A 251,230-nucleotide genomic window follows, 5' to 3' on the forward strand; every position below is an offset into this window, starting at 1 on the left:
TCTAAAAAAATGTGGGAACACGTTACAAATTAAATACAAAGTTTTTCTATGAATTACGAGCAGGTTGCACAGAGAAGGCAGTGCGCTGAAAGTCAGAAACTTGTCGATACGGAGATTGATTAACTTCTTCAATTATGACGAGGTTGATTTTCTTACAGCGAAGTGTAGTGTGAATCCTTCTTTACGCAAGGTATTTTATTTTATTTTATTTTAAAGAAAATTTTTCTTGTTATTCTTATACTTCTTATATTACATTTATTTTATTTATTTTTTTATTTTTTTATAATAAATATGTAGTGTGTGAATAATAAATAGAATAATTTAATTAATTTAATAAGAATAAAATAAAATAAAAAATAAAAAAATAAAAAATAATATTTTAATATATAAAAATATATAGTGTGGAATGTTGTATAGCATTCTCTTGTTCTGAATTTACCCTTACGATGTTGATCGATCATTCCGACGATTTCCTTGACGATGTACGTGTGATTTATTGACACGTCTCATCCTTATCTTCTTTCTTTTTCGTGTTACCTACTTCACACGCCCTTAGTGCTCACTTCAGCTTATGGCTGATTTTCACGCATTTGGCAGCAATCAATTTACAAGCAAAAAATTGGCCTCAAAGGGGCCAACGTGATTGCGAGGGTCGCCTACAGTTAATCAAATTGTCGAGTGCGTGAACTTTTTTTGTTCTTATCTCCGGTTTTCTTAATTCTTATACGCCTTCGCACCTAGATTCTATTCCACCAATCACCATGTTCTTCGATATTCGCACCCGGATTCTATTCAATCCAACCTGCTTCTACAAAATCCAGTCTTCCACTCCCACTGCGTCCCAATTAATTACCTGCTTCCCCTCTCTCTAGCTAGTTTCGCGAGAAGGTTCTCTCTCCTAATCCATTTGTCTAAAACTACGCGTTCAGACCTTTGTTCACTTCCTGAATCTTCTTCATAGATGGTTTAGTCTGCATTAATCGTTTTAGCTTTTTGTTTCTGCAGTTCGTTTCATTTTATTCCAAGCGTAAATATTCCTTCTGTCACTTATATCTCTTTAGCTTGAGAAGCGGAAGAATGAGATCAAGGAAGGGAAAGTACCAAAACAAGTTCGTGCGGTTTCTAACGACACCCATTAGGATTCTGGGCAAAGCAAGAGACATTTACGTGCGACGCATCACAGACTGCGCCACAGGAGTCAGCTACGGCCAGGCCATGGGCTGCTCGGCCGCGTTACCGAAGAGTTTCAGTGTCAGCTCGTCGAGGTCTAACGATGGTGAAGATTTACGAGAGCTTATAAGAGCTGCCTCTGTTCGGACTTTGATCGAGAGGATTGACATGGATGTGATTCTAAAGCAGCAGGGGGCGGCGAATCCCACGGGATCCAAGGGGTTGCCCAAGTGCTCTAGCGTCGGCATGGGCAAGATTGATGAAGACAGGCCCTGTGATTTTGGTGTTGGGGCGAAGGCGGATTTGCTGTATCCAAGAAGCAGAAGCTACGCTGTCACAAATACAAGCTCTGTGTACTGATCCCTCCTTACGCAGACAGCATCTCGTGCGAGGGATTGCATGTTTGGGATTGCAGTAATTAAGAATTGCCCCCATCTTTTGTAATATAGGAGGTGAACGAAATCTAATTTTTTTTAATGGAATCCTTTGTCCTTTTGGAGACTTATCAATAGCTATCAAATTGGATTATTCATCACCCCCTACCACCCCCGATCAACCCCAACCTCTTCCTGAAAATCATTATCAAAAAGAAAATGAAGGTCGTGTGTCAAGGCAATAATGAATCTGCAAAATGGAGTTGCTTTCAACCTCCGGCCTGGGACGTGGGGGTAAACATGAAAATGTCCAGACTTAAAGCATTGATATACTGTTGATGCTTTTGGGTTAGGTAATGAGATTATGAGAGTATTGGCTTCACTCTTTCACGTATCTGTGAATGGGATCTTAGTAATTTAAATATTTTAGAATGATTTTAATAAATTACAATTACAACATTAACTATTTATTTAAAATATGAACTTATATATTTATATATATATTTATATGAGATTTGAGTCTTTTTTAATATATAGTTACAATTCTACCCAACTAGACTGATTGCCGCCTGGCCACTCAGAAGGATTTGAAGAATTGTTTTGTCCCTCAAATATTCATAACTCCTTAGGCCCTTTGATTGTTGAGATACTTTTATCTTATTTGATCATTTTTATTTTATCTCATCTTAACCTTTAAATATTATTTAAATATATACTTTTTAATTTCAAAATTTAATCTTTTTAATCTAATAATTACATTTTATTTCAAAATTTCAAATAAAATATAAAAAATAATTGAACTTTTTAAAATTTTAAAATAAAAATTATATTAAAAAATTATATTAACAGTATTTTACTTTATAATATTTTTATTTAAATTTTCTCTTCAATTTCTTAAAATTCTATAAAATATCTTAATTCTAAATATTTTATTATTATTTACAATTTTTTTTTATCTCATTTTAACATCCAAACAGGATATTATTCTTAAAAGAAAAATTTTGAATGTTAGGCCCACATCTTTTTCACTATTTAAATATGTGATTTTATTTTATTACCTTCTTTTATTTTATATTTAAAAAATTCTAATGTGTAGAATGTGAAACTACTGTATAGTATGTCTGTTCTTAAAACCATGAAGCACTCGGCAAGTAATTCCAACTTCCAAGTCTTGATTATCTTTAATTTTCGGTGTAGAAAAAGGAGAGAGAGAGAGAAGAAAGCTGGTACCATTATCTATCAAGTAGTACCGTGATGGTAACTTATCCGCTTGGCCAGCTATGTCACAAACGACATTCTCCTATTTCTATGCCGAATGATGTTCGCTTTGATCCAAATATGTCGAAGGATCGCCATCGAGCCCATAGTTTGATGCCAACACCACACCGAATGACGAGTCTTGTATTATTTGTTAACATGTAAGTATAGAAAATATTTAAAAAAAAAAAGTAAAACGTGATGGGCTTAGAGCCCAATATTCATTGAGTCCTGGGGCCTAATTATCTGGAACCGCAAGGTTTGCAAGCAGATATCCACTAAAGTAATAGCCCAATTAAGGACAAGTCCTAATGTGAAATAGTAAGTTAGTAACAGAGGGCGTGAAGATTAGGGGTGTCAATATGTCACAAGACCCGTTAATCCAATACGAACACGACACGATAATAGCGGGTTAGGGTTTAATCTTAATAGATTCGGGTAAAAACGGGTTGACCCGTTAAGACACGATTGCTTAACGGGTTAATAATGGGTTAACCCTTTTTGACCCGTTATGACACGTTAAGAAAGTTAAAGTTACAATTATACCCTTATATCTAAAAATAAAATTGTTAGAATTTCAATTTCGATATTTTTATTATTTGGATTGTAGTTTTGGACTTATAATTAGTTTTATAATTTTTATAGATATTGTAATTTTAACATTTATATAAAATTATGCTAAATTTAATCAGGTTAAAAAGGTTAATTTTGGGCCTATTCAACTCATTTACATAAATAGTTTAAAATGAGTTGTATTGTGTGGTATTAACCTATTTCGTAATATTTTCTTAATTTATTTGTTTACTTATAAAAATAAACATATTTCGTAATATTTATTAATGGGTCAAAACGGGTTGACACTACACGACCCGTTATGTTAATGGGTCGTATTAGGATTTGAGATTTTGACACGATAAGCTTAACGGGTCGGGTTAGGGTTGACCTATATGACCCGTTAACACGATTTGACACGACACGAACACGATCTGTTAACACGATTTGACACCCCTAGTGAAGATAAATGACATACAGCCTACAGGAAATGAAAGATGGAGGACAAGCGTCACAAGCATCCACTGAGCTCATGGTAACGGTGTTACCTGCATCCTGCAACACAAAACATTGCAGTTCATAGAATTATTTTATAATACTTGTGAAAAGGCATGAAAAAAGACATCACTTGTGGAAAAAACATCTATCACTGTTTTTTAGTCAGTTTGGAAAATTCAATTGAAATACGATTGCTGGCAATGAAGGATAAAGCTTGAAATAAATAAAATGTAAGATATTAATTAATTCATTTTATTTGTGAATTATGACAAAATCATTGCGTCAATATCTTCTAATTGCCTTGACTAGTCACTTTGACAAAAATAAATATCGAACTCTGGAAAATTGCCTTAACTAGTTATACAAGTATTTTTTTTTTTTTTTTAAGGAGAAGTAATACCGCTATAAAAAAATTTTGCAAAAGTAAATTCTTTAATCAAAATGTCTTAATATGATGTATTATATCTATTTTATAATAAAAATAATTTTATAATCTAACGTACTATATCAATTAATATTACATTGAATTTATTTTTATAAAATGTTGGATGAAACATTTCTATTTTTCCAACCGGGTGACATTGGCAAGTGTGAAGGAAAGGAGAATTTGGCCACGGACCTCCAAGGATTTTAGAAAAACATATTAAAAAGGTATTTATAATTACTTGTTATATATTTTAGGTTTTTTAATATTTAAAGATATCAGAAAGCACGAAAAAGTCGACACCTTGCCAATTAAACACTCAAGATCTCATCACATGCATTGAAATGTTTTCATCACTCGATCGTAAAATATCTATCAGACATTATTAGATACCTCGCAGCTTATTCCTTATCAAAGCTAGGTTTGTCGGGAATGCATTTCATTTCTACTTTCGCAATCGAGATGCATTGTTGTAGCCTCGGCTTTTTTGTTGTTGCATTCATTATATCCTTTTCCCAATTGTATATAAATATATGTCGCATATGCACATAAAATGGGACCGCTCATTTGCAGATTGTCTTTTCTTAATTCGTAAGAACATATACAGCCATATTAATATTTCGGCTTCGATGGCTACGTACATAGCTATCCGCCTCACCATAAACCACTCGTTTTGGCCCCCAGGCCACTCCCTTATCAACATCCATTCATGTTCTTTATGGCTTTTATTAATTAGCCTCAAGACGATGACCATGGACGTCCTCAAAAGACCTCCAAAACCAAGTGCATTAACGATGTTTGGTTCAATTTGTATTCATTCTCTTCGGTTTTGCATGTTAATGGCTCTTCTTCTTCTGCATCTTTTACAAGTTTGCTCGGAGCTTGCATCCTCTGGAGGCTCGATGGTTAAGTTTCTTCCTGGTTTCCACGGACCTCTTCCTTTCGAGCTTGAAACTGGGTGAGTTTGAGGCAGTCTCTGCCTGCGTGCGTGTATATATATATGTATGTATATATCCGGTTATAAAAGACGTCTTTTATAGCTGTCTTTTTTTATTTGAAGCAAAAGATCATGCCATATAAATTCGAATACGATGTGACGTCAATTTGTATGAATAATGTTAGATATGTGGGAGTGGGTGAATCAGAGGATGTGCAGCTCTTCTACTACTTTGTTAAGTCGGAGAGAAATCCTGAAGAGGACCCCATCCTGCTCTGGTTAACCGGTGGCCCTGGTTGCTCTGCTTGGTCTGGTCTCGTGTTTGAAATAGGTGAGAGAAGCTAGACGTGCGTAGACATGTACCAGTGCTTTCAAATTCTGCTTCTGTGATGTATCTATGTTTTGTATTTTTTTACTTATTTTGGCTTCGTTTGTACTTAAAAATATCTCAAAATCATTTTAGAATATTAAATAATGGTGAAATAATTTATATATAAATAAATAATCATATAATAGTATAGTGAATAGTAATAAATTATTTATAAATAATAATAAAGGTGTCTGGTAACATTCCGTTGCCAAACACAGCCATGTACAAGGAACGAAAGTTTGTACAACAAATTTTTCTTAAAAACATACTGTTCATTTAAGTGAAAATAAGAGGATGGATCATCCCAGTTTGTACAGGGAGCTCAGATCTGCATGCAGAATTATAATAATCATAAAAAATCATTTAAAACCATATGATGATCCTCTGAGATGATAGGCCGTTCGGGTAAACTTAAGTGGGTCCATATTCCATTTCCTGCCAATTGGTGGGTGCGGAGTCATGATTAGTGGGAGAGTAATCATTCATAAATAAAAAAATTAATATATCGATCGATCACCCATGCAGTTAGATGATCATCAAGACCATTGAATAGAACAAAAAAAGTTGATTATCTCTCGATTTTGTAGGTCCATTGAATTTTAAGATGGAGGAGTACAATGGAAGCCTGCCGGAGTTGGTCATAAATCCATATTCATGGACAAAGGTGAAAATATTTTCCTATTACTGGGGCAAAGTTTCCCGGAATTTGTTTTGCATTTTAACGTACGTACAGACACACACACACACATATATAAGGATGTTTTGGAAGGTGATCGTGCATGATTAATGCATGGCAGGCATCTAGCGTAATATTTGTGGACTCGCCTGTTGGCACTGGATTTTCGTATGCAAAAACTCCAGGTGGTTACCTGACGGGGGACTTCAAGCAAGTAGACCACCTCCATCAATTTCTCATCAAGGTATATTTCCAGCGTGTGTGTGTATATATATATATGCATATGCAATTACTAGATAGATCTCAGGTCCTGCTTGTGGAGGACTGTTGCAATATTAGAATATAAAAATTATTAATTGCCCCCCTTCTTATTATATATTGTTGTTGATGTCTGCATACGTTTTGTAGTGGCTGGTTGATCATCCAGAATTTGTCTCGAACCCAGTCTACGTTGGTGGGGATTCGTACTCGGGCATTCCCATTCCAATCTTGGCGCAAAAAATCTCAAATGGTATATATTTATATATATATATATATATCATGACTTTAAAGGATCATAACCCTTGCATGCATGAAGTACTGGGTTGGGCATGTTTGTAACAGTTTCATCTGCAAACAAACAGGAGTAGTACTGTTTCTTTGTTTTAATGAAATTAACAAGCACGCGTGAAGCATTTTATTGACTTAAATAGTGACTAGATTTCAAACTTTAATAATTCACAGCATCTGCATGCATGCATCCTTATAATATGACATTATGACTGATTCTCAAGTTCTATATTGACTTGCAGGAATTGAAGAAGGTATTGAACCATTGATAAACCTCCAGGTCTCTGATCGATTTCTCATGTCCTCTCCCTCGGCCTCCTGATCATGTTTAGGAAAATGAAAAATAACATGAACAGAGAAAACCCATGAAGTCCATTTGAACTATATATATATATATATATCAAAATAGAAAATTAATCTATTTAGAAACATTATTTTTCACACACCCAACATACCATTGATGTGAAAGCTTTTAACATCAATTATGCTAAAAAATGATTGGCACTTAATTTTTTTAAAATTATAATAATTCCACTATAAGTGATGTCCTAACTCACTGGTTTTTAGATAGTAAAACTCTGTGTAAATAATGTCCAAATCAGTCATTGAAATTAATAAAAGGTGCATGAATGCCAATTGCCAAATGCTGCCAATTAAACATTAATGTACAAGTTATATATGGTATTTAATGGATCATGGACTTAATCAGTTGCCAATTAATCGAGATGTACTTCTGAATTGACTGCAGGGATACTTGTTGGGGAATCCCCTAACAGATCCAAGTACAGATGGCAATTCAGCAATCCCCCACGCTCACGGTCTGGGACTCATTTCTGATGAACTCTACGAGGTAAAATTATTATAATAATCTTCCAAAAGCCCACAGTTACGTACGAGTAATCCAGTTCTCCATCATGAACGAACGTTACATACGGACGTAGGGATTTTTAACTATGACATTTTGTTCAGTCATTGAAGAGAAGTTGTGGAGGAGACTATGCATATATAGATCCCGGAAATGCAGAATGTTCGAAAGATATTCAGGCCTTCTATGCGGTATGGCTTATCCTATTAATACATATTTTCTAACAAACAATACTACGTATAGTTATTTTTATATATATTTTATACATTTTATTGATGTTATTAGTTATATCAATTTTTTTAATACATAATTAATTATATTAATAAAATATATAAAAAATTATATAAAAATAACTGTAAAAGAAATTTTTAATTTTTAATATTTATGAGCACGTCTACCGTTCTGTACCCTGCCGTAGAATTAATTCAAATATTGTTGTCACAATGCAGACGAGTGTGTACTTACATCTTATAAATATATTTGTTATTTTATCATATATTAATATTGGTATGTATTATTATTTTTGTCAGTGTGTTTCAGCACTTAATACGGCGCAGATTTTGGAACCTCTGTGCGGTTTCGCTTCTCCTAAGCCACAAGCTATGTTTGGTAAAAGAAGATCCCTTTATGAAAATGTCAAGGCATTCCTGGACCCCATCCCGGACCCATCAGTTCCCGTACTCGGCTGTCGTGTAACTCCGCATCCTCTTTAATGCTAGCTAGTCACATGCTAAATATATAAGTATTAAATAAATTTTTTATAAAGAGATAAATCTCATAAAGAAAAAAAATATATATATATATATATATATGCAAAATTTATATATTTGAAACTTATATATACTATTATTCTTTTAAAAGCATCGATATGATATTAATTAATTGGTTAAAATTTTTCATTCTTTGCAATTACATTTTTGGACTCATCTTCTGCGACTGCACCTATAGACTTATGGATTTATATTTTTTGGTTTTTTGTTGGGCCGAAGACTTATGGATATTTGCTTTCGGGTTATTGGGCTAACGACGATGGTGTCCGCAAAGCAATCAACATACGCGAGGTATAAGAATTTGATCACTCTCAAGTCTCAACAGGTGAGTAGCCAGAAAACATGAGTCAAAGAAGAAATAAAGAGTAAAGAGCTCCGTTTTGCAGGGAAGTATAGGGGAATGGCAACGTTGCAATTATGCATTGAGTTTACGATATACACAAGATGTTCGCAGCAGTTATGACTATCACGTTAACCTGAGTATTAAAGGCTACCGTTCTTTGATATACAGGTGACATCTCCTCCTCAACTTCCTCATCTTCTTCTTTTTAGTAAAGATAACATTATCTGAACACAATTTATAAAATTACTATTTATTCTAAAAGTTTAACATAATGAAAAGAGATAGATTTTATTATTTATATTTTTAATACTTCTCTCACGTGTGACTTAATATAAAAAGGGTTCGACACATGAAATACTTGTATTGTATAGAATCAAGGTTCGAAGTTAAAAGTATGCTCTAATACTATGTGAAATTATCATTTATCTTGAAAGTTTAAATTAATAAAAAAAGTAAATTTTATTATTTATATTTAACAAAAAAAAAAAAAAACTAACTTATAGGGATTGAGATGGAGTATTATTTTTGGATGTAACTATAGCACATCGATACAATTCTCTCTCATTATTCCAAATAAATTGTAATTATTCGCAGCGGTGATCATGACATCACTGTGTCGTTCTTTGGGACTCAAGCCTGGATTAGATCTTTAAACTACACCATTGTCGACGACTGGAGGCCGTGGACCATCCACGGCCAAGTTGTTGGGTAAATCCCTAACTTTTTAAATGTTTTGTCTGTTCTCTATTTTGTTGAAATTACATAGACAGCAAGTAATAAAAGAAGTACGAATAATTTGGCATGAGCAGGTACACAAGGACCTATTCCAACAGGATGACATTCACAACTGTGAAGGCAAGGAAAACTAAATAAGTTTACATTGTACTTGGGGGCTTTATTACGAATGTTAATAATTTTGCACTGTCGTTGGGATTTATATGCAAGCAGGGTGGAGGGCACACAGCACCCGAGTACAAGCCTGAAGAATGTTTAGCCATGTTCAAAAGGTGGATATCTCACGAATCTTTGTGATCATCTCCAGCCGCGCGCACTGGCACAGCCATGCATGCATATGCCATTTCGACCCGTTACAAAGACAAATAATTTAGAGAAAATACCAAAATTGTTCACCAACAGTACTGGATTAGCATTAATACTAGGAAACTTGTTGGGCAAAACTATAATGCGACCCTATATCTTATAAATAATACCCATCTGACTTGATTGTCGTTACAGCTACATGCTGGCGAGACTCTTTCCCAGTACCACTTATTTAATATTCTCTTTTTGCAAAATATATATTATTTTTTGGAATGGTTTTCATTAAAGGTGTCTAGGAACCGATAAAACCAGCCGGCACAGAAGGGAAACCGTCGTCGAGGTCAAAACTGATATAGAATCAGTTGGCAGACGATGGAAATTTGATGAAACCACTGTCGGCCAGTTCGATCCTGATTTGAACCAGCCGAACTGGCCAATATAATATATATTAATTAAAATGATGCCATTTCATTTAAATGAAACAGAGTTTACACATACTGTTTAAAAAAAAAATTAAAGTGAAACAATGATGTCGTTTAGAATTATGATTTGAATAAATCCCTCACTCCCTCTTCTTTTCCCAATCTCATTTCTCTCTCTCTCTCTCTCTCTCTCTCTCTCTCTCTCTCTTCGCATGGCTACAACCTCTATTTCCTCTATAAGTTCCTCTTCGAACAATCTAGATAAAGATTTCATGACAGACAATAGGTGTATGTGAATCTTGGCAAACAAAAAGATTTCTTCCATAAGTTCCTTTATTTCCTCTTCATTAGTTCATCTCTGTAAGTTCCTCTTCGACCTTGATAAATCAATAGTGTTTGTGAATCTATGATGATTGCATTCAAGTGTTGAGTTAGAGTAGGTAACCTAGAACGATTTCATGGCAAACAACAGGCATAGTCGTTGACGTTCTCTCCATTCTCTCTCTCTCATCACCCACTGGGCGACACTAGTGAACCGATCAGATTAATGCTGAGAGCGACATAGTCGGTTTTCTCCCACTTCACCAGTAAGTTTCAATTGAGATTTGGACATTTTCTCCTTATCGGTGCGGTTTCGGTTTTGGACCAAAACCACATCAAGATATCTTCGATTTTCAGCCTTTAGTTTTTTTTTTTTTTTTTTCACTTCACCAACCGTCTCGCTGGTTAGTCCTCACACAACGGTCAGTTTGAAAATACATCCAGAGATATGAAGGCATGCTACGAGTGGAACTTCTTGTTCACTAACAATGTAACAGAGAAAAGCAGAAAGAGGTAAAGAAATCTATTAAAACCTGTTTGAAAAATAAAAACCTGTTTATCAAACCCGGCAATAAAAATAACAAGATACTATATAGAGTAGCATCTGATCATGCGAAAAAAAATGAAAGCACTGGAAATTGAGCTTATAAAAAGAATAGAACGTTAAGACAGGAGTTTCCTAATATTTAAGACCATGAATACTTTACATTAAAATGTAACATGTAAATAAATAAATTAAGATGATGCCTAAAGTCCCCAAGATTAAAGGCCCCTCCTATTTCTCATATGGTACAATATATTATGGCATCTTGCGGATAAGGTTGCTCACAAATTACAGAGAGATGAAAGTAAATACAGTAGATACATGCCCAATGGAGTGTGCTTGATGTCCCTATCAGGGATGATAGGGAGTAGGCACGTAAAGGATTTTTATTTCCTTTGTGATTAAGAATTTGTGCAAAACTTTTAAGTAAAAAGGTTCAACGTCTTACTTATCACGAACTTTCCTTTTTGGAAGTAGATCGATCATTCCTTCTAAATCTGAAATTGAACCTTACACCTACAACAAGAGGAACAGCCATCAGTGAAACTATCTAATAAATGATATCCACTCCAACAAGTGCTTTTACAAACCAATCACAACAACTAATTGAGGCAATGCACAAATAGTTTCAATCATCGATTTCGTCAAAAATATTTCTAAAGAAAAAATTCTACATTAAAGCCTTACACCGCACACCTACATGTGATTTGTCATTTTTGTTCTTCTATTTTAATGCTTAAATATGTGTTTAAATAGAAGGGCAAAAATGACAAATCACATGTTGGTTTGGTGGAGGCGTATGGTGTAAGGCTTCATTGTAGCATTTCTCATTTCTAAGTACTTAGTAATTTAAATCACATAACTTTAACTTTGCTATTTCCATTCTTTTTTGGTCTCCTCTCAAGGTAACTACAATTCTTTTATTAGTTCCTAACAAATATGATTTTTTTATAGGTTTTTATACTATCTTACATCAAAAAACACACAGTCTCTGTCTCAACTATGGTTACGTCTCATAAAATGACAGGCAAATCAAGAGAATAAGAGCCTGATGGTGCATTATACAAGTGCTGGTTTATTTTAGTTCCTTTTGTTTTCATCCAAGCCTGAGCAGATTTTTATTTCTGGATAAAGTCCAAGCATGAGCAGATTTAAAGTTAAGGATGCCAAACAATGAACCATTAAGAAAAATAGATATGGGTGTCCATGGTTTTTCGTTCAAAGCCAAACAATCTCTACAAACTTGACAGTAGGACTCAGTGATACAAACTCACAAACCCCTTCAAACCAATCAGGAAAGTAGAAGGGAAAGGGACCATTTAAAAGTAACAAAATTTACTTGGATAAAGGACAAAATTATAATTCATGCTTGTAAAAGTTTCCTGCCCACTGTTTCCAGATTGGAACAATCAGCAACCAGTTTCAAGATTGGTACTAGAGTTCTCAAACAAAATAGACCAACTGAAACTTGCTGGGGCTCATTGGAAATATCAGGGTAAACGGCCGGGGATATAGACAAAGGATTTAAACCTATGCAATAAACAATATAGAACTCAATCCACCTTTTATGCTGCTTCTTAAATTGAAACTAACCAATAGAATCTAATTTCTTAGTATACACAAGAGGAAAGGATACCTCAGAAACCAAATGAATCTGAGCCTCAAATCAGCAGCTCCAACCAGTCCTTTGGTCCCCAAGGCCGAAGGGAAAAAATAAGTGAGACGTATATCAACAACTTGCCATTGTTCCTTCATTGTATCGTTCTTGTAAGCTTACACTTGGAAATGAAGATAGTAGCTGTGTAATTTAGACTACACAATTTCAAGAGCTCAGCAGACTGTTGCTTCATAACCGGATTGCAACCACTCTGAATTACAAGCAGGAGCTTAGCCGCCAAACCTGCCTCCACAGCAAGTGCAGCACATTCCTCTGGGGCAAGCTTGCAAACAGCCCACAAGATTGACAGTGCAAACTGAGTGCAGCTCTCAGACACCTTCATCATTAACCTCACCACATTCGGTATCGTGTTTGGGCAACCTTTCAAAGCCAGCCTTCCTTCTGGAAGAGTGGATAGTACCTCCAGCACATATAGAGCCAATTCCAAACACTCATTATTCAAACTGGGCAGGAGCTCAACCAATTCGGGGACTGCTCCAATGCTCACAACAGACATCCGAATGGACTCGTGAGAACAAACTGTTTTCAGTAAACTGAGACCGGCGAAGACCCCATTTGGATGTCTTTTATCCTTCACCAACCTCAACAACCCCATCAAAAGACTCAAGCTTGAGACAATCTCCGACCTAAAATCCTTCCCAACCATCAGCATTTCGATCAATTTCGTGCAATTGATCTTGGTCTCAATGGATCCCTCATTCAGCATGTCCACTGTTAACGATACCTTCGCGGGTTGTATCAAATTGGCCTTCGACTGAGAGTCGAGATCTAAATTCACAAGAATCCCAATTGCCTCCGACCCCACTGCATGCGAAGTGAAATGGCCTAACAGAGAAGAAACCAAGGCTATACCGTTATTGTCCACCACAGTCTTCTTCGCCGAAGCATGAGCAACAATGACCTGCCTCAGGTCTTTAAGAGCTTGAACTCTAGCTTGACCCTTAACCTTCTTCAGCGTCTCCAAAAGCTCCACACTTCTGCCTTGCACATCCTCCGACCTCTTCTTCATCGCAAAGTACTTCTGCGCAAACCAACTGTAAATCAGCTGGTGCAGAGTTGTGTTCGGCGTGACCGAATCGTCCCACAGATCCTGCATCGTGGTGGGGCAAGTGAAGTGGCCCAAAGATAACCATTTGAGAATGTTGGATCTCTCGTAGGTCTGGCCCGTGCAAAGGGTCACGGGGTCTTGCATCGGCTCCAAAGAGATCGGGCAGATAAACACAGAGGGAACATCTATGGGTTCGAGCTCCGCGACCATCTTCTTCAAGTCCAATTTATCGGTGATAACACCGCCGAAGGAGGCGGCATCTCCGCCCAAAATGCCATCTTTCACCGCGGTCTCCAGATCCAATACTTTCCCACCGCCGCCCAAATCGAGCTTCCCATCGCCCCCGTCTCTTCTCCGACTAGAGGGCTGGTACATCTGCATTCTGTAAAAAATCCTCTTTGGAAAATGCCTAAAGATTGACAAAGATTATTGATAAGAAAGAGAAGACAGAGACCCTTAAAATTCCAAGAGACCCATCACATCCAGAGTACAAGAAGCGCGTGCGGAAGATAAAGGAGGTAAGTGCTCTCTATCTCTCTTTCAGTCACTTGTCACTTGTCTCTCTTTCGCTCTCTCTCTCATCGACAATGCACAAGCAACAATGCCCGTCAAAGGGGACATCTTTTCTCCATCCTTGGCTTTCTTTCTCACTTTCCCTCTCTTTTGTCTTTCTTTTTCTCTCTGGTCAAAAGGGTCACATTCTTCTTCACTACCATCATCGTCATCATCAAGAAGGAAATGATGGAGTTGTAATCATCTTCCCCAATACCAAAGCTCACTTCCTCTTCAAGATCAAAGAAAAGTGTGAAATCATCAGCACCAGATCAGTGAAAAAGACGCTATCAAGAGTGAAAAAATAAGGCTACAAATTCATTATACATGAACAGTATCCACGTCTCAGATTCGCAATTAGTACATAACAAAATAAAACTGACAGATAGGCAAAGAGATTTATTTGGAACAGTATGGACACCAGAGAGTGGGAAAATTGATAAACCATACCAAGCCACCAAGAGCCCCAGAGAGAGAGAAAGAGAGCAAAGAAAAAGCTCTATCTTCTGCAGTCTCCTCCACTCCTGGTTTTCTTTTAAAGCAGGTAATCAGACTGAGAGCCTAGTAAAATGAGTTTTTTTTTTTTTTTTTTAATCTTTTCCCCTTTTTTTCAGTATTTTGTATAATTTTCTCGGGAGAAGAAAAGGACCACCTGGACGGACCGGTTATAGCCGGTGGTTCAACCCCGGATCAAGGCGCACCACACGTGCATTCCTATCCTCTCTCACTTTGATATCCGGTTGTTTCGTTGTTTTGTTTAAAATTGTGGTAGAATCTGCCGCTTGGGAGGGGATGGATAGTCTAAACTGCAGCAAAAGCCGAAGACGCAACCTGACTCGGCGGGGAGTGAGACAGAGAGTCAAAAAGAGAAAGCAAAAATATAATTGCAAATATAATTGTGTATTAATCTGTGCATTAATATGATGTGATTAATCAAAAAGTAAATTTTATTGAAAACAGTTTTAATTTAAATTTTAAGTATGAATAAATCAGTATTAATATACAGATTAGTGTGTGACTATGTTTATATATAACAAAACTCAAAAGAAAAATTGATGTTCCCAATCAAAATAATTGCTGGGTTCGAAGCCACAACGCACAAGGCATGTATTAGATTCGTCGTGGCAAGTGGCAAACCCACCCCCCAACACCACCTACGCATTTTCTCTTTGATTTTTTTTTTTCATTTTTTTAGGATATATCTTTGCACTAAATATATCAAAGAAAAGAAACAACTGTTTTTTCTAGTTATTATATATTAGTATTACGTGTTTTTATAAATTTATATATATTCGTGTTTATACATAAAACATTAGTATTAAATATTATTATTCATTAGTTATTATATAATTAGTATTAAATGTTAGTATACATTAGTGTTTATACATTAATTATTATTATACATTAGTGTTACATAGTAGTAATAGTTAATATTATAATATTTACATATACTAAATTATTATTAGTCAATTAAGCCTATTTATATTATAATATAAGAATATTATTTTATAATAATTTGCTTATACCAGTATATTATTAAATGTAAGTAACTATATAAGTTACAGTTATATAAAAAATATATAATTAATATATAAAAAATACATATATAAAAAATATATAATTAATATATAAAAAATACATATATTTTTATAAAATTTGTACAATACCGGAATCGGAGTCTGTACATTGCTACCTCCGATTCCGTCTTGACTTTTTTGATTAAAAAAACTCCAACTCCAACTTATTGTAGTCACTAGACAGTGCAGAGTTGGACGCGAAATTGAATTTTTGAATTTTTGCTAGGCCTTAAAACCATGTCGTATAATGTCTTTGCAACTCCAATACCATTGTGACTATCTGTAGATCAAAAACAAAATCACAGCTAGTGCCTGCCAGGCTCTTCACTGATACCACTTATTTTAATATTCGTTTTCTTTCAGGAAAAAAACTATTTTGGAAAGGCTTTCTTCTTCTTCTTCTTCCTTTTTTTTTTTTTTGGCTTCACCAACCGTCTCGCTGGTTAGTCCTCACACAACGGTCAGCTATCCAGAGTTATGAAGGGCATGCTACGAGTGGAACTTCTAATTCATTAACAATAATAACAGAGAAGAACAGAAATAGGTAAAGCTCTAAGAGAATAGCATATACAATAGCATCTGATCACGTGAAAACAAAAAATACAGGCACCGGACAATGAGCTTATAAAAAAAAAAAGAGGTCCCTAGTATCCAAGATCGTGACTACTTCCCACTAAAATGTAACATGTAAACAAATAAATTAAAATGATGCCTAAAATGCCCAAGAGGTCCCTCTATTTCATTATGGTACAACATATAATAATTTATGGCACCTTGTGGATAAGGTTGCTCACAAATTACAGGGAGATGAAAGTAAATACATGTAGATAACATATGGAATGAAGTGTGCTTCATGTTCCATGTCCGGGGAGATACGGAGTAAGAATGTAAAGGATTTTATTTCCTTTGTGACTATGGATTTGTGCAAAAATTTGAGCAAAACGGTTCAACGACTTACTTATCACGAACTTCCCTTTTTGGAAGTAAATCATTCCTTCTAAATCTGAAATTGAACCTTACACCTACAACAAGAGGAACAGCCCATCAGTGAAACTGTCTACTACTTTATAAACCAATCACTACATCTAATTGAAGTAATGCACAATTTCGTCCCCAAATATTCCTAAAAGAACTCAGTAATTTGAATAACATGCCTTCAACTTAGCTATTTCTTTCTTCTTTTGTTTCCTCTCAAGATAACTAAAATTCATTTATTGGTTCTTAACAATGGAAAAAGTTAATACTTTATAAAACTTAATATTTTTATTTCTGCTCATGGATTGCATGTGGACATGGACTAGTTCCAGATAAGTATCATTTGTTCAACTAAGACTCCCTTCCTTACATGATTTCTTCTTCATATCGAGAGATGAAGCAATTACGTCACTGAAAAAAGTCATTTCTGTTTATAAAACTATCTAGCATTTCTGTTTATAGATGATTATTAATACATTAAAAGACACAAAAATCCCAACCGCACGAGTACTTGAGACAAAGAAACTAAGTGCATTTGATCAAAGATTAAAACAATAAAGGCCAGATAAAAGAACATATACCATTGGAATTTCTAGAGAAGAACTTCAGCACCTCATCAATCAAAATAACCTACAGCAGATTTATAGAGAAGCTTTAATATATGCAGAAAAAAATGGATATTGGCAGAGGAATTGAAGCCTTTAGAAGTGTTAATTTAGCATCGCTGTTCAAATGATATATTAATAACCCAACCACACATATAGCATATAATTTAATTCACTGATAATTTGTTTTATAATACACAGTAGGAATATTTTGTTTTATCGATCTATATTTCTACACATACATATTCTTAGATGATATTTAAGAGACTTTATTTTAACAGGTCCACTCTTTTTTGGATTTAGCTCTTATAGCAGTCATGCTTTCCCTATCTAGATGTTTGAATAAGCCTATTTTTGTAATTCAATTTAGGCCCAAAGGATTTCAAGCACTTTATGAATACCTATTTCATTACACAAATGGAGTATAAGGTCTTGTAATTTTGGACATCTCAAATTCTTGAACTAATGATGATACAACTTAGAAGTTAGTAAAGATATATTTTTTTTGAAAAATAAACTAAGCAATCAACTCAATATTATTTGCGTGTTGACGAATAAATTAACTGGATAGACTAAAACCTGACCTGCTTGCTGGAGCATTATAAATTCATTTTTGAGCTGTTTCAAAGAACTGTTTTTGTTTTTTTGGTAACTCTCAAAGAATTTTCAGTTTAATCTAATTAGATAGGAAGGTTCATCCAGACCTTTTTTTTATTTTTTATTTTTTATTTTTTTATTTTTTATGTAGGTCAGGAAGGCTCATCCAGACAAATTTGATACAGAAAAAAGGTTAGTTCAGCACATCTTATTTCTACAAAGCTTAGTTAGGGACTGAAAAGAAAGTAACCTTTCTCCTCGACTTGTCTTGAACATACAAGAATAAATCCAGCAATTTAAGTAGACAAGGTTTTAGATGAGTATATTATGTCCCTAAGGTTAAAAGCAGATAATCCACCAAAATAATAGCTCATGTAAGGAAAGGTTCTGGTGTGAAATAGTTAACAAACTGATGGCATGAAGATTCGTGACATACAGGAAATGAAAGATACAGGACAAGCCTCCACTCGGCCCAAGATAGTGGTGTTACCTGCAACACAACATTGCGGTTCACAGAATTCATTATACTTGTGGAAGGCATAAAAAAGATGTTAGTTGTGGAAAAACACAAGTAGATTAGAGATAGAGGAAACAACTTACAGAGAAAAGGACTGAGAGTGGATGCACATACAAAATTAGTACGTGAAGGAGCATGGTTAGGATGATTGAGGCTACGAGCCATAAGTTACTCCAGGGAGAAATAACGCTAAAATAAGCACAGTGGAATAAAGAATCAGTTCTAGTGCTTTTTCTTTGATGAAGAATATATATATATATATTTATAAGTATAAGAATTTTATTAATCCAGATAATTAGGCAAGGCCAAGTACACAGGAAATATACAAGACATGAACCTAATTACAAGCTAAGTGCTGTGAAAAAGAGCTTAAAAATCATTAAAACTAGTCCCATTCAACAAGCATAAAGCAACAAAAAGTATCAGCTTAAACAATAAAAGACAGCCACATAAGTAGCTGTTTATATGTACTAGGGGACAAAGTGTATAACAACTAGTAGCTCCCACCTCCCACTTCCATACCCATTTCTTCACCCCCTCTTTCAACAAATCGCAATGTGTCTCATCAACACCAAAATAATGAAGTAATAAGCTAAAAGAATAAAGTAGAAATTAAACTTTTTACCCAACCTCATATTTTTAACGTTTACAAAAAGTTTCAATTCGTACCATGCAGCCAATTTTTCTTTCCTTTAAATGTCCAGATCTTAACTGAGTGAGCAAGTTGAAAAATACACATGGTTTCGGGTGCAAACTGAAACTTCTTGTAGTTTATAATGCAAAGTGAGAAATTTGAGGTAGTTCATGGATGAAAAGTGCAATTTCCCAAATATAAATAATAAAGAATGAGAGAATCTTCTAGTAGCAACTGAAGCCAGTAAGACTAACCAGAGTGTTTATGTATGTACAGCCCAAGTCATTCCAACAACATTGATTTCAAATTCGGTTTTAGGGTCTGTTTGGGATTGCGATAAGAGTCTTAAAAAGTGCTTAAATAGCTTTAAAAGCTCTTTAATGGAGAAATTAAGTTATTTGAGTGTTACATATTAAAACTTTTAATTTCAAATAAGCTAAAAAGTACATTTGAGGAATAGCGTCATTTTGATGCTTTTCCTCAAACATGCTTCTCCGGATAATATGCGGAACGTAATTCGAATTTTAAAAAGATTGTCAATGGACAAAAATACCCATATAACTTTAAAATGATTACAACTTTCAAATTTTCAAGTATATGGTCATAATCTTTAAAAATTCAAATAAGTGTCATTTCTATCTCAAAAAGCACTTTTTTACTTTGTTTTCAAACAAATGTAACACGTTTGAAAGTGATTTAAACATATGGTTACCAAATAGTAAATAACTTTTTAATAGTAGAACTTATTACTTATATTATAAGCTATATTTTCTACTACAATCCGAAGCATGCACTTAGTCGAAACTGGTTAAATTTGATTTGACCAAGGAACTCACCCCAATGCAGTATTAATCCCAACTTTATTCATCATGTCCTCAGAACTTCTACTAACGTGATCTCAATTAATAGTTATGAGGACTGAAGAACACAACTTAGGATGAAGATCTGGAAAAGAAATTATATAGCAGGCATTCACAGAGCCCAGTAAACCATTAAAATGAAAAATAAAACAAAAACCTGGTGATATTTGGCGATCATTGTTTTTCCTTGACTTCATATCCTACTTAAGTGGGAAAAGCTAAATCATATTTTCTTTTTGCTACTTGTTGGCAACTACACATCTTTCAGCATTCAACATAACTGACCTTTTTTCTTTTTTTTTTTTTGGTGGTTTGGGTGGGGGGGAGGGGGAATTGAAGGAAGGAAAAGACAATTAAATACTCACAGGAGAGATTGATTTTCACTAAGGTTATTCAAAGCATTGAACATCTCAACGACAACAAGCACAGTCATGGACACAGTTGATGGATGCCGATCATCAAATATACTGCATGGATAAGTAGTCTCCCTCATTGCACAAGTGTCGAAATTCATCTGTAATCACAAACATAATAAATTTTATAGATAGTTTCAATGACAAGAAAAACGGTTTACTGTAGGCCATTCATTCAGTGTTTATGCAGACCAGTAAAAAAAGCAAAAGGGAGTATTATTATTATTATTATTAAATGGGTGAATTTCTCGATCTTGATGAATCACGAGACCTTTTTTTTTAATCAAATTTATTCAATTATTTGATAATTATTAACGCTAATCTTAGTATTTTTATTCCTGTTTGTGATGGCATCTATTAATCCAAGCCTTAATATTAATCTTATTTTTAGACAAAAACTGAGAATCTTACAATAAAAATATTTTCTATATTTTTTCTATATCTACATTATTATCTTCTACTGGATAATTATCAAATAAATTTGCAAATAATTTATGGTACATCATAGGAAGCTGAAATCAAGAAAATACTACAGACTGCTCCATATGAATTTCGAGGATGCATTGGACTGGTTAGATCTCAAAATATTTGTGCAGATCGCGTAGTACAAGAAGGAGATTCTAAAAATCCAAATTGTTATGATAGTTTGCCACAAACTAGCTAAAGAAGCCATAAATCAAGCTAGGTAGTACCAAACAAACCACATTGTTCTATTTATGCCTGTTCCAATTACAACAACTATAATCCAAACATATAATGAGTTCTTACCAATTCACTGTATGGCAGTTTGGGACCACTATCAGCATAAACAAACCACCATATGAACCCAGCAACAGTTGCAAGGCCCACATAAGCTGCATTAACCAGATGAAAATTCATAAACCATCACCGGGAATCACACAAGAAAAATAAACAACAGAATTATATACTGTAATACTGAATCCGGCCACACAATTGTCCAAAGAAATCAAGTACTGATGTGCAAACCTTAAGGCTTGTATCAAATGGAATTTAGCCTTTTCAAGTAAAAGACTAAGTATTAACCCCTACACTCACAACTGTTACAAATACACCAATCATTATGGAATTAGTTTTCCAAAAATTGCATCGGTCAAACTATTCAATAGCATTATAGACAGTTATATCTAGTTCTCTAGTTTATGAGAAACTAGGTTGATCTTGTTGAGCGCAACCTTATACCGCAATGTGGCAGGTCATTTTGAAACCTTAGTCAAATTAGACAAAGTAGCATGACCGAAAAGATATAACGGAGTAATCCCTTATATTGGATCGGAGAGGCTAACAGTGTGGAAATCAAAGTCTCCACCTCTAGCAGAGGAACTGGAACTCTCAAATATGCCATTTAATATAAAAAAAAATGGATTTCATTGCAAACAGCGTGTTATGTCATTTATGGCTACCTCCAATTACCAAATAACGAAAGAACAACCATCCAGTGACAACAGCTTCATTCACCTGCACATTTATTTTGCATTGACAGTGTTAAATGATAAATTAGACATAATATGAGAAATAAGTTCATTATCGATCCTGTGCAGAGGAAAACAAAACAGAAATGTTGGATATTCATAATTATAGATAACATGGACAAAGACTTTGACCCTTTAAAACCCCTCACAAACCTGTGGGAAACAAGTGAAAATTAACAGCCCGATCAATTGACCAGGAGGACAGAAACAATAAATTGAAAATGTACTACAGATCTCACACACTAAAATACATTAAAGGTCAAAGCCCTTTTTTCATCTTCTTTCAGGAGGTTGGAAAGAAATTAAAATGGAAATTTACGAAATTAACGAATAACTGAAAATTGACCACAACAATGAAGAATGCATACCTTACGAGGTTTGGCCTTCATCACATCAGAATCTTGCTTATTAAAACCAATAGCAGTGGCAGGAAGTCCGTCAGTGACCAAATTAACCCAGAGAAGCTGGACCTGGATTTTGTTATAGGAGGGAGTTCAGTTTTTTTTTTTTTTTTATAAGTAAACGGTTAAATTATATTAATACGAATAGGCATAGCCCAAGTACACAAGGGGTATAAAAGAGATAACACCTATTTAGGAGGAAGAAATAGAAACAAGAAAATCATGAAAATCGAGGCAGGAGGGACTTCAGATTTCAAAACCCAAACTCTTTGCTTTTAAGCAAAACATAACTACAGGAAAGCTGCAATGGGGATAATTAACATCATTCAATACCTTAATGTAAATAGAAAACTAATTCTCAGCAACAGGTGGTAACACTATGCATCGCTCCCACAGTTAATTTTTGAGGTCTATCCAATACATGATTTATGCACATGTAACTGAACAGTGTCTACTTTAGAATTGAAAACCATAAAAATAAAGTAGTTCTCTAGTTTGACATAACTGAGTTTAATTGTGAAGATCAAATTTTGGACACCAATAAACTCACAGGGGCAAGGGTATCAGGTATTCCAAGTACAGCTGCCACAAATATGCAAACTACTTCACCAATATTTGAAGAAATCATGTATCTGATGAACTGCTTTGTGTTATTGTATATGGCCCTTCCTTCTGCAACAGCCTGTACATAATGAAACAATTCCAAAGTTAAGGGAGGGAAAATACTCTTTGCCTTTAAAAGAGAATTACAAAAGAAAAGTTTCTTATGTTGATTCACAAGATTATAAGAATAAAATGCTCGCCAGGAAAAAATATGTGAAGGAAAAGCTTAAATATAGAGGATAAAATGGCAATCCTAGTGAAGAGGAAAAGAGATTGGCATACCGCTACAATTGTGGCAAAATTGTCATCTGCCAGAACCATATCTGCAGCACTCTAAAAAACCAAGAAAGATAATGAGAGAAACGAAAGATCAATTGAACTAGAATAACACAATAGACTATAAAGTAGTACATTGATTCTAGGACCAAAACTACAGAAGTTGAATCTTGAATCACAATCTTGGTAAAGATTGCCCATCAATATAACATGGATCAAGTACTTAACAAAAGAAGATATAACAAGGATCACTAATGTATATATCAAATGTAAATATTGCTGCCTTTTTAGCCTTTCTGTAAACTGAAAGAGGTATTCTAAGCACTCACTTATAATGGCACTCAAACTTGTTTATCACCCCTGAAAATGTGTGGGCCCTGAGAAAAGGCCACTTACCAAAGGCCTTTTGGCCAAGCGGAATAAAGATGATAAGAGACTTCAGTAGGAAAAAAGCTCAGACTTCAAAAAATAAGTTCTCTCCCCACCTCCCCACCCCCCACCCCAAAAGGGTGATGTGCACTTGATAGTGCTCATTCAGTATACAGTCTGGGTGTTAAATCACCTTGCGGGCACACGCAGACGTACACACACAGAGGCTGCCTATTAATACCTTGGCAACTGCTGTTCCGGAGCCCATGGCAATTCCTATATCTGCTTTTTTCAGTGCTGGAGCATCATTGACGCCATCACCAGTCATTGCAACCTAACAGATTCAAGTATTGAGTCAAAAACTTTCAGGAGAAGTTTTAAGTGTAACATATAGGATTATGAAATATAATGTTACATTATGAAATAGGAGTTTTATTGATGAGAACTAGGCATTGCCCAAGTACGGGCATTATTCGACACATACTGATACAAAAAGCCAAAAGATGTAACAATTCAACTTCAAGAAAACCTTATCCAGACAATTTGGCTTGTATAAGAAACCAGGATCAACCAGTCGCATCAATTTCCTTAAAGATATATGAATATATCAATATCAAATCCAAAATTGTTTTTTTATACAAGTAAAATCCAAAAATGTATAAGCAATCCAATATATCTTTCCTGTCCCTCAACTCTTATTCTGTACTCACTCCCTTCAAGCTCTCTTTAAAATTGTCTTCTCAAACTACTAACTTCACATTAATATCCCACCTTAATAAGTTTTTTTTTTTTAAAATAAAAAATAAGCTTCTTAAATAAAAGTGTAAAATTAAAAGGATAAATCATAACTTCTATAGGCTGTTAGTGGATGATATAACAAAAGAATTCTTTCTTCTACCCTGCGAAATTGCATTTCATTTTTGTCAAAATAATAATATCTTCAAGATGTTGGATGGCATAAACTGCATGGTCAAAAAAAAAAAAAAAAAATTCATCCAAGAGAAAAGAAGACTACTATCAATGGAGAATCATAAAATTATAGCAGCTAGCTGTAAAACGTATAGGCACCGACAAGCAGTGATAAATTATAGCAACGCATCCCCAACACCATAATAACAAGATATTACAGGTTCATAATCCCATAAGCATTTCGTTGATAAACCTACCACTTCATTTTGACGCTGTAATGCCTCAACTAGCATCCTTTTGTGAGAAGGTTCAACCCTGTCAAATTAAAGACATATGAATGTGTTTTTTTTATAATTAATAAAAAATTTATTACCAAGAATAGGCACAGCCCAAGTACACAATAAGTATACAAAGGAAATACCAACTACAACTAGAAAGCAGGAAACTATGACAGAAATAGATTCAGTACATTATCATCATTCCTCATGAAGATTCTCGCCCACAAACTCAAAAGTAGAAAAGAAAAAATAACGAAGATCTTCAAAAGAACACTCTGTCTTCAAAACATCTCTCATTCCCATTAAACACAAATGAATCATTCTCCATCTGGCAGCGGCACACTTGCCTCAAAACCACGGTAACATGCAAGGAGATCCACGACTTCCTTCAGCATCACCCAATATAAACCTGTCCGACCAATAACCTCATTCCACAAAGACTTTGCCACCTCACAATGTAAAAAAAGATGATTTACAGATTCACCATCCTTCTTGCACATGACACACTGATCAGCTATACACAAACCACGTTTCCTAAGGTTATCCATGGTCAATACTTTCCCTAGCACAACCACCCAATTGAAGAACACCACCTTAGTAGGTACTTTCACCCTCCAAATGTTTTTCCAGGGGAATACACTACCAGAATGACAATTAAGCACCTTATAAAAAGAACTGGAACTCTTATCTCTTCAACCACCCAACTGTTGGCTTCTTGATTGTATCTCTTCAATGGAACTCTCTCTCTCTCTCTCTCTCTCTCTCTCTCTCTCTCTCTCTCTCTCTTTCTATCTCTCTGGGTATGACCTTCCATATTCCATCCCCGGCACTTCTCGCCGGGGATAGTCCTTAACATTTCTTTGCTTCTCTATCTTTTTTCTTCTTTTAGTTTTATCCTTAGTTTGTTGAAGATGGATCGTAGTTTTTGGATTGAAGCTAAGAGGTTTGCGTTTAGTAGGAAAGGTGGTAACTTTTTTTGTATTACTGAGAGGAGCAAGAAGATGTCTACGTCCCTTCATCGCAATGGAGGAATGGTTATTTGGATGGCAAAGATGGTCGTGTGGCACTCTGGACCAGATTCAGATCGTGGAAAACAGATACAACGGGGATGGGCTTTCGTCCGCACCTGGCCTAGACACGGGAGTGGTTCCTGAAGCTCTTTTTCTCTCTATAGGTCTCTCTGAGACCTTGTCCAGGGTATTGTGCACGATGGATGATGAGGTAGACGCCTCTCCTTTGGGTGGGAGGTCTTCAGACGAAGGATCCCTTTGTGGGTCAGATTTATAGTTAGTGTGTAAAGAGTTAGGGGATGGCATTTTGTCCACTGTACCAGATGAACCCGAGGAAGTACCTAGCCCACTTTGCTCATTGCCACCAGAAGATTGTTCAACTGAGTCACTGCCATTGCCACCAGACTGGGTCATACAAAAGGTGAATGAGATGCAGCATTGCTTGGGTATATCCTGCGAAGGCTTTGAGGACCAGTTTCAAGCTTTACTCATCACCATGAGAGCGGGTCAGCCTGCTTTGGCTAAATCTGTTGTGAAGAAAGATAGGCAACTTAAAAGACTAGCTTGTTCCATAAACTATGATGCAAGGGAGGGCAGCGCGAGCAGGGGACGACTTAAAGATAGGGAGAACCTTGGTGATCCATGAAGCCAAAGATTCTAGCCTGGAGTGTTCGGGGCTTGAATGACCCGAAAAAACGCCTCACAATCAAGAACTTATTACAGGAATGGAAGGCAGATATTATTTGTTTTCAGGAAACGAAACTAAAATATGTCGATAAAAACATCGTTAGAAGCTTGTGGCATTGTCCGTATGCAAGATGGACCACTCTTGCTTCTAAGGGTGCTTCAGGGGGGATTCTGGTGTTATGGGACAAAAGAGCAATTAACCTTGTAGATGAATGTGTTGGGGAATTTTCTATAGCTTGCTCTTTCTCTAATGTGGATGATGGATTTTGTTGGGGCTTTGCAGGTGTTTATGGGCCTAACTATGATAGTAGCAGGAAATTTCTTTGGGATGAGATAGCTGGCCTTTGCAGTTGGTGGGATAAACCGTGGTGTATAGGGGGTGATTTCAACATCATTCGGTTTCCAAGTGAGCGGTCCGGGGTTCCTAGCTCGGATTCAGCCATGGCAGATTTCTCCACGCTTTTGTTTGATCTAGACTTGGTGGATCTCCCCTTGGCAGGGGGAGATTTTACCTGGTCCAATGGAAGGGCATGGTCGCGTTTGGACAGATTCGTCGTTTCTTCCTCTTGGGAAACCCACTTTCCCACATTATGTCAAAAACGGCTCCCCCGACTTTGCTCAGATCATTTTCCCCTTCTACTAGACTGTGGGGGTATTCAAGAGGGACGCAGATACTTTAAGTTCGAGAACATGTGGTTAAAGGTGGAAGGGTTCGTTGAGAAAGTCAGCGCATGGTGGGCATCTTACCAGCTCACAGGCACTCCTAGCTTTATTCTAGCTGGGAAACTAAAAGCTTTGAAATATGATCTAAAAAAATGGAACCTGGAAGTCTTTGGGAACATCAACGACCAGCGGAACAAACTCTTCATGGAACTACAAGATTTTGATGAAAAAGAAGTAGAAAGGACATTATCAGAAGATGATAGGGCAAGAAAATTGACAGTTGTTGCTGATTTGGAAAAAGTTACTGCTATGGAGGAGATTATGTGGAGACAAAAATCACGGGCCATTTGGCTGAAGGAAGGGGATAGGAGCACAAAGTTCTTTCATAGAATTGCCAATTCCCATCGAAGAAATAATGCTATAGAGGTTCTCCATGCGGATGGAAGAGTTTTACTGGGTAGAGATGTCATCAAGGAGCATATTGTCCAGTTTTATGAGAAGTTTTTGACGGAGCAATACACTTGGAGGCCCAAGGTTGACGAACTAGACTTTGATTCCATTGATCACTTAAGCGCGACTTGGTTGGAGAGGCCTTTTGATGAAAACGAGGTTCTTGGAGTGTTGAAAGGTATGAATAAAGACAAAGCCCCGAGACCTGATGGTTTTCCAATGGCTTTCTTTTATTCTTGTTGGGACATTGTCAAGGAGGATCTTATGAAGGTTTTTATCGAATTTCACACTCTCACGAAATTCGAGAAGAGCCTCAATGCCTCTTTCATCGCACTCATTCCCAAGAGGGCAAGGTTGGTGGAAGTGAATGATTTCCGTCCCATAAGTTTGATAAGTGGGGTCCATAAGATCATTTCCAAAGTTTTAGCAAAGAGGTTGAGCGAAGTACTGGGAAAGATCATCTTGAAGTCCCAAAACGCTTTTGTGAAAGGAAGACAAATTCTTGACTCAGCCCTCATCGCCAATGAGTGCCTAGAGAGTAGAATCCGATCCGGCATTCCAGGTATCTTATGTAAACTAGACATGGAAAAGGCTTTTGATCACGTGCATTGGGATTTTTTGTTGTATATCCTTAGTAGGTACGGTTTTGGGGCATGATGGTGCCAGTGGATAAAGCACTGTGTTACAACAGCCAGATTCTCTGTTTTGGTCAATGGCACTCCTGAAGGATTTTTCAACAGTTCTCGGGGCTTGAGACAAGGGGACCCTCTCTCCCCACTTTTATTTATTCTTGTCATGGATGTGCTAAGTCGAATGCTGAGAAGGGCGGTGGAAGGGGGTTTTCTCTCGGGTTTTACGGTGGGCGGTTCCACACATGGCAGCTTCACCGTCTCCCACCTTCTCTTCGCCGACGATACATTGATTTTCTGTGACCCAGACCAGGAACAGTTCCGCTCCTTACGGGCACTTCTTCTTTGCTTTGAAGCTGTATCAGGCCTTAAGGTGAATTTATCCAAGTCAGAAGTAGTCCCTGTGGGCTCAGTCGACAACCTAAGTACGGTGGCAGCCATCCTGGGTTGCAAGGTTTCATCCTTGCCTATGAAGTATCTTGGACTCCCCTTGGGGGCCCCTCATAAATCTAAGTCTATGTGGGAAGGGATCATTGAGAAGTTTGAAGAAAAACTGGCAGGGTGGAAGAGAATCTACTTGTCTAAAGGGGGGAGAATCACTCTTATTAAAAGTACGTTTTCAAACCTTCCAACGTACTTTCTCTCTTTATTCCCAGTGCCAGCAGGAGTGGCGAATAGACTGGAGAAGATTTGCCGGGATTTCTTATGGGGAGGATTAGAGGATACAAGGAAATTCCATTTGATCAAATGGAATACAGTATGCACCCCTCTGTCTTGCGGTGGTTTGGGCATAAGGAATTTGAGAACTTTTAACAAGGCTCTCCTTGGTAAATGGTTATGGCGGTATCATCTTGAGGGAGACGTTTTATGGAAAAATATCTTAGAATGCAAATATGGAAGTGAGTGGGGTGGCTGGTGCACAAAGGAAGTAAGAGGAGCTTATGGTGTGGGAGTTTGGAAATTTATCCGGAGTGCATGGGACGGTTTTCGGGGTCATTGTAGGTTTGTGGTGGGAAGGGGCACACAAATTAGATTTTGGCATGACATTTGGTGTGGTGATGTCGCTCTAAAAAATGCTTTCCCTTCCATTTATAGGATAACTTTTGATCAGAATTCCTCAGTGGCTGAAAATATGTGTCTTACCGATGGTTCCATACTTTGGTCTGTGAGATTCACTAGAGTAGCACAAGATTGGGAGGTGGGCGCTATCATTGACTTCTACAGTGCGCTACATGACTTGAAGATCAGGGCTGGAGGGGAAGACAGATTATTATGGACATGCATAGGGAATAAGAAATTTTCAGTCTGTTCGTACTACAAGACTTTGACGAATCACTCCCCTAACACCTTCCCTTGGAAGAGCATTTGGAGAAGCAAGGTTCCCCTCAAGGTTGCTTTCTTTGGGTGGGTGGCGTCTCGTGGTAAAATCCCAACCATAGACCAGCTAAGGAAGCGTGGACTCGTCATAATGGATTGGTGTTTCATGTGCAAACACAATGCTGAATCAGTAAACCACCTTCTCCTTCATTGTGACACAGTAAATGTATTATGGTATGACATTTTCTCGAGGTTTGGCATTGCTTGGGCCATGCCACAGAGGGTGATCGATTTACTGTCTTGCTGGCAAGGGCTAAGAGGGAATCGCCAGATTGCAGCTGTATAGAAGATGGTACATTTATGCTTAATGTGGTGCACGTGGACCGAAAGAAATAGCCGCTGTTTTGAGAATAAGGAACGCGCTCCGGATGCTTTTCGAGCTTTTTTCTTTCACACTCTACTCCTTTGGGCATCTACTATAGTTTTGAATGGAACGAGTCTTATTGACTTTTCCGCTACTACCCGTAGCACTTAGATTGTAACTAGGCTTTTTTCTTGTATACTCCCTATGTACTCGGGCTTGGCCTATTTACGTGGATCAATAAAATTTATTTACCTATAAAAAAAAAGGATATTATGAAGGTTTTTCATGAATTTTATAAATTTATGAAATTTGAGAAAAGTTTCAGTGCTACTTTTATAGCATTTATTCCCAAAAGGGTAGGGGCTGTGGAGATACGGGATTTTGGCCTATTAGTTTGGTGAATGGGGTATACAAGATAATCTCTAAGGTGTTAGCTAATTGTATGAGTGGGGTGTTGAAAAATATTATATCGAAATCTCAAAATGCCTTTGTAAGAAGGAGACAAATTCTTGACTTGGTATTAGTTGCTAATGAGCATGTGGACAGCAGAATTAAATCAAACGAATCTGGAATTTTGATTAAATTGGACATGGAAAAAGTGTATGACCATGTTAATTGTGATTTTTTCTTGTATTTGCTTGGGAGATATGGTTTTGGAGAGAAATGGTGTATGTGGATCACAAATTGCATTTTGACGTCGATATTTTCCATTTTGGTGAATGGCACTCTGGTTGGATTTTTTAATAGTTCACATGATTTGAAACAAGGAGATCCACTATCTCCTTTTCTTTTCGTCCTTTTCATGGATGCATTGAGTAGAATGTTGGAAGAGGCAGTAGAAGGAATGAACTTGTTGGGTTTTGACGTGGGCATGAGGAATGGAACAGCATACAATTATCTCATCTTCTTTTTGCCGATGACACATTGTAACATCCCAATCCCAAAAATGTAAGTTTATTATTATTATTATTATTAGATATGTTTTGAGGTAGTAATTTGTTTTGAATAGGACTTCTCTACTGTTAAACCATACGCCTCTTTTATTTTTCTGTTTGGTTTCCAGAGTGAGTAGTTTCCTTATTTGAAACTAATTTTCAATTCAAACACTTCAAAACTCTTATCCTCTCGGTGTTTCTTTCCTCGTGGGAGTAGTTTTCCAAAGCCTAGTTGAATTCAAACCCTCCAAATTACCCACGATATCTCCCTCTCCCTCATCTATAAATCCCACGGGATCCTCTAAGTTGAACACAAGAAAAATCCAGTTGAATCAGAGAAAAAGTACCCGCGCAGCCCCTTCGTTTTTCCCCGCCAACCACCACAAAGGACGTCGGAGCACTTTCCCGACTGCCCAGAAACTGCCGATCAGGCACCCTGCACCATTTTCGGTAAGTTCCTGGCAGGATCTCTCTCTCTTGCCTCACACACTTGCTCTTTCATCTGCTTTACTCTCACCTAATATCACTTGCTGTCTTTTACCTTCATCTTTTTTTTGCCTTTGGTGTTCTAGAAAGAAATTATGTGTTTAAGGAAGTGGGCGTTGGGCTTAATTTCCAGTCGGTCAAACTGAAACATGGGGTCGCCTTTTATGGTTTATTTCTACTTTTTCCAAAATATCCATGTTGTTCTAAGTTAATTCCAAAAAACTACCCCTTGAATTTTGTCATGTATCACCAACTTGACTTTCAAACCTTATATTTTAACTGCAGTAAGAAGTCTCTAGATCTCATTGTTGGTGAAATTCCATTTTGCCCTTAAAACTTTGCTGTTGAGTTTCCAAAAAGCCAATTATACTTCCGGCCTTTTAAGGGTATATGACAAAATGGGCTTTAAGGGTGTTTTATTTACGTGGGCTTTGCTGTTGGGCTGGGTTAGTTTTAAATTGGGCTTGATTCTATTATATTTCAGAAATTATCATAATAGTTAAGTGGGTTGAATTCATGTGGACTTGATGTTTAAGTGGGCTGGTTGTATTTTTTTACAGAAACTGTTCTGGTGTTTTAAGTTAACAATTTTCTTCAATTGGGCCTTGGGCCTTGGCCTTCCTTTGTTTTAAAGTATACTTTTAGCCTTTTTTTAGTTAATATTCCAATTGACCTTTAACTATATTTTTACAAAATTATTAAGATATATGTTTACACAGAATATTAAGTAATATGATATGAGTTTTAAATGTTATTATTTTATGAAATCTTTGTATAAGTGAATATTTATTAAATTATCTCTTTGGTATATTTTAAGTATTTAGAATGCTATGACACATTTTTCTACTTAGTGATGAATAGTGCCTCATATAGGTCACGAGCTACGACGTAAGATTTTGGAAGCAACGTTAAGAGGTAATTAGTATGATCATATAATTGCATGTGTACTGTAAACATTCTAATGGTATATGAAAATATGATGTGTCTATGAGCTAAGTCAAAGTTAGATTCCTTCCACGATCTTTAATGAATTATGACATTATGCTTGTATGAATTATTCTAAAATCACATGGAAGCCATGAAATGTTCATGTAATAATTTAAGTCAAGTATGTTATGTAATAAAATAGCCAGATTATGTATGCCATGTTCATGTAGTGATTAAATCCTATATGCTATGTAATGTCATGAAGTATTTCGATCAAGTATGTTATGAATAGTTCACATGGAACTCAGATCATGTATGCCATGGAATATTTATGTTTAGATCATATTATGCCATGTACAAGAATATGCCCTGTTATACTATGCCATGTACAAGGATATGTCATGTTATGCTATACCATTTACATGTATATGCCATGCTAGAAAAGTTCAAGATATTAAATAAGTTTTCATGTATTAAGAAAGATAAAATGTTTTAAGGGTGACACGGACCTAAGCGTGGTTCACCATATGTTAAGTAAAACACGTACCTAAACTTGTTCATCACAAGTTATGTTAAAGATGACACGGACCTAAGCATGTTCATCACAATATCTGTTAAGAGTGACACGAACCTAAGCGTATTCATCACAAGTTATGTTAATAGTGACACGGACCTAAGCATGTTCACCACAAGTTATGCTATGTGGTGCCATGGATTCAAGCATGGTTCACCTTATGTTAAGTGAAACACGGACTCAAGCGTGTTTCACTCCATGTTATGACAAGTTATGGGGTGCCACAGACTCAAGCGTGGTTCACCATATAATAAGTGAAAGACAAGATAAACAAGTAATTTATGCATTCACGTTATATGTTTGCCATGATTATGTATGTTTCCGCTCATGTTGATGATGAATAGACATGCTATGAGAATCTGTGAATGGTATATTTTTGTTTGAAGATATGTTGAAGATATATTTGGGACTCAGTTATTGAGAAGATAGAACGAAGATTGGCAGGATGGAAAAGATTATATTTGTCAAAAGGAAGGAGGGTGACCCTTATCAAAAGCACTCTTTCTAACTTACCTACTTATTTTTTATCTCTATTTCCTATCCCAGCAAGCGTGGCAGCGCGGCTTGAAAAACTATACTGAGATTTTCTATGGAGTGGGATGGGGGAACAATTTAAGTTCCATCTAGTCGGTTGGGACAAGGTGTGTAGACCAATTCCTTCAAGTGGACTAGGATAAAGAACTTGAGATTGTTTAGTCAACCACTCTTGGGAAAATAGTTATGGAGATATAGTGTGAACCGGACGCTCTTTGAAAACTAGTAATTGATTGTAAATATGGTCGGTCTTGGGGAGGTTGGTGTACTAGAGAGGGGAATGGGCCGATCGATGTGGGGATCTGGAGGCGTATAAGATGAGGATGGAGGGCGTTGGCTAACCATACCAGTTTGGTGGTGGGGAAAGGAACGCGTATAAAATTCTGGAAGGATATCTGGTGTGGGGAGGTGGCACTAAAGGATTCCTTTCCTTCAACTTTTCGAGTGGCAAGCGACCAAGAAGCAGCGGTGGCGGATCTCATGACCCTCTCAGGAGATCAAGTTCAATAGAATGTGACCTTTACTAGAGCAGTTCAGGATTGAGAAATAGACAATTTTGAGGCCTTTTTTTGTCTGCTATATTCCAAAAAACCAAATGGACTGCAAGTTGACAAATTGTGGTAGATACCAGCAGGTAAGAGTATATTTTTAGTTCGCTCATTTTATAAGGCCCTTACAGCTTCACCGAATTCTCAATTCCCATGGAGAAGACTGTGTAGGAACAAGGCACCTCCTAAAGCACTGTTTTTCATATGGACAACAGCCCTGGGTAAAATTTTGACCACTGATAACTTGAGGAAGCGACGGATAATTATTTCAAATTAGTGTTGCATGTGTAAGAAAGCCGGTGAGACAGTGGACCATCTCTTATTACACTGTGAGATAGCCAGGTTTCTGTGGTGCAAAATTTTCAGTCATGTAGGTCTAAACTGGGAGATGCCGGCTTCAGTGGTTGGGCTTTTGGCGAGTTGGGTGATGCCGGGAGGTACTTCACAAATCAAAGCTATCTAGAAGATGGTCCCTATTTGCATTATGTAGTGCTTATGGCGAGAGCGTAACGAGAGGACCTTCGAAGAGAAGGAACACACTAGAGGAGTTTCGTGTGTTATTTTTCAGCACTTTGTTTCAATGGGCTATTGCCATAGATTTCAATGGCCTAAATGTACATGATTTCCTTTTGTCCTATTTAGCGAACTAGATAGGTGTTATCTCTTGTATACCTCCTTGTGTATTTGGGCTATGCCTAATCTTATTAATACTATCGTTTACTTATAAAAAAAAATAAAAATAAAAATAAAAATTTGTTTGAAGAGTCTTTCAAAAATTAATTATAAACTAAATTATATTTTACGGTATGACATACTATTTAATGAGTATTCGACTCTTTTTTCTTTTCTTTTTTTTGTTTCTTTGTTCTCTTCTATGTTTAATTGTCACAGTTGATGATTGTAAGGACGTAAAGCTGGAGGACCAGGAGTAGTTCTAGTGTTAAGGACTTTAGTTTCTCTTATGATTTTTGGGTAAAAAAAGTCTCGCGTAGGGTTAGTTTATATTTTTACTTTACGTTTTCAGTTTCAAGTTTTTAAAAACAGTTATGTTCAGTTTAATTAATGTTTTCAATAAATGAGGTATTTCAGGATATGAATCTCTTTACCGGACATTATATTATGTACGTTAGTAACATCTCTATACTACGGGCATGGGGTGTTACACACATTGATTTTCAGTGAGCCCAATCCAGAACATATTCAATCTTTGAGAGCATTGTTGTTATGTTTTGAAGCTATCTCGGGTCTCAAGATTAACCTAAAGAAGTTTGAAATTGTACCGGTGGGTGCCGTAGGTAATATTTCAAATTTGGCTAGTATTTTGGAATGTAAGATTGCTTCACTGCCGCTGAAGTATCTTGGTCTTCCTGTGGGGGCTCCTCACAAATCTGTTTTGATATGGAATGGGATTATTGAGAAGATTGAGACAAGGTTGGCTTGATGGAAGAAGTTATATTTTTCTGAAGGAGGAAGAATTACTTTGATAGAGTACGATGTCTAATCTTTCTATGTATTTTCTTTCACTTTTCCCTTTGCCGGCTGAGGTTGCTAGTAGAATTGTGAAAACTTATCGTAATTTCTCATAGGGAGGAATAGGATAGGAAAATAACTTTCATTTGGTTAGTTGGAATAAGGTTTGTCAACCGGTTTCTTGTGGAGGATTGGGGGTGAGAAATTTGAGGTTGTTTAATAAAACACTCCTTGGAAAATGGCTTTGGAGATATCATGAAGAGAGAGATGCTTCATGGAAGAATTTTGCTGCCATTAACTATGGGAGTGGGTTTTCTAAACATATTAAATTTAAGGTCCGGAAGGGAAGAGGATTCTCTTCTGGCATGACATTTGGTGTGGGGAATCAGCTCTTAAAACAGATTTTCCTTCTCTTTACAAGTTTACAGGATTGCAACGGATCAAAATGTTGCCGTGGCAGATTATCTTCAATGTACGGATAATAATGTTCTATGGAATGTTGACTTTATTAGAGATGCAAATGACTGAGAAGTGAATGTTGTTTCAGATTTTCTGGGAAGAATTTATAACTCAAAAGTGATGCAGGGATGAGAGGACAGGCTCTTGTGGGATCATGCTAAAGACAAATGAATGTTTAATACCATATCTTCATCGGAACTGATGAACCATATATGGGATGTTGTTTACCTGGTGAAGAGTGCCATACGTTGCAATGCCAGTGTTTGCTGCAGTGCTGGAAGTTCTTCAAACTCTGTAGCAGTGAAAGAGTGTCCAGAAAAGTCTACCAAGTGATCAAAAGCACCTATCTTGTGGCAAAGTGATTCAGCTGTAGACTGGAATAGTGTCTTAAATAATGAGAGAAGCATAAATATGAAAAAACAAACCCCATCTACCAAAGAAATAACAAAGAAAAAACAGAGTATTCACCAATTTTGAGTTACCTTGTTATCCCCAGTGACAACTATAACGCGAATGCCAGCAGTCATGCAAGAGAGCATAGCATTTCTCACTTCCTCTCTGGGTGGATCAAGCATCCCAACCTTGATGAAGGAAGACAGAGGAGAAAAATCATGAGGGAAAAAAAATTGACTGAACACTAAACAAAGTGCTACAAAAGATCTGACAAATTAAATATATAAAAAACATAAGAAATGTAATAAAAATTTTGAAAATGGAGCTTTTGTATCTGTTGCCAGAAGGTCAGAAGCAAATTAAGCATGATTTTGACAAATGATCTATCAATCAGATTAGAATTACATGTACCAAAAACAAGTAGCAATTCCATAAATATTCTTTTTAATAGATGCATACGAACATATTCACCATGCTATTTGTCATATATGTTACTGTCCTCAATAGTTTACTGTTCACTATCAACAAAATTCAGAAAAAAAAAAAGAGAGAGTGCCCGCAGCTAGTCTTTCACAGGTTTTCTTTGTTTTTAGAAAGAAAAGAGTTCCTCCCCTTTCGGAAGCACAGAATTTTCTCTTCCTCCTGAATCACAAAATAGTTTATGAAAATGGTTATCGCATTATGATATTGCCTAAAATTTATCCATATGCGAAGAAATATAACCCCAAATTAGATAGTTCTGAATATCAGCAGCCCAACCAACTTCTGCCATATAACCAAATGATCCGGTTTACAAAATTATCTCATCACATTGTAACTTAAAGTGGAAAATTTTATAGAAGCTGCATATAAGGTTACCCTGTCATTAGATGTTATAGGGTGAATGGCATACCACATTCATATTTCATTTCAATATACTGGAATGATCCATTTTCTAAGTTGCTTAGTGCAAGAATTTGATATAAACACTAATTGACCTTAGCATGTTGCATTGAAAAGAAAGCATACCAACCCAATAAATGTAAGATCCTTCTCATCATCGAAGGAAAGAGTCTGCTGACCCATGGGCACCGATTTCAAGGCAAGAGCAAGGCATCTCAATGTCTCTTTTCCTGCAAAACTGACCGACAAATGTGTGTCCATATCATGAAAAATTTCTGAAGGATCAAACCTTTGGCCATATTATGGTATTATGATTATGCATAAAATACACTAACTTATAAAATTTGGTCATAGTTTCTGTAACTATGGCCATGGTTGCTGTCATATGGAATCATCTTCCATATGGCAGCAATACATTGTCTTCCCTCAAAACCTTTCCAACAAGCAAGAAGATCCATCACTTGCTTAGGCATCACCCAGGCAATACCCGTCCTGCCAAAATCTCATTCCACAAAATCTTTGCCGCCTCACAATGAAGAAAAAGATGGTTAACAGATTCACCATCTTTTTTACATGTAAAGCACCAATCTAATACACAAAGTCCACATTTTCTTAAAGTTATCCGTGGTCAGAATTTTTCCAAGAGACACAACCAACAGAAAAATGCCATCTTACTAAGCACCTTAACTTTCCAGATGCATTTCCAGGGGCAATCACAGACACAATGGCAGGTTAGCAACTTTTAAAAGGAACTAACCAAAAATCTGGAATTTCCTGCATGAACCCACGGCAAGCTATCCTCCCTTCCCTGAACAATCTTCAAATCATATAATCTTTAAAAAACATCTGAGACTACATTCACTTCCCAATCATGCACATCTCTCACAAATTCAACATTCCATTGAAGATTATTATTCAAAAAAGAAAAGGAATCAGCCACTGCAGCATCTTGGTCCCTAGCAATCCTAAAAAGGGAAGGGAAAACATTCTTGAGGGCTGAATCCCCACACCAAATATCAGGCCAAAATGTATACTTGTCCCATCCCCCACCTTAAATTTAAAATGATTGGCAAACTCCCCACAACCCATCCAAATGGACTTCCACAAACCCACCCCATACGCTCCTCTTACTTCATTAGAACACCAACTCCCCCCCATTCTCCCGTATTTAACATCAACAACATTTTTCCATAATGCATCCCTCTCAATATGATATCTCCATAGCCATTTCCCAAGAAGAGTTGTGTTAAAGAGCCTCAAATTTCACACCCCCAAACCTCCGCATGAATTGGTTGACACACCTTATTCCAACTTACCAAGTGAAACTTTCTTTCCTCCCCGTTACCTCCCCACAAGAAATTCCAAAAAATTCCCTCAATTCTATTTGCTACCCCTGCAGGCATAGACAACATGCTCTTAATCAAAGTAATTCTTCCCCCTTTAAACAAATACAACTTTTTCCAACCAGCTAACCTCCTCTCAATCTTCTCGATCACCCTGTCCCATATCAAAACAGATTTTTGAGGAGCACCCAAGGTAAAACCAAGATACCTCAAAGGCAGCAAAGATATCTTACACCCCAAAATACTAGCCAAATCTGAAATATTTGAAAACTGGAACAATTTCAAACTTAGTTACGTTAATTATAAGACCTAAAACAGCATCAAAACATAACAAAAGGGATCTCAAAGAACGATGGTGGTCTTGATTGGTCTCACTAAAAATGAAAGTGCCAGATGTGAGACTTTTAAGCTACTCCGAGACTCATCTCCCACCACAAAACCCGACAAGAAACTTCCTTTTACTGCCGCTTCAATCATTCTACTCATAGCATCCATGACTAGAGCAAAAAGAAAAGGAGATAATGGATCTCCTTATCTCAAGCCACGTGGACTATTAAAGAACCCAACTGGGGTGCCATTCACCAAAATGGAAAATCTTGGGGTCAAAATACAATGCTCGATCCATAAACACCACTTCTCTCCAAACCATTCTTGGTAATAAAATCTCTCATTAATTATCAAAAAAAAAAAAAGTTTCTGTAACTTCAAAAAAAAAAAGCCACATGAACCTCAATTTTCAGAATCAACAAATGTTCTTGAGCCTTAGAGGAAAGTATTAAAACAAATAGAAAATATGGAATCCAATATGTGTAATATCTGCAGAGATATTTGAAGACACCGAATCATTTAAAGGGGTAAAAACTACATGTATCATGACTAGTTTGCTCTCACTTTCCTCTAATCTTCGTGCAAAATTATTTCACGTAGATAAGACATGATAATAATAATAATAATAATATTTCTCAAAAAAATAATAATAATAATAATAAGGAAAAATCACAGATCGTGTAAGAGAGACGCACATAATTAATCTAACCTGTTGAACCTTGACTCTAGCTCGGCTCGGATATCAGCTGTCAGTGGTACAGTTTGACCGCCATCATTGCACAGAATATTTGTGCTTCTGGAAATGATGCTTTCTGGAGCACCTTTAGAAAAAATAATTTGCTTCTGCTTTCGGCTACACAGGACACTCATCATTTTGCGATCCCGAGAAAAATCCAAAACAGAAATCTGCAAATACCATAATCTTAAGCTTACATCAATGGATGAAAAGAAAATTATTTCAGTACACGAATGCCCTATAACAAAAATATTATGTATTGCAAATATTATGTATTGCAAAGTATGTTTCGAGAGAATGTGAATCCAATTTTTGATAAGATGAATTTTATTAACAATAAAAATGGGAGTACATGGGAGGGGGGACACATCAAAATAGACCTAATTAGAGCAAAAGAAGAGTGCAAGAAAATCCTCAAAACTAATGCTTGAGGGACATGGTGCTGCGATCAACCTCTTATTCAAAATAAATCCAATTTAAGGAATTCAATAACATGTAAGACATGAAAATTTCTACCAACAGCAGTCATATATAAACTAAAAGCACCAAGAAATTATGAAAAACCAAAATATAAAACCCAAATTATGAACCCCACTAATAAAATATTTACTTGTTTATTTTATTTTTTTTAAAAAAACAAAAACTTAATTGCCAAATATACAAAAATATTCAGGCAAAGTAATATATTAGTACTCATATTTTCACTTCCGGACAGATTGGTCCTTGGGTTTTAAATTTAAAATTTTACTTCCTACAATTTTAAAATCAATCAAACCAGTCATTTCGTCACTCTCCTGTTAGAGACATTAACTAAACCCCTATCACTTGTCTCGTACTCCACGTCAGTGCCAATGGACTTTCTACATGCAGCCAAAAAAAAAGTGCATATTGGAACTAACAAAACAAAAAAAAAAAAAAAAAAAAACGTTTTCAAAAGTTTTTTTTAAGCACAAAAATTAAAAAATTATGTATTTTGAAAAAAAATTAAAACGCATCCATTTATTATTTTGGACACGTGCCGAAAACCCATTTGTGCTAACGTGGCATGAGAAAGGGTGGCATGGATTTTGTTAACAACATAAACAAGAGAGCAACAAAGGAACTGATTTTATCAATGTCAAAACTCCAGAGACTTAAAAGTTCAATTAAACTTTCAAGTTTAAACCCAAGCACCAATATGCTCGTAATAGAAAGTTCAAGTTTAAACCCAAGCACCAATATGCTCGTAATAGAAAGATATAAGGACTAAATTAGACTTTACCCAAATATCGATAATCATTCAATACTTGGGATGAGCCAGCTGGCTTCAAGCATGATAACTTAAAAATATCTTGTTATCTCTTATTTCCCTTTCCTCAATAGATATCATGCATTATTCATCTAAAGCATAGCAACTCATTATTACATTGTTTCAATGGTCTAATCAAGTAGTCTAGTATAGATTTTTATCTTTTTTTATTGGCACCAGGTGTCCAGGAACAACATCCCGACTAATCTTGGAGGTGCACAGGCCCTCGACAAGGAGTTTCCCGCAAGTGCACCTCGGGTAATTCAATGAGAAAATCTCCCAATCCGATGGCCCCTAGAGATTGTTTGTACCCAAGGTGATAGTATAGATGAAAATAAAACCCAATAACTTAAAAATTGGTGAGTGCTCATCTCACACCCAAACAAAAGGATGAAAAGGCCTCCACAATAATCTATCTTCTAATGCTCTTTTAATATTTTCTGTACAGAGATGTCAGGCCACAAGGTAAGCGGTATTTCAACTTGGTTGATATAGAGATACGTACATGTGTGCGTTTGTATATAGTTATGGGCTCTATTTAAAGAAGACAAACTTTATTTATTTTTTATCAGTATTTAAGATAAACTTTATTATTAAGCAATGAAAGCATTACCCGAGTATGCAGGGAATATAAAAAAGATAGAACGAGTCCAAAAGAGTAAAGGTATATATTATGCAAGTGGGAAGACTTCACAAATCAAACCTTTTTAAATTGGTTCTCCCAATAATGATTACAGTATGATGCACGCTCGCGCCTGCTCAGCATATTCAGAGCAGAAGGCATAGAGTCAAAACCAGGTAGACCTACCTGAAAACGTGAGGGTAACATAATAAAATTGCATCTTGAAAAAAGAACTGTGTGACAAAAGGTATACAGAAGGAAAGAAAGAAAAATAAGCAAAAGCAACCATCAAAGTATTTAGGACAACTATATATCTCTAATAAGTAGATATATGAAATCAACCTTTTCTGCCAGGACCCGGAGGGCTACTTCAGTTGACTCGCCAATTTTTTCATAGTTTCCCTTGTCAGGATTATATTGTAAGATAGACTCATTACAAAGGGCTGAACACATTGCTATGTGGAGAAGACAAGGTAATTGAGCTGGAAAATCGAGCTGCAAAACAACCCGAAAAATTATATTGAGGTACCCCAAAATGGTAGATCCTGAATGAAGACATGAACTACATATTTCTAGACTCATTTCTAAAACTCAAGCAACATTATATTTCTTTTTAATAAAATTTGGCTCAACTCAGCTTATGCTCTTGAACAAAGCTCACATAAGCTCAACTTCTTTACATACAATTCTAATTTCACAAGTAGCAATTAAAGTAACGTTGATGTAAATGTGTTGCGGAATATGCAAAATAAAATACCTGTGTCCCAGTGCTGTCAAAAATAATTCCTTCTGGGGCATATGTTGTCCCACTGACATCAAATTCGGAGATCACAGGACCATGCTCTACAGAACGAACCACACATATCTGGCCAGACAGAGTAGCAGAGGATGAATTAAAATTAATTTTTTTAAAAAAAAAACATTTCAGTCTGTAATAGTATGTGGATGGTCATAGGGGCATATCTATTATCCGAATCACAACCTCAAAGCCTCAAATTTCCTCTTTGAAAGAGAAGGTAAATCCTTAAATTTCCAAAAAGCACGAGAAAAACAGAGAGACAATGTCTGTCATATTGCATGGTAGCAAGTATTTCTCATCAGAAAAGAATGAATTCATTATTGTAAGGATGATCCTCTACAATAATGGCAAATTACAGCCTTACGGAATGGGAGAAGGTAGATCAAGCATTTCTGAAGGTAATAATACTTTTTTCAAACATCCCAACTGAATATTTCAGAAGTCAACTCTCTCAGCAAGCTTATGATTACTGAAATTCTGCACTTCAGCCAGTTTTTTCTTTTTTTATGATAAGTCAGCCAAAAGATTTTGCTGTTGAGCTTTCGTCAAATTCCAATATATAACTGTTAGGAAAAACGAGTGTCCACACACAGACACACCCATGGGATTCCAAACAACCACTTAGCTCAGCAGACTTGGCATATAATTGAAGAAAATGGAATGAAATTGAATGCATGAGAGCTATTCATTGTCTGTTAAGAAGATAACATGCTGCCAGCAAAGGAAATGAAAATACAAATTGCATGGTTAAATCTTCTCCACCCAGTGTCCACGTGCAAGCAAAAAAAACCCATGCAGAGAGGAGGAAATAAGAATGTCCATGTGAGATACATTAAATCTGATAAGTACAGAACAAGAAAATTCAGATTCAGATCATTACCAAAAAAATGACACCCTATATGATAGCAGAAAGTAGTTAATAGAAAGATAGGCTTTGAAGATGAAAAGTAAAAACTTTTAAAGGTGCTACAATTAAATGGTGCAAGTGTTTTAAGCGTTCAATTTCTTTGTCTGAGGAGAATCACCTTGGATACAGACATCATATTAGTAGTCAGAGTTCCAGTCTTGTCACTGCAAATTACTGTAGTGCAGCCTAAGGTCTCAACAGATGGCAATGATCGTACAACAGCATTCAACCGAGCCATTCGCTTTGTACCAAGCGCCAAACATCTACAGTATGAGTGGAGAAAAACCGAGTGAAGCAGAAAATTGGAAACACATAATCAGTCCTATTAGATAAGATGCATGCTGAGATGCTAAAAAATAGAAACAATAAACCCTCAAACAGCCACATGAAAAATAAAAATAAAAATAAAAATAAAAAACACCATGTGCAATTAATCAAATCGAGTGAAGCAGAAAAATGGAAATATATATCAAATCTATTATATAAGATGCATGCTGAGCTGCTACAAAAATACGAAACGAAATAAGCCATCAAACAGCCACATAGAAATAAAAAATGAAAAATAAAAGAAACACTATAGCATTCATCAAGTCCAGGTATGTTTAGAAATGTCCCCTTTTTTGGGGGGGAGGAAAAATTGACATGCCATTCAACATGCTATAGTATGGGACATAGTTATAATTAAACAAAAAACAAAAAAACAAAAAACAAAAGTCAAAAGCATATAGAACTCCAATCAAAGAACTAAAGAAGAAAAGATTTTGTATTTTCAACAATTTAAAACATATAATCACAATATAGAGAAAGAGGGATAGTAGTAAAAAAGAATTACAAGAATGTGAGTTAGTCTATGCAAACATTCACTCTGACACCTCAGCAACAAATTTTCTGGACTTCCTATACTATGAATTCTCAATTGATGCACTCTTCTGATAAGTGCTTTATTTTTTCCTGTAGGTTCCAGCATCTCTTGCATTTTATTTGGTTTTGAGGCAGCTTTCATATCCACATGCGACAGACACTACTCCCAAGTTAGTGTGTGTTTCTTTACATAAAGTTAAATTAACCTGTATCTACATCAGTATAGCGACAGGGAATTATTAATGTAAGATAAAGTAAAAGCACTCACGTTGTAACAACAGCAGGAAGCCCTTCAGGAATCGCTGCAACTGCAAGAGCAACTGCAATCTAGACAGAGACCCAGAAAAATCTTTAAAACATATTAAAATTGGTAATGTAAGACATTTTATTTAGTTCTGAGTCCCAAATCCAAACATATTGACCAACTCCAATTAAAAACTGCCAAAAGCCTCAAAATTTAAGGGAAATGCAGAGTAAAATGAAGATCACCATGCCTACTTATCTGACAGCTATCAAGAGATTCATAGCACCTACACATCTTTTGTGAAGAAAATCTTTCATGCCAAGCTAAAATATAGAAAATTATTCCAATTTGACTCAAAATGATCCCCCAGCCTGAATGTCTTTTGATAAATCGGATGATTTTATTAATAAGCATAAAGGTGCAACCCAAGTACAAAAGTAGTATACATGAGATACCTTTTTTTTTTTTTTTTTTTTAATTTTTTAGGTAAACAAAACTTTATTACTCAAAGAATAGGCCTAGCCCAGTATACACAAGAAACAGCCCTTTTAAGCGGGCGCAAGAGAGACAAGGAAATCATGAAGGACCATTCCATTGAAATCAATAGCCATGGCCCAATTACAAAGCGTACTAAAAAATAAAGCCAACAACTTCTCTAGCGATCACTCCTTGCCTTCAAATGTCCACGCGTTCTGCTCCTACCATAAACACTACATGATGCACAATGGGATCATCCTCCAAATCGCTGACATCTGAGACAGACCTCCTATGTTGGGCCAGCAGGCCAAGACTGCCACCACGGTCCCCGGCATGGCCCAACCCAACTCTACCCTACTAAGCACCCCATCCCACAAAGCTTGTGCAATCTCAAAATGTAGCAAAAGATGATCTACCAACTCACTCCCCTCCCCTACACATAAAGCACCAATCTGCTACAATAACCCTCATTTTCCTAAAATTATCAGCTGTAAGGATCTTACCCAAAGTGGTTGTCCACACAAATAAAGCCGCCTTGAGGAGCGCCTTATGTCTCCATATCCTTTTCCAAGGGAACTAACTGTTGGGATATTGAGAGAGAGCATTATAGAAGGAGCGAACCGAGAACACTCCTCTCCACAACCTATCTTCTTGTAGATTACTAGGCTTCACAGAGTACAGGAGACTGTAAAAATCTACAAAACTGTTCATCTCCCAATCTTGCACAACCCTGCTAAAATTTATATTCCAATGAAATTGCCCACCCGATATTCCATATCATCCGCCACTGAAGCCTCTTTGACACTGGCAATTTGAAAAAGAGAGGGAAATAACTCTTATGAAGTCGTATCACCGCACCAAATATCTTGCCAGAATTTAATCCTGGTTCCATCCCCCAACTGAAAGCAGGTGTGCCAAAGAAAGACCGTCCAACCTTTTCTGATATGTTTCCACAACTCCACTCCATCGACTCCTCTAGCTTCTTTAGTACACTCCCACCAACATATATCACCATATTTGCACCCGATCACCCCTCGCCACAAGGCTTCCTATTCCCGAATATATCTCCACAACCATTTACCGAGAAGTGCCCAATTGAAAGTCCTCACATTTTTAATACCCAGACCACCATTGGATATAGGACCACACACCGTTTCCCACTTGACCAGATGGTATTTGAACTCTTCCCCCAAACCACCCCACAAAAAGTCGCGTTGGAGTTTTCAATTCGGCTTGCGAATCTTGCTAGAATAGGAAAAAGATATAGAAAATAAGTAGGAATGTTAGAAAGAGTACTCTTGATCAATGTGAGCCTTCCTCCTTTCGACAAGTACATTTTCTTCCAACTCGCTAACCTTCTCTCTATTTTCTCAATCACTGGCTCCCAAAGGAGGGATGATCTTGCCCTTACCCCAAATGGAAGACCCAGATATGTCAATGGGAGGGAAGCGACCTTGCAACCTAACGAACGAGCTAGTTGCCATAAATTAGGCACCACTCCAATTGGTACCATCTCGGACTTGTCAAAATTCACTTTTAACCCAGACACTGCTTCAAAACAAAGAAACATCGCCTTCAAAGCCCACACCTGATTCTAATCTGCATCACAAAGGATAAGAGTATCATTTGCAAACAATATATGAGATATATCAGTAATGCTCCTCTCTAGATTTCCAACCGAAAAACCGTTCGCCATGCCATTACGAGTCAAAGCCGAAATCATCCTGCCTAGACCCTCCATCACAACAACAAACAATAATGACGACAACGGATCGCCTTGTCTCAGGCCTCGTGAACTATGAAAGAAACCAGTTGGGCTCCCATTTATCAACACAGAGAATTTAGCCATTGATATACACCATCGGATCCATGACCTCCACCTCACACCGAAACCACATCTCCCAAGAAGATAAGAGTAAGAAATCCCAGTTAACATGATCATATGCCTTCTCCATGTCTAACTTGCAAATTATCCCAATAATGCCTTCCTTCATTCTACCATCCACACACTCATTCGCAATAAGAACCGCATCAAGGATTTGCCTACCTTTAACAAAGGCATTTTGAGGGTTGATGATAATCTTCCCTACCACCTCACTAAGCCAATTCGATAGCACTTTAGAGATGATCTTGTATACACCACTCACTAAGCTAATGGGATCTTGTACACACCACTAAGCTAATGGGATGATATGCATTTACCTCATTAGCCCCCACCTTCTTCTGGATCAATGCTATGAAAGTTGTATTTAAACTTTTTTCAAATTTTCCAGCCATGTGGAGTTCTTGGAACACCTTCATAATGTCTTCCTTTACCACATCCCAACATTCTTGAAGGAAACCCATAGAGAATCCATCCGGCCCCGGTGCATTATCCTTAGCCAATTTCCGCACAACCTCGGCCACCTCCTCTTCCTCAAAAGCCCGTTCCAATCGAGATACATCACTCTCTCAGTCTCTCCAATGGAGTCAAAGACCAAACCATCAGGACATGGCCGCCAACTCATCGGGTCAGCAAGGATTTGCTCATAAAAGCCAACTATATGGTCCTTGATAACCAGTTCCTCCCTACACTCAGTACCATGAATTTTCAGCATCTCAATATTATTGTTTCTCCTATGAGAATTTGCAACTCGATGGAAGAACTTGGTACTACGATCTCCTTCCCTGAGCCACAAAGCTCTTGATTTTTTCCGCCACGGAATCTCTTCCAGCAGGATAATTCTCTCAAGCTCCTCACCCAACAATGTCCTCCGTTCTACTTCAACTTGGGTAAGGGATCTAACCTCTTGAATCTGCTCAATTTCTTGAATCTCTCTCATCTTTCCTTCTTTGTTTTCCCTAAGATCACCAAAAGATTGCATATTCCAAAGTTTCAAATCTCTTTTTAGCACTTCCAATTTGCCAGCAAGAATAAAGCTAGGGTTACCCTGAAATTGATACAACGCCCACCACTGTCTTACTCGTTCCACAAAGCCTTCGGACTTTAACCACATGTTCTTGAATTTAAGAAACTTTCGACCACTTCGCAAACCACCACAGTCAAGCAAGACAAGCCAGTGATCCGAACTAATACAAGGCAAACGCCTTTGCCAAATGTCGGGGAAATGGCTTCCCATTCAGGAGAAATGAGGAAACGATCCAAACGAGACCATGTCTGATTGTTAGCCCATGTGGCGGAGCCCTCGGCTAAGGGCAAATCTACCAAATTCAAATCAGATATGCACTTAGAGAATTCAACCATAGCTGACCTCCCTCCTCTATTACCGAAAGATTCACTTGGAAATCTAGTAATGTTAAAGTCTCCCCCAATACACCAAGGGAGGTTCCACCAACTGTGAACACCAACTAATTCTTCCCATAAAAGTACTTTGTTGCTGTCCAAATTTGGACCATATACACCTGCAAAAGCCCATAAAAAGTTATCAGACACACTCTTGAATGAGCATGCTACGGTGTATCTCCCTATGAATTCCTCTATTTTTTCCACCACCCGCCTATCCCGCATGATTACCAGTCCACCTGACACCCCATTAGAAGCCAAGTAAACCCAATCCACATGAAAACCACTCCACAAGCTCCTCACAATCCGCCTATCAATCTGCTTCATCTTTGTTTCTTGCAAGCAAACAATGTCCACCTTCCATTCCTAAAGCATGTTTCTTATCCGCAAACATTTAGTAGCCTTGTTGAGCCCACGAACATTCCATGACACATTTTTGGATTTCATGGAGAAAGGGCCAGCCCCTTCCCTTTCGGCCTGCTCTGACTAGAGCTACCATCAGTGTTCAATGACCATGTCAACCTCTTAAGCTCCCGCTGTTGTTTCGAGACAATCTTCCATTGTTGTTGATGCCCCCCTTCTGTAGCTGTAAGCAGGGCCATAAACTATTCCCTGTATCCCTCTCACTCCAGTCCCACAACTTTCTGAATCTCCTTCACCTTATCATAAACCCAACCTAAGCCTCCTAAATGGGTGGGAAACAGAAAATCCAGTGGTGTTGGATCCACCTCTCTAGTTTCCTCCACCTTGGAAAAAAAAGTCAGGCCTAATTGTTCCCTCAAGGCCAAAGCATGCTCTTCATCAGAGGACACCCCTTCGACAAAGTCATATAGAGACCCCTCCAATTCCAAATCATCCGAGACTTCCCCTTCCCTCACATCCACCTCGGGATCCACCAAAAGAATGCCATAAGGGTTCGCTGGAGCCCCATTAACCACCAAAGTCCTCATCGGCACTGTCTAATCCTGATACGGCAGAAGCAACTCCTCCTCTCGACTCGCGGAGGTCATCTCAGGCTCAAGCACCTCGAGAAGAAGACCAGAGGGGTTCGTCAGAGCCACCAGAGCCCTCAGTGGCGCTATCTGAACCTAATATGGCACAAGCAAGCCTCCCTCGATTCGCATAGGTCATCATAGGATCTACCTCCCCATTTCGATGACCCCACACCTGCGGGCGGTCATCTGAGAGGGCCACCGTCCTCATCGGCGAACTCTGTTGACCCTTCGACGTCTCCACTGACGGTAGTGGCACGCACGACGTTGGTGGCTGCACACCGAACATTTTAGCAGGAGAAGCCATAGAGTTTTTTTGAGCCATGGGCTGAGCCGTGTTTATGTGAGCCGTGGGTTGTGCCCTACCTAAATGGCCTGCCTCCTTAATCAATGGGCCCTTCTCTTGGCCCAACCCTTTCGGCCCACGCACTTCCTTCCAAACCTCTACTCTCCCCCTTCTCTGATGGGCCTTGTCTTTCTTACAGGCCAAGCCTAGCCCTTCCTTCTCAACGCCCCTACAACTACAACTACAACTTGCCTTATTTCAACCGACCAAAGTCTTCAAAGCCTCTAGCTCCCCCTGCAACTTCCATATCTGCTCCTGCAGCTCTTCCATCCTCCAACACGCCTCCTTTTCCTCTTTCCTACCACCTTCTGCATAACGTACACCGTAAGGATGTTAGACCCTCTAAAAAAGTGGCCCAGGGCCAAGCCTCGACACACTCACTGACATGCCTAGTCGGCACCACTGATGAGCCACCAGCATGCCATGGCCAGAATATTAATATTATTTTATTATTTTATGTTATTTCCTTATTTTAGTATTATTAGGAGTTATTTCCTTATTCCAGTATTTATATGTTTCCTTATTTCCTTGTTTTAGTAGTACTAGGAATTATTTCCTTATGCTAGTGTTACTAGGATTTATTTCCTTCATAGAAATTAATTCTTTATTCAAGTACCATTAGGAGTCCCCCCTTGTAAGCCTATATAAAGGCCACCCTAATCCCATTTTTCATTATCTTTTGACAAATTCCTTTGTCGACGGCTTATTTGTTCTTGAGATCTCCTTCGGTGCTTGGCACTTGGGCTATTTGGGTGCAACCCGTGTAAATCTCAAATAGAGATTCAACACCTTGACGTTTGTGGAGGGGTGTTGTTTCATCTATCAATCTATGAGCAAGTTTGTTCTCTTTTCCATTATTGAGTTTCATACTTGTTATTTGCATTACTCTTTTTGCACTTAACAATATCTATCATGCCCCATATCATCCCAACACACTAGATCTACTTTGCCAAGTAGATCTAGCCTTGTTGGATTATTCCCTTCATATTTCCTTCACTTCCATATCATCCCATCACCATATTATCATCCATATATCTTCCATAATCCTAGATCTAAACCCTTACATCATAAAAACACTAGATCTACATTAGATCTAGTGCCTCCGTATTTCCTACATAAAACCCTAGCCTCCATAAGGAATTCCTATACTTTAGGAAACCTTTCCTCACTTCCATATTTACCATAATACCATCATCATCACATACACCATACCATCCCATCAAGATCCAATTCACAAACCACAACATCAATCATCCATATTCACCAAATATCATCACTCAAGTCTAGACTCAAGTCAAAGGGCAAGCAAGAAGGATAGGCTCATCGGTCATAATTGGGTGAAGCGGATCTAGAGAACCATAGTGTTTAGGGACTAGACCGAGGTCCCTAACAAAGGAGCTCGAGGCATGCGCGTGTCAGAGGACCCCGCCCCATCACGTACCCCAAGTCTGTTTCGCAATGCCTCCTTGTACATCCGCTTCTTCTCGACCTAAGGCCTTATTAGAGTTTCACCGTGAGGTCCTCCCCATGGTCTCTCGTCTTGCAACAATTCCCCCAAAGCCTACTTCAGCCTCTTCCAGCCTTTCCCCCCATCCCCTTCTGGGAAGATGATAAGCCTTCTCCCTCCTCCCTCTCTGTATTCTGCCACCTCCAAAAATCGACCCCTGCTGTTAGAGCATTTTTTAGGTAAATAACTGCAGTATCCCTCTCTAACGGAGCTGTAAAACTCCTTCTCTCTACTCGAGCAACCCTCCAACGCCTTGACCAGCCACTAGATTATGTTCTGTTTCACTAAAGAGTTCCTGTTGTCTCTTCCATCCTCTCTGTGATACGAAAAAATCCTCCCTCTTTAGCTAGAGTGAACAATTTTGAGTCTATCCCCACCTCTCTAAAGAATCCCATCGGAACCAACTCAAAATTGCAGTAGCAAATTCATCAATAGTTCCAAGCAGGAAGCGTTTTTTTCAAAGTATACAGAGAGCAGATGAAAATGTATGGAGAGAGAATGGTAAGAGGTCCCCTCCATGAGATACCTATGTAGTAGAAGAAAAAGATTCTAGAAAATCACGTAAACTATGTCCATTAAAGTTTATAGATGCAGTCCATTAAAGAAGATTATGATTTCAAAGAACTTTATATATTTGAAACCAATGTTATAAAAGCTTTCTGCCAGATGTCAGCCAAACTTTGAGAAGACTACATTAGAGTAAACAGAAAGTACTAACTACTAAGACACCAAAAAGACCTTTTATTGAAAGCTAATTGAAAAGAGGAGCCTTGTTCATGAGAAATTACCTTAAAGTAATGAATTGCACCACGCAAGAACCCTCCGTGGGCAGGGTCACGAAAGTGACCAATATTTACAAGCCATACCAGTATACAAATCCCTGCAATAACCTAATAACATAACCATTGATAAGATTTTATCAAATAGAAACTAGTGCTTAAACCATAAACTCAAACGAGATATAAAGATATGCGATAGGAAAATGTCGAGGTATCGCAAAACTCTTTTTATACATGAAACCCATGATACTTATAAGAAAGAATGACAATACCATAGTTAAAAAAACAGCATAAACTATTAATTGTTAACGAACTTCTATCCTCAAAAAGCACATTAGAACACTTGCCACTCAGCAACATATATTGAGTAGCAGCCTGATATAGGTCCAACAAGATGAAGATGACTAAAACAGTGTCAGGTCAAAGATGAGAACAGCAAAAGCTCAACCACAACCCAGATTTTAAACAGAACCAGTCTGTACACACCATACACATCCTCCATGATAATCACATATCTATGCCCCTGAACATATTGAAGACTGAAGATTGAAGAAATTTTTTTTATGGTCAGTAACAATTGAAGACAATTTGCAATCACCTTGGCCAAAAAAGTACCAAATTCATCCAGCTTCTTTTTCAAAGGCGTCACTTCCTGCAAACAATTGTGGTATAAGCAACTAGATTGTAAAAATAAAACTCACATTTAAATAGGAGTTCAATCATATTATCATTCTGGTAAGAATGCTTCGATATCATTAGCCATAGGAAAATCAAATATGGAAATGCCCATTTTGTAATTACATGAAAAAAACTCTAGACCCACAACAAGGTCAATCAGGTGGTCAAGATATCAATTCAAACATCCACAGCTACTTCAGAATTGATATTGAGAAGAAGCCATAAATACACTTTATATTCATTCCTAAGTTTTTTTCTTTCTTTCTTTTTCTTTTTTAATGTCAGAGAACCTCTCCAAGGCAGGGACCTTGGGACCCACCCCTGTAGAGTAAACCCCGGTCCCGTGCACTGCACCCTCGAAAGTTTCCCTACACGGAACTTCGTTGAATCTAGGGCCATAATTGACCTGAGCCGAGCCAGACTTTGGCTTGCCGAGATTGGCTCGACTCAAAATACTAGAGTTCGAGATTTTTTTTTTTCTTTGTTTAAGCTCGACTCGATAAGCTAAACTCTCAACTCAAGCCCGTCCCACAAACGAGTTCAAGTCGAGTCAAGCCGAGCTCAAGCTCGAATTTTTTATTTTTTTATTTTTTGAATAAGATTTAATAATTAAATAAATAAAAAATCTAATATTGAATTTATACAACTAACAAGTAGAATCTCTATTGAATTATAAAATTTTAAAAATTTATAAATAATTAATATCTAACAAAATGATATTTATCCAAAATAACAACTAACAAAATGAATTTATACAACTAACAAGTAGAATCTCTATTGAATTATAAAATTTTAAAAATTTATAAATAATTAATATCTAACAAAATGATATTTATCCAAAATAACAATATTTTATATGCCTATATATATTATTAGTACATACACTTAATATGATAGCATATATCTATTTCATATATAGTTCTCACATACTAATATATGAAATTATTAAATTTTATCGACTAATTATTATATAAATTATAAAATATACCTATGAAGTATATTCACTATATAGGCTAAGTAATTAGATTACATATTATATATTTAATTATAAAAGTGGTATGATTATATTATTACCTAATACATATATATGTATATATACATAGGCGTATGTATATATTTATCAATATATGAATGATTTTTAATCGAGTCAAGCTAACGAGTCGACTCAAGCATAAACGAGCGGGCCTTAACGTGCATTAGCTGAGTCGAGTCAAGTTTTGTTGGGTATTTGTCATTTACAAATCGAGCGGGTATCTGCTTTCACGAAAGAGTTTTTTTTTTTTTCACGAGTCGAATTTGATTCGAGTTTAACCGAGCGGGCCATCGAACAGACTGGTTCATTTACAACCCTAGTTGAATCTATTAGAGTCCACATTATATTCATCCCCAAGTTTTAATCTATCAGTGTCAACATTACATAAATTCGTTGAATCTTTCTGTTAATGCCGTCAATTTGTACACTGCCCATTTACCGACTAAAAAACAGCGGATACCCGTATTGCATCTCTATGGTAGAACGACATGCATAAATGACGGGCCCACTAAATAGGTGTAATCTCTTGTATACTACCTGTGTATTCAGGTTTTGCCTATTCCTATTAATATATTCTAATCGTTTACCTATAAAAAAATTTAAAAAAAAAAAAAAAAAAAAAAAAAGACATGCATAAATGACGGGAAGAATGATATTGGCAATAGATATTTCTATAAATATACAACTGCAAAAGAAAATAAGCAGTACATGTGCAAACAAAATACCTGGCAAAAGACAACTCTCCAGATACAAAATAGTCTAAAGCAGAAGTTATAAAAAGCTTACATCTTCTGTTTGCAACATTGAATCACGTATGCTGCCCATTGCTGTGTTGGTACCAACTCCTACCACAACAGCTCTTGCCCTACCAGCAACCACTACAGTACCCTGGTGGTCAAAATATGCAAGAACCTTTTTATTGCTAAAAAATTTAACATCAACAGCTTTTGAAAAAATCAGCAGAAAACTATAAAAAAAGAAAAAAAAAAAATCCTTCAATTCTCTGCTAGTAATAAAATTTCAAAAATCAGTTCATACCAAAACAATATTCTGCAAAATTATGTTCTTCCCAACTTTTTTAGACACGTAACCATATTATAACCAAAGCAGTAATTTAAAAGAATTAAAATGTAAAGACTGCACAAATAACAGAAGTAGTTTTTTCAGATAAGTAAATCATTTTTTTTCAGATAAGTAAATCACAAGCAAAGCATACAATGGATAATTGAATGCTTGAAGGCAAAGCTATCTATGGGTGAAAAAACTAGATTTTAAACACAAGCAAGCTTGTATCAAAGGCTTTTAAGCACCAACTAACAAATAACAAATATGAAGAATTCCTCATCCTTCAATTCTTAACTTTGAGGTAAAAGTGCTTTTCAGCCATTAACATCCCCACACCATGCACGCACACAGATTCAAGATCATATGGAAATCATATGCTGCCAAAAGATAAAACAGATTACCGCATGCTAATGAGGAAAAGACATTGCACACCATAATGACAGAAAGACAGATTACACAAAAATGATAATATACAATGGTATAGGCTACCTTGAAGTCCCTTACTAAGCAATAGGTTTAATTCTTCTCGCCCATAATTAAAATTCATTATTGTTACTCTTCTACTTACAAATAAACAAGCATCGGTATTAGTCATATAATATTAATGTAGATGAGAAATGCTAAATCATATATAATATTAATGTAGATGAGAAATGCTAGATCATACATGTGCCAGACTACAATTTGCTACACAGATGATCGCCAAAATAAACCAGATCATCCAGAACTCAATTTGCAGCCGAATAGTCCATGGATTGACAACGTAGGTTGTGAAATGTCAATCCCAAAAATTAGACCTGAATTTGATTTGAACTGTTGAAACACCTACTTCTCTCCTAACTGGATTAATCTCCATTAGTGCCTACCATGCAGTATGAGCCTAATCTGTGCAAAAACTCAACTTTATTTTTATAATGAAATTGTGATTTCATTAAAAGTGCATAGTGGCGCATCCCAAGTACACAATAAGTATACAAAAAGATACATGCAACTAGTAAGAGAAGAAAAAAAGCAAGTCTTTAAAATCTAGAAAGCTAGATAGTTGGGAGCTGTTGTGAATAGCCATCAAAATATAGGCAGTTCTGAATACTAGCCAGTAGCCAACTCATAATCTAGCATAAGGTGATCAATGCTTTTCTTGTTCTTCTTGCACATAAAACACCAACTGGTTACTACAATATACATCTGAAATTATCCATTGTTAAGATCTTTCCTAAGGTCACCATCCAAAAAATACTACCCTCAAAGAATTGTTTCTCCAAATACGCTTCGAAGGAAATGAAGAGCCAACTGGAGGGATGAGCGCATTGAAAAAAGGATATAACCTTGAAGATACATTTTTCAACGGTTTCCAACATATTTGATCTTCACTACCCCACCTGAAGGAATGCAACTTGTTGAAGAACAAACAGAGAAGCTTCATCTCTCAATCATAGGCCAGTCTAATAAAAGCAACATTCCATATTCCATTGGCACATGCTGTCATAAATCTACAAGTGTTATGCAACCAAAGCCTCCTTGCATTAGGATATTAAAAAAAAAAAATTAAAAAAAAATAAACAGCCATAGGAAGATAGTCAGGAATGGTTCCTGCATCACACATCATACCAAAATATGATGTTAGAACTATCATCCATCACATATTAAACAAAATGAGATTACCCCCCTCCTAATTTTTTTCCATAGCCTAACCCCAATAGACCTACTGATCTCATTGGAACAGCATCCTCCCCCATAAACATGGGCTGGGTATGTCCAACTGTTTATGATGCAAGTGCTTCTAAGGGTCCACCCCACTAATCGAACAAAATGTGCTTAGGGCTACACTCATATACAACCTCTCAATACACCTTCCCTTTTGTTTAGGTAATTCTTTGTATATTTCTTATATACTTCGGTACACCCTTCGATTTTTAATGAATTTAGATTACTTATTAAAAATTACTTATCCACCTCCTTTTTGAAAACCATCAGCATCTCTCTAAGTTGGCTAAAACCCAAACAACCACTTTTGTTCTTATTGAGCTGCTCACTTTCAACATCCAACTTCTATACCCCCTTTGCTAAAATTGGATTCTTGGCACATTTTGAGCCACACCAAACCTACCTTTGCCAAAATACTGATGTTTGTCTCCCCCAGCTCTGCTGACACCTTTGCCTATACTAGTTTGACAACCAATGGGTATGTCTTCACAACCTCAGGCAATTTACCAATCGCACCATGCCAAACACACCCCATCATGGGTCATTTGAATCCCAATCCATGTCTGGAAGAACACACCACATGTTAAAGTTCAAATGAAAACCTACAAGACCTTGGTCCCTCTCCATCCACCTCCTCCCTCCTCCCTCCTCTATACTCTTTCAGGACTAACAAAATACTACGATTGTTGGAAGAACTTCCAGCTATAAAGGATGTGTTTCCATAGATTCTTTCCGATGAAACAGCCCAGACCTTGCCTCAACTTCTTTCTATGGATTCAATGCATACCACAGGCATATACTGTATAAATATATATATATATATATATTTTATAGAGGGAAGGGAGGGGGAAGGGGGGGCGCTGCAGAACTAACAAGCAAATGGTATAAGAGGGCCAGGTGAAGAAACCAATCAGAAAACCAATTAATATATACAACTATACCATCAATTAATTTGGAAAACCAAACAATGAAACCTTAAATTCCAAATTATGCTGTATTTTTCAAGACAGATGTCATGAAGTGGCAAATATCCTCCATCTATACCATATGTGAACGTCAAAGACATTAATTGTGACAGCTCCATAATGCAAGAATATTTTAAATAGTTACCGAGAAAAGAATATTTGTCTTGTCTTGGTATACGACATTTGCTGATCTGGTGGATTCAAGCTCTTTTTCCACAGAGCAGCTCTCACCTGTCAGCCATCATCAAATAAAAACTTCAAATGAATCAAAGGTTACATGTACATACAAACCTAATCTTTATCGATCTCCCACACAAACAAATAATTGAACATATGCCTCTCTCTTGAACCTAACATAAAGCCATTTAGCTGTTTATCTGAAAAGGAATGAATGAATATTTAATCCATTTATACCAGATATATGCCAGTATTTTTTAGATAAGAAGATATATGCCAGTATTTCTGACAGAATCAATTCTTGAAATTGCCCTCCTTAGCCTGACCTTATATAAAATAAATGGAAAAGGAGTATTACCTAGAAAAAGTAAAGTAGTGAAGACGTTCTTGTAGTGGGTTTCTCGGGTAGAGAATTAGTTTTATGGGAAACAAGGGGCTGGGGTTGGGGAGGTGTGTTCCATTCTAATTCGGGCTTGGAGTTTTTGGGTAGTGTTTCACGGGCTCTCTAGTATGGGCTAGGTGTTTCTTGTATACGTCCAGTGTACTTAGTTACTCCTATTGATATATATAATATTTTTACTTATCAAAAAAAAAAAGTAAAGTAAATGATAAGTTAAGAACTTATTAAAATTGTGTACACTGACTTTCAAAATTGAACAATATTGTGGGACATTCCAAATGAAAATACCAGACAAATAATATGGTTCTTACTACAAATTTTCATGGTTTCATTGAAAAACTAAGCAATTGATAATATGACTAAATGCTATTAAAAAACAACCACAAGTTTCTTGCGAAAAAAGGAAAAGGCATAAATTCATACTACTTTTTTTTATCGATTGAAAAGGCATAATACATTCAAATACACTTTGTGTATCGAACTTTTTTCAAGATATAACAAAATAAAATTAAACATAATATATACTGTAAAAAGTTAGTAGCAAGACCTAAATTTTCTTTTTTTTTTATGAATAAATAAATATATTGATCAAAGAATGGCAAAGCCAATTACACTAGACTAATGCCCTAACTAGGTAGGCACATTAGAGACCAGAAAATCATGAAGAACCACGCCATTAAAATCCACAGCTATGGCCCAATTACAAAGAGTTCTGAAAAATAAAACTTTTAGTTCCTCTAAAGATCTTTCTTGGTCTTCAAAAGTCCTCTCATTGCGCTCCTGCCATAAGCACCACATAATGCATAGAGGAATCATCTTCCACATTGCTCTAATTGGTTGCCTTCCGCTTACATTTGGCCAACTCGCTAAAGCTGCCTTCACCGTCTTCGGCATAACCCATGCCATGTCTAGTCGAGTAAATACCTCATTCCAAAGGGTTCCAACTGTATCACAATGCAGGAGAAGGTGATCTACCGACTCTCCCCCACCTTTACACATACAACACCACTCTGTAATAATAATCCTCCTTTTCCTCAAGTTATCAATTGTGAGAATCCTTCCCAGAGAAGCTGTCCATACAAAGAAAGAGACTTTGGGTGGTGCCTTATGTCTCCATATCTTTTTCCCAAGAAACTGAGCATTTGGTTCCATAGTAAGTGCCTTATAGAATGAGCGAACAGTGAAAGAGCCTTTGGCTGCCAGCTTCCACCACATAACATCCTCAAGCTGCCTGTTTGGTCTGATAGCATATATTAGGCTATAGAACTCAGCAAAGCAACTTACTTCCCAATCTTGTGCCGCCCTACTAAAGGTAACATTCCAGTGAGTATGTCCCCCCGAGGTCTCCAAAACATCTGCCATTGAGACGTCCTTTGCACTTGCTAGCTGAAAAAGAGAAGGGAATAAATCTTGTAAGGCCCTATTGTCACACCAAACATCACTCCAAAATTTTATCCTTGAGCCCACACCCAGTTGTAACTTAACAAAGCGATTAAACACCCCCCATCCTCTTCTTATGTGTTTCCACAGCCCAACACCATAGGCCCCCCTTACTTCTCTAGAGCACCAATCCCCCCATAGAACACCATATTTCTTCTCAATCACCATTTTCCATAAGGATTCTGGTTCTGTCGCATATCTCCACAGCCATTTTCCTAGTAATGCTCGATTGAACACCCTTAGGTTTCTAATCCCCAACCCTCCACTCAAGATGGGACGACAAACCTGCGCCCACTTAACCAGATGGAACTTGAACTCCTCCCTCATCCCCCCCACAAGAAGTCACGTTGGAGTTTCTCAATACGGGCCGCTACACTCGCCGGTATTGGAAAAAGAGATAAAAAATAAGTAGGTAGGTTAGAGAGTGTACTCTTTATCAGAGTAATCCTACCACCTTTAGACAAATACATTCTCTTCCATCCCACCAATCTCCTCTCAATTTTCTCAATCACAATATTCCATACCGACAACGCCCTCGAGGCACTTCCCAGAGGAAGTCCCAAATAAGTCATAGGTAGAGACGTTATCTTACACCCCAACGATCTAGCTAACTAACGCATGTTAGGCACTTCCCCAATTGGCACCAATTCTGATTTCTTGAGGTTTACCTTCAACCCAGACACTGCCTCGAAACAAAGGAATAAAGCCTTCAGTGCTTGCATCTGACTCTGTTCCGCTTCACACATGATAAGGGTATCATCTGCAAACAATAGGTGAGAAATATTAATAATGCCCCTATCCAGGGTTCCAATCTTAAAACCCTCAACGAAGCCATTCGTAACCAGGGATGTGATCATCCTGCTTAAAGCCTCCATGACTATAACAAACAATAAAGGTGACAACAGATCCCCTTGTCTCAAACCACGTGAACTATTAAAAAAGCCCAATGCACCGCCATTTACCAACACTTAGAACTTCGCCATCGATATGCACCAATGGATCCATTTCCCTCATCTCTCCCCAAAACCACATCTCCTTAGCAAATTGAGAAGCAAATCCCAATTGACGTGATCATATGCCTTTTCCATGTCTAGTTTACACAAGATCCCGGAATTTCCAACCTTCAGTCTACTATCAAGGCATTCGTTTGCAATAAGCGCTGCATCTAGAATCTGTCTTCCTTTTACAAATGCATTTTGTGGATTCGAAACAATCTTCCCCACCACCTCACTCAGTCGGTTCGCAAGAACTTTGGAGATTATCTTATATACCCCATTCACTAGACTAATAGGCCGATATTCTGTGATTTCCAACGCCCCCACCTTCTTCGATATCAATACAAGGAATGTGGCATTCAGACTTTTTTCAAATTTTCCAGCCATATAAAATTCTTGGAACACCTTCATCAAGTCCTCCTTTATCACTTCCCAACAATCCTGAAAGAAATCCATAGAAAACCCATCCGGTCCTAGAGCTTTGTCCCTGGTCATTTTCTTCCCAACAATCCTGAAAGAAATCCATAGAAAACCCATCCGGTCCTAGAGCTTTGTCCCTGGTCATTTTCTTCACTATCTTATAAACCTCTACCTCCTGGAACTCCCTCTACAATCGTAACACATCACTCGGCTTGATAGTATCAAAAACCATACCATTCAAAGGAGGCCGCCATCCCGCTTGCTCTGCAAGTAACTTCTCATAGAAGTCAACTATATGATTGTGAATTGCCTGTTCATCTCTACACTCCACCCCTTCAATTTTCAGCATCTCAATATTGTTGTTTCTTCTATGCGAGTTTGCAATTCTGTGGAAAAACCTTGCGCTTCTATCTCCTTCCCGCAACCATAATGCCCTAGACTTTTGGCGCCATGACACCTCTTCTAGAAGTATCAACCTCTCGACATCAGCAATCAACTCAGCCTTCCGACCTAATTCTTCCTGTGAAAGTGGTTGTACCGCCTAAAGCCTCTCAATCTCTTGAATTTCCAGCATCTTTATTTTTTTGTTTTCCCCTACATTTCCGAATGACTCCATGTTCCATACTCTTAAATCTCTTTTAAGAGCTTTCAACTTGCCAGAAAAAATGAAACTGGGCGTACCTTGGAACTGGTAGGAAGACCACCACTGTCTGACCCTATCCACAAAACCTTCAAATTTAAGCCACATATTTTCGAATTTGAAAGGCTGCCGACCACTACATAACCCTCCGCAATCCAACATAATGGGCCAATGGTCTGACCCTATCCGGGGCAAACGCTTTTGCCATACATCCGGGAAATGGCTTTTCCATTCTGGTAAAATTAGGAAACGATCCAATCGCGACCATGACTGATTGTTAGACCAAGTAGTGGTACCCCCGGCTAGTGGCAAGTCTACCAAATTCAGATCAAAAATACATTCCGAGAACTCCTCCATGGCTGGCCTCATTCTTCTACTTCCATCAACTTCACTATAGAATCTTGCAACGTTAAAATCTCCCCCAATGCACCATGGAAGATCCCACCAAGTATAAACCCCGGCTAATTCTTCCCACAGTAATCTTCTATCCATGTCTACATTGGGGCCATATACACCTGCAAAGGCCCATAGAAAATCATCGGACACACACTTAGACAAACAAGCTACCATGTACTGTCCAATAAACTCATCTATCTTCTCCACCACCCGCCTATCCCACAACACCAACACCCCACCCAACGCTCCGTTAGATGCCAAAAATGCCCAATCCACATGTACTCCACTCCATAAACTCCTCACAATCCTCCTATCAATCATCTTCAATTTTGTCTCTTGCAAGCATACTATATCCACCTTCCACTCCCGAAGCATGTTCCTAATCCGTAGGCGCTTATTAATCTCATTAAGCCCACGAACATTCCAAGAAACAATTTTAGGCTTCATTGGGGAGCAACCAGCCCCTTGCCTTTCACTCTACCCCTGCTGGAGCTGCCCTCCATATTCATGGACCACGTCAATCTTCTCAGTTCCCGCTATTTCTTCGATTGGCCTTTGTTTTTTTATTAGAGTTTTGCTACATACAAGCAAAGTCGTGTCCTAATCTGTGTACCAATACTGATTCTTTCATATTTAAAATTTAAATTAGCACTATTTTCAATAAAATCTACTTTTTGACCGATCACAATAAATTGGTGCACATATTAGTGCACAAGTGTGCTTGCAACTAGACTTTTCCTTTTGATTATGCCCAACCTCAATCGCTGTGAGCAGTGCCATAAATTGCTCCTCGTATCCGTCACAATCTATCCCCACGAATTTTTGGATCTCTCTTACCTTATGAAAGACCCAATCCAACACTTTCGATTGATCCGGAAAATAGAAATTCAAAGGTACAAGATCCTCCCTCCTACAGTTCTGGAATCCGTGAATATCATCTTCAAAAGAGATATCTTCCAACCCCAACTGGCCACTGACATCAGGTAACACCAAGTCCCCATCCACCGATAGCATTAGATCCTCCGATCCCTCCCCCTCTTCCTCCCCTGAATCTGAATCCATTACAACTCGATCTTGCTCTTCCATCGGCACTAAATCCAGCTTCTCCATGCATATCGGCACTTTCTGGCTTTCCTTAGACTAAAAACTGCTCTCCAGAATCAACTGCAGGCCCCCCGACAGCTTCTGCATTTCGCACTGTTCCAACCTCACCGGCGGGACCTCATCGGAATGGTCCATCGCCGTCGTCGGCGTTGTCTATGGGCTCGCCTCCCTCCTTTCCACCATCGGCGAGCTTTGCAGCAGCGTCTCTAGTATACGCTCAACAGAATCGTGACCTGACCCATCTAAAGGCTACGGGTAATCCGCCTGAGTTCCAGGGCTTCCATTCGGTTCCAAGGGGCTGGGCTGGGATGGCCCAGACCCAGACCCACCCTCCTTATTGTCCCGGCATCCGGGGTCGAGACTAACATGGCCCTTGGGCTGCGCTTTATCCACCTCTCCAATCGGGTTTAACCCCCCGATATGGACTGCAGCCCTAGGCTGGGTCCTAGGCCCAGCCTTTTTACTCCAGAAAAGCCCAACTCCCTTTCCCCCCCCCCCCCTCCTGCATGCGATTTCCCTCCCCTTTCCTGTTTCAGCCCGACGAGACCACGTACCACCTCCATTTCCTTTTGCAGTTTCCTCACCTGTCCCTGTAAATCCGTCAACCTTCTGCTTGTCTCCCACGCCACCTGCCCATACTTCCACCTACCACTCTCTACACCCCGTACCAAATGAGGGGCTCTACACACCTCCCTGTCAATGTAGCCCTTACCTGCCTCATCCCTCCTCAGCTCGTGACTAGGCCCCGACGCCGCTAGAACCTCCTTAAACGACCGATTGAAGACATTACTCTTCCTTCCCCCTCCATGAACCTGAGCCCCATCTGTGGAGACACCCCTTCTTCCGGACAGCTGCACCATCTTCGATACTAGCTCCATCAACCTTCTCCACCCCCACCCTTCTTCTCCTGCCGGGAAACAGAGTAAGCCATTTCTTCCTACCTGGTCATACTCTGCTATCGATAGAAAACGACCTCGAGTATTCGCACATCGTTGTGCAACAAAACTACGATAACCTTCCCTAACCACTAAGTACACCTCCTTCCCCTCCTTCAAACAATCATCCAGTGCTTTTATGAACCATAAAGACGTATTGAGCCCCACCAGCATCTCATGTCTCGCCTTCCATCCCTGCTCTGAGATGCGCATATTACCTCCCTCCTTCGCGAGCACAATGAGTTTAGACTCTGTTACTAATTCCTTAGACCACACCATTCTTTGACCTTAATTTTCTTGAATCCCTAATAAAGCTTATCATATTAATTTTTTTTTTATTGGCACTAGGTGTCCGAGAACAAAGTCCCAACTAATCCCAGGGGAAGCTTCTCATATTACAAACAATCTATCAACAAACCTCATTCCACAAATCTGATAGCAAAGTCCGCAAAAGGTGTCAAAGCATAATTAAAAAACAAGATATTCCATGGACCAGGTTGACAATGTAAGAAACTGAAACATTTTTTTTCTTTTTTGAGTAAATCTTCCCACTGGGAGGGGAGGGGGCAGTCAACAAGCTTCAATTTCCAGTTAACGAAATAACCTTATTAATTCACAAAATGTGATATAGTAAACAGAAATACCTGTCAGAATTGCCTGATCAACGCGCAATTGATTGCTTAGCATCTCAATCATCCTCATATCAGCTGGAACTTTGCATCCCACTATTCAGTTTACAGACCACAAAAAAGGGATAAGTCCTTTAATTTTTTGATAATTTATGTGCTGATATAAACCTATTTGCATACCACTAACTTCTACAATATCCCCTGGAACAAGCTCTGTTGCTGGAAGTATGGAGAAGCAACCTACAACAGAGAGTTTTTACATGAAGACCCAGTGAAAAGAAATGATATATTAAAAGACAAACTGGCAGGCTTCAAGCAATTCCACAAAGAAGTGTGAAAGACTGCTGCCATGGATGATAAACAAGCACATGCTATAAAGTTTCAAGTCAAATTAGAAAACAATATCCGTATGCCTCTATAGCAACATAAGACCAATAAAAAGGCTTCCCAGTTTAAGCCAAAGCAAAACAACAGTACACATTAATTGCCAAAAATCCCAATCAATACGGTAAACATTTAATCATAATGTAAAGTTTCCAATGGCATAAATCACATGAAAATGGTATACTACCATGTGATTTTGTAGTATGAAGCCTATACTTATGCTCCAAATAGAAAAATTTCTGGAAACAAAAATATACTATATATCAGATCCATCCAGTAAATCATATTATCAAATCATAACCAGATATATATTCATACAGTTGTTACTTCAGTTGTTTAATTTACCATTTCGAAGTACCGTTGCAATATCAGCTTGGTAGGCACGTAGCTCCTACAACAAAAGAAATAACTAGGGGTGTCAAAATGAGCTTAAGCTGCAGGTACAAATTTTAGATTAGTGGGGATTGAGGAAAACGCTAAACAAAGACAGGCATTACATTTTTTTTTTTATTGATAAACAATTTTTTTTATAAGTAAATAAACAAATTTATATTGATCAAAAGAGTAAACAAGAGCCAGATCATGTGGGACATATACAAGAGCAACGCCTAAACGTGCTAGTTTAGTGATACAAGGAATTCCTCTCCCTCCAAATACACCACCATAGGCATGTTGGGACCATCTTCCATATTGATGCAATTTGAGAGTTGCCTAAATGCCTCTCGAAGAAGCTAGGAGGTCACTTACCCCTCTCAGCATCACCCAAGCTGGTCCCAACCGAGCAAAGACTTTATTCTACAAAGTCATGGCAATATCACAATGTCGTAATAGATGGTCAACATGTCAGATTTGGCCGAATACCTCTTTTAGGTACTTCCTTCTCATTATAAAAAAAAAAAATAGTTCAAAAAATAATTACAAAGATAAGATTGAGAATTCAATTTGAATCTCAACAAACTACATCTTTATCTCTATCTAAACTAACCTGACTTTATCCTATCTAAATATGTACAAGTTTAATTTAAATACAAGATAAGATTAGAAAATAAATCCTAATCTATTTGAATTTCAGTTCCACTGCATCCCAGTAAAGTAGGAGATTAGCTGTCATGTAACCCTAGCCGCAACTTAGTAAAGAAAACACTAGTTTTCCTTTGATACCCTCTCTCAAATTGATGCTAGGAAGTCGACTAGCAGCAATTTGCTAACTAGGTATTGATGCCATTGTCGAGTCGAAACTTTGGTGAAGATATCAGCTACTTTGTGTTCAATGGACACATAATGGAGAACGATAGCTTTAGACTCATAGGCATCTCAGATATAGTGACAATCAACCTCGATGTGCTTCATACGTTCATGAAAAACTAGGTTGGCTACCATTTGAATGGCACTTCTACTATCACCATGAAGAGGCGTGGGATGTGCCTGTGCAAAGCCAAGTTCTGAAAGAATACCACGCAACCACATAATTTCCAAACATGCAGCAAACATTGCCCAATATTCAACCTCTGTAGATGACTTAGATACACAATCTTGCTTCTTACACTTCAAAGAGATAAGAGAATCCCCAAGGAAGACACACCATCTAGTAGTAGAACGTCTAGAGTCCAAACATCCAGCCCAATCTGCATAACTGTAGGCAACTAATTGAAGAGAATAACCCTTAGGAAAAAACAGTCCACGATTAGGAGTCACAAGTAGATAGCGAATAATCCAACGAACAGCGACAAAATGAAATGTCGAGGAGAATCCATGAACCTTCTAACAGTGTGGACAACATAGGAAATATCAGGGAGTGTGATGGTGAGATAAATCAAGCTGCCAACCAACTTAAGGCATAGGGTAGGATCCGGGAGAAGTTCACCTTCATCTTTCCTATACTTAACATTCACCTCCAGAGGAGTATCAACTGGAGAAGTATCTTTCAAAGTCCCTAATTGAATTAGGTCTTGAATATACTTGTGTTGATTGAGAAATAAACCATGTGGTTGAGACCTAACTTCCAACCCTAGAAAGTAGGTAAGATCCCCAGGATCCTTCCTATGAAACACATTATGAAAATGTTGCTGAGTTTTTGAATAAAAAGTCCATTCAAACCAGAGATGATAATATCATCTACATATACAAATAAAAATACTACTCTAGTATTCTTGCACAGATAAAACCAATCAATGACTATGATTCGACATTTCCTCAAATTGTCTAGAGTGAGGATCTTCCCCAAAGAAGTTGTCCATACAAAAAATGTTGCCTTTAGAGATGCCTTTGTCTTCCAAATGCTCTTCCATAGAAATGGATTTGTGTTGTGCGTGGCCATGGCTTGGTAGAAAGAGCGGACTGTGAATATCCCTTTCTTAGAGGGGCACCAGAAAATCTTGTCTTCGCCTCTCCCCAACAAATTGCTGGGAGTACACAAGGTCAAAGAACACTGAAAAAAATCAATTTCCCAATCTTGTGCATCTCTGGGAAATGTAACCCACAAAACCTCATTGTCCATCTACCCTCTAGCCCCACGTTCAGAAACTCAACGAAAACTTGTAAACACCTAAGATTTTTTATGGGCTTAGATTTACCTAATCAAAGAATCAAGTACTCCCCAATATAAAGATTCCATTGGTAGAATTCACAAAGTTCAACTAGCTAAGAACCATCATATGGGGGTATCTAGATAAGCAAAGTTATCCTAAGAAGGCTTAGAAATTTATACTCAAACCATCACCTTTGTCTATTTACAATCCATTTTGGTCACTCTGCACATAATAAATTCAATTTTTTTGTTCCAAAAATTTAAAAGAACAGTCGTGTGCGAGAGAGAGAGAGAGAGAGAGAGAGAGAGAGAGAGAGAGAGAGTCAGTGGATTTTAAGGTCTTTTAATGTTATGATAGTTCAAATGACTTATACAAGTCTTGATTGACACATGGAGAACAACAGTATATAACTTGAACCAGCATTGACAGCGAACTTATCAAAGGAAGCTTCAGCTGTTGCTTGATAGAAGCAACCTATGGACTAGGAAGTCTTCTCCAGATGTTTCCAAGTAATGATGCAGTGTAGAAAATGTAGTACTGCATGACTTACCTCAAGGGCCTTTTCAGCATTTGTTTCTGTTATTACTCCTACTGCTGCATTTGCAGCCAATATCATCAGGATAACCTGCACAAGTAGCAATATAAACAGAAAAAAGTTAAGACCACAGACCATCTAACTTCAAATGCAAAAATGTCTAGCTGAATACACACATCATATTCATACCACATGATAGAGTCAAGGACAGACAAATTCCCATTTTCTCATCTTACATGTCAATAAAATTGTTGTGTACGTCATGCATAATCAACTTCAACTAAGAGTCTTGACAAAGACTCTTGTTAGATGAAGGAACATGTCAAATCTTTAAGCTATTGCAAATATTCAACAGTTCAAACTAATCGACTTCATGTATACAAATATATAATCGATATGAAGGTTGGAACCAAAGAAATAGAACATGTTCCAAAAGCTGGAGTGGTTGGAGGGGAAAGGTGAACATGCATCAAAGCACTACTCGATCATATTTCAGAAAATCCTAACAAGGAATCAGCTAATCAAATTCGAATCATAATGTATCGTACAGAAGGCTCCAAAAACGCCGTTAGGCCCGTCTCTCCATTAATCAGAGCCAAAATGAATGAAACAAGTGCTGCAACAATCAGTATCTTAACAAGCAAGTCGTCAAACTGTTTAAAAACCAACTTCCAGAAGGGCGCCCCTGCATGTGCAAAATATATAAGATTTAGCTAGTAAGAATTTTCATCTCTAGATAACTTTTTTTTAATAAGTAAAGAATTTTCATCTCTAGATAACTGAAGTACCCTAGGTGGGCCAAGAGAAGAAGGTTTGAACCTAAGGATAGCATGGTAACTTAAATGACTACACTTCCATTATATAAACCTCTCATGTACTTTGGATAATGGAAAAAGGAAAGTGCCCATCTATTTTGAGAATAATCAACCTCAAGTTCTCATACACACGGAAGAATATTTCAACGATTTTTAGGTTTGAGTATCTCCCAGTTGGTAGCCTATAGCCATTGAGGGAATCGTGTGAATTATAACAATCTCACTTTCTTGTTCTTCCCCTTAACCTATTTACAAGATTTTGAGTTTCAAGTGTTTCGCTTGTTTTTTAAAGCATACAAATTGATAATGAGTTGTGAGTAAGATACAGATATAGGGGCACGATAAGATCTGGGGAAGTAGGACCATATATTCTATATTGTTTCATATCAGTTACAACTGTAATGTAAATCGAAAATTCACATAAATCCTGAGGAAGGAAATAGTACAAACAATACAGAAACAATGCATAGCTGAACTTAAAGTATATTTAAATGGAGAGGGGGCTGCGGAAGAAGGACAAGCATAGTGCACTTACTTCTCTCTTCAGGCAGCACTGTAGACCATTAGTGAATCATGCAACCATAGAGAGAGAGGAAAGAAAGAAGGAAAAAAAAAAGCATTAGGAAAAAAAAAGTAACAAATACAGATTTCACACTTGGCATGGCTTATAACACAACTGCAAATTAAATTAGGACACATGAGGACATAAACTCCTACACTCAGCTGACCAGTGCCCCGGTTCCGGTTACTGGTGATCAATAAAATTGTTGAGCACATTTTGTTTTAGCACAACTTGAGAACCACCAACATTAAAAATATGAATAATGCTACGTATAGTCATTTTTGCATACTCCCTGCGCACTCCACTGATGTGATTGGCTGCATCAATTTTTTTTAATACTCAACTAATCACATCAATAAAGTGCACAAAAAAATACGCACAAATGACTACACATAGAATTTTTGTAAAAGTATTTTACATGGTTCCTGATACATGGAACATTAATCCAATTCTTATTAATTGATATGAAACACCACACAAAGAGAGCACATAAACCAAATGATTGCGATCGGAGCACGTTGCCATGTTGGATCTGAAAGTATCAGGATGAGCGTTGGGAACGGAAGACGTACCATTTTTGCCATAAAGTCTAGCATGTTGCGCAACCTACCAACAAAAAAAAAAAAAAAATCTATTGTAGAAAATAAATCCAAACCTTAAATTCAACCACAAATACGGACCAAATCTAAAATAAACCGCAAAAGATTAAACTTCGATCACTAAACTAAAATTTCAGATTGTACAAAAGACACCATTAAGTCTGGTCAGGAAACATATTTCTGCAAACCTGATCTTCGCTAAGACCTTGGGCCGGGTCCACCCCGAATAAATCCAAGACCTGACGCACAAAAAGACCGACAAAACAGAAGTGTCAGAATTCCCCGAAAACTACTAGAATAGTAACAGTCTAGAGGCCAATGTCACTAGCATGTTTCCGCTTCAAGAAGACCGGATTCGCGTTCAAACCGTCAGAAACCGGTGAGGAGAACGAAAGATAAATAGAAATCCGAATCCAATGTTAATCGTGCGGAAGAAAGAAAGAGTGAGCAAGGAGTTGAGTCCTTGCACTCCGTTCAATTGCCGAGGCAATCTCCAAATATCTTTCTCATTGTCAAATTTTCATATCCGCTAATATTTTCATATCCGCTAATATTGTCGAAGCGAATAACGTGGGGGAAGGGGGGGGCTGCGGGTTACCTCAGTAGCAGATCTGGCGTAGGCGTCCTCCATTGAACGGAGGGTTTGAATCGGGGGGAGGGGGATTTCAGAGCGAGAAAAACCTCTGCCTCGTGGATGGCCTCCTTTGCGATGAATTGATGTTTTCTTCTGGATAGTGGGTGTTATCAGTTGGTCTGACGTACTAAGAAGGTAGTTTTGGTGTGTTTCTTTGGGTCCACGCTCCACTGATCTTTCTTGGAGAGATTGTCCGGAATCGGGAGCGATTCGCCTTTGGTAGGGTGCATTGGTTCCCTCACTTTTATTTATTATTTTATTATTATCTTTTACATAAATTTTATTATTTATAAAATATTTAAAATTATCTCATTATTTAAACACAACTTTAAATAATATTTAAATATTAAATTAAATTTTTTTATAAATAATAATAAGTTAAATTTATGAAATAAATTATATAAAGCACATCTAATATAAATTTAAATATATTTAAATATTGATACGAGTTTAAAAATATTTATAAAAAATTAAAAAAATTATGAATCTCACACATAAAAGATTATTGAATTGAAAAATATTATGAGTTTCACGTTTAAATAAATTTTAAATCGAAATGAATTTAATAATTTAAAAATTGAGTATTTAGATATTAAATTTAATTTAAAATTAAATTAATTTCAGTTAAATTTAATAATCAAACTAAGGCTTGCGTTGCACGTGCGGGTACTACGGTTTACGGCGTGTCTAACACGTGAAACCCGTTTGCTTTTGCTCCAATAGAAGTGTGGGGCAAACCTTGGGCCGGGCTGGGCCTTTTTGGAGAAAAATAAACACCATAATTTACGATAACTTCAACTTTGAGATGTGATTCTTGTTCAACCAAATTTGTATGTCTTCCTTAATTATAAATTTGTTAGTTAAAAAATAATTACATAAAAAATTATAAATTAATGCAATTTAATATAGAACATCAAATTGTAAAATTACCTGTAAAGAATATCTAATAGATTTCATAACACGTCAATTTAAAAGTTTACTTTTATTTAATTTTTTTTATATATGTAGCAGTTATTTTCTTAATAATGATACTTAGTTGTCTAAAATTTATTTCTCATATAACTCTCTTGACAAGGCATCACATAGGTTAATGAATAAAATAAAAAAAATACAAATATCAAAAGAATAGAGGAAACCTAGAGGTTCAATCTTCATCTTTTTTGTATTTTTTAACACCATTTTGGTTTGAATATATTGTTTTGTGTTTTTAATAAACTATGTGGCACTACTTGGTCATGCCACATCAAGATGATAATCTATGCGGTGAGTTTTAGATGGTCCAGAGTAGCAGTAATCTTTATTGATTATTCGGAATAACTTTATCTAAAAAGGAAAATATTTGAACTAAACAATAATAATAATAAATTACTTTCTTGTTATTTATCCATATAATTCAAATACAATAATGTACAAAGACTCAATATTAATATCAGTATATTTACTTAATTGAGAATATAGTATTCTTCAACTCACATTTTATAACGTGTTACAAATGAATAATATTACGTATAGTCATTTTTATATATTTTTTATTTATTTTATTAATATGATTGATTAAATTATTTTTTTAATATACATATTAATAAAATATATATATAAATAATTACACATAAAATTTTTGATTATTTAATCTCCAGAAAGCTTGATCTAAGAGGTTAGTTACGGAAAAATTCACGCCATACAGAAATGCTTCGAATTGCCCCAAAATTAATTATTTAGAAAAGGGAGCAGTTACCCGCTCACGTTGGGGGCCCAATAAGGGTCTCAAACCTATGAATCTAGATTCTTACGGGTGAAAGTTATTTAGTCCGGACTGGGAAACCGACCAAATATCGGTCCGGTCCATATATACTTTGGAATTTCGATTTCCGATCAAGACTAGAGGCGTGGTTTTTTTTGGACTGAACCCAGTGAAGTGTGTGTATATATATATACTAATAAAGCAGTACGTGCGATGCACGTGTGTCTAATCAATATTTTTTTTAAGTGTAACAATTTAAAAATTTTTTAATTTAGCTATAAATAGACAGAATTTTATCTATATTTTAACAATTTTCTTCTTCTTCATAATAAACATTATATATATTATTTGCAAAATATTCATTGCTATAATACAACACTCTAATAAACATAGCTACAACTATACACGAATACCCTATACTTATATATTACAATAGTCAAAAGTTTCAAAAGAAAAGTCTGGAAACTTATTCTGCTGTTCCTGGGACGTTATTAACAGATAATACAGTAAGTTTGTTTTGACGTAACCTCCCAGATTCATTCATCTGCGCGCCCAAAATTACGATCCACTCATTATTTTCAATGTTGTTTGCAATGTTTTCAATATAAGGCAGATGTTCCTGTAACAATGAAAAAACGTATAAAAAGATAATGTATCAAAATTTTTAAACGTATTTAAATGTATAGATTTTACCTCGTCTGTACGGTCTATAAGATCAATAGCTGTGCATCCCAAAATTTCCTCTGCCAAGATCCAAAAATAACAACGGGTGTCGATGTGGTATCATCATACACATCTAAGTAAACTCGACACCTAACAGCAATAAATAAATTATCATTCGTTGATATCAGCAAATAAAATGTTTTAACTACCATGTAAAAATTTTTAATTTCAAAATATGAGGAAAATGTTTACCTTGCCCGTGCAATTGCTGCATTCTTGCAACTATAACATATGAAGTTTTCACCGAGGTCATAGCCAGTTGTCTTGTTGCAATTCTCGCATGATACGTAGTGGAATGACTGGTGAAAATCAACCATTCTAAATTTGCCTCTAACTAAATATGTGGACCTCTGCATTAAGACAAAATAACTATGTGCACTAATCAACATCTAAACAATACCGTATAGAAGGATTCGAAATTCACCCTTATTACATAAATTAAATCCAACAAACAATCAACGTTTCAAATTGAAGCATATGCACAGTTCTGAATTCACAGCACACAATTCACAAATTCTCATCCTCCATCTCCATTTCATTCCAACCAACCTCCAATCTCCATGTCCCAAAAACTTAGAATAAAATTAAACGATTCCAAAGAGTGAAAAAATGAATTGTATTCTTTAAAATAAGAAATTTGGCTTTAAAAAAAATATATATATATATATCGCCATTGTTGGAGCAGATATCAGTTTTTCTGCGATTTCAGATACTTTTATGATTGGATCGGTAGAACTACTTGAAGCTGATCCAAAACTATTTCCAATGATCTCTTCCAGCAATTTATCATTTTGTACTGCCTTGAAAATTTAAATTAGTAAATAAAGCAAATAGGTTTCCAATCTCTCAAATAAAGAACAGAAGAAATAAGTACATCTCATTTAGTATACTGAAGCAAATGAGGTTATTCATGTGAATCAACCTGTTTAGAAGGAGAGCAGCAGCACTGTCATGATTGTTGATATCTTGATCCCGTGGAATTTTTTTAAATAACAAGCAAAGATTTTACAAGTGAACTATAACCAACAAAATTTGTAAAATGAGAAGCTTCAGCTGGAATTTAGAGAACATTCATGGAGGAGATAAATGAAATTATTAGATCTAAAATACAATCTCTTAAATACAATTAGTATTTCAGATTCATATTACGGTTTTGTAAGAAATTGTGCATTATTAAAGGAGAAATAAAATGGAACACATAGAAGATCTAACAGAAGATAGAAACACAAATATAAATATTTGTGAAGTATTATTTTATTATCACAAAACAAAATTACAGAAATTTGAGGCTCTTTGCCTCAATCTTTAAATGCTCTTGCTCTTCAAAAATCTGCATGCATTTCCTATCTAAAGGAGTAGTCACTCGAAAAGAAGAGTTAAACAAAGATTTTAAATCTCCATTCTCTCGCTTTAGTGCTTCTATCTTCATGTTGGACTCCATAAGAAGCCGTTGAAGGATAAAAATATTTTCGTGGAGTTTGTCAATCCCACCAGTCCTAGATTGTAGTCGCTGAGAATATGTGACAAGAGTTGATGAGTATCGGATACCGAGACTCACAAGCTCGTAGATAATTTCATTATCTGACTTATTAGTCAGATCATTATTGGATTGCACTATAGCACCTACAGAAGAAGCAGAAATAACTGGTGAACGAGGTGCAGAATACCTCATATATTGGTAATGAGAAGATTGCTGAGCTATTGCAAAGTGAGAAAGCAGAAAGAGATTACAGAGTAAGAATGCAAACTAAATTTAGAAAAATGAAGAAGATAAGATGCGAAAGAAGATGAGCTGAATAATTCTTTTATAGAGAAAATTATGACAAAGTATCACTTTATTGCTTCATAACATCTTTCATGAAGCATCTCTCTACAAGAGACAAGAGATGCTAGAGAGACAAGAGATGTAGCATCATAGCTGCGGCACCTGACAGATACAGAAGAGCGATGTAGTATCATAGCTGCGGCGCCTAACAGTTACAGAAGACTTGTAAAAATCTTACGGATCAGTGTTGTCTGGTCTAAAACAGAGGATCACCGTTTTTGTTGAAAAAGAGAGAGAGAGAGAGAGGTTAACAGCTTAATTTTAATGAATTCTTTATTGAGTATGTTATTTAGAAGAACACTTAAAGTATATCATTTATGTTTTTCTAAAGCAATCGAGAGTTTACCACTGAAACCGAAGATGTTAGACATGGGTACAGCTGAAAAAATCCTGGGAGGTCGAATCCGCACCGTTTTCCATCAGAAAACCCTCCAAACAGAGCAAAAAAGAGAAAACCAAAGAAGACAACGGCCAAAATCTCTTCGTACAGAACTTTATCAACAAAAACGGAAACTCACATGCAAATTCTATGAGATAGGGCAAAACAAAGTAGAGAAAATAAGTGAGAGAAAAGAGAAGGTGGAGGAGCGAAATGATAGGAGTCGGGGTGGGTCAATGGAGAACAGTTTTATTTCGTGAGAAGAATGTGGGAGGTTTGTGTACGTGACAATACACACAAGGAAAACCCACATGCAATGTATCTGTGCTGAGAAGTGGATTCTCTCCCACCAAATGAAAACCAGACGTCCTTAAAGCGGTTTTCAGTTTTGATTTTTGGTGAATTACGACTTGTTTGGATGCTCAACTAAGTATGTCTTCGACCCGTTAGATCCCTAGATTAACTACTCTACTCGCAACATCATCAACATGATATAACATCATATTTAATACATTACACTACCCGTTCATTATTAATCAATCATTGAATTACAGTATTGGTATTTAGTCTTAACAAAAAAAATATAAAAACATTAATTATGATTAATTAAAGATTGCAAAAAATAAAAAAATAAAAAATAAAAATTGTGCTTAAACTTCTAAGTTAAAGAAAGAAAATGAGAGAGAAGTAAAAATAACTGAACGGTTTCCATTAATTTTTTGCAATCTTCAATTCAACACGTCAATCAATTTTGGATTCTTTCCCGACAGCCTCACCTATTTTCTAATCAAATCTAACTGCTCTCTCATTAAAAGTCTCTACACTCTTTAACTGCTAAATGAGAGTTTTAATCTATCTTTATGAAAATTATAAGATAGCAAGCACCACTTGGATGATCAACCTGATCCTAACTTTGAGTCCCTCACGTCTATAATTCCTGCGGTAACTTTCGCTTAACAACAAAATAAGTGGTACCCATCTCTTAAATTTTCGTAAAGGGCTTGATCAACAACAATAATTTTGCTTTATTTAGAGAAAATAAATATTTTTAAAAGCCTCTTTCTCGCTCTCAAAAATATTTCACAAATCTGTTTTCTAACAGTAATAATGTTTTCTCCGGCTTTCAAGGAATAAGATATCTTAATTAAATTATCTAAAAAATAAAATAAAAAATCTGTCATCCTTTTACGAATTACGATTTCATGCATTACAATATTAATTCATGGATGGAGTCACTCTTATATCATGCTTTCATAAACAAAAAATTGAAGTGGGGGCAAGGGGGCGGCGGGGGTGAGGATGATTAAGAGTGATGTAGTAATAGTAGTGGAATTAAGGTTAACGACAACCAAATATTTAATAAAAATAAAAAAAATTAAAAATATTTAAAAATTTAATTGGTTAACGTGTCCCAAATACAACAAGTTGGAGTTTTTTTTTTCACTTAGTCTGTGAAGTGACTTTTTGTTTTTGAAAACGCTGCAGCCTGACCTCCTTTCATTAAAAGCATAAAAGACGAAAAAGAGGAAAGACTTCGTGAATCCATTTAATAAATGACAGATCATTTCAATTAGGGCTGCCCACTTGGGATACCCATACCCGGTTTTCATTTGGTTTTATATATTGTTTGCTTTTGTTTTAGACACGAGTGCAAGATTTGGTGATGACTTTGGAAGATATCACACATATCTCGAGCACAGGCATATCAATAATGCATTAATTGTTTGATTGATTGATTAATTTATTTATTTAATTAGTTGTTTTCATTAGTTCATATGTGTGATTCTGTGAACCATTATAAAGTAAGATAAAGGTAATTAGAAAGAAAGATAATATAGGAAGAAACATCGAGATAAGGATAAGAGAGATAAGAATATTATTTAATACTGAAATTACTATTTTAGATGAGAAAGCCAACACGACTATTGTGGATCGAATGCATGTGACATTATTCATAGAAATATATCTCTAAAAGTACCGTAAATTAAAGGAGAAAAAAAGAGAGATGCTTTTAATTTATGGAGGCCCCAAATAACGGGACCCATGTGTTTGTACAGATAATTCATGTATCACCGTCTCATAGTAACGACTTTGATGGAGGTTTTCATATGGTGACGAATGACTAATCAAAACAGTCCAAATCCAGTCTCGCTGCTACTTGCCACATCAAGCAGCACGTGCGATGCAGGTGTGCCCAGTCGATATTTTTCTTAAATGTAACAATTTAAAAATTTTTCAATTTAGCTATAAATAGACAGAATTTTATCTATATTTTAACATTTTTATTCCTCTTCATAATAAACATTATATATATTGTTTGCAAAATATTCATTGCTATAATACAGCACTCTAATAAATATAACTACAACTATACACGAGTACCCTGTACTTATATATTACAATAGTCAAAAGTTTTAAAAGAAAAGTCTGGAAACTCATTCTGCTGTTCCTGGGACGTTATTAACAGATAATACAATAAGTTTGTTGTGGTGTAACCTCCCAGATTCATTCATCTGCGCGCCTAAGACTACGATCCACTCATTATTTCCAATGTTGTTTGCAATGTTTTCAATATAAGGCAAATGTTCCTGTAACAATGAAAAAACATATAAAAAGATAATATATCAAAATTTTTAAACGTATTTAAATGTATAGATTTAACCTCGTCTGTACGATCTATAAGATCAACAGCTGTGCATCCCAAAATTTCCTCTACCAAAGATCCAAAAATAACAACGGGTGTCGATGTGGTATCATCATACACATCTAAGTAAACTCGACACCTAACAGCAATAAATAAATTATCATTCGTTGATATCAGCAAATAAAATGTTTTAACTACCATGTAAAAATTTTTAATTTCAAAATATGAGGAAAATGTTTACCTTGCCCGTGCAATTGCTGCATTTTTGCAATTATAACATATGAAGTTTTCACCGAGGTCATAGCCAGTTGCCTTGTTGCAATTCTCGCATGATACGTAGTGGAATGACTGGTGAAAATCAACCATTCTAAATTTGCCTCTAACCAAATATGTGGACCTCTGCATTAAGACAAAATAACTATGTGCACTAATCAACATCTAAACAATACCGTATAGAAGGATTCGAAATTCACCCTTATTACATAAATTAAATCCAACAAACAATCAACGTTTCAAATTGAAGCATATGCACAGTTCTAAATCCACAACACACAATTCGCAAATTTCCATCCTCCATCTCCATTTCATTCCAACCAACCTCCAATCTCCATGTCCCAAAAACTTAGAATAAAATTAAACGATTCCAAAGAGTGAAAAAATGAACTGTATTCTTTAAAATAAGAAATTTGGCTTTAAAAAAAATATATATATACCACCATTGCTGGAGCAGATATCAGTTTTTCTGCGATTTCAGATACTTTTATGATTGGATCGGTAGAACTACTTGAAGCTGATCCAAAACTATTTCCAATGATCTCTTCCAGCAATTTATCATTTTGTGCTGCCCTGAAAATTTGAATTAGTAAATAAAGTTAAACATCAATAGAAACAAAGAAAGATTTACAATGAAAAAAATAACATTAAATTTATAGTGTATTTAAATAAGTTATTTACCATGTACGTAATGCAACAGAAGATGAAAGAAGGGGTTCAACAATAAAGACACTCGTCGGTCTTGATGAGAGCGATAGGCCTATATTATAAACATGAATGAATAAATATACAAGTATAAGATGTACAATTAACAACAATGTTAATATTAACAGGAAGTACCATTATAAGAAGAAACTTTGATCCGTGTTCCTAAAATAATCGGCTTTGCCAGAATAAGGTCAGAAATTTCGCGGCCTTCGTCATGAACAAAGCGATTCCACATTGTTAAACGCAGGAGTTTTAGACTATTAAAAATAATAAATGGTGTTAAATTCATCATAATAAAACAATTATAATATATTAATCTAAAAATTTTACCAATGTGAGACAATATACGTTCATACCCTGGATCAATCAAGTATATCTCTTGGATCAACAATTTTCCATGGTTCATATTCACTTCATTTGGTGGGTTTATATGAATTGCAAGTGCCAAAATATCTAGTTTAGGAAAAAAGAAATTGTTACTTTGCAGTGAGAGGGAACTATATAAAAATATCGACATTTATATAGTAGTTACCTATTTCAGCATCTGTGTCTATGTGTACGCCAAGTTCATTCAAAGGAACAAGGTTATATTCTGGCGGTCTAAGTGCTGGCTCGTCTTCTTCGATCTCTTCAACAATGGTCTTGGAGTTTATTGTCCATTGAAACTGATTTGGTCCTCTTTGATGCCTTGGATCCATTGTTTTTACCAAAGCATTTGCGATATAGTATGATTGGTAGATATACAGTGTATCATTAGGTAGATCGATGTCTTTCCCAAAGATCACTACCTGCACGCGATTTCCCTGTAAGAAGACAATGAATAAATTTAATTGTTTAATTTTGAACCATACACAAAATAATGATAAGTAATGAAGAGTAATATTTTAATACCTCATAATCTAAAAGTATCAAATTTTGGTATTTTGTTACTGAATTTTGCGCCGTACGTTTTGGTGACTTTTCTGTAACGATCATTTTGATCTTCCAATTTCTTGTGGCTGGAGTAATGTCCCTAACAGATGTATACACGGTCCGCATGTTCACTGTAATTAAAAATTAGATGACAAACAAATATGAATATATAACAGAAAAATTTATAGAATTATAAAACGAAAAAAAAAACAGTATATGAATAATAATAACATAAAAGAATTGGAACACTCACATGATATTACAAAAGACATCAAAATAATTGGAACACTTGCATGATATTATAATGAATTTGTTAATCTTAAAAGATTTCTATATACAATGTTTTTTGTATAACTTGTTTCATAAACAGCACTTGTCGTTGGTCTTATAAGCATTTTGACCGAATCAGCAGTCTTAGCTCTTGAAAGTGCAACATATAACTGTCCATAAGAAAAGACAGGTTCTGGTAAGTATATTCCGACAGAATTTAACGTTTGTCCCTGTGATTTATTTACTGTCATTGCAAAACTTAACCTAACAGGAAATTGTGTCCTCTTAAATGGGAAGCCGTTATTTTCAGTTGTTTCTAGTAAAAATGCAATTCTAGGTATAAAAACTCTTTTACCACTGTGGTGACCAGATGAAATTTGTGCATCGATCAAATTACGACTAAAATTGCAATAAGTTAATCGTGTTCCATTGCAAAGACCTTCTGAAGGATTAATATTCCTAACTAACATAATAGGACAATTTCTTTTAAGTAACAATTCATGTGGTGGCAATCCATTCGGTGTCAATGTATTTAAAAAATCTTCCATAATACCTTGTTCAGATACATCTATTGTTTCATCAAAGCTATAATATCGTACAACGTCGCCAGGGAATTTGTTAATGAGAATAGTATTTCTTTCATCAACTGACCGATTTTTTGGAGTTAATACAGCTCGATTTGACATTTCTATTAAATTGTCTGGATAGTTAGAAATATTTCCAAAAACAACATCTAATAAAGAATTTAGAGAGTCAAGATCATTAGTATAGGGAATGGTCATTTTTTTGGGAATTTTGATATTTTCGTCAATAGTTATGGGTGCGTTACCATTGCCAACTTCAATTAAATAATGCGAGAAATCTGGATCTAATCTGACTCTCATATTTTTTGCTAATTTTATTTATTTTTAAATAGACCATAAATAAGAAGAAGCTAAGCTTGAATCAATTTGTTGTTCTTTTGTGCTATTACAAATCACAGGTAATACTTGTCGAAAGTCTCCACCAAAAACAATAACTTTCCCACCAAAAGGGAGATCTGTATCATTAATATCTTGCAACATTTTATCTAATGCTTCTATTGAATGTTTTGTAAACATGAGTGCTTCATCCCATATAATTAATTTTGCAAGTCGTAATAATTTAGCAAGATTTTCCTGTTTACTCACATTACATGTGCTGCTTTTATCTGCATTTAATGGAATCTTAAATCTTGAATGTGCTGTTCGTCCTCCAGGTAAGATGGAGGCAGCAACACCGGATGACGCAGTTGCAAGTGCTATCATATTTTTCGATCTAATTTCTGCCAGAAGTGCTCTGTATAGAAAAGTTTTACCGGTACCAGCAGGGCCATCAACGAAAAAAGCACCAGCTTCATTTGATACTAATGTATGCAATATCAAATCATACGTATTTTTTTGTTCAGAATTTAGGACTTGTGATGCAAGTAGATCTTCAGTTGGAATTGTGACTACTCGTTTGTCGTCAATTTCTCTATTTGTAAATTCATCTTGACCGTAAAATATATTGGCAGGAACAAAACGATACATATTTATATCTTTTCCCATAGATTCTAGTGTGGAAGCAATATCTTGTAGAACCATCTTCCTAACAACTGTTGACAACACGTTTCCTATAAGAAAATCTGTAGACATTTTTTTTTCAAATCGCTCCCAAAGTTCTTTTGGGTTTGTAGGATTGCAATACACCAAAATTGTTGAGAAAATGTGTCTTAAACTACTTGGTATCGGATGTAGACAAGCTTCTTCTAAACAATCTTCTAAGCTACTATCTTTGTTTAACAAACCATGAGAAGTAGCTGCTTCACAATACGTTAGTAGTACAACACCATTAACTGTTCTTAATTTCTCAAATGACGTTGCTCCTCTGATATGATTCAATAACATCCGTAGATAATATCTTTCACCTTCAAATGGATTGGCTGTAACAATTCGGCATATAATAGTTTTTTTTTTCCTCGGAGTCCAAATTCTACATTGTGAATCCCAAACAAATTTTTCAGGAAATTCTCTATACAACAATTTTCGTGCATTCTCGTCAATTTGGTTTCTATAAAAGAATTCTGTCAACATCGATTTTTTGGATGTATACGAATTTAACACATTGTTTAGATCTTCGTGTGCACGGAAAGACACCAAATGTTGATCTTCTAGGTGTAGGTGCAAACTATAAACTAATGGATATATTTCGTTAAGCGTGAAACCGTATATTCTCCACATTGCTTCAAGTGGAGTAATCCATATTCCTTATTGAAATTGTTCGATTTCGTCAATTTGTTAGTTATTTTCTTTGCTAATGATATTGAAAGCAACACGATTATGTCCTTTATAAATATACTTGTATAAATATTTAACAGCTTTAACTGTAGAACAAATCTTAACGTTAATATGACAATTATATTTGGAAACAAGATACGGATTGTATGGAACAACCCACCGATTGTCTAAATCTTTTCCTCTAATTCTAGCAATGACTCCATTGTTAGAACGTTTGTATAATGGGAAACAATCAGTTTCAACAGTTGTGTTAGCTGTAAATTTTTTGGGGTATCGATTCTTACAGATGCCGTCTTTGTCCATACATCTATTGGCTGGATTTAATATTCCGCAAGGACCATGCATCATGTGTCTAAGGACGACTTTATATAAATGTAAATTTTTCGTTTTGTTAGGTATTTCTGCTGAAACAATTTCGTCAAAAGTTTCAGGTGCATAAATTCTCCAGTCTTTCTGAAGTATAATTAAGAAATGAACATGTGGTAGACCTCGTTTTTTATATTCGATGGTATAAACATATGCTGCAATCTTACCAAAAATTTCTCGCTTAAATAGATCAATCTTCAATTCTTCTAATTTTGCTCTAAAGATTCTTGCAATTAAATCAGGGCAGTTTTGAACTTCTTCATGTGGATTTAGTTGTTCTAAGATTTCTTCCCAATTTGGATTACATGTCATGGTTAGAAATATATCAGGCTTGCCAAAACGTTGAACTAATGCCATTGCTTCATATATCTATTCCGCATATCTCTTGGACCTCCAATAAAAGATGAAGGTAGAATAATCCGTTTTTCAATATTGGATGAGCAAGTTTCTCCAACTGAAAGACTATCTACAATACCTTGATACACATCTGATCTAATCTCATGTTGTTTCGAGCGAAAATAATCTAATCTTGACATTTCAATTTTAATGTACATATCGACAACAAATTGTTGCAGCAAACGACCAGATAGTAACAAAATCGACATGTACATATCTCTTATTTGTAATTTGAAACAATAATATTCACGACATGAAACCGTTGGTACTTTCTTCTTATTCTTCAAAACTGAAAATATGATAAAATATAGTTTAGAAAATTTAGATGAAACTAAAATACATAATTAAATTTACATAAAGTTTTTATTACCTTGGCCTTCTTTTCGAAGAAATTCTTCCGCGCTATTTGAATGTTCAATAAAGTGTGATTCTAATGCCTGGACATTTAACGATATCGTTCCTCTTTCTACTTTTTTGATTCCCTGATGCCAACCCGAGTCACCGAAAGGAAACAATAATGGGTATTGTAATGGATCATAACATCCAAAATAATACTGAACAATATGACTGCCTCCTGCTTCATTAAAAACAATAATGTCTCGGCCTTTTTGTTCTGTACAGTTGTCAGTTTCTATCCATATAGCTGCTACTTGCGATACCGAAGGAGCATTGTAAACACGTTGGTCTAAATCAATATATGATCTTATACGAATTGTATGATTTTCAAGTCTTGAAATGTTGCTGAGGGTTCTAAAGAAGCGACATTATGGATTAACCTCAAGTATATCCATTAATCGAGCAATGATAGAAGGATCTAATCTTTCTGCGTCATGAATACGATTTTCTAACTCGTGCTCTGTATCGAAGAAATATAGTTGTAAATATGAAGGATGCCCATCTTCAGGAACTAAATCCTCAATATAATGATACATCTGTCCCTGAACTCTAAACGTGTAGATTCCTCTATTTCGTCTGCATAATTCTTTATCAAATATAACTCCAAATGATGTAAAAGTGAATTTATTATTGTACGTGCGTGCATATGTACAAAACTTTTTAGACTCGACTGAATTAGAAGTGAATAATTGATAAAGCTCATCTGAAAATTGATTACGGCTCAACGCTATTGTCCCATCAGCGCAACAAAAACCGTTTAGTTCATGGTAAAATTTTCTTGCTCCACAATATTGGCACGAAAGCACAAAGGGTAAGTGGTTTGCCTCCAAAATGTCAGTTTGTAATATTCGTCTGAAAGAAGTACCAACTGATGAAGTTTTCTGAACACTGCCAGAGTTGCAAGTTTCTATTCTAGACAAAGTAGATGCGGTCCTATGTATAATGTTACCATAAGTGTTAATATTTGACGAAGATCCGATTTCTCTTGTACAAATAATTTCATCATCGTTTGAATTATAAGATACATTACGTTGAAATCTTGTTTCTGTTTGTTTTTTCTTACTTCTGCATTCTTTTAGTTTAGCATACCTCTGCCACTTTTTTTGACGTAGTTCTTCTTTCTTGTCCTCTGATTGAGCAGCGTACCAATTTTTTTTTCCAGCACCATTTTCAGATTCTTCAAAATTTATTTTTAAAGAATTTTAGATATAAATTAGTGAAGATACAATTTATGAAATTTTAATGTTCTATGTAATAAGATCGGCTTACCAGTTAGTATTCTTAGAACGAATCACAAATTTTGTAGGAATTTGACAGACTAAGAAGACATAAATAACAACTTGTCAAACACGCAGACATACAAAACAAAGAAACGAATATCCAAGGAAAGAAAAAAAAAAAAAAACAAGCTTGCAATTATGTATCTCTAAAGCATAAAGAAATATTATATATAAATAATAGAATATGATTAACATTCATATCAAACCAAATATTAAATAACAATCTTATTGATTTGTAAAATAACATACACAAATGAATTTATAAAATAATACAAAATAAATAGAGGAACATTTATTTATATGGATAATAACAAAACATACATGGAGATAGAGGACAAATGAAAGATCAGTGGAAAATGAGGAGATCACGACCCAGCAAATCGAGGAGCACAAAGACAACGACACATGCAACAACTTTGCTGTAAATGAATATATTATAAAACATCACACAACCACTCTGATAATATATTATCATTTATTAAATAAGACTATATTAACATATCAAAAATTAATCTGTTAATAACGTTAAGATAATTTAATTTGTTAACACTTGTTTATTAAAATTTTAATAAGACTTTTCATATTATGAATCTTTTAATTGGAGGGAATTGCTGCTAGATGCCTTTTTTTTAGCATATCTTTCTCTCTGTTTTCTATGGAGTTCTTCCTTTTTCTTTTCTGGTAAATCTTTATACGGGATATTCTCCACTCGTTGTTTTCTTTGATCTTCAAAAAATAGTCTCCAAACTTAACTTTTACAAAATTAATATTACTATTTCAAAACAAATGCTACATAACTTATTAACACAATCTTACCACTTCTCATTATGTTAACGAAGCAAATGATTCTTCTAAAAGTTGGATACTGTTCCACACAACCAAAACTAAATAAATAAATAATAATTGCTTAATGCGAAATCCATATCTCCATGATGCATTTTAAATGTTATAAACAATTTCGTTGATTCATATATTGAAAAATACATAAAACCAAATTATTTATACTTTAAATCAACAAGGAAATGAAGATAAGAAAATAACACATGGAATGAAAAAATACCATGAAAATGGAACTTATAAAAAGCATAGATCGATATCACATATCAAAATTCTTGAATAAAATATTTTTCAAAATTAATTTGCCATTCAAAGCAAGGATCCACAAAAAAATTATAAGTAGGGACCATCAAAAAGAGATATAATATATATATATATATATATATATATATAAAAGTACTTACAGGTCTTGAAATGAACAATAGAGAGTCTTTTATATATTTAGATATCTTGATGAGGACAATTCCTGTTTAAACACAAAATGCATTGTAAGTTTTAATTGTATTATATATATATACACAGGCAGATTATGTGTAGGCAGATTTTCCTTACCATGAAGAAACAAATAAAACTAAGGAAATACATACCTTCTGAAACAAAAACCGAATCAGCTATACGAGACCAAGTTAGAAGTGAACACAAATGAGCCATAAAGACCGTTTTAAGGTGCCTATTGTCCTCAATCATCCAGACGTCCTATCACCCTGCAAAACTACTGCTGCAACCAAATCTTTTTGCGGATTCATGATGACTTATAATCTATTACTGTATACCTTTAGTCATATTTGTATGATGTTTGCCCAATTACTTGACACCATTGTTTTCATTACAGAAGACAAAATTTAGTGGAAGATGGCAATACACATGCAGTGTTTTTATTATTAATATTGTTATAATTGATTGAGATAAAGAAGTTTTATATAAAGCCTCTTTATTTAAATCTATGACATAGATTTAATTTTACTTGTACAGATAAGTGTTGAAAAGAATGTCATGAGTCAAGAATGTCATTACTCTTTTTATCAATGTCTTTCCGTTAAATTATCATCCAAAATTCTAATAGATATGCTATCCAAAATCATTCTTTAAATCTAAGGACTTGAAATTATTGTAAGTTAAATAATTACATGATCTAATTAAAAATTAATAGATGGAAGAAAATCATGTTTATCAGCATACAATACTATACCAGCACAAACGTCCATGCATGCAACAGCACAAGGATAGCAAAACTTTCTATCCACCTTAGTATATTAAATTCAATATTTTTGTCTATAAGACAAGCAATTAAAGGGCTCGACCACCAACACACTATGTGATTTACGCGCATTATCGGCCCCATTCACCACCTAAAAGCTGGCCCACCAAGCCCACAAAGATAAGACCCCTCTACTTGGCGATATCCCATTGGCTATTAATTTTATTAAATTATTTTTCTTCATTCGTCGATTTTCACAAAAGTCAGTGTAATTCACATGCTTGGGCCCGCATTCCTTTATTTTAAAAAAATGTATTTAAAACATGGATTTATATTTGAAAGTGCCACGTATACTGTTTGTTCAATTATCCAACCACGTCACCTGCGATTTTTTTCTTAAATATATCTTATTTTATAGTTTTATAAAATGTCCAAGATCGGACACTTTTTTTTTTAAATAAAATTAATTTTTTAATAATAAAATTAATTTTTTTATTTTTAAATGAAAGATACTTACAAAACTAATGACATCTAATATTATTAACACATCAGCACGTAGACGTCTGTTAAGTAATCTATATAGAGAAGATTTTCTCTTTTAATTAATTTTTTTGTATAATTGTAAAGAGCTGTATAAACGGAACTGCATACTGTCAAAGGCAATAATGAATAATATTTTGCTAAAAATATAGGTTGACAGTCTTATCCTAACACTCTTTTTTTGTCATTTTATTAAGATATAAGTTTATTTAAAATTGCCTACTACTCAATTAATTAAATTAAATTAAAATTAAATTATGTCCGCTTAAAAAGTTTAGAGCAACAATACTTGCTAGAAATGATTGATTGAAACAAAAAAAACAGGTTATGTACAGATGGATGACACTTTGAATTATAGAAGCTTGAGGCAGCTTCAAGATCACAATTGGATTGCTTGCCTTTTAGTGCGTGTCACCTTTTTCCTGGGGCCTCTCTCTTATATTTAGCAATTTAATTTTACAAGTTGTACGTACGATGTGGCCGATGCGAATATTTATCAATCGTTTTACTTACTTTGTTGCAAATTGCTAAAACTTTTCGTGAGATAGTAGTTAGATTTGATTAGAAAATAGGTGAGGCTGTCGGGAAAGAATCCAAAATTGATTGACGTGTTGAATTAAAGATTGCAAAAAATAAAAAAATAAAAAATAAAAATTGTGCTTAAACTTCTAAGTTAAAGAAAGAAAATGAGAGAGAAGTCAACAGAAAAATAACTGAACGGTTTCCATTAATTTTTTGCAATCTTCAATTCAACACGTCAATCAATTTTGGATTATTTCCCGACAGCCTCACCTATTTTCTAATCAAATCTAACTACTCTCTTACTAAAAGTCTCTACACTCTCCAACTGCTAAATGAGAGTTATCTATCTTTATGAAAATTATAAGACAGCAAGCACCACTTGCATGATCAACCTGATCCTAATTTCGAGTCCCTCACGTCTATGATTCCTGTGGTAGCTTTCGCTTAACAACAAAATTAAGTGGTACTCATCTCTTAAATTTAATTTCCCCACTGCCTCGGTTTCAACTTCAAGAGATGAATGGTACGTTAAGGCCTTTTTCGTAAATATACTCCTAATTCTTGGATCTTTTACCCTTTTTTTCTGGTTTTTTTTTTTGTATTTTATTTTTAATTGTCATGATCCTTATAATTACTTTTTCTTGGGGTCCAGAGTCCATACTCCTCCTAACACATTCAATTAATGAGCGGCTCATTATCATGCTTTCCACGCCTACCTATCTCTAGTACTACTACTATACTATTTTATGCATGTATTCATGCATGCAAATCAAGAAAGTTACCCATTTTTTATATTAGTTTTTAATTATGAGATTAACACTAATTATAATCAAACAGCATAAAAATTTGATTATTGACTGGATCGGCATGCATCAATTCGTCACAAACAAACAAAAAAAACCAGATTTCCTGAAATAATCATACAAGATCGAAGTGGAATAATATTATATCTTCCACAGAAGAAAAAATGGAGTTGATTGCATAATTTATAATTTTTAACATAACAGTATTGAGAGTGATGAATAAAAGAAGCCCATTTGTTGGACATGACTAAAGCCACTTTTTAGACAATGTGTCACCAAAATTGTTAAAATCATCAGTGATTGCACCCCTGTCGATATAAACTTTCCACCCACCTTAGCATATTAAATTCAATATTTTTGTCTGTAAGATAAGCAATTAAAGGGCTCGACCAAGAATAATAATTTTGCTTTATTTAAAGAAAATAAATATTTTTAAAAGCCTCTCTCTCGCTCTCTAAAATATTTCACAAATGGAATCTAATAAGATAATAAATAGAATTTTTTTAAAAAAAAACTTAAATATAGGTTTTTTTTTTTTTCTCAAAATTTAAATATGGGTTAACTTGTCCATATGTTTTTAGATAACATTCTTAAAACATAAATCAATTATTATTATTATTATTATTTTATTAATTACTATATAATAAGTGGTGAGGTGCGTGAAGTGATGGCACTCTTGTCTGGTTCAATCTTATCCTTGATATAATTGTAGTGACAGCTAGTTGGCAACCCAACCTTATTGTATTTCTATTTTTTATTGTCCATGGCCATCATCATCAGCCAGCAAATCACATTTTCTCTTTTTATCATCTTGACCTTGCACAAGGCTGCTAGGCAATCCCAAATCCCTGATTTACTTTATCTATGTGTGACTGAATAACCATACTTACTACAAACATAGATTTGGTAAAATTAAAAAAATGAAGGTTGAATAAATTGGTTGATTGATGTGGCAAGTAGCAGTGAGACTGGATTTGGACTGTTTTGATTAGTCATTCGTCACTATATGAAAACCTCCATCAAAGTCGTTGCTATGAGACGGTGATACATGAATTATCTGTACAAACACATGGGTCCCGTTATTTGGGGCCTCCATAAATTAAAAGCATCTCTCTTTTTTTCTCCTTTGATTTATGGTACTTTTAGGAAGTCACATCATCTAAGAAAATCCAAGAAAAATAGAAAAAAAATAATTATAAAATATTAAATAGTAATATTTAATGATGTTAGTAGTTAGGATGGGATGAGGGGTTTTTTTTATAATGATGTTACATCAAATTTTAGTCGTCTTTGCTTTCTCATCTAAAATAATAATTTCAGTATTAAATAATATTCTTATCTCTCTTATCCTTATCTCGACGTTCATTCCTTTATTATCTTTCTTTCTAATTACCTTTATCTTACTTTATAATGGTTCACAGAATCACACATATGAACTAATAAAAGCAACTAATTAAATAAATAAATTAATCAATCAATCAAACAACTAATGCATTATTGATATGCCTATGCTCGAGATCTGTGTGATATCTTCCAAAGTCATCACCAAATCTTGCACTCGTGTCTAAAACAAAAGCAAACAATATATAAAACCAAATGAAAACAGGGTATGGGTATCAAGTGGGCTGAATTCAATATTTTTGTCTATAAGACAAGCAATTAAAGGGCTCGGCCACCAACACACCATGTGATTTACGCGCATTATCGGCCCCATTCACCACCTAAAAGCTGGCCCACCAAGCCCACAAAGATAAAACCCCTCTACTTGGCGATATCCCATTGGCTATTGATTTTATTAAATTATTTTTCTTCATTCGTCGATTTTCACAAAAGTCAGTGTAATTCACATGCTTGGGCCCGCATTCCTTTATTTTAAAAAAATATATTTAAAACATGGATTTATATTTGAAAGTGCCACGTATACTGTTTGTTCAATTATCCAATCACGTCACCTACGATTTTTTTCTTAAATATATCTTATTTTATAGTTTTATAAAATGTCCAAGATCGGACAATTTTTTTTAAAAATAAAATTAATTAATTAATTAATTTTTTAATAATAAATTTTATTTTTTTATTTTTAAATGAAAGATACTTACAAAACTAATGACATCTAATATTAGTAACACATCAGCACGTAGACGTCTGTTAAGTAATCTATATAGAAAAGATTTTCTCTTTTAATTAATTTTTTTGTATAATTGTAAAGAGCTGCATAAATGGAACTGCATACGGTCAAAGGCAATAATGAATAATACCCATGATGGATTTATATTTAAAATTATATATATATGCGGGAGCACATGCAATTTTATTTTTTATTTTTTTAATTCTCTCATTTGATACTATAAGAAAAAAATATTTTAATCTATATATGGCAACATCCAGAAATAATTAACATATATGTGATCTCCCATTTGCTAAAACATTTGTATTTTTCTTTGAAAGTCATCACCAACTCTTGCACTCATGTCTAAAATAAATACAAACAAAAAAAATCTAGATTTTTGCCTTTACTTTGTTGAATTCAATAACGACAAAAGGAGGCCATGTGATGTGATCGTGCGTCTAAAAGTCCAAACCCACTATTTCAAATGCGAAAAATGATACATTTCTGTCTATTTTCATTCAAATATCCCATCATGTATTGCATTAAATTAACTGATTAAATTAGAAGGAGTACGGTTGATGGTTCCTAACGCAATATCACGCAGAACAATAAAAGCACGGTTGATCTCTATCCTCAGAGCTGCAGCAAACTCTAAAAGTGGTTCCTCTGGGATATGGAATTGTGGAATGTGTGGTGGACGTCTACATGATCAAATAGATGTATGAGCAAAACGACTCAAAATAGAGAAATTGAAATAATTAAACCACCACCACAAGAGCAGCCTTACTTTTGGATGAAAGTGGATGCGTTTGACCACAATAACAGAATTGAAAAAACAAAGAAACATCGGAAAAGAATCTTCAAAATAGCAAAAGCACAGGGTAATATTGAGTCAAACCGATCCATAATTTGAAGCAAACATCAAAGACACGCTCATCCAACTCAATTACATCAATTTTAAGAAGAGCAAAATAGCAAAGACTCAAGCATTTTGTTTCTCAACGCTGGAAACGAGCTTTGGTTGTGCAAAATATTTGGAGAGCAAGACACGTAAAATAGGTTTCCAGTCTCTCAAAATATATGAAGATCTGTTTGGATCTAAAGGCAAAAAAAGGCAACACCAAAACATTTCTCACCAAACCCAAAAAAGTAACAAAGTCTCGTCTCATCTCTTTGCCCCATATTCTCTCTTCTTCTCCTTCTTCTTCAGAGCTCTCTCTCTCTCTATCTCTCTCTCTCTCTCTCTCTCTCTCTCTCTCTCTCTCTCTCTCTCTCTCTCTCTCTCTCTCTCTTCGTGTGTTTTTGAAGCAACTTAGAGGGCATCGATGGAGTCAAATCTCTCCAAGATATCAAGAAACTCAGAACGCAAGCCTGTCTTTCTAATATTAAAGTATAAATTAAATGGAATTAAATATTAATAGAACTATTATTTGTTTTATTAACCACAAGCAATAATGTTAGTAAGGACATTGACATCTTTATTAATTTCAAATTTGTTAATACTTTTATTTATTTAATAAAAATTGAAAAAACATTATTCAATAAATATTTATAAAAAAAATTAAAAATTTTACTAAATAAATTATTACAATAAATAAACTTTTTATTAATGTTATTTTTAATAACTTCATTGATAATACTATGAATATCAGATTTATTTTCATTATAATACTGTGTTTAATCCTAGTCATTAAAATGTCAAGTGTGAAAAATATCTCTCCACACTCAATCTCCACCGTCCATACAAGCAAATGACTAAAAACTCAAGTTTTTGACCAAAAATTCAAGCCTCACCCCCTTACCCGTCGGTCTTATCCAGTTATCCAACAAAGAGACAAAACTTTTTCTCCATCTTCCATCTTCCGTCGATCTCTCACCACCACTGCAATACCAACACCAACAACAATGGGTGAGGAGGAGTTGAAAAGCAAAAAGACATGGAGTTGAAATTACCACGATCTTCAAGCCAATCGGAGTAATATTTTCCTTCTTCTACAAACAGAAATCACAGATCATTAAATTCATAAACAAAATAATACATAAATTCAAAGAGAGAGAGAGAGAGAGAGAGAGAGAGAGAGAGAGAGAGAGAGAGAGAGATTCAGCAAGATGAAGAGAAATCAAGAGTCGCGAGATGGAGAGAGAGAATAGAGGATGGGTCGAGAGAACTTGGGAGGAATACGAAGCTGAGAATGAAAGATTTAAAAAAATGAAGAGAGAGAGAGAGAGAGAGAGAGAGAGAGAGAGAGAGAGAGAGAGAGAGAGAGAGAGAGAGAGAGAGAGAGAGAGAGAGAGAGAGAGAGAGAGAGAGAGAGAGAGGTTTGTGAGAAATGGGTGGAAGCTGAAAAATAAGTAAAAGATCATAAATATAAAAAAGACTAAAACATCTGTCGGCAAAACAGAAATAAAAGCAAACTGCCCGTAATTTTAGAATAAAGTTAAGGGTAAAATTGAAAATAAAAATATTAGACGAAAAAACTGTAGCTTAAGCTATTGGCACTTTTTAATATAAGATATATAGAGTTTTTTTTGGACTGAACCCAATGAAGTGTATATATATATAGATTTTTAAAATACTTTATATATATATATTATTTTATATAAATTAATTATTTTATATATATATATATATTATTTTATATAATAGTCATATAAATTAATTATGTCATTTTCATATAACCTATCATCATTGACTATATATTTGGAGTTTGGATTATATTATTTTTTTAAAATTTCATTTTCTTAATTTTTTGCTTTTAACGTTATTATAATGGTTGCTAATTCTAATTGATGGATATGGATGATTTTGATAATTTTCTCAAATTTGTTTATGATATTTTCAAGGACAAAATATGCAAATTAAAATAAATGGTTAATATTAAAAAGTGTAAACATTGTGATCTCTTTTGTATTAACGAGTCAAAAATAATTAAAATACACGTTAAAAATGATTTTGGACTTTTTGTATGTTTTGTCCAATTTATATTAACTTAGACTAAATTAGACTGATAACTAATAGTCTAGTCTATAATAGTAATCAAAACTCTGAGGGGTAGCTCAATTAGTCAGGCCTTGGGTTTGCTCTCCAATGGTCACTAGTTCGAATCCCCTAAAAATTATTCTACTGGAAGTTTATTTGACCGTTAATTTTAGGGTCTCATGAAATTAGTCGAGATGCGCGTAAGCTGACCCAGACACATAAAGATATCAAAAATAAAAAAATAATCAATCTAGAAAAATAAAAATAAAAAATAAAAAATAAAAGAAAAGAAGAAAGGATGGTGAATCAAAATTTTCTATTCATAATGTCCGAAATTACACCCAAGTGTCTTATGACATGATTTGATTTAAATATACTTATTCTAATATTCATTGGTTACTTAAAAAAAAAACAAGAGGGTTGTTGATGGCAAGAAGGAAAGAGAGCTCACTTGTATTGTTCGGATAGTAATCAACCCTACTCTATACCTACGGCGCGTTAAACGCGCAATCTATAAGAAATCAAAATCGTTAGATGTCATTAATTAATGATTACAGTTAATGGTGCCTTGCCATCGCAACTACTTTTAGGACCATATTTACTTATCAACCCCAAGGTATGTGTTTATATTCTTGAATATTTCGTCAATATTCTTATTGCCGCAAGGCCAGCAACATCTTCTTTGTCTCCTCTAATCACGTTAGTGGTGCGTGCCAAGTAATAACTTAGATTTGAACTTTGTTTTGATTTTCTCGTTTTGCAATCGTTGGCGATGTTTCCAAAAACAATGAAGGTGATGTTTTATTCGTTTAAAGGAATGTAAGCTGTTTGAACTTTGAAGTTATGACATAGAGGCTTTAGATATTTTAAGGGTCTTCAAATGATTTTGAATTTAAGTCTTCAAGTTTGATTTTGAAGGAAGGTTGATTGTCTATCATTGAAACTATTGGCTCTAAAGAAGTTAATTTTAAAATTTTCAACCCAAGAAAATGTGATTGCATAAATTTAAAGTCTCATTGGTCGATTTGAAGAGTATGACGTGGTTTATTTTGGTCGGCAAGAAAATGAAGTAAGTCGCTTGCTTGCAATACATACTCATTTTATTGAAGACATTATTCAGTGATGACATCAATGTCTATATTTTATATGGTCTATAGTTTTACTACGTGCTGATTTGTAATTGTATTTACTTTGAAATGTGTGAAAACTTTAGATTTTGAACACAATTCTCGATCTTCTAGTCAATTTTGAAAATATGATAAATTTTAATGAAAGTTTCATATATTCATAAATGTAGACATCGATCAACAATTATTCAATAATTAGTAGTTAAGCAAGATTATAAAGGTGTGTTTGGCAAAACAACCGTTCTCAAATATTCTCATATATTATTAAATATTTCGCTCATAAACATTATTTAAATACATAAATACTTTTTAATTTTAAATATCAAATTTATTATTTAATTATTACAATTTTTTCAAACTACTAAACAAAGTACAAAAAACATTGAAACAATACTAGTTTTCCAAATTTCAAAATAAAAACAATATTAAAAATTATATTCAAATAATTTTATAATATTTTCATTCAATTTTTTAACTCTCATTTTTCAAAATTTAATACAATATTTTAAATAAAATATTTATAATACTATTCACACATATATTGAAATATTATAAGTACTCAAATGGGTATGAAGAATCTACTTGAGTAGTTGAGTATTTTGACTATTTATTATTTTATCATTATATCTCATATATTTTTTACTACTATTTAATAATTTATAATTAATTTTTTATTATAATTCATAGAATAACTGAGATCACCTTATTACTCAAACGCAATCTAAAAGTCAAATAAAAAACTTTTCATCGCTTTCATTTGGGGTTTATTTTGATAGAGTTTAGAAAAAATTTATGGATGTAATTTGTGAAAGTAATTTTGTAAGGAAAGAATTTAACATTTTTGAATAGGTTGTTCGAAGTGATTTTGGTTTTTATATGTTTTTGGTGGTAGAAATTAACATTATTTTTTTGACTGTGCTTTCCATTCATAGGAAATCTATAGTTAAAAGTTAAAGAAAAAATATATTTATTTGTTATTAAAAATATGATCAGTGTTGTATGTATTTATATTTTATTTATAAAATTTATTTTGTTTATTTAAAAAAATTTAAATGTTGGATTTTAAATTTTATAATGTTTTAAGTTTATTTAATATTAAAAAAAGAAAAAAAAAGAAAAAAGAAGCACGACATGATTGGGCCGACTCGATAACGGTAAAGACCAGTTGAAACCGGCCCGGAGGCTTCCGGGCCATCATACACACGAACGTGCGCCGCGTTTGAACTTTGAAGCCTTAAACCCTCAAAAACCTAACAGCTTCTATGCGTCCGTCTTCACTTCCCAGTTCCTAGTTCTCACCGTGTCTTTGTGATGCTCACTATCTATCTCCTCTCTCGTCCCTCACTTCTCCCAGTCAATCGCAGTCATAGACCGCCATACATATAACACTTGATTTGTTTTGGGAGCCCTTTGTCTGGCCATAGAAATGCTCGAGGCTTATAAGAACAGCTCAATCGACTGGAAGCCATCTCCTGTAGTTGCACTAGCCACCAGCGCCGACGACTCCCAGGTCGCCGCAGCTCGAGAAGACGGCTCTCTCGAGATTTGGCTCGTCTGTCCAGGATCCGTCGGCTGGCACTGCCAGCTGGTACACAGAACTCTCTGCCCTCTTCGGTTAATATCATATTCGCAAAAATGAAAACTTATTTATACGTTATATGCGCAGACGATCCATGGGGACCCCAATTCGAGGGTTTCGTCACTCGTGTGGTGTCAAGCTGGTTCAAGAGGCTTGCCTTGTGGTCGGTTATTTTCGTCTAGTATCGATGGGTCGGTTTCGGAGTGGGATATTTTTTACTTGAAGCAGAAGGTATACTTGTTTATTCCTTAAGACTCATTCTTATGTTAATGTTTTTGAACCGAAAATCACTTAACATTTTTCGCCTATTGTATGTATAAATATTTAAATATATTGCGAAGCTGACATCCTTTTTCAGGATTTATGGCATTTATACCTTAAAAAGACACATCAACGAATATAGCAGTAGTCCTGAAATAAGCGAGACGCTCTGCAGCGTTTGTATAGTAGTTAGTAATTGCAGTCATATTGAACCCTAGGGGTTGGCTCAAGTGGTGAACGCTTTGGTCTTGGTGGTACGTTACCTTCCGGTTTAAGGTTTGAATGCTCTGTGTGCACTTGCGAGAAACTCTTTGTTGAGGGCACGTGCACCTTTGGGATTAGTTGGGACGCTACGCTATTCCCGGACACCCGATTAAAAAATAAATAGATTGAAGTCGTATAACTCGGACAGCAGTCATCATAGGCAATGCCATGGGGTGGGTCCACTGTTAGTAATGTTGCAATCAATTAGCAAATTGCAAGACATTCTGGCACACGCGATTCTGTTTTTTTTCTTCAGGAATCTTCTGCAAACTGTAATTTATTAAGAACAGAATTTTAGTAGAATAAACCTGTTCCATTAGCAATTTATTACTCATTTAATGTGCTTAAACTGCATATTATTCTCATGAATTATTAGATAATGTTTATAAACTCACATATTTGCAGACAGTATTAAATTCAATTGGAGTCTCAATCTGGCAAATAGCTTTAGCGCCATCTAATAACCATGTACTTGATACAAATCCTAAGTCTGAGCCTATTGGAAATGGGTATTTAAGTGACAAGTCAAGCATGGATGATCATGAAATGAGTGAAAGTGAAGATGAGTCTGATTCAGTTGAACTTCATGAACAATCTGTTATCAAGTTTCCACGTGTAGTAATGGCTTGTGACGATGGTTGTGTGCGGATATACAGTATTTCTGACTCAGATGAGTTAATTTACACCAAATCATTGCCTAGGGTCAGTGGTGAGATATCTTTTCCTCACCATATATACTTGACATATCATTGATTCATTTTTCTTTATTTTTTAAATTTTCCCAATCCTAACCGTAGAGATTTTTTGCGGTATTGTTATCTTCAGGACGTGTTTTAAGCGTGACTTGGAGTCCTGATGCAAATATGATATATTCAGGGAGCAGTGATGGGTATGTATGTGATATCAAGCATGCTTGATTGCTAGATTTGTGGCCCATGCTCCATGTATCACACTTTCATTTTTGCTGAACTCGAATATATCTGTCCTCATAGATGATGTGATTGATAACATATTTTCTTTATTTTGCAGGTTTATAAGATGCTGGGATGCTAATGTTGGTAATGAGATGTACAGGATTACAGTTGGACTTGGAGGTTCAGGTGGTGGACCTGAACTTTGTATATGGTCATTACTCGCCTTGAGGTAAAAGTAGATATGTCTTTTTATGGTAATTGTTTTTGTTTATATGTGGCTTATAGGGGCCTGTTTCATTTTGTTTGTTATAAGATCATTTGCATTACATTACTGATATTGAGTGATTGTTCATTTTAGGTGTGGGGCCCTTGTTAGTGCAGACAGTACTGGTAGTGTTCAGTTTTGGGACAGTCAGCATGGGACTCTTTTGCAGGCATATTCTCTCCACAAAGGTGACGTGAATGCTCTGGCAGCAGCTCCCAGCCATAACAGGGTGTTCTCTGCTGGTTCTGATGGTCAGGTAAAGGATGTTGGTCCGTTTGGAGTTGAAAATTATATATCAAGTTTGATTACTCAGTCACATTCAACTTAAGACGTGGCATTGTTTCTACTTTTCGAATCATCATCTTCTACTTGAAGCTATTTAAGAAAAATAAAACTGCATTCAGCATTTTATTATTGCATGATACTTTTCCTATAAAAATTTCTGGATATTTTCACATTATTTTCAATATTTCAAAACTAGGGCCAATTCCTTTTGTTCAGTTCACTTCAAAGCAAATGAAAACCGAAGCATTGTAGAGATTGATTTGCATGACCAGGAAGGCCAGTTGTCAGGTTTGTTTGACAGTGATGATGTGCTGAATATTCCAAGTGAGTTCTATGATTGTTGATGGTTATGGAAACATGGAAGATGTTTAGAGACAGCTGGATGAGGTGACGTGTTGAAGAAATCTTATGAAACAGTTGAGAGCTTTTGAATGTTGCTTTTTTATGCCAGATTATTTCCATTTGGCTTGGATTCTTGAGATTGGCTTAGATTTGTTTGTTGGCTAGAGACTTGAGAGGCTCAACCTCTGCTAAACCTGGTTGGCCAAAACCATAGGGGTTTTCTAGTCTAGTAGATTTAAAAATTGAGAACAATAGTCTGTTGCTCGCAAGGTTATGTAAATGAAAAGGCAGTCATACATGTTCTGAGGGGCTCAGTTTCAGGTCAGCCTAAACTCTATAGTGAAGATAGGTTACAGTGGGAGGTTGAATGTTTTGAGATCCCTCTAAGCTAGCTGATTTTCTTGATCCAACACTTCTTCGTAGCTCAATAGGATATATGATACCCCAGAACTTGGATAATATCTTCATAGACTAGCCCTGCTTGCTTCTTTCTGTACGTTGTTACTTCAGTGGGATAATTTGTTATTTCCCCTTATCAAGATTCAAAGATATGACACAGCTGTGGGTTATTTTTCAAGATGAGAGATTCTGCACCAAGGATCTTATGGTTTCTGAAACAGTTTCATTGGCTTAAAATCCTTGAATTTTTTTGTGTTAATTATTTTTATCTTTATGTAGCCTTTTTTGCCCTCTCCTCCCTCTCCTGTTCGACTTTTTAGCCTTTATATACTTGGTTATTCAACTGATTAATGTTGTTTATTTGTAGGTTATTCTGTATAAGCTCTTTAGCGAGACAGTGGGACCTAGTGATGACAAAGCATCTTTGACAGCAATGAAGAAATGGACCTATGTTGGTTATGTAAGAGCTCATACACATGATGTCAGGGCTTTGGCACTGGCTGTTCCAATCAGCAGGGAAGGTCTGTCAATGACATCATCATACATCTTCTTCTTATTAAATAAGTGTCATACACTAACATCCTATATGCATAAATATATACATATATGTAACCTGTAGTGGACACATTTTTGGTTATTTCCGAGTTCTTAAATTACTGTATTCTAATTGGCAGAACTGTTGCTGGATGAAAAGGTAAAAAGAATTCGACGTAAGGAGAAGCCCATTGAATTTAGTTATCATAAGTGGGCCCACATGGGAGTTCCAATGCTTATCTCAGCAGGTGATGACACAAAACTTTTTGCTTACTCTGTGAAGGAGTTCACCAAGTTTGCTCCTCATGATATCTGCCCTGCACCCCAGAGAGTACCGATTCAGTTGGTGCATAATAAAACACCATTGCTTCTAGTCCAAGCTTCCCACTGGTTAGATATCCTATACATACGCACAGAAAGTGTTGCCTTTCCTGACATGGCTTGTGGTCCTTCTGGCGGCCTTGCGATGACAGATTTGCTTGCTCGAATTAAGGCTAAGGCATCTCGAAGGATTATTTGCAGTTCTATTTCTAATTCGGGCGAACTGTTTGCATATTCCGATCATGTGAGACCCAGCCTATTTGAATTGAAGATGCGTGGAGCTGGGAAAAGTACGACTGTTAGTAAAAAGCAACTTCCTCAGAGACTGCCATTTGCCCATTCAATGGTTTTTAGTTTTGATTCGTCTCGTTTTATGATAGCCGGGCATGATAGAAGGATATATGTAAGTTTTCCTTTGGCTTTAATGCTTTCTGTATATTTTTAATTATTTTATTTTTTAAGATCTCTTCCCCCCCTTTTTTTTGTATTAACAAGGCACACGCCATATGGCAAGACTAATCTTTCATGGTTCATGCAGACGTCATCTTTCAGTTTTTATTTGTCTCTAGGACTATGAATTGTTTCCCCAATACATGTATTTACAAATGCTTGTGAACATTATGAGATGTTTAAATTTTGAAAATTTTTATTGTAAAAATGATGATTCTATATTTTTTTCAGTTCTGGTTTCTAATGCCTTGATGAAAATTTGCTCATGTTGATGGATGAGTTGTCAAAAAATTTTGGACAAATTGTTCCTCCAAGCTGGGCTTTAGGTTGCCATGTCTTCCTCCTCACACGCTTTTTTAATAGGATTAGTAGTGTTCTATTAATCATATTGAAAAGGTATGTGTGTCTTTATTTAGGTGTTCTTTTGTATACTTCATGTGTACATGGGCTATGCCTATTTCATTCGTATGAATAAAATCTACTTATTACTTATAAAAAAAAAAGGGTATGTGTGTCTTACATGCTCTTTAATTTTATTAAAAAAGCATGTGTTTCTCACATGCTCAAGAAACACATGGTAATTTAATGTACCAAGTTGGAGGAATTTCGTTAGACTCTTTTTGGATGGAAACATTGTCCAATGATTTTTCTTTTTGAATAAAGGATGAAGCTAAGAGCCATAATGATTATACTGTAGAGAGGTTCAGCCTCCAGATTCCTGGTTTATCGCTTTTGTTTCATGACCGTTTACTTGTGCTACAGGTTGTGGATGTGGGCAGCTCACAACTAGTACATACCTTCACACCGTGTCGCGAATTGCATGATGAGCAATTACCTCCAAGGGAGCCTCCAATCACAAGAATGTTTACCAGCTCTGATGGGCAGTGGCTAGCTGCTGTCAACTGCTTTGGAGATATATACATATTTAATCTGGAGACTTTAAGGTTTGAAACAACACTTGTCGAGCATTTGTTCTAACAAATGATGATACTGTTCTTTATTATTCAAGCATTATGACATCATTAGTCATGACCTAGTAGAACAGACACCTAGGGAGATCCACTAATTAATTTTCTGAGAATGGGTTTTTTTTTTTTTTTTCTCTCTCTGTAATTGGTAATGATTTGTTTGATGGTATAATAAATTCTCACCATCTTTATGGTTCATGGTCATGGCTGAATACTTGTGTAGAGTATCCCATAAAAAAGGGCATGAGGCTGAGAGGATTTAAAATCCTTATTTTTCTGCAGCACAAACTATATCATCATTTATCTATAGGGTCATAATCTTCTAAAATGCTCGCGTGCATTGAGTTTTCTTTGTTGTAAACTCTTTTTGGTTCTGTGGAACAGGCAGCACTGGTTCATTTCAAGATTGGATGGTGCCTCTGTTACAGCTGGTGGTTTTCCTCCAAGAAACAACAATGTGCTTATAATTACAACCTCTTCAAATCAGGTCTATGCATTTGATGTGGAGGCCAGACAATTGGGAGAATGGTCAATGCAACACGCATTTGTTCTGCCAAAGAGATACCAAGAGTTTCCTGGGGAAGTCATTGGGCTTTCTTTCTTGCCCTCTTCAAGTTCATCGTCTGTTATTGTTTACAGTGCCAGGTGCTTCTCTACTCTAGTAGATATTGCTGTGGTGTAGTTCTGTTAGGGGCTCAGAACACGGGAAATTGATTAATTGATTGAAGCAGATAAAAAGAACTCAACCCGGCAAAAAATAGTGACTAGGGTTGTCACTGAATTTATTGGTCAGTACATATTTGAATTATGTCCTAATAGCAAAATTATATGCTGTAAATAATGTGCAAACTAGCATTCATTTCCAGTTAAAAAGACTTATCAAAACTAAAATTTAAGGTTGATTCTCTTAAGAAGCTGCACCTAGTCTTTCTGGTTTTATTTTATGCTTTAAAGTCAAAATAACTGCTCTGAGCTTTAAACATTGATGCCTCACACATTTCAATATCCCAAACTTGTTCCCACGAACATGTTATACAATGAACCTGTGTATATAAGTCTTTCTTCAGAAGTAATGTTTTGACTGCACATTTATAGTGTTCACCGATTCATTTGAAAATATTCTGGATTGACTTTGAAGCTGTACTGACACACAATACTATCAACTAATCTGTTTGATTGATAAACTTCCCAATAATTGTCAATTTGATAGTGGATCCATGTGTGGAGATGGATGTGCACATCTTGATTTTCTTCTTGTTCATAATACTAAACACTTGAATTGAAGGACATCCTAGCAATTTTCACTTTGTTTTGACAGTTTAGGAGAGTGTCCTGGGGAGTGAGAATAATAAATTACTAATTCTGATTGAAGCTATTTGTTTTGTTTAAGATATAGGGATCGTTTGGGTAAGTCTCATATTTTCATTAGCCCATATATATTTTTTTATCAGTAAATAAGAATTTTATTAAAATAGGCGAAGCAAAGTACACATGAAATATACAAGAGCAACATCTATGCATGAGTGTCTAAACATACAAAAAAATCATATATGCTCATGCCACTAAAGTCTATTACAATCGACCAATGAAATAAAGTATGAAGAAATCAAGTTCTAATCCTGTCCATTGTCCGTTCACAATTCTCAAAACTTTGACCATTCTTCTTCATCCAATATATGAAAATCATCTTCAGCAAGTAAAGGCTGAAGGTGGGTGGTGTGAAGGTGAAGGTAGAAAATTATCCTTGGATTCATTTGGGAATTGGTCATTCTTATATCCGTTCTGATTACTTTTATTTTGAGTAAAGCAGATGCGTAGTTACTTGATATCCTAATCTTGTGGTGGATAAAGACTTGGTGCTTGTTACTAGCTGCATCGTGTTGGACATGTTAATGAATTTCGAGTGATCTGACATTTGTAATTTTATTTTTCATGTTTTAGGGCGATGTGCTTGATTGACTTCGGAAAACCCGTGGATCAAGATGAGAACGAGTTGGTAAATGGTCAGCATACAGCATTAAGGAATTTACAAAGTACTCCCATCATCAAAGGGAGACTGAAACGTATACTTAGAGATGGTCAAACAGAGACTAGACTCAGTGGTAGAAAAAATTTTGAGTTTTTTTCTTTTAGAAACCCTGTTTTATTTATTGGACACCTTTCCAAAAACTCCCTGTTGATCATAGACAAACCATGGATGGAAGTGGTTAAAACTTTTGGTACATCACCGGTTCACAGACATATATTTGGGACATAAATGCTTTATAGCCTTTGGGGTGGGGGATTTTTGATGTGGCTACACTTGTTCTCCCTGGTCACCGCGGCTTTAGAGCATCTTTTTGTAACCTGCTATAAGTAGTAATTTTTAGTCTTCCATAATTCATTTTAATTAACAGATCCTTCCTAAGATTGTTGTGCACGTTCATTTTGAGCATTGCAGTCTCGAGTTTTTGTATTTATTTTTTGTTACGTTCTCCAATCAATTGTTGAAAAAAGATATTATTACATTCTCCAATCGATAGTTGTAATCTTGTAATGCTTATGGTAATGAATGAATTAAACTTTGCTTTTCAAATGCCTGTGGTAATGCTTGTGGTTTAGATGGCATGAGACCCAATCTCTATAAAAGAAGTCTTAGGTTTGATCCCTCCCCAAATCCCCCAATATAGAATGTAGATCAGATGGTTAATTCCTAACAGAAATTCTACTCAACCTCCGGTTTTTTAAACGCACTCCGCACTCCTTACGTGGCGAACCCGGTCCGGAGCCACATCACGGTTTTTTCACCCAATTTGAAATCAGTCAGTGGAACCAGCGTCATTCTCCTCAGACCCATCTCCGAACGCTTCATTCTCCTCAGACCCATCTCCGAACGCTCTCCCTTAGTCCTCCTGACTCTCACGACGCCGTTCGGCTGTCCCTCAGACCATCTCCGATCTCTTGCTCAACTCCTCCCTCTCAGATGCGTCGGCTTCTTCTTCTTCTTCTTCTATCTCACCCGAACCTTAGAAAATTTATTCTCCAGCTAGAACCACGAACACACGGCGACAGCACGCCGAGAAAATTTATTCACCACTCGCCGAGAAAATTTCCTCTTCTTCTCCCTCTCTCTCTCTCACCCATTCTCTGCTCTCTCACCGATCTCTCACCCCTTCTCTTCTCTCTCACCGATCTGTCAGCCCTGCGCTCCCATTCACCCCTTCTTTCCGAAAGCCCCAAGCCGGTAGACCGATTCGTCAAAGGTACGTTTTTGAGTTGTTTTTTCAATTCGCATTGCCAAATCGCTGTCTCCACCGTATATGCCTACATAGGATCCCAATCTTAAGTAAAAATATGTCTGGGAAGCTGGATTGAAATGGCTAGGTCTGCTCATTTGTTTGGTTTTGTATAAAATGGGTTGACTTGATGTGCTGAGAGAATGTTAGCAAATTTTTGTTAATTTCTTCACATGGCGTTTTATTTTTCGGGAATTTCTTCTCATGTAATTTTTCTGTTTCAATGTAGACTTTGTCTCATGTAATTTTTCTGTTATGCTACGTGTTGTGTTGGTTTATGTGGATATAATATTGCATTTCTGGAAGTAAGGTTGGCAACATCTTAGGAGTATTTTGTGGCCTTGCCTTGGAGTAGAAATTTTGACGTATGCCATTTCCTCTGAAGTTCCTATATTTGCTAGTGTTTTGGTATAGTAATGTTAGAAGTCCTGGAATTAATGCTTTGTGTTGATATTTGGAATTGATCCTGGAATTTGACTCGAGTAGAAAATTTTTAACTAGTTTTCAGGTTAAGTTCTTATACTTGATAGTGTGGATTTGAGGTATATGTTTGTGGACAACCCTGTTACAATAGGGAAGTCAACAAACGTATTACTACCCTGCTGCCCCATTCTGTATTTGGGGATGAATGTTTCTATTGCTAAAGCAGGAAACATCGTTCTTATTCACATCGTTTATTTTTCAAGATATTGTTGGTATTCGGTTCTATATAACTTGATTATTTTTTTTTTTTTGGTATGCGAAAGCAGGAATGGAGTAAGGTTGGCAATGGCATGTGCTTTGATTCCCAGAATGCAATACAATTACCTTGTTGGTAGCATTTTAAATTTGTTTTTGCTTGTTAGCATTTTATAGTTTTATCTACTACACCCATCGGTATTTATACATGTTCTCTTTAAAAAATTATGTAACACTTATGTGAACAAAGTGTTGCACCCAGATTTATACTTGCCTTGTGGTTTATATGATGCTGGAGTTGTTTAAATCATTATTTATATTCTGTTTTATATAATGCTTCTATCTTGCAATAATTATGAAAATGAATCCTAACCATTAATAATTCTGTTTTGCACTAGAAAAGTAGTCAATGCTACCTTATTGCTTAATATTTTTGTCAAGTTACATGTAGATCAACTATGGCATCAAGTCAATCATCATCCACTGTAGTTAATGATATTGAAATTGAATCGCCGAATTGTTGGTGTGGGTTGAAATCGCCATTAAAGATCTCCCACACCCACAAAAATTCTGGAAGGAAATTTTATGCTTGTCCGAATTATTACACGGTAATGAACCTCCCCTTTTTTGGATTGGTTTTGAAAGTAAATACAAAAATTTCCTTGTATGGAGTTTGAAATTCTTGAATTGTCCACAGGGAGAACCAATATGTCAATTCTTCATTTGGGAAGATATATTTCAATCAGTAGTACGTGAGAATGTAAACAAGACAAGAGAGAATGAACTTCGGAAGAGAGAGGATGCTTTACTGTTGCGTGAATATGAAGCTCAAAAAGAAAAGGATAGACTACTGGACAGAGAGCACATGGTTAACAAGCAAGAGGGCGAACTGGGAAGAAGGATATTAGAGAATAGGATTGGCCGTATTCTGTTGTGTATATTTTGGATTTTATCTCTTGTAAAATCTTGGTTCTAAATGTTCATGTATCGGATTAGTTTTAGATGTAAATGGCATTATCTTAGCCTAAGCCAGATGTACAATTATGACAACTTGGTGTGGATATTAATTTTGCATGACACTCCGTTTGGTGTGGCAAGATTTTTGGACTATTGTATTGCCTTGCCAAGATTTTGTACTTGTCAGTATCATCTTGCTTTGTAATATCCACTGATTTTGAGTTGTTTTATGCATTTACATGCCTACATTTACACTTTGTATGCATGTCATGTGCTTTGCCAATTGAATATTATGTTATAGTGAATTATATAGAATCTGCCCCTAAAAGCATGTTCTCTTTGTATAGGATTGGCCGGATTTGGGAATTCTTGGAAATGGAAATTGTCTTTCCGCATGGTCAACTCATCTCAATGATTAGGCAAAATTAATAATTATATTGGAGTTATTTGCAACTCATGCCCGATTTCTACACTACCTGCTGCATTCAATTGCTCCACTTCATATTACAATTTTTATATTCAAATTTTCCAGCCACTTCATATTACAATTTTTAAACCATATGAATGTACTTCATATACAACCATACGAATGTACTTCAAATTTTCCAACCACTTAATATACAACCAACATTTACAAATACACAATTCACATTTTCATTTACAAATTCCTGCACAAAATACTTTCTCCTTTCAACTTCCTCTACAAAAGTTAGTTAAATTTCAACTCCTATGCCATAGCCTCCAAAATATTGGCAAAATACATACACATTCCACAGAGTTGAGTGGGATCAAAAACATCCTCCTATCATCTGCAAATAGTACCTGCAAGATATTAAATGAAAATACGAAAAATTACTAGTGTATCCGCCACATATATAATAAACTTGAGAAAATAGAAATTGTTCATAACATATAAATTAGAAAGCACAGTGGTTTCAGAAGCTGAAGCTTCTAAATCCCATAAATAAAATATATAACATATCATTGGTATGTTATGTTTCACTCCGTATGGGTCGGATGCCGAGATAATATTCGCTACACTCCCCACATTTCAATGGTAGTAGACCAAGATGATGATGATCATCATTCTCTCCCCCCATAAAAAACTGCATGTGCACAACCACAGATATGTTAAAGAGTGAAATTTATGTTTAAGTACATCAAGGGTGTTCTCAGATGTGCTAGTTATAAGTTGTATATATATAGATACACACTATAGTTGAAATTAAAATAAAGCAAACCGTGTAAAACATAAACGGGATAAAAATTGGATGCTATGTGATATATCTTTGTATTTTCTAAAATTAAAAAACATCTACTAGATTTCATACGTGCTTACCATAGTTGCTCAAATCAAATGTCGAAGCTGTATCTTCCACCTCAGATGACACAAAATACTGAGATATCCAAGATACACATACAGTATCCAATTCTAAGTATCATGGGGCAAGCTTGGCATAGCCTAATCACATGCAAAATAAACATATTACTATAATAGAGAAATTAAAAATGGAAAACTGCATTCGTGTAATAAATGAAAATCAGCACACCCATGGAAATAACCTCACACCTCGTCATTTGCTAGTGGCGTTGCTTGTGTTAAATTACTACACTAGGTTGGGATAACAACGTCGTCAACACAAGGATAGACTTCTGACACCAGATTGTTGTGATTTTGTGGTTCCTCGTCAAATATTTTCCTCTTGATCTAATTTGGAAAATAGAAAAAAACACAAATTACGAACCCATATGTATGCAATTCGTTTTCATGGAAATACAAGCGACGAACCAAAACGTAATACCTGTTTCTTCCTTCTCTTCCCAGCAGCCTTCTCAACCATCGGGACCTTTCTTCGCGTTGGCGGCCTCCCTTTCCCCCGAACAACGTGTGGACTTAATATTTTCTTACCCCTATTAGCGTCCACATTCTCTTGATCCTTTGTTGAACAAGTGACAGGCTCTACTCCTACCAACTTCAGCTCAAAGTCATCCAAAAACTGAAAGAATGCATTTACATGCTCTTCATTTCGAGATACACGTGTGGCAAATCGTATACATCTTTTAACAACTTCCTCATACCGACGTGCATCCGGATTGAGGCGACAATCATCGTAGCTACTCTTAATAAGTGTGTATCTTCTCTTTGTATCTTTTCGCCATCGGTCCAACAAATATTTATCTGGCAAAGCATGAATGTACTTCATCTGACATACTTTAAATGAATGCCTACAAATAATCCCCCTCATCTCAAAGAGGGCGCAAGTGCATTTAACTTCCAATTCCTCTTTATTCAAATAAACTATGTACTTCATAATTTTGGATTGGCCATCGGGGGTGGAAATTTCTTCAAAAACATCGAAGGTAGAAATGCTACCTTGTGTGCTGACAAGTGAAGGGTTACATAAAAGCATCCCTATAACCTCTGCTTGGACCTCTTTAAATTTAGCATTCGTGTAACATGACTGAAACTGCCTCTCAATTTTGAATGGGGAAACACATGAGATTGTTTGGTTACAGGAATGGAAATCAGCTGTCGTCTCCGTCTCCACCTTCTTCCTCAATGCATTGTCAAATTGATCGACAAATTCTTTTAATGTCGTACCGGAATGCACGAATCCGTCGAAGAAGGCGTTCATACTTTCAGACCGTTGGGTAGTACTCATACCAGCCCAAAATACACCTTTCAAATAAACTGGTACCCAATATGATCTCTCGGTGTACAACCCCTGCAACCATGCATTATTAGTAAGAGCATAGTTATTCATTAGCTGCCCCCACTTCTCATCAAATTCTTCACAACTCTGTGTATCGTAGACTGCATTATGAATGACAGTCTTCAACTCAAGGTATGCTGAGTGGGATCCCAATTTCTCAGGAAGTTTCCGCATTATATACCAGAGACAATATCGATGCCTTGTGTTCGGGAATACAATGGCAATGGCATTCTTCATTGCCCTGTCTTGGTCTGTTATGATGGCGTGGGGTGCCCGTCCATTCATGCATTCTAACCATGCTTCAAATAACCATACGAATGTACTTGTATCCTCGCTTGAAATCAAGCCCGCCCCTAAAAGTATGGATTGTCCGTGATGGTTGACACCAACGAAGGGAGCAAATGGCATTCCGTACCTGTTTGTGAGGTATGTCGTATCGAACGTGATCACATCACCAAAATACTCATACGCAGCTCGACTTCTTGCATCAGCCCAAAAGACATTCCTAACTCTAAACTCATCATCCACATCCATGACGGACACAAAGCCATCATTCATCTTCTTCATTCTCTTAAAATACTCGTTCAGTGCTTCCCCACCTCCTTTACCCATTCTCAAATGTCGAGCTCTGTCAATAAAATTTCTACAATCTTTCTCTTGGAAATCTAAATTCTCATACCCCCCGGCATCAGTCACAAGTGCGTTGAAATTTTTATGCATCCGAATACCTGCTCTATCATTCAAGTCAAGAATCCTCTGACTGTATTCATCTAAATTTTTGTGAGATCTAAAAAATCTTGCTTTTTTAGGGCTAACAGTACTATGATTGTGAACAAGCTCGACACTGGTCACCACCCATTCCCCCTTCACTAGGCGAGCATTAACCTTAGCCTTACAATCCGTTTTTGTTGTTGGTCGTGGCTTTGATAAGTTACTATGGCATGGATAGTACCTGCCGCCACGTGCACATGCAATCGTCACATACCTTGCATGGCCATCTATATCTCTCTTCGTCCTTCTTATAATAACCCCAAAACCCTCTTGTTTGGCATATCGTTTGTAATATGATAAAACCTCTTTATTAGACCCAAATTTCATACCAGCTTTTGGAGGCTCAACTTTATTATCTTCATCTGATACTTCAAACTGATCCTCCACATTTGGGGAACCACTTTTGTCAGGTGAAGTTTCTATTGAGGAAATGCAAGAAGATTAGGAAGCAAGATTTTTATTATATACAATAGATGTTAATATGATATACATAAAAATGTACCTCCAACATTCTTCTCACTTTCGACACTAAATGGCATAGTTGGTACGTCATGTGGCATGGATGAATGCTGTATTTTGAATATTGTGTTATTCATTAAGGAAAATACGGAGGTACAAGAAAAACTATAAAATAAATGACCTTAAATAACAACATGCGTTGTATCTTCACCTAGTCTCAGCTCCTCCGGATTAGTCGATAGAGGGTATGGCATGGTTGCCCCAAAGGGTGGCATTGCCAAATGCTGTAATTACCCACTCCATTACAATGACTCAAACCCACGAAGGCAAAAAAACAATACCGACAACAATATAAAATAAAACGAAACATTGAATATACAAAATAATATGACCTGGCTACCCCAAGTATACGGATATGGATTTGGATATGTAGGCATCATATATGGCAGGTGATATCCCTACAATATACATACATAACTTGCATTAAATTAAAGCTATAGTCCGTACCAGCATTCGAGTTGACAAATTTCCAATTCTTGTATCATACCTGGGTTGATGTAGAAGGCATGGATGGCCTACCAGTTTCCTCTTCGCCCATCACCGGATTTGAGGAGCTCTTTCAGCTCTGGCACAGTATCTACTAGAATCAAATGTTAGTGGACAAAGTGGGCTGAAACCTCACAAGGCTGCATGGCTATAGATGAAGATGTAGTTCAAGAGAACTGTAGTTCAAGAGATCTATCTAGAATAGAAAATTGTTGTCATTCAATTTATATTTTGTCATCTTCAGTGCATTTTCTTTCGTACGATGAATTTTAACCGACTTTCTGTTTAAGTAATTGAAATAGAAAACCATCGAATATGTTATAGATCAATAACTATAACTGACCATGTCATGTATTTTAGAAAAATACACATAACATGTTGGATTTACCGTTGAGCGTTGATTTTAAAATTTGCCCTCAAATGATATTACATAAACAGGCTGGATATGCAGAGAAAATGGCAAACGTGTGGGAGAAGCTTGCTGAAGAAACAAGTGGGTATGCAAAAGATGGAAGCTAAAAATATTCGTCTGCTGTTTTTCAGACTTTCCTCTCTACTTTCTTCTGTAGTTCATGTATGTTGACAAGTTGGAATATTCAACCAAGTCTAATGTTTGAAATTTCCTTCCTTCTCATTTCCTAATGTTTGAAATTTCTTTATGATCTTTTTTTTTTTTTTTTTTTTTCCGAAAATTAACTGGCTAATAAAGTCCAAAAATGCCTTGAGAGCCAAAAGTCCAAAAAAGCCATCAACCTTGGGCTTAATTACTTGGGTGTCCTAAATCAAAGACCCCACTATAATTTCAAGATGGCGGCAGTGGCGCATCACGTGATGAACTACCAAAATGCAAAATGTTGAGTACACATCTATTAGCTATTAGCATAATTATATATCTAGATCGAGTCCTTCCTAGTCCAGTTCGAAGCAGTACTTTCAGTTTAGTGCTGGAAAGATGATTTACATCAAGAACAGTACTAGTGTGTGTGTGTGTGAGAGAGAGAGAGAGAGAGAGAGTGAGTGAGACCCCTGATGCCATTAATGATCTATATATATCTGCATCTGCATGCAGATCATGTAAATAATATTTCACCTAGATCTCTAAAAGAACACGAAAAAATAAATGTTAAAGATCGTGTATGGGAGACTAATTCTCGTCTACTTCTTCAATCGCATTTTTCTTCCAAGCATATATATATATATAGATCGATAACTCGTCTTTAAAACTACAACTTAAAGCATTTATGCACCCCTTGAAATTAATATATATATATAGGGTGTTCATGCGGTGTAAAATGGACAGGTTTTAAAAAGAAAGTGGGCACCTCAACTTGCGCGTGAACTGTCCGAGAAACACTCTTATCAATTGCAAGTTTTGCACCCAAGAGCCAAAAAAACCAACTCTCAACGCTCATGGAAAGACTGTGTTGAGTGTTCCTATATACTATATATCACGTTTTAAAGTGTGAGGGGCCTTTCTTTTTCAGTTTCATCACCTCTTTAGATCAAGCATAACCGCTCTTTTCACTTCTGAGTTCTCTTTTATTACTCACTAATAAAGGGATAAAAACCACCTTTCTGCGTGATCTGAAAGCCAAAGGAACTCTCCCTTTCTGCTGGGGACGAGCTGATTTAAAAGGTGCTGGACATAATACACTAGAGTCAATTTGCCAAGGCTTCTTCAACTACAATTATGTTTTGATGGGGTAACTCGAAATAGACTCTCTCGAATTGGCAAGACAAAAGAGACCCTACCCTCCATCCAATAAATAGAAAAAAAAAATAAAACGTATATTTACAGACGCTAATGCAATAAACTAAAAAAAAAAAGTAATGTTCATGAAAGAATCGTGGACTAACTACCACTGTGATTATGCGCTACCACTCTAATCACTTGTTGAAGGGACTCCAGCTCCATCATCACTAGAAAGTGGGAAACAAATGGGACACCATGACTAGAAATTGGAGAGAATCGGAGCGAAGAGGGAGAGAAAAAGGGAGGCTTGGGAATACGATTTCAACGTGGAGTTCAAATGATATCAACAACCAATAAATCAGTGGCAAAAAATCAGTTCCATACGTACAACATCAACAACCCAAAAAAACCCAACAAAACACAGGTCCAACTAACATCGGTCCACAGATCCATATCGAGAATAAACACAAAATCAGAGTAATGCTAAAAATGGAGTGATGAAACCAAAATATTCAAATAAAAACCCTTTCCTTTAATTTCTTACCCTTGTAAGACGACAAACGGTGGTTGTGGCTCTCTCCAGCTACAATAACACCGGAAGACTTGAACCCGTGCAGGAATGGAAGCTAGATATGCCGTACGGAAATGGACAGAGTAGAGATGATCTTTTTCTTACACGGTGCCGAAATCATGACCCACGTTGCCGGCGTCTTCGAGCTACTCGATTCCGGAGTGAAGGAGCCGCACGGGCCGGCCAGAGGGTGACATCGGCGAAAGAACAACAGCAGGGCGAGTTTGGAGAGAATGCCGGGGAAGCTTTCTGAAGAAGCAACTGAAGAATAACGCGCGGGGAGGATGTTGGGGGGCAGGAAATTGAATCATAACCCATGACCAAAACGCTACCGTTTTGAATTTAAAAAAAAAAAAAAAAGCCACGTAGGCTGGAGTGGGGGGGTTACGTGAACAGTGGGTGGTTGTGTAGATAGACTCAATTCCTAAAATGTACCGTATACTGGATTTAATCATGTTGCCATTCCAGGTTGACTAATATATGCTGCCATTCCAGGTTGACTGATATTATGTGGCAATTAATTATTACTTTTAAACTTAAATGGTGAATTTAATGACGCGACTCGACGAAACAAAAATTGTTGCAAGTGAAATAATTAAAATAATTAGGTAATTTTTTTTTTAAAAAAAAAAATACCTAAACTACAAACAAACATAAATAATCTATATACAATGAAATTATTTGATATTTATTAATATTGACTAGAGCAAACACTGGGGTTTATGTCTCACTCGAGCTAGCTGTCATGCAAGACTCAAGCGAATTCATGTGTTGAGCATTGTTTGAGCCCACTGTTGAGCTTACCTTGAGTTAACTCATGGTTTGAGTTTCTCTTGAGTGCTAGGTTGAGCAAAAGTCTAATAAACTCACTGTTTCTCGATTTTTCAGCTTCAAAACAGCCTTCACCCCAACAATTAATAATTATGCATACTAAAAAATAAAACTTAAGTTAGTAAGTAGTAATTATCAACATCATAAATATAATTATAGTAATTTTTTTTAATGAGTTGGTTACATAATCAACATTAATAATTCATTTAATTTTAATTTAGTAATTAAAATAATTTTTTAAATTAATTTATCTAAAACAATAAAATAATTAGACCAGACCAAACGGTCCAATCCCTATAAATGTTTAGTCCAAAAAATATAATTCGGTCCATAACTGAACTAAACCGGATCAGACAGATTTACGCCCCTCGGTGCACGTTATATGTTGTCTGTAGAAGAGTTAATAGATTGTGTGTGTCTCCCTTAAATTATAGAAAATATTTAGATTAAAAAAATTGTAAAAGATGTTAATCTATCTAGTGGACACAAGACAATGAGTGGTATAAGAGCATCCTCATCCCTATAATTTAACTCAAATACTCATTTCCTCAAATTTATCCCTAAAATTTGTTTATCTTCTAAAAACCTCCTACATCTCATTCCCCATCCCTATCTCTATTCTTTTAAATAATATTTCTCTATTCTTTTTTTATTACTTTTTTCTCTCTCTTCCATTTACAATATTAACTACTAACTCTTTTGTCTTATTATTTTTTTTTCAAATATCACTTTCTACTAAATATTTATTGGAAATTTTGACTATCCAATACAATATTTTTTTTTAAAAATTGAAATTCGTATTAAAAAATAATTTTTTTTATTAATTAGTGCATTTTCTAACGTGTTGACAAATTTAATTAGAAGAGTACTCAATATCTCTAATGAAAAACCGAAAGTCACGTATTGATGATAAAATTTTTTAATTGGATGAAACGGTAATATTTTAGCAACTTTTCTTCAACGGTAATATTTTCTGTCATTTCTCTAACGGTAATATTTTTTATTTTTTTTTTCCAACGGTAAATTTTTTTTTATCTTTTCTCAAACGGTAACTTTTTTTGTCTTCTCTCAAACAGTAACATTTTTACTCCTATGTGTAACAATAGGAGTAATTCCTCTATAAATATGCAAACTCAAGCCTCATTTCCTCTATAGAACCAAACTTCTATTGTATCCTTTGATCTCCTACTCCTTTCATCAAATGACTCGTACTTTCTTTCGCAAATTATTGACATACGTATCTTCTGAAGATGATAGCGATGTTCAAAACATGGAGGCGGATGGACAGTCATCGAGGTGATGTGGCAATAGCCAACGTCGTAAGTTTATTCGACGTGATCATGTTCAGGGACACGAGCGCCTATTTCGTGATTACTTTGCTGAAAATCTAGTATATCCCTTGAATCTATTTCGAAGGAGATTTCAGATAAGTCGTCCCCTATTTCTTCGTATTCTAAATGAAGTAGAGTCTTACGACCCGTACTTCGTCCAGAGAAGAGATAATACCGGCCGACTCGGTTGATCTTGTATGCAAAAAATCACCGCAGCACTTAGATTCTTAGAATGCTGGCGTATGAGGTTACTGAAGATTTTATGGATGAATACATACGTATTGGTGAAAGCACCGCAATGGAGAGCCTAAAAAAATTTACTGAGACAGTAGTAACTGTTTTTTCAGAAGAATATCTAAGGTCTCCAACTGCTAATGATATAGGTCGATTGCTTGCAGTTGGTGAACACCGAGGATTCCCAGGAATGCTGGGAAGCATTGATTGCATGCATTGGAAGTGGAAAAATTGTCCCGCAGCTTGGAAAGGTATGTACTCCGGCCACATCCTTGAACCAACTATTATTTTAGAATCAGTTGCTTCATATGATCTCTGGATATGACATGCATTTTTTGGTATGCCCGGTTCACATAACGATATTAATGTGCTAGAAAGATCTTTTATTTTTACAGAACTTGCCCAAGGGCGTGCTCCTCTAGTCAATTACACTATCAATGGCAACGACTATACTATGGGCTATTACCTTGCGGACGGTATTTATCCCAAGTGGCGAATTTTTGTGAAGACGATTCCATCACCACGTGGGAATAAGAAGAAAAATTTTGTGAAAGCACAAGAATCCGCAAGGAAAGATGTAGAGCGTGCATTCGGGGTACTTCAACAACGATTTGCTATCATTCGTGGACCTTCCCGAATGTTTAAAGTGAAGGAATTAGCGAATATAATGAAAGCATGTGTTATTCTACATAATATGATAATTGAAGACGAGCGTAATGATAGTGAGAGTCTGAACATTGAATATGATCAACTTGATGATAATCTCCCCGAATTGTCGCGTAATCATACAACTGATTGAACATCAATGGCTTTTATATTCACAACATTAGTCAGGGTTGCTTTAGATTTTATTATTTCCTTAATGTAATTGGTGACCTATGTTTAAGTTAATCTGATTTGCATTTGTATTTCGTTATTGTTATCAATTTCCCGAATATATTAATGGTAATCAAGTTTGTTTCTGAAAATGTCATTGAGTCATTAATTGCACAACCCTATCATACTTCCCATATTATCAAATATAAAAAATATTAATTACAACAGTTTTTACATATATATAATTGTTACAAACATAAAATAAGAAATTAAATACAAAATAATCAATCCAAATCGTCGGACTGACTGCGTCTCGCCATGACCTCCCTCTGGAGTTGCTGGAAAAACTGTCGCTGCAATTCTGGCATGACACTCACATCCATCATCATAATGCGCTGATCTGATTCCTTCTTCGCGAGCTCCACTTTCTCAGCCTCCAACCGCAGCCGTTCGTCCTCTTGACGTAATTTTCTGGCTTCCGTCTCCTTGTCATACGCCATCTTCTCGGCTTTAAGACGAAAAAACTCTTTCTCCTGAGCGCGTGACTCTTCCAACAGAGTATACTTCATCTTCCTGAGTTGGAAGTTCTCCTTTGCATGCTGGCCTTGGGCCTTTTGTTTTCCTTTCTCAGCTTTCCTTCCAATTGGTCAGTCGGGCTCGATAACTTCATTCTCCATCACATTATCCGCTTTGGATCCTCCTTTGTCACGCGCCAAATCCACTTACGTTGGTCCTTCAACAGGTGCCAACAATACTCGAACTGGAATGAGCATTTCTCTAGCGATTGGTACATAACCTTCGCTTTGTCAAACTTGTAAGGGAAAAATAAACCTCCAGTTAACTCAATAATTGTTGACAGAAATTGTTTGAGTAAAGGACTCTGGGATTTGATAATGTTACCTTGTCTTGCTCGGTCATGCCACTTTGATTTAACCCTTCAACTTGAGCTAGTTTCGCATAAAATTTGTTAGTGGCCTTTTGGATCATCGACCACCGGTGAATTAAAGACTTTACTGTCCGCTCATTTGTGGTTTCTTTAAATTGTTGAAAGTACTCAAAATTTTTTCCCAAAGCTAGGAGTGTTTTTGATCTGTTCCCTGGACAACATCAAGGCTACAATTTAGCCATGCGGAGACAAGTAACTTGTCTTCCTCGAGGGTGAAATTCGCACCCCTCACTGATTTCATAACGCCGATAAGCTCATTAGGGGGTAGAGGTGGAGAGTCATCAAGGGTCAATGGAGATGTTTCACATTGCCCACTAGGGCTGAGCATCGGCCGGTCCGGACCGGCAAAACCGACCGGACCGGCACTGTTTGGACCGGACCGAATTGGGTCCGGTCCGGTCCGGTCCCATTTTTAAGGGACCGAAAAGATTCGGTCCGGTCCCGGTCCGGGAGTTTTTCACCCCGGACCGGACCGGACCGGACCGAATAGAAATAAAAAAAATAAATATTATTTATATAATAGTATTAGCATATTACTAATATATACAATAGTATACTATATGTATATATATTAAATATATTACAATATAATTACATAAATATTAAAAAAATGTCATTAAATATTAGCATATTATATAAATATATAGTTATCACTATTACTATTATTACATATAGTTATTAGTTATAGTATAGTTATTATTACATATATTTATTAGTTATAGTATTATTACTAATAGACTAATAGTATTAGCATATTACTAATATATATATATATAATACTATATGTATATATATTAAATATATTACAATATAATTACATAAATATTAAAAAAAATGTCATTAGATAAAAAAAAAAAAAAAAAAAAAAAAAAAAAAGTCAACCTTGGACCGAATGGACCGACCGGACCGAACCGGACCGAATAGGACCGGACCGGACCGGTCCTGATGGAGTTCGGTCCGGTCCAGGGTGGGAAAACCCTGGACCGAATAGGTCCGGTCCGGTCCACAAAACCTCCCCGGACCGGACCGGACCGGACCGGACCGAACTCACCCCTATTGCCCACCATAAGTGGGCTCGAGTTGAGGATCTTGACTTAAGAGGTTCGTGAAGTACATATGGCCTCCGTCTTATGAATCCATTGGTAAAAACGCATTGAAAATGTTAGAAATGAAATTTGTAAAGTTTGGGGTGTTAGTCTGGGTGGATGGCTCAGAAATCGTTTGGTATGATCTTGGAAAGTTGGCCACCCACTGATGGCTGCTACAACCGGTTGCCAATACTTATTGGCCGTCCTGATTACCTAGTCATTGGGGAAATGACCATTAAATTTCCCGTATCCCCACAAACGGTTGTCATCATCACAGCCTTGTGGTTTAGTTTACACATAATATAACTCAATTAATCCATAATACCAAACAACATGCAAAACAAAATAATCCTAAATACAAGCATCCCCATCCACTTCTACATCCATATCGAATATATAAATAATTAAAAAGGCTCAGATTGGTGTAAATGTTGACACCATGTATAAGCAAGGAGCCTAACATCGAATGGCTGCAAAATCTCACCTGAATCCTGATTGTCTTTTGTGGAAAGTATCACAAACTGCAATATGGCAATTTGGGTGAGAATTACCCCTCCATATCGATGGGGCCCCATACACACTTCTAACATAACCCACACTATAACACCATCATCACATCCTAATATAAACCCTCTCCCCTGAGAGATACGCAACACTGCAAATGACCCAACATCAAATATCAAAATGAGCAAACTATTTTATTCCAATGACAGTTGCAATATTCCATCAATTCAAGCATATAGAAAATGAGCATGTTGGGCTATTAATACCTTCCATAATATAGAGTTATGTGGAGAGAAAATTCACTCTCTAATTATATTAAAAAATAGGAGTCCAAAAGTCCAAAAAAAGCATTTTCCAAACACAAGTTCTTAATAACAAACAAGAGCAAGAGATTAAATTAAAGGGGCCGAATACAGCATGTTAAATGAGCAAGAGCAAGTTCTTAATAGCAGCATGTTATTGGAGCACCAATAAAAATACCATCAATTCAAGATGATTTTAAAAAGCATTCTTGCATTTCCAACAAGATTTAATAAAAGTATGATCAACTATTATATATGTGAAGTATTCATCTATCTCTAAAAAGATAAAGATCAAATGTCCACCACGTATGGAGTTAATCCATTCAAGTCTCTAATCAGAGATAAAAATTAAAATCTAGAAAGTAGTTATTGTTATTAACTGTCTTCTCAAATAATCACAGGTTACAAAGATTGCATAATGTATTTTTACAAATTGCATAATGAAAACAAAATTTAGAAGAGAGATCACAACATTCAGGAGCAAATTCAACATTGGATATGAAAGACCAAGAAATAGCAGCCAAGAAGCATGCTTTGAAGGAAAAAGATATGGAAAAAAAACTAGATCCGAAATTCATCAAGCAAAAATGTTCACAACAACTGAAAACCAATCTTGGATCACCAAAGATTCAAAATCATAAATCTTTTCTGGCCAACCAAACAATACATGTGAGCTAAATAATCATCACAGGAAAAGAGTATACATTTTCGCAGCAACCAAACAATAGAGGAAGGAAAATATGACAGAAACATCATGGATGATTTTCGGGGTTCCCAAACAATCACAGAAGGAAAAACAGGACAGCAAACGTTTTCTGAATTTCGCACCAACCAAACAGGGGCACAATTCATCAAAACGCAAGCCAAACCTCATCTCATTTCACAGCAACCAAATGGGTTACTCAAGAAAATATGACACCAAACCGCATCACATTTTCACAGCAACCAAACGGGTTGCTCAGGAAAAAATCAAAGGAAACCTCCAGTCTATTTTCACAGCAACCAAACAGGTGACTCAGGAAAATAGAAATCCAAACCGAACAGAAATTTTCACAGCAACCAAACGGATAACTCAGGGAAATAGCCACAAGAAAACCCTAAAAATTTTCACACCAACCAAACATCGGTTCCAAAGCATTAGATGTTTCATCATCAAGAAACACGCAAGAAATTAACAGGGGTGAGAAAATGAGAAAGATGTACCAATTTCCTAGCAGCCAAGCACATCATAAATAAATTTTCAAAAACCCTAAAACAGATCCCAAATGCCCTTCAAACGGTAATCAGATTCACACATACCAAACATAAAAAAGAAAGAAGATTCGCACCGAGAGAGGGTCAGTCAACAGGAGAGACGATTATTGGAACACCAACCATCGAGAGGGATGAACGCGGGACAGGATGCGGAAATGGGATTTGGGGATGTACAGTAGGTCTCCAAAGATGAGGATTTCCTGTACACCCCGAAAATTATAACCCCATTTTAAGAAATCGGATGGAGGGCTGGTTTTAGAGAAAACCCTAAAAATTTTAACAAATAATAAGGAAACGGGAGGATGGGAAACCGAATGGGGATGCTCTAAAAGGTATATCCGATGAGTGCAAACTGAATGTACCATGGTCCCCCAACATTCACTCTGATATCTTCTTGGTACCTGTACCGTGTTCTGTACGCCTACTTGCATTAAACTGATTAAAATTCTACCATACCATTGTTGCTATTTCGTTTTCTTTCTGTTAAAAAGGATAACAAATTAAGAAAGATCGACACGATACAGTGGTGGAGGTCTTGTTCTTTTCCTGAAATTTAAGTCGTTTTCCAAGATATGGGTGCAAAATCTCCACCAAAACAAACTCAATAATTGCACTAGTGTGGTGCATGTATATATGGATCGTATTCTTAGTGGGTACTGGTAGATATCTAAGGAGGGTGGTGGGGCACTGCTTTCGATCGGTCCCTTTTGGTGGAAAATGAAGCTCGGCTTTTGCTTCCTTCCATCAGAAAAATTCTGTTTTCGAGACTAGCCTGGCTTTACATGGTTGCATTTGCCAAATTCTTCCAGCCTAAGTTGTTTCAAGCAAGGCTGGCAATAGCAGAAGTAGAAAAAGTGTGGCACTTATTGGCATTGGGCCATCATATGTTTAAAATGATGCTTGCCTCTCTCTCTCTCTCTGCGCGTATGTGGGTGCAATGCATATCCAGCTTTTTTCCAGGCCTCTGAGTAGCTGGTTTTCCATGTTAGCGAGATTTCTAGGGGAATAGAGCACTTCCCAACAACAACATGGTTAAGCTGGCAGATATCCATTCTCATTATGACTTCGAAGTGTATGCATCTCCTTGCTTTCTGGTTAATCATTGAAGAGTTATGGTTGGAAAGTTACTTTCGTGGCTTATTTATGTCCACAACGAAAGATATCCTTTTTTTTTTTTTTTGTGTTATTATTATTATTATTATTATTTCATTCCAGGTGATTTGACAGATTTGGTCCTGCAGTAGTATTAGAGATAGAGCATGGGGGCACTATTTAAGGAACGGGTTGAGCACGACATGATTATAAAGAAGCCCCACAAATAATATGTGCGACAACCATTGATGTCAGAAAAAGAAATTGAAAACAGGAATTTCCTTTCTGTAAGAAAAGAAATCATGTGCTCAGGTTGTTTCCCATTGCATTGACAATCACGGATAAAAAGGAGTAGAAATTGAAACACAAATAAAATGGAAAAACAGTGGAGGGGCAATATTCTTTTGTGATCTGATGCCATCTTTTACAGCACTCCTTATCTCAGTCTCCACACCAGCTGCAGCATCAAAGCTAAAAGAAGTCATTTCCAGTTTCTGTGAAAACCACCTGCCAAGAGAAAAAACCAACAATATTTCTACAGTCAGCATCACATGATCCTCGAAGCATTTCTATTTGCTGCAGAGGACTCAAATCCAAAACAATTATGGTGGGCCACCTGGTTCTTCTGAAGCTGGTTTTTTGGCAATAGACTTTAAGAAAGTAGAATGCTTCTGCACTTTAGATTTTACCTGCAAATATTCAACAGTGTCGCCGCTTAATTATAGGAGGACACTCGTATAGGAAACCTGCAAGGAAGAGAGGGTACCTCAAAATGCGTTGCAGAGAAACCCTGAGAGAAATTCAATAATTTCTCCGTTGAATCTTCATTCCCATAGAGAGTTGAATCCACCTGCAAAGTTATCAAAAGCCACACTTGATAAAGTTTGTTGCAAGTGAAATGCTAAATTAGTATATACTAGTGCATGCATTTATTCTATAAACTTGCCTTGGAAAAGCTCAGTGCTGGGGAGCTAGCAGTGTCATCAAGATTTGAATGCAGCCGGTGTCTGCCATGTTCTTTGGCCTTCATTTTCCTTTTGCTTTTGCGGTCCCGCTCAGAAGCTGAAGAAGAATAGCAATAACATCCATTATCATGAATGCACTCTTCATCATCTTCAAGGTCATGTGAAGGCCCAGAAGAAGCATCAGAGACCAAGGACAAATCTTCTTCTTTCTCCTCCATTTTTGCTCCCTTTCCTCTATAATAGTCATCCATACCACCAACTATGTGGAATTGAGTTTCTGAAAGTGAGGATTGGTCTAAGTACCGAGTCCAACCTGATTCACACCCGCTACTGCACTGTGAAGCTGAGATATCCATTCTAAGACTCAGTTTCTTAGCCTCTTTACCACTTAAAACTCCAATGGCCCTCACCTATACATACATACATACATATATATAGGCTCTCCTCATGACAGAAATATATGAGAAAATTGAGCTTCTAGGTGCTATTCTCTATATAAGCAGAAGAAGAGAAGAATAGAGGCAGAACAAACCAAAGGAGTCACTCAAATCCTAGACTACGTTTGTCCTCTGCTCTATCCCTTTGCCTCTTATTTTATTTCTATGTGCATGAATCACAATTGCCAGTTGTGCGCGTGTATATCGATATCTATGTCTGTTTTTGTGAGTGTGAAAGAGAGAGAGTGTGTGGTGATGATAAGGGAAGAAACAACAGCAATTGGTAACAGCGGTGACAATGGTAGTGGTTATTGTTCATTTACAAATGTAGTTATACTTGTCTTTTTTTTTTTTTTTTTTTTCGTTTTTTCTGAAACTTCATACTTCATGCACAGAGTCTTACAAACATGAGAGTGAGAGTAGTTTATATTACAGACCAGTGGGTGGGTCTTTGCCACCGTGGAAATTTAAGATTGGGATTGAGATGAGGGGTATGCTTCCATAGAGATGGTTGGAAGCTGCCCATTGCGCAATAAAATGCAAGCATTAATTGAATTGTTGATATATTTTCATGGTATGCCAGCTTTGAATGGACAGCAATGAGTTTCTGATGTCTGGATTATATTGTCCAGTATGAAGTAGTGGCTGGTTCATTGAAATATACTGTAATATTTCAGATAAGTACTTCAGATTTTTTTGTCCCAATTTAAGATTACAAGAGACACCTAGTTTAGGAAAAAGGTAAAAGTATGTAAACAAGTCTGCTGTGTCAACACATGATTCATTTTAATTATAAAAAGCTAAAATAATATATATTAGTTGATGTGACATATTTCTACATTCTCCACATTATTAGTGTACGCATCAAAATATGAGCTTACAAATAGATTTTTCAACGCATTTTACGGTATGTACTTTTCTTTTTCCTAACCTTGTTGTTAGAGGTCCATATAATGGACACCACGATCACCAACAAACCAACAGGCCACAACGCTTGCCCTCCCCAATTATCTTAGATACTCAATCCATCACAGGTCAAGAAAAGAAAAGAAAAGAGTTGGATAGCTATCACAAATTCACAAGTGGGTTGTAAAAAGTAGAAGATGGACAGATTTAAAAGATAACCAATCTTTGCGCAATATCCATGAAATAGACTTACATTACATCCTTGAAAAACCCTATAAGGGGGACAAGATATATTCAGATTGATTCTAACCAAAATTCTAGCCAATCTCTAAACTAGAAGTTAATAGGTTTGAAAAACCGTGCCACCAGCAATGACAGTTTCAGCAAGCTTTATACGCCAATGTAGCAGATACATAGAATGAGATTTCCTCAGTACAGTACAACTGAGAATGTGTTCATTTTGGTTATTGGGGGGACAAAATCCTTTCTAATCAGAAGGTAGCAAGCCACTCCACTCTACCACATTCAAAATGAGAATTTGCCAATTCTTCCTTCATTCATCTACGGATGCATCTGATGCAACCTAATGGTCATACATTTCTGGAGATATCTTGACTCTAGTCCTTAACATTCTTAAAGCAATACATGCTTTGAAAAAGAGATAATGTTTTTATCAAAGTGTCCATTGGAAATATCAATAATTTGCGGCTTTGCCTCTGAAATTGTCTTGTTCATCGACTCGAAAGCATCATACAAAAGATCAAACCAAACCAACCCATAAAATGAAACACAATGTTCCCTCAGATTTGTTTTTAGGAGGTGCTTAGATTATCAATCAGATGACATAAATCACCGACCCCAAATTCGTGCAAAAAGTACTCAGTAATTGGCCATTGAGTGAATAAATAATATCTTTGAAATGTCTCTTTAATAGATTCTGGGACCTACTTTAGATTCTCGTGTGAGACGAGTCAAATTTGTCATAGTTTGTGTATGAGAAATGATCAGTCATTTGCAGTTGTTTATGAGAAAACGAGTCAATTTGATCATCATTCGTAAGTTCTTACCCAAAATCCCTAATATTCATTTTCGTCAAATGCTCCATGCCTTGGCTATACGTACACGTTGCTACCTTTGCGATCGACTACGTTGCATTAATTTGGCCACAAATCCTAACCTTTCTAATTACGAGGAGCTAGGTGGAAGGTTACCGACATATTAACCAAAAGACAAAGAAATAAAAAGCATTAAAACGTGTATTAAAATTGCTAATAGACCTTTGAGTGATTGATGTTACGTCAACAAAAAAAAAAAAAAAAAAATTATATAAAACTAATCTTATAAATTAATATAATTTTATCGAAATTGTTAGATTTATTTTACAATACAATAAACGTAATTTTATAATATGACAAATTACATTAAATTATATTAATTTGTAAAATTACTTTTATGTAATCTCTATACAGTTAGATTATTTTCCTTAATTTTATCATACCTATCATAAATATTTATCATATCGTTTTTAATTGGACAAAATTTTCCTCCAAAGGAAATTATCTTCAATCCATTTAATAAAAATTGTCTAATGTTCCTTGAACACGCGAGAATATTCATGGGTTTTTTTAATAATAAGTTTTAATTTAAAGGACACGAGAATCACGAATTATTCTTTTACAACTATATGTAACATTATTTTTTAAAAAAAATAGGTGATTGTCATATGATCAACAAAAGACTTATCATATATATATATAGATTGGAAGAAATTTCGAGAAAAGCTCATCATTCTTATTATATTTTTCTCCTGTCAATTTTACCAAAGATGTTTAAACAGAATCAAATTTGCAGGTCCCAATTCCTTATATCCTTGTAGTTGTACACACATCCATTAACTAGTACAGCTAATACTAGAATCAATTTTGCATGGGCTTTGAACTGCAACATGAGGTTTCTAAGCAGCTGGTCCCCTCCAACACATGCTTAGGTCAAACATGGGCTCCCTCTCTCACAACTTTCAAACCCTTGTTCTAATAAGAGATTCTCTGATCCCTTCAAACAACCCCACTCCATACCAACCAATTAAATGCTTCTGTTTCCCAAAGAAAAATAAGAATGTTTGCACCAATGACCCTCATTTATTTGTACGGTTTTGACTATTGAAACCCATGCTGCATATACGCACAAAATTCTATACAATCCAGAGTTGAAATTTTGTAAGTAGGACCTCTAAAAGAAACCCCAAAAACCCTGAAAGGCATGTGCCTCGATGCCATGCTTCATGTGCATTACATGTACTGAGTTAGATGTCATTCTCAAAATGGCCGTCCATGCTTGAGAGGTACTAATAGCTTGATCGGTTTCAGACTGAATACAGGACTTGGAACTACATTTGTATTTTATCTACAGGAAAATGATCTATCTATATATAATTACGTATAAATACAGAGAGACAGAACTTTAAGATCTTTTGTGGCCATCCTCGTCGCATTAATTGGAATTTGCATTTACATGAAATCAATCACGATCAAAGAGCCGGCTCCTGATTTCAAAATGTTGGTTCTGCTCGGCATTAGCACAAGTTTAGTGGGCAAGTGACGACATCGATCAAGAGTCGCTGCCGTGCTGTAGTCTCGTTGGATTGCCTTAATCACCTGGTCGTTTTCGAATAATGTTAGATACAATCGCAGAGTGTACAAATACTACACAGTTCTTTTGAAAAAAATAAGGTTCACTATTAAAAAATTAATTTTTTATTATATAAGTCTTGTATTTACTCACTTTTTTCAAAAAAATTATATAAATCTTATACATTCCACGACTGCAAATATCGTTACTTCCGTCCTATTTTCTTCTATTATTATTACGTCTTTATTTGACAGATAGCACATCACCTTGTCTCAATCCAATCCTCTCGAAATGAAATGAAGAATAAATGTAAACTTGCATTCCATATAATAGAATAGGAGACTGTCGACATGCACTATGATATCCATTGAGGATATGATATCCATTGAGGATTAAAACAAAAAGATTGCATCTTTAGTTTATAAAACAGATTGTTGTATGGATTGGATTAAATGAACAGAAGAAGCACAAAGCAGTCGATGTACAATCGCAACAGCTAATTATTAGCAACTATTTCGAATAAAGCAAGTGGAAATTATCACGTCGGTGAGCCCTGTTTTAGTGTTGTCAATCAAATGTGTGTTTTAGCAGTTGGCTCGACGAAAAGGCTATAATAATTAGTGTATCCCCACCGAAAGATATTCAGGCTTTTGATCTACTGACTAATCGATTGCGAATTCTAATCTTGGTCCCAATGAAAGAACAGGGATGCTGTCATTTCCTTAGGATTTTTTCTCCTTTTAATCTTCTTATCTTTTCAATCTTGGCCTTACTTTTTTTATATATATATATATATATAGGTAAATTGACAAGGACAAAAGATAGAAAACCACAAACATCTCATAACAACTGTTTACAGTGCAAATTAATGAGGTGAAGATGGCTTATTTATTTATTTTTACCAAAGTTCATTCAAATTAATGAGAAGGCAGTACTTGAAAAGAAGCCCATGACTATGAAATTAGAAGTTGTAGCAAAACACATAAAATCTTTAACATAGTATATTAACCACACAATGGTCAAGCATTGCATTGCATTTTCGTTTCCCTCTTGCAATGTGAATGGAAGACAATAACTCTAGCAGTAATAATTGCAGATATTCTTTTGTAGGTTTAAACAGCTGGGAAAAGCTTATTCAACAGGCATGGGAGTCCATAGAATTCATCATTTCTAATGTCCGAAGCATATAAGCTGAACTTCTCCCACCAATGCAAGCCTGTGTCTGTTCTAGTGGCGTCAGTTTCACTGGAGAGTGAGCAATCCAAAATAAAAGCAACCAGTGCAGCCACCGTTGTGTGAGACGTGAAGATGACAGTCACTATATCATCAAACTGTAATTTATTTAAGGAACTTAGATAGATGCAAATGGTGGGAACATTGACATAGATATTGAACTAGTAACATGATACTTAAGACCGGTTCAGTTCTATACTCACCCATCCAGAGTGGGTGCGAATGTGTAGAGAACTTGGATCTATATGATAATATTCTCTGAAGTATTGTGGCACTGAAATGCCTATGAAGAAAGAAAAGCCCAGAATAAATTTTGTTCTGAAACTGTTCAGATTACAGAATTGGAGAAAACCAAGACCTGCAGAAGCTGCATGCAACGATATAAACTGATGTTACTGATTCTTGTTTTGATGTGAAGTATCAATTAGCAAACAAGCAACATTGAGCATGATGCACTGATCATAGGGAGTCAATGTAAAAACAGATACTTACAAACGTAACTGAAGAACACACAGTACAAAGCTGCTATGATTGGTAGGGGTATAGAAGCAAAAAAGGCTCCAAGTTTTCCTGGTCAAGTACATCAGTTACCCAAATTAGAAGTGATTATAAGAAAATCAAAACTATAATGCAATATGAAGACTGCAAACTTTCTATATTTTGTATGCATTCCTGTTTTCAACATTACAAAGAAAGCTCTAATCCCTCGATGTTGAATGTTATGAATGCCCTTTTTCTACATCCCGAGCATGATATGTTGATTCAGATTTTAACACTCAACACTGTCAACAAGCTTGAAGCATTTAATTATAGAGTTAAGCAAGCACACCAAATACAGAGAAGACAATCATAAACACTGCTGATATTTGAATGACTCTTCGACTTCCAACTCTTGTCAATGCCAATAGACCAGCATTTTCCCTGTACATGAAGCATAGCACAATAAGGAAACATAATGCGGAAATGTGTGCATATACATGCGTTCAATGTCTACCTTCATCTGTAAATCATGTTGCACTACATGTGCATGAGTCCGTGACTCTTACAAAAAGACTCAAAATATGAAAGGGCAATTCTAGGAATATTTCAATTTTCAACCAAAAAAGCATGGCATGTTCACCCATCCTCTCCCGCACAAAAGAAGCCAGAGAAGGATACACATATTTAGATGGTAGGTAGCACCACATAGAACCTTATTTTTTAGCTGCATCAGGTTGAACTACTATTCATAGATGACTTCCAAAATAAACCCACTATTAAAAAAACTCAAGTTAGAGGTGGAGCAAGAAGACCAGGATCTGCTTCACTTGATAATAGCTTTTTTCTTTCATTTTTAAAAAAAAAAAAAAAAAAAAAAGGTTCTTACACTGATGCAGAAGCGCCAGTTACAGAGCCAAACACGCCATTGAGCAAAACTCCTATTCCCTGAAAATCATACAAATTTCACAAGTGATGAAGCAGCAAATATTTAGCCTAGAATGGAAAAAAGAATCATAATATGTAAATGAGACATCATTTAAACATGTCCTACCAGCCAGCCAACACCACGGCTAGTAACAGAAGGTGGCACAGGTGTGGCACTGCCATATCTTGCTGTTGCAAAAAATGTACCAGTAGACTGCAAATTTAAGAGGAGGAATATCGGGATTGAAATGTTTTTACTATTGTATGTCTTATCCATGATTTCGGAACAATGAAAGCAAGATTTGCAGATTCATAAATTCAACACAAAAGCTTATGAGGTGGTCACATGAAATGTTTGCGGTATATGCTTTCACAGCTAGCTAATGAACTAGAAACGCATGAAATCCCTGTTCAGAAGTGAACCTCAAAAAGTGAAACAAAAGAAGCAGCCATCATTGCAAAAGCTTCTCTGGCATGAAATGTGGGGCTTCCCCATTGAAACGGATAAGGAATATATAGCCTGCAGGTAATGGCAAAAAATATTATGATGTAACTAATTGTAGTCAGAATTATCCTCAAAAACAAAGAAAAATATAGGCCAAATTGTTTTACAATTTGCAGAATTCCCAAATAGCAGTTGAATTCAATCTCTGACGAGATTTGCCTCAGGTAAAGACAGTTTGTGTCTCAACAACATGATAGAGAAGAGGATTAAGAAGATTGCACCACTTAGCTTTGTAACATCTTGGAAGTGTAAGAATACAGGAAGAACATATATATGAATTCTGAGGCCCTCCCCGTAGTGAGGACTTTAATTGACTAATTTTCTCAGAGCTGTCCAAGTTCTACTTTGCTATCAAGCAGTCAGAAATATTAAAATAATCCCTTGTGCAGAAATTTTGGTTAGTTTGAAAACTGTTTTCATCACTTTGTTTTTCTTTTCTTTTTTTTGGGGGAGGGTGAGTTGGAGCTAAGAACAGTTAATTATCAATTCTCTTGTTCCAACCATATCTTGCTTTTGGGTGCATTTAGGCAATGCACAATAGTCGACTTTTATTATCAAACATCAATATCAGATTGCTTATTAATGAAGCTACATCAAATTATGAATAGTAGTTTCAACTTTAAGAGAAAAATAAAAGATAGGAAGAAAGCAATTGGTCAATATTTCTAAGAGTTTGTTTAGAAAATCTCACCAAGGAGCTGCAGTAAGGAGTCTGGCATGATCTGTGCGGCAACTAATCTGAGTCTTTGCAGGTTTGTTCCTATACACACCACTTGAAGTAAGAAATTGTGCATATAACCAGACAATTCCAACTGAGAAGAGCACTGCGAATCGATCCCATATTGGCCTCTCTGGTTTCATCAACTGGGGAAGATACTGCAAGTACACATGAAGTTGCTAGCTCGATGGATGATCTGTTTTCTTTTATTTTCTTTTTTAATATTTGCAAGTTATACTCACAATGAATGGGTCTCTAATGCACAATCTCAGCCCCACCCCATCTTATGTAGATGATCTCATTAAGAAAAATATAGTGTGCTGAGAAACAAAAGAAAAAACCTAGTGCAGGTGGGGAGAAACAGAACTTGTATATCTACCCGTTACTGTCCTAGAAAAAAGAGTACACCCAACTGACTGATAATTTTCCTTGATGCATCATTTGATTAATAAATGATGGTCAGTGTCCTGTCAAATATATTCATCCCACTTGAAAAATAGTGTTATTGGAAACAGAACTGGAGACTACTGTATCTCTCTCTAGAATCAAGAGTCTTCTAATGGTTTGTCCTAGGCTTCTAATCTTTCTTTTTTTGGATAAGTGTAGGCTTCTAATCTTACGCCATGATCCTAGAGAAAATTATCTCCTTCACCAACTCTCAAATGTAAAACATGATACAATAAGATGTGATCCTAGTTGCCTGTTTTCCAAGATAAACAGAAGATGAAGTTCAGAATAGGTACAGAACCTCGATATTTACCTGTGAGATGAAAACCATAACAATCAACCCTGGAAGCCCAATTTCAATACATGTTGCCAGCTACAATGTAAGACAACAAGCATAGAAACTTAAAATTTGCAAGTAAAATAAAGAAAGTAGTGTTTTGATGGTAATTATCAACATTAAGACTAAGGGCAAAGTGAAGCATTTAGAACTCTTTACCAAAGGGAAACCGAGATGATAAAGACCAAGCCCCGTAAAAGTTACGTATGGAACGACAGAAAGGGGGCTAAGGAACCTAAACCAGCAATTAGAGAAAGATCACAAAATAGCTAGCATAACTTGAATATAAACCTATTCACAAACCCATCCATTCATGAAACTTTCAGTGATCTACAAGTTACCTTACTGCATTCCTCCAAATGCCTAAAAATCCCATAACCATCTGGAAACATGCAGTAATAATCAGAGCACCTTGTATTCCTCTCATAGTCTCTATGAACCTCTGAAAAATCACCCGTAAGGCAGACGATAAGTCCAGCATAATGTCAGACCCCTCAATAGGATACAAATTACCAAAAAAGTAACAGAGAGAAAGCCAGATATAGGCATAAAGATTAATTAACCTCATGAGGATCTGTGTATACATTATATCTCCGGGCTAGTACAATTGAAGTTGTGGGTATAATATATGAGTATGAACCCACAACCACAGATGGGAGCCGTGTCCCAAACAAAGACTGCAAGAGTGTGCTCAATCCTGAAACGAAAAGCAAGGTTTGAATCACCCTTGCCTTCTCAGTCTGCGATAGCAAAAGTACCTCACTTAGAATAAAAATAATCAAAAAAGGAAAGAAACAACTTTAAAGAAAATGTAACTTAATCCTTACATCATCACCACCCATTTGAGGAACGATCATGCTGGGAATCAAAGTGGTAATGCCCATAGTCAAAAGATAATGCTGGAAACCCAACACAACAGCTTCCGCTGCGTTATGATATAAATTTAAGTCCTCCCCCTCATCCAAGTTGTGACTTAAATTATCACAAAATTATGCTCAAGAATATACATATTGACAATTTTATGGTAAATCTAGATTGATACAAGGATCAGTAGAATTATTATATCAATAAAGACGGAAACAACAGAAGGATAATAGGTGAAACATGGTATGGCGAAGCAAAGTGAATTAATTTCGATATAGAAGTATAGAACATTGCTATATATGAATGGAACTATCAAAATAAAACATAAGAAAATATCTTAATAATACTTGAGAGATGAAGCAATCTATTAGCAGTCTTTATACTCTCTCTCTCTCTTCCCTTTATGTTCAAGAGATCAAAACATGGCTTTAAAAAAAAGGCTCATACAGATTCTTGGAAAGCGCTCAACTCTAACTGAGAGTTGCAACAGTAAACGGGACAAAAGCTTAAGCTAAACAATGGTAGAAGTTGCATTTATATAAAAGAATGATAGAGTATGAGAAAAGAGTACAGACGCCATGGGGGAGGACTGTTAACGCAATACTGAATGCCGGGTAGCTGTTCCTTCACTGGGTGTGGTTTTACTTGTACCTCCTCAGGTATTTTGTTGCCACTTCCACCATTTCTGTCACCACCTTGTGCCATGTCTCTGCAAAAGACTTTTACGTACGAAGGAGTTAGAAGGGAGGGAGAGTCAAGAAGAGGTTTATAGATGTAGGAGAGCTATACGCCTCTCTCGAAAAGTTCTCTACAGTATCTACGCATTTTATTTTTTTTATTTTCTTAGACTAGGTGTTATTTGGTAACATAAAATCAAACTATTTTATTTAATATAATTATTATAATTTTTTAATTTATATATAAAATAATAAATAATTTAATTTTTTAAAATTTTAAAATAAAATTAATATTAAAAAATTATATTATAATAATATTTTATTTAATTTTTAACAAAATATTTTATTTAAATTGGGTAACAAAACGACCACCGTCGGTACGGCAGGAAAAAAAGTACCATCCAAAATATATGATAGTTTTTGTGAGTAGTGTACGTAAACGGCAATAGAGTAAAATGACAATTGAATGAATAATATATTTTATATAAATCAAGCGGCAATAAAATAATGAGACAGACGTAATATTAAAAGAATTTTAACATTCGTTTAATTATACAGATAAGATTTTAATTATATAAATGAGATAGAATGAAAATTAAATAAAATATTATTAAAATATAAATTTTTAATATCATTTTTATTTTAAAATTTAAAAAAATTATAATAATTATTTAAAAATAAATAATTTGTATAACCAAACAACAACCTAATCTAAAATCCGAAACAACTTAAAAGGTACTCAATGACCAACCATTGTAACTCTCAATCATAATGGCTAAATGAATTTAAAAATTCACCATTATTAGACATTAAAAATAAACGTTACAACGTCATATTATTAAAATGGTTTAAATCATCACTGCTCATTAATTATATAGGTCAAGAGCTATGGCTACACTCTCCTCCCCGTTGTGAGGCCAAAAAATAATATAAAATGACAATAATTATGGAATATTTAAACTACTTTATATTGCTTAAAGACAGGGCATCGCTTTGTTATCTTCTTCAATCTTAGGGGACATAATTTCGACAGATTTCTTGAAAAATTCTTAGATTTGTGTTCTTGACCATATAGCTGGATGTTGGAACGGTTACAAAAATGATATCAACCATTTATTTCCCATAACGACGAATACATGAGTTGGTGTAAGAAATCCTTGTCTTTCATCGAGAATTGATGGTCTTTACCACCAAGATAGTAACTTAGTTAGTGTATTCATAGTTTCAAGGTTAGGAATTTGAGTTGAGTTTAAGTCGAAACCACTTACAGGCGTAGTGCCTAACCAAGAATCTATGGGATGAGTTTTGGATCGGCTAATAGCTTAGTGATGCTGTGGTGATGGACTCGCTAATTGGGTAGTAGCTATAGTTCAAATCAGACATTTCATTACAGGGAGAGACTTCTATAATCATGTTCAGAGAGAATAGTTACGCTGGTTGCCCCCACCTCCCATTTTAGTGAATGAAAAAAGAAAAAAGAAAAAGACAATTGATAGCCTTTATTAGACCAATGGTTTCTATTTTCAAACTTGCAGCTTTGTACCGAACAACATGATGAGATAAGTATTGAGTAATGTTATACACCACACTATTATTCTATTTTCATCTTATTATGTAAAATGTGATATCTTTATCACTATTGGATAATTAGAAGTTATCTAATAAATAATTATCTAATAGTAATAAATATACCACATTTGATAAAATAGAATAGTGATGTACTGTATAAAACTTTTTATACTGATTTCAGACACACCCCTCTAACTTCATATATATTTAGGTTGATCTAATACATGAAAAACTACTTGGGACGAATTTAACAACTATTAAACCATCATCCTTGGTGGTAGTTTAGATATTTGGATGCTAAACTGATTTCAAATGATTAAATTTGATTTATGAATAGTAATATTTTATCAATCCTATTAAGATATATTTAAAGTCAAATGTATGAAATGAATTAAGATAAATTTAATTTTTTTATAAAAAGTTGAAAAAATAATAAGTCTTATTAATGATTGGATTGAGATGAGTTAAACAACTAAATTGTTTTTTTAATAGATTATTGGATGCAAATAATTTTTCGGCACAATTGAATTCGAAGAGATTTTTCTTAAGTTATTCGAATTGCATTTACGAAAAACACTTTACCAAGAGCTTGTGTGCATCCTAGAATTAGTGGAAACTTCATTCTCGGATATCAGGTGCTAATAAAATAAATAAAATAAAATAAAGAATATAGAATGCAGATTAACTCTGGTAATCAGGCGATCAGGCGATCTTGTCCTCCAACTCATCAGCACTAGTTTAAAGATATAGCATCTGCGGTTGACAAAAGATTCAATTCTTGGAGTAAATATACATCCGAGTACCAAAGAGTATTGCTAAACTGCATCCCATTTGACAACTATATCTAACAAGTGACAACTATCAACAAAAATATTTTTTTACAACTATCAATAAAAATATTTTTTCCTTTTGAAAATGACTTTTCATTTAAAATTTCGAGAACTAAAAAAAAAATTATCAAGAATGATTGTCAAATGTTAAACCAAATCATATACAAATAAATTACACAAAAGTAAACCTACTAAATGATGTCGTGTCATGAGATCATTTAGATTTAATTTATAATAAAAGAAATTTTATAATCTGACGTACCACATCAAACCACATTAATTTCTAAGTTTATTTTTGTATAATTCTTTTATATATATAGTATTTTCCAAAATAAAAAGTACAAATGTCAAACGAGGTGCTAAGTATCATTTCTCGAGGACTTAATCATGAATACGCCTACAAAGAGAGTTAGATAATAAGAGCATTAGTAATTAATTAGACATAGTCAAAATTTTGCCAAGATTTGACTAGCTTGCTTAAAAACCATCCACATCAAACTTAACATATCGCTAAAATCTCGTTTAGTTATAAAGCTCAGATAAGATGAGATTAGATATTTTGTTAAAATTTGATTAAATATTATTATAATATAATTTTTTAATATTAATTATGTTTTAAGATTTGAAAAAATTGATTTGCTTATTATGCTTGGAGTAGAAAATTAAAAAGATTATAATAATCATATAAGATAAAATAATTTAATTTTATATAACCGGCCAGCTCAAATTGCTGGCCAAATCATTTTTATATATTTTTCTATGTTCCCTTCTGCTAGTCTGTACTTTGCTTTACTTTTTATTTGCTATCAGTGTGGCATTACCCCTTTCCAGAATGTGGTTTTGGTGGTAGTTCTGGTCTTTACATGTGTAATGTGGCTTTGATTGAACCGGATCCACTTCTTGTTGATTTATGTTAATTGTGGATGCTTTTCTGGAATTAGCAAGTAAAATGTGAGATCTCTTGATTTTTACAACAATCTGAATAGATAAGTATCATTTTTTGAAAAAACAAACAATTCATTAGGAGAAAATGAAAAAATAAAATAAAAATTCACAGATAGACTTAAGTTGAAGTGAATAAAATTATTGAGAAAATGTTATGTTTTATAGTGAATAAAAATGGTTAGGCCATTACTAATGCTATTAGTTGAAATAGAATAGCAAGGGGCCAAGATCATACCTTTATACGCAACAAATGGCTTTGTCAGTAATTAGTTGAGGCGTGTTTGCAATGGCCATGACACAGGGTTTAAGGAAACTTCAATTGCTCACCCAGATGATCATTTTACAGCGAAAGCAAAAAATAAAATACTGCCAGAAGCTAACGCATACCCAAAAACCTGAAATGAAATCAAAACCTACAAGGTACTTGCAGTAAAGAGTAGTGCGGGGTAATTTGCTAGGCCTAATGTTACCTTAAAACTATAAGCAAGACCTTATTTGAAAAAAGATTAGTATTCAGAATATGAGATGAGAAAACAAGTGCAGTTGAGAGAACAGATCTTCCAAAGTAGCAACTGATGTACAGGGTATCATGAATCATAAGTGAACAATCTACCCAGAATCAGACAAATACAGATCGAGAAGTAGTTTTCCACGTCAAAGCAGAGTGTCTTATCTTAATATGTGTCGTGAGCATTCATGCCGAAATATCAGACTACCAGTATTCATATTAAACTCCAATATGATGAGTAATTATGGAACATAAACATCTGAAGCGACCTTATCTTCATGTATGTGATGTTATTTCGCTAATATTTGTCCCCAAGATCTATGATGTGTATTAATACTCACTCAAGTACTACGGATCCGTCTTAAAAGTTCTAAAAATAACAAGTCAACATCCCCTACAGCATTTCCAACTTCTAAGCTCTCACATTTGGCCTTATAATGTATAAGTCCTAGTTACGTAACTAGTTGCTGATCTATGACCCAAATTCATCTTCTCCATTTCAGTTCCTCAGAGAGCCTTATGAAAACAACTTCCCTCAACACATCCTACAAACTTAGTCGCTCAAACAATCCTTTATTAATAAAAACACATACCAGCAGATTGGACGGTCAAAATTATTCGATAGTCATGTCTAGTGTTTACATAGAAAATTAATATCATTCTCAGTCTTTCATTTGAGGAAACATGACTAAATTATGTAAAACAGGGAAAGTTATTGACCAGATGGGTGGATGATGTTTTTCCTTTACTTTATTTATTTATTATTATTTCGTAAATATAATGGACCGCCGATGTTACGCACCAACAACCACAACTTAAATTACACTCACATGGGTGTTTTCTTGATGCAGCATACAACATTGCAGTTACACCTATGGTGCTTATTATTAATCATCATTCTGCCAACCAAAATAGAACTTTTTGCGACATTTAGCAACCATCTGTCCTCCTGTTCCACGAGTTCTACCACCACTAGCACTAGATTCAAATTCACAAAACTCCCATCAACAAACTAGGACCCATGGTTCAAACCATCAAGTATTCATTGTGTCCTTCATACATGCATATAAAATATTGTTTTTGTGTATCCCGTGCATAACAGCAACATTTAACCAGATAAATGAGTTCTCATAAGATTAATAAGCTATTCGAATCATCCATAAAACATAAAAGCATTGTTGATGATAGAATCGGTATTTTAAAGTATCTTAAAAGCAAGTAGACATGATAGTATTTTTTTACCAGACTCAGCATCACTGCACAAAATATGGCAAAGCAATTTCAACCATTCCAATTCCCCGGGCTTGGACCATCAGAAAGCTCTCCTTTCCTAACCCAGACCATTCCATTATTTCCAGCACCACTACCTCGACCACCAACCTTTCCATGTACCCTGTACTCCCAGTTACTGCGATGCCTAGCAACAAAGTATCCCTTGTACTCCCTGTTATCGTGATACATACCAGTGTTCGGCCTCGTCGCTCTAACGTTTGCTTTTTCATTCTTAACATTTATTGAGAAATGCCCAAGGTCCCGTTCAATCTGCGTCGGATCAGCGTTCTCTCTATACGGCCTGAATTCGCTGGAGCAACCTTCCTTCTCACCATTCGTTGAGGAATCCCCCAGTTTCTCTTCTATCACACAAGTCCGATCAGCGTTCTCTGCCATTGGCCTGAATTCGGTGGAGCATACTCCCTTCTCGCCATTAGTTGATAAATCCCCAACTTCTCGTTCATTCTCGGCCGTCGGATCGGCATTCTCTCTTGTACGCCTAGATCTGCTCCAATCTCCCTTCGATTCACCGTTTCCTCCTACCGAGGCATTCTCCGTCTCGCTGTTCACGCCGACCGTTGAGAAATCCCCAGCTTCCCGTTCATTTTTCACCGTCCGATCAGCGTTCTCTCTCTTCCGACTCGGTCTATTCTTCCGTCTCTCTTTCTTCGATTTTCCGTTCCTTCTCGCCGGAGGATTCTCCTTCACACCATTCGTTGAGAAACCCCCAACTTCCCGTTCATTCTCGGCCGTCCGATTGGGGTTCTCTCTCCTCGGCCTGAGTTCGTTCGTCGTTCCCGTCAGTTTACCGCTCCTTCTTAAATGAGCGTCCTCCTTCACGCCATTCGTTAAGAAGTTCCCATCTTCCCGTTCATTGTCCGCCGTCTGATCGGCGTTCTCTCTCGTCCCCCACAATTTACTCCTCGCGCCCTTCGATTCACCGCTCCTTCTCGCCGGCAGATTGTCCTTCACGGCATTCATCGAGAAATCCCCAACTTCCCGTTCATTCACAGCCGTCCGATTGGCGTTCTCTCTCCTCGGCCTGAATTCGTTCGTCGTTCCCTTCGATTTACTGATCATTATTAAATGGGCATTCTCCTTATCGCCATTCGTTGAGAAATCCCCAACTTCCCATTCATTCTCCGCCGTCCGATCGGTGTTCTCTCTTCTCTGCCTCAATCTACTCCCCGCTCCCTTCGATTCACCGTTTCTTCTCGCCGGAGCATTCTCCTTCTCGCCATTCGTTGAGAAATCCTCAAGTCCCCGTCCAATCTCGGCCGCTCGATCGGCGTTCTCGATCATCCACCTGAATACGCCCTTCGCTCCTTTCGATCCACCTTTTCTTCTAGCCGGAGCACTCTCCTTCTCAACAACCGCGAGCGTTGCTTGTGCCGCGCGGTGCTTCACCTCCAGCTGTTCCTCTTCCCTAGGTTCAATCTTCTCCTTTGCCTTCCAATTCCGATGTATCGGCTTGTAATCGATGCCGCACCCTCCCTTAAGACGCTCAAGCTTTCGCTTCTGCTGCTGTTCTTCTTCCTCTAGCTTTTGCAGCTGAAGCTTTCGCTGTCGTTCGTCTTCCTCTTTTTGCTCCTCCTCTCGCTGTATCCGTTCTTTCTCTTTGAGCCAGCGTTCCTGGAGTTGAGCGAGCGATACGTAGTTGGAAGGCAGAGACCGATACTTCTTCGTCTCCTTCTCCACCTCCTCCATTGAAAACCCCACCACGCAGAGACGCAGTGAAAATGGAGCGTCGCAGATCAATATAAAGTGAAGTGAAACATCAAGTTCGTGGGTTACTTTTCTCGGCAGATGATACGCTTACAATTCTACTGCAATTTATTTTAATAAAATAATTTTTTTTTTTTAAATTTAAATACATCTAATTAAAATCATAATCAAAATAAATATATAAAAAAATATTACTTTTTTAAAAGGTCGTAGAAAAATTATAAATAAATAGTTATTTTATCATTTTCCTTCTTTTCTCTGTAGCTTTCTTGCCAAACAAGTTAGTGTTCCTGCGACGTAAAACCGCAAGGAAAAGAAACCTAATTTTTTTATTTTTATTTTTTTACTACAGAAAGGAAACCCTGACTTAATTAGTTTTTTATAGTTTTATGTACATAAAATGATCTTGAATTATCAGACCTATAGTATCTTAGGCAATCCTATTAATAAAAAAAATCCTATTAATCAGCCACGACTAAAGTTATTTAAATGATAAGATTTAAATAATAATATAAATTTTATTTAAATCTTGTCATTTTTAATTATTTTTGTCCTTGCTCTATATTTTAAATTATTTACGTTAAATTTTTATATATGACATATGTAAATATTAAAAATAAGTATTCGCCCTTACCATTTTTGCGAGTACAGATATTGAAGAAATTTACTACAGTTTTTCGTTTGTAAGTGGCTAGTCCATTGCCTTACAAATCAGGATACTGCCATCCCTCGGGGATGTAATCCGTACACTTACAGAATAAAGTAGAGAGCGATGCTCCTCTGCGCTCATTTTGACAGCATGTATTTTTTTTTATATTTTTTAATATATTTAAACATTTAATAAAATATTAATATACTTAAAATTATTTTCTTAATTATTTAATAAAAATAATTTATGACCAGCATTCACTTTGAAGAGACATAGGAGAAGACACACAAGTATTTTTTAAAATAAAGTTTATTTATTTTTTTATATTTTTAATTTTTTTTAAATTCACAACATCATTAATAAAATATTTTGTCAATTACTAAGTAATAAAAAAAGAGCTTTTGAGGTAAATTGTATCCTGAATTTGGAACCTTTAGGCCGTATTTAGATATTGAGTTAAGTTGAGATAAAAGTTAAAAATTGAATAAAATATTATTAAAATATTTTTTTACTAATATTATTATTTTAATATTAAAAAAATTGAATTACTTATTATATTTTGTATTAAAATTTAAAATAATTATAATAATTAGAATAGATAAGTTGAGATGTATTTGAAATCCAAACTCGCCAGCATTTCTTTTTTTTTTTTACACCACCCATTTTATTTCTTCACATGTGATTTATTAAAAAGATTTAAAATTTAAAAAAAAATTGCTAGATATAAATAAATTAGTTTTATTTAAAAAATATAAAAAAAGAAAAAAATTTCCTACCTCATAAAAGTTATTTACTTTTTCAATTCATATTATTTTATTAAATATACACCTTACATACAAGCTCTATTTGTAAAAACATTTTTTCAAGAAATAAATGGCATTGGTATTGGAGTCCTTTCCGAGTTTCCAACGAGCCGGACCAGAATGTTCTCAGTTCTCACACATAACGGGTTCAGACGATTCAAGGACTATGGACCTACGATAGTTACCTTTGGATAGTAAGGCCACCGCAAATAATACGTGAATAGAAATAAAAAAATTAATAAAAAAAAATAATGATAAAACAGTAAATAATAAAAAATATTAAAAAATAGAAACGACACAACCATAGTCTGTACCTTGTGGTCAACTTCTAATCAACAACGTCTCTAGTCAAGTTGGGTCATCTTGTACCTGATTGAAAAAAACAAAAAAAAAAGTTACAGTTTTCTCGGGTAAGATTTAAAAGAAAAATTTATAAAAAAAAGATTATAAATTAATGTAATTTTATGTATTAAATTATAAAATTATTTTTATTGTAAAATAAATATGTATATATAATATAGATAAAATGAGAAATATATTAATAGTAATGAAATAATTTCTAGAATATAAACTTTTAATATAATTTTTAATTTAAGATTTGAAAATTTTAACTTATTTTTTATGTTTTATTTAAAAGTTAAAAAATTGTAATAATTAAGTAATAATTAAATAAAAAATTAAATATTTAAAATTAAATAATATTTATATTTAAAAAATAAATGAGATGAACTAGAAAAACGAGGTAACATTTCAAATAAATACTTATTAGATAGCAATTTGATTTATATCAGAAAATATTCTTATCAAATGATTACGATTGGGAATATCATAAAATGATAATGATTGAACAGGGTGAACCTCATCAGCTAGGGATTGGAGTTCATCTTCCAACAGATTATATTTTAAATAGACGTTTGGTTCGAGTATTTCATCGAATTTATCTTTAAAATTTAATAAAAAAATACATATTTTTTTATAAATTTAAAACCTCTTTATCTATAATTTTACATTAAATTAATCATTAAATTCATCAAAATAATACTATAATATTATTTTTTTAATAATAATATTTTTGATTTATTTTTCATATTTTATAATTACACTAGTAATATATTAATTAAAATAACCATACTCATTGCAAGAATAGAACAGGTAAATATTTGCAAAATGTCATACACAAATTTGAAGAAAATGTTGTGATATTATATAGAAATTAAAGTAGAAACTTCTTCAAATTGTCTACTTAAAAAATGAGTGGATTGCAGTAGCCAAATTATCTCATTACACCAAACTAGATTGCTGCACAGCAGAAACAAAAGAAAGAGATAAAGAGGAACAGAAAAGGCACACGGAGGGAGGGAGGGAGGGTGTAAGAGGAGAAAGGGACGAAAAATAATATAAAATGCGTATTAAATTTAATAAAATATCCAGTTGATGAATATACAGTAAGACTTCAAATTTGATAATTTCACATTTTCAAGTATGGTAAATCCCATGCCGTGGTTTTTAAGTCAAAATCATCAAATTTTGAATATTGACCTCATTTGATGAGTCCAATGCCACTGCCCTTAGCGAGTTAATATGAAATAAGTTAAAATGAAATTTGAATAAAATATTATTAAAATATTATTTTTTAAAAATTTAAAAAAATTAAATTACTTATTATATTTTGTATAAAAATTTTAAAAAAATTATAACAATTAAATGGAGTAAATTTAGATAAATTAAAGACACTTTTGTATCAAACCGGGTTAAGTGTTCGATACATTATTTGCAGAAAAGCGAAATACCAAACCTATGACATTAGACAGATGACAGCAAGGATAAGAAGCAGTGCCAAATCAACTTTACAAACCCTACGGGCATGACACCAATTATAAGAAGATGTTGGGAAATTTTCATATCAACCAGCCTGAGTCTTCGGGGGGCCCTTCCATTTGAAGTTGTCAGCGTATGACTTCGCCTGCAGACGATAAAAGATGGGTGTGTTCAAATAACAATCAAGAACAGTGACACGACTAAGGGCATTTGAAATAATAATGAATTAGTTTGTAAATAATAATAAAATAAAAATAAAATAATCTAAAAATATATGAAAACTGTAGTATTTCCATTCCTAAATATACTTCGAGAAACAGTGGGGAAAGCAGGGGATACTAGAACCTTTAAAGCATTCTCGAAGCTTGTGTATTTATTTATTTTTTTATAATAGAATGAGACCGCATTGCTAAATGGAACAAGATGGCTAATTATTTCATTTCAAAAGGCCGGTAATTAAGTGCATAGATCCTGTACCTTTAAAAGAGGCGTATGACGCTTCTTGACCTGCAGAAGAGAAAAATGTGTCAATGGAGCGTAATTTAAGGATAGCTTCCCTAAGGAAACAATACAAAATCCAGTCAACACAACGTTTTTTGAGCAACTGAATTTTATGCTACAATTCTAACTCTATCCGACTTCTGAATAAAAATTAAGATTGTTATTCATTTGATTGATACACTATATAGAAGAACTTGGAAGAAAAATAACTTATTTCTGATGAACAAATGTCATAAGAAAAATGAGAGGTGATAGCAATCAAATAGTCCTTATATCAACTCATTTATATCATTATATGAATGAACAATGGTCTTTTAATTGACAGTGCTATTATTTTATTCCATGAACGATTTTGATGGTGAGATCGTTACTTCAATATGTGTAGCCAACTCACATTAGTTGATAGGAAGCATAGCTGATCCCAATTTAATTGGAATTAAGGCATGGACAAATTAAGTTGAGTTGTTATTTCTCTAAAAATTAAAATGCTTTTTCTTTACGCTTTCACTCTTTCCTTGTCTGACAGAATCTAAAGTTTCCCAAATACAAGTGATGTATCAGCTCCCTAATACACGGAAAAATGTCTAGCAGAGACACTATCCAATCAATTAGCAAGCTCTAATAAAAAGGTCTTCTTTGACTTCAGGTTCAGCTTCCTTAGTGGAAGCTACACACGAAGATTCTACCAAACTATATGAGGAGAAAGTTTCAAAACATGGAATCAACAAGATAAAATGTACGATACAAAGGTTAATGAAGTTATCCGTATTAGATGTTCATAAAGTAAAAATAAGATCAACAATTCCAAGACAATCAGATTCAGGTACAGTTTATCTGCACAGTGATTCCGTGAAACTACTTACTGAAGAGGCACATACCTCGTATTCCCAACCATGTTTCTCAGCAAATGCTTTAGCAGCTTCTTCACTATCAAAACTGAGTCCTGCCTCACCAACATTGGCATATGGATCCCCTGTGGATGTCCAACCCATCAATGGATTTTCCCACCTGTACAAATGTTGAAAGTGAGAAATGGAATTTGCATGTTATTAAATACGAAGATCAAAACATCAGAGATCAGAGTACTAAAATCATAAAATTCATTTTCGGGAAGTTTAAGCACTGCTTTCTCAACTTCATGTACGCTATATTAACTAATTTATCTGCAGTATGAATTTCTCTCTCTCCCCATTAGTCCTTGAACCATGAGCCTTTTAGCCCAGCGATTCAACCACCAAGCTAATAGGTTTCATGGAGATCCATTTCCTTTGCATATGTTTGAATGTTTGTAGGTCACACATCCTATGAGTTTGAGAGCTGAGAACTATATTCCCTCAATCCATGAACTAAGGTGAAAGTGGCACTGTCATGCTGAACTTCTACTTTCAGATAATCTTAAAATCAGGGGGAAAAAAAAAAGTGAGTGATCCTATTCAGAATAGTAACATTGGATCACACAGAATAGATACTGATAAAATGAAGTTGAGCTGGCCAATTCTATAGACACATTATTCCTGTTAATGACTCAATTAGTAAATCCCTGACCAGTAACATAGATGGTACTTCACGCTTATTGGGATACATTCTGTGAGACGATTAACTATCCACAGGAACGGACAGAACATACTTCTGAGTAGACAGAAAATTAATTTTCCATCTCCCAACTTTCCCAGAGCCTTGTTGAGTTGCAGTTCGAGCAGGTGAGTAAATTATGACCTGACATTCACAAATTTAAACAATGTGACCAGGAAATTTTTTAAATTTATAATATTCAAGGGTCGCTTAGGAAAGAAAAACTTATTTATGCTACAAGAAGTTGCAGCTCACAATGTCCCGAAGAGTTGACATGACATTCAGGATACACGAATGTTTCTCATTGAAAACCATAGCAGAAAAGGAAAAAGCACATTTTTCCCTGAAACTTTGAATTAATTCCGTAATTTTCTACCAAATCAGGCAAGCATGAAGCGGCTGATCAGCACCAAATTCACAATCTGTAGGATGTCTAGGAGATCGATCCACTTTATAAAGGAGTGTCAATCTTCAGAATTTCCAGATACAAATGCATCCATCCAATGCTGAGGTTTTTATGGTATCAACAACAAGATATCTCCCACTAATTTGTCAGTGGAATGAATAGAAATGTATCGCAAAGAAGCTGATTTCAAGGAAAGCTTAAGCCCTTTCCAAGGAAAATAAAAACTACATTTGATAAGTAAATAGAAAACAATTCTAATTAAGAAATAAAAATCAAGGCCCAATCCACAATTTCATCTACACAAAAAATTATCAGCTTTACAACTAAATACAAAAACACAAGACAATAAAAAAAATTAAAAAAAAAAAAATCAGCAAGAAAGCGAATGGTGAAATTAAGGTGAGGTAAGAAGTACGTCTGAAAGGAACACAAGAGCGTACCCTTCTTCGAAGGTGTTCTTCTGGGATTCCAGAAACCATGCCGACCTCACCGGGCTTGACCTCCACCAATGCGTCCGAAGATAACGATCTCGTCGCTGTTACAAAAGCCGATCGGTAAGCACGAGCGATATTGAGGCTCCGCTGCAGGGAGCTCGCCATTTCTGCCAATCCAAGGCCCACCCAACACCAAGTACACTAGCCGATTACGCCGTTCTCTTCTGCGTCCCCTGCTACCGGAAGAAAGAATCGCACGGATCGTTCAGGAAATTACTAGAACACTCGTACGTGGCTCCTCCTATAATGGTCCATTTGGCATTTGAAACAGGTACCATCAGCGACAATTCTTTAACAACTTTTGATGATAATTATATAAATTTAAAATAATTAAATTAAGACTCTTTAAATATTTTTATAAAGCACTACTTTGATATTGATTTATTGTAAAAGATTTATAAAATAAAAATAAATATATTATTTTTTAAATAAAATTATTCGTGATCACCTCAATTCAATTTAATTTGTATAAATTCCTTTGGCTTTGGATTATTATTTTTAATAATCAAATTAAGGCCTCGTTTGTTATTAGATATGAGATTAGATAAGTTGAATAAAATATTATTAAAATATATTATTTTTATATTAAAATTTAAAAAAGTTATATTAAGATTTGAAAAAATTGAATTGTTTATTTTATTTTATATGAAAATTTTAAAAAATTATAATAATTAAGATGAGATGAGATGAGAACTTTATAAAAATAAATAAGAGCTAAGTTTATATATATATATATTAAATGAAGGAAATATTATCATCCAAATGTCTCAAGACTTTTAAATTGAACCGCTACTGTGCCGCACAGCATTATCGGACGAGAGGTTAAATAAAGTTTTTAATTTTTTTATATATTTTTAAAATTATATTTGAATATTTTAAAAAAATAAAAAAAATATTAATATATTAAAAATTATTTCTTTAATTACTAAATAAAATATATATATTTTAATTAGCAGTCAACTTAAACAATATAATATAGACGACAGAGTATTGTTTATCCTTTAAATTACTTGATAATTTTTTTATTTATTTTTTGATATTGGGGATTGGGAAGGGGGATCGAACCCAAGACCTCTCTTATGGAGGCTGGGTTTCATGCCATCTGAGCCACATGCTCTTGGCAAATTACTTGATAATTGATTAGTGGGCTTAGAGCACTATTATTGGATTATGCATATGTAAATGATATATTTTATAAATATAAGATGAATTTAAATATTAGTTATTTTATTTACATAAATCTCTATATTGGAATAGCTATTTTTTCATTATATAACAATAAAATAATATAAGATGAATTTGACTTTAACTATTTATATCAAATTTTTACATTAGATTATCTATTTATTTATTATATAGTAATAAATAATTAAAAAATATTTAATTTTTTTAATTGTTATTTTATTTTATTTTATCATATTTTACTATTTTACCTATTATATGTTAATTAGTAATCATATTCTAATTAAATTATAGATTAAAAAATAATAAAGATTTAAAAAACAGTAACTATTAAAGGAAAGAGACTTAAAAAATAATAAAATAAATATTTGCTTGTAGAATAGTAACTATCAAATTTGATTTTATCTTTACATGTATTGTAGCTAAAAATTAAGAAATTTGATCATAGATAATCTATTGCAAGTAATTTTTATGTCTAATAAGTAAAAATGAATTTTAATTTTAGATATAGATAATCCAATCAGAATGTTCTTAAAAGAGTATCCCAAACACCATCAGTATTCGGTTAGATTGGGTGTCAACATCCACGAATGAAAAGCCAGGTTCGCCGCAGCCCATCGCAACTTTCGTCTGGCACATTTATGGTCAGTGACAGAGTGGTAGGATCACTTTCGGCGAGCAAAGGTCGGATAGAAGGATGGAATGAGATAATTTTAAATAAAAATTAAATAAAATATTATTTTTAATGATATTATTATTTTAAAATTAAAAAAAAGTAAATTATTTATTATATTTTATATAAAAATTTAAAATTATTATAATAATAATAAAATTGAGATGAGTTGAAATTATTTTTATATTTAAAACTAAACTTAAAGTTTTTCCTTCTCTTACGAAAATTCTAAACAACTGCCAATTTATTTTTTTACACCACACACCGGTCAATTATTTCTGTCTCATGGTTTGGTTTAAAAAAATTTCTATTAATAAGTCTCATACACTATACATCACTCTTTTTATTATTTTGTTAATTTTTTCTTTTATCAAATATCTGGCATATGAATGATGAATAAAAAAATTTAGTTATTGTAAGAAGAATAAAATTAAAAAAATTTTAAAATTTACAAAACATAAAAATTAAATTTAGAAAAAAGGGTCTTTATAGAAAATTCATTGAGAGATTTTACATTGATGGTCAGACGATAGAGAACCAAGATTTTTGCACGGGGGGAGATACCATTGTTTGGGGGAGAAGCTAGGGAAAAGAGAAAAATTAAAGGAAAATGTTACGCATATCGCTCCCAGCGAAAAAAAATAAAGGAAAATGCTATATGCATATTGCTCTTAGCTCTCGCTGGGAGCTATTGTTGCAAAAATAAATTATTTTTATTTTATTTTTTTACTTAATAATTAAAAAAGTGTTTTTGAATAATGTTGTGAGGTTTTTTTTTTAAATGTATATTTAATAGTGTTAAAAAAATACATCTAAAAAAGTATAAAAAAAAAAATCTCATTTTATACTAACAGTAGCCCACAACAGGAGATGAAAGCCTTAGCCGTAGCATGAACCAAAAATAAAATAAAACCAGCCTGGCGACCACATGTACGGGGTGCGGTGTAAGGGATGTTGTACAGCATTTATTTTCCTATTTCATAGGAAGTAAAGGACCCCGGCTTGCACGTATTCCCCTGGCTTCTACTTACATTTGTTCTTAGTTTGTATCGAGATCGAGTCTCCAAGGTGATTGTCCTTCGCGTCCTGTTCTGCACGCCCTAAAAAAAAAAAAACCTTGTGCCTGTCACTTGCAATTATACAGCTCAATCCCGATTCCCCACCGACCCAATCTGTGTACCTAACATAGCAACCTAGATAAAATCTCTGCGCGTCTGAGTTCGAACATCATGATTAATGGCACTCCATGAAGATGATTCGGTGCTTGATAAATTGGAGTTAGCGTGTTCGGATTTGAAAAATCTGCTACAAACATCGGCCAAAATGGACGAAAGCCTAGAACAGATGGACAAGAAGTTTGATCGTATAGATGAAATACTTTCGACTGCCTTGAGAAGAGTGGCTCCTTTACAATCTTTGGCCATGGCTACAAAATCCCTCGATACACGAATCAACCGCGCTGTCACTCCCGCTCTTGCTCTCCTCGATAGCTTCAGACTCTCGGAGTCTCTACAAGACAAGCTCCTCGAGCTCTCATCCAGTCTTTCGGCCGAGGAAACACCCAGAAAAAGGCTCAAGAAACTTCTTAAATATCTGGACTGTGTTGATCAGTTGAATGTGGTCATAAACGCGATTAGCCAAGACGGAGAGCCGGTGATACAAAAGCTTCAAGAAGTGGTGGAGTTCTTGAGCATGACCAAGGCCACGGATCAGTACAGGATGCTAACGCTCAGAGAGACCCTGATTACTCTCAAAGCTCTCTATGAAACTGAGGTTGATGCGATGAAATTTGATGGGCTGCTTGATGAGGCTCTTTTGAATATGCAAGACGAGTATGAAAGCATATTGCTGTGTTTAAAGCATCAAAATATAGGGGAGTTGCAAGTTGATGAAGAATCCGAGATAGCATCTGATTTGGGTACAGATCTGGAAATTGAAGTTCTTCAACGAATTTCTGGGACCCTGGCTGCCAATAATTGTTTAGACATATGTATTGGCATCTTTGTCAAGGTATGTGAAATGGTTCCTCTTGCAGTATTCGACCACAAATTCGTTGGCTTGGAAACCCAGCTCTGATCTATTTTCTTCATATAGTTAGTTATTCATATTAGAAACTGCAGTAATTAGAAATCATAATTAAGATGGTTACATGGTCTTTACTGTTTAGACTTTGATCAGTTAACATGTTGAGAAAATGCACTTGGTTTAAAAAAAAATATTGTCTCATCTTATCATGTTTGTGTTAGAATAATTTCAAATATGGGCTACTATTGATTGCATGCTTTATAAAAACGGGTTAGATATAAATAGCTCGTAATAGTACTTTGGTTAAACCCACTAAGTTAAGTGATCATCTTGAGGTTTATTGCACTTTAGTAAAATAGGATTATATCCTATTTAAAATGTGGTTTATTATATGTAGGCTTAAAAGTTCAAGGGTCTTATTCTCATTTTTTTTAGATCCATTGGGATTTGGAGTTTTTAATGGGAGGACTCCACATAAGATTTCTATATATATGGCTAGGTCCCCTCTCCTCTCCGTGTGTGTGTCTATTGACTTGCCCCATTGATAACTAATACTTTTGTGAGGAGAAGAATGGGAAGATTTGGCTACTAATATTATTTGTGAGATTTTAATATTATTTTCAAGATGGCTTTCGCAGGTATGATTTCTATATTTTATAATTTTTTTATCTATTAATATTCTTCTTTCTAGCATGTGTCTCTAGATTTTTACATTTGATATCAGAGCCGATCATGCTAGGATTAGAATCTTTCGTATAAATTATTCATCAGATATTATCAAAAAAAAAAAAACTGATTTTGGGAATTTTGTCATTTCGTTTGTTCCGAATCAATATTTTACGAAAGCAATATTATTTGTATATTACTTTGCTTTTTCGTGGGTTTTCAATTTTCATATTCAATTGAAAAGTCAAATGGTATCCACTACAAGATATATGATTTTTTGAGACAAAAAATTTTGTCTCAAAAAATGGAAATTTCGTCCCTAAAAGTTTTGGGAGACGAAAAAATTTCGTCTCTATTTTGTCTCAAAAAGGCTGTCTCAGAAAGTTTTCGGAGACGAAAATCAATTTTCGTCTCCGAAAAGTATTTTTAGGGACGAAATTGGGCGGAACCGGTCGAAACCGTTCGAACGCAAAATTTTTTCTGAGACAAAAAAATGTCGTCTCAGAATCAAGTTCGAACGAAAATATTTTTGTTCGAACGAACGCATGGATTGTATTTTCCGGTAAGTTCGAATAGGTATATTTTTGTTCGAATGGAAATTTTTTGGTTCGAATGGATATTGTTTTGTTCGAATGGAAATTTTTTTGTTCGAATGGATATGTTTTTGTTCGAATGTATGCATAAATGGTAATTTACCATTCGAACGGCATTGATCAAACAAAATGAAATTGATAATACAAATTGTAATCTATATACATCAAATTGTAATCTATATACATCAATTGTTCAAATGTTTACAAACATCATAAATATTAAAGGCAATTAAAAAAAACCAAATGAATTATGATTATGGTGGTAGTGGTGGTATAGGGTTTTGGGACATCATTAATTGAAATTGTTCAAACATTTTTTGGTTATTTAATTGTAGCCTTTCTTCTAATCTTGCTTCTAAATCTGCTGCTTGATCTAATCGGGTCAGCAACTCTTTTTCCTTCGATCTCAATCGTTCTATCTCAAGTGCAGCTTCCTCTAATCTTTTAGTCTTGTCGTCATTCGATCTGGTTTTAGAAGATGATGAAGATGTTGAGGATGGCTTCACGCAACGTCCTAAGCCCCTCAAATATCCAGAACGTGATCCAAGAACTTGAGAAAAGATTTGAGCATCGTTGACAGATGATTCATCAGATGGATCCGCAACAGTGTCTTTAAGAGATATCATCTTGTCCTGGAAAAAGAAAAACATTAAAATTAGTATATGTAACAAAAATATATTTAGACAATGAAATTAAATAAACTTAAACTTACATAATTTGCCTCTGCCTCAGGATTGCTCCAAACACCATCACGATTTTTATGTGCTTTAGCATACAATTGGGTCAGATCATAATCAGTAGGATTTTCTTCTTGCTGCAAAATGAAAATTAATATCATAATTTATATGAAAAAGTGTATATATTAAGATTTAATGGAGACAATACGAAAAAATAATATCATATTTTATTTAAAAGATATGCAGTGATAAAATACCTTGTTCTGGCTCTGGTGATGTTGGCCCACCATTGTTGACAGGTGAATCACACGGGAGTTAGTAAGTGGTGGGGATGGCTCACGTGTTCTTTTGCGTTTAGGAGGCATTTCTGTTTGAAATTATAATAAATGTATAAAATGAAGTCTTAATCTATTTAATTAGACTACTTAAATATTTTTAATTATACATTATAATTCTTTAATTAAATATTATATAAGTATATTCCATCATGTTAATCATCTTAATTAGAGTACTTAAATATTTTTAAATATTTAGTTATAATTTTTTAATTAATTATTTTATAATTATATTTTAACTAATTAATATTTTAAAATTTCGTCTCAGAATCATATATTTTAATTATATTTTATTAGAGTACATAAATATTTTCAATAATTCATTATAATTATTTAATTAAATATTTTATAAGAGTATTTAGAGTATTAATCTATTTAATTAGAGCATTTAAATATTTTCAAATATTTAATTATAATTTTTAATTAATTATTTTATAATTATATTTTAACTAATTAACATATTAATCTATTTAATTATAGTACTTAAATATTTACAATTATACATTATAATTACATTTTATAATTACATTATAAATATCTACGTAATTGGTACTGTTCGAACAAACACTCAAACTGTTCGAACGAAATTCTGGTCAAGTTAGATTCCGTTCGAACGGAGAAAATTCAATTCGAACGGTATTCAGAGTGTTCGAATGGGACCAAGCCAGAAACCATTCACGAAACATAGCAAAAAACTGAACCACAAAACACAATTTTCCCATACACTACAGCATATTTCAATATAATATATTGAAAACTAAATTATTATCCCTAAATATGATTATTAAATAACTTAGAAAACTATAAAAACTTACCTCTAATTTTTGCAATCTAATAAAAATATTAATCCACAATACCTATATGTATAAAACACATTAAACCGTTGTTCTATCCCAACAAATAAATGCAGCAAATATCAAGATACTTGTAAAAGAAAATCGGAATGAAAAATAACAAAAAAAATACATATTACCTCTTGTTCTTGTCTTTTCTCCCTCAAGAATCTCTTTTCTCTCACTTCTTTAAGCTCTCTCTCTATACAACACTCTCTCAAAGCCTCTGTCGCTCTCTCTCCTTCTCTCAAACTTCAATCCGAGTGAAAATGAAGTGAAATGATCGGTTTAATAATATGTGAATTTACGTTCGAACGGATTTTTTAGCAGTTCGAACGCGAAAATTCAAAAAGACCGCTAATTTTTCCCACAATATTTTCCCGTTCGAACTAATAATATAAGCGTTCGAACAAAAAAATAGAATATTCTCCAGCATATACCGATAATTTGGCGCGAATTTTCCCTCCAAACAAAAACAATTCGTTCGAACATACTTTATCTTTGTTCGAACTATTTTATATTCGTTCGAATATATAATTCTAGAAATATATAAATATACACATAATATTTTCAATATTATTATTAGTATTTGTAAAAAATATATACACTATATAATACTAAGTGTCACTAATAGCATAATACTAAGTTTCTTACCAATCTATAATATTAAATATTACTAATAGTATAATATTTTATTTAGTATCACTTATAGTGTTATACTTATAATTAGTATCACTATAAGTATAATACTAAGTATCACTAATAGTATAATACTAAGTGATATTATAGTATAGATAGCATAAATATATGAAAATTAATAGTACTATAATACTTTATTATATATTTTAAGTACTTGGTTTATTACTAATATACAAACTAAATATATTAGATATATGTATTTTGTACTTATATTTAATGCAATGTTTTACTATATACTTAGTATATTACTTTATAATGCAATGCTTTACACAATACTATTTTATACTCATCTAATGCATAATATATATACTAGTTACTTACAATATATATAAGTAACTAATTAAATACTCTATACTATATAATATAGATATCTAATATATATTATATATATATACTATATTATATATACTAGTCCAGAAATTTTTTATTAGTACTAATATTAGTATTATATACTAGTATTAGTAATATAAAACGTATTGTTTTACCTCTTGTGCTTATATTTTTTTTTATGAATTATTATATAATTCATTCGAACTTATACCCTTTTCGTTCGAACTTATACCCTTTCCGTTCGAACTTATACCATTTCCGTTTGAACGAAATTATGTTATATATGCCGCGATACAGTTTCTTCTCCGATCCCATTTTGTTGTTTTGGGACCAAATGACACAAAAATAATCGGTAGAAATGATGGGGCTTTACTCCTAAATCATTTCTACCAATTAAAATCTTGGATTATGGTGAAAAACTAGTTTGTAGATTCGGGACTGAGTCGACTCAACCATATCTGTTTGGCTTAGTTCCGTTCGAATGAGCCTAAATTCCATTCGAATGAAATTCAAGACCATTCGAATGGAATTTATTGTCATTCGAATGGACTTTAACGTCATTCAAATGAAATTTTCGGCCATTCGAATTGAATTTTAATCATTCGAACTAAAGATAATATTTGGCAGCCCTTATTGTTATTTATATTGAGGGACTTCATTTAGCCAATCATGGAAAAGTTAAAGGACCTGGAAGGATACTTACATACCTTACATGAAGATTTTGATTTACTTAATAAATAGATATTGTTAGTTATTATTTTACTATTTTTATGTTGTATAGAACGTCTAACTCTTTTTAGGATGTAATTAATGTATGGTTTTTATTTTTAGTGTTTGCTAGCCTCTTTATTATTAATTATATTTTATTCTCATTACTCTTAAAGTTCACGATAATTAAAAAAATGACAATATCTTTAAAATAATATTTATTTAATTAAAATATTTTTAAATTAATTACATAAAATTAATTTATGAATTCGTAAATATTTTAATTCATTGTAAATCATAATATATGATATATAGACATTTTTATTTACTTTGAAAATGATAAAAAATTAATATAAAAAATATGTATTATTACAATTTTAACAATATATCTTTTCAACTAAATAATACCGTTCGAACAAAGTAATACTCATTCGAACCAATTATTTTGCATTCGAATAGATTAATTATCTGTTCGAATTAAATTTTATTAGTTCGAACGGTTTATATTTTTGGAGACGATCTAATTCGTCCCAAAATCTCCGGTTCGAACTAATATGTATTAGTTCGAACGGATTTATAAGGTACTCCATATTTTGAGACGAAATTTAAATTTCGTCTCTGAAAAGTATTTTTAGGGACGAAATTTATTTCGTCCCTAACAAATTTCGTCTCTAAAAATTAAATTTCTTGTAGTGATCACAATTATTCTTCTCGGCACCAATTTACCATTTACTTCTTGTTGCTTCTTCTCCTCCTTTTTCTTATTACTCCTGTCGCTGTTATTATTGTTGTTATTTTTTTTTTTTTAAATCAACTAAGGTTATACCGATTACATTTGATTTGTAAATTCATTTTTTTTTAAAAGTTGATACCCATTATTTTAAAACACTATATATGTGTTTTTTGGATATTTAATATTATTTCCCCTAAATTAATTTTATTTTATTTATCCAAGAATTGCAAGAAATTGAAAAAAATCCATTTAAAAACCCATTAACCCGAATTTTCGACCCACGACCCGATTATGAACCGACTGGAGATAGAAGATGAATTCTCCTCCAACCTTAACAACGCCCACTTGCACCAAGCGGCGCATGAGGACCCATAAACAGTTTTTTCTACTCGTTTCTTTTTCCAGTTTTCATTCACTTGCCCTATTAAATTTTTCTATATTTTTTTTAAAAACTTTGTACGGACATAATACACTCTTTTATAATTTAGAGCATTATTTACACGTTTTTCGAGGGGCTACGGTATACTGAAAATTGTGATAAATTTTCTTGTGAATGTTCAATGCCTTATAAGATCTATGCATATGTGTACTCTCTCTAAGCATGTATGTGGATGCATGCTAATTTTGTAACTTATTATAAACATTCTTTTGTAAATATATACTTTTCAAGTTCATATTTAATTTTAGATATATCTACTGTCTTATATGCTTGATCTTTTTATATTGCTTTTGTCTATCAGTCACATTTGAATTCTGACTTTGATTATGTCAAGATGATGCTTATGATTATCATTTTGTGATTGAATTTTTATGGGCATTATGATTATCCTTGTTTTCTCATTAAGAGAAATCTTTTGAAATTTTTGTGGGTGGTAGCCGACAAAGTGGTACATTCATTGATATTTATTAAAAAAAAAGATATTTTTGTTTTCTAATTTATTGCACATAATATCTTGCCCAAAGGTGTTATTGTGTGTGATATTTTAGAAAATTGTGAGAAGTAGTTAATGAGATTGCATTAGTCTAGAAATTTCCTTCTACCTAAAGGTGATGGTATTTCAAAAATTGATGTGATTTTATTAATTTGCTTCATGATATGTTTTAAGAGTACCTTATAACATGTTGTTAAGTTAGCCCAGAGGTGACTTTACAATGATGCACCAAGGCTCTTACCGATATGTTTTAAGAGTACCTTATAGTATGTTGTTTAGTCAGCCCAAAGGTGACTTTACAATGATACACCAAGGCTCTAATCGTAATGAAGCTCATATGGTTTTGAGCTTATTTCCGAGTTGTCTAATTAATAGTCCATATTAATTAAATAGATTTATTATCATTCATTTACTGCATGCTTTAGTTTTGGATGATATTTAAATAATATGTATTATTTCATGTTTCCACAGTTTTGAGTGCCTCCTCTATTTCAAGTCAGTTATCTGCTATTGAAATTTTGACTGGAAATAATTATGTGAGATGGAAAAGAGACGTAGAAATCGCACTTGATTTTTTGGGTTTGGATTTTGCCTTGCAAGAGCAGCCTTCAAAACCTACTGATAAGAGCACTGCTAAAAATGTGGTTGAGTATCGAAAGTGGGAAAGAGCTAACAGGCTTTGTTTAAAAAGCATCAAACATTCTATATCTGATTCCATTATGGGAGCTATTCCGGACAATGACAATGCTAAAAACTTTTTGGGTGCCATAGGATAAAGATTTGTTGAATCTGATAAAACTGAAACTGGAGACCTTACGGATAGACTGATGAGTATGAAATATGATAGTTCAAGTGGAGTTAGGGAATACATTATGAAAATTATACATATATCCTCTGAGCTAGAAGCCCTTAAAATTTCCATTGCAGAGCCTTTTATGGTTTATCATGTTCTCAATAGCCTCCTAGCTAGTTTAATCAGTTAAATGTTGCTTATAATGCTCAACGGGATAAATGAGATTTAAATGATTTAATTGTGGTATGTGCCCAAGAGGAGTATAGGATGCATTGTGAGGCTGTTGAAACTGTGCAATTGGCTTTTCAGCCACAACAAAACAAGGGGTCTTCTCATAATCATAAGCCTAAGTTTCAAAAAGGTAATAAGTGACATCGAAATGAGCACAATAAAAGATTTGGAGGTTAGACTTCTTGTCGTTCTAAAGAAATTATAATGAAAAATGATTAGTGTAAGTTTTATAAAGAGAAAGATCATTGGCAAAAAGATTGTTTTAAGTTTAAGGCCTGACTAGAGAAAAAAAAAATGTTGAAGAACTCGGCAGGTATCTCCTTGGCCTTAGTTTGTTTTGAGTCTTCTTTGGTTGATGTACCTTTAAATTCTTGTTGGATAGACTTAGGTACAAGTATTCATATTGTGAATTCGTTACAAGGGTTCGTAAGCAAAATGAGGCAAAGTGAGAATGAAGTGAGCTTGTGTATTGGGAATGGAGTTCATGTGAAGGTCGAGTTTATAGGAGTAGTAAAGTTATCTTTGGATTATGGTTTTTCTCTTATTTTGGAGAACACAGTTTTTGTACCGACAATGAGATGGAATTTGATTTTTATATCAAAACTTGATGATTCTGATTTTTCTTTTAAGTTTGGTAATGGAAAAGTTGAATTGTTTTATGATTCTTGCCTGGTTGGAAATGGTCTCTTATGTGATGGTTTATATAGAATGTCTTTGAATTCTTTTGGTGAAGTCTCTTGTGTTACCAATGTAGCGAAGAAAATGCCTTTAATTCGTTAATCATCTTCTATGTTGTGGCACAAGAGATTAGGACACATTTCAAAGGATAGAATGAAGAGATTGATAAAAGCTGAAATACTTCCCTCTCTAAATTTTTCAAATTTTAACAATTGTGTGGACTGTATAAAAGGAAAGTTGACTAAATCCACAATGAAGGGTTCTACTAGGGTGATAGTATTTTGGACTTAATACATACTGATATCAGTGGACCTTTACCTTCTACCATATGTGAAAATAAGTACTTCATAACTTTTATTGATGATTTCTCTCGATATAAATATGTTTATCTGATTACGATAAATCTTTTGCTCTTGAGAAATTTAAAATATTCAAAATAGAAGTAGAGAAACAATGTGAGAAAAATATTAAAGTTGTAAGATCTTGCTGTGGTGGTGAGTATTATGGGAAGTATGATGAATCTGGTCAAAATATGGGTGATTTTGTAAAATTTTTATAAGGATGTGGAATAGTGCCTCAATACACTATGCCTGGGACACCCGAGCAGAATGATGTTTCTGAAAGACGTAATCGAACTCTGAAGGATATGGTTAAGAGTATGATGAACAGAACAAATTTACCAAAATATCTATGGGGTGAAGCCTTGAAAACTGCCATGTACATTTTAAAAAGGGTTCCCAGTAAAACAGTTTCAAAAACTTATTTTGAATTGTGGACAGGCCGTAAGCCAGGTTTAGCTCATTTTAGAGTTTGGGAATGTCCAACTGAGGTTAGGATTTATAATCCTCTTGAAAAGAAATTAGATTCAAAATCTACCCCTAGTTATTTTGTTGGGTATTCTGATAGATCAAAAGGATATAAGTTCTATTGTCCTAACCGTGGTACCAGAATTGTTGAGTCTATTACTGCTAAATTTTTGGATAATGATGTTGGTGACAGTGGGAGTTTTGTATTGAAAGAAATTTTTATTGAACCAGATCCAGTTGTTGTTCCAATTCCTGTTATACAGGAAAGAGTTGTTTCTCAGCCGATTGAAATTGTTAGTGAAGAATCTGGGCAACAAAAAGAACTTCCAACAGTGATTGAGTTAGTTTCTGAGCCATAAGTGAGAAGATCGCAAAGGGAAAGAAGGTCTGCATTGCCTATTGATTACATTGTATATTTTTCAGAAAGTGATTTTAATATTGGGCATATAGTTGATCTTGTTACTTTTAAGCAAGTCTTGACATGTCCTGAGTCAGATAAATGGTTAAGTGCTATGGACGATGAAATGATTCCTATGGAGAATAATAGAGTTTGGAAACTTGTTGAACTTCCTCCAGATGCTAAGGCTATAGAAAACAAGTGGATTTTCAAAAGTAAACTAGACTCAAAAGGGAATGTTGAATGAAAGAAGGCAAGATTAGTTGCAAAAGGATTTACTCAACGAGAGGGCATGGACTATACTGAAACATTTTCACCAGTTTCATCCAAAGATTCTTTTAGAATTATCATGGCACTTGTGACACATTATGATTTGGAGATTCATCAAATGGATGTGACGACAGCATTTTTGAATGGAGATATTTATGAAGAGGTTTATATGAGACAACCTGAAGGTTTTATTGAGAAGGAAAAAGAAAACTTGGTATGTAAGTTAAATAAGTCCTTATATGGCCTGAAGTAAGCATCTCGACAGTGGTATTTGAAGTTTGATAAGATTGTAACTTCTCTCGATTTTGTTGAAAATAAAGTTGACCTGTGCATATATCGCAAAATCAGTGGGAGAAATTTTATTTTTCTCATTCTATATGTTGATGATATTTTGCTTGCTAGCAGTAACTTGAGATTATTTTATGAAACAAAAAAAATGTTATTTGCTAATTTTGAAATGAAAGATCTTGGAGAAGCTTCTTTTGTGCTTGGCTTTGAAATTTGTTGTGATAGAGTTCGTGGTTTGTTGAGACTTTCTCAGAAAGCTTATATACTGAATGTACTATATAGGTTTGAAATGCAAAACTGTGCACCCGGTGATGTACCCATCATGAAAGGAGATAATTTTAACAAAACTCAATGTCCTAGAAATGAGCTGGAAAGGGAATCTATGAAGAATATTTCGTATGCTAGTGTTGTAGGGAGTTTGATGTATGCCCAAGTTTGCACTAGACTAGATATTGCCTATGCAGTCAGTGTTCTTAGTAGGTTTCAGTCAAATCCAGGGCAAGAGCATTGGAAAGTAGCTAAGAAAGTTATGAGATACTTGAAGAAGACTGAATGTTATTTGCTTACTTTCCAGCGTTCAAATCACCTTGAGGTGGTAGGCTACTCAGATTCTGATTTTGCTGGATGTCAAGATGAATTGAAATCAACCTCTGGTTATATTTTTATGTTAGCTGGGGGTGCTATTTCTTGCAAAAGTGTTAAGCAAACTCTAATGGCGTCTTCTACTATGCAAGCTGAATTTGTAGCATGTTATGCAGCTACTATCCAAACTGTTTGGTTAAGAAATTTTATTTCTGGATTGAATGTTGTTGATTCCATCTCGAGGCCTATTACTATTTGTTGTGATAATAATGCAGCAATGTTCTTTTCAAAGAATAATAAGAGCTCTAGTGGATCTAAGCACATTGACATCAAGTATTTGGTGGTCAAAGACAGAGTTAATGAAGGACAGATAAAGATAGAGCATATAAATACAGAGGTGATAATTGCAGATCCTTTGACTAAGGGACTTGCTTCTAAAATTTTTAAAACACATGTTGCTAATATGGGTATTGTGGAAACGTTTGATGTTTTTGGTTAGTGAGAGTTACTTATGTAAAAAGAACTACGTTTTAGCTTGATCCCTTCACGGGGTACGTAGGTAACCCATATGTTATTTGGGTACAACTTTTTTCAATAATAATATATATCTCCTCTATCCATAAACTATGTTTTGAGCATGCATGTGACTTATGTCTTTTATTATGATATTATTAAAATCTCGAGATACTATCGATAAAGACATAAGATGAGTGTCTTTTAGAGACACATGGCTTCATTTTGAAGTATTATGAGGATTGATATGAATTAGCACAGCTTTTGATCACATTGGTGCTAAGTTCATACTACATACTACCACATTTGGTCAGAGGATGGGGATCCATGTTGATGAGGATATTAGCATTTGTAACTATGGAGTGGTCTTACATCATTTAAGTGGTGTAACGACTTCCATGTTCGAAGTTGATATTCTTGTTGGATCGGATCGTGTTTTCTAAGGTGCTATTATTTGAGCTATTTTGTGTGGCCACCTGTGTTGTCTAACCTGAGAGTCTTTTTCAAAACAAGTGTTTATTTTATAACAATTAATATTCGCCCAAGTGGAAGAATGTTAGAATAATTTCAAATATGGGCTACTATTGATTGCATGCTTTATAAAAACGGGTTAGATATAAATAGCTCATAATGATACTTTGGTTAAACCCACTAAGTTAAGTGATCATTTTGGGATTTATTGCACCTTAGTAAAATAGGATTATATCCTATTTAAAATGTGGTTTATTGTATGTAGGCCTAGAAGTTCAAGGGTCTTATTCTTATTTTTTCTAGACCCATTGGGATTTGGAGTTTTTAATGGGAGGACTCCACATAAGACTTCTATATATATGGCTAGGTCCCCTCTCCTCTTGGTGTGTGTCTGTGTGTCTATTAGCTTGCCCCATTGATAGTTAATACTTTTGTAAGGAGAATGAGGGGAAGATTTGGCCACTAATATTATTTGTAGGATTTCAATATTGCTTTCAAGATGGCTTTCACAGGTATGATTTCTATATTTTATAATTTTTTTGTCTATTAAGATTCTTCTCTCTAGCATGTGTCTCTAGATTTTTATAGTTTATGCCATGCCTGAGCTTTTTGTTCATACCACAGGTGAGATACAGAAGGGCAGCGAAAGCATTGATGAGGCTAAACCCAGAGTACCTAAGAACACGCACACAAGAAGAAATTGATGAGATGGAGTGGGAGACCTTGGAGACAGCAATAACCATTTGGATTCAACACTTGGAAGTTGTAGTAAAAACCATGCTCGTCTCTTAAAAGAAACTGTGTAGTTGAGTTCTGGGAAAAATCATGGACGGCGTAGTTTGGCCAGAATGCTTCATTAAGATCGCTGACAAAATCATGGCAGTCTTCTTTCGGTTCGAGGAGGCCATAGCCAGGAGCAAAAAAGAGCCCTATAAGCTGTTCAAATTCTTGGACATGTTCGACTCTTTGGAAAAATTTAAACTCGAGTTCTCAAATACCTTCTACGGTGAAGTCGGGGCCAATATCTGTACGCAGTTATGAGAACTCACAAAGCTCCTTGTTCACACAAGAAGCAAAGTGTTTTGGGAATTTGGCCTCAAGATTGAAGGCAATTCGGATGGTCTTCCTCCACCACAAGACGGCTCAGTCCTGAAATTGGTCCGATACGCCATAAACTTCCTCAAATACCTGGCGACTGAAAATTACAGAGCACCCACGGGCATGGTTCTCCGTAGGGGTGAGTTCGGTCCGGTCCAGGGAGATTTTGTGGACTGGACCGGACCTATTCGGTCCAGGGTTTTCCCACCCTAGATCGGACCGAACTCCCTTAAGACCGGTCCGGTCGGTCCATTTGGTCCACAGTTGACTTTTTTTTTTTTATCTAATGACATTTTTTTAATACTTATGTAATTATATTGTAATATATTTAATATATATACATATAGTATACTATCATATATATATTAGTAATATGCTAATACTATTAGTCTATTAGTAATAATACTATAACTAATAACTATATGTAATAATAGTAATAGTGATAACTATATATGTAACTATATGTAATACTAATAACTAATAACTATACTAGTACTAATACTATAATTAATAACTATATGTAATGATAGTAATACTATATGTAATGCTATATTAAATAATAGTAATACTCTAATTACTAATACTCTATATAGTTATAGTGATTTAATACTAACATATTATATATTAAGCTAACTCTAGTAATACTATTATAAATTTACAAATATATGATATATTATAATTTATTCTATGACTTTTATAATATGTTAATACATTAATATATATACTAATACTATATATATATATATATATTTTTGATCGATTATACTAGTACTATATATTATAGTTAATAGTTATACATTAAAGAATATAGTAATACATTGATACTAAATATATATAGTTATAGACTTATAATGATTTAGTTATTATGAATTTATGATTAGTATAACTATATAATTGTATTAGTATTAGACTATTAGTAATTCAATTTGGCTATTTTATATTAGTAATATTAGTTATGTTGAATCAATTAGTTAGTATAACTATATTCTACATCATTAGTATTAATATAAATATTAGTATTAGTTATAACTAGATAGCCTATATTAGAATTGAGTTTTAGAGTATATAATAGACTAATAGTATTAGTACAACTATATAAGTATATTGTATAGCTATATATTAGTTTTAATTATAGTGATTAGTATAACTATATAATAGTAGACTATTAGTATAACTATATATTAGTATTAGTTATACTGTTATGGTGATTTAGTATATTATAATTTATATATTATATTTATACTATAACTCTTATAATATATTAATATATACTAGTACTATATATTATAGTTATATATTAAATAATATAATAATACATTTATACTAAATATATATAGTTATATTTCTAGTGATTTAGTTATTAACTTATTATGATTAGTATAACTATATAAATTATAATAGTATTAGACCATTAATATAGCTATATATTAGTAATATTAGTTATGGTAAATCAGTGCTTTAATATAACTATATAAGTATTAACTATAATGATTTTTATATATTCATTAAATATGAGTATAGTGATAATTAAATTATATTAATTAAAGTGATAAATATACTATATACTATATAGCTATACATAGTATTAATTATAGTGATTAGTATAACTATATAAATTATATAATAGTATATTAGTATTAATAGTAGACTATTAGTATAGGTCACTGTAGCTATCGTTGAAGTATTAGTTATAGTGATTTAGTATAACTAGATTAGTATAAATATAACTATAAGCTATATTAGATTATTAATATTTTTTTATACCATATATAATTATATAATTAATTATATACAACTATTATATAAATAATATATATTTTTTAAATTTATATTCGGCCCCGGACCGGGACCGGACCGAATCCTTTCGGGCCCTTAAAAATTGGACCGGACCGGACCGGTCCCAATTCGGTCCGGTCCGATCCAAACAGTACCGGTCCAGACCGTCCGATTCTCAGCCCTAGTTCTCCGAACAGAGCAAATATGGAAAGCTGGGATTCGGTCAAAACCCGAAATAGACGACGATTTACTCAAGTATGCCATTACCAACATCATGGATGCTCTTAAAAGAAAAGTCGAAAGCAAAAGGTCACGCTACAAGGACAACATTCTACCCCACATATTCGCTATAAACACGTACTGGTATATTTACATGAGGACCAGAAGCATCGAGCTGGGCCTACTTCTGGGAGAGCCATTTATTAGAGACACGTACAAGGCGATTTCTGAGGAATTGGCTTACATATATAAGAAGCAAGCGTGGGGGCCTCTCGTGAGGAGGTTGGATAGGGAAGATTTGAAGAGGGTGCAGAGCAAGGAGGCCATAGGAAGTTTAGCGAGACTAACAATGGAGAATTTTATGAAGGGTCTGGACGAGATTTCGTAAAGGGTCTTATAGCATTGTTGATTTGGACTTGAGGGAGCAGATCAAGAAAGCCACAGTGAAGCTTGTGATGCCGGCTTACTCCAATTTTGTAAACACCTTATCTGCCATGTTTCAGGGGAAATTGTATGTCAGCCCGCAGCCGATGCAAGTGTTGCTGGGTTAGATCTTTGATGGTGGCGATGTGAAGTTGAAGAGGCGGGATTTCAAAGATCGGGTGGCTAGTAGGGGTGTAACCGGTCCGATTTGATTTGGTTTTTGACAAAATTTAGGACCGAACCGGTATACACTGATTTTGTATTTTTCAAAACCGATTACGTACCAGTTATCCTCCTAAACCGGTACTCCGGTTTTACCGGTTTCCGATCCGGTTCGGTTCGGTTTTACCTGTTTTAATGTATTATATTATATATTATATAATATAATATATTATAGTATATAATACTATAGTGATAATATATTATAGTATATTATAATATATATTATAATTGTATTATAAACTATAATGATATATCATAATATATAATATAATAATATATTATAGCATGTTATAATACATAGTGATATAGTATTAGTAATAACTATTAATATGCCCTATATAATATTAGTATAACTATTAATACAATAAACAAAATGATATAAGATTTTAAAATTTAATATTATATTAATTAGTAATTTATCATATAATACAAACTATTTTATATATAGTTATATATTATGTATAAATATTATATACAATATAAAAAATTAAAAAATATATATAAATCGGTCTAGTCTGGTTCAGTCCGATTTTAAAAATAGAAAAATTGGAACCGGACTTAAAATTGGAACCGGACCGATTTTGACCGGTTTGAAGAAAAATAAACCGGTATCAGACCGAACCAAACTCGGGACCAGTCCGATCCGGTCCGGTTTACCAGTTTATTAGTTTTTTTTACACCCCTAGTGGCTAGGGATAATTCAGGGTTTGTTGAGCGTGAGATCAGGGGTTTTAGACGGTCCAGATCTAACACTGGTGAAGTGTAAAATTGCATCTGGTCGTCCATTCGTTTGAGAAGTTAGATCTGTTTGATGTGTGGATTATAAATAATGTCCTTTATTTTTTTTAAATCTTCATTGTCAAATATCGATCATATTCAACACAAAGACCGCGTGAAAGTTTCATTATTGAATGTCAAGTCATAAATAACAATAATATGATTAGAATATAGTAATCAAAACTTATATTTATTTATGAGAAATATTAGATAAAGTTTTATGTATCCTTTTTAAAAAAAATGAAATCTACTATTAAAAATATAATTTTTTATATAAATTTAATATTTATTTAATTTTTATCAAAATAAGTGTGCGAAATATACATATATTGTCCAAATATAACATCTCTTTCATTGATGGTAGACCTTAGAAGCGGATTTGTTATTGTGGTGATAAAAGCTGTGAACAATTTTAAGAGACACGTGCACACAGGAAGACTTTCATACCTCAAATCATTTGGAGGGTACTTCATCACGTTCAAGTAATAAACTCCTTTGGCTTTAAATTCACAGTTCTAGTTGGCTATTGTGTTGGTCATGAGTTCCACTCTTTTGTCGTTTTTGAAAAGTCGCAAAATAAACTATCCCTTTAAAATACAAATATAAGCCGTTCATTACAAGATATTATAATTTAATTTAATATATAAATTTTGAAATTATAATCTTATAAATCAAATATTATTCTTTAAAAATAATTCTTTCAAATTTAAATTAAATTTAAAAATATAATAACCCTTTCAAGAAACCTAACATTTTTTCATTATGAGATAGAAAGTAAGGCAAATGTTTTAAAAGTAATTTTAGTGCTAGAGATAACATAAAATCAAAGAATGATTTGGAGTTAGACATACCACGGAGGTTTTGAGTCAATTTTGAAGGCTACCAAACACTAGTTGCGTTCGGTTAATAAACTCATCTCATATAATAATTACAATTTTATTAATTTCTAACACAAAATATAATAAATAATTTCATATTTTAAAATATTAAAATAATAATAATATTAAAAAAATAATATTCTAATAACTTTTTATTCAACTTTTAATTTTTATTTCAACTTATTTCAACTCAACTCACTATCCAAACCGGCCAATTTGGTAATTGTTTCATTTATGGCAAGTTTGGTAATTGTTTCATTTCAAGTTAAATTGCCTAAAGTAATGGGTTGAGTTTTAACATTTTTTGTTAGTAATAAACTAAGTGTAATGGTAAAGATAATAATTTTCTATACTTGTACTAATAAAAACATTTAGACCTATAATACTTTCACAAAATTTCTCATCTTATATAATCATTACAACTTTCTCAAATTCTTATATAAAATAAACAATTCAATTTTTTTCAAATTTTAAAATAAAAATAGTATTAAAAAATATATTTTAATAATATTTTATTCAACTTTAAATTTTTATCTCAACTTATATTATATGTAAAAACAAATGAGGTCTCAAAAAGTCTTAGAAGTGTTTATCATCTTAAAAATTAAAATAAAATCATAAAAATATCATTATTTTAAAAACATGTGGTTCAAAAGTTTTTAAAAGGGTTCTACTATTTAATCCCACGAGTTTGTTTTATTACTAATTTTAATTGCACTTTTTTTTTTCAAATGTTTTTTAAAAATAAAAAATATATAACTTTATTAATAGTCCATTTCTTAATTATTTAGAACAAAAATGAAAATATCTTAACCATAATTTTAAAGGAACAAATTCATGGGATGAAGTATGATTTTACTTTCTAAAACCGTGCCATCTATCCATAATAGTGTTTTAAATACCATACCATAAGGTCAGTATATGTCGTACCGGCCATTGGTTCGGTATAGATATTTTACATTTTTTGTACCGGTTCAAATATTAGTTGTACCGATCGATATTTCGGTCTGTATCGATCGGTATTTCGGCTTTTATTTTTATATTTTTAATTTCTTCAAACTATAAGGTTATTTTTTACTCCTAATTCAGACAAGACTATTTATAATTTATATATATATTTATGTATAATTTATTCATATATATATAAACTATTATTTTTTAATATAATTTATTCATATATCGACTATACTGAAACGTTACACAAAATGATATCAATATTAAAATATTTCATTTAAGTGTCTTAGTTAAGAGTCTTGCTACGGATCAGCAACTGTAGCAGTTGCACACAGTGCACACCTTATGTCTTTTTCTTATTCTTCCTATTTTTTTAATCAAAACGTGCGTTTTTGAAAACAAAGGTTAGCGTTTTCATTTTCTTCCCATTCGAATTCCTCTGACGAAACTCCTCCACCCTCGCCTGCGCGTCACCTTCCTCTACCCAGTGCCATCGGCTATGCCGTCTCTCTCTGCCTGAAAACACCGAGCAACACTCCTCCTTTTACCCAGAGCCACCACTCCCTAGGAAATAATTGAACGGAGCAAACCAGAGAGATGACCGCGAAGAACCCCCCTCCTCCATCGCCAAGCAACCTCTCGCTTTTGACCTCCGCCTAACACCACCTTGGGACGCCGTCCCTCTGTTCAGTGCCACCCTGTGAAGTTCATCCGTCTGCCCATCACCGTCCTTCCCCACGAGCTCATTTAACGCAGAACAACGACACTGCTTTGGTGGAGCTCTGTGGCTCACGATGAGAAGAAAAATCTTCTATTTTAGAGAGCAAGAACAGAGCACTCCCTTCAATGGTTTTTGGAGGCTGGCACGGTGGTTTGTGTGGTCTTTTGCGGCGTGCTTGGCTACCATTGATGGTGGCTAGATGTGGTGCAACGGTTGCACTTGCTGAACTTCATGTATGGCGGCCCAAAGCCACAACTTGTTGCTCTGCTACAATCCCGAAAGAAAGGGGGCGCACAGTGGGTCTTTGGGCCTTGATGAGTAGATGTTGCTAGCTTGAGGAGGTGCATTTGGCTCAATGAGAAAGGAGCAGGTGGTTGTTTAGAACAGGTTGTTTGGTTTCTTGTGGGCTCTGGAGTGTTGCACGATTAGTTATCGTGCGTGAGTTGTGCAGTGGCTGGGTTGCAAAGGGACCTCTCGCATTGCAGCGGCTTGTTGTTGGTCGGAGCAACAGGGCTTGAAGGATAGAATCAATAGATGGTTGGAGAGACGGTGACAATAGGAGAAACACAGTGAAGGAGGGCGTGGCCAGTGATTTAGCAAGGGTGCATTTTGGTAGTTGGAACACGAAGGAGGAGGCCGTGGAGAGGATGGGTGCTTCGAATTTCAAAAGCTGTAATGTGTGAGCCGGCTGCTACTAAATAGTGGCTGCCAAAGAGTGGGAGAGGTTGAGCGAGACGGGAGGAGAGTGGGCTGAGAGTGTTGCTGGTGGAGGGATGCTGACGACGGAACAAGGGAGGGGACAGAAAGCTGGGGAGAGGGGAGGTTGAGAGGTTCTTTTCGAAATCAAACCAAGCGACAATATTGAGGGAACGGAAAGTGGAGTCAATTTGGTCATTAGACAATTGCCACATAGGGTGTGCCTCCGGCTGATCCCAAACAGGGCTGCTCCCAATATTTATTCTTCTATAAAAAAGAAAGCTAGTACACGGAACACCGTTACCATGGTACAGCAAACAATCCCAACGCTGCACGCTTGACTGATGCTTCCACGACTCCGGTGTCCATTTCTACCTTCCCACGATAGTCTTTCGAGGAATAATTCCCACCTCTCCAAGAATCCTCTTGTTTCCACGACACTCTTCCTTACCTAGTTTCCCCCACACGCTGCGGCTCTCTCTCTCTCTCTCTCTCTCTCTCTCTCTTGCCCCTGCACGGTGACTTTCTATTTTCTCTGAAAAAATTCCAACTTTCCCGATAAATCTTTCCTAGTTCAACAAAGAAATGGCAAATCCTACTATCGACGAAACCGGTGGTAGGTCAATTTCGTTCACCGATTTCCCTGAGGATGTCCAGCTCTGCATTCTCTCGTTCCTGACCCCCCCCGAGATCGCTACCTTCGCCTGCACCTCGAAGCGGTTCCTCTTACTCTGTCGAAACGATGCTAAGCTCTGGTTTACCATGTGCGACCGGAGGTGGGGTTCCGAGACCCAAATCAAGAAATGGGGCAACGGGAAGATCGCCTACAGGCTTCTCTACAAGACCCTTGACGAATGGGAGAACCTCATCGGTTTCTGGCGCCGGAGCGGTCCAGGCACCATTGGCATCTCGTCGCCGCCGTTGATTTTCTTCGAGTGGGGCCCATCGTTCCTTACTGGTTCAAGGGTTTCCCCTTCGAAAAACGGCACCTATCAAGTCATAAAGTCGCCGTTTTTGTGGATGAGCCTCTCGCCCGAGGGCCAGATATTGAATTTTATCGATCCCGATGGTCGGGCCGACTTATCGGACAATTTCTTGAACGAATTGGATTTCTTAGCTAACGATTTGGTCCCGGTCAACGTCAGCTTCATGGGGAAGACCCATTTTGTTGTAGACGAAGATCTGAGCTTTGCGCATTCGAACTCCCAGGAGCAAAGAAAAAACGGGTGTAGGAGAAGTTCGAGCTCGACGAACCTGGTCGGGGACGAGGATATTGAGGATGTGATTGGAGTGGAGAGTGGGTCCCCCGGGAGCTTACCGGACCGGTTGATGTCGGAGATTTATCAGTATTTCGCGAACCGGACTAGTCCCGGTAGGGGGGATAAGAGGAGGCAGAGGAAGAGGGACAACAAGGAAAGGCAGGGGAGGAGGAGGAAATGGGACCCTGAGCATTTCGTCAAGATTGTTAATTGCTCGCCCACGCCGTCACGTCCTTTACAGGGCCTGTGGAAGGTATTGTTTGACGCTTCCTATTCTTTTAATGCTTTTAACTTTAAGATATCATACAGTAAGCTCGAAGTTTAGCATCCTTTAGAGCATTTGATGCCATTTGCCTGATGGAACAGGTTTGTTGATCAAATTGGAAAAAGTGTTTTGGTAGTGCAGTTTAAACTAGAATGCAGAATGAGTGTTGAAATAGATGTTCTTTGAATACTTTTGGGTCCAGTACCTGCACGTACATGTTTCAATCTTCTTTTATATAAATGGATTGGACACCTGCAAATATAATAGTTATACTATTGACTCAGAGGTTTTCTTTAGGCTCTATTTTTAGAAAAGAGTAACATGAAGGAATATGTGGGGTGCTTGGAAACCACCCTTCAAACCGCATGAGAGTGATGATTAAATGAAACTGAGCACTAGCTGGCGATTTGAAATATGAAAGCATGAGGGAATGTGTATCTTGATTCTGACACCAAGCTGTTCCTAACTGTGTGTCTCTTACTTCTGGATGAAGGAACACTACCTCTATTTTCAGAAGCCATTATACTGGTCATCGACTAATAATCCCTTTGTTATTCCATTTTGTGGTTCATTTGATGGGCCAAAATTTAAAGACAACCATTGTGGATCAGCTTAGATGTTGATTTTGTTTGTCGCCTACAAATATTTGACTACACGAAAGTGCCAGTGTCTGATTCTTCTTCTGACAATAAGCTAATGAAAAGTGGACCAGGTCTAGGTAAGAAACACATTTAATTGAAGAAATCAGGTGTATGGACTGTTGTGGTTCAGGAAACTGATTCCCCCGCCACCACCCCCGGCCCCAGGGCCCTTTTTTCCTTTTTCAATGTTGCTCACATTTGCCTTATTTAGTATCGTATTTGGAAAATGGTCAATGCATGTGAGATCTTCACCAGGACCTATTTGACATCTCACTGCAATCCCTTGCAGGGAATTTGTGATGACATGACCTTGGATTTCTATCTTGTGGTATATGATGACATTGGGGGGATCGCTTGCCGAAGGGTTGGAGACTCATATGAAAGATTCTCTAGTTATTCTCCTGTATTTTGGACATCAAATGCTACATTTATTGAGTCTCCATTTTCCCCAGTGGAAGTAGATTTGTATGATACTCGCATACATGTTCGACCATCTGCAGCAGCAAATTACATTGATGAGGAATTCACTCCAGCAGAAAATGAGATGGTGTCTCACATTCTTTATATCAACTCAAGTTACGATTTAGTTATACCAGATTTGATGGGAAGTACTACAAATCCTCGGCATGTGGAGGGAAGAATTTGGCATTACAATAATGGTACATTTGGGTTTGGCTTTCTCCGGGACAATTTTATTATAGACATGAAATGCATTGCCCAAAATGGTTGTATTCTTGATACAATGGAGCTCTGTAGTGATTAATTTTCAAGTTTGGGATCATTATTGTACAGATCGGTTTTGTGGCTGATGTTATTTGTGCGCTGTCTACCATATTTGTTCTGGAAAGATTAGGATCAATTCCTTTGATAATGCATAATTTCTCTTGATTCCTCTCTTTCCATGTGTCTGTAGTGTAAGTTTTAAGGGTGGTTAGACTGCTTGGTTTGAGAAGATGCAGGAGGGTTTTCCCATCCATACAACCCCCCCAAATTTTTTATGGAAAGTCGATCGAAGTAATAATGCAATAGAACGTGAGGGCGTCAATCTTGGCACTTGGGTGTATTCTGATCCTTATCGAGTTTTAACAGACCATCAACTAAACCTTGTTGCACTCTGATCCTGGAAATTTATAAGATCACTCTGTATCGGAGAAAGAAATAACGGATGTTTCGAAACCGAATTTACATGTATCACTGAAAATGACCAAGGAGAAATATCAAAGTAAGAAGAAAATCCAGAAAGCAGAGAGTAAAAATGCTCGGGATCATCTAGTATTCAGAATCCATCACAACACGAGTTCATAACAGAACACCAATACTGGTCACTCTAATACTTACTGAGAATCGAATAGGTCTTGGCATCCAGCATCTTGCAACAAACCCGGGAAACAACAATTGAAGAGACACGCACTCCACAACAAACATAAAGAATCCCATCTGTACTCTTAAGCATAAAACCTAAAATTGGTGCACCAATAGGGATGGCAGTAGCAAGGTGGGGCAGGTAAAAAATATGGAAGGAAAGCACAGAATAACACGTAAAGCAAATCATGTCTCAGCAGCAACTTCTCTGGCATTGAGTTTGTCATTCGCTGCATCCTTCTCATGATCACCCTCAAGCTGGCTTAGATTGCCTTTTTCCTTGATGAGTTGGGTATGGTGATATTTGCAGTAGAGCCGGCCCTCATGCGCAATGTAGTTAGATGGGCTGATTACACATCCTCCATGGGAGCATTTGAAACAGCTCTTGTGATAAGGAGTGCCATTTACCGTAACCTTAAAAAGAAATCAAATTATTTGTGACATTTCCAATATTATGCAGGATGTTCATGAGTCATGTTTTGGTGTGGCCTTCCTACAGCTAGAGAAATTTTGAAGCATAATAGGCTATAAAGCCCGGAAATTTTTACCTTCTCAGTTGGATAGACAGTATTTTTACAGCCAACGCATTTATCTCTGGTTCCGCCAAACATACTCGAAACCTTATTTGCGGTAGGTTTCTGTCAAAGTATTTCGTTAGCAACATTAGCAATGGGCATTAGAACCTCTTTATGATGATGTATTGGCAAAGTAGAACCTAGAGGCTAGATTGAGGGAAATTACCTCACCATCGCCAGGTCTCTCTGGTTTTACAATTTTTGGTGTCCCTGTAACCATGATTTGAAATGGAAGAAGTCAGCTTGAGCAACTGAGAAAAGTCAAAGACATACTGGAAGCAGGAGTAGCTGAAATTTATTTGTTACCTTCAAAGCTTTTTTCAAGACTGCCAGTTCTTTTGAAGAGCTGATCAAAGTGTGGCCTGCAGTATAGTACTCCTTCAAAGGAATTGTAATTGCCGAGCTGCAAGTGAATCCATAAATCAATAGCTTGTCAAAGCTCCAATGTGTAGGCATGCAATAAAATACATTTGATATGATTCGGGTAATTAGTTTAATATAGAGACGTTCCAGACCAACAAAATCAAGTTCATGGTGGGAGCCTGGGATGTGGTACGTTTCATTAACCACAAATAAATCTAATATGGTCTGCTAGAGCCACTAGAGCCATCGGATCTATCATATAAGTTGGAAGATCAAGTTGTTAATCAGCACAACTCTTGGATCCTTACAAATCTTTGAGATATATGTAAAGAGCAATAGATGGAAGGAACTAATTTTGTTTGGAAACGTGAAATTGTGGAAGCAGGAGTAATGAGTTAATTAACTCATTCACAAATAATAACTTGTTCTTCAGCTTGATTTCCATAGAAGTCAATTCGGATCTATCCTAGTTTCATAAGCTCTTCGTGGAAAATGAAGGAAAAAAAAAAAACTTGGAGAAAACCAGATCGAGATGCAGAGTTTCAGTTAGAGCATCAAAATGACCAAAACAGAGAATTTAAATCTAAATTTGTAAACGGCTTTCATGCTAGCAGCTTCCTGAGCTCATGTCCTCTTGGAATTACTCAATCAACAACAAATATGTATGAGCAAGCAATAGATCAGTGACCTGGAGGTTGAATAAAGCAATAATATAGATAGAAACTCATCTTTTGGTAAGAGACATGAAGGTCCCAAATATGAAATATACGCGTACCTTGAGAGTTCCTTTGCAGTGATGGCATCGGAAGCAGGCTTTGTGGTAAATTCGGTTATCAGCAGTTAACTTATCAACCAGATAGACAGTCTTGTCACAAGCCATGCACTTCTGAGTTGTTCCTGCAAATGCCATGCTTTCCAACTCCCTGTACTAGCCGAAGTGCAGCCGGAATTGGGCTCTCTTAGAGAGAGTTTTTGGAGTTTCTGTTCAAGAGGGAATAACGGACAACAACGGGTTGGGGTGGATAAGAAGAGGAGAGGATAGATAAACGTGAGTTGCAGGGCATTGCGGAGACATAAAAAGCAGGCTTTTTTAGACGATTAAAGTTAAGAGGCACTTTGGCAATAATTTTTGTCCAAATTTAAAGCACCTAACTACTCTGATATTTCTTGAGTTAAAAAAAAAAAAAAACAAACTACTCTGATATTTTCTCTTTTTCCTGTCCTCTAAGCGTTGCAAATAATAAAAAGAAAACAAATAGTTCGATTATCTGGTTGGATTTATTAAATCGAAAAATCTTAAATCCTGTACACTATCTTTAAGAGGACTCATTTTCTAGCTATCAAGTCTCGGAACTAGTGTGAAATTTGAAAATGGGAGTGAGTTTGTCGTTAGTTCAGAAGTGCTAAATATGCGTTCATTTATGTGAGGAAAGTGACACTCATTTATGAGAGCAGAATAACATCACAAATATCTCAAAATATCATATATTTTTAAATTAAATAAATACTATCCATTTCATTTGTTTTAAAAAAACGTGAAACTCAAATCTTATGACATGTTTGGTTGGGTTTAGATTTGAGTTTTATTATGTATAAATAAAGTCGCATATTAATCTGTATATTAATATTGATTTTTTCATATTTAAAATTTAAATTAGTATTATTTTTAATAAAATATACTTTTTGACCAATCATATTAGATTAATACACATATTAATACATATTTGTGTTTACAACTAAAATTTTTCTTTAGATTTAGAGGTACATAAAATAATTTTAGATGAAAATTAAAAATTAAAAAAAATATTATTAGAATAGTATTTTTTAATATTATTATTATTTTAAAATTTGAAAAAGTTGAATTATTTATTATATTTTATATAAAAATTTAAAAAAATTATAATAATAGAATGAGATGAAATAAAATATTTTTTAAATTCAAATCAGCTCTTAATCAACAATAAGATTATAAAAAGAAAAAGAAAACTGATAGACAACAAATGATGAGGAACACGTTCTATAGAAAATCATTAAAAAAGAAGAGCTTCAACTACTCATTAACCATATCCATTTTTTTTTTTTTTTATTTCTTGACAGAAGTTGAGGTCCCATGGGCATCAACTGCCAGCGATTCATCACTCAATTCCCAGCTGGCCTCTACTTTTTTTCCTTTGTGAAAGAATATCTCACCTATATTCTCTTCATTTATAAGCAAGGAGAGGAGAGGAGAGTCACCCTAGCCAAACAATGCCTAAAAGGCATCTTTTACAGTAATGAACCACGTAAGTACGTACATTTGCTTTCACCAACAATAAGTGGAACATCGAATAAAACACGATCCAATGCAAGGTAGCTGTTGTGTTCCACCTCGAATGTCTAATTTTCTGTACTGGATGTGCCATTTACATGTCACATGTATCAGAAGGGAAAAAAAAGCAGCATTCAACCCAGGACGATGACAGGAAGGGCACACGAGGCTGAAATGATGGAGGAACTCTCTCCTTTTTTTTGATTTTCCACCACACTCAATAATGATGGGAAGGCTGAAATGAATAGCTAGCTGACAATCTCTATTATTTTGCCCCGCGTGGATGATCGAACATGCCCCCACGCAGGTTGTGAATCTTGTTTAATTGATGAAATGATACGACTGAAAATAATCACTTATTAAACTAAGTTAAGATAATTAATTTTTTTATAAATAATAATGAGTTAAGACGATAAAGTAAGTTTTTTAAAATCTATTTAAGATGAGTTTAAATCAATATATATGTTAATATAAATTTATATGTATTTATGAAAAGTTGAAAAAAGTTATAGATATTACATGTAAAGAGATATTAAGTTGAAAAAAATTCTGAGTTTCATGTATCAAGAAATTTTGAATTGAGATGAATTTAATGAGTTAAGAGTTAAGTGTTTGAAAATTAAATTTAGTATAAAATTAAATTGAATTGAAATCATTCAGTCTAACTTTCAAACTGAGTGTTGATTGATTTTTTATAATTCTTTACAAAGAGTATGGATGAGGTATTAGGTTAAATAAATATTTCTTATAATTTGTTGACAATTAGATGAGAGATGAATATATTTGTTGTCATATTAGTAAAATATCATAATAGTCGGGTAAAAACTAAAACATTTACATTGATATTATTATATTTCTGGAAAATCTTTTTGTTTTTGAAAAAAGCATAGCTTTCAAGGTAATGGGTCATCTTCTGAAAATGATGCGTGGGTTCTTCTTCGAGACCATTTCATGGCAGGTTGCGTGATCACTGATGAGAGGAATGTGTAACACTGTAATCACAAGCCCAAACCATGGAGATTTTAAATTTAAATAGAACGAAACTTAAACCCAAACCAAACTTACTCGTTTCAGGTGGACCGAGCGGGCAGGCTTGTCCTTGTCCACCTTGCATAACCTCTAAAATGTTAAGGAAAATGTTAAATGTACTGGTAAAGAGCTTGGGCCAAAGTCTCGAAAATTTTCAAAATTTGATAAAAATTAAAATTTTAAAGGTGTTTTCGTAAAGTAAATTATATAAAAATTAATATTTAGCTTCCTAAATTATTTTTTTATAACTTGGCCCCTCAAACCAGATTTTCTAGTTTCACCCGTATGAGTTATTTTTTTTTTTTAAAAATAATTGTACGACATTTACATCACGACTGCGAGTATTCTTTTTATTTTTATTTTTTTTATGCAAGTTTTACACATATTTTTTAAAACTTTATTCATTTATAATAGACTCTGCAACTTATTATAAAAAAAAAAAAAAAATTGTTGTAGATATTTTGATTTCAAATAATAAAGCTTACATAACTCCATAATTAACTCCTTTAATTTTTAATTTCAAATATTTTCTGCAAAAATATATACATATAATTAAAAGAGTCGCTTCTAAGTAGTTTGACCATTTATTAGAGATAAGCAGTCCTCTTATCATCATCAATCATGTCAGAAAAAATATCAAAAAGGAAATAGGTGCAACCACACTAATCAGAAAGCTAGGTCGCCCCTGCCATTCGAATCACACCCCCTACCTTTCGAAATACGTCTCATTGATAATGTTTTCAGAGTCCCTCAAAAACTTCGTTGATGTAATGAGAATGTTTATGATCCTAACATAGTCTCAATCGGTCCCTCACTGTGGCACTGAAAGAGTAGCTCCCATGGAGAAAATAAAAAAACTTGCCTACAAATTTGATGTGTTTTTGGGTATTACAAAAGATAAAAAACATGCACACAATTGCCCCGAGCCATTTCCAGATGTTAAATTCAATTATACTGGTATCCAACTCTGACTCTTCAATCCCAGGACAAATTCAAAGAGTATTAATGCTATATTATAGAGTAATATCATTGGATGTGCATATAAACAAGGAAAAGAATAATCCAAAATTACGCTATGATATGGGGGAAGGGTTTTCGATGGGAAGGGGTAGGGGCATTTTGTAAAATGACACAATAAAGAAAATGAGATATTGAATATAAAACAAATAAAAGCCATAAAGTTTTTTTTGTGAAGTTGTAGAGATAGAAAAAGAGATTTTGGATGTAAAACTAAACTATGTATTTTGCAAAGAGGGGGACGACGATGGACACAATGATTGATTTTGATGGAGAACCAAATTCCCTAGTTTGTTCTCCATCAGTGTCGTTTATCTAAGCTAATAGTATCTACCAGCGAATAGAAACTCGATTTTCTAGTCAAACTTGTTCTCAAGTTCTTCGAAACGATGATGCTGATGACAGTGCTAGCTGAATATAGGTCAAATGGCCGCGAAGTTAAGCATATTCTTGACTTGCTGCACAATTGCTTGCTTTTCTCATCTAGGGGTAGAATTCCTCTAAACACAAACTTGGAGTTGTTTTCGATGCGAGAGGGTGTGATCAAAACGTTGGCGGCCGAAGGTCTTTTTGTGACGAGAGTGGGCCAAGAAGGGTGGGGCCGAAGGTTTAGGTTTCTCTCGTGTGCCACTCAGTTTGGGGGGGGGGGGGGGAGTTCAGTGCCAAAGTTTAGGTTTCGTGCGAGATATGTTAGACACTCTAGAAAAGTTATCTTGGGACAAGTCTCGACACACTCACTGACATGCCTAGTCGGCCCCCATGGTGAGCCATCAGCATGTCATGGCAAGCCCACGGACCAGCCAGCCAACAGCTCGGCCAGCATGCCAGCGAGGCTGTTGGCCTCCCCTTGGTGCCGCATAGCATGCATCAGCATGTTGGCGAGGTTAGTGGGTTGATCTGCCAGCCCAGTCCGGCTAGCATGCACAGGCAGGCCTACCCAAGCACACACTGGGGCTAGCCAGTCTGCCTAGCGCGTAGGTCATGCCAGGCCTGGCGCATGGCCAGGCCACCTGCCTGGCCAGCATGCCCAGCCAACCAGGCCACCTGCCTAGCCAGCAGCCTAACCAGCACGCATGCCATCAGCACCAGCCATACAGCAGGACTAGACCAGTCGGCCAGCAACCATGGCACCAGCCATGCGGCCAGACCCATGGCTAACTAGCCAACACCCATGGGCCATTTTCAGCACCAGTCAGGCCGTGCTACCAGAATTTTATCATTATTTTATTATTTTATTTATTTCATCTAGTATTTATATAATTCTTTATTCCCTTATTTTAGTACAACTAGGAATTAATTTCTTATACTAATGTTACTAGGAATTCATTTATTTTTAGGATTTATTTCCTGGTTCAAGTACCATTAGGAGTCTCCCCTTTGTAAGTCTATATAAAGGCCACCCTAGTCTCATTTTTCATTATCTTTTGACAAATTCGTTTGTGGACGGCTTATTTGTTCTTGAGACATCCTTCGGTACTTGACACTTAGGCTATTTGGGTGCAACCCGTGTGAATCTCAAATAAAGATTCAACACCTTAACGTTTGTGGACGGGTGTTGATTCATCTATCAATCTATGAGCAATTTTGTTTCTCTTTTCCATTATTGAGTTTCATTCTTGTTATTTATTGTTATCTGCATTACTCTTTTTGCACTTAACATTATATATCACGCCCCATATCATCCCAATACACTAGATCTACTTTGTCAAAAAGATCTAGCCTTGTTGGACTATTCCCTTCATATTTCCTTCACTTCCATATCGTCCCACCACCATATTAGCTTCCATAATTCTAGATCTAAACCCTTACATCATAAAACACTACATCTACATTAGATCTAGTGCCTCCATATTTCCTATCATAAACTCTAGCCTCCATAAGGATTTCTTGTATTTTAAGAAACCTTAAATCATAGTCTCACTTCTATATTTACCATAATACCACTTAAGGGGTCCCTACCATAGCCAAATCACACCATTCGGCCATCATTATACCATCACCATACCATACACCATACCACTCCATCAAGATTCAATTTACAAACCACAACACCAATCATCCAAATTTACCAAATCTCATCAATCAAGTTTAGACTCAAGTAAAGGGGCACGCAAGAAAGATAGGCTTATCGGTTATAATTGGGTGAAATGGATCTAGAGAATCATAATGTTTAGAGATTAGATCAAAGTCCTTAACAAAATTGTATGTGGCGCGGCCACACATGAATTATATTATGAAGAGTACGTGACAATCTATTATTAGCGGGCTGTTTATTAGAGATAATAAGCTCAACCGGTCCAAAAGTTTCTCTATAATTAAATAAATAAAGATACAATATATTAAATTATAAAATATTAATGTCAAAAAATTAAATTAATTTATAAATTTATTTTGTATAACATCTCCGTAGCAGAGATCTCCTGTGATAGTCTATACCGCCAAACAGTTGCTTCATTTTTATTTTGTTCGACTCTGTATCTTCTATAATCGATTAAACCATAAACCCTAAATTGCCCTAACAACACCAACCCGTTTCCAAGTGTAGATCTCTCTCATACAGCAATCGAAGCTCTTCCGATCATTTTCTTCTCAAGTATCTGGTCCCTTCAATCTCCAACGTCCTCACTAAGCACTTCAAGATAATCCGAGAGGATAAGTTTTACAAGAAAGAAAGGACGTCTAATTTTTTGGGAAAAAAAAAAAAATAGTTGAGATGGTGTTCGGGCAGGTGGTGATAGGTCCGCCAGGTTCAGGGAAGACTACTTACTGCAACGGCATGTCTCAGTTTCTCAAACTCATCGGAAGGTCACCATTTTTCCTCTTTCCGTTTTTTTTTTTTAAATTATATTTTGAAACTAGAAAAAAAAAGATTATGTACATATGCTGAGAAATCTGGTGCTCCGGAAGGTGTTGCAAGCGGAGGCTTTTCCTTCGAGTAATGCTAACATACTGTGTAGTAGGTGATTCTGAGAGTTGTTAATCGGGACTACGATCGACATTTTGTGGCATAAAAATAAGTTAATTGTTTTATTCTTAATTTTCTCATATTCGATTAGTTTGTGCCAAACTTATGTGCTTCTGTGACGGAAATAATGATGTTTATTTATTTATTTTTATTCATTTCGTTGTTTCGAGTGGGAGGAGTTACTGATATGTTATCCATGGATTAGGGCCAATGTTGAGAAATAATAATCTTATGTCGAATTTATCTTTATCATTAACTTGAACTTCTTTATTTATTTTTATTATTCATGGTGTGCAGGAAGGTTGCTGTTATCAATTTGGATCCTGCTAATGACAAATTGCCGTATCCTTCTTCAATATGTTTTTTCTTTTGGTTTACAGTGTTTCTTCTGCTTCAACAATGTCAATATAAAGTTTCCTTTAACACAATTATAGTTATGAATGTGCTGTGAACGTTGAGGATCTGATAAAATTAAGCGATGTAATGATGGAGCATTCTCTTGGTCCAAATGGAGGTGAGCCTGTGTCGTCATTAATTTTCTCATCGATACTGTTCTCCTGTCTAGTAAGACAAAGTTTAGGAAATGCTAATAGACTGCACAGCAAGAATAGTTGGCTAATGCATTTGGCACTTGCAGCCACCATTTTCTGGGTCCTTTCTCCGTTAGCTTCTTGCTGAGAAACTCGTGTCCATATATATTCTCCAATATCAACACAAATAGGGAAAAACAAGAATATTTTTTAATATATCCCATGATCTGCATTCTCTAGTTGAGTTCATGAGTTTTGACTGGACATGTCGCATGTGGTTGGTACCTAGGTGTGTGTTCTTGGTAGATGGAACATGTTATGTTGTAGACAGAAATGTCAGAATCTATTTTGAGTTCTTGCTTTTCTCTTTCAGCTCAACATGCTTGTAAATTATTGTCGTGCTAGTCATGTAGTTTCTAATGTTTATTTTGTTTTGTTCATTCAGGCCTTGTGTATTGTATGGATTATCTGGAGAAAAATATTGATTGGTTGCAATCGAAATTGGAACCTCTCCTGAAAGGTTGTTGATTATGCCTTAAATTACTCAAAACTTGTTGGCACCACAAATGATCATTTTGCACTCTCCTTTTTCTTTTTTGGATTCTTCCAAAATCTGTAGGTTCGAGATTTTTTTTTTTATTATTATTATTTTTTTTATAATTAGTAAGAGTTTTATTACCAAGAATAGGAATAGCCCAAATACATAGGAGGTATACAAGAGGAAATACCTACGTACAGAAGCTAAAAAGACAGAAACAAACTAAAATAACTCCAGCATATCTTCACCATTCATCATGAACATCATCTTTTCATTCTTTTAGTTAATTGCAATATAAGCTAACAATGTAGTAGCTTTGCAGATCACTATCTTCTCTTTGATTTCCCCGGGCAGGTGGAACTATTTTTCCTTCACTCCAATGCCAAGGCAGTTATCATGAAACTTATAAAGAACTTGAACCTGAGGGTACGCTTACCTCTTTTATTTTGATATAATATTTTTATGCCTCTGCAGGACCCTGAACAGTTGATTTGGCTTCAAGTTCTTGTGTTGATGATGTAATAGTAAAAATCTCATTGCTTTGTTCCTTTTATGCAGTTAACTGCAGTGCATTTAGTTGATGCCCATCTTTGCAGTGACCCTGGGAAGTATGTCAGTGCATTGCTTCTCTCTTTGTCGACCATGCTACATTTAGAACTGCCGCATGTTAATGTCTTATCCAAGATTGACTTAATTGAGAGCTATGGAAGGCTAGGTGTGGTTATAGCTTTTCTTCCTTTATGCATAAAGTTTTGAATTATCATATTATCACAGCAGTGCTAATTCCCATTGCTAATCGTTACTTTTTCATGTGTTGCAGCTTTCAACCTTGATTTCTATACGGATGTGCAAGATTTATCATATTTACAGCACCATCTTGATCAGGATCCTCGGTCTGCCAAGTACAGGTGTGTTTATGGTAAAGTTCATTTTGAAATTTTGTATAAACCAGTCTTTACATTTTAGTCTGTGAACGCCATAATAATCACCTGGGTATTATTTTATTTACCAACTTGTTTTCTTCATCAGAATGTTGCAATTATGCTAATTGTTACTGCTTGGGTCTCCTCTCCATTCAATGTCGTTGACAGTGAATATAGTAGTCATTCTTGTTAATCCTGCATATATGGGTCTTATTATATATTTTATCTATTAAGATCTACTCTTTCACATTCTTCTTATATTTTATGATTTAAAGCTACTGAGAACTTTTATGTGAATCATTTTATGGGGCGCCTCCAGATCTGTTGACCCCTTGTAAGTCTGCCTGCCTGTGGCACTTTTAATGAATTGCCATATAAATGGACGCTAGATATTGCATGCTTAAGAAGTTACATGTTAAGGAATGTGTGAATTAGACAGATTCTACACTTATTTTCGTTTCCTTAAATTGAAATGGTATAACTCAAGGTCTTGATATAAATTCAAAAAATCTTCTCTTTTGATTCTTTTGTTGATTTCAAATTTCAAGAGTTTGTATAGTACCTCTTATACAGTTAGTATCAACGTTTAACTGCATATAGATTAAACTGCAAGAAGTAACCAACGTTATGCATTCTAAGATTCTTATTTCGCTGAAAAGTCTGTGAGACAACTCAATTGTATATCCTATTGGCATTCAATACGTAATATTAATTTATAGTATCTGGCTTTTCTGGTGTCACCATTGTGGAGCAAATAAGAATAAAATGATAATTAAGTGCAATCAGTAGTGTGTATTTCAAGAATTAAGCTGATTTATTTTTCTAATTTTGTGTTCAGAACAAAGCATTTTTATAATTCAGATGTTTGTGATTCATATGCAGAAAACTCACTAAGGAGCTATGTGATGTAATAGAAGACTACAGTCTTGTCAATTTTACAACCTTAGATATCCAGGCATGCTAGTCTCTCTCTCATTCCTTCTCGAGTTTGCATGAATTATTTAGAATGTGTGTTCTTAGTTAGATGCTGTTTTTCAGGATAAAGAGAGTGTAGGGAATCTAGTGAAGCTTATAGACAAGACCAATGGGTACATTTTTGCTGGCATAGAAGCGAGTGCAGTTGAATTCAGCAAGATTGCAGTTGGTCCTCTTGATTGGGATTATTATAGATATCCTTGTTCTCTCATGATTCGTAATATCGTATTTCTTCATATTCATATGGTTGTTTTCGTACGGAATCTAACTGACCAAAATCTCATCAGCTAGCATTACAGCATATTTTCCATTCTGCTGCATCTTTCAATCTGGATTATCTAATATTAAATCGTTTTGCTGCTTTGCCAGCACGGTTTAACAGATAAGGGGATGGATAATTTCTTCTAAAGTGGCAATGAAAACATCTTTTTGTGAAAATTTTGAACTGCGCGATTAGAAAAGGAAGATTAATCTGCAAATGTCTTCCAAATAGGTGTCTGATCTGGCGATTATTTGGATTAAAAAATATTTGGTTATGAGTTATACATTACATGTGGTTTTTCTTATATTAATGACTTAGGAAACATGTGGTTGATCCTCCTTTTCAGATTAGGATGCTATATTGGAACTGAAGATGTAGTGTTGGAATGTTTCAATTATGCGTGTGAGCCTATACCCTTGCTTAGATCAGATGTGGATGACATTATTTTGGATTTGTCATCATTAACTTTATGTTTTCTTTAATTCTGGAGTCGAGCAGTTTATAATTGTTAAACTTTGCTAATCTGGTGATTGTACTGCTTCAAATTCTTTTGACAACCAATTTAACAAAATACAATCTTGTTGATCCTCTTAGGTTGATTCATAAGCATGAAATGTTCCCTTGTGCAAGTTATATTATGAGAGACTTGGAAGGAATTTCTTTAAGCTAGTTTGATGTATTGAATATCATTGTTTTATGGAATGTCCATGATCTTTATTTCTTTGGAATGGAATACCATGAGTTTTGCTTGACAGAAAAGCTCACAGTTGCTGCAGTGCAAGAAAAGTACATGAAAGATGATGAGGATTTCGATTAGAATGATTGAAGGAAAAGCTCTGTTTCTGGTTAGCTTTCCACTTCCACGTGTTTGTGCTTTTGAGGATGCTCGTCAGCATGTTTATCAGTTTATGTGCCTTTGAATATGTCATTGTTCTGTTTCAGAGGCTTAACTGTTTTACCGCAGGTGTTGCAAAGCTTATTAGCAACTGTTTTTTATCTTATGTGTGGAAGATCCGGAGAAGGATCAAGGTGGCAGCTTCTTGTTCCTCCCTCCCTCTCTCATCAGCTGACCAACTCTTAGGTGGCCTTTCCTTTGTAAAATAGGACAAATTGAAGTCATACAGCCTGTTCGATGCGTGCAGATGCTTAACTTTTGGAGAAAACGTCGGAGATTTTAAAGCTTTTGATGAGGCTTTAAAATCATGCGTGCTTTTGCAGTATTTATTTTAGTGTGTAAGATCTTTAAAAGGATCATGCTAATCATTGCAGTTCTTCTTCTTCTTCTTCTTTTTAAACCGATCCTAAAAATCGTTGTAGTTTTTCATATTCTTTCCCCGCGGTCGATTATTGTATTTGGTTACTCTCAGTGATTTTTCTAGAAAGAAAAAAGCTAAAATTAAATCCCAGGAAAATATTATCAGGAAGTAATGCTCAATAATTCATGAATACGGGGATTTAAGGGGCATGTTTGGATGCTTGGCGTATCTCACAAAAATATTTTATGAATAATAATAAAATGGTTTGATAATTGGGTTAAAGAGTTGAATAAAAATACTATGAAGTTACAAAATTGTTTGAATGTAATTTTCTAATATTAATTTTGTTTTGAAGTTTATAAAAGTTGTATTTGTTTTTGTGTTTGAATAATGATTAGGTAATGGTTAAAACAAATGTCAAAATTATGAAAATAAAAAGTGTTTTATGTTTAGTGATTTTTAAAAATGAAATTACGAGAAATTTTGATAATTTGAAATTAGTTTGTTTTACTTATAATTTTACATACAATATTTATTTTCAGTTTTTTTTTATTATTTTTTTAATCTAAAAATCATAATTTTTAGTTGAGAAATGCTTTAGTCATAAATAGATCTATAAAAGTATAAAAGTAAATTTATAAATTAACGTAGTTTGAAATAGTAGGTTAGATTGTAAAGTTTATATATTCAATACATTAATAATGGCACATGTAAAAGTACGTTTTTTATAAATTTTTCTTTTATGTACTTAACGTTAAAAAAAAAAACAAAAAACTTGCAGAAGTTTGCTTCAAAGAGTATTAGCCTTCTGCCACTGACATTGGGTTTCTATAATCATAAAAGATGTTGGATGTTGGAAGTTTGATTGTATGGGCAAGTTGAGAAAATTATGGTTGATAACTTGATGTAGATAAAGTTGTGATGGGTGGCTGCTATTTATTATTTCGTTTACTTTATTTGTTTAATGCCCTTCCAACCTTTCACTCAACGTGATCCACATTTGTTGGCTTATAAAACTCAGTCTATTCAAGGTTTGAAACCTATATGGTTGTCACGTTTAGCAGATGCAAAGCACGCACGCGGTTACGTCAGAGAGGGTAAAACGCTGGAATTGAATTGTTCACGTTTAGCATCTGAGAAGCTTGGAAGCTACAAACTGCAAAGCAAGCTTGCAGCCTCTACTTCTTCGTCCGGCCGTTGACAAGTTTTTTGCTCTCAATGGAAACGCGTCCTCTAATTTCTTATTAATTTCCTTCCCAACTAAATACTTCCTCCTCTATAAATATTTGTTATTCACATCTTGCCAAGAAGACGAGTCACGAGTATTAGTAATTTTCCTTTGTTCAAAGACACATTGTAAATCTTTTTTAGTAACATATTAATTTATAAACACTAAGGCCTCATTTGGATAGTAAGATAAAATAAAATGATCTGTAAATAATAGTAAATAGTTTTGTGAATAGTAATAAAATATTTGATTTGAGATATTTTATGAAATTTTAAAAAATAAGAGAGAAAAAGATTATAAAGTTAAAATATTGTTTAAATATTATTTTTTAAAATTATTTTTATTTTGAGATTTGAAAAAGTTGAATTATTTTTATATTTTGTGTAGAAGTTAAAAAAAACTATAATGATTAAATAAAAAAAATTAAAAATTAAAAATTAAAAAATATTTATATTTATAGTTTTTGAATATTGAGACAAAAGTATTTGAGACGTAATGATTCTATGTTTTTAGTTTTTTCCTTTGTGGGTTGGGTGTGACGTGACCTGCATATTATTAGAGCATTTACATCCGTTACTCTAAAGCATCTAATTTTCTATAATTTTAAGTTTATCATACGGTTTTGATTAAAATATCTCCTACATCCAGATTATTTTTTTCCGAAAAAATATTTATGTAATGAACAATAATTCTTCATATTTGAGAAATTACTATTTAGTCCCCAAAACATGTTTATCAATATTTAAGGGCCTAATGGGAATGCTCTTTGTCTGCATATTATTAGTATTTTTCCACGTTGCAATTAAAGAACAGTCGTTAGTTGATTAGAAAAGCTCACATTTACATTTGGAATTGGTATGGTCCTCAAAACCGTGTAGACCTCTAAGACCTGGGACAAAAAAAAAAAAGGACCAAAATTCCTTTTCCACGGGAGCGTTGATTTTGTCCTCTTGCGGGAATTGTTTTGTTTTTTTCCTTTTTTTTCTGACAGGAAAAATAAATTCTTGTTATTGTTGGATAGGAGCAGTGAACGCATTTTCCACCCATTAATTAAGGAAGGCAGGGCCGGCTGAATGCCCAGGCCATTAGGCCCCCAATACTCAAACGTCTCTTTCGTGCCGTTAGAATAGTTAATTGAGATAAGAAGTAAATTAAAAAATTAAATAAAATATGATTAAAATATTATTTTATAATATTTTTATTATTTTAAAATTAAAAAAATTAAATTATTTATTATATTTTATTTAAAAATTTTAAAAAATTATAATAATAAGATGAAATATTTTCACTATCTAAAGATTCTAAACATGACCTAAAAAAAATTAATGTCCTCATTTAAGAATTAAAAATCCTTAAATCCCCTACTAAATTATATTGACAATAAAATTATTTAGGAAACAATATTAGAAGGCCCCCGAGAAATAAATTCTCTAAAAAACAAATGAGAAAAATTATTAAGAAAATTATTTCTGATTGATGAGTATAAATAATTATTAACCTTATTAGTTTATCTAAGAGAAAGAATTGTTAGTGTAATTAAGATAAAAACTAAATGGAGACAAACGGAAGCATTTACTATAAAGATTTGTAGTATTTGTATTCGACATGATAATTTATTTTATTATTGTATCCGAATTAAAATATATTTTAAAACTTTTGTTTTAAATTTAACATAGGCCTCCTTTAACGATAGACGTGCATTTAATTATATATATAAATAATATTATTTTATATATATAAATAATATTACATACGATCAAGTACGCAAATAATATATATTTCTCATAAATAAAATAAAATTTTACTATTAAAATATTTATGATGACGTTAGGCTGGAGGGAGGGTGAGGCGAGTGGATTAGGTGGTGTCAACTATCAAGTAATTCGTTGGTGCTTCAATATAAACACGCAATCCAATTATTAATTTTTTTGTGTGAATTCAATATTTATTCAATTTTTTTTTTTTTTATAAATACGAGTGCATGATGCTTGCGTTTGAAAATATTATTTTTCTTATTATTATTTTTATTTTATTTTTTATTCGTTCGAAACATCTAAAATTAGAAGAGCCTTTCGATCCAGATAAACTTTTGACAACTTGGATGGATAGCTTTGTCATCTCTCACCTTAGCCTAAGTAAGGACCACCATTTAGAGCGGGTGTCTACCTCTATATATAGAATAGATTAGCAATTAATTAATAATATTAATGTTATTTTTTATTTGCAGATCTTTTTAAAGCTTCTTAAAGCATTTATATTGGTCTATACATATGCATATATAAAGTTATATTTGCATAATATAATCTTAAATTCATCTATATTAAATTATACATATTTAAATATTTGTATGGCTATAAACAGTACCTTTACATGTTTGAATATCTACTATTCACTTTTTAAAATATATTTTATTCATTCTTTTTCTCTCATTCCACTCTCTTTTTACATATTTTATCTTTATATATTTTACTATATATTTTACTCATTCACTCCCCAAAAAATATTTCACTCAAATATTTTACATATTTGAATATCAAATCCTATTAAAAAAAAGCAATAATAATAATAATAAAATGATAATATTTTATTATTATTTTATCTCAAATTTACATAAATTAATATGAAAGTTTTGCTTGTATGGCAAATTGGATCTATAAAAGATGTGATTTTGTATGTGCATATGCATAAACCAATATAGATGCTCTTAATAGAGTGTAGTTTGGTAATTTTCTTAGTCAAACAAACGTCATCCAAATCTTCTAGGGGTCTGGCTTGCCTCCTATGTAAAAAGAACCAGAAAACTTCTGTTAAATAATTAATAATCCTGATTGGCTACCAATAAGCAATCTTAGCCCTCCAAATTCTTTTATATTTTCTTTTCTCTCAGTGTGCACTTGTACTCATTTTGGTCAAATTAAAATCTTCCATATTGTCACTTAAAAACTTTTATATATGAAGTGTCCAACATATTTTGTTGCCCTCTAACTTTAAAAATGATATTTGCGATTTTAATTTTAGAACATGTAAATCTTGCATTTTGCTTTGAAAAAAAAAAAAAAAAAAGATAACTTTGAGATTTATTTAAAAAACTATATTTTTAATTTTAAAACTCGTTTTTTTTTTTTTTTAAATATGTGAAATTTATATACTCTAAAATATACATAGCATTATCCATATAAATGTTTTGTCAAAATTTTCTTAAAAATAAGTTTAAAGATACCAATGAGAATGTATTTGCATTTGTTAGGTTATTTATTACGTGCTGGTATATAATATATTATTTATTATAAATATTAAAAATCAAAAGATATAAATATTATAAAATCAAAATATATAAATATATTTGATCTAAGCTATTATATTTAATGAATAAATATGTTTAATGAATAAATATTTAGAAGGGATGAAATGTATTAGACATGTAAGAGATGAAAGATATTAAGTGAGGATAGTAACAAACAACCATGAACATTAATTCTTTAACAGAAAATATAATGTTCTTTTGGCACATGATGCTAGCAAAACCCATCTTCTAGAGGCTTCCTAGCTAGCTAGCTAGGCCTATAAATTAATTAGCCAAGCCAAGCTTTTTCTTTACATAAATGAAACAGGGCTCGAGCAGTAGTTTTAAGTCACAATCCTTACTTACCCAACAACATTTTCTGATAAATATGATACGATTTTAAAAATTCAGCAATTTTTTAAAAAAAAAATAATTCTATTTTATATGTAAATGAATTAATTGGTACTTGGAAATTACTGATGTTTTTATTTTATTTTCAGACTTTTATTTTATTTTATATATATATAGAAATGTGGAAATTGGTTTGAAAAAATTATTGAGATTCCTGCCTACCTCTATTTGTAATTTGTGAAGTATCAAAATTATTTGTTATTTTTTTTAACATAGTTATCAATATTACCACTATCATTTTCTTAAAGCTTACGTTATTAGGAGGATCTTAGTAAGAAAAACTTGATTACTTGTATATAATATTAACTAACAATAAGATGTGGTTTAAATAATGAAATGAGATGGGATAATTTTAAAGAAAAATTCTATTTCCAGTCCTCAAGTGGAGATTGCATGTGCAGATCTTTTATTAAAAAAATATCATTTTATGAGAAATATTTTAGTAATTTTAAAAAATTTTAAAAATAAAATTATTCATGTCTGCATTGCAGTCCTCAAATAGGGACTGTACGTAGCATTGTTCAATTTTAAATAAATGTTAAATAAAATATTATTATAAGATTATTTTTTAATATTATTATTATTTTAAAATTTCAAACAAATTAAATTATTTATTATATTTTATGTAAGAATTTAAAAAAATTTTAATAATAAAATAAAATAAAATAAAATATTTTCACTATCTAAACATCCGAAAACTTACGAACAATTTTGAGCTAATATAATTTTATAAGCTTACTTTTAAGCACGAATGTCTCTCTCTCTCTTGGCAACGAATTAAGCAAATGAACCAAAGCTGAAATGGAAATTACTTTGATTTTACCGAAGCGATTTCAAAGCAAGCTGAAGGTAGTTGGAATGTAATTAATTATTTATCGAGCCCTGGCCGGCATTAAACTCCATCATAATTTCATTAATCATTTACGACTTAATTAGGAAATATGAATGATATTTACAATAGCGGATTGTATAAGTATCGCGTAATCTTTAAAAAAAAAATAAAATAATACGAGACTTATATAAAAAAAATTAATTTTTTAATCGTAAACTCTATTCTTTTTCAAAACGATTGCACAACGTTTACGCATTCTACAACTGGTGAATAGCATTATTTCAGCTCTTCAACTAATAATTAAATAAAAAAATTTTATATACCATATTTTTTTTTGAAATACTATATACCATATTATTATCTCATTTGTATCTTATTAAGTAAGATGTGACACATTTATTATTATTAAAAAATTATTTATTGTATGCTTATTTGATAAATATATTATATTATATATAATATGATATAAATAAAATGGTTATGTGATGTATAACATTATTATTCTTTAAATAATTGCGTGCTCCGATCCATCTAGAAGAATGCTTGCTCTTGTAAATTCGTTGTAATTAGTACATGCTAGTAGTATTGATGATGATCATGATGACCCATTCAACAAGTGTAACCTTATCCAAGTCATATAGTTTATTTTTTATAATTTCATATCCTTTGGTAGATTTTCCAATATTTAATATATTATATATAATGTGCAAGAATATTAAACTGATCATGATCAAGGTTGTTCTTTCTTCCTCCCCAAGAAGTCAAACGTTGCCAAGATCCATGTGGGAAGCTTCTATAGGATTTCTTTTTTCAAACCTTTAATTTGACTAAAGGTTGCTTGTATCTACCCCAAGGCCCAAGCAATCCCCTGGAATAAGTAGTTGTGGAAATCTCTCTCCCCCTCAATCAACCAAATCAATTTCAAGTTCCTCAATACGACCAGCCCCAAAAACCTTTTTTTTTTTTTTTGCAGATGTTGAATCTTTTCGTTTGTGGCAGTGGCACTTTTCATCGAGAAGAAGAAGCTGAACCATGGAGTAATAGTCCTTGTTCATCACCGAGAAAACCCAGAAGGAAGAACCATAACAAGGACATCAAGAACCCTTATTCCACTCGTGGGCTGGATAAGTTTTCTGAACTTCTAGCTGATCTTGAGGAGAAGAGGAATAAGATTTACTCACAAGTGGGCTCCCAAGACATCTCTCTCGTACGCTTCATGTACTCCAACTCCAATGATTGGGTTCCAATTGTGGTGAAGTCCAAGAACAACATGGAAGACAAAACACAGATCAGGGATATTGTCAAAGATAAGCATGATGCACCGGCTAATAGCTCCGTTGATTCGAAAGAACTGATCAAGCAGCCAATATTGGATTCAAATGAAAGGCCTAAGAAGAAGAGTTTCTTTTGGAACATGAAGTTGGATAGATGGAGAAGGCCATCCTATTATCTACCAGCAGTTGTAATCTTGATTTTGTTGTTGTTGGCTGTGTTTGGGCGATCTTTTGCCATACTTTGTACCTCTCTTGGGTGGTACATAGTCCCTTCCTTGAAGATGAGCCCCAATACAAAAAGGTCAACAAAGAAGAAAACTTATGCAAGAGAATTGAGCGAGAATAAGATGGTGGTCAGTGAGAAGACGAAAGAGTACACAAGAAGCAGTTCCGGGCTTGTGGAAGGAAAATCACAGCAGCAACACGGCCATCGGAAAAGCTGGTGAAGATGATCGTCTGATTCTCTACTTTCTCCGTCTTTTTCAAAGGAAGTTATCAATCTGCTGTTGTGTTCATAGGTGCAAATTTTTTGGGTTTTTTTTTACTAGTTTTATAGGTTTTTCTTTTTCTTCTTCGCATGTTGCAATCGCTGCTTGACATGTTCACAAGTGTATATTATCTCATGTAATGTGTTAATTAGAGTTAGGCTATAGAAAGCAGGTTTTGTCATGTATAATCTGTATGGCACAGTGAGTTTGTCAGAGTCCAATGATAAATGAGCTTTCCTGTGATCCCATTACTGTAGATTGATGATCTCTGCATGTAATGTGTTTTGATAAACAGTCTCACGATAGATGAAATCCTTCTCGTCGATCTCGAGTGCTTAAAGAGTGGGAATAACGCTGAAAGAATAAAGATTGCGCACAATTTCAAGGACAAAAGCCGTATATTTTTAGTGTTAAATAGGGTAAATTCAAATTATTTCAAGGAACGGAATTTTTATAAGGCAGGATATTTGCTTGTCTTATAAATCACTTAATTTTATTGTTTACACTTCTGCATCACTTAAAAAACTACTAGAGTCTCGTTGAAAATTATACGTTTCAAGATCAAGAGATTTAGATGGTTTCTCTTAAAAATTATAAAAAAATAAGAGTTTTTCTCTTTTTAACATAGATTTTTTACACACATAATTTAATTCACGTAAATCTTTATTTAAAGAATTTTGACATAGAAAATTAATTAAACTTCCCTGAAATTGTGATAGTAATAAGAAGTTAATTAACAACTTCTCGCACATGTGGACACAGGCTCATGGGATTTACCCACTACCAACAGAGAAAAAGGTTTGCTTGGAGCATGAGCTGCTGCGTCAAAAGCCATTATGCAGTACAATTAGGTGGGCGTTCGCGACCAGTCGAATTTCTGATTCAACGGCGAGCTAATTTATTGGAATGAATAAAATGTAGACACCTGGGAAAATCTTTGCTTCGTATGCTGAATTGTTCAAATTCAATTACCTGCCGATGCCGGATGGGGTTAGCATTCGTTCTAAAACTTAGCCACGCAACGAAGTCCGCCGTGAAATTCCAAGAAATTCCTTGGCGTAACATTGCAAAGCCTCAGAAATTTCTACGCTGCTAACGTGATATTCGCAGCATATACATATTCCTGCTTGCAAGGCTAAAGACTCTCTTTTTCCGACGTTTTCGGAGCTCATAAGAGGAATGCAATGTGAATTATTAAAAATAGTTTAGGATAGATATTTACAAGAATCTTCAATGATAGAAGTGAGGTAAAAGCATGTCCTGTCCTCATGTTTTGCCGCGAAAATTGGGTCAGAACTTAAGGAAAGTGATATTAGATGTCATTGCAGTGAAAGATTGAGATTTAGAATCTTAGATACGACTTTCTTTAATCTGGTCAATACTGATCACTAGTTTTTTCCATTAACTTTCCGAGAACAGGCTCTTTGCCCATAAAACATTAATTAGAACCGTTCTACTTTAAGGCTTAAGCAGGTGATTTGTCCTGTTTGGGTCAAACATCGAAAGGTCAACGAATTAGCATTATTATTAGTATTATTATTATTATTATTATTATTATGATTATAGAAAATATTTTAAATATAAATAGATTATATAAAAATAAATTTACAACTGATGTAACTTAATGTGATATATTATATTATAAAATTATTTTTATTATAAAATAAGTCTAACAAATTCTATGAAATAATATTAATTTATAAATTTATTTTTATATAATCATTTTATACGCAGTTCTCTATTATTATTATCATTGAGGCAATTGTGTTGCGGGGAAATGCTAATACGCTAAAGGCCTCGTGGCCAATGAAGTAGCACAGAGAACAGGTACGAAGTAGCCCAATCAACTTCTTAACACAAAAGATGAGCATAATTATTTCCAGCGTAAGTAGCCAATACAATGATCCATATCAAAGAAAATCTTGGCTCCAATTGTCCAAGTTAATGAGCTTGAATGAAACAGACGTCGAAAACTATTGGATAATTGATTAGTGTAGCCCACCTCACCTATCCTTTTTATTCTAGACGATTTTGGGTCACAATCAGCAATGTTAAAACAAATAATAACAATAATAAAACTCCCATGCATGGCAAAAATAAATAACCCCAATAAAAAGTACTCTTCTTTTTTAACGCCACTACAAATTTTCTCGTTTAGCAAACAACTTTCGGGAGCACCCACCATTAACAGAATGGCAGCTACCTTCATAGCAGCAATGTAACTGACCATCGGATTACAAATTGTTGTACAACACACAGTGATCAATTTGCAAATTGAATTTGCTTCTTAAAATCCAAGCTGTGTGAAGCATTATCAATACGTGCATGGCTTTCCCTAATCCTGCAATACAATAAAAGAGTATGTCAGTAGTCAAATTCAGGTTTAGCTGGTGACCCAAATTCATTTTGATGCCGGAAGTAAAGGTTCACAGCTAAAGGAGTTGAATGCAATTGAAGTACTTGGTTCCTGACCTTAAACCTTTTTCGCCGTGCATCATCAGGACTTGAGCGAGAAATTTGTTGTTGACGTCTAGGAGCTTCACTTCTGTAGTTTCCTGCCGCCATTTTTGACATCCTACTAGTTTCCTGCGTGTGACTTCTTGAATTTTGGAACATTCTATCCTTGTCCCAATTAACCTCATAATCAGCCTTCAATCGAGATCCTTGCTGCTCGACAGCAAGCTATATGTTTAGCTATCAATGAGATAAATAAGCTCATCAATTAATTACTATATCAAAGCAGACAATTCGGTATCTCTTGCCACAACGGATACTGCTTCACCTGCACATGTCACGGCTGAGTTCCTGAATCTCTAGCTCCATCAATTCCCTTTTTAAATTCTTGAGTTCTGACAAGCTTATACGTAATGATTTCACAACTTAGCTCCGCTAAGGAGGTAAGTACTCAATCAACCTCTATCATTTTCTTCTAGATCTGAACTAATCCAGCAGGCATGACATTCACATGCAGGATGCTTCCAGGTATAGGTATATACTCTCGGTCATAATTTTTTTTATAAGTAAAAACTCTTGAGTCATAATTCATAGAGTAAATGACATGCTAGATAACTCCTGCAAAATTAAAAGGATACTGTGCAAAGAAACCAACATCCTACCTTTTGTAATGAGCGGCCAGATAACACCTTCAGGGCATTATAGAAGTCCTTGAATTTCTCGAACTGGACTACAATCTTACAACTAAGACCTGAGACTATGTTTACAATTTCCTCTGCTTCCTTACCTAGATCATTGTCCTCAGCAACATTAAGATTCCTACAGAGTTCGAGTAAAACAAGAAACAAGGACAATCCATAATCAGCTGATGCCACCACATTTTTGGCACCAATAAATATGATTGGTTGGTAAGGGCCAATGAATGTCATACAGATCAATTAAGAAGTGACATAGACGCCACATAAAAATTAGAATAGAGCTTCACAAAAACTACAAAGTCATATTTGCAACTTCTTAAAGAACATGCAGAAGCACTCTTCTATCTTTCTTACCTTTTCAAATTCAGGAAGGGTCAAAGGAATCCAACCAATTTCACAGGAGCATAAAAGATACAAAACTCTACTTTTGAAAGTCGCCTTCGCCTTATTAATCTTAAAGCCCATGCTGTCAAGAGCTTAACCATTTTAAATCAAGTCCATTGTTCTTTTTCAATGAGCAATCTTTTCCACCGAATATGGGAAAAAAATGAATGCAAGAAACTGTATAAGCTTTTCTGCTTCGGCTACGGTTTCCAAATTCCAAACCTTTCAGTCTCATAGTAATATCAAAATAGTAATTAAGACCAAAGATCCAGTGCAAAACCTCCAAAAATATTTAAGGGGGCAAGAACGAATAAGAAATCAATATAAAAACATGAAATGAACAATATAAGAGGTTTATGAACTGGTACAAAAAATCAGAAGTACAGTTGCATTCGGAAATACCTTATAGTCCCAAGTCTAGAAAAAATGGAGTGTGTAACCAACATCGAAGGCTTAGATGAAACCAGTGGTTCCGCAAACCAACGCGACGGTAGCCCCCTCAATACAATAGTATCAGGCTCTTGCCTCCCGCTCCTAGAATGCCCTGCCAATGAAATACAATTTAATTCCATATTTACTTATATAACAAAATGAAATCACTCTCAAACTCATCCAAACGTACTCAAGACCACAAACCTCGATTTCCAAAAGCGTAAAACTCCTCCCAAGCTTTCTTCATTGCCTCGAAATCATCAGACGCTGGAACGGCGACGTTGAGTCTGTACTTAACACCTTCAAGATTCAACTCCATCCCGTCCATTTTCTCCACGATGTACTTTCTCCAATCCATGTACTTCTTCTCCAAGACCTTCACATCCTCTTCTTCTTTTCCTTCTTCATCCACGTTGCTCCGGTTAGTGGTCCTATTGAGAAACCTTAAGTCGCGGATGCAAATGGAGCCCTGGGCAACGGGGTCCTCGCGCTTGCGTTTCTTGAGGTCCCCGACCCGCCGGATCTCGAGATCATCTTCGGGGACGGTGACGGGGGAGGAGAGAGACGTCTGGAGGAAGTCTATGAGAGTAAGCTTTAGCTTCCACTCATCGACTGGTTTGGTCACGGTTGGGTTGGTGGGGTAGATAGTGAAGCTGAGCTTCACGCGCGGCACGAGCGTAAGCCCGTTCTCTAATTCTAGGCTTTCCGTCGGGGGAAGAGAATCGAAAGGCCGGTTGCTCATTTCAATGCCTGTTTGCTTTGCCCTTTCTCTCTCTGTAAAATTAGGGTTTAGTTCTCTCCTCAGGCTAAGGGGTTTGGAAATTGGAACAAAGTTTACAGCGGGGAAGAGGTCGTTGAAAAACGACGCCGTGTCAAAATTTCTGTCAAGAGGCAAACACGACGTCGTTCTGAATGCTTAAACAATTAACGCCATAGAATTGCCTGGCTGAGCCCCAGCTGTAGAAAGACAAGCCCTACTCTATGATGTGACAAAGCGCAATTGGATCGGTAGTTACTTCCGATGTAATCCTTCCCGAAGGTAATCTATAAATGTTCAAAAGAAAAAGGGGAAAAAAAGATGGAGAAGATTCAAGAATTGGCGTAGTCAACCGACGTAACAGACTGCCCAACGACTAGAGAGAGAGAGAGAGAGAGAGAGATGGGGTGCTTCGCTTGCTTCGACGGAGGCAACAAGCAAAGGAGAAGGGAAGAAGAAAGGGTGGCCTCTGAAGAAGCTCGCGCTAAAGCAGCCGAAGCCGCCCAGAAAAGGCAATTTCTTCTCTCCATTTATTGTCTTTACTCAGATGATAATTTGATTTCCTAATTATTGAGATTCCGAGTTCTAGAATTTGGGGTTCTTTTCTAGTTTTTTGTTGGAGTCAATGGAACTAAGTTCATGTTCATCATGCTGAAGAGTCGTTTTGAAAACAAATTCTTCATGAATCTTACTAACGAGAGTGCTTTGTATTAATAAGCTCCACATGCACCGGTGAATCCTGAACCCCGAGGTCACTTGTAGCATACACTTTTAGTATTTTTTGGGGTGAGGCAAATTAGACGATATAAAATCTATTTACTTGTATCTCCCTCAAAAGATTGGCAGTTCTGGTGTTGAGAAAATTCTCAGCCATGTCTGCAATGCCTCCAATAGCCACCTGCGAAACAAATATACTACCTCGAGTGATCTCAATGGATGATGCCTCTGGTGATTAAGTCAATTTGAGAAACTATGAACTCTGAATAATCTAACCCATTTCGCAATGCGTACGTGGGGTGTATTTATCGGATCAAAATATCCCACATGGAAAGGCCCTCCTCTTGAACACGACACTGGAGATGATGGTGTCCTGCCGAGGAGGTATGTCCGCAGAACCTGTTTCATCGGCGTGAACGCTTTCGCGTGATAAACTTTATCGGATAGGACTCCCTGTCAACCACGGCAACTCTGTGTTATAATCTGGTCTCTTAACGATGCCTTTTACTGAGTTTCAAACCTTCCTCGCCTTCTTTCACGTGAACTTCTCATGAACATCTCTTTGGTCGCCTATCGTCCTTTTCTCGCCTTATACTTTTGCCTTACAATAGCCATGGCCAAATTTGATATCCAAATCTAGTCTATAAATTCGTAGTTATTTAAGATCATCGCACTTAACCTTACTGTATGAAGTATAGTATTTGATGCTGGTTTTCCTGTCCACTTGTCAAGTTTGAAGGACAAATTGTTCGTAAATTCAGATTTACACCAACCTAAGAGAATGAATTTCTGATCCTCTCATCTCCACTCCCCCCATCTCCTGTCTTCAAGGAACGCAGTAAATTCTTGATAATTATCATTAATTGTTCTCATTACTCGCAATTTGGTTGTCGGGACTTCTGAGGGAGAATGTCCATTATTTAATTAACAAATCTGTAAGGTATTTACAACAAATGGCCTGGACCATATCTCTTATATAAGTATGATATTTAGCATCACATTTTTTATTAGGATAATCTCACCTTTATTATATGACCTAGATTCTAAATGGTGGTGATTAGCCTTTGTGGTTTCTAATGGACTCCCGATAATGAAGAATTGACATCTTATTTCATGCTTGAACGGTTGGTATGTGCAATTGGTGCACAACCCTTCACTAAAGACCTCACTAGGAGAGTATACAAGCCATGGCACAAGATTATGCCATTATGCACCACGGTATATTGCTATTACAAATGTTTTGATAATGAATGCTAGAATTATGAATTTTTTTACCACATGCAAAGGACATGCACTTTTAAGTGAGTGTGTGCCCAGCATGAGGCATATTATCGCAGGTGTAACTTGGCACGTGAGGTGAGCACTAGAATAGGCTGCTTTTCACTTACAGTAGTCTTTACTATATCCATCAACTTCTGCATGGTGGTCATATGTGCAGGCAAGAGCAATTTGAAAAGTCTGCTGCAGGAAAAGCTGCACGTGCACAGCTACAGGGAATGGCAAAGCAATCTGCAAACTCTAACAAAGGCGAACCTGCTCTAAAGGTTTTAGTTATTGAGATGCTGATTTTTACTGCATGTTTGCTGTAATAGTTGCTGCTTGATGCTAGCTGCATTTTTATTGAGCATTTCTCGCAGCTCCTTTTAATGATTTGCTCTGTACTAATTCTTCATGTGTATTCTTAGACCAGTGCGTGTTTGCATAAAATTATAAACAATACACTAAGTTTGACCTTCTGCTGGTTTGTTGTGGATGCAGTGGCAGATCGGTTGAGATGAAGCTTTTTTTTTTTTCCAACTCAAAATGTCTATGTAAGTTGGTGAATATTCTACCTAATAAACTTTTTTTGTTTTATTTTATTGGCACCGGTGGTTCAGGAACAGTGTCCCTACTAATCCCAGGAGTGCACAGGCCTACCTAGTAAACTTGCCAGCCTTTCATTTTAAATTATGCTGGATAACATGGACCTTTCTCAAAGATCAATGAAGTTCTGTTTTCTCTGGCATGCATCATGCCTGTTGAATAAAGTTGCATTTTTCTATATGTTATTAAAACTAATCCTGGATATTTATATTAGAAGTTTAGTGACAAACCATCAGGTACTGTGGCCAAAATTCTAGCACATCAGAATTCAATTTTGTTTACTATGCTGATGCAAGTAGTTTAATGAAATTTAATCAAGCACTTTAGGCATGCATGCAAAGCAACAATTTCCATTACTTGCACGCACTCTTCCAAAGAGGAAATTGTTTGTGTTAGGGACATTAGAGACCTTCACTTGACTACTTTCTTTTTTTTTTTTTTTTTTTTGTGCAGCGTTTATGATAAGATTCAACTCTCTATTTCCAGTTTCTTTTCTTGGAGACCCAACAGCCCGACTTCAGAATGAACATATCATTAAATCCTAAGTTTGTGTTTGTTCTGTAATATTCCACCAAGGCTTTCTGTATTTTATCCTTTCTTGTCATCCCCGTGTGGAAAGCTCTCATCCTCTTTAGCTTTGTACAAAACTCCAGCTTCATGTAGCTCAAAATTGCTGAGATAGAATGGTACAGGTGTGCTTCATGACTAAATTCATTATGATACATATTTAAGCTAAGTTTTATTCCGAAGTGGTTTTGTCTATCTAACACCAGAGATTCTCGTTTGCACGTTATTGACATAATGATGATAGTTGACAATATTGTGCAATATTAGCTTAACGTGGTTGTATCTTGATTAGAGGGAGTTGCCTTTCTTATCTGCCTCAATGAGAGGTATTTTCTGTTTATTCAGAAATGTCTCTTACCAGTTTCCATCACCTTTTGTAGCAATTCCAGTATGATGCTCCTTCGGATATCTGTAGAGCCTATTCTCGTTCTGTTTTTCATGTGGCGGTAGCTGACCCTCATCATCATCATCATTCTCAACTCAGTTTATTAGCTCTTTTTTTTTTTTTTTTTCTCAGCAAGTAAAACATTTATAGATAAATTAGGAATTACAAGATACAAGATTTAATCAATGAGAGTCCCCTATAGTCTTCCCAAAACCAACTTATTACAACACGAAAAAGAAAAAATGGGATCTAGAGCCAAAATGAGAGACCACTTGGTGACGGTTTTAATATAGTCTGATAAACAGATAGTCGCAATAAAGGGTTGCGTGCTGCAACTTGTTGGTCTGGACTGACTGGAAGAAACTTTCACATCCACTATCACTCGATCTTTGATTAGGAAAAGTGGAAATATAACGTGGCAACCGGAAATTGTAACCAATCGCCAATGAGGGGCTATTACTGGCGGTGGTGGCACTTGTAGGCCATGTGCCACATCTGAAGAGAAGAACACAATCGAATCTGAAAGATTTGATGCCGCTAGTCGCAAAATTGCTGCTTGTGGCGGCAAATAGCTCTTTGTGGTGCGGCGGCACGTGAATCTCACATGCGGCATAAACCATGCGTACGCGCTGCACATATGAGCGGATTTTTTCCACCATGTGGACAATCGGCACCTAGAGAAGTTGATCGAGAGGCGTGTGCATGCCTTATATAGCTGGAAAGTAGCAGATCGACAAGTGACAGTGCTAATAGAAAAGAACTAGAAAACTAACCAGAAATAAACAAAGTTAAACAGAAATAGACAAGGCTGTGGCTGGCGAGGAGGGTAGGTGGGTGGAGCTGAAGCACCAACCTCCCTCCCCTCAGTGAACATGAAAGCTTCCTAGGTGAGGCGATGGGGAGTCTTGGCTGGAGAGAATACAGAGAGAGAAAAACCTGTATAACTCAATTTATTAGTTGCTTTGATTAGAAGTTTCTCGTGCGTATTTAACTGTTGCTTGGACACCGATGGCTTTGGTCCATTTGAAAGCAACTTTGGCCCTTCAAAATTTTGAAGGGCCAAACCATAATTAGAGGAACGGCACGAATTTATTTCGACTTTGGTGGTTCTGATTGAGTGCCAGACGAATGAGAGAGAAGCAAGAATTCAGATTCCACAAATGAACCATGATTAAGTACATTTTGATTTCAACGAGCAGACCCACTGGGTTTCTATACACTTTAATCAATGAAATCAATAAACAACAGTGGAAATGACCATTCAGGATGTTGTACTCCATTGTTCAAGCGATGAAAGCGGTTGAACTAATTCCTATTCTAACAGTCAGTCAGCTTAAAATATTGAGAAACCAATGTCAAATGAAGCTTTGGATAGGAGCTGACGACTTAAGCTCATATGCTGCTTGAAAATAGTCTGCTGCTTGTTGCAAGGAGCCTTCCATTTTCGAAAGCAATCCAAGGTTCAACCATGCTTGATGGTTTGTGGGTTCCAACCGTACGGCATTCATTAAAAAACTTCTTGCAATTGGCAGCGAGTGGCTACCGAGTTTCATCAGCACTTCTGCAGTAGAAACAATACTTGGAACATGATCCGGTTCTATTGATAAGGAAACAGAGAAGGAAACTAATGCTTCCTTGTACAGTGATTGTGCTTCAAACAGTATGCCTGCAAAGATTGTACAGAAAGTTGTAAATTATAAACATTTACCTCCAATGATTCACTATAGAATTAGGACCCCGCATTCTTCCAAGTTTCAACTATATATACTCAAAACATTCATAACATCATGAAATGAAGTATGCGTCTGTGTATTGGTGTGCATCTTTTTGAAAAGCAAGTATATTTAACATTTTCGGTTAATGCATAAGGGACTGCAAAATGAGACTTGATTCCAACCTGTTGTATGCCAGCTCCCAGGAGAATGAAATTCAATTGACTTGGCTTTGCCCACACAAATTTCTGCATCAGGCCATGAACCAAGCTCAGTATAAATGGAAGCCAAGTCCTGCCAGGCTGTCATCTCCAATTTTCTTTCCACTAATGCCTGCAAAAGGCAGGAAATTTTGAGAAAGAACATGCCTCTTTTTTAATCAAAGGTTGAATTCTTTATAAATAGAATGTGCATATACTCGTTCTTAGATTCATGCCAAAACACAAGCATATAAGGTTCAGCCGTATCACTTGAAAACAAGGTTCATGGAGGAGAGAGTTTGGAGCAGCTTCAAGGAAGTATGCAATCTAATGGCTCATTAAATGTGCATAAATGTGCATCCCGGGTGTCTATTAATGCATTTTCTTGTTAAAACCACAAGTGTGATGGAAACGAGATGACTTCAAATAGAACTTTCAATTTTTACCCAAAAGCAGCAATTGTTACCTGAAAAACCGTTGAGGAGGGAGGGAGTAGTAAGTGAAATTGATTGAGATTTTAAGATTTCAAGATTTAAAAAGAAACGGGAAATTCATGTTGGTTCACATAACAAAGCTTAGAATAAACATCCTAGTTGTAATCACATGACTAAAAGCCAGTGTTCTTAAAGCTACTCCAAAGACATTCCTAGCTGTAATGGATTGTTTTCAAGATCATCTGTTGAACACGAGTGGAAGTGCAGTATAAGGTTGTAGAACACATACGTTGGAAACCAGGTACTTTGCTTGATCTAAGTTCTTAGTTCTAAACTCCCCTTGTGCTTGAATCAGAGCTAGCAAGATTCTGTAGGTTTCTATTGCTTGCTTGGGCTGTTTTTGAGCAATCTGAAGCACAGCTTTCAATCTAAGAAGTTCTAACTGATCCATCATCCCAGTCTCATCCAGAGCAAAATCGACTATGGTTTCAGCATCAGAGAATCGTTGCTCTGCAGAAAGCACAAGAGCTAAAAGCTTCCAACCTCTTCCTGAGCTGCCTGCCACCAAATCAGAATACATCGTTGCGTTGTCAAAAGCTACATCCAGATTCCTCTGCAGTGCATTTTCTAGCCCAAGGCTATACATTACTTCTGGATCCTCCTTCCAAATAAAACTAGCATGGTTTAGAGAGTTCAAAGACTCTTTCTGAAATAGAATTCGATCAGAGTCCAAGACAGAAACTCTAGCAGCATTGCCATAGCAAACACCAAGCAATTTGTGGGCTTGACCCACGAAATGCTCCTTCTGCTGATCAGCCAGATCAATAATTTTTTGAGCAAATTCAATCCCGTGGTGAGCATGGCTTGGATCTTGGGAACACAATTTTGCTCCCAGCAAAATAGAAGGAATGTGGGGCTTGGGCTTTGCTTCAGAACAACTTGAAACCTTCTTTAACAGGTTCAGAGCTGTTTCATTTTGTCCTGCAGCACTATAACAGAGAGCAAGAAAGTACCACCTCTCAGTTCGGTTATAGATACCTGGAAGGACCTGCTCCACATGGTCTGCTAACAATTCAAACTGGCCGGTAATTGAGAATGCATAGGTTAGATGGTCCATAATTTCTGTATCCCATTTTATTTCCCGAAGTGCCACTTTTCTCATGAGAATTAACAACAAAAGGATAGCCTCTTCAGTATTATTTTTCGGGGTGGTTGGATCCCGTACTTTCAACTGGGGGGGAATACTTGCTTCAATTCCACCATAGAGTAAAGTAGCAGCTAAGTCCTTTTGAACACCAGCCAACCTCTGGGGGTCCAAGTTCCATGGCTTGACTAGAACCCGGCGATATGCAATGATAGCTTCATCAAGAAACCCTGCCCTGGTCCACAAGACGGGGAGCAACTCCAATGCTTTGTGAAACATCTCTTGCAACTTGCAGTCTTCACCAATGCCCTCGGGCATTCCAGTAGGTAGTGCCGATTCAACTACATCCAGAATTATTTTGCACTCCTTTGCAGCCTCTGATGAATGAGAGAGTATCAGAACCATCAGAACATTTTAATCATAAACATTATAAATTAAATATACTCCTGTCATGTCAAAATCACAACAGATTCAACAATCACATTATCAGCCTAGCCATGTTATTGAAACGACATACTTAAAAAAAAAAGTATGCATTCTAAACATTCAAATGAACCTTAATATTTCGCAAATTTGAATTATACGTAAACAGAAGAATTCCTAGTGATCATATAAACGGATACAGTACGCTAGTATAATAAAGGAAAAGGTTCACACCTATATATCGCCCAAGTTCCTCCAGTGATCTGGCTTTAAGCAAGATTGCTTCAAGGAGTAAGCTCACCGAATGCATCGACATCACACTGGGAGTTGCATTATCACCTTTACCACGTGGTCTCCGTGGCCTAGTGCTCTCAACAATAGCCCTAGCCATCCTTGGCGTTAAAGTTTTTACCTCAATACCCTGAAATACCTGCAGGGCAGCATCATGATTCCCTCTCTGGTACTCGAGCCTCCCCAAAAGAGCCCTAGCTTCCTGATTAAAACTCATTCAAACACAATTAAATACACGCAAACGAGGTACAGCTAAAATCGCAATGAATCAATAGGCTAATTTGATAAGTAACGAAAGGACAAACAAGCCCACCTCATAGTTTAAGGAGAGAGCTTCTTTTAGAGTGGATTCAACTTCATCCACCTGGGCATCGTCAAATTTCGAATCCCAGTCACCGGCCCTGGACGAAAGCCCACTCGCCGAGAAATCCCTTGTCGCTAGCGACTCTGGCGACTGCGGCCGCTCGTCCAACTTGAATTGCTCACCTGAGCAAGCACACAACATCTTCTCCAGAAAGAATCGGTGAAATGTAGATCTTTCTTTGTACAAGGAGAGGTAACAAAATCACTTCTAAGTGATTTCTATGAGGTACACCTAAAAGTATGTAAAAAATGACTTCTGTCAAGCCCCAACTCACGATTATGTTCCAAAAAAAGAAAAAAAAAAAAAACCAAATTCTCACACGAATTGATAAAAAAATAATCAAAATGATTACACAATCAGCTATCAGAACCCCGAAAAACCATAAAAGTTATTTTATCATTTACCATTTGGAAATAAGTGGTACAGTTTCGTCACCAACCGGTGGAGCAAAGCAGCATAGAGTAATCCGAATGACAAAAAGAGCCCGCGAGTCAGAGTTTTATAACAAACCCCACCAGTCTTTCGAAATAAAGGGAAAAAAACGATGAATTCGGAGACGGAGTTTTGGAAAAGACGAACAAGAGCAAAACAATGAGGTTGAAAAGAATAAGATGGGGGAGGTGAAGAGGGCGAGAGAAACGAAGAGCAGCGGAGTCTTGGACTTTACCCAAACAACCAGAATCCATTAACTTGATGTGTAGTAGTCCCCGAAGCCATGAAAGCTACTTCTCTGCACAAGTATTTAGTTTCTGGTTTTGGTTCAGGCCTCAAATCTTTTTTATCCGGTTCGAAACGAATATATATAAAGAAGTGGGAAAGCAAAAATCTAAATTCTAAAACCCGGATTCATAGATCTGATTCATTTTGAAATGGGGTTTTGTTGTTTTCGCTCTTTTCTTCTGGTGTGGGCTGACATTATTCGCACGCAAAAAGTTTGCCAGTGATCTTTTGGGCATGGGTCTGTGTGTGTAGGGGGCAAAGGTCGTTGCCAAGTCTGATGCTCATGGATTCTCTCCGGTTTTTTGCGCTGTTTCCGTTTGAACTTGTTGGCTGGGCTGTGCACTTCGTTAGAGAGAGAGAGAACTGATAGGGGCACCCTTCAGCTTGAATTTGATTATTAGCTGACAAATTAGTACATCATTCCAGCTAGCTGCTTCCAACAAAAGTTTTTAATTTTTCAATAACCAGGAGACTCTGGTGCAGTATAACATCTCAGATTCTGGGAAAGCTTAAATTCTTAGCATCTCTTCTCTTTCTTTGCAATTAACTTAGAAAATTTAGATGTGCCGAGTTATTTAGGTTACATTGGAAAATTTTAATTTGTTATGGCTAATGTTTGTCCGCCACATCAATGGTATTCCAACTTACATGGGTATTACAAATGAAAAATGTTACTCGAGTCTTTCAAATTTACTGTTTGATTATTTTAATTTTTTATTTAGTAGTTAAAGAAATAATTATTAGTGAAGTTGTATTTTTTTTAATAATTGGATATGTTAAACTAATAATAAAAAGAAAATAAGAAAAATAAATAAAAATTTTAAATACACTAGCTAAGTACCCACCACAAATAATATTTCTAATTTTACTAAATTTCTTCTCAAATCATATGTATTTTCCATAATATTTTTTGAAGAAAAATTATATCATCATCACTTTACTATCTTGTAGTTGGAGTAGATCATAATTTAGAAACTTTGGAAATCCCACATGGAAGATGGTCCTTATCTTCAAAACTTGCTTGAATGAGATGAACAAGAAAAAGTACAAAACTTTATAAGCTAATTTTACGCAAGCCGAGGAAAAATACAAAACTGATTAAACATTACATCATTACAGATAAGCTGATTTTTTATTTTTTTTTTTTTTAACAGGAGATAAGCTGCTTTTTGGAGGGTGATTTCCAACACTTTTTCCCCAACTTTCTACGAAGCCGCACGTTGCTCAACAAAGCATCCACCTTGAGCGGGAATTAAACAAAATTCCAAACGTAATAATTCATAAGAACCAACGAGATTAGCGGATTTATTATCGCTACTGTTACATTATCACAACGGTTGTTACTTCATTCACCCACCATACACAAACAACAAATAAAATAAAATCATTCAGCTGGTGGATTAAGTTCCAAGCAGTCATCGTCTAATTATTAGATCATCTCAAAATCTAGACTTTTTTATATTTTTTCTTTTTTAATATAAATGAAAATTAATCTTTACATAAATAACTTTAATAACATGGTTTTCAATAATAATCACAATCGAAATTTAATTTAAAGTAATATTATATACAATTTTATGATCTGCAGGTCTCTTACATAAAAATAAGATCACATTATTTATCTTATATTTATAATTTTTTGCATCAATTTTTTTTTTTTATGTTTATCAAACTTATATTTTTTAAAAAAGTACCTGAGATTTGAATACAATATACTAGGATCGGTTTGGATAGTAGGTTCAGTTGAGATGAATTAATATGAAAGTTTAAAATATTATTTTTTAATATTATTATTTTAAAATTTAAAAAAATTAAATTAAGATTTAAAAAAATTAAATTATTTATTATATTTTGTGTTAAAAATTAAAAAAATTATAATAATTATATAAGATGAATTGAATTGAGTTAAACTATACAAATTATTTACGTTTAATTTAGTAAAGATACAATTCATCTTCTTTTATCGTTCACGTGAAAGTGCCCCTCTCCCTCTCTCTCGTCAGTGAAAACAACAGGCTTAGCATGATGAGCTGTGCTGGGTTGGTGCAGATGGCATTTTTCTTTGATCCTGCTACTTTGGTCGCCCAGCTTTTACTGTGGGGCGCACTCGCTAATTCTATTTTTTAAATATTAAAAAAAATAAAAATTCATTGGTAGTAATCTTTTTAAATATTAAAAAAATAAAAATAAAAATAAAATACACTAACAGCAAAACCGGTAAACTAGAATTTTACTGCCATAACAGGCTGAGTTTTTCAGGAGTCAGGACTCGCCTCCCGTCGCAGCTTCGAGGTCCCCACTTTGGGCAAGAATTTCGAAACAACCACCACTTAAATAAAAAAATATTAAATAATAATAATAAATAATCCTTGATCCTCGACATAAGGATTTTACTGGGAAGTCGGCAATCATTCGTATGGGCAATTGCTGCTGTTATATAGTCATGCACATTTAATATGAATTTGACAGGACCAACCAATTCTTCCCAATATTCATGGGAAAATTAATACTTAACTAAAATCTACAATTATTAAAGATCGGTACTGCTTCACTCCATCAAAGGTAAATCTCGTGCTTGCCCTTCTCTAACAGCCTCAATAACCCACCCCCACTTGTCAACCAATACGGACAATATTCACAAAATACTGCGTGCTTCACTGTTGACCGTGCTATGTTTAATGGATATTGATTAATGCTAAGCAAACTAATGCCCAAAAATACCTCTTTCCGTCAATATCTTAATGGTTTCATGGCGTATAATCCGATTCTTTAAATAAAAAATTTGTAATATTTAAAAAAAAAAAAAATGGTACCCCTTCCCTGTCTCTCTATTTTCTATGTTTGCGTTTTTTTTTTAATTTTACAAAAAGAAAGACGATGTAGGCTCTATAATATTTATAGTAGTCCAAAAAATTTAATATTAAATACTTGATAAATAAATTGAAAGGCCCAATATGTCCAACAACTATTCTTTAGAGGTTGGTTTGGTTCGGCCTGCAGTGGCAAAGGCCCATTTGTTCTTAAAAACTCTTTTATTGGGCCTAATATGGGACGGATCATATCCGATATAATCAGCAAAGAACGCTACTTGGTCTGATTATCCATGGGTGTTCTCCTACTGCATTTTTTATTTTTTATTTTTTTCTTTAGCGAAATCTCGAGGATTCAGATAGTAGCAAGCGCCGGCGAGTTTGGATTTTGGCTAATATAAGAGTTAGATTCCGAGAAGAAACGCTTTGAGGGAGGAAGGGAGAGAGAGAGGGTGTGCTTGTGTGTGAGTGTGAGGTGAAAGAAGCAAAAGATGCTTGGAAGATGTGGAAGGAGATCGGAGACAGAGAAGCGGGCAAACTACGCCCAAGATTGTTCGCAAATCGCATTAAGTCCAATCGAGTCGGCACTCTCCAACTCTCCAATCACAAAGACATCGTCTCCCCTCACAGAGGCTCTATCAACTCCCTTCAGGTACTCCCTTATTGTTCTTTTTTAATCGAAGATCTTTTGTTCGATTATGCCGTTTGCAGAGGATAAAAATTAATCGTTTTTCTTCTTTTAAATACGGAATAATCCTCTTACAAATTATCCATTTTGAGTATAAGACACTGAGGATAACTCGTGGTCAGTGGCGTTCGTTTATGACATAATTTTTCTTCCAGCTACCTACGCCAACAATTTAATCCTTTGCTTGGTTGTTCATCTCCAATACATTAGTGATTACCTCGCTCGTTTTGCCATTTGCAAAATTAAAGAAAATGAGGTGAAAGGTTGTGGCATTTTACCTGTTAACAATTTCCCACCACCCCAACAAAAATATAAGGCTTGTTTAGTTAATGGTGATCTCTTCGAGTCATAGCACTTTCTCTGGGTTTAAGTAAAAATTAGAGAGTTATACCAAGTATCAGCTAGTGTCATGTGCATTCAACTCGGTGGCATGTCATTTTATTTGATGAGGACGAGTTTATGGCATGTAGTTCCGATGATGATGCTTATCCAAACTATTTCATCTCATTGTCAATTGCACGGACTCAAAATTGCAAAATTGTTCCAAGAAATGTGTCTCTTTCTTTCTTTCTCCCCTCTTTCCGTCAATCTTAATTGTTTCAAACTCTTTAAATATTGCCACTTAACTTATTGAAAGCCAATTCGACAAGAAAAGTTGCAGCCAAAAAAAGAAAAAAAGCACATAGATTAAAAGAGGGAAGAAATAATTATACGTTTGTTTATACACAAAAGCGTCACCCTTATTTTATTTTGTGCTTAAACCAAGGCTGTGTTTTTAAGATAAATTTGTGACTAAAACAATGTCCTAATGTTGACCTAATCACTGGAAGATATTATTACTTTCATTTAAGTAAGTCATTTTAAATGGATCAAACAAAAATAAAACAAAAGCTAACTTGACCAGAAATTAAAACTAAAACTATATCAGGCCTGCATTATGGATTCTCCAACATCAATTTGTGGTGTGGTTCAAGCTACTTGGATTCTTCACCCAAATTTAAGAATCAAAATGTCCATATACCTGCTATTGATGCTGTTTATTCCAGATAGTTACACATCTCTCTTTTGATTTGCCAACTGTATACAGTACCACTTTCAAAAAAATAAAATAAAAAGAAAAAGAAAGAAAAAACATAGATAGAATCCTATTGGGGGGAAAATGCCTTGTTCTTAAGGAGCCTCAGTGGCCCACCTTTTTTTATGATGAATTCAGGTTGATTTGACAGAGGGACGATATTTGCTCTCTGGTGCATCGGATGCTTCAGCAGCTGTTCATGATGTTCAACGTGCCACAGATTATGAGGCTGGTGGTCTCATAGCAAAGCACAAATGCATATTTGTTATTGACAAAAAACATGAACGTGGGCATAAATATGCCATATCATCTGCCATATGGTATCCTGTTGACACAGGGCTATTCATCACAGGTTCATATGATCATCACATAAATGTTTGGGATACAAATAGCACACAGGTGGGTGTTCTTTTTTAATTTTCTTGACATGCTATGTGTTCTTGCGCACATGTTCTGTTCAAGAATTCTGTTTTGAGATATATATTATGTTTATATGTAACTTTTTTATAGGTGGTGATGAACTTCAAAATGCCTGGGAAGGTTTATAGGACTGCCATGTCCTCAGTGGCAACGTCCCACATGCTAATTGCTGCCGGGACGGAAGATGTTCAAGTTCGCCTTTGTGATATTGCTTCAGGGGCATTTGCTCACACACTGTCTGGTCACCGGGGTATGCTGTTGGTTCAATCATCTTTAACCTCTTTTCATTAATATTTATGGTTGTGAGGTCCTTGTTTGGCAAATTCTTGTTGCTTCAGATGATGTTGGTTTGACATCCTCTCAGAACAACCTTTAGCTGGTTGGTAGAAATAGAATAGGACTTAAATGGCCTATAGGATGCTAGATGTTGAGAGAATCTCACATGTGGAGTATTTACAGGTCCAATAAACTAAGCTTATGGATCACATCCACTCCTGAATTCAGGACGTGAATCTGAATGTTTATAACACTAGTGTTATGTTTCTAGTGCAGGGTGAATCCTAAAGGCTCTACCGTGAGGTGGGTCCCCATCATAAAAATATAAAAAAATGTTTCTATTGCAACCTTCATATCTAATTACATCCTTCATAACATCCTCCTTGTATTAGAGGGGGTTAATTTTAATAACTTGTATGGTTCTTTCTTCATTTGTAGGCTGTAATTAGGTATTTCTCTCTCGTATACCACTTGTGTACTTGGGCTATGCCTAATTATGAGGATCAATATATTTTCTTACTTATAAAAAAAATGTTTCTAGTGCAATTCTTCTTGCTCTGCTGCTCATTGCCATTTTGATGGTATTTTTGCTCATGCTACTCCTGTACCTTGTGTCCACCCTTGTTTGCATTCTAATTCTCTTAGTCTATGTATGTTTTATACTTTCAGCCAATCTATTTTATAATATTCATTGTTAAGGAAATACATTGATGTGTAATCTGTCTCAATTGTTTTATTCTGTCCTCCGCTTCCATTTATAACATAGAAGAAAGCTTCATTGCATTTAAGTGTGATATAGATTTTTTATGGTAGACGGTGTGATATCGGTGGAATGGTCAACTTCTAGTGAGTGGGTTTTGGTTACGGGAGGATGTGATGGTGCAATACGTTTTTGGGACATCAGGCGTGCTGGATGTTTTCTGGTTTTAGATCAGTCCCATTCTCAGCTTGGGAGATGCCCACCTATTCCTGAACGCTCTGCCACTAATAAGGTTTTCTCATTGTCTTTTTTCTTCCAAAAAGCAATCATTGGTTTATGACTTTTTTTTTAAAAAGTTTGAAAACGCTTGTCCATTTTAAAATGTCATTTAAATATGATCATATCTGTTCTTTTAATCGTCACCTAAAGTTTATTTAATATTCTTTTTATGTCATTTTTCCTCTTTGTTGAATTTTATGATGTACCATCTTATGCCCCTTATGGGATCAATACAAGAGAGTAATCTATGACCTGATTAGCAAGTTGTGCATCTTTCTTATATGAACTCCAGTCTCATAGACAGTGAACAGATATCTATATAGGCCTATATATGGTTAAGTTTAATGTCCTAGTACAGCTTAGCAACTCAGTATTATACTCATTTTATGGCTGCTGTTTCTTTGTTTTATTTGGCTTACATCTTTATATTTATTCTTCATGACTGGATCAAGTGTACTGTGTGTTTATTCTCGTCTTACAAGTGTCAAGCAGTTTTTATTTTTATTTATACTCAGGCTTCAACATCGAAGTCCCTATCACGGGCACAACAAAGGAAGCTTGCTGGTGGGAATGGTACAAAACAGTCACCCACTACTGGAATGCCAACTAAGGGATCTGTGAGACAGAGATTACATCCTGGGCTGTTATCTAGTCAGGATCGTGCCACTGCTCATTACGGTGCTGTTACTGGGTTAAAATTAACTGAAGATGGCATGTATCTTCTAAGTGCAGGTTGGTTTTTTTAAATAAACTTGTTATCAAGTAGTCAAGCTTTAAATATGCGTACAGAGTCTTCACAAGTTGTCTAGTATGGTTTTTGGCAGTTGATTAAAAGTATGGTCTGAGCTGCATGCATGCATGTATAAACAATTGCATCTATGAATCTGTCACTCACATACATGCAAAAAGCATGCAACCAGTCTAAAAACTGATCACAGAGCTTGTTGCACAGATGCTCTGTATGTGATATTGCCTCTGAGAGGTCCAATTTGCTATCAATCTGTAGATCTATTTTATGGATAATCAGTTTTTTTGGACATTCTCCACTTGATTTTCCTGTTGGTGGTTGTTCTTAAAGGATCTGCGATATCATAACTATGGACACCTAAATTCACTCTCCCTCAGCTTATATTGAGCAACACACACACGCACATGTAGAAAATACAACATGTTGATTCTGTCTTCAAAAGAATAAAATAAATTTGTTCAATTATTAATTTTAAAGAATACTCAATTTTGTTGAGTTGGTATATAAAGAATGTGCTTTTAGGGAATCTTTATGCAAGAGTTGTGGGCATCTTCTTTAAAATCAAATAGTGTAAATGGATCTTGTGCTAATCAGAATTCACAGCAGCTGTTATACTTCTTCACTCTTAATAGTTTCCCTTAATCTGTAGTTAGTTGCCATACAAAATCGAACCTACCATGCTGAAACCAAAGTATAATCAATCTCTCTCTTTCTCTCCCTCCCTCTCTCTGCATTGGGATTGCAGGTTCTGATTCAAGATTAAGGCTGTGGGACGTTGAATCTGGCTGCAATACACTTGTGAACTTTGAAACTGTCCGACTGCAAACCAGCAAGCCAATACAGTTGGCGACAACTCAGGATTCAGCCCTTGTTTTTGTTCCATGCATGACAGCTGTGAAGGCAATCTCGTTCTCTATGGTTTTTAATCTGTTTACCTTGTATTTGAATGGAAGATATATGTAGGGTAGTTTTATGCAAACCTTATGTCAACTTTTGGGTTTTTCAGGCATTTGATGTATGGTCAGGTAAGACATCCCTGACATTTCGAGGACACTACGAATATGTGAACTGTTGCTGGTTTAGTTCTCAGGAGCAGGTGCAATGCTGATTCTCTTCTTACATATCAGTACCTACCATTTAGTGAGTCGGTGATTTCATCCAAATTGAGTTTTGTAACCTCTTTCTAGCTTTTATGGTATCTGATTTATGGTAGTGTGAAAAGGCAAGAGGATGAAGAGTGGCTAAAATTTGTGCTTCAGGAAATAATGCAAGTGTGTACAATTTTTCCCCCAGAGGACAAATTTCCAGCTTGTATGGAGAGAAAATTCCAAGAGAAAAAAAAAAGAATCTTATACACTAGATAGTCTAGATTTGTAGAAACTGAACCATCAAACTACATTTCACGAGGAACGATGATTTTGATTTGCCCTGTATTATCTGCATGAATTATTTGGCTAATTTATTCAACGATGCAGGAATTATACACAGGTGGAAACGATAGACAAATTCTTGTGTGGTCCCCATCCAGTTTGATTGCGGATGAATTGGTATATATATATATATATTTTATAAGTAGATGAATTGGTATATATACCCTTTGAATTCATTCACTCGCTTCTATTGAGTTTATTCTGTAGTCAGTATCTCATGTGGATTAGATGGACTTGCAGGATGAAGAACAAGCTCAAGATCAGGATAACTGGAGCGATTGATATTTGCAGCTGTTACTTTCTGGTTCTTTGATTTTCTGTCTAATACATAGCAATATAGCATGACCTCTTAAGTGCCTAAGCTATTGTTTTTTGCATGTATTATGTATATATTGAGCAACTTTATATTTCCTTGTTAAATTGAATTACCATTTACTCTTTTAGTCATGGATATTGAGTTTGTAAATATGACTTGCCACGGTTGGAACGTGGATTTTCTATGCTGATCTTGTGTTGATTTAAACATTGATTATTTTTTATATAAATTATGTATCCTAGAGGCTGTAAATTGTATTATATAGCAGGAAAACATTCAGAGCGTCTGACGTCCCAAAAACGTAATGCAGTGCACTGCAAGTTGACCATTCTGCATCTCAAGCATCGGAGACTTGATCAACAATGGCGCAAGGTACAAACAAATGGTCTCTTTTCTATCCTTTTCGTTCAATATATTAATATCTCCATCCCAAGCATCAGAGACTTGATCAGAGCTAAATATCTCCTATAATTTGTAGGTATTGTCAACAAGGTGAGTTGTCATGCAATACCTATTTTTTGGGAAATCCTACATAAAAGTGAATGTGATAGGTGAACCCCTTCGCATTGTTTGATATGACAGTGATAAAGAAAACTTTAAAATTCAACTCCTTTTTGAATTAACTATTTTTTCTTATTGAGGTAGTAATACTTCATTACACAAAACGGGCACGATGCTGCAAAGTCTTGCCTAGGATTGCGTGAGTGGTAAAGGTCATGTAATGATAATTAAGAGCTGGACCCATATCTAGGTCCATAGTATTTTTGAATTATTCATATTTGTAGGTAAATTTTGCTAAAAGTTGTCCTCCAACCCCAAAAATGAATTGCATTTCTGGTATTTTTTTTCTTATTTGGGGGATGATGTCGGTGGATGGTAGCTCAAATATTGGATTAACCTATTGCTTTAATTTTCTTTGAGGTCGCACCCACTGTCCACTTTTACGGTTTATCGACCTTTTGCAGGGTCAAAGTTGCTTAACATATGGACTTTGAACGGAGAGGAGTGTTATTGGTTGATCAACCGAAAGAAAGATTGTTTTTATATGGAAATGGAACAAAACGTTTCATTGCCTTCCTCTAATTTAACAGAAAATTGTATATAAATAAAAAGGTAAGTGATTAATGGTATAATTTCTTTTTCCTTTTCCTTTTCCTTTAATATTCATTTCTTTTTAATCTTTCAAGCACGTGGGGATTGTTTTTAAAACTGCTTTAGTCACGAAAATGCGTCATAAAAATAAATTTATAAATTAACATAATTTAATGTGTCACGTTAAATTGTAAAGTTATTTTTATTATAAAATAAGTATAACATATCATATCATAAAAAGTGATGCTAGTTTGTAGATTTGAAATCTGTTTGTGGCTATTGCATTTACTTTTAATTTCAATCTCTTGAGTCTTAATTTGATCATCCTTTACTTTTCTTCTAAATTACAAATATATGTTAGATTGGAATATCTGTTAATTGAATGAGAAATACTATATATATAATAGTTATAAAGTGTGCAACTCACGTGAAAACGAATATGATTTATTATTAAAAAGTTATTTTTTTTTTCATAAAAATATTTTATTTATTATTATTTTTCCTACGCCGTATTGTACACCCACTCTCGCAATCGCATTTCTCTACGAAGGTTTGAATGTCATTAAACGACTAATAGTCTATTACTTTAGGCGAATGATAGTTGGACACGGATCCCTATATCAAAGCACGTCAAGATCGACGGAGCAGCAAACAGATTGGTCCTACAACATTTAATTGATAAAGACCATAAATATTATAGGATTGATTTTAATCATGAATTATTTTTTGAATTTTAAAGAATTCATATTTTGAAATTTAATATAATATGTAATATAATATGGCACAAAGTGTCATATTTTTTGGTTTAAAGAAAAACCACCTCGTACTTGTTAAAGAATGAAGTATATTGTGCATCTCAATATTCATTGTCAAGGATGTTCAAAAAAACTAGGGAGGTTATATGTAGAGTTCTGCTACATGTAAATAAAATTGTATACTAATCTGCATATCGATATTGATTCCTTTATATTCAAAATTTAAATTAGTACTGTTTTTAATAAAATTTACTTTTTAACTAATCACATCAAATTAATGTACATATTAATGCACAATTATGCTTGCAATTAAATTTTTCCTTATATGTATTTATACAAGAATTCAAATAATATGTATCATGTTAAAAATAATTTTTAATTAAAACAATAAAGACGGCGATATTCTAATTTATACTAATTAAATTATTAATAATCAATTTGGAAAATTTTACAAGTTATACTTTTTCATATCATTTTCATTTCCACTATAATAAGGTAATATTGCCTATCAAATTTTAAATTTTTTATTTAAAAAATAATCTAAGAGTAACAAAAATATTATATTTTATATAATAAGGATGAGACTGTTGTTTATAATATTCTTCAAGCCTCAATCAATTTATATAATATTATTATAAAAAAATGATTTATATAAACTTCAACTAGATAAGCTCCACGCAAATATTTATTAAAAAAAAAAAAAAGATCTCAACTTAAAAAAAGTGAAAAGAAATTTATTTATTTTTAATAGGACTCCCAGCCCACAGGCTACCGTTACTTTATAAAAGTCGAATAAGACCGAGTTCATCACAAATTGCTTCTCAAAGTAGTCTACGTCAAACTGAATTAAGGAAACGCTATAAGAACGAAGGCTACGATGCTTTACGAGTCAAACACTTCCCACTTACACAAACAAACAAAAAATATTGATATAAGGTCCCCCTTAGATATAAATTTATATCAATTGGATTCATTTCATCCCATTTTTATAATTTTTTTAAATTTTTATATTAAATATAATAAATAATTTAATTTTTTATTTTAATTTAAAATAATAATAACAATATTAAAATATAATATTTTATTTAATTCATAACTTTCTTCCAAACTGCTGACTATCCAAACCACAAACTATTCATGCAGTGCAGGCCGCCCCTATATATATAATAATATAATTACCTTGCCCTTCCCATAGGGATTAGCTTCGCTCCCCTCTTTCGGATGAAGAACCCAATCCTTGTGGCCTGCCCCCGTACCAATGACCGCCCCATCACCACCATTTCGCCGGCCATGGATCCCGATATCTGGAGCCGGCTGCCAAAGGAGCTCCTCGAGCAAATCCTCTCTTTTCTTCCGCTCAAAACCTTATGGAATCTGAGATCCACCTGTAAGCATTTCAAGTCCCTGGTATTCTCTCTCCCATTCATATCTAAGCACTCCCCTTCTTCTTCTTCGTCGCCTTCGCCTTTCTCATCTTTTGTCTTGCTCCATCACCCTCAGTGTAACCACCGCTTCCCTTTGTATGACTCTGCCCTTGGCACCTGGCGCGACTCGGCTCTCTCCCTCTCTGACTTTCTACCCTGCAAATCACCCTCTTTTTCTCTCCTCTCCATCTCCAATGGACTATTTTGCTTCTCTCTCCCCAGGTCATCCTCTTTTCTTGTGTGCAATCTCTTGGCCAGAACCTCAAGACTCATCGAGTTCCCGTCCTACCCTTTTGCTTATGAGCTGTTCACGCTGGTTTCTACACCTGTTGGGTACAAGCTTTTCATGCTCTCTACCGGATCCACTTCCACTTCCGCTTTTGTTTATGATTCGAGCGTTCTCTCTTGGAGGCAATTCCGCGGTTTTGATCAGATTCTGAGCAGCAATTATCAGCGGGAGGGCGTTTGCTTTAATGGGTGTTTGTACTTTCTGACCCCAGAGCCATTTTCTCTCGTGACCTTTGATTTGGAGACTGGGAAATGGAAGAGGTCTGATACCGAATTGCCGGGCGAGCTCACGTTTGGCCGGTTGTTGAACGATGAAGAAGGGACATTGTATATGATTGGTGGAACTGGGAGAGATGGGATTTCAAGGAGCATGAAGTTGTGGGAATTAAATGGAGCAAGGGATTGGGTAGAGGTGGAAAGCTTGCCCGAGATGATTTGTAGGAAATTCGTGTCGGTTTGCTACCACAATTACGAGCATGTTTACTGCTTTTGGCATCGGGGAATGATCTGCGTTTGCTGCTATACATGGCCGGAGATTCTGTATTACAAGGTGTCAAAGAAGACTTGGCATTGGCTGCCCAAATGCCCTTATGTGCCTGATAAATGGAGCTCTGGCTTCAAGTGGTTTTCCTTTGTTCCTGCGTTGTATGCTTCAGTTTGAAGTCATTTCTGGCTATTAATTTCTGGTGCCTGCGTTCCTGAATTTCTAAGATTGCTCTTCTATCTCTCGTTTTTTGTCTTTGTAAATAGAACTTAATATACTGTCGATGGAGTTATGACCTCTCGACTTGGTTAATGCAGCTTGTTTTCCATGCTTATTACCACTACAGTGCATATGATTGGTGTCGTGTGAACTTACAGCTAACATTTTTCATTACATATAATAGTGGAATTCGTGTAATACCTCAAAAGATACAATAAGACCCATTACAATGTGTTAAAATCAAACTCTCTCTTCCAGCCTACGGTCTTGATCCGTTAGGCAATAGTAACTCTTCTTTTTAAGTATTGTCAGATATTTTCATATATATATTTTTCAAAAATTACTTAAATATAAAATACTTTCAATTTCAAATATTCAATTTTATCATCTAATTATTATTTAATTATTATAATTTTTTCAAATTTTTAAATAAAAGACAAAAAATAATACTATTTTTTTAAATTTTAAAATTAAAATTATATTCAAACAACTTTTTTAACTTTTATAATATTTTTATTTATTTTTTTTCTTATTTAACTTTTTAAAATATAATAAAATATCTTAACTCAAACAATTTTACTATTAATCACAAATACATTGAGATATTATAAGTATCCAGGGTCAGTTTGGCAACACAATACTTCTCAAGGATTCTTAAATATTTCATTTTCAAACTTTATTTAAATACAAAACACTTTTCAATTTTAAATTTAATTTTTTTCTTCTAATAATTATCTAATCATTATAATTTTTCAAACTCTCAAATAAAACATAAAAAACAATACTACTTTTTCAAATTTTAAAACAAAAATAGTATTAATAAATTATATTTAAATAATTTCTTAACTTTATAATATTTTTATTAAATTTTTTCTCTCTCATTTTTTAAAATTTAATAAAATATATTAATTTAAATTATTTTACTACTATTTACATGTTACTTAAGTATTCCACGTATTGAAACAGAGCTTAAAGCTATTAATTAGCTATAGTCCTATCATTTATAAGTGTCGTGTAGTCACTTTAAAAAATAACATGATCGATTATTAAAAAATTAATTATCTTTTCATATGAATTTCATATTTATTTATTTTTTTTAAAATAATTATACAATACTTATACACTTATAACTACAATTGTCAATTTGATTTCTACACAAAGGTCATCTGAATCTTGTGCGTTAACACGTTTTATACATCCAGTATGTACGATATACATCGAGCGGACCAGGATTACCATAAAAAAACGTTAGCATGATATAGTTAAGTTATTCATGTTTCTCGGCAACCGAGAGGAGTTGTTAGCTAGCATTCACAACTCACGCAGTCCTGAAATTGGACCCAACAGGCAACATCACAGCCCATCGGATAAGAAATTGGATTCTATCTAGAATGCCTGGTAAAAGACGCCATCCGTACCTACAAAGTCCTCTTTTCCGCCATAGAACTTGAAAAGTTGATAATCACATGACTTTTCTGGGTCTTCTATGCCCATCGGAGGCTTATTTATTGCCGACCATCAAAAATTCAAATGTGTAAAGAGAAAATAACGTAGAAGAAAGTGGAACGATATCGAAACAGCCAAAAATAGAATGTTATGTAATTAACAAGGAAAATAAATACTAACAATTTACACCATAAACTACTGAAGTTTAACAATTTCAAATTGCACCATTAGTTAAGATTTGAGCTTGTCATGTGTCCTATTTATCGTCGATCTTAATGATTAAAAAAAAGTATTACTAATAGCAAATTGCTAGAAGTTGATAATTCGAGGTGTCGATCACTACTTGTTATAGTTTATTAAAAAAAAAAAAAAACATTACTAAATTAAGGGTGACAAACATAATTTCCCCGAAAGAGAAAAATATAATTGAAGACTTCCTTTTCAGCTTGATTAATGGCTAGTTTTGGTGGTGAAATATTCTCATAATACTTCATGGAAAAATGCTAGTATGTTTTATAAATTTATCATCTCATTTTAACTGTTTATGTATTTTAATTTTTTTCTTAATGGTTAACACCATGAATGTTAATATATTGATGTATTCTTTTATTTTTTAAAAATATTTAAAATAAATAAATAATAACATTTAGTCTATAGAGCACGCCCAACAGTCACCACTGGGCGACAGAACAGCATTCCCGTCAACCAGACCCTGGTGCGGACACAACTGGGGAACTTGGTGCCAATCCTTTTAAAGAGATAGGGCATTTTTTTATTTTTTATTTTCCATGTCAGAATCTTGACACCCCAAAAAAATATCTTGTACATGGCGGAGAAATTATTGCCCAAAAGAAATTTGGCCTATTTCCATTTTTGGCATGTCAGTTAAAAGCTTAAAAGCATAAGCAACACATTTTTTTGTCATTCTAGATTAAACATGAAAGCTTCTATTCAATCTTTTAAGCATAAGCAACACTTTTTTTTTTGCCATTCTAGATTTAACACGAATCTATTAGCCACTGCACGGTTGTGCCCTATGGGCATCCCCTGCCGGTAGACTGCAAATCACAGAACTGAATCTGACGTCCCAACAATGTCTCTAGGAGATTGGTATCGATAACTGATAACTACTCTCACCGAAGTCCAAAGTTCAAACAATTGCAGTCTCTTTCCAAGCAGGCCTTGGCATATACTGCAGAATGTAAAGGTGAAGACCCATAATGTGCCATAGACATTCCAATTGATGAATCTGATGCTGCATGAAAACATAAAAGAAATTAAACAAAATAATTACAAAGACAATTGGTAGAATACAAACGACCATTCAAATGCATCAGCATTTGACAGTAGCAAAAGATTCGATGAATCACATGTTCTTCCGTATTAAGTGGAACAAGAAACTCTTTCAAATGCAAAATGCTAATCATACTTTCAATGAGAAAGGAAGAAGAGAGTGTGTGAGAATAATACAGTGTTTGGAAAGGCCTCAAGCATCAAATTAATCCATCAAGAATTATATGAATAAAAAAACAAAAATATTCTATGAAAGTAGCAATTGAACATTCTCATTCTGAAACATATCACTAAGCCGTGTGAAATTTTAATCAAATCGCATTGCCATTACCCCTATCTCAAATTAATATCAGTTCAAGGCTTGAGAGACAGTGCCAACCCAAACTTGGGATGCTTCTCCAAGTTCTTGGTGTCAACGGCTCCAGATACTGTCAGGAAGGACTTGGGAACAAGCTCGTGCCTTAAAAGAGCCCCAAGATTCCCGTGGTTGTTGAGTTTTGCCTTCACAACTGTGTGAGGATCTACCACATATGAACATCCAACTGTCAAAGTGTTCTCATTTGTGGAGAACCTTCTACTAATCTCTCCCGCTACAGCCCCACCATTCAGCTGGCTTAGATGGTGTAAGTACGACACTCTTAGTGAGTCTCCTTTGTCAGCCCTACAAACAGAAAGGAGCAATAACCTTAGAACCTGCCTTGTTTCTATTTTGTGCTCTATTTCATTTTACACAGAAAATACTAGCATAGATAGGGCTGTTGGGTGTCACTATATGTAGAACACATTTTTTTAATAAGTAATGCAAAATTTTATTCAAGGCACAAAGGGGCACAACTCATGTACACAAGAAGTACACAACAGGATACACCATATTTGAAACAAAATTTAACAATCTGAATATATTCAATTAAAAACAGTAGAGAAGACCCACGTTTGGGCTAAAGGAACCCTAAAAATATATCCAAGGATGAACTGATTCCAGTAAAGTTTCTGTTAACTCAAAAGAAAGGGACTTACAAAATTACTCAAGCATTTAATCTAGCTCTTTAACATAGTCAACTTACAAAATCACTGAAGCACTAGAATCTGGTTTTGTCAGGCTTACACCAGCATTATACTTTGCAAAGTTTCTAGAAGCTGTCACGTAACTAGCTTCTGCTCCAAAGGAAATGCTGGGAGTACCGATGGTGGCTGAAAAATCAAATGCGGGGGACTGGTTCAGACCAACAGCTGTAGTGAAAGTTACATGTTCGTGGCAATACTGAGCCTCCAACTGCAACAAAAACAATGTACATCTACAAACGGTAAAATGATTGTGGGTAACACCTAGTGTCCAGGCCCATGTTCCACTGAAATTAATACCTTGCCAGACTTGTAATCAGGTAGTTTGAATGAAGCAATGGTTTTCGTGGATGGTGGGATGTCTGTGAGAGTGAAGGTTGTCAAGACCTGCAAAACAAAGAGGCTATTAATAGAAACAACAAAATTGCAATTCAAAAATTGAAAAGAGAAAAGGAAAGAAACTACATTTGATTCTGTATCCACTTTGACATCAAGCACAGCATTCTTTTGTTGGTACTGTGCTGCCACATGACCAGAAGAGAGACCTCCCTTCTTTGCCACTGTGGAACTAAGGGCCTGAAGATAGAGAAATAAGATAATCACTCTCGATATCATGGAAAAAATGCTATAAGAATATAAAACGTTCATGATATAACTCTAGTTATTGTAATATATTCCTTTTGGTAAGTAGTTAATGTAATATAAGCTAATAGAAAATACAGTTGAACATTGAGGCTGCCTTGCCAAGAAAAACCAGTCTGGCTTACCTCAGGCTCCAGGTAAGACAATGCTTACAACGCATTGACAAGGCAAACCTCAGCCAAAAAGAGATTCAGATATATTGGCACTCACTATAATATTTTATCCAAATATGAGATGCTTCAGCACATTCAATAAACGTGATTCATAAATCACAGTCAGTGAATCCACAAACAGAACTGACCAAAAATGATTTAAGAATAACATCAATTAATAAAAATAATGTTAAATGGAGTGGACCTCATCTGTTCTTTTCATCAAGCAGGTTGACTTCTTGGACCCATTAGTTGTTGATAAAGAACATGGATTATTATTATTATTTTTTTCAATGATAAAGAACATGGAATTTGCAATAGACCAACCAAACATTGATCAAACCAAAGTAAAGCAAGCGGCCCATCAACGTATGCGTGAACAAATGTACTGTCAATCTATCAAGTCAAGACACTCAGACTCTACCGAACAGACCATATTCTACTGAAAATGAATTTTTCTTCTGAGATTATTGTGTATATACACAGTTCTACCAGGGGAAGAACAACCTTCGGGCCATTTCTCTAACATAAGCAACACCATGAACTTCAACAATATATTGGAACTAGTAAACACAGTGTGCATGTCAACGCATAAAGTGGGATTTCTAAAATGTGCACCTGCACATAATCCACAAAATTTGTAATCTAGCAGCCAACAAGCATATGCTTGTGAGAAAAAAAAAAAAAAAAAAAAAATCTTAGCAACAAAAAGTTTTTAGAACTAAAACTTATATTCATTTCCAAATCCACTTCGCTATTTTCTGTTTTCATTTTCCTTTTGAATCCTTTGCATCATTCAATGACATTGTAATCTCACTAATTACAGGGCTGATGTATGAACCAAACAATCAAAAGCTGAACCAAACAATCAAAAGCTTAACCAATGCGACAAATCCCAGGAGACACGACTGATAAATCAAGCAGAGCATTTGGCAATCCTATATAGATAATACGGTAATATATCCAATTTAATAAACATCTCGAGAAATTTTACCATATGGCAAACCAAGGGAAAAATTAAAATGCAAAAAAAAAATCACGAGAAAATTAATCACCTAATTGGGCTAACAGAAACCAAAACACAGACAGCAATCAGTAACAGTAGTGAAACTTATAAGAAACACGTTAAATAAATTTAACCAAAAAAAAAAGAACAGAGGAAGCGATCGCACCACACCCGTGTCGGTGTTGGTGGTGATTGTGAACGTCTGGTCGCAATCATAGTCCTTGGTGAGCAAGTCTGCAAATCAAAGAAAATATCACAGACGTAAACACAATAATTTTAAAAAACAAAAGCAGAGAGAGCGAGAGATTGATATTAACCTCTGGCTTTCTTTCCAATGTCGGAGAAGAGTCCCGGTCCGTTCTTCGCCATATGCGCACTTGCAGAGAGACTTTAAGAGAGCTTTCGAGGATGAAAGAAATAAAGGGTTTGTAGGGGGATTGAGAAGAGAGTAGGCTCGCCTGCCGCTGGGGTTTATATAAACCCTTGAAAGTTTGGGTTCTAACCCGGCAAGAACTGTTACGCCTATGACCACGAAGAAAACGACATCACCTAAGCTTATGAGAACGGCGTCGTATATGGTGACGACTGAGCCAAAAACATGCTTGCTCTCGTTGAGAGTCGAACTCAAGACCTCCCGCTTACTAAACGGGTGCTCTAACCAACTGAGCTACGAGAGCAACAATGGCAAATGCGGCTGATATATTAATTTCAAGTATTAAAATAACCTTAAAGACAGCAATAAATGAAGGTACGTCGTCGATTTTTTTTAATTTTCCGTCCAAAATTGATGACGATGACGATGTGATATAAATGGACTGACCAAACGTAAGAAAATTAAAGATATGAGGTTGTACATTAGGGATGTGAAAGAATAAGGGCGCATCAACTTAAATGTATCCCTATGACCCTACCGTGCTTATTAAATCAATGTGTAGATTTTTTCAAGTTTAGGTGCTTCTTGAATGCTATTTTGATGAGCCTCTGCATTCGGTCATATTGGTGCTTGTACGTGTTCCCACAGCCTGTTTTAGAAAGCTCTTAAATCTTCATTTGATATAAATATAAATATATATATATATATATAATATTTTGTGGTAATATTTTAAATACGTATATTCCTCTTCTTTTCAATATCTTGTATATATCATTCCACCTCATCCTTCCCTTTGTTTACTACAAAGAGAGAAAATACTTGTTGAACTACAAGTCAGCCCGTCACGAGTGATAATTAGTCTCTATTTAATTGTCACATGTCATCGCAACTAATACTGTTAATATCTAAAGAAAAATAATTCATATAAATTTTAAATAGACAAATTTTGTAAAAGTCTTTGTAAAAATGTGGATTTCACTTTAAAAAAGTGTAAAAAAAATTATTCTTTATTAATAGATCCTTTTTTTTATATAAGACTTATTTATTTGAAATTTGTACTTAACATTATTCAATTTAAAAATATGGAGTTTTCCTCTAAATTAGGTTGAAAAAAGTTTCTAACTCATTTAAAAAATCAACATGTATCTCTTGATTATATGTTAAATACATGTATTTTTTAATAAACGGATCTATGAAACTTTTTTAACTTGGATCTTTGAAAAGAATATGTCTCAAAGAATCCGTGACAATTTTTAAAATGAGTAGGAGCAAAACTTATCTTACCAAAACTGTATGTTGAGAATTGAAAAAGACAAATTTTCAACGTCTCAAGTTTTGACTTCGTCGAATTAGAAGATTTAGAACTCCAATCCATGCCATGGCAGTCTTGCCAATTCGAATCTTGACGAAAGACAATTCCAAACCGGGAAGACGATTAAGCAAGTTCGCGAAGGTCTAAATTATAATCAACCCCCTCACGTAGACAGAGTCATAAATGACTTTGGAGCATTTTATTGTTATTGTTGACGTTTCTATTTAGTGAGAGGCGAGTCATTCGAAGCCAAGCCAAATCATTATATTAAAAAGAGAAACGATATTTATGGTTGTAGAATGTATAAGTATTGTACAATTTATTTTTTTAAATAAATAAATATAGGATCTATTTAAAATAAATAAATAAATATTTAATAGTATATGAATATGTGATGCTTGCACGCTATATGATTATAAGTATAATGACTTTAATTTTTTTAATTTTCTTTTTTAATGAAAAGAGACATACGTACGTAGCTTCTTGTTTGGTCCCAATGTCCACTACTAATTTTAGGTATTAATCATTTGTTTTATGCATATATAAAAAGCATTATTAATGTTGTAAAACATTAATTATCTCCAAAAGGGGATACCAAGTTTTATATGTTGATTCCTCCATCTCTCTAGAAAAACTAAGGCCGAGTTTCGTCTGAGGTGCGGCACCTCCCTCCCTCCATCTCTCTGTTTCCCTCTTAGTTTAAGGTCCTTTTTCCGTTCCCTTTTCTCTGTTTGTTTGTTTTTATATTTACAAAAAAGTGTTAGTTTGGAGGTGGAAGCCATCATTCCGATCAAGGAGCCTAAAGTCATCATTCTTTTTATATCTCGCAGTGGGCGGAGTGATACTTACACGGTGGTGAAGGAGGGCCTCGACGTCGTTCTTGGTCGTGGTCATGGTATGGGTAAAGCTAACCATTCGGGGATGCTTTTAATAAGAGTTGTTCTGTCTTTTTTAGCTGAGTTTTTTGCTCTGTTGAAAGACCATCACAAGGCCTGGGTCTGTGTCCTTACCCATATCATTTCACCCAGTTTGGGCGGAGAGTCATTCTTTGTGGGAAATGGAGTTTTCGGATATGTATGGCCGGCGTCCCTGACCATGTGGTGTTGGTCTTCTAAGGGGATGGCAGAGAGGGTTCACGGTGTGGCTCGGTTAGTTTGCTGTTCGGGAAATGGATGTTTGCTTACTGTTTTGGGGTGCTTCTTCATGGGGTATATATACTTTGTTTTAACCATGGAAAACAGGGGTTTTTTTTGGGGATGCATGCCGAGCGATATGGAGGGGATAAAGCATCTTTGGGGTGGAATCTGGCCGGAGTTCACGGTGGATGTTCTTGGGGATGATGGTCGGAGTTTTTTTGAATCAAAGTCAGGCGGTTTTGTTGATTTCTTCTTTTATTTCTTGTATTAAATCTGGTTAGTCTAGTTTGTTTTTGTGTGTGTATGGAATAAAACTCTCGGTGGCTCTGCGCATGGGGTCTGAACGAAGAGGAGGAGGTTGTTTTGCCTCTGGGCTTCGGTGCATAAACGAAGTTAAAGATGTGCATGTGCATGTGAGAGGAGACGGCGATGGGGCTGGTTTTTTCCTAGGCATGGGCAGCAACGGGCATGGGCACGGAGACGAGCACATGCAACAGATGACTGTTCTGTTAGTGGAGAGCACGCCGCAGTTAGTGGGTTAGAGTAGCACAGAGTATACGGTGCAGTTAGTGGGGTTGGACAGTGATGTACTATGCTAATTTGTTTTACTTTTCAGTTACGGTTGTTAGTGGGTTTTATTACCCAAAATGAAAATAAATTGAAATAGATTATTCCCTTTCCTCTTTTAGAGGAGTAGGGTAGTGAGTCTCTTTCCTCTTTTGGAGGAGTAGGGTAGTGAGTCTTTTCCCTCTTTTGGAGGGTGGGAGTGGTGTGGATTGGTGTCTCATAGACAAGTCGAGATGGACATTTCTGTTTATACAGAGTCTCGCATCTCAAAAGGGTTGTGCCATCAAAGAGTTTCTAAAATTTTTTTAGACAGTGTCCGACACTTATTGTGTGCGGGGGAGCTTAAAACAGATGAGTAGTTAGCTTGTAATCAGGATTGGTATCCGGACTTATTGGTCATAACTGTAATTTTTTTCATTCAGGAATTGAATTGAAGTCTATTTCAAAAAAAAAAAAGTTTTATATGTTGATGCTCACAGATTCATCATTCATGACATGGCTGTCATTGTACGTAATTGCAAATGTTAACAGATAGCGGTTTCGAAGTCTCATAATACGCTGCTGCCTGCATGTATGCTTGTTTGGCAATTCAACTTTCGGTTTGGTTGGTTCTAAAATTAATTTCTGCACCGTTTCTGCATCAACCATACAATTGCTGGAAAGAAAAGTCTTTCTTAACCAATGTTGGTTGAGCATCCAAAATATTTAAAATAGGATAAAATGATAAAAGGCATATGAAAATATTTTACAAAAAATTTAGTAATTTTCTAACATTTGGTTGACAAAAAAAAATTGCTTTGAATTTAATTTAGTGTAAATTAAAACGAGTATTATACGAAATGTTTGGAAATAATTCTCATCTCATTTCTTTCCGAAACATTATTCAAATATAATACTTTCAAACTAATCTTTACAACTTTCTTAATATTTCAAACAAAATATGAAAAATAATTCAAATTTTTTAAATCTCACAATAAATATAATCTTCAAAATTTATATTTGAACAATGTTTTAACTTTATAATATTTTTTATTCTAAGTTTTTACCTCTCATTTCCCAAAATTTAAAAAATATTTAATTTAAACTATCTCACTAATATTCACAAACTATTTTATCACTTTTTATAAAATTATGTCATTTTTCAATCATCCCTTACTGAATTTATTAATCATTAAGTATAATTCAAACTTTAGGGTGTAAATGTCTAAACTCTAAAGTTAATAGGGGTGAAATTGGTCCCTTTAAGTGTTGTTTTGTATATTTTTAGAACCAAATTGGTATATATTGGTTTTAAAATTTTAAAAACCGATTCCGCACCTATTCACTATCGAAATCGAAACTTTTAATTTTTTAGTTTCAGTCCAATCCGATTTGATTTATCAAGTTTTACGAATTATCTATATTAGTTATAATATAATGTTTACATATACTAAACTATTAGTCTATTTATATTATAATATAAATATATTATTTTATAATAATTAACATGTACTAATATAATATTGAATTTTACTATAGTCTATTGAAGTTATAGACTTTTTATGAGTAAATAAGATGAAATGTGTACAAATGTATTTATAATAATAATATATACATATAGATTATAATGTATTATGTCAAAAATATATTTATGATTGATATATATGTATACAAACGTAAGTTTATATTAATAACTTAATATTAATGTTTATGTTTAAAATTAAAATTTTATATTATATTAATTTTATATTATAAGATTAAAATTTATATATTATATTGAATATTATATTACAAATAATAAGATTAATTTTATGTTATGAGTAATGTTAGATATAATCATAAATTGTGTAACGTACTCATTTTAAAAAGTATTGATGTCCATGATTAAAAAATGAATTTTTTCAAGTGAGTCACATATTTATTTATTTTGTTTTCAAAAAGAGTGTGCGATGCTTACGCACTTTATGACTACAAATATCATTTCATTTTTCAAAATATGAAAACCGGTACCGCACTAATTTAGGACCAGTTTTAATTTTTAAGAATCAATACCGATCTGGATTGGTCACAAATAGGACCGAATCCAATTCCATCTAACCAGTTTTTGATTTTTTTACATCTTAAGCACTGGCATTGGCCTAACCACTAGTGCTTAGTTATATTTTGGCTAACTTAAGCAAAATTGATTTGCATTGGAATAGTCAAAACTCTATGATTTCACTTTTGAGTTACATTTTTCTTTAATTTTAGCTTGCAATTATTTATCTTGAAAGGGCTTTGCTACATACAGTCGGCGTGCAGTCGGCTGTACGAAATGAATAAAAAAATTATAAATTTTTTTTTTATATTCAGGGAGACCTACATGAATAAAAAAAAGTTGTAAAAATAATTTTTTTTTCATGTAAGTCCCGTATTAATTCACTTTTTTACAGCCGACTGCATCTGCCGACTGCAAAAAATATTTCTCATCTCGAAAATAATATTTTACTCTAAAAACATTTTTAGATGTGTTTATTAAATAATTAGTTTGAGAAAAAAATAGTTAAAAAATAATACATTTAAATAAAAATAAAAATATATAATATATTTACAAAATATTAAAAAAATTATTATTAAAATATATAATATTATATTATTATTTTAAACTTTAACAAAACTTCAAACTTTTAGTCAAATTTTAGATTTCGAAATGGCTGCCAATGTTCTAAAATTGACACCTCTTGAGTGGGACCCAACAGCGCCGATGAATATTATTCCATTTAAAAAATAATAATAGTAGTGGTTTGATCTTGTATGATCAGCTGCACGGGACGTGGCCTGAGCTGTATAGATAGAAGATGCTCATGATTGATGCCAACATGTGCAATGGACTGTATATAGTCAAACCAATAAAAAAAAAGTGCAAAATATACCTAGGACATATGGTATAGTAAATAGCATGCGGGAATACCGCAGCGTACCGCAACCACGGTACCATATCCTGACCTTTAATGAGGAAAACAAATAAAGAACAAAAAGCATCATCATCTGTAAATAAATGAATAAAGAGAACCAGAAAAAAAAAAATAAATAAATAAAAAAAGAAAGAAAGAAAAGAAAAAGTCTCTGAATCTCGTTTGGCCAACCTTCCACGCACGCGTTTAAAGCTACCCCAGAGTCCGGACCCCTCCTCGCACGTGCTTATAATACTGGGATTTGGGATCGAGAGGTTACTAAGAAACATTGCACGTGTTAGCGCAAGGCCCAACGCTACGCCTACTCCAGGTGTTCTCTCTCCACCTCACGAGTCTCTGTTACCCCTAATATTATCATTACAGCCTCCTTCATCGCCCCCCCCCCCCCCCCCCCCCCCTTCTCTCGCCCCGATTCACAAGTTAACCCGATTTCGGTTGCTTCCGGATGCTCCCTTTCGAATTTCACTTTCAAAAAACACAGCCGTGACCTATCGGTCCTCCGTTGAGATTTTTTGCTGTAAGAGTAGGAATTTGAGAACATGGAGGCGGAAAATGGGTCAAATTACTCATACATGGGGAGGGACTTCAGTGATCTCAGTATCAACGACGCCGACTTCAGTGATCTCAGTATCAACGACGCCTCCATGGCTTTCAGCGAGTGTAATAGCGACAGATCCGGTGAGTTTTCGACGGCTCCTTCGGAGAGGCGGCAACTTCTCATAGCCCGCGCCTCCGAGAACTCGGACGAGCTGATCCGTCAACTAGTCTCTGGCCTAGAGTCCTGTTCGATTGAGGAGCAAAAGCAAGCGGCCATGGAAATCAGACTCCTCGCCAAGAATAAACCAGAAAACAGGCTCAGGATCGCCAAAGCCGGTGCTGTGAAGCCGTTGATTTCGTTAGTCTCTTCCGCTGATCCTCAGCTTCAAGAATACGGCGTCACGGCTATTCTGAATCTCTCGCTGTGCGACGAGAACAAGGGGTTCATAGCTTTGTCCGGAGCGATTAAGCCTCTAGTTCGAGCTCTGAGGACAGGCACTTCAACGACCAAAGAGAACGCAGCGTGTGCTCTCCTTCGGCTCTCGCAAGTTGACGAGAACAAGATCCCAATCGGCCGGTCGGGAGCGATCCCCCTTCTGGTGAACCTTCTGGAGACCGGTGCTTCGCGTGGGAAAAAGGACGCGTCGACTACTCTATACTCGCTGTGTTCGGCGAAGGAGAACAAGATCAGGGCCGTCAAAGCGGGCATCATAAAGCCGCTGGTGGAGTTGATGGCGGATTTGGAGTCAAGCATGGTGGATAAGGCGGCGTACGTGCTGAGCCTGCTGGTACCGCTAACGGACGCGAAGGCGGCGTTGGTGGACGAAGGGGGTATTCCGGTGCTGGTGGAGATAATCGAGGTCGGGTCTCAGAGGCAGAAAGAGATCGCGGTGACCATATTGTTGCAGGTTTGTGAGGATAACGTGGTGTACCGAACTATGGTGGCCCGCGAAGGAGCGATTCCTCCCTTGGTGGCCTTGTCTCAGTTCGGCACCATTCGCGCCAAGAAAAAGGTGAGATTAACGAAAACTCCGGGTCGTTTCGGATGGCGGGTGACGTGGCTGGCCAATTTCAATGGCCATTTTTGCTATTGTCATGACGCTGTTTCGCCACGTCAGTCACCTTTGCGAGTACTGATTTATTGTCCTCTCTTTTTAACAAAAATGTTCCGATGATTTCGGATATGCAGCCTTTTCTTCTGATTTTAGCTTATATAAACTATTTTCAAAATTCAGTATTATTCAAAACAATTATTTAGATAACTATGTAAATATTCTGACACTTTCATTTTATACACCTATATATGTCTATCATATATTAGTCCAAAGTTCGGTTGTATTTACAGTATAAAAACTTTTTAATTAATCGAATGGATTCTTTGTTTGCAAACCATAACGATACTGCTGTATATTAAGTGCAGGCAGATGCCGCCGCTTAGCCATCATCTATTTAAAAAAATAAAAGGAACAATAATTAAATTACTTCTGGGTGATGAATGCAGTTTATTTTTCTTGTTATGATAATGTTTTGTATCTAACGTGGGAGTGGTTTGTTGTCGTTTTGTGTGGCTTTATGTGGACAGGCGGAGACATTGATAGAGCTTCTACGGCAACCGAGATCCGGCGACATCGCTGCCAGAACGTCAGAGGTGTCAATTTAATATACCCCACCCATGCATGCGCATGTAACCAGCAATCCATCCTTCACAGTTCCCTACAGTGAAAGAGTAGAAAAGAAAGAAGGAGAGAGATGAGTGGAAAAACAAAAAAAAAAACAAAAAAAAAAAGTTGTAAATATCTATGTATCGGAGGTTGTAAAATTTGTGGAGAAGAGAGAGAGAGAGAGAGAAGGGGGGGTTGGGTGTGTGATCATGAGTGATGTTTCTATTTCGGAGCTCTCTTCGTTCTCTATACATGAAAGTCTTTACATATGTCGTACTGTTTGATGTGATATAATATAGAAAAAAAAGGGTTTGATCTGAGACGAAAAATAAATAAAATTGTTAATGACGTGTTCCAAACTGATAACTTGCAAATAAATGAGAAACCAGCACGAGTTATTTAGTGGAATTTTGATTAAGTTAGAGAGAAGTTATCTTAGTCTCGTTATAAGTATATTAGTGAATGAAATAAATGTATTGCCTTCAAGTATTATTTATAAAATCATGACAACGATGATAACGATTAATTTTTTAAAATTTATCTGAAAAATTCTCCATGTAAAATAAAGTAATCATCTTCTTGATTAATCAAAGATGTTATCTATTCTTTATTATCAACGCCTATCAACAGGAACAATCTTTGAACTCGTAGAGTAGATTAGTTCTTGAGGTCTCAGATTTAGATGCTTTAATACATGGGTTTATTCCTCCGAGATCTTAAATATCCATTTTAGTCAAGTAATATTATATATCATATTGCCATTTTATTTATATTTTATTATATATGATGTATCGTATTTATCATAATTAGATGATAAAAAAATATATAATAAATGATAATTTAATAGTAATAAATGTGAGATATTTTATTAATAAAATATAAATAAGATAGTATAATTTATGAATTTTCCTCTCATAAATATTCGAGGAATATAGATTATTTACATACTACTGTCACAATAATTAATTATTAAGCATACGGAGGAGGACGAATGAAAATGAAAAGCACTGGTGATTTGGAGTCTCGAAGGGTCCGTTGGATGAGTGTTGCACTGCTATTTCTTTTTTCTTTTTTAAATGAAGAATCTAATTTTAAAATAAATAATTATATATATAATCGCGAAGTACGTAATATCACGTAATCGTTTTAAAAAAATATGATCTATTATTAAAAATTTAAATTTTTTTACTATAAATCTTATATTTTATTTATTTTTTAAAAATAATTATACAGTAATTATATAATTTAAAATTATAAATATCTTTTTCTCTTTTAAAATATCCAACGAGAATAGTAGAGTCATAAATAAGGTATCTTTTGATTTTCCAACTGATCAAATAAACTCATTTATCGTTTGCAGTCAGTACTCAGTCGTTCTGCCCAAACAAGCCACGCGTATCTAACTTTTGAGAGAAGCTATTATGCCGCCCAACATTTACTAGCGTTTACCACCAGGCATTTCACCTTTTGTAATTTTTTTTTTTTTAATATATTTAAATATGTTTTAGAAATAAAAATATATATCAATATATTTAAAAAAATAAGGGCTTTACTACATACAGTCGGGAAATGCAGTCGGCGTGCAGTCGGTTGTACGGAATGAATAAAAAAAAATTATAAAAAAATTGTTTTATATTCAGGGGGACCTACATGAATTATAAAAAGTTATAAAAATAATTTTTTTTTCATGTAGGTCCCGTATTAATTTTTTTTTTACAACCGACTGCACGCCGACTGCATTTCCCGACTGCACAAATCATTTCTGAAAAAGTATTACTACTCATAAACTTTATACACCACACATTTTAATTTTTTAATTTTTTAAATTTTTTTAAAATTTTCTTTTAATTTATTCTTTTTAAACTAATTCAATTTTTCTATTTATTATTCATGTAACAAACATTTAATAAAAGAAAAAAATTAAAAAAATAAATGGTATGTGGTGTATAGGTTTATGTTTAGAATTTTTCTATTTAAAATTATTTTCTTAATTAATAAATAAAAAAATTTACTAAACATTACACTTGAGCGGCACCATCCGAACGGCATAATAGCATTATGCCTAACTTTGTTTCTCCCATCAATTACGTTACTTCATTTATCTTTTTAGTACGTACGTGTTTTTTTCAAATTTTCACTGCCTTTCAAGTAACATAGTCATAAGTATGATTAGAGCGAAATAATAGTCATAAGTATGATTAGAGAGAAAGAAATAAGATTAGACCGTAAAACAATGAATTAAATGGTACTTACGTTGTTATTGTGAAGTATTTCACTGTCGACTAGCTAAGAAATTAAAAGACCGTTACCCTCTACTTGCTTTCTGGAAAAAAATTACATAAAAAATGAAATTTACAGTCGTAATTGTGCAAGTGGCGTACAGTCGCTTTGAAAAAAATAAATTAATATAGGACTCACATGAAAAAAAAAAAAAAACTAATTTTTTAATCGTGAATCTTACTCTTTTTCAAAGTAATTGTGTGGCGTTTACAATTCTACAATTGTATATAACATTGCCCAAACTACATATATCCCTATAACGTCAATTTACAGGTGATTTACACGTCTGGGACGTTCGCCAGTCACTTGGCAACAATCATATACCCATTCGGTAAAGCAAAAGAATGCGTCTCTATTTTGCGACGAACAAGCACTCCCCAGCACACTTGCGTCGAAGTTGATATCAGAGCGTTCATACATCCAAGAATAAATGAAAAAGGAAAATGCTCATCTCACATATATTCACCAATTGAGTTCTTTTTTTTATTTTTTATTTTAATTAATAGTTAAGTAAATATTTTTAAATAAATTTCTAATTTTTATTTTATTTTTTAAAAATCTTTTAATGAGTCTAAACAAATGTTTGACAAAAACAATAAATAAATAATTGTTACCTATTTGGTGACTCCCTCTATAGCCTCTTTTTGTGGGAGTAACTCCACCCAAACAAAAAATATGTAAAATATTTTTGTGATTCCCGACATTCTTAGTCGATTAATTCAATCTAAAATATGTACTCAGATAAGCAGAATTTGGAGTCGATAATGTGGCGTGAAAGATTTATTACCTAAATAATTGACATGGCATATTGAGAAAATTTTAAATTTTTTTATTGCATGATATTTCTTGAGCCCAGCCCAATGGGAGAGAGACTCATCATGAGAAGGGAAGAATAAGAAGAAATAAAAAAGTAACAAAAGCTTGAGAGGGTGCGGAGTGTCACGAGGCATTAGGGATAATCTGACATAAAGCAAATGAAGTATGAGATAAAAGTGGCAGACCATACCACTTCAGAGACTTTTTGGGCCAGACTTCTCCAAGAATATTTTTTCAACCTCAACACAAGAGTTATAGCTTCTACGAAAAGATGAACCTTCGAGATTTATTATATAACGAGGATAAGAAATCATAAAAGACCCTAAAACAAGTTTATTATAATGAATCATTTCCTCTCCAAACTCTCATAAATGTAGACTCAATGTGAACTATGCAAATCTATATATCACTGTCTATATATTTACTTGCATTTTTTTAGTATTTATTTATATGAATATATGCATGAATATCATACAGCCACATCAAACCATTGTCGGGAGCTCTACACAATACTGATCCAAGCTCAGGATAACCTCTTTGAATCTTTCTCCCATTTTAAATTTCTATACCCTTTTTAGGTATTAACACACCTCTCTTTGGCTTTTTTTAAGATTTATAATTTGTACAAGGGCAATGGTACATACAGTCACTTTTGCGTATTTTCTACACATTCCACTGATATGATTGGCTGGATTAATTTTTTTTTAATATCCAACCTATCATATTACTGGAGTGCACAAAAAAATACACAAAAATGACTGCATATAAAATTTTTATTTGATCATTATTTGAAAGAGAAAGGTGGCGGAAGTAGTATTGTGTGTAATTCATGCATCATCATTTGAAGGTAGAATGAGATAGATTTCCATGTCGACTCCGCAATTTGGGAACGAATTACCAAAACATTATATAAATAGCGTAAATTAGGGAACGAACAAAAAAGTCAATTTTTGTGGCCAAATTTAATAGAAGGAAAGGAAAGCAAAATAGATTCCCGAGCTTCACGTCAGGCTCTCTCTCCATCACTCTAGAATTGTTCATCCCACTTTTGCATTCCGCACTCTTTGAAGCCGAAAGCAACTTGACAATGAATAATCCTTCTTGTTGGACAAAACAGGACGATGAATTAGTCTTTACACAGTATTTTAAATATATATATATTTAAGTAAATAAATATTATCCATTTAAGATAGAGTAACGCCAGACCGTTATTGAATGTGAAAACCTTGCACACTCTTTAAAAAAAAATAAGAGTATCATTAAAATAATAAATTTTCATGTAATTCTTCTATTTATATCTGTTTTATTTTTTTTTTAAAATTACTTTATACTTACATATTTTAAGAGAAATATTACTCATCATCCCACACTATATATTTTACATATTTTAAAATTATTATTTATTTATTTTATTTTATTCTATTTTTTTTAACTTAATTGAATTGTTTTACTTATTATCTATATACTATATATTTATTGTAAGAAAAAAATTAAAATAAACGTGATATGTAATTTATGAAAATGATATGTAAATTATTCTTTTAAAATTAAAATTGTAAATTTTATTTATTTTACGACAGCTCTTAGAGCGTTATTTAATTTAGATTTGAATATGCGGGTCGGAATTTAGCTCCGTAAGAGTTGTTGGACCTTTCGTCGATTAAGGAAAGAAAAAAAAAAAGTCAGGCGACAATAATAACGAAGTTGTATAGCAGTTGCGTCGTCAACTGCTGGGTGCTTGTAGTTAGAATTGACCTAGTCCACAGAAACGCTCGTGGGCCCCACGACACGACCCAATCCAAAAAGAGAAAAAGCTTTATGTTCGTACGCGAGATCATCAATTCAGCCCGATCGTCGTTCCACGAGCATTAGTAACGAATTGGCTATTCTAATTTTTAAAATTTAAATAATATATAATTTTTAATTTTTAATTAATTACTTAATTCTTAAAATTTATATTAGATTAACCATCACATTTTTTATAATAATAAAATATTATTATTCTATCATTTTTATTTTTTAATTAGTTTTTTATTTTATTTTTCTAATATGATATAACCTCCAAATAATCATATATTTCTTTTCATATTCATAATATAACAATCTATAATATAATAATCTTATATGTATATAGATGACAAAATCTCATATGTAAATAAAAATTTCATATATACAATCCATAATAATCCCATATCTATAATATAATAAACTCAAAATATAATAAAATAACATATGAGAAAATCACAGCCTAATAGTATATAATAAAATAACAACCCAACATTTACATGTTACAACTTAATTCTGCCCAAAATAACAACCCAACTTGTGTGCATCGGCAACATTAGATTTTTGACAATATTCTAACTCCAATAATCACTTGTGTGCAACTGCATATATAATAACAGCCCAACAGCCATACAAAATAACAGCATCTTTAACATTAAGTCTGTCCAACAGTTCTACATAACAGTCCAACAAAAAGTCACAAAATAACTAACAATAGTTACTGCCCAGCCACATGTATTTAACATCACATGTGGCTGCCCTCGAGTTCAACAAGCTTGGCATCAATCCCAGCTTTAGCCTGTATATGAATGCTTGACTTGAGATAGGGCCTTGATTATGTTTCATCAAGTAGAGAAAAACTCAGCTTATCTCGAGTCTTGGTTCTTTTACTAATGTAACGTCAACCTGATCTGTTTTTGTGGATTTTTCCTACCTGAGATTAGTGTGGTTGTTGTAAACATGATAGCACTATATTTACAGCAAGAAGTTTTAATTCATGCCAACCTCCAGCATCTTTGTTTTGTCATTTTCTTCTTCTTCTTCTTCTTTTCGGTTTTATTGTGGATTGTTTCTATTGAACTCTTATGCTTATTTTTTATAGGATGTCTCCATTGTATTAAGTACCTAGGGTCATCATCAGTTTCTGCAAGAAGTTGCTTCTAAATGTGTTGCTCGACACTCTCTTATTCCACCTATTCTGAGCATTTCTTCACATAAAAGTGCCCATGATCATTCTAAACCTGGAAGAATAGATGAATGTGGAATTTTGCAAAGAAATATTGAGACATCAAGTAAGATGGTAACAGACCTTTCAGCAATTTTACATCCTAGTAATAGCTGTGCATGAAATTGAGAATAGTGTTTTTCCTCGTCTACTACTTGGTCAATTCCAATGGTGCAGGTGAGGATCCAGCATTAATTATATATACAAGTGGTACAACTGGTAGACCTAAAAGGAAGCATGAGATGGAATCCAGAGTTAGGTTTGATGAGATAGAATGCCTTTCTTTTTTCACATCCTAAATACCTTGACAACAGGTAAAAAACACACTGATTCTTTTATGTCATAACAATTTATGTAAGGTATATAACAGCGTTACAACTACATTACATATGATTCTCCAAGGGATATAACAACCTTACAACTACATTACATATCATTCTTCATTGCCGATTTGCAGTTGGGAAAAGAAAAAAAAAATAGATGCACATATTCTGCTACTGAATCGATATCGTGAGGATGTTAAAAGCAATGAACTCACACAAATTCTCTTGGTCAGGGGTTGGTCAAGGATTATTGTTGCCCAGATGACTAACACAAGAGGGGGGTGAATTGAGTTGTATTAAAAAAAAATAACAATTATAAATCAAATATATAATATAAAATATAAACAAAATATGAAATAACAATAAATATAAAGAGTAAGGGTAAGAGAGAAGCAAACTCAATATGTTAACGAGGTTCGGCTCCACTGCCTACGTCCTCGCCTCAAGCTACCCCTTGAGGATTCCCAAATTCACTATTCAACCTCCTTCAGGTGGAGATTGAACAACACCGCTACAAAGGATCCGTGTAGAACACCCTCTACACTTGCAATCACCTTACACGTGATGATTCAACTATTCCCCGTGTAGAATACTTTCTACACACACAAGGGTTATATACACCCTTTTTCTAATATAAAAGCTGATAGTGGGTAGGTTATCAGAAAACACTCCTCAATGAGTGAAATAAGAACAATACAGCGCAAACTATATCTCTCAAAATGAACAAGGATTAAGGCTCAATGCTTAGAGAAGAGAGAATGAAAGTTTTGAATGAATGTTGTATGCTCTTGATGTTGTGAATGTGAAGCTCTCAAATGATCTATTTATAGGCATATGAGACTTCATATTCAAATTTAAAAAGATTCACATGTCAAATACAACATCATTCACTTTTTCAAAAAATTCAAATAAAAGGTTCTTCTTTTTCAATTGTCAAAGACAACATCATTCACTTTTTCAAAAAAATCAAACCTAATATTTTACTTTTGGCATATGACAAAATGAGCACATTTTCCTTTTCAAAAAATTCAAACCTAATCTTTTACTTTTTGCATATGACAAAATGAGCACACTTTACTTTTCAAATTTTTCAAACAAAATCATCTACATTTTGTATAAGTCTAAAAAAGCATCAATCACTTTTGAAAATATTCAAATAAAACATGCACATGTGAAAGATGACAATCAATCATCTTTAATATTTTCAAAGTTCAACCCTTTAATCAAGGCATGCACATGCAAAAGATGACAATCAATCATCTTTCAAAATTTTCAAATTTAATTTTCAAAAATATTCATGCACATGTGGAAAATGTATTTTAATGCTTTATGATAAAATATTAATTTTGAGCATTAATCCTAATTCCGAATTTTGAAGAGATTTACAACATTACTCTATAATTTTAATGTGAACTTGTTTTCTTCTTGCTCATGCTTGTTTCCTTGATGTGCTTGACTCCATTGTGTAGATAACTTGAGCTTGAGACTTCTTTATTCTTTGAATTCATTTGTTATCATCAAAATCCATGTGTAAATATATAATTACACAAAACTTGAAATTTTAGGTTCAACAATTATCTTTAGGGTGTGCAAAATATACTTTTCCCAAATCAAGAATACAATCAAAACTAGGGTTTCGAAAATTACCGTGTTGTTGAAACTTTTCTCTTTTGAGAAGCTGTCACGGTGCCGTGCTAGAGAGAAGAAAGTGAAAAGGAAAGAAGCAGAGCTGCGGGAGAGAAGGAGGGAAGAAGAAGAGAGAGAACAGGAAAAAAAAACTAGAAGAAGAGAAAGAAGGAAGAGATGCGGGAGAGGGAAGAAGAAGAGAGAGAAGAAAAAAAACTAGAAGAATAGGAGAATGGTGAGATGTAGTAGAGAAAGAGTGAGGAAGGAGAGAAGTGATGAGACGCGAGAGAGGATAGAGAGGAAGAAACGCGGGAGAGAGGCAACGGAAATTAATAAACAATGTAGATAAATTTGTTATAGAATTTTTTATCTTTGAAAAGAAAAATAGAGTTACTGTACCTCATAACTAATATAAAAAGTGTTTGACTAATCCGATGTAAGAGATTTATGGAACACATTCTTCAAATTTAAAGATGAAAAGTGGTTTGAATAAGCCTATGCAGGTGCATAATATTATATAATTTTATATTTTGTTATTTCACTTAAAAATTAATTCCACATTATATTATTTATTTATTAGTTAAAACAATAATAAAATATTATTAATTTAATAATAATGATAGAGACAACAGTAGAAATTCAAACAAAACAACTATTTTACACTAGAGAATAAAATTGCAACACTCGGATGCAGCAGCAGGTAATTAAGACATTTCCCAATTCCACAATTCATTAGCAACATTTCAGAATTAAAAACACTGCCAAACAATTATACAGCAGCAGCAACAGGTAATTAAAACACTCGGATGCAGCAGCAGTGTTACAATTCCACAATTCACAACAGTAGTTGAAAGAGAGCGCACACAGGCAGAATTGCAGATTTTGAGCATTCAAAGTGACTAGTAAGCCCATATCCAACCCCCCCCCCCCCTACCGCGCATCATTCATTCTAATTTCTATATATATATAAACTTTGAAAAAAATATAGTTACAAGTATAATTATGTACTGATCTGTATATTAATATAATGTGATTGATAAAAAAATAAATTTTATTAAAAATAGTGTTAATTTAAATTTTAAGTATGAATAAATCAGTATTAGTACATAGATTAATGAACGACTGTGCTTGTATGTAGCAAAACTCATAAACTTTTGTGTTTAATAGTGATGAAATTCAAGATAAAAATAACAACATTCTTTCAAAAATTTATATAGGGACAATGCTAAAAAATATCCCCCCCAAAAAAAAGGCGTCATAAAAATATATAAAAATATTGTTATTTATCATTTTTTTAACAATCATATTCTTGATAATCATCAATGATTGAATAATAAGTACTAGACAATGATAAATAATTTCTTAACCATTTGATACTACGTCAAAAGATGATGTAAGAAAACTGATTAAAAAGATGATAAGTAACATTGCTCAAATATCATTATACTTTTATAGTACATGGCATTTTAAAGAACTTCCACTAGGTTCTGCTTAGCCACTGAGATTTCTCAGATGAAAATTTTGAGTTTTAAAATTAATTATTAAAATATTATATTTTAATATTATTATTATTTTGATATTTGAAAAAGTAGGAAAAAAGTTAAATTGTTTATTATATTTTGTATGAGAATTTAAGAAAGTTGTAATGATGAGATAAGAATTTTGTATTTAAAATAAAAAAATTTTATGGCTAAACAGTACCTAAACCTTATTTAGTGGTCCAATCTATTCACAATTGGTTTAGCATCATTTCCAAGCTTTCAACTAAACTATAGAAAGATCAATGTCTTATGCTGAAACAGACAGAAACTCATGGGCCTAGGCCCAGATTCTAGAGTTAAACCTGCCGGGAGAGAGTGTTTTTCGTTTTACTTTGTTTTTCTAGGGCCAAGTAGTGCAGTACTGGGCCTGTGATATCGTTGTTCATAAAGTTTTGCAGGCCTGGTCATGCAGTTCATTGTAGATGCTTTGCCGGACATGCTAACAGGCTACAACTCAAAGATTCGAGGCCCAGAAAATACTTTTTAAAGTAAAAAAGAAAAGGCACAGATGGCATCAAACCGGAGGTTTCTTATTTGAATAGTTTAAACTTGATGATAAGACTTGGACCGGCATTTTGGTACACGGGGGACCATTTTGTGCTCGATTCTGCATCTTAAAAACGACAAGAGGTCCGATTATTCAACAAAAAACCAGACGGCCGAATTAATACCTCCGGTTTTTTAATGGAAAATACTATTTATAAGTCGTTCAGATGACATAATTTAGAAGATAAGTTTTACATTTGAAAAATAAAATATTACATTATAAACTATACGTAGTGTGTTTTATATGCCAACTTGTAAATATAAAGAACTCTTTTGTAATTAACGACAAAACATCGACTTGGCAACGCAGCAGTGTCCCCACTCGATTGCAATAGTACTTTCGCCCCCCCCTTTTCGCGAGTGCTCTATCAGAATAGTCGATTGGGTTGGGTGGAGCATTTATTTATTTGCCTTTGCCATGCCCGGGGTGATGGTAACTACTTTTCATGATAAAAAGGTCAAACTAATTATTAGAAGTTGGTCTAATCTTCTTTGCAGTTGGGGATTTATTGCAAAACTGCTATATTCGGACCAGTTCAAAAATCGCAGACATCTCAATCAACCGCACAATGTTTTTAGTCCAAAATCTACCTTAAATGAAGATCTATGTTTTTTATATAAGAATAATGTGAAAAACTGTGATTATTTAGTATGTTAATAAATAAACTTGTAATAGATTTATTTCATTTTGGACACCTAAAATAGTCATATGTCGAGCTAACGCATTGAAATGGTCTTAACTATAATGCAAAGAAACGAAGAAAACAAATTGCGAAGTCAGAAAAATCCGATAGAACAGTGCACAGGACAGAGAATCTGTAGCCCACGTGCAAAGGCCCATGAAGTGGTGGGTCGCACTCACTCGGACTCGGACACCCTTATGTAGGAGGAGGATCTTAGCTATAACAGATACCACCCCATGTCGCAGTCAGAAAATGACAAAATATACAGATTAGGCAATCCGTGTCTTGTTGCAGGGAAAACTCGTACAAAAGCAACAATAATAATAAAAGAGAGAAAAATAAGAAGAAGAACAACAACCCTAAATTACAAAACAAAACAAAACAAAAAAGATACGTCGTCACGTGATTATCACGTGGAGATTCTTATCCTGTCGAAGATTATATAAAGTCCATAATGTCCACAAATCGTTGGACAGGTGTCAAGATCTGCGCCCTTATTACAATTTTTCGGGACCCCACTTCGTTAGTACCTAATGTTCCCTCCTCGTCTTCGGCATCGCTGCCTGCATAGCCGGTCCAGTAGACTCAGCGCGAAAGTGCTCGGCGGAGTTTCGTAGCCAGAAGCCCCGGAGCGCTCAAATGGGGCAAATGACCCTCGGTATCCAGCGTCTCCACCGTGTTGCGTCCTCCCAAATGGTCCCTCAGATACGTGGCCACGGAGGTCGGGACCGATACGTCCCTTGTGGTCTGAAAAATGCAGCAAGACACCTTGACTAAGCCCAAGACACCCCTCAGATCGCTGTTGAATATGGAGCGCGACACGAATAAGGTTATGTCAGGCCTCATGTTGAATAGAGTCCGGCTGAATTCTCGAACCGCGTCAGGGACATCAGCACCTACCGCCAAAGGTGCGAAGCCTTGCACCCATGCGTTGTAATTAGCCTCCATTGCGTACAAAACTTTCTCGATTTCGCCTCGCTCGAATCCTCCGTGGTAATCTTTGTCGTTCAAAAATCTTAAAAATTAATGCACAAAAACCAAAGATCCATTTAGGGTAAACAATCATGAATCAACGCAAAGGCGGCCAGAAGTATTAGCTAATGAATTGTTTTACCTAGGAGAAGCGCCGATAAGGATGAGCTTGGTGAAGAGTTCGGGGCGACGAATGGAAGCCAAAATTCCAATCATGGCGGAGAAGGAGTGGCCAACGTAGGCACACCGATCGACTTTAAGAGCGTCGAGGATGTTGATTAAGTCATCGACGTAGGAGTCGAGTGTTGTGTAGCGGCGAAAATCGAAGTAATCAGGATTGACACTGCCGGCACAGACGAGGTCGTAGAGAATGACGCGGTAGTAAGGGGTGAAGGAAGGGAGAATGCCTTTCCAGACAGACTGGTCGGTACCGAAGCCATGGGCGAGGACCAAGAACTTCTGGCCGGACCCTTCCACACGGACGTTGAGAGCTTCTAACAAGGTGTTGCCCATGAGATACATAGGAGAGTCCGAGATGAGGTTATCTTGATTGCTTTAATAAAAGGAAGATAATTTAGCAAACTGGGTGGGTGGGTGGGTGTGAGTTGGGTTGGGTTTGGTTTGGCTTATATATTTATCCAATCTGATCTACCCAGCCAGGGCCAGCTGCTTCTTTAAAGGCGTTGAAGATCTGTGGTTCTATTTATACTGCCAAGAGGAGTAGAAAATAATCTTATCTTTACTGGGGTTTTTGGTTTGCAGGGATCACAGTCGAACTAGCGCTCTTCATTTTATGGAGACGTCGTAATCAATGACAGGGTCTACTGGGTAGGTGGTACTGGATTACGATTACTATTGATTGTCACTGCCTTCAAACCGCAGTCTGCTGTCAGGGTAACACCACTCACCCTTATATTTTTTCTTATATTATTATTATTCTTGAGAAAATTTCGTCCCATCTCTGTACTTTGTGATATTTCAGATTTGCTCTGTTTTTTTTTTTTCTTTTTCAATTTTACCTGCAAGCGAATTTATACAGTAATGTAAATATAATTATCTTCTTATTTAAAATTTAAATTTAAATTATATTAATTAAGTTTGACTTTTCGATTAATTATATTAGATAAATACATATATTAATACATAAAATCGCTTACAATTATTTTTATTTTATTTTATTTTTTTATCCCGAACTGATCAATTTGCAGTGAATCTGATAAGGTGAACGCTTTTTTCCTGCGTAGATTATAATAATAATAATAAAAAAAAACAGAGAGATTGAGGACTAGTTCAGTTGTTCTTCAAGTCCAAAGATTTTTAGTAATTTTTTTCAAATATTTTTTACTTTTAAATTTTAAATTTTTTTTATTTAATTATTATATAATCATTATTGTAACACAAAATTTAATATAATTTTTTTAAACTTTTAAATAAAACATAAAAAATAACAAAAATTTTCAAATAAAAATATTTTTATTTAACTTTTTCTTTTTAGTTTCTTGAAATCTAATAAAATATTTTAATTTAAATTATTTCATTACTATTTATAAATTTTTTTATCTCATTTCATTATCCAATCATGCTCTAATCAAATATTTATAAAAATAATAAATAAATAAAAAGATTGAGATATAATACTCTTGAGACGTTAAAGCATCAATTAATGGATGATTATATATTTACCGTTAATTGTCATCAAGTTAAAATATTTTACATCTATAATTGATAATACAACTTGAGTAATATTATTGAAGTAAAATTATTTCGTTTGGATTTGGCTTAGCTTGATTGCATGTTCTATTCCTAACTCCGCAGGCCACTTATTTGTAGCCAAAAAACAAAAGAAATATGCAAGGTTTCCCATGCCTCCATATACCTGAGAATATATATATATATATATATATATAGTATAATACATTCTCTCCTCCTATTTATACATTTTCTTTTCCTGGCTAGAAGTTTGTATTTTTACAGGGGCCGGTCACGTTCCCGATAGTGATTGAATTTGTTTTACTCGGACCCTCCTTTTAGAATAAAGGAATAATTCAATTTTGTTTTCCTTTTTCCTATTGGTTGGTTGCAGAAGGAATAACTCGAATTGCTTTCTGTAAGAAATACTGACATTTTTCAATTAAGGATCGACCCACTAGCAACCCATTCAATTTTAAACTTAATTGCCATGTTGTGCATTAGAGACAGATCATCATCATCTATTCTGAATACTTCCTTATATTATGATGAGATTACTTATATATAGATAATGTATAGTACAAGGAAATTCGTGAACTGTAGCCAATTTATAATCAGAAATTAGGTGTTTGCAATTTAGGATATCGGGGCCAAGACTCTCAGGCTTTTTTGTTAGTAAGAAGAAGAATAATATTGTAGATATCAGCCAAAAAGGAAAAAAGAAAAAAGAAAGAGAGGAAGTGGATGGTGGAGTGGTGCTATTTGGCAATAATAGCTAGCACAGATGAGTGCTGACGAAAAAGAGGACGATCCAAGAATGGCATGATATTAATCGAGATGGGGATCGAGTGGAAGACGAATGATAATAAAAGGAATAAGAACATGCATTAATATTACAAGTACAAGATCAGGGATCGGCGCCATGCATCTCTCATCATCAGTTCAAAGTTCGGAAGGATCATATTCATGATCAAGCTGTGGATGATGCATGTGGTTGTTGGTAATGCTCGAGACTGTAGCTCGGCGTGAACGTTTCACATGGAATTTCCATCCACTGCTAATTGAGTAGAAAGTAGGGTCACCAGAGAAGAATCTGATTCAATGGGTGTAGCCTTCAACCCCTCCCTCCCCCCACCCCCTCCAAAAAAAAAAAAAAAAAATACTGCATGGCCCATCTTTCTGTTGTTGCCACATCCAAATCATTGGCCAGAGGATAATTGGCAACCCCGACATCGCTCGCTCCCTCTTCTCTTTTGAAAGTTCTCCCCATTTGACAAGGATTGCCCATGCCAACCACCAAAAACACCTGTGTCTCTGTCTCTCTCTCCAAAGTTTTTACCTCTTTAGTTAAAGCCAACAGGACAAATGAATGCAAGCTTTCATGAATAACTTCATTTTCGAGCGTTGCTCTGATTCAATAAGAAGCGCACACGGTGCATAGTATTATGCTTTATCTACAATGTCTTTCTTTCTTTCTTTCTTTTTCTTTTTTCCTTCTTTCATGGAGGAAGCTGCGTCCCAAACAGCGGTCCGGACTTTATACGTACAAAATATTTCTGTATGTGGAGTACATATAATATCATATGCTCGATCAATCTATGCCCATGCCAGCAGGTTGCACGCAGTCGACGTAGCTGGAGGGAGAAAGAATCATTAATTGTTTGCCAAAAATTCAGAGGTTTTCTTACTCTCGGGATCGTAAGGTATATTACTCACGCGCGTGTTAGTTATATAAATAGAAATCATGGCAACACTGATTTTAAGATCAGAAACGATCATATAGTTTAATATGATTTCTTTCAAGAGATTCAGAGCTCGTTAGACAACCAAAGCCCATAAGGGATATGAAGAGAGAGGAGTGCATGATGTCAAAGATCTACAAGCAGCGTCCACACCAAAATCTAGCGAAAACTAACATTCATAGATCAGTGCTACACAAATATCTAACACTAGCTATATAGATAACACCATTTTTTCCCACTAATACCTTCAGCAATTTACACAACCTTAAAATTGATATAAACAATCGAAGTATCCAATTTGGGTCGATAGAGGATCAAATTAACTCAAAAAATAAAATACATGGCGTAGAACAGCTTGCACGGCCCGATCCTGGCCTTGACACCGGAAGTGACCGGTGACAAGATGACTGCACAAAGTAAGCATCAAAAACAGCTAGCTCGAAATGAACCCAACTTCGTTTGTCCTATAACGCCTGGATAGCGAGTAAGGTTCCATCAATGAGAGATGAAAAGGCATGTGAGGGTGCTACTTGGACAGTTTACAGATAAGTCATAGATTGGGCCACCACCTCTGCTGCCCAGCAGTGGCAACTGGCATATTCATTTTGGAAACAATGACTTTGAGAGAGAGAGAGAGAGATAGATGGATGTCTATAAAGGCTTATATTATACGATTCGTACGTACAGCCTTGTGGAGACCTATGGAGTTGTAATTGATTTGATGAGTCATTGGGCTTATCTTATCTTTAGACTTGGCAAACATATCCTTAACTTTATGTGCCACACACACTATACATATATATATATATATATATAGAGAGAGAGAGAGAGAGAGAGAGAGAGAGAGAGAGAGAGAGAGAGAGAGAGAGAGAGAGAGAGAACTTATTGATCTGACTTGTAGTTCATTGATCAAGAATCCATTATATACATATATACACATAATATGGGGAGTTACGTACAAACAAATTAGATTACGAGGATACAATTGGGGACACAGGTTCCATTAATAGGAATATATATAGGATACACTTTCTGATTAAAATGGTCAGTGGACACATGCATATATACACAGCAAGTTATAAGTTGTGTATATATATATATTTTATCGTCCTGTACATTAGGAGCTTTAGAAGTTGATCACTCCTTGACTCAATCATGCATTTTTGTAGATACCATTTATTTATCGTTTCACTGTTCGAATTTGAAGGAATATTTGAAGTACATGCATGCATGCGTACGGTCCTTGTTATGGGCATATTTTCAATTTGACAGATTCCATCGTATGGTCATATGTTATTTCTCGAATCCTATTTCAAATTCTTTTAATTTGCGCACTATATATTGTCAAACGCATGATATACTTGACTTGTTAATCAAGAAAGGATCGATCTTAAATATTCAAAACTTTAATACACGCTCTTCATGACGGTTTACACAACATTATTTAATTTATAAATCAACGGCGCCTTTTTAGTAAATTATCACAGTCGTGCTCCATGAATTCCAGGCCAAGCATTCAAAAAGTAGAATGGGCGTGACCAAAACGATTCTCTTGAATCTCTTCTATCATTATATTGGAGATTATAATTTCGAATATTTAAATTCTGACCTAACCATTATCCACTATAATTAGTCACGTGTCCATGAAGTTTTATGATCTGCATGTCTTTCTGATGATCTTCAGCTCACTTTATATATATATATATATATATATATATATATATTTATATACCCATCCCTCTTTACAGTCATTTGCCAGAACACATACATGCATCATCGATACATTTGGATAAAAAAAGAAAGTGTAGGCCATCTTTTTATTTGCATGCGCGTAGAAGCTATGCACCCTCCCTCCCTCCCACTTCAATGTAGGGTCTCCATGTTAGGAGACTTTTTCTGCAAATATTCGATTTTCACTCAGATTAGCTGAACTTGGATAATGTACCGCGATGGTGACCACCTTCTCCTCTTGCTTGAGAACATCCACCAGTGTGAGTTCCACAAATTCAACGTGAGATTTATTTGGTCAGTGATAAAGTGCATGGATGAATATGCATGCTGCTGATAATCCAATATCCAGCAGTTACTGGATTCCCCACCCGGCCAAAAATCCAGCAGTTTCGATCGACCCCGGAATTACCTTTTTGTTGTCCCTATATTTTATTTATGGCTACTGTTGTGGTGTGATATATATATATATATATATAATATACAGATACATCTATGCAAATAGTCAATTCAAGTTACCTGATACATATTGGAAAATGGAATATTAATGACTAATATAAGAAATATGGAAATATTTATTATGATTTATTTACGATGAAAATTATTATTTATAATGAAAATTAACTCATTTTAATAAAAAAAAAATGGAGTTTTTGGTACACCATATATAACAATTAGGCAGCCAGACTCATGTGACATATTTTTTAAGTGATTATTATTTAAATAGTTAGCCTATCAAGTCAGTTATTTATAATATATTACATCAATAAAGATGATGAGCTAGCGGATAGAATTTAAGATGTTGGTTATCCATCGTTTGGAAGAATACAATACCATTCGTCTTTCAAATTGGCATATTTGCATGGACTTTAAAATTATTTAGATGAGAATCGGGTGAAGATAATGGGTTTGATTATTGTGAATCAATGATTGCAGAGCATGCAAGGACGGACCAAGTTATAAGTAATAAGAAATTTTATTTATAACTATAGAATACTTACACATTATAAATTCTTTTAAAAAAAATATAAAATCTACTTTAAATATTCTCAGTCTTTAGAAAAAATCTTGCATTAGTGGGTGGGG

The 251,230-nt window shown here is 34.9% G+C and overlaps 25 protein-coding genes and 1 non-coding gene across 44 annotated transcripts; 12 read left to right on the forward strand and 14 right to left on the reverse strand.

Moving 5' to 3' along the window:
- Window positions 1-578: 578 nt before the first annotated feature.
- LOC122314779 lies at window positions 579-1,675 on the forward strand. Its single transcript, XM_043130365.1, has 2 exons — window positions 579-888; window positions 1,006-1,675. The coding sequence occupies exon 2, from the start codon at window positions 1,078-1,080 to the stop codon at window positions 1,528-1,530; it is 453 nt and encodes a 150-aa protein (XP_042986299.1). The 5' UTR covers window positions 579-888; window positions 1,006-1,077; the 3' UTR covers window positions 1,531-1,675.
- Window positions 1,676-4,914: 3,239 nt separating this feature from the next.
- LOC122316453 (serine carboxypeptidase-like 2) lies at window positions 4,915-10,024 on the forward strand. The gene is made up of 14 exons (XM_043132976.1): window positions 4,915-5,233; window positions 5,398-5,543; window positions 6,170-6,246; window positions 6,380-6,502; window positions 6,667-6,769; window positions 7,050-7,087; window positions 7,556-7,657; window positions 7,777-7,863; window positions 8,203-8,364; window positions 8,662-8,733; window positions 8,829-8,953; window positions 9,380-9,493; window positions 9,595-9,640; window positions 9,734-10,024. Exons 1-14 carry the CDS (start codon window positions 5,022-5,024, stop codon window positions 9,815-9,817), a joined length of 1,491 nt encoding a protein of 496 aa, XP_042988910.1. The 5' UTR covers window positions 4,915-5,021; the 3' UTR covers window positions 9,818-10,024.
- A 1,156-nt stretch (window positions 10,025-11,180) lies between these two features.
- LOC122316454 (U-box domain-containing protein 30-like) lies at window positions 11,181-15,210 on the reverse strand. 2 transcript variants are annotated; one of them, XM_043132978.1, is made up of 3 exons: window positions 15,044-15,210; window positions 12,750-14,623; window positions 11,181-11,629 (listed from the first exon to the last, which is right to left on the reverse strand). In XM_043132978.1, exon 2 carries the CDS (start codon window positions 14,218-14,220, stop codon window positions 12,865-12,867), a length of 1,356 nt encoding a protein of 451 aa, XP_042988912.1. In that variant the 5' UTR covers window positions 14,221-14,623; window positions 15,044-15,210; the 3' UTR covers window positions 11,181-11,629; window positions 12,750-12,864. The 2 variants fall into 2 exon arrangements, with proteins under 2 accessions (XP_042988912.1, XP_042988911.1); XM_043132977.1 differs by lacking the exon at window positions 15,044-15,210 and adding an exon at window positions 14,842-14,998.
- Window positions 15,211-16,509: 1,299 nt separating this feature from the next.
- On the reverse strand, window positions 16,510-70,591 carry LOC122314718 (calcium-transporting ATPase 3, endoplasmic reticulum-type). Of its 3 annotated transcripts, XM_043130275.1 has the most exons (34): window positions 70,337-70,591; window positions 69,927-69,977; window positions 69,712-69,745; window positions 69,113-69,130; window positions 68,311-68,447; window positions 67,778-67,852; window positions 65,045-65,090; window positions 64,496-64,555; window positions 64,331-64,411; window positions 57,325-57,410; window positions 54,232-54,333; window positions 52,333-52,386; window positions 51,744-51,845; window positions 44,375-44,433; window positions 43,364-43,508; window positions 42,297-42,404; window positions 41,882-42,034; window positions 41,621-41,725; window positions 39,603-39,799; window positions 37,350-37,461; window positions 36,431-36,529; window positions 36,177-36,322; window positions 24,875-24,932; window positions 23,950-24,042; window positions 23,346-23,396; window positions 23,011-23,142; window positions 22,428-22,529; window positions 21,991-22,045; window positions 21,338-21,423; window positions 20,522-20,670; window positions 18,746-18,851; window positions 18,582-18,635; window positions 17,525-17,573; window positions 16,510-16,990 (listed from the first exon to the last, which is right to left on the reverse strand). In XM_043130275.1, the coding sequence occupies exons 1-34, from the start codon at window positions 70,367-70,369 to the stop codon at window positions 16,923-16,925; spliced, it is 3,006 nt and encodes a 1,001-aa protein (XP_042986209.1). In that variant the 5' UTR covers window positions 70,370-70,591; the 3' UTR covers window positions 16,510-16,922. The 3 variants fall into 3 exon arrangements, with proteins under 3 accessions (XP_042986209.1, XP_042986210.1, XP_042986212.1); XM_043130276.1 differs by lacking the exon at window positions 69,927-69,977; XM_043130278.1 differs by lacking the exons at window positions 69,113-69,130; window positions 69,712-69,745; window positions 69,927-69,977; window positions 70,337-70,591 and adding an exon at window positions 64,887-64,938.
- Window positions 70,592-80,755: 10,164 nt separating this feature from the next.
- LOC122316388 (ATP-dependent DNA helicase PIF4-like) lies at window positions 80,756-81,502 on the reverse strand. The gene has a single exon (XM_043132910.1). It carries the CDS (start codon window positions 81,500-81,502, stop codon window positions 80,756-80,758), a length of 747 nt encoding a protein of 248 aa, XP_042988844.1.
- Window positions 81,503-95,932: 14,430 nt separating this feature from the next.
- On the forward strand, window positions 95,933-103,688 carry LOC122316549 (WD repeat-containing protein PCN-like). Its single transcript, XM_043133161.1, has 11 exons — window positions 95,933-96,287; window positions 96,366-96,509; window positions 97,209-97,512; window positions 97,629-97,692; window positions 97,833-97,946; window positions 98,076-98,238; window positions 99,376-99,529; window positions 99,683-100,266; window positions 101,076-101,257; window positions 101,666-101,926; window positions 103,223-103,688. Exons 1-11 carry the CDS (start codon window positions 96,126-96,128, stop codon window positions 103,536-103,538), a joined length of 2,448 nt encoding a protein of 815 aa, XP_042989095.1. The 5' UTR covers window positions 95,933-96,125; the 3' UTR covers window positions 103,539-103,688.
- A 4,115-nt stretch (window positions 103,689-107,803) lies between these two features.
- Window positions 107,804-110,733, reverse strand: LOC122316389 (protein FAR1-RELATED SEQUENCE 4-like). The gene is made up of 6 exons (XM_043132911.1): window positions 110,683-110,733; window positions 110,528-110,593; window positions 110,330-110,419; window positions 110,179-110,245; window positions 107,994-110,095; window positions 107,804-107,899 (listed from the first exon to the last, which is right to left on the reverse strand). The coding sequence occupies exons 1-6, from the start codon at window positions 110,731-110,733 to the stop codon at window positions 107,804-107,806; spliced, it is 2,472 nt and encodes an 823-aa protein (XP_042988845.1).
- Window positions 110,734-121,607: 10,874 nt separating this feature from the next.
- LOC122316853 (protein SOB FIVE-LIKE 5-like) lies at window positions 121,608-123,063 on the reverse strand. Its single transcript, XM_043133674.1, has 4 exons — window positions 122,290-123,063; window positions 122,110-122,193; window positions 121,960-122,032; window positions 121,608-121,850 (listed from the first exon to the last, which is right to left on the reverse strand). The coding sequence occupies exons 1-4, from the start codon at window positions 122,662-122,664 to the stop codon at window positions 121,825-121,827; spliced, it is 558 nt and encodes a 185-aa protein (XP_042989608.1). The 5' UTR covers window positions 122,665-123,063; the 3' UTR covers window positions 121,608-121,824.
- A 4,038-nt stretch (window positions 123,064-127,101) lies between these two features.
- Window positions 127,102-136,181, reverse strand: LOC122315834 (putative nucleobase-ascorbate transporter 10). Of its 2 annotated transcripts, none has more exons than XM_043132053.1 (15): window positions 136,044-136,181; window positions 132,363-132,496; window positions 131,751-131,848; window positions 131,487-131,663; window positions 131,265-131,365; window positions 131,083-131,158; window positions 130,900-130,959; window positions 130,113-130,297; window positions 129,340-129,436; window positions 129,044-129,130; window positions 128,879-128,937; window positions 128,342-128,433; window positions 128,005-128,082; window positions 127,716-127,879; window positions 127,102-127,610 (listed from the first exon to the last, which is right to left on the reverse strand). In XM_043132053.1, exons 2-15 carry the CDS (start codon window positions 132,490-132,492, stop codon window positions 127,392-127,394), a joined length of 1,623 nt encoding a protein of 540 aa, XP_042987987.1. In that variant the 5' UTR covers window positions 132,493-132,496; window positions 136,044-136,181; the 3' UTR covers window positions 127,102-127,391. The 2 variants fall into 2 exon arrangements, with proteins under 2 accessions (XP_042987987.1, XP_042987988.1); XM_043132054.1 differs by having other exon boundaries at window positions 132,363-132,506; window positions 136,044-136,156.
- On the reverse strand, window positions 134,498-139,381 carry LOC122315833 (myb-like protein X). 3 transcript variants are annotated; one of them, XR_006244132.1, is made up of 3 exons: window positions 137,559-139,381; window positions 135,685-136,203; window positions 134,498-134,786 (listed from the first exon to the last, which is right to left on the reverse strand). XR_006244132.1 is itself a non-coding variant. In XM_043132052.1 (2 exons), the coding sequence occupies exon 1, from the start codon at window positions 139,293-139,295 to the stop codon at window positions 137,598-137,600; it is 1,698 nt and encodes a 565-aa protein (XP_042987986.1). In that variant the 5' UTR covers window positions 139,296-139,381; the 3' UTR covers window positions 134,498-134,786; window positions 137,559-137,597. The 3 variants fall into 3 exon arrangements, 2 of the variants coding, with proteins under 2 accessions (XP_042987986.1, XP_042987985.1); XM_043132052.1 differs by lacking the exon at window positions 135,685-136,203; XM_043132051.1 differs by lacking the exon at window positions 134,498-134,786 and having other exon boundaries at window positions 135,927-136,221.
- Window positions 139,382-142,470: 3,089 nt separating this feature from the next.
- LOC122314728 (NADH dehydrogenase [ubiquinone] iron-sulfur protein 4, mitochondrial-like) lies at window positions 142,471-145,792 on the reverse strand. The gene is made up of 5 exons (XM_043130292.1): window positions 145,503-145,792; window positions 144,712-144,800; window positions 143,963-144,092; window positions 143,061-143,090; window positions 142,471-142,728 (listed from the first exon to the last, which is right to left on the reverse strand). The coding sequence occupies exons 1-5, from the start codon at window positions 145,659-145,661 to the stop codon at window positions 142,669-142,671; spliced, it is 468 nt and encodes a 155-aa protein (XP_042986226.1). The 5' UTR covers window positions 145,662-145,792; the 3' UTR covers window positions 142,471-142,668.
- Window positions 145,793-148,647: 2,855 nt separating this feature from the next.
- Window positions 148,648-149,487, forward strand: LOC122316390 (exocyst complex component EXO70I-like). Its single transcript, XM_043132912.1, has one exon. It carries the CDS (start codon window positions 148,648-148,650, stop codon window positions 149,485-149,487), a length of 840 nt encoding a protein of 279 aa, XP_042988846.1.
- Window positions 149,488-150,061: 574 nt separating this feature from the next.
- LOC122316391 lies at window positions 150,062-156,718 on the forward strand. Its single transcript, XM_043132913.1, has 2 exons — window positions 150,062-150,074; window positions 156,414-156,718. The coding sequence occupies exons 1-2, from the start codon at window positions 150,062-150,064 to the stop codon at window positions 156,716-156,718; spliced, it is 318 nt and encodes a 105-aa protein (XP_042988847.1).
- A 12,303-nt stretch (window positions 156,719-169,021) lies between these two features.
- On the forward strand, window positions 169,022-171,796 carry LOC122315472 (F-box protein At3g12350). Its single transcript, XM_043131388.1, has 2 exons — window positions 169,022-170,247; window positions 171,190-171,796. Exons 1-2 carry the CDS (start codon window positions 169,321-169,323, stop codon window positions 171,661-171,663), a joined length of 1,401 nt encoding a protein of 466 aa, XP_042987322.1. The 5' UTR covers window positions 169,022-169,320; the 3' UTR covers window positions 171,664-171,796.
- A 349-nt stretch (window positions 171,797-172,145) lies between these two features.
- On the reverse strand, window positions 172,146-174,286 carry LOC122315473 (LIM domain-containing protein WLIM1). The gene is made up of 5 exons (XM_043131389.1): window positions 173,976-174,286; window positions 173,144-173,240; window positions 173,004-173,047; window positions 172,811-172,900; window positions 172,146-172,676 (listed from the first exon to the last, which is right to left on the reverse strand). The coding sequence occupies exons 1-5, from the start codon at window positions 174,108-174,110 to the stop codon at window positions 172,449-172,451; spliced, it is 594 nt and encodes a 197-aa protein (XP_042987323.1). The 5' UTR covers window positions 174,111-174,286; the 3' UTR covers window positions 172,146-172,448.
- Window positions 174,287-179,975: 5,689 nt separating this feature from the next.
- Window positions 179,976-185,071, forward strand: LOC122315474 (GPN-loop GTPase QQT1). The gene is made up of 11 exons (XM_043131390.1): window positions 179,976-180,359; window positions 180,817-180,861; window positions 180,954-181,033; window positions 181,495-181,569; window positions 181,910-182,013; window positions 182,146-182,302; window positions 182,408-182,495; window positions 183,393-183,465; window positions 183,549-183,679; window positions 184,513-184,592; window positions 184,712-185,071. Exons 1-10 carry the CDS (start codon window positions 180,268-180,270, stop codon window positions 184,562-184,564), a joined length of 897 nt encoding a protein of 298 aa, XP_042987324.1. The 5' UTR covers window positions 179,976-180,267; the 3' UTR covers window positions 184,565-184,592; window positions 184,712-185,071.
- A 6,440-nt stretch (window positions 185,072-191,511) lies between these two features.
- On the forward strand, window positions 191,512-193,861 carry LOC122315165. Of its 2 annotated transcripts, XR_006243954.1 has the most exons (2): window positions 191,512-192,549; window positions 193,282-193,861. XR_006243954.1 is itself a non-coding variant. In XM_043130951.1 (1 exon), exon 1 carries the CDS (start codon window positions 191,731-191,733, stop codon window positions 192,475-192,477), a length of 747 nt encoding a protein of 248 aa, XP_042986885.1. In that variant the 5' UTR covers window positions 191,513-191,730; the 3' UTR covers window positions 192,478-192,775. The 2 variants fall into 2 exon arrangements, 1 of the variants encoding a protein (XP_042986885.1); XM_043130951.1 differs by lacking the exon at window positions 193,282-193,861 and having other exon boundaries at window positions 191,513-192,775.
- Window positions 193,862-194,620: 759 nt separating this feature from the next.
- On the reverse strand, window positions 194,621-197,371 carry LOC122314723 (A-kinase anchor protein 17A). 5 transcript variants are annotated; one of them, XM_043130283.1, is made up of 5 exons: window positions 196,692-197,371; window positions 196,458-196,599; window positions 195,636-195,792; window positions 194,992-195,186; window positions 194,621-194,860 (listed from the first exon to the last, which is right to left on the reverse strand). In XM_043130283.1, the coding sequence occupies exons 1-5, from the start codon at window positions 197,227-197,229 to the stop codon at window positions 194,855-194,857; spliced, it is 1,038 nt and encodes a 345-aa protein (XP_042986217.1). In that variant the 5' UTR covers window positions 197,230-197,371; the 3' UTR covers window positions 194,621-194,854. The 5 variants fall into 5 exon arrangements, 3 of the variants coding, with proteins under 3 accessions (XP_042986217.1, XP_042986219.1, XP_042986218.1); XR_006243865.1 differs by lacking the exon at window positions 194,621-194,860 and having other exon boundaries at window positions 195,096-195,186; window positions 195,302-195,792; XR_006243864.1 differs by lacking the exon at window positions 194,621-194,860 and having other exon boundaries at window positions 195,096-195,213; window positions 195,302-195,792.
- Window positions 197,372-197,494: 123 nt separating this feature from the next.
- Window positions 197,495-200,573, forward strand: LOC122314725. The gene is made up of 4 exons (XM_043130286.1): window positions 197,495-197,756; window positions 199,400-199,505; window positions 199,720-199,772; window positions 200,278-200,573. Exons 1-3 carry the CDS (start codon window positions 197,647-197,649, stop codon window positions 199,732-199,734), a joined length of 231 nt encoding a protein of 76 aa, XP_042986220.1. The 5' UTR covers window positions 197,495-197,646; the 3' UTR covers window positions 199,735-199,772; window positions 200,278-200,573.
- Window positions 200,574-201,905: 1,332 nt separating this feature from the next.
- On the reverse strand, window positions 201,906-206,569 carry LOC122314722 (protein NPGR1). Of its 2 annotated transcripts, none has more exons than XM_043130282.1 (6): window positions 206,012-206,569; window positions 205,294-205,575; window positions 204,924-205,182; window positions 203,412-204,643; window positions 202,674-202,821; window positions 201,906-202,442 (listed from the first exon to the last, which is right to left on the reverse strand). In XM_043130282.1, exons 2-6 carry the CDS (start codon window positions 205,483-205,485, stop codon window positions 202,132-202,134), a joined length of 2,142 nt encoding a protein of 713 aa, XP_042986216.1. In that variant the 5' UTR covers window positions 205,486-205,575; window positions 206,012-206,569; the 3' UTR covers window positions 201,906-202,131. The 2 variants fall into 2 exon arrangements, with proteins under 2 accessions (XP_042986216.1, XP_042986215.1); XM_043130281.1 differs by having other exon boundaries at window positions 205,749-206,569.
- Window positions 206,570-209,154: 2,585 nt separating this feature from the next.
- Window positions 209,155-215,013, forward strand: LOC122316099 (WD repeat-containing protein ATCSA-1-like). Of its 5 annotated transcripts, none has more exons than XR_006244253.1 (9): window positions 209,155-209,526; window positions 210,776-211,036; window positions 211,148-211,307; window positions 212,147-212,325; window positions 212,828-213,044; window positions 213,806-213,978; window positions 214,067-214,200; window positions 214,536-214,607; window positions 214,731-215,013. XR_006244253.1 is itself a non-coding variant. In XM_043132636.1 (9 exons), the coding sequence occupies exons 1-9, from the start codon at window positions 209,377-209,379 to the stop codon at window positions 214,770-214,772; spliced, it is 1,356 nt and encodes a 451-aa protein (XP_042988570.1). In that variant the 5' UTR covers window positions 209,155-209,376; the 3' UTR covers window positions 214,773-215,013. The 5 variants fall into 5 exon arrangements, 4 of the variants coding, with proteins under 4 accessions (XP_042988570.1, XP_042988571.1, XP_042988572.1 ...); XM_043132636.1 differs by having other exon boundaries at window positions 214,067-214,156; window positions 214,719-215,013; XM_043132637.1 differs by having other exon boundaries at window positions 209,156-209,526; window positions 214,067-214,156.
- A 2,817-nt stretch (window positions 215,014-217,830) lies between these two features.
- LOC122316100 (F-box/kelch-repeat protein At5g43190) lies at window positions 217,831-219,161 on the forward strand. Its single transcript, XM_043132641.1, has one exon. The coding sequence runs from the start codon at window positions 217,875-217,877 to the stop codon at window positions 219,024-219,026; it is 1,152 nt and encodes a 383-aa protein (XP_042988575.1). The 5' UTR covers window positions 217,831-217,874; the 3' UTR covers window positions 219,027-219,161.
- A 2,191-nt stretch (window positions 219,162-221,352) lies between these two features.
- On the reverse strand, window positions 221,353-225,168 carry LOC122314917 (mitochondrial outer membrane protein porin 2-like). 3 transcript variants are annotated; one of them, XM_043130567.1, is made up of 7 exons: window positions 224,987-225,168; window positions 224,839-224,903; window positions 223,335-223,445; window positions 223,170-223,256; window positions 222,872-223,080; window positions 222,139-222,468; window positions 221,353-221,769 (listed from the first exon to the last, which is right to left on the reverse strand). In XM_043130567.1, the coding sequence occupies exons 1-6, from the start codon at window positions 225,036-225,038 to the stop codon at window positions 222,162-222,164; spliced, it is 831 nt and encodes a 276-aa protein (XP_042986501.1). In that variant the 5' UTR covers window positions 225,039-225,168; the 3' UTR covers window positions 221,353-221,769; window positions 222,139-222,161. The 3 variants fall into 3 exon arrangements, with proteins under 3 accessions (XP_042986501.1, XP_042986500.1, XP_042986498.1); XM_043130566.1 differs by having other exon boundaries at window positions 221,353-221,763; window positions 224,836-224,903; window positions 224,987-225,167; XM_043130564.1 differs by having other exon boundaries at window positions 224,836-224,903; window positions 224,987-225,166.
- Window positions 225,169-225,272: 104 nt separating this feature from the next.
- TRNAT-AGU lies at window positions 225,273-225,346 on the reverse strand. Its single transcript has one exon. It is a non-coding gene; the product is annotated as a tRNA-Thr (tRNA).
- Window positions 225,347-231,363: 6,017 nt separating this feature from the next.
- LOC122317010 (U-box domain-containing protein 4-like) lies at window positions 231,364-233,547 on the forward strand. The gene is made up of 2 exons (XM_043133889.1): window positions 231,364-232,540; window positions 233,110-233,547. Exons 1-2 carry the CDS (start codon window positions 231,530-231,532, stop codon window positions 233,185-233,187), a joined length of 1,089 nt encoding a protein of 362 aa, XP_042989823.1. The 5' UTR covers window positions 231,364-231,529; the 3' UTR covers window positions 233,188-233,547.
- Window positions 233,548-244,266: 10,719 nt separating this feature from the next.
- Window positions 244,267-245,629, reverse strand: LOC122317531 (probable strigolactone esterase DAD2). The gene is made up of 2 exons (XM_043134662.1): window positions 245,128-245,629; window positions 244,267-245,028 (listed from the first exon to the last, which is right to left on the reverse strand). Exons 1-2 carry the CDS (start codon window positions 245,505-245,507, stop codon window positions 244,599-244,601), a joined length of 810 nt encoding a protein of 269 aa, XP_042990596.1. The 5' UTR covers window positions 245,508-245,629; the 3' UTR covers window positions 244,267-244,598.
- Window positions 245,630-251,230: the final 5,601 nt, after the last annotated feature.

This window comes from Carya illinoinensis, chromosome 7 (genome assembly GCF_018687715.1).
Source record: "Carya illinoinensis cultivar Pawnee chromosome 7, C.illinoinensisPawnee_v1, whole genome shotgun sequence".
Lineage (NCBI taxonomy): Eukaryota > Viridiplantae > Streptophyta > Magnoliopsida > Fagales > Juglandaceae > Carya > Carya illinoinensis.

Coding starts and splice junctions, on each gene's coding strand:
- LOC122314779 (XM_043130365.1), top strand. CDS start 1,078: ATGAGATCAAGGAAGGGAAAGTACCAAAACAAGTTCGTGCGGTTTCTA.
- LOC122316453 (XM_043132976.1), top strand. CDS start 5,022: ATGACCATGGACGTCCTCAAAAGACCTCCAAAACCAAGTGCATTAACG. Junction 7,088..7,555: donor AACCATTGATAAACCTCCAG/GTCTCTGATCGA, acceptor AATTGACTGCAG/GGATACTTGTTGGGGAATCC. Junction 8,734..8,828: donor AAGCAATCAACATACGCGAG/GTATAAGAATTT, acceptor TCCGTTTTGCAG/GGAAGTATAGGGGAATGGCA.
- LOC122316454 (XM_043132978.1), bottom strand. CDS start 14,220: ATGCAGATGTACCAGCCCTCTAGTCGGAGAAGAGACGGGGGCGATGGG.
- LOC122314718 (XM_043130275.1), bottom strand. CDS start 70,369: ATGGAGGACGCCTACGCCAGATCTGCTACTGAG. Junction 64,556..65,044: donor TGCAACGGTACTTCGAAATG/GTAAATTAAACA, acceptor TCTCTGTTGTAG/GTTGCTTCTCCATACTTCCA. Junction 44,434..51,743: donor GTGCAATTCATTACTTTAAG/GTAATTTCTCAT, acceptor GTCTCTGTCTAG/ATTGCAGTTGCTCTTGCAGT.
- LOC122316388 (XM_043132910.1), bottom strand. CDS start 81,502: ATGTCTACAGATTTTCTTATAGGAAACGTGTTGTCAACAGTTGTTAGG.
- LOC122316549 (XM_043133161.1), top strand. CDS start 96,126: ATGCTCGAGGCTTATAAGAACAGCTCAATCGACTGGAAGCCATCTCCT. Junction 96,510..97,208: donor TTTTTTACTTGAAGCAGAAG/GTATACTTGTTT, acceptor ACATATTTGCAG/ACAGTATTAAATTCAATTGG. Junction 99,530..99,682: donor TGTTCCAATCAGCAGGGAAG/GTCTGTCAATGA, acceptor TCTAATTGGCAG/AACTGTTGCTGGATGAAAAG.
- LOC122316389 (XM_043132911.1), bottom strand. CDS start 110,733: ATGGGCGAAGAGGAAACTGGTAGGCCATCCATGCCTTCTACATCAACC. Junction 110,420..110,527: donor CGTATACTTGGGGTAGCCAG/GTCATATTATTT, acceptor GGGTAATTACAG/CATTTGGCAATGCCACCCTT. Junction 110,096..110,178: donor AAGTGAGAAGAATGTTGGAG/GTACATTTTTAT, acceptor TTTCCTCAATAG/AAACTTCACCTGACAAAAGT.
- LOC122316853 (XM_043133674.1), bottom strand. CDS start 122,664: ATGGATATCTCAGCTTCACAGTGCAGTAGCGGGTGTGAATCAGGTTGG. Junction 122,194..122,289: donor CAGCACTGAGCTTTTCCAAG/GCAAGTTTATAG, acceptor ATAACTTTGCAG/GTGGATTCAACTCTCTATGG. Junction 122,033..122,109: donor TCTCTGCAACGCATTTTGAG/GTACCCTCTCTT, acceptor GAATATTTGCAG/GTAAAATCTAAAGTGCAGAA.
- LOC122315834 (XM_043132053.1), bottom strand. CDS start 132,492: ATGGCACAAGGTGGTGACAGAAATGGTGGAAGTGGCAACAAAATACCT. Junction 129,437..130,112: donor CTCCTTACTGCAGCTCCTTG/GTGAGATTTTCT, acceptor CATTACCTGCAG/GCTATATATTCCTTATCCGT. Junction 129,131..129,339: donor CTTTTGTTTCACTTTTTGAG/GTTCACTTCTGA, acceptor TTAAATTTGCAG/TCTACTGGTACATTTTTTGC.
- LOC122315833 (XM_043132052.1), bottom strand. CDS start 139,295: ATGGAGGAGGTGGAGAAGGAGACGAAGAAGTATCGGTCTCTGCCTTCC.
- LOC122314728 (XM_043130292.1), bottom strand. CDS start 145,661: ATGGCGAGCTCCCTGCAGCGGAGCCTCAATATCGCTCGTGCTTACCGA. Junction 144,093..144,711: donor AATTTTCTGTCTACTCAGAA/GTATGTTCTGTC, acceptor ACATTTGTACAG/GTGGGAAAATCCATTGATGG. Junction 143,091..143,962: donor AACATGGTTGGGAATACGAG/GTATGTGCCTCT, acceptor TCTCTTCTGCAG/GTCAAGAAGCGTCATACGCC.
- LOC122316390 (XM_043132912.1), top strand. CDS start 148,648: ATGGCACTCCATGAAGATGATTCGGTGCTTGATAAATTGGAGTTAGCG.
- LOC122315472 (XM_043131388.1), top strand. CDS start 169,321: ATGGCAAATCCTACTATCGACGAAACCGGTGGTAGGTCAATTTCGTTC. Junction 170,248..171,189: donor CTTTACAGGGCCTGTGGAAG/GTATTGTTTGAC, acceptor AATCCCTTGCAG/GGAATTTGTGATGACATGAC.
- LOC122315473 (XM_043131389.1), bottom strand. CDS start 174,110: ATGGCATTTGCAGGAACAACTCAGAAGTGCATGGCTTGTGACAAGACT. Junction 173,241..173,975: donor ACTGCAAAGGAACTCTCAAG/GTACGCGTATAT, acceptor ATTCACTTGCAG/CTCGGCAATTACAATTCCTT. Junction 172,901..173,003: donor AGAGACCTGGCGATGGTGAG/GTAATTTCCCTC, acceptor ATACTTTGACAG/AAACCTACCGCAAATAAGGT.
- LOC122315474 (XM_043131390.1), top strand. CDS start 180,268: ATGGTGTTCGGGCAGGTGGTGATAGGTCCGCCAGGTTCAGGGAAGACT. Junction 182,303..182,407: donor TGAGAGCTATGGAAGGCTAG/GTGTGGTTATAG, acceptor CATGTGTTGCAG/CTTTCAACCTTGATTTCTAT. Junction 183,680..184,512: donor CTTGATTGGGATTATTATAG/ATATCCTTGTTC, acceptor AGAAAAGCTCAC/AGTTGCTGCAGTGCAAGAAA.
- LOC122315165 (XM_043130951.1), top strand. CDS start 191,731: ATGTTGAATCTTTTCGTTTGTGGCAGTGGCACTTTTCATCGAGAAGAA.
- LOC122314723 (XM_043130283.1), bottom strand. CDS start 197,229: ATGAGCAACCGGCCTTTCGATTCTCTTCCCCCGACGGAAAGCCTAGAA. Junction 196,600..196,691: donor TTACGCTTTTGGAAATCGAG/GTTTGTGGTCTT, acceptor TTTCATTGGCAG/GGCATTCTAGGAGCGGGAGG. Junction 195,187..195,635: donor CTGGCCGCTCATTACAAAAG/GTAGGATGTTGG, acceptor GCTGTCGAGCAG/CAAGGATCTCGATTGAAGGC.
- LOC122314725 (XM_043130286.1), top strand. CDS start 197,647: ATGGGGTGCTTCGCTTGCTTCGACGGAGGCAACAAGCAAAGGAGAAGG. Junction 197,757..199,399: donor GCCGAAGCCGCCCAGAAAAG/GCAATTTCTTCT, acceptor TCATATGTGCAG/GCAAGAGCAATTTGAAAAGT.
- LOC122314722 (XM_043130282.1), bottom strand. CDS start 205,485: ATGTTGTGTGCTTGCTCAGGTGAGCAATTCAAGTTGGACGAGCGGCCG. Junction 204,644..204,923: donor GGAACTTGGGCGATATATAG/GTGTGAACCTTT, acceptor CTCATTCATCAG/AGGCTGCAAAGGAGTGCAAA. Junction 202,443..202,673: donor TGGGAGCTGGCATACAACAG/GTTGGAATCAAG, acceptor CAATCTTTGCAG/GCATACTGTTTGAAGCACAA.
- LOC122316099 (XM_043132636.1), top strand. CDS start 209,377: ATGTGGAAGGAGATCGGAGACAGAGAAGCGGGCAAACTACGCCCAAGA. Junction 211,037..211,147: donor GGGATACAAATAGCACACAG/GTGGGTGTTCTT, acceptor ACTTTTTTATAG/GTGGTGATGAACTTCAAAAT. Junction 214,608..214,718: donor GTTTGATTGCGGATGAATTG/GTATATATATAT, acceptor CATGTGGATTAG/ATGGACTTGCAGGATGAAGA.
- LOC122316100 (XM_043132641.1), top strand. CDS start 217,875: ATGAAGAACCCAATCCTTGTGGCCTGCCCCCGTACCAATGACCGCCCC.
- LOC122314917 (XM_043130566.1), bottom strand. CDS start 225,038: ATGGCGAAGAACGGACCGGGACTCTTCTCCGACATTGGAAAGAAAGCC. Junction 223,257..223,334: donor AAGTGGATACAGAATCAAAT/GTAGTTTCTTTC, acceptor TTTGTTTTGCAG/GTCTTGACAACCTTCACTCT. Junction 222,469..222,871: donor TCTAGTGCTTCAGTGATTTT/GTAAGTTGACTA, acceptor TTCTGTTTGTAG/GGCTGACAAAGGAGACTCAC.
- LOC122317010 (XM_043133889.1), top strand. CDS start 231,530: ATGGAGGCGGAAAATGGGTCAAATTACTCATACATGGGGAGGGACTTC. Junction 232,541..233,109: donor CCATTCGCGCCAAGAAAAAG/GTGAGATTAACG, acceptor TTATGTGGACAG/GCGGAGACATTGATAGAGCT.
- LOC122317531 (XM_043134662.1), bottom strand. CDS start 245,507: ATGTATCTCATGGGCAACACCTTGTTAGAAGCTCTCAACGTCCGTGTG. Junction 245,029..245,127: donor CTTATCGGCGCTTCTCCTAG/GTAAAACAATTC, acceptor TTAATTTTTAAG/ATTTTTGAACGACAAAGATT.